The sequence below is a fragment of the Oncorhynchus mykiss genome, chromosome 3 (assembly GCF_013265735.2).
Source record: "Oncorhynchus mykiss isolate Arlee chromosome 3, USDA_OmykA_1.1, whole genome shotgun sequence".
Taxonomy (NCBI): Eukaryota; Metazoa; Chordata; class Actinopteri; order Salmoniformes; family Salmonidae; genus Oncorhynchus; species Oncorhynchus mykiss.
The window spans coordinates 31,440,651-31,729,008 of NC_048567.1; the positions used below are offsets into that span (position 1 = coordinate 31,440,651).

The 288,358-nt window shown below is 43.2% G+C and overlaps 3 protein-coding genes across 9 annotated transcripts; 2 read left to right on the forward strand and 1 right to left on the reverse strand.

Annotated features, from left to right (window-relative positions):
* The first annotated feature begins 32,633 nt into the window (after positions 1-32,633).
* Positions 32,634-117,933, forward strand: LOC110518348 (zinc finger protein 236). Of its 2 annotated transcripts, none has more exons than XM_036973840.1 (32): positions 32,634-32,825; positions 36,071-36,204; positions 36,948-37,112; positions 37,642-37,820; positions 38,063-38,193; positions 46,784-46,956; positions 51,777-51,899; positions 52,356-52,529; positions 56,334-56,511; positions 58,395-58,667; positions 61,270-61,473; positions 61,563-61,695; positions 67,485-67,745; positions 68,057-68,310; positions 74,449-74,550; positions 77,790-77,929; positions 80,599-80,708; positions 82,589-82,740; positions 84,506-84,682; positions 86,735-87,023; positions 90,199-90,302; positions 91,626-92,024; positions 94,145-94,290; positions 94,521-94,743; positions 97,529-97,717; positions 99,125-99,268; positions 102,605-102,771; positions 108,982-109,110; positions 109,227-109,421; positions 111,558-111,687; positions 112,862-113,035; positions 117,354-117,933. In XM_036973840.1, the coding sequence occupies exons 1-32, from the start codon at positions 32,774-32,776 to the stop codon at positions 117,494-117,496; spliced, it is 5,547 nt and encodes a 1,848-aa protein (XP_036829735.1). In that variant the 5' UTR covers positions 32,634-32,773; the 3' UTR covers positions 117,497-117,933. The 2 variants fall into 2 exon arrangements, with proteins under 2 accessions (XP_036829735.1, XP_036829734.1); XM_036973839.1 differs by having other exon boundaries at positions 32,635-32,825; positions 77,790-77,932.
* Positions 117,934-121,733: 3,800 nt separating this feature from the next.
* On the reverse strand, positions 121,734-190,457 carry LOC110518371 (myelin basic protein). Of its 6 annotated transcripts, XR_005043155.1 has the most exons (10): positions 190,287-190,457; positions 175,016-175,074; positions 159,908-159,995; positions 140,221-140,747; positions 127,695-127,787; positions 127,352-127,378; positions 127,010-127,039; positions 125,655-125,729; positions 125,429-125,447; positions 121,734-123,380 (listed from the first exon to the last, which is right to left on the reverse strand). XR_005043155.1 is itself a non-coding variant. In XM_036973843.1 (7 exons), the coding sequence occupies exons 1-6, from the start codon at positions 140,332-140,334 to the stop codon at positions 125,445-125,447; spliced, it is 342 nt and encodes a 113-aa protein (XP_036829738.1). In that variant the 5' UTR covers positions 140,335-140,553; the 3' UTR covers positions 121,734-123,380; positions 125,429-125,444. The 6 variants fall into 6 exon arrangements, 4 of the variants coding, with proteins under 4 accessions (XP_036829738.1, XP_036829739.1, XP_036829736.1 ...); XR_005043161.1 differs by lacking the exons at positions 125,429-125,447; positions 127,010-127,039; XM_036973843.1 differs by lacking the exons at positions 159,908-159,995; positions 175,016-175,074; positions 190,287-190,457 and having other exon boundaries at positions 140,221-140,553.
* Positions 190,458-209,961: 19,504 nt separating this feature from the next.
* Positions 209,962-219,970, forward strand: LOC110518390 (galanin receptor type 1). The gene is made up of 3 exons (XM_021596003.2): positions 209,962-211,017; positions 211,252-211,317; positions 217,387-219,970. The coding sequence occupies exons 1-3, from the start codon at positions 210,283-210,285 to the stop codon at positions 217,702-217,704; spliced, it is 1,119 nt and encodes a 372-aa protein (XP_021451678.1). The 5' UTR covers positions 209,962-210,282; the 3' UTR covers positions 217,705-219,970.
* The last annotated feature ends 68,388 nt before the right edge of the window (positions 219,971-288,358 follow it).

The following is a 288,358-nucleotide window of genomic DNA, read 5'->3' on the forward strand; positions in this document are numbered from 1 at the left end:
TCACCTAACACCAACTGTAAGAGTATGGAGGCCATGGTCACCCAACACCAACTGTAAGAGTATGGAGGCCATGGTCACCTAACACCAACTGTAAGAATATGGAGGCCATGGTCACCCAACACCAACTGTAAGAGTTTGGAGGCCATGGTCACCCAAAACCAACTGTAAGAGTATGGAGGCCATGGTCACCCATAACCAACTGTAAGAGTATGGAGGCCATGGTCACCCATCACCAACTGTAAGAGTATGGAGGCCATGGTCACCCAACACCAACTATAAGAGTATGGAGGCCATGGTCACCCAACACCAACTGTAAGAGTATGAAAGCCATGGTCACCCAACACCAACTGTAAGAGTATGGAGGCCATGTTCACACAACACCAACTGTAAGAGTATGGAGGCCATGGTCACCCAACACCAACTGTAAGAGTATGGAGGCAATGGTCACCCAACACAAACTGTAAGAGTATGGAGGCCATGGTCACCCAACACCAACTGTAAGAGTATGAAGGCCATGGTCACCCAACACCAACTGTAAGAGTATGGAAGCCATGGTCACCCAAGAACAACTGTAAGAGTATGGAGGCCATGGTCACCCAACACCAACTATAAGAGTATGAAGGCCATGGTCACCCAACACCAACTGTAAGAGTATGAAGGCCATGGTCACCCAACACCAACTGTAAGAGTATGGAGGCCGTGGTCACCCCACACCAACTGTAAGAGTATGGAGGCCGTGGTCACCCAACACCAATTGTAAGAGTATGGAGGCCGTGGTCACCCATCCCCAACTCTAAGAGTACGGAGACCATGGTCAACCAACACCAACTGTAAGACTATGAAGGCCATGGTCACCCAACACCAACTGTAAGAGTATGGAGGCCATGGTCACCCAACACCAACTGTAAGAGTATGGAGGCCATGGTGACCCAACACCAACTGTAAGAGTATGGAGGCCATGGTCACCCAACACCAACTGTAAGAGTATGGAGGCCATGGTCACCCAACACCAACTGTAAGAGTATGGAGGCCATGGTCACCCAACACCAACTGTAACAGTATGGAGGCCATGTTCACCCAAGACCAACTGTAAGAGTATGGAGGCCTTGGTCACCCAACACCAACTGTAAGAGTGTGGAGGCCATGGTCACCCAACACCAACTGTAAGAGTATGAAAGCCATGGTCACCCAACACCAACTGTAAGAGTATGGAGGCCATGGTCAACCAACACCAACTGTAAGAGTATGGAGGCCGTGGTCACCCAACACCAATTGTAAGAGTATGGAGGCCGTGGTCACCCATCCCCAACTCTAAGAGTATGGAGGCCATGGTCAACCAACACCAACTGTAAGACTATGAAGGCCATGGTCACCCAACACCAACTGTAAGAGTATGGAGGCCATGGTCACCCATCACCAACTGTAAGAGTATGGAGGCCATGGTCACCCAACACCAACTGTAAGAGTATGGAGGCCATGGTCACCCAACACCAACTGTAAGAGTATGGAGGCCATGGTCACCCAACACCAACTGTAAGAGTATGGAGGCCATGGTCACCCAACACCAACTGTAACAGTATGGAGGCCATGGTCACCCAACACCAACTGTAAGAGTATGGAGGCCATGGTCACCCAACACCAACTGTAAGAGTATGTAGGCCATGGTCACCCAACACCAACTGTAAGAGTATGGAGGCCATGGTCACCCAACACCAACTGTAAGAGTATGGAGGCCATGGTCACCTAACACCAACTGTAAGAGTATGGAGGCCATGGTCACCCAACACCAACTGTAAGAGTATGGAGGCCATGGTCACCCATGACCAACTGTAAGAGTATGGAGGCCATGGTCACCCATCACCAACTGTAAGAGTATGGAGGCCATATTCACCCAAAACCAACTGTAAGAGTATGGAGGCCATGGTAACCTCACACCAACTGTAAGAGTATGGAGGCCATGGTCACCCCAAACCAACTGTAAGAGTATGGAGGCCATGGTCACCCAACACCAACTGTAAGAGTATGGAGGCCATGGTCACCTAACACCAACTGTAAGAGTATGGAGGCCATGGTCACCCAACACCAACTGTAAGAGTATGGAGGCCATGGTCACCTAACACCAACTGTAAGAGTATGGAGGCCATGGTCACCCAACACCAACTGTAAGAGTATGGAGGCCATGGTCACCCAAAACCAACTGTAAGAGTATGGAGGCCATGGTCACCCATAACCAACTGTAAGAGTATGGAGGCCATGTTCACACAACACCAACTGTAAGAGTATGGAGGCCATGGTCACCCAACACCAACTGTAAGAGTATGGAGGCAATGGTCACCCAACACAAACTGTAAGAGTATGGAGGCCATGGTCACCCAACACCAACTGTAAGAGTATGAAGGCCATGGTCACCCAACACCAACTGTAAGAGTATGGAGGCCATGGTCACCCAAGAACAACTGTAAGAGTATGGAGGCCATGGTCACCCAACACCAACTATAAGAGTATGAAGGCCATGGTCACCCAACACCAACTGTAAGAGTATGAAGGCCATGGTCACCCAACACCAACTGTAAGAGTATGGAGGCCGTGGTCACCCCACACCAACTGTAAGAGTATGGAGGCCGTGGTCACCCAACACCAATTGTAAGAGTATGGAGGCCGTGGTCACCCATCCCCAACTCTAAGAGTATGGAGGCCATGGTCAACCAACACCAACTGTAAGACTATGAAGGCCATGGTCACCCAACACCAACTGTAAGAGTATGGAGGCCATGGTCACCCAACACCAACTGTAAGAGTATGTAGGCCATGGTCACCCAACACCAACTGTAAGAGTATGGAGGCCATGGTCACCCAACACCAACTGTAAGAGTATGGAGGCCATGGTCACCCAACACCAACTGTAAGAGTATGTAGGCCATGGTCACCCAACACCAACTGTAAGAGTATGGAGGCCATGGTCACCCAACACCAACTGTAAGAGTATGGAGGCCATGGTCACCCAACACCAACTGTAACAGTATGGAGGCCATGGTCACCCAACACCAACTGTAAGAGTATGGAGGCCATGGTCACCCAACACCAACTGTAAGAGTATGTAGGCCATGGTCACCCAACACCAACTGTAAGAGTATGAAAGCCATGGTCACCCAACACCAACTGTAAGAGTATGGAGGCCATGGTCACCCAACACCAACTGTAAGAGTATGAAGGCCATGGTCACCTCACACCAACTGTAAGAGTATGGAGGCCATGGTCACCCAACACCAACTGTAAGAGTATGAAGGCCATGGTCACCCGACACCAACTGTAAGAGTATGGAGGCCATGGTCACCCAACACCAACTGTAAGAGTATAGAGGCCATGGTCACCCAACACCAACTGTAAGAGTATGGAGGCCATGGTCAACCAACACCAACTGTAAGAGTATGAAGGTCATGGTCACCCAACACCAACTGTAAGAGTATGAAGGCCATGGTCACCCAACACCAACTGTAAGAGTATGGAGGCCGTGGTCACCCCACACCAACTGTAAGAGTATGGAGGCCGTGGTCAACCAACACCAATTGTAAGAGTATGGAGGCCATGGTCACCCAACACTAACTGTAAGAGTATGGAGGCCGTGGTCACACAACACCAACTGTAAGAGTATGGAGGCCATGGTCACCCAACACCAACTGTAAGATTGTGAAAGCCATGTTAACCCAACACCAACTGTAAGAGTATGAAGGCCATGGTCACCCAACACCAACTGTAAGAGTATGGAGGCCATGGTCACCCAACACCAACTGTAAGAGTATGGAGGCCATGGTCACCCAACACCAACTGTAAGAGTATGGAGGCCATGGTCACCCAACACCAACTGTAAGAGTATGGAGGCCATGTTCACCCAAGACCAACTGTAAGAGTATGGAGGCCTTGGTCACCCAACAACAACTGTAAGAGTGTGGAGGCCATGGTCACCCAACACCAACTGTAAGAGTATGAAAGCCATGGTCACCCAACACCAACTGTAAGAGTATGGAGGCCATGGTCACCCAACACCAACTGTAAGAGTATGGAGGCCATGGTCACCCAACACCAACTGTAAGAGTATGGAGGCCATGTTCACCCAAGACCAACTGTAAGAGTATGGAGGCCTTGGTCACCCAACACCAACTGTAAGAGTGTGGAGGCCATGGTCACCCAACACCAACTGTAAGAGTATGAAAGCCATGGTCACCCAACACCAACTGTAAGAGTATAGAGGCCATGGTCACCCAACAACAACTGTAAGAGTATGGAGGCCATGGTCACCCAACACCAACTGTAAGAGTATGAAGGTCATGGTCACCCAACACCAACTGTAAGAGTATGAAGGCCATGGTCACCCAACACCAACTGTAAGAGTATGGAGGCCGTGGTCACCCCACACCAACTGTAAGAGTATGGAGGCCGTGGTCAACCAACACCAATTGTAAGAGTATGGAGGCCATGGTCACCCAACACTAACTGTAAGAGTATGGAGGCCATGGTCACACAACACCAACTGTAAGAGTATGGAGGCCATGGTCACCCAACACCAACTGTAAGATTGTGAAAGCCATGGTAACCCAACACCAACTGTAAGAGTATGAAGGCCATGGTCACACAACACCAACTGTAAGAGTATGGAGGCCATGGTCACCCAACACCAACTGTAAGAGTATGGAGGCCATGGTCACCCAACACCAACTGTAAGAGTATGGAGGCCATGGTCACCCAACACCAACTGTAAGAGTATGGAGGCCATGGTCACCCAACACCAACTGTAAGAGTATGGAGGCCATGTTCACCCAAGACCAACTGTAAGAGTATGAAAGCCATGGTCACCCAACACCAACTGTAAGAGTATGGAGGCCATGGTCACCCAACACCAACTGTAAGAGTATGAAGGCCATGGTCACCTCACACCAACTGTAAGAGTATGGAGGCCATGGTCACCCAACACCAACTGTAAGAGTATGAAGGCCATGGTCACCCAACACCAACTGTAAGAGTATGGAGGCCATGGTCAACCAACACCAACTGTAAGAGTATAGAGGCCATGGTCACCCAACACCAACTGTAAGAGTATGGAGGCCATGGTCACCCAACACCAACTGTAAGAGTATGAAGGTCATGGTCACCCAACACCAACTGTAAGAGTATGAAGGCCATGGTCACCCAACACCAACTGTAAGAGTATGGAGGCCGTGGTCACCCCACACCAACTGTAAGAGTATGGAGGCCGTGGTCAACCAACACCAATTGTAAGAGTATGGAGGCCATGGTCACCCAACACTAACTGTAAGAGTATGGAGGCCGTGGTCACACAACACCAACTGTAAGAGTATGGAGGCCATGGTCACCCAACACCAACTGTAAGATTGTGAAAGCCATGTTAACCCAACACCAACTGTAAGAGTATGAAGGCCATGGTCACCCAACACCAACTGTAAGAGTATGGAGGCCATGGTCACCCAACACCAACTGTAAGAGTATGGAGGCCATGGTCACCTAACACCAACTGTAAGAGTATGGAGGCCATGGTCACCCAACACCAACTGTAAGAGTTTGGAGGCCATGGTCACCCAACACCAACTGTAAGAGTATGGAGGCCATGGTCACCCATCACCAACTGTAAGAGTATGGAGGCCATGGTCACCCATCACCAACTGTAAGAGTATGGAGGCCATGGTCACCCAACACCAACTGTAATAGTATGGAGGCCATGGTCACCCAACACCAACTTTAAGAGTATGAAGGCCATGGGCACCCAACACCAACTGTAAGAGTATGAAGGCCATGGTCACCCAACACCAACTGTAAGAGTATGGAGGCCGTGGTCACCCCACACCAACTGTAAGAGTATGGAGGCCGTGGTCAACCAACACCAATTGTAAGAGTATGGAGGCCATGGTCACCCAACACTAACTGTAAGAGTATGGAGGCCATGGTCACACAACACCAACTGTAAGAGTATGGAGGCCATGGTCACCCAACACCAACTGTAAGATTGTGAAAGCCATGGTAACCCAACACCAACTGTAAGAGTATGAAGGCCATGGTCACCCAACACCAACTGTAAGAGTATGGAGGCCATGGTCACCCAACACCAACTGTAAGAGTATGGAGGCCATGGTCACCCAACACCAACTGTAAGAGTATGGAGGCCATGGTCACCCAACACCAACTGTAAGAGTATGGAGGCCATGGTCACCCAACACCAACTGTAAGAGTATGGAGGCCATGTTCACCCAAGACCAACTGTAAGAGTATGAAAGCCATGGTCACCCAACACCAACTGTAAGAGTATGGAGGCCATGGTCACCCAACACCAACTGTAAGAGTATGAAGGCCATGGTCACCTCACACCAACTGTAAGAGTATGGAGGCCATGGTCACCCAACACCAACTGTAAGAGTATGAAGGCCATGGTCACCCAACACCAACTGTAAGAGTATGGAGGCCATGGTCAACCAACACCAACTGTAAGAGTATAGAGGCCATGGTCACCCAACACCAACTGTAAGAGTATGGAGGCCATGGTCACCCAACACCAACTGTAAGAGTATGAAGGTCATGGTCACCCAACACCAACTGTAAGAGTATGAAGGCCATGGTCACCCAACACCAACTGTAAGAGTATGGAGGCCGTGGTCACCCCACACCAACTGTAAGAGTATGGAGGCCGTGGTCAACCAACACCAATTGTAAGAGTATGGAGGCCATGGTCACCCAACACTAACTGTAAGAGTATGGAGGCCGTGGTCACACAACACCAACTGTAAGAGTATGGAGGCCATGGTCACCCAACACCAACTGTAAGATTGTGAAAGCCATGTTAACCCAACACCAACTGTAAGAGTATGAAGGCCATGGTCACCCAACACCAACTGTAAGAGTATGGAGGCCATGGTCACCCAACACCAACTGTAAGAGTATGGAGGCCATGGTCACCTAACACCAACTGTAAGAGTATGGAGGCCATGGTCACCCAACACCAACTGTAAGAGTTTGGAGGCCATGGTCACCCAACACCAACTGTAAGAGTATGGAGGCCATGGTCACCCATCACCAACTGTAAGAGTATGGAGGCCATGGTCACCCATCACCAACTGTAAGAGTATGGAGGCCATGGTCACCCAACACCAACTGTAATAGTATGGAGGCCATGGTCACCCAACACCAACTTTAAGAGTATGAAGGCCATGGGCACCCAACACCAACTGTAAGAGTATGAAGGCCATGGTCACCCAACACCAACTTTAAGAGTATAGAGGCCATGGTCACCCAACAACAACTGTAAGAGTATGGAGGCCATGGTCACCCAACACCAACTGTAAGAGTATGAAGGTCATGGTCACCCAACACCAACTGTAAGAGTATGAAGGCCATGGTCACCCAACACCAACTGTAAGAGTATGGAGGCCGTGGTCACCCCACACCAACTGTAAGAGTATGGAGGCCGTGGTCAACCAACACCAATTGTAAGAGTATGGAGGCCATGGTCACCCAACACTAACTGTAAGAGTATGGAGGCCATGGTCACACAACACCAACTGTAAGAGTATGGAGGCCATGGTCACCCAACACCAACTGTAAGATTGTGAAAGCCATGGTAACCCAACACCAACTGTAAGAGTACGAAGGCCATGGTCACCCAACACCAACTGTAAGAGTATGGAGGCCATGGTCACCCAACACCAACTGTAAGAGTATGGAGGCCATGGTCACCCAACACCAACTGTAAGAGTATGGAGGCCATGGTCACCCAACACCAACTGTAAGAGTATGGAGGCCATGGTCACCCAACACCAACTGTAAGAGTATGGAGGCCATGATCACCCAACACCAACTGTAAGAGTATGGAGGCCATGTTCACCCAAGACCAACTGTAAGAGTATGGAGGCCTTGGTCACCCAACACCAACTGTAAGAGTGTGGAGGCCATGGTCACCCAATACCAACTGTAAGAGTATGAAAGCCATGGTCACCCAACACCAACTGTAAGAGTATGGAGGCCATGGTCACCCAACACCAACTGTAAGAGTATGAAGGCCATGGTCACCTCACACCAACTGTAAGAGTATGGAGGCCATGGTCACCCAACACCAACTGTAAGAGTATGAAGGCCATGGTCACCCGACAACAACTGTAAGAGTATGGAGGCCATGGTCACCCAACACCAACTGTAAGAGTATAGAGGCCATGGTCACCCAACACCAACTGTAAGAGTATGGAGGCCATGGTCACCCAACACCAACTGTAAGAGTATGAAGGTCATGGTCACCCAACACCAACTGTAAGAGTATGGAGGCCATGTTCACCCAAGACCAACTGTAAGAGTATGGAGGCCATGTTCACCCAAGACCAACTGTAAGAGTATGGAGGCCTTGGTCACCCAACAACAACTGTAAGAGTGTGGAGGCCATGGTCACCCAACACCAACTGTAAGAGTATGAAAGCCATGGTCACCCAACACCAACTGTAAGAGTATGGAGGCCATGGTCACCCAACACCAACTGTAAGAGTATGGAGGCCATGGTCACCCAACACCAACTGTAAGAGTATGGAGGCCATGTTCACCCAAGACCAACTGTAAGAGTATGGAGGCCTTGGTCACCCAACACCAACTGTAAGAGTGTGGAGGCCATGGCCACCCAACACCAACTGTAAGAGTATGAAAGCCATGGTCACCCAACACCAACTGTAAGAGTATGGAGGCCATGGTCACCCAACACCAACTGTAAGAGTATGAAGGCCATGGTCACCTCACACCAACTGTAAGAGTATGGAGACCATGGTCACCCAACACCAACTGTAAGAGTATGGAGGCCATGGTCACCCAATACCAACTGTAAGAGTATAGAGGCCATGGTCACGCAACAACAACTGTAAGAGTATGGAGGCCATGGTGACCCAACACCAACTGTAAGAGTATGAAAGCCATGGTCACCCAACACCAACTGTAAGAGTATGGAGGCCATGGTCACCCAACACCAACCGTAAGAGTATGGAGGCCATGGTCACCCAACACCAACTGTAAGAGTATGGAGGCCATGTTCACCCAAGACCAACTGTAAGAGTATGGAGGCCTTGGTCACCCAACACCAACTGTAAGAGTGTGGAGGCCATGGTCACCCAACACCAACTGTAAGAGTATGAAAGCCATGGTCACCCAACACCAACTGTAAGAGTATGGAGGCCATGGTCAACCAACACCAACTGTAAGAGTATGGAGGCCGTGGTCACCCAACACCAATTGTAAGAGTATGGAGGCCGTGGTCACCCATCCCCAACTCTAAGAGTATGGAGGCCATGGTCAACCAACACCAACTGTAAGACTATGAAGGCCATGGTCACCCAACACCAACTGTAAGAGTATGGAGGCCATGGTCACCCATCACCAACTGTAAGAGTATGGAGGCCATGGTCACCCAACACCAACTGTAAGAGTATGGAGGCCATGGTCACCCAACACCAACTGTAAGAGTATGGAGGCCATGGTCACCCAACACCAACTGTAAGAGTATGGAGGCCATGGTCACCCAACACCAACTGTAACAGTATGGAGGCCATGGTCACCCAACACCAACTGTAAGAGTATGGAGGCCATGGTCACCCAACACCAACTGTAAGAGTATGTAGGCCATGGTCACCCAACACCAACTGTAAGAGTATGGAGGCCATGGTCACCCAACACCAACTGTAAGAGTATGGAGGCCATGGTCACCTAACACCAACTGTAAGAGTATGGAGGCCATGGTCACCCAACACCAACTGTAAGAGTATGGAGGCCATGGTCACCCATGACCAACTGTAAGAGTATGGAGGCCATGGTCACCCATCACCAACTGTAAGAGTATGGAGGCCATATTCACCCAAAACCAACTGTAAGAGTATGGAGGCCATGGTAACCTCACACCAACTGTAAGAGTATGGAGGCCATGGTCACCCCAAACCAACTGTAAGAGTATGGAGGCCATGGTCACCCAACACCAACTGTAAGAGTATGGAGGCCATGGTCACCTAACACCAACTGTAAGAGTATGGAGGCCATGGTCACCCAACACCAACTGTAAGAGTATGGAGGCCATGGTCACCTAACACCAACTGTAAGAGTATGGAGGCCATGGTCACCCAACACCAACTGTAAGAGTTTGGAGGCCATGGTCACCCAAAACCAACTGTAAGAGTATGGAGGCCATGGTCACCCATAACCAACTGTAAGAGTATGGAGGCCATGTTCACACAACACCAACTGTAAGAGTATGGAGGCCATGGTCAACCAACACCAACTGTAAGAGTATGGAGGCAATGGTCACCCAACACAAACTGTAAGAGTATGGAGGCCATGGTCACCCAACACCAACTGTAAGAGTATGAAGGCCATGGTCACCCAACACCAACTGTAAGAGTATGGAGGCCATGGTCACCCAAGAACAACTGTAAGAGTATGGAGGCCATGGTCACCCAACACCAACTATAAGAGTATGAAGGCCATGGTCACCCAACACCAACTGTAAGAGTATGAAGGCCATGGTCACCCAACACCAACTGTAAGAGTATGGAGGCCGTGGTCACCCCACACCAACTGTAAGAGTATGGAGGCCGTGGTCACCCAACACCAATTGTAAGAGTATGGAGGCCGTGGTCACCCATCCCCAACTCTAAGAGTATGGAGGCCATGGTCAACCAACACCAACTGTAAGACTATGAAGGCCATGGTCACCCAACACCAACTGTAAGAGTATGGAGGCCATGGTCACCCAACACCAACTGTAAGAGTATGGAGGCCATGGTCACCCAACACCAACTGTAAGAGTATGGAGGCCATGGTCACCCAACACCAACTGTAAGAGTATGGAGGCCATGGTCACCCAACACCAACTGTAACAGTATGGAGGCCATGGTCACCCAACACCAACTGTAAGAGTATGGAGGCCATGGTCACCCAACACCAACTGTAAGAGTATGTAGGCCATGGTCACCCAACACCAACTGTAAGAGTATGGAGGCCATGGTCACCCAACACCAACTGTAAGAGTATGGAGGCCATGGTCACCTAACACCAACTGTAAGAGTATGGAGGCCATGGTCACCCAACACCAACTGTAAGAGTATGGAGGCCATGGTCACCCATGACCAACTGTAAGAGTATGGAGGCCATGGTCACCCATCACCAACTGTAAGAGTATGGAGGCCATATTCACCCAAAACCAACTGTAAGAGTATGGAGGCCATGGTAACCTCACACCAACTGTAAGAGTATGGAGGCCATGGTCACCCCAAACCAACTGTAAGAGTATGGAGGCCATGGTCACCCAACACCAACTGTAAGAGTATGGAGGCCATGGTCACCTAACACCAACTGTAAGAGTATGGAGGCCATGGTCACCCAACACCAACTGTAAGAGTTTGGAGGCCATGGTCACCCAACACCAACTGTAAGAGTATGGAGGCCATGGTCACCCATCACCAACTGTAAGAGTATGGAGGCCATGGTCACCCATCACCAACTGTAAGAGTATGGAGGCCATGGTCACCCAACACCAACTGTAATAGTATGGAGGCCATGGTCACCCAACACCAACTTTAAGAGTATGAAGGCCATGGGCACCCAACACCAACTGTAAGAGTATGAAGGCCATGGTCACCCAACACCAACTTTAAGAGTATAGAGGCCATGGTCACCCAACAACAAATGTAAGAGTATGGAGGCCATGGTCACCCAACACCAACTGTAAGAGTATGAAGGTCATGGTCACCCAACACCAACTGTAAGAGTATGAAGGCCATGGTCACCCAACACCAACTGTAAGAGTATGGAGGCCGTGGTCACCCCACACCAACTGTAAGAGTATGGAGGCCGTGGTCAACCAACACCAATTGTAAGAGTATGGAGGCCATGGTCACCCAACACTAACTGTAAGAGTATGGAGGCCATGGTCACACAACACCAACTGTAAGAGTATGGAGGCCATGGTCCCCCAACACCAACTGTAAGATTGTGAAAGCCATGGTCACCCAACACCAACTGTAAGAGTATGAAGGCCATGGTCACCCAACACCAACTGTAAGAGTATGGAGGCCATGGTCACCCAACACCAACTGTAAGAGTATGTAGGCCATGGTCACCCAACACCAACTGTAAGAGTATGGAGGCCATGGTCACCCAACACCAACTGTAAGAGTATGGAGGCCATGGTCACCTAACACCAACTGTAAGAGTATGGAGGCCATGGTCACCCAACACCAACTGTAAGAGTATGGAGGCCATGGTCACCCATGACCAACTGTAAGAGTATGGAGGCCATGGTCACCCATCACCAACTGTAAGAGTATGGAGGCCATATTCACCCAAAACCAACTGTAAGAGTATGGAGGCCATGGTAACCTCACACCAACTGTAAGAGTATGGAGGCCATGGTCACCCCAAACCAACTGTAAGAGTATGGAGGCCATGGTCACCCAACACCAACTGTAAGAGTATGGAGGCCATGGTCACCTAACACCAACTGTAAGAGTATGGAGGCCATGGTCACCCAACACCAACTGTAAGAGTTTGGAGGCCATGGTCACCCAACACCAACTGTAAGAGTATGGAGGCCATGGTCACCCATCACCAACTGTAAGAGTATGGAGGCCATGGTCACCCATCACCAACTGTAAGAGTATGGAGGCCATGGTCACCCAACACCAACTGTAATAGTATGGAGGCCATGGTCACCCAACACCAACTTTAAGAGTATGAAGGCCATGGGCACCCAACACCAACTGTAAGAGTATGAAGGCCATGGTCACCCAACACCAACTTTAAGAGTATAGAGGCCATGGTCACCCAACAACAAATGTAAGAGTATGGAGGCCATGGTCACCCAACACCAACTGTAAGAGTATGAAGGTCATGGTCACCCAACACCAACTGTAAGAGTATGAAGGCCATGGTCACCCAACACCAACTGTAAGAGTATGGAGGCCGTGGTCACCCCACACCAACTGTAAGAGTATGGAGGCCGTGGTCAACCAACACCAATTGTAAGAGTATGGAGGCCATGGTCACCCAACACTAACTGTAAGAGTATGGAGGCCATGGTCACACAACACCAACTGTAAGAGTATGGAGGCCATGGTCCCCCAACACCAACTGTAAGATTGTGAAAGCCATGGTAACCCAACACCAACTGTAAGAGTATGAAGGCCATGGTCACCCAACACCAACTGTAAGAGTATGGAGGCCATGGTCACCCAACACCAACTGTAAGAGTATGGAGGCCATGGTCACCCAACACCAACTGTAAGAGTATGGAGGCCATGGTCACCCAACACCAACTGTAAGAGTATGGAGGCCATGGTCACCCAACACCAACTGTAAGAGTATGGAGGCCATATTCACCCAAGACCAACTGTAAGAGTATGAAAGCCATGGTCACCCAACACCAACTGTAAGAGTATGGAGGCCATGGTCACCCAACACCAACTGTAAGAGTATGAAGGCCATGGTCACCTCACACCAACTGTAAGAGTATGGAGGCCATGGTCACCCAACACCAACTGTAAGAGTATGAAGGCCATGGTCACCCAACACCAACTGTAAGAGTATGGAGGCCATGGTCAACCAACACCAACTGTAAGAGTATAGAGGCCATGGTCACCCAACACCAACTGTAAGAGTATGGAGGCCATGGTCACCCAACACCAACTGTAAGAGTATGAAGGTCATGGTCACCCAACACCAACTGTAAGAGTATGAAGGCCATGGTCACCCAACACCAACTGTAAGAGTATGGAGGCCGTGGTCACCCCACACCAACTGTAAGAGTATGGAGGCCGTGGTCAACCAACACCAATTGTAAGAGTATGGAGGCCATGGTCACCCAACACTAACTGTAAGAGTATGGAGGCCGTGGTCACACAACACCAACTGTAAGAGTATGGAGGCCATGGTCACCCAACACCAACTGTAAGATTGTGAAAGCCATGTTAACCCAACACCAACTGTAAGAGTATGAAGGCCATGGTCACCCAACACCAACTGTAAGAGTATGGAGGCCATGGTCACCCAACACCAACTGTAAGAGTATGGAGGCCATGGTCACCCAACACCAACTGTAAGAGTATGGAGGCCATGGTCACCCAACACCAACTGTAAGAGTATGGAGGCCATGTTCACCCAAGACCAACTGTAAGAGTATGGAGGCCTTGGTCACCCAACAACAACTGTAAGAGTGTGGAGGCCATGGTCACCCAACACCAACTGTAAGAGTATGAAAGCCATGGTCACCCAACACCAACTGTAAGAGTATGGAGGCCATGGTCACCCAACACCAACTGTAAGAGTATGGAGGCCATGGTCACCCAACACCAACTGTAAGAGTATGGAGGCCATGGTCACCCAACACCAACTGTAAGAGTATGGAGGCCTTGGTCACCCAACACCAACTGTAAGAGTGTGGAGGCCATGGTCACCCAACACCAACTGTAAGAGTATGAAAGCCATGGTCACCCAACACCAACTGTAAGAGTATGGAGGCCATGGTCACCCAACACCAACTGTAAGAGTATGAAGGCCATGGTCACCTCACACCAACTGTAAGAGTATGGAGACCATGGTCACCCAACACCAACTGTAAGAGTATGGAGGCCATGGTCACCCAATACCAACTGTAAGAGTATAGAGGCCATGGTCACGCAACAACAACTGTAAGAGTATGGAGGCCATGGTCACCCAACACCAACTGTAAGAGTATGAAAGCCATGGTCACCCAACACCAACTGTAAGAGTATGGAGGCCATGGACACCCAACACCAACTGTAAGAGTATGGAGGCCATGGTCACCCAACACCAACTGTAAGAGTATGGAGGCCATGTTCACCCAAGACCAACTGTAAGAGTATGGAGGCCTTGGTCACCCAACACCAACTGTAAGAGTGTGGAGGCCATGGTCACCCAACACCAACTGTAAGAGTATGAAAGCCATGGTCACCCAACACCAACTGTAAGAGTATGGAGGCCATGGTCAACCAACACCAACTGTAAGAGTATGAAGGCCATGGTCACCCCACACCAACTGTAAGAGTATGGAGGCTATGGTCACCCAACACCAACTGTAAGAGTATGGAGGCCATGTTCACCCAAGACCAACTGTAAGAGTATGGAGGCCATGGTCACCAAACACCAACTGCAAGAGTCTGAAGGCCATGGTCACCCATCACCAACTGTAAGAGTATGGAGGCCATGGTCACCCAACACCAACTATAAGAGTATGGAGGCCATGGTCACCCAACACCAACTGTAAGAGTATGAAAGCCATGGTCACCCAACACCAACTGTAAGAGTATGGAGGCCATGTTCACACAACACCAACTGTAAGAGTATGGAGGCCATGGTCACCCAACACCAACTGTAAGAGTATGGAGGCCATGATCACCCAACACCAACTGTAAGAGTATGGAGGCCATGTTCACCCAAGACCAACTGTAAGAGTATGGAGGCCTTGGTCACCCAACACCAACTGTAAGAGTGTGGAGGCCATGGTCACCCAATACCAACTGTAAGAGTATGAAAGCCATGGTCACCCAACACCAACTGTAAGAGTATGGAGGCCATGGTCACCCAACACCAACTGTAAGAGTATGAAGGCCATGGTCACCTCACACCAACTGTAAGAGTATGGAGGCCATGGTCACCCAACACCAACTGTAAGAGTATGAAGGCCATGGTCACCCAACACCAACTGTAAGAGTATGGAGGCCATGGTCAACCAACACCAACTGTAAGAGTATAGAGGCCATGGTCACCCAACACCAACTGTAAGAGTATGGAGGCCATGGTCACCCAACACCAACTGTAAGAGTATGAAGGTCATGGTCACCCAACACCAACTGTAAGAGTATGAAGGCCATGGTCACCCAACACCAACTGTAAGAGTATGGAGGCTGTGGTCACCCCACACCAACTGTAAGAGTATGGAGGCCGTGGTCAACCAACACCAATTGTAAGAGTATGGAGGCCATGGTCACCCAACACTAACTGTAAGAGTATGGAGGCCGTGGTCACACAACACCAACTGTAAGAGTATGGAGGCCATGGTCACCCAACACCAACTGTAAGATTGTGAAAGCCATGTTAACCCAACACCAACTGTAAGAGTATGAAGGCCATGGTCACCCAACACCAACTGTAAGAGTATGGAGGCCATGGTCACCCAACACCAACTGTAAGAGTATGGAGGCCATGGTCACCCAACACCAACTGTAAGAGTATGGAGGCCATGGTCACCCAACACCAACTGTAAGAGTATGGAGGCCATGTTCACCCAAGACCAACTGTAAGAGTATGGAGGCCTTGGTCACCCAACAACAACTGTAAGAGTGTGGAGGCCATGGTCACCCAACACCAACTGTAAGAGTATGAAAGCCATGGTCACCCAACACCAACTGTAAGAGTATGGAGGCCATGGTCACCCAACACCAACTGTAAGAGTATGGAGGCCATGGTCACCCAACACCAACTGTAAGAGTATGGAGGCCATGTTCACCCAAGACCAACTGTAAGAGTATGGAGGCCTTGGTCACCCAACACCAACTGTAAGAGTGTGGAGGCCATGGTCACCCAACACCAACTGTAAGAGTATGAAAGCCATGGTCACCCAACACCAACTGTAAGAGTATGGAGGCCGTGGTCACCCCACACCAACTGTAAGAGTATGAAAGCCATGGTCACCCAACACCAACTGTAAGAGTATGGAGGCCATGTTCACACAACACCAACTGTAAGAGTATGAAGGCCATGGTCACCCCACACCAACTGTAAGAGTATGGAGGCTATGGTCACCCAACACCAACTGTAAGAGTATGGAGGCCATGTTCACCCAAGACCAACTGTAAGAGTATGGAGGCCATGGTCACCAAACACCAACTGCAAGAGTCTGAAGGCCATGGTCACCCATCACCAACTGTAAGAGTATGGAGGCCATGGTCACCCAACACCAACTATAAGAGTATGGAGGCCATGGTCACCCAACACCAACTGTAAGAGTATGAAAGCCATGGTCACCCAACACCAACTGTAAGAGTATGGAGGCCATGTTCACACAACACCAACTGTAAGAGTATGGAGGCCATGGTCACCCAACACCAACTGTAAGAGTATGGAGGCAATGGTCACCCAACACAAACTGTAAGAGTATGGAGGCCATGGTCACCCAACACCAACTGTAAGAGTATGAAGGCCATGGTCACCCAACACCAACTGTAAGAGTATGGAGGCCATGGTCACCCAAGAACAACTGTAAGAGTATGGAGGCCATGGTCACCCAACACCAACTATAAGAGTATGAAGGCCATGGTCACCCAACACCAACTGTAAGAGTATGAAGGCCATGGTCACCCAACACCAACTGTAAGAGTATGGAGGCCGTGGTCACCCCACACCAACTGTAAGAGTATGAAAGCCATGGTCACCCAACACCAACTGTAAGAGTATGGAGGCCATGTTCACACAACACCAACTGTAAGAGAATGGAGGCCATGGTCACCCAACACCAACTGTAAGAGTTTGGAGGCCATGGTCACCCAACACCAACTGTAAGAGTATGGAGGCCATGGTCACCCATCACCAACTGTAAGAGTATGGAGGCCATGGTCACCCATCACCAACTGTAAGAGTATGGAGGCCATGGTCACCCAACACCAACTGTAAGAGTATGGAGGCCATGGTCACCCAACACCAACTTTAAGAGTATGAAGGCCATGGGCACCCAACACCAACTGTAAGAGTATGAAGGCCATGGTCACCCAACACCAACTTTAAGAGTATGGAGGCCGTGGTCACCCCACATCAACTGTAAGAGTATGGAGGCCGTGGTCACCCAACACCAACTGTAAGAGTATGGAGGACGTGGTCACCCATCACGAACTGTAAGAGTATGGAGGCCATGGTCACCCAACACCAACTGTAAGAGTATGAAGACCATGGTCACCCAACACAAACTGTAAGAGTATGGAGGCCATGGTCACCCATCACCAACTGTAAGAGTATGGAGGCCATGGGCACCCAACATCAACTGTAAGAGTATGAAGGCCATGGTCACCCAACACCAACTGCGCTGGCTTGGGCATATCATTAGAATGTCTCAGGAACCCTTGCAGCAGAAGATCCTGTATGGCCAGCTACATCTTGGCCGGCGGTCTGCAGAGGGGGCCAGCTACATCTTGGCTGGCGGTCTGCAGGGGGGCAGATGAAGCACTACAAGGACCAGCTGAAAACATTGCTGAAGAAGTGCAACATCAAACCCACAGACCTGGAGGATTCTGCTGCTGACCGTTCCACCTGGCGGCAGCTCTGCCAGAGCGATGTTCAGAGGTGGGAAGAGAGGAGCACAAAGAAAGAGCAAAAACAGTTCAGGAGACATACAACCACGCCTGCCCCCACCAACACAGACTGCATATGCCTCACCTGCAATAACGTTTGTGGATCTCGGATTGGACTCTACAGTCACCAAAGAATTCACCGTTAACTCAGAAGTGGAAGTCATCGTCGGATAAGAGCCATAACCATAACGTAACGTGTGTGCTTGCGTGTACTTGCAAGCAGGGAAAAAAAACATGTTGACTCACCCTACTTGTAGAGAAATGCCAATGACATCCTCCTCTCTTCCATGTTGCCGAAATGGTCTATGACTCTGTTATACAGTACACACTTTTAGTTTTTGTTGTCCTACAATACCTGGCTAAAATGCTTGCTCACTATAACTTACTTTCATGGGCAACGATGAGCCAGGCCAACCAGTTAACATTAGCCTAATACATCTAGCTGCATATTAAACCTCCATCCTTTCAGGCCAGGGGCACAATGTTTGAATTTATGGTTGGATCAGAATCGTTGTTATAATCATTGGCCAGTAGAGAGAATTAAGTAAAACCACAAGTCCAAATCCCTAGTCCATTCATGGTTAATTTAGGAAAGGGAACATTTTAGTTAGCTAGCTAGCCACGGGAGGACAACAACTCAACGAGAAGCAACAGTTTTTTTCTGTAAATTACATTCTGCTTTTGATGTGATGTGATTGGTGTGAAGCCAAATCCAAACTGGCTTCCGTTGACAATTTCTTTGGTGTGCCAGGACTATTCACAGTTGAGCTCACTCAGTTTAGCTCAACGCTGATTGGCTATTATTTTATTAAAACATCATCAAGGGAAGCCAAAGGCTCGCTGGCCTCCCTTGCATTCAATGCTATGGGCGGCAACAATGTCATACTCTTTTTGACCAGACAGCATTAGATAGATGGGCTTGGGCTTCACATACTGAGAAAGAGGGGCGCTGTTTTGCTCGCTCATATGCTTTCTCCGGTGGGATTCATTCAACCTCTTGCGAATTGAAGTAAAATTATGAAACACAAACAGACGAAAGATAAGTTATTTTAAATGTTTTGAATTTTTTTATTATCGGTCAATTTTGGGGGAGGGAGCCTGGCTTCTCTTGGCATCCATGAGTACATGCCACTGAGCCTAAATATAGACAATCCAAACTCCAATACATCACACACCACAAGCACATGTCCAGTACAGACAGGACAATGAAGAATATTAGCTCTCTATTTTCAATGTCTGCAGTGAGGCACTCAGTATCTCTGATGTCAGTGTAAGAGGTGAAACTTGTTAGTGGGGTGGGGTAGGGATGAGGTTATCACAACGTTATCATCACGTGTCCTCAATGTTCTTGCAGTGTCCCTCTCTAACAGAGAGTTGGGCTTTACAATCGCCCTGCCTTTGGCAATGACAATCTTCATGATTGATCACTCTCCCCTTCACCGTGGAGAGAGAAACAGACTGCTGGATAAGAAAGGAGAGAAAAACAGGGGCGTTGAGGATCCCTCAAGGTCAGTGTGATGTCCCGGCTTTTGTTTTCACCACTCAGATCAGTGGTCCCGGCGAACCACGAGGGGGACAGGCAGAATAAACTCTTAGAAACAAAGGTGCTATCTAGAACCTAAAAGAGTTATCCGGCTGTCCCCATAGGAAAACCCATTTGAGGAACCCTTTCTGGTTCCAAGTAGAACCATTTTGGGTTCCATGAAGAACCCTTTCCACAGAGGGTTCTACATGGAACCCAAAAGGGTTCTACCAGGAAACAAAAATGTTTTTTTTTACCTGGAACCAAAAAGGGTTTTATGGGGACAGCCAAAGAACCCTTTTGGAAAGCTTTTTTTTCTGAGAGTGTAGCTCAGGTGGAAGGATCAGATGTTCTAACACAATGAACATGGATCTCTTCTTCGGTCGGAGTCGAGAGTGTGGCTTCCTCCAACCAGAAATCAACTGGGAGCCACACTGCATTCCAAACGCAATGCATAACAGAGATGTAAAGTACATGTAAACACATCACTTGGTTTTATGTGGAGAGTTACTTTCATGTCCACATTTATACATGTGGTTACATTGATAATGTAAGATTATTGCCATGCAAACCCACAGCATCGTGTTATCAACAAGCACTCAAAGGCTATGGCATAAAGCAGCGTTTCCTTTTCACTCTCGCTCCCGTGCTTCCTCCTCTCCTTTGTGTTCACATGGCTGTGAGGCTCCTCTAGCTCTCCCTCTGCCACCTCGGCTATAATGGGCTTGATTCCACAGACAGAGACATTATGCTTGTCACGCTGAATCACAAACATCAATTCTCTCAACTTCCTGTCATTGTCAGTGTATGAAAGCTTCGTTATTAATACCTGTCACGGGTCATTCACTGCCAAGGGCAAACATTTAACATTCAGGTGACTCTCCCTTTTGAGCAGGAGTGACAAAGCAGAGGATCTTAATTGGCCTTTTCTCAATTAGATTTGCTCACCTCCTGTGTTAGCACTCCTTCCTCTCTGGCCTCCTTTAGAAAAAGGTCAAAGGTAATCGGGGAGAGGCGACAAGGAGTGGACAAACATGCGCTTGCAGTGAAATGAGACTCTGTCCAAACGCGCGTTATCAGGCACATTTAGTGTACAGGGTGGAATCCCAATGTAAATGTATGAATTGAAAAAAACTAATGTAGATAAATGTATAGATAAAAGGATAAGTAACATTGTTTTTAAATGTTTGCATATTTTCCTCTTTCCAGAGAACAATAGCTGATTCTCAGGGGCTGTGGCAAATTTCAAAAGTCTTCTGCGAAGTACTCAGCTAGGATATACTTGTCCTTCCTCGCCAAAAGGAGGTTATCAAGGAGGTGAGGACCGACAACTCTTCATTTTTGCAAGATTCAGGAAGTTGAGATTGCCTCTCAGGCTGAACAACTGATCTCAATGGACCGTATCTTATTTGAGCAGCAATGGCAGCCTGTTGACAATTTGCAGAATATCGCTTCTGTAGCAACTATGGCAAAAAATTCACAAGTCACTGCTGTCCTCTACTGGTCGATTTATTTACCTTTTTCACACACCAAAACCAACCCGAGATACTGTGTGTGTGTGTGTGTGTGTGTGTGTGTGTGTGTGTGTGTTTATGCAATCTGGAGTGCACGCGTGTCCACCAGAAGTGCTTAGTTCTTGCATAGTGATGGATATAGAGTTGCTGTGTGACCTGAGGGTGAGGGAAAGGGTCACATCAAAACATTTTTTTTTTTTGTGCTCCAGTACAAGCACAGCACGAAACATAGAGAGAAACTAATTACTCACAGTGAATTGTACCCCTACTGTAAGTTTAATTAAATAATAAGTTACATTATATTTTGAAATGTAGGGTGGTAAATTCAAAATACATTGAAATATATTTGCAATATGTTCATGAAATACTCTATATACAGTACCGGTCAAAGGTTTGGAAACACCTACTCATTCCAGGGCTTTTCTTTATTTGTACTATTTTCTACATTGTAGAATAACAGTGAAGACATCACAACTATTAAATAACACATATGGAATCATGTAGTAACCAAAAAAGATTCTTCAAAGTAGCCACCCTTTGCCTAGATTACATCTTTACACATTCTTGGCATTATCTCAACCAGCTTCATGAGAAATGCTTTTCCAACAGTTTTGAAGGAGTTCCCACATATGCTGAGCAATATTTGGCTGCTTTTCCTTCAATCTGCGGTCCAACTCTTCCCAAACTCTCTCAATAGGGTTGAGCTTGGGTGGTTGTGGAGGACAGGTCATCTGATGCAGCACTCCATCACTTGTATTGGTCAAATATCCCTTACACATCCTGGTGGTGTGTTTTGGGTTATTGTTCTGTTGAAAAACAAATTATCGTCCCATTACGTGCAAATCAGATGGGATGGTGTATTGCTGCAGAATGCTGTGGTAGCCATGCTGGTTAAGTGTGCCTTGAATTCTAAATACATTACAGACAGTGTCACCAGCAAAACACCATCACACCTCCTCCTCCATGCTTCATGGTGGGAACCACACATGCAAAAAAAGTATCTGTTCACCTACATTGCATCTCACAAAGACACTGAGGATAGAACCCCAAAATATCAAATTTGGACTCATCAGACCAAAGGATAGATTTACACAGGTCTAATGTCCATTGTTCGTGTTTCCAAGTAAGTCTCTTGTTATTATTGGTGTCCTTTAGTAGTGGTTTATTTGCAGCAATTCAACCATGAAGGACTGATTCACACTGATTCACTCTTCTGAACACTTGATATTGAGACTTGAACTCTGTGAAGCATTATTTGGGCTGCAATTTCTGAGGCTGGTAACTCTCTAATGAACTTATCATTTACAGCAGAAGGTAACTCTGGGTCTTGCTTTCCTGTGGCAGTCCTCATGAGAGACAGTTTTATCATAGCACTTGATGGTTTTTGCGACTGCATTTGAAGAAACGTTCAAAGTTTTTGACATTTTACAGATTGACTGACCTTCATATCTTAAAGTAATGATGGACTGTAATTTCTCTTTGCTCATTTGAGATCTTCTTGCCGTACTATGGACTTGGTCTTTTACCAAATATGGCTATCTTCTGTATACCACCCCTAACTTGTCACAACACAACTGATTGGCTCACACACATTAAGAAGGAAAGAATTTCCACAAATTTACTTTAACAAGGCACACCTGTTAATTGAAATGCATTCCAGGTGACTACCTCAAGAAGCTGGTTGAGAGAATGCCAAGAGTGTGGAAAGCTGTCATCAAGGCAAAGGGTGGCTACTTTGAAGAATCTCAAATATAAAATATATTTGGATATGTTTAACACTTTTTTGATTACCATATGATTCCATATGTGTTATTTCATAGATTTGATGTCTTCACTATTATTTTACAATGTAGAAAATAGTAAAAAATGAAGAAAAACCCTTGAATGAGTAGGTGTGTCCAAACGTTTGACTGGTACTGTCTGTATTCTAAGCAATGTTATTGACTTTGCCAAAGCTTTTGATACGGTAGACCATTCCATTCTTGTGGGTCAGCTATGGAGTATTGGTATCGCTGAGGGATCATTGGTCTTGTTTGCTAATTACCTCTCTCAAAGAGTGCAGTGTATAAAGCTAAAACATATTCTGTCTCAGCCACGGCTCGTCACCAAGGGAGTACCCCAAGGCTCGATCCTAAGCCCCACACGCTTCTCAATTTACATCAACAACATAGCTCAAGCAGTAGGAAGCTTCCTCATCCACTTATATGCAGACGATACAGTCTTATACTCAGCTGGCCTCTCCCCGGATTTTGTGTTAAACGCTCCACAACAAAGCTTTCTTAGTGTCCAACAAGCTTTCTCTGCACTTAACCTTGTTCTGAACACCTCCAAAACAAAGGAGAAGAATGCCCCACTCCACACCGGTGTTACTACTAACTCTGAGGCTTTAGAGCTTGAGGTAGTCACCTCATACAAGTACTTTGGAGTATGGCTAGACGGAACGCTGTCCTTCGACTCAGCACATATCAAAGCTGCAGGCTAAGGTTAAATCTAGACTTGGTTTCCTCTATCGTAATCGCTCCTCTTTCACCAAAGCTGCCAAACTAACCCTGATTCAGATGACCATCCTACCCATGCTAGATTATGGAGACCTAATTTATAGATCGGCAGGTAAGGGTGCTCTCGAGCGGCTAGATGTTCTTTACCATCCGGCCATCAGATTTGCCAACAATGCTCCTTATAGGACACATCACTGCACTCTATACTCCTCTGTAAACTGGTAATCTCTGTTTCCCTGTTGCAAGACCCACCGGTTGATGCTTATTTATAAAACCCTCGTAGGCCTCACTCCCCCCTATCTGAGATACCTACTGCAGCACTCATCCTTCCCATACAACACCCTTTCTGACAGTCACATTCTTTTAAAGGTCCCCAAAGCACATACATCCCTGGGTCACTCCTCTTTTCAGTTCGCTGCAGCTAGCGACTGGAACGAACTGGAACAAACACTCAAACTGGACCGTTTCATCTCCGTCTCTACATTCAAGACTCAATCATGGACACTTTTACTGGCTGCTTCGCGTGATGTATTGTCTCTACCTTTTTGCCTTTTGTGCTGTTGTCTGTGCCCAATAATGTTTGTACCATGTTTTGTGCTGCTACCATGTTGTGCTGCTGCCATGTTGTGTTGATACCATGCTGTGTTTTCATGTGTTGCTGTCATGCTATGTTGTCTTAGGTCTCTCTTTGTGTATGTAGTGTTATGGTGTCTCTCTAGCCGAGATGTGTGTTTTGTCCTATATTTTTATTTTTTATTTTGAATCCCACCCCCGTCTCCGCAGGAGGCCTTTTTCCTTCTGGTAGGCCATCATTGTAAATAAGAATTTGTTCTTAACTGACTTACCTAGTTAAAGGTTAAAAAAGATTGATTGAGGGTATAGATAAAAGGCAACATTGTGCTGCCCTCTTCATTGATTTTGAAACTGTTGATCATTCACTGCTAATTCAGAGGTTTTTGACAGACAGAACAGCTACTGATGGTATTAAATCAGCTTTCCAGGATATTACGAAAGGTGTTCCTCAGGGCTTGATTCTCGGTCCTGTACTTTTTACATTAATATTGACTTGTCTGTAAAAATTGTAATCTGGACTTGTACTGAGTGCAGGTAATACGAAGTATATGTTGTTCTCTAGTGCAACAAAAAACAAGTCTGATGATTTAAGCATATGCACTTTGGATGGTGTCCATATTGAGTGTCTGTGATTACAAATATCTAGGTATCTGGATAGATGAAAAGCTGTCTTTTAAAAAGTATATTGATAAATTAGTTAAGAAGCTGAGAATGAAAATGGGATTATTCTATAGAAATAAGTCCTGCCTCTCGCTAAATAGGAGAAAGCAGATTATTCAGTCAACGTTCCTATCAGTCCTAGACTACGGCGACACCATCTACATGAACGCAACTGCCACTTCATTAAAGCCATTAGATGCAGTTTATCATAGCACACTGTGCTTTATTACGGGCAACAATTTTAGTACTCATCACGGAATTCTCTAGCAGAAAGTTGGTTGGCCCTCTTTGATGTCAAATGGCTTCAACCTAAGTGACAATATCCAACTGTATCTAACATCGTTACTAAACTTTGGACATACAGTAGGAATTACCACACAAGGTCTCAGGGATGGCTAATTCTGGAAATTCCCTTGGTCTCTACTGAGTTAGGAAAATCAGCTTGTGGTTATCTTGCACCTTCTTTATGGAACAATCTTGTCACAGGACGGCTCATAGCCTGTGGCAAAAATGAGGGGACGCGAACAGGTATAGGCCAATTAAAATTTTTTTTTTATTGTAAACAAAACTATTGACTTTAAACTAAGAAAAAGGAATGAGGTGTGGAAGTATCATAATGTAAGGTGTATGTAAAGTGCATGGATGCGTGAATCTGTGTGTGTGAAAGACTGAGTGAAAACTATGCAAAACTACAAAAGAACAAACAAAACAGGTTCATACCTGGAGGAGCGGAGAGAGAGGTGATTAGTGACAGTTTAAATACTCTGATCCCAGGTGACTCCAATCACTAACGACCCTCCTCTGCCTGCAGGAGGAACCGCCCCTGCAATGCAGAGGAGGAGCCGTGACAATCTTTAAAATGTTTTTAAATTTGAGGTCCTTATTACTGATGAATGTGGGTTTTTTTTTAAATGTTTTTTTAAAAGAGACCTTGATCTCAGTATGACTCCCTGATAAAATAAAGGTAAAAAAAAAAATATATATATATATTTCAATTATTTTTGTGTTTGGAATGCCGTAATTGCTTTGGGAGATAATGCTGTCATGATGAGAATGTTGTAAGCATTTGTAGGCCAATTTTGAATCTGTAGTATTAGTACATAGTCCATAATGCTCATTGACTGGATATTGCAAATTACCATGGCAACTATGCATCACAACAGTAAACCATGGCAATTATGCATCCCGATAGTAATTATATTTATATTGTGTAGGGCAGAGTTCGGCGTTCGACCAGCCACGTGCAACATGGGCATGCACAGTTACAAGTGGCAGGCGGACGAGCAATATCCACAGTTGTAGTACAGATGAAGCCTGAGTGGGAATGTGAAGCTACACGAAGCTGGCTAGCTTTATAAACGCCTGCGGAAATCTAGCTTCATTTATAGTATACCCCTATAGCCAGTTTATTTTGAAACCTATTTTACTGTGCCAGGTCACATAGAGACCATATGGTCACACAAGATGTCACCTGTGGATTCAAAATGGGAAGCCTAATATTTGGGGTAGATGTTCCCGAAAACTGATCTATACAGTATATAGATATATTATAAAGTATGAAATGGCTTGGTCTTTTACATCATGAATTTACAATCATATTATCATATCTGTATATGGTTTATTATGCTTTCATTATGTACTAGATCATATGGTTGAATTAGTTTGTTTTTCTCAGACATAAATAAACAATTACAGGTGAAAGTCAAAGGCCTAGCTTTCTGGGGGGGACACATTTTGCAGTTTCCCAAGGCTCTGACACTCTTATCCAGAGCGATTAGGGTGAAGTGCCTTGTTCTAGGGCACATTGACAGATCTAGTCGGTTCGGGGATTCAAACCAGTGACCTTTCGGTTACTGGCCCAACGCGCTCAACCGCTAGGCTACCTGCCACCACACTACTACACTATTCAAAATATTGCTTCAACACCATATTACCCTCCAAGCTCATCATTAAGCTAGCGGCCCTGGGTCTCAACACCGGCCTGTGCAATTGGGTCCTGGACTTCCTGACGGGCCGCCCCCAGGTGGTGAAGATAGGAAAAAACATCTCCACTTTGCTGATCCTCAACCCTCGGGCCCCACAACGGTGCGTGCTCAACCCCCTCCTGTGCTCCCTGTTCAAACATTACTGCGTGGCCATGCAGCCCTCCAACTCAATCTTCAAGTTTGTGGATGACAACAGTAGTAGGCTTAAGTACCAAAAACGACAAGACAGCCTACAGGGAGGAGGTGAGGGCACTCAGAGTGTGGTGTCAGCAAAAAACCTCTCACTCAACATCAACAAAACAAAGGAGATGATCGTGGACTATAGGAAACAGCAGAGGGAGCACCCCCTATCCACATCGACGGGACATCACTGGAGAAGGTGGAAAGTTTTAAGTTCCTCGGCATACACATCACGGACAAACTGAAATGGTGCACACAGACAGTGTGGTGAAGAAGGCGCAACAGCGCCTCTTCAACCTCAGGAGGCTGAAGAAATGTGGCTTGTCACCTAAAACCCTCACAAACCTTTACTGATGCACAATTGAGAGCATCCTGTCGGACTGCATCACCGCCTGGTACGGCAACTGCACCGCCCACAACCGTAAGGCTCTCCAGAGGGTGGTGCAGTCTGCACAACACATCACCGGGGGCAAACTACCTGCCCTCCAGGAGACCTAAGGCACCCGATGTCACAGAAAGGCAAAAAAGATCAAGGCCAACAACCAGCCGAGCCACTGCCTGTTCATCTCGTTACCATCCAGAAGGCGAGGTCAGTACAGGTGCATCAAAGCTCGGACCGAGAGACTGAAAAACAGATTCTATCTCAAGGCCATCAGACTGTTAAACAGCTATCACTAACACCGAGAGGTTGCTGCCTACATACAGACTTAACATCATTGCCCACTTCAATAAATGGATCACTTTAATAATGGCACTTTAATAATGTCTGCGTATCTTGCATTACTCATCTCATTTGTATATACTATATTTTATACCATCTATTGCATCTTGCCTATTGCTCATCCATATATTTATACAGTGCCTTGCGAAAGTATTCGGCCCCCTTGAACTTTGCGACCTTTTGCCACATTTCAGGCTTCAAACATAAAGATATAAAACTGTATTTTTTTGTGAAGAATCAACAACAAGTTGGACACAATCATGAAGTGGAACGACATTTATTGGATATTTCAAACTTTTTTAACAAATCAAAAACTGAAAAATTGGGCATGCAAAATTATTCAGCCCCCTTAAGTTAATACTTTGTAGCGCCACCTTTTGCTGCGATTGCAGCTGTAAGTCGCTTGGGGTATGTCTATCAGTTTTGCACATCGAGAGACTGACATTTTTTTCCCATTCCTCCTTGCAAAACAGCTCGAGCTCAGTGAGGTTGGATGGAGAGCATTTGTTAACAGCAGTTTTCAGTTCTTTCCACAGATTCTCGATTGGATTCAGGTCTGGACTTTGACTTGGCCATTCTAACACCTGGATATGTTTATTTTTGAACCATTCCATTGTAGATTTTGCTTTATGTTTTGGATCATTGTCTTGTTGGAAGACAAATCTCCGTCCCAGTCTCAGGTCTTTTGCAGACTCCATCAGGTTTTCTTCCAGAATGGTCCTGTATTTGGCTCCATCCATCTTCCCATCAATTTTAACCATCTTCCCTGTCCCTGCTGAAGAAAAGCAGGCCCAAACCATGATGCTGCCACCACCATGTTTGACAGTGGGGATGGTGTGTTAAGCTGTGTTACTTTTACGCCAAACATAACGTTTTGCATTGTTGCCAAAAAGTTCAATTTTGGTTTCATCTGACCAGAGCACCTTCTTCCACATGTTTGGTGTGTCTCCCAGGTGGCTTGTGGCAAACTTTAAACAACACTTTTTATGGATATCTTTAAGAAATGGCTTTCTTCTTGCCACTCTTCCATAAAGGCCAGAATTGTGCAATACACAACTGATTGTTGTCCTATGGACAGAGTCTCCCACCTCATCTGTAGATCTCTGCAGTTCATCCAGAGTGATCATGGGCCTCTTGGCTGCATCTCTGATCAGTCTTCTCCTTGTATGAGCTGAAAGTTTAGAGGGACGGCCAGGTCTTGGTAGATTTGCAGTGGTCTGATACTCCTTCCATTTCAATATTATCGCTTGCACAGTGCTCCTTGGGATGTTTAAAGCTTGGGAAATCTTTTTGTATCCAAATCCGGCTTTAAACTTCTTCACAACAGTATCTCGGACCTGCCTGGTGTGTTCCTTGTTCTTCATGATGCTCTCTGCGCTTTTGACGGACCTGTGAGACTATCACAGTGCAGGTGCATTTATACGGAGACTTGATTACACACAGGTGGATTGTATTTATCATCATTAGTCATTTAGGTCAACATTGGATCATTCAGAGATCCTCACTGAACTTCTGGAGAGAGTTTTCTGCACTGAAAGTAAAGGGGCTGAATAATTTTGCACGCCCAATTTTTCAGTTTTTGATTTGTTAAAAAAGTTTGAAATATCCAATAAATGTCGTTCCACTTCATGATTGTGTCCAACTTGTTGTTGATTCTTCACAAAAAAATACAGTTTTATATCTTTATGTTTGAAGCCTGAAATGTGGCAAAAGGTCGCAAAGTTCAAGGGGGCCAAATACTTTCGCAAGGCACTGTATGTATATATTCTTATTCCATTCCTTTACTTAGATTTGCAGATATTTCTGCACTGTCGGAACTAGATGCAAAAGCATTTTGCTGCACTCGCAATAACATCTGCTAACCATGTGTTTGAGACCAATATAATTTGATTTGAATACAGCCGTAGCAAAACAGTGCAAAATGCCTGTTAGCTCAAGATTAAACTACCTTTTCTCCTGGAATAGAAATCTCCATGTGGAGTATTCATTCCAGCATCACACGCTGGTCATACCATGGTGATGATGGGAGGTGGTGGATTTATGATGCCTGTTGAAGGGATCCCCTCCCTCTTCGCAGGGGACGCTGGCTGCTGGGAGACTCTCCTCCCTCTGTGCAGTGATGCTGCCAGTTAGGAGGATCCCCTCCCTCTTCGCAGGGTTGATGCATGTTTGGAGGATCCCCTCCCTCGGCACAGGAATACTGGCTGCTGGGAGGATCCTCTCCCTCTGACCAAGGACAATGCCTGTTGGGAGAATCCCCTCCTTAACAGGGACTATGCACAGTGATGCTTGTTGCCTGTCTCCCTCTGTGGAGTGATGCTGTCAGTTGGGATGATCTCCTCCCTCTGTGCAGTGACAACGCTGGCTGCTGGAAGGATCGCTTCCCTCTGAACAGGGACAGTGGCTGTTGGTAGGATCCCAAACATCTGCGTAGTGATGCTGCCTGTTGGGATGATTCCCTCCCTCTGTTCAGTGATAGACTTGCCATACAGATTTTAGAGTAGACCTATGAGACCTATGCCAGGATAAGACAAATAGTTTATGTGCAGGACCATATGTTTATCTGAGACATGCTTGATAAAGTGAATCTGTCACTCTGTTATCAGAGCAGATCGAATTTATAGCCTTATATACATGAAAGGTCACAATTATAACGGGATTCGTCCTCCTCTGACGAGGAGTATGAGAGATCGGACCAATATGCAGCGTGGTACGTGTTCGTCATGTTTTAATGAAGAAAATCACTGAACACGAAAATACAAAATAAGAAATTGAAAGACAAACGAAAACCGAAACAGTTCCGTGTGGAACATACAGACACAGAAAACAATCACCCACGAAACACTGGTGGGAAAAGGCTACATAAGTATGATTCTCAATCAGAGACAACTAACGACACCTGCCTCTGATTGAGAACCATACCAGGCCAAACGCAAAATACAACATAGACAAACAAACATAGACTGCCCACCCCAACTCACACCCTGACCATTCTAAAACAAAGACAAAACAAAGGAACTAAGGTCAGAACGTGACAACAATCATATTTGGTAAATCTTTGCATCACAAGTTAGGGTACAGTCAGTGATGCATATCAGTGTTTTATATACAGTATATGCAGTGAACAGGGTTTAGAGATATAGGCTATGCATTTTAGTTCTAAAGCTCATCACATAAAATTGAATTGAGTTTACATGCACTGCATCACGGAAACTATGTAGTCCACAATCCTATGAGGATAACATGTCCAATGCCATAATCATGGCACAGGAACAGTTAGGCCTAGACCACATTAGCCTACAGGAAGATAATACATCTTAGTACATGTATTAATGCTTCAATGTTGCTTTCCCCCCAGCATATCCTTGCTTTTTCTTGCATGATTTTGAACAGGAATTGTGCCTACTTTATAAAAGTGCCTAATTATATGCGGTCATTGGACATGGAAAAAAAAAATAGACTATTATTTTTTTTCTTTTAAAAGTATACACCAGTTGCATGTGACGAATACAATTTGATTTTGATTTGAATGGTGTCAGGTGATCGACGACTTTCCCCTTTCCTTTTACAGTGTTTTTTTAAAAAAATATCGTTATTCTTATAATTATTTTTTTGTTTTTTAGAATAGTCTGTATATATGCAAGAAGTACACAAATAGACAATGATAACATATGCTAGAGGGTACAACAAATTACAGATTATACAAAGACCTTAAAAGAAACAACCATATTGATTGTTTTAACAGCTTTCCTATTAGAATAATGTAGAATGGTCTTAATGTACTGCTCGAATTCCTTATAGAAAACACGGAAGTGTTTTTTATTAGTGAATTTACATTCATGAATATGACATTTTGCCATTAGCACAATTAGATTGAGGTAAAATTGTTTTTCTTTATCTTTATTATAGTAAAGGAAACCGAGCAGCACATTCTCCCATAACAAAAGTCATCAAGCATATTAACAATTATAAAACTATGAATATCTTTCCATAATTGTTTTACATGTAGACAATGCCAAAATAAATGCAAAACTGTTTCTGGATGCTCAACACAAAAAGTACAATCAATGTTAATGTCTTTTTTTGAGTTTCTTCAGGTAACGATTCGCAGGGTAATACTTATGGATCATTCTGAAAGAGACCTCTTTGACCTTGTTAACAAGCAAATATTTGTGTGGTAATAACCCAACTTTTTTCCAACATATATTAGTGACCAATGTACTCCAGCAACTTGTGACATAAGGAATGGATACAATGTCCCTTTGAAATAAAGCACATATAGATCTGTTCTTCTGAGGGAGCAAAGAGAAACATATTTTCCCTATTGGAGAGTCAACTGGATTAAGCGAGGGTAGGTCAAGAAGAAGAGGTCTGGCTACACCTCTAAACAACATGAGAGTTCCAGATGGAATAGCATCAAAGACTATGGCGAACTCTGTAGGTGTAGCCGGGATATTGTAAGGATATTTTTTAAAATTACTCATAATTGAGTAACAAGCCTGCATTAAAAAGTTGACTCACACGCAGGATATGATTATTGATTATTATTTTGAGACAATGCATATCCATATACGCTAGATGTCTCCCTCCTCCATGCATCGGAGCCTCACAACAAGTAGTTTAGCTAGACGTGCACTACTACCGCACTGAAGAGTTTGTGTGTTCGCGAAGTGCTCGTGGTGAGGCAGTTGCCATTTTGAAACCCAAATCGTTCACAGTACACCCGCCCTGAAACCTGGAACTATGCCGCGGGGCCGGCCTCGCAAACTGAGGGATAAAACCAACGACGGAACAGGTAATCAGTCCAAAATATCACGAATAAAAAAAGGCAGCAACCATGCTGTTTACACAAGTTCGTAATGAATGGACAAGCTGCTGCGTAGCTGAGATAAACTCACTTGAGTATAGTGTATATAGTCCCCGGATATAGTATTCCGGGTGTCCATGGCTTTGTACTGTAAAGTAGTGATTGAGGCGGAATGATATTAATAACATTTCGGTGGCTCTACTTATCCAGATTCAGTCTAATTTACACTTCAGTGAGGCAGTAGTTCCCGTAGAGTCAGTTCAAATATAGAGAATTTGGCTAAGTAACGTTAGTTCGGTGTGTTTTTCTGACTCGTGTGTTAGCATGTTGGTGCTAGGCAGTTGGGTAACAGGCTAGCCTTTGTTTTTATTTTTTGTGTGCGAGGAGACCACTAGCTAGATGTCACTCGGCTAGCCAAACCATCAAGAAAGTGGAGTGTTTCACCATCCGGTCTCAGTTCGCTGCAGCTCGATTGCCACATCAGCGAGTTATAATTATTACTGTTAACCCTAGTTAACTAACATTAGTTTAGCTAGTTAGCATCCAACTCAGGATGAGTGATCAGACGAGAATGGGTTTTATGCATGTGGCTAAATTAAAGTTAGTTGCCATCCTATTGCTAACTAGCGCGTTGCCAGCGAGATACAGCTGTAAAAAAAAAAAAAAAAAACCGAAGAATATCCCTATGCCAGAATTAAGTCAACTGGTAGTTAGCTAGCTGGTTTCGTAAGAGTAGTAACGTTAGTTAGACGAGCTAGCTATAGTATCAGATATTTTTTCCACGTTTAGTTTTATGACAGCCTACTAACTCGTCCAAGGAACTAGCTAGCGTAAAGTATGTTCTACCAGCTAGGCCATGAGGTGTGTAAGCATTACTACTAGAACACTAGCGTTTCTATTGGTCAGATTCAGGTAGGTCCATCCCTATTTGCTGATCCGGTCCAATAGAAATGCTAGTTTTTGTTCAAATGTTGTGATGATTACACCCCAGGAATATTCAGTGGGTTTGTTTAGTGCATTTGGTCACCAATCTTTTCTGAGTCGAAATGCAAGGCGAGATCTACCACTCTACCACTGAACATGACTTAAAAAAGCAAGCCTATGCAACATTAGCCTATTAAAAACAGTACTGTAGCAATGAGGTTTGTGCACTAGCCTATAGGCCCAATACATTATCACTGCATTGCTTAAATTGCCCTGCCAATGCATTGTTGTTTGGACCATTAAGAAAAAATATATATAAGATAAGCTATAGGATCACACCAGTAAGGGTCAGTTGTTGTATTACTTCTGAGGTACAGCTGAGTGAGCATACATTTAAATAATTTGCTTTCTATTGTACTGGGCTGATGGTGCCTGCATCTGGCCAGTCTCAGTGGAGAGAGAGGGCAGACTGAGGGTCTGCCTCTCAATGTCCCTCCACTCCCTTTCCACCCCTGACACTGACCAAAAAGTGACAGTCTTCTAGATGATGGTGAGACTAGAGTCGCACCGCATTATTTCTGCTTCATGCACAAATTCATGTTACTCCTATGAACGTAGAAAGTGAAACATTCCTCGATATAGAAAAATAATTAAAGACCCGAGCTGCTAATAATAATGCAAGCCTATTGATACAATTTCCTACTCATTACAACTCAGTGTTGGTTGTAGCGCGAGTGGAAGTAGGAAGAACCTACAGCACCTACAGGTTGCTGGGGCTTGGGGAGATGGTCAGTGGACATGTGTTCAGTTAAAGAAGGGAGGACTCTTCCTCAACTGTAATCGGTTCTGGATAGGACATTCAGAAAGAACTGTTAATTTATGGCTTATAAAAGTGTTGAATAAAAGTTTTTGACAGTGCGGAGTAAAAACAAGGACTCACTCATAAAGCTCTTTGATGTATTTGTTGACAGTCTCTAGTAATGGCTTTAAAAGTTTTTAAAATCTCACAGTATTGACTTTTCTGTAGCTTACTTTTACGCCTGCAATGTTACTGCAGATACTGTAATCTTAGCCATCCAATTGGTCAGCGTTGGGCCTATAGTGCACTTGATTTGCTCTCCGGGCATGCCAGGAAGGAAGAGTTTGTACCTTCAGACACATGAAATGGTTAAAAAACAAAATATGTTAGACAAGGAGGGATATTTCTTAGGTCAATTGCGGTGGAAACTCTTCTATGCGCAAACATGTCACAGTAAACTTGGAGTCACGTGATGTTGTAGCCTACTACCACCACGACATATGACCTGCACATATGACCATTACACGCAACATGCGCAATGGCTGTGGATATAATTACAGTGACATATTTCAAAAACAACTTGTGTACCTCTAATTTTCTATCAATGAGCTGGGCACATGTAGTAGTTCCAGAAAATATACAGGCCTTTACATATGTACAATATGACCAAGTGAAGTGCAATTATGAGATTGCAACAGTTGTCATAAAAAGTAGGTATCAATATGGTGGTAGCATCACCACTGTACTGCGTAGGCTACCTATCCAGACCTTTCAGATTTGCAAACATTGCAAGATTAGGCTAGTACCAAGGGGAAGGGGTTTGTAGTGATTTGGGACAGGCTCGTATCTGTTACCCCATGTAGGCCTGCCCATTACCTGATTTGGCTACCAGATAAAGGCTAGCATAATAGGCCAAAACATATTAGTGAATGATCTGTCTCTGTGTCTTAACCTTCTTGTTAGTTTAAATATGAAAATTACAATAACATGTGATTTATTAGGGCTATTCCATTGCTTGGCTGCTTGTTATTTGGATTTGTTTAGTTCTAAATATCTCCTTTCCACACATCAATCAGACTGAAAAATGCATACAAACCCAGGGTTTTCCCCAACTAATGTAAGATGCGCTGTGCCACCTTGTGGACTGGCTGCACCACTATTTATATATATATTTTAAAACTGTGTTGTCATATAAGGCCATTATTTTCTCTAGATCACATGAAATGGCAGTTGCAGATGTTCAAATGCTGCCCCCCCCCCCCCCCACACACACACACACTCCGGGCCTCCCATTGCCAGACTTAGTAGCATCACACTGTTAAAACAAATCCTGGGGAGAACCCTGCAAACCCTAAACCTAATATTTTACGGTCTTGAATCTGCGGGAAATAGGCTGGTGGACCAAAGCATTAGGGAAATTGCAGATACCGTTTAAGTAACCTAATTATGAGCACCATGGTAATATGATGGTAATTATAATGTCTTTGTCTCCCTCTCTTTCTGTCAACAGAGGGTATATCTGGAGCCAAGCAGGACTACAGCCATGGAGATTCCAAGGACAACAAGTGCACCGTCTGCTCCCAGAGCTTCACTACTGAGAGCCAGCTACAGAGGCACCAGCGCGACCATGAGGCCAACGACAAGGCAAGCATCGTGCAAAGGGCCAGACGAGGCCGTTTGACACGACATAGGCTGGACAGACCTAGCCTGGGTGCCGGTCTCTTTCTGCTCTTTTGCCAACGCCTTATGGAATTGTCATGCCAATGTTTAGCTTGACAATGGAGTAAGCAAAAGCATAAACCCATCTGGGACCAGGCTAGTACAGACCTACCATAATGATCTCATTTGATATGGATAGAAATGTACTTCATTCACATGATTGATTTTGTGTATGTATGAATGGTGTGCCGGATGTGAAAACACTAGATATACGTTACATCCATTGTTGATGAAGGTGCAGAACCCCCCCAAAAAGTACCAGCATATAGGCCTAGTCCTTTTACTGATGTTTCTGCCCGACACACGGATGAGTTGTCCTCAGACAACAGTTGTAGCTTGTCCACAGAGATACAGCACGAGTAGATTTAAGTTTGTGTTTACTATTCATTATTCAGCCATCAAGAGTGAGAGAGCCTCTTTGCAGGCCAGTGAGACAGACAGAGGTAACATCCTCTTAAGACAAATAGCCCCATGTATGAGGGAAATGTAGTGCCACTAGAGAGCAAATGCAACTGACAAGAGTTATTGAAGAAATAAATATATTAGAAAATATACCCAGGAAATAAGACCTTCAGCCACGCAGACCAACTGGCCACTAGGCTACCCGCAGCCCACACAGTCACTCCCTTGTGTACACTCACTTACTCACTGTCTTTTCTCCCTTCCAGCCTCACCGGTGCGACCAGTGTGCCCAGACGTTTAACGTGGAGTTCAACCTCACGCTCCACAAGTCCACACACGCCACCTCCAACCCCACCTGCCCGGTGTGCCACAAGAAGTTCTCCCGCGTGGCCAGTCTCAAGTCCCATATCATGCTGCATGAGAAGGAGGAGGTCAGTCAATCAGTGATATGGGGCGACAGGTAGCCTAGTGGTTAGAGCATTGGGCCAGTAACCGAAAGGTTGCTGGATCGAATCCCCGAGCTGTCGTTCTGCCCTTGAACAAGGCTGTTCCTCGTCATTGTAAATAAGAATTTGTTCTTAACTGACTTGCCTAGTTAAATAAAGGTAAAATAAAAAAATATGATTGAACTCATTCAAACATGTAATAAAAAAAAATGTGATTGTCTTCTATCTGCTGTGAAATATGGTTTATCGAAGGTTAAAATGTCATTTAATTATCTTATTTATTCAGTTAATTACTAAATATCTGTGGACTTTTTCACATCAGGTCACTACCATCCTCATAATAATAATAATAATAATAATAATGATAATACATATAATTTATATAGGTGACAGCTTTCTAAAGGGCATGCATGTCTTCTGAATTGAGGTCCTTCTCTGTCCTCCTCCTCTTGTCTGTGACCTCATCTTCTCGTCTCTTTCTCCGCCTCTGTTCTTTCCCCCTCTCCTCCTCTAGAATCTGATCTGTACAGAGTGTGGCGACGAGTTCATTCTCCACAGTCAGCTCATGCTGCATCTGGAGGAGCACCGCAAAGAGCTGTCTGGGGCCAAGGTGTACACCTGCAAGACCTGCAGCAAGGAGTTCAAGATGGCGGGCCAGCTCAAGGAACACACCAAGACCCACATCAAGATGAGGTTAGAGAGCGAGGGGACAGTAGCACAGAGCTCAGGTTTATTGATACTGTTGTCTAAAGTGCTTGTTTAGCAACACATTACTAAGTGTACTGGTTGTCTCTTATCTCCCTGTGTCTTTCTGTTTCCTATTTTTCGTTTGGAGGACCAGCAGTTAAATTGTGTTTCAAAAGAACAACCTGACCCAAAGACTGTTTCCACATTGCGTTGATTTCTGTTTCTCTGCACTTGTTTTTTTCCGTCAGGCCACTCAGCTCGAATTCCAGAAACTACAAGAAGAATATTGATCGCAGTGGATTTACCAACAGCTGTCAGCATTGTGGCAAGACGTTTAAAAAGCCCAGCCAGCTCGTTCGACACACACGAATACACACAGGTAAGCAAAAGACAGCTGGGTCATGTTCATTATGGTACGCATCAGAAAACATTGAAAAACATTGAAAAACATTTTGCAACTGAAAATGAGTCCTTCCCTGTTTGTATGTTTTCTTCCATTTCATGCCTAATGAACACGACCGAAGACTCAGATTTGGAGTTGGTAACTTCAGAAAGCAAATTAATTGGAGAGCATGAGATTAAATAATGGCCACTTCAGCCCTAGGCCCAGTCAGTGTGCTGTATCACTGTTGGACACCAGGGGTCTCCACCATGATTGGGAATAATCCTTGTCTCTCATCAACAAGGACTCCTTTTTCACTGTTGCACCTACTAAGGATTCTGTCACAGGAGGCTGCTGAAGGGAGGACAGCTCATAATAGTGACTGGAACGGAGTGAATGGAATGGCATCAAACACCTGGAGACCCTGTGTTTTATGTATTTTATAGCAATCCGCTCCAGTTGTTATTACGAGCCCGTTCTCCCCAATTAAGGTGCCACCAACCTAGTTAATACACAGGAGGCAAAAGCTACATTTGCCCTGAGAAATACAACAGGGCCATACAGTTGTCCCATACATGTTTCTACATTTCCCCCTTGTAAAATGTGTTGAAATAGATATGGCATATAGCCTTTAAAAAAAATCTCCCAAAACATCCACTAAAATATAATAGTCATACGCTACGTGCATAGGGGCATTGCCACGAAGTTGGAAGTACAGAATCATCTAGACTGTCATTGTATGCTGTAACGTTGAGATTCCCCTTCACTGGAACTAACGGGCTTAGCCTGAACCATGAAAAACAGCCCCAGTCCGATATTCCTCCTCCACCAAACTTTACAGTTGGCACTATGCATTGGGGCAGGCAGCGTTCTCCTGGCATCCGCCAAAACCAGATTTGTCTGTCGGATGCCAGATAATGACGCATGATTCATCACTCCAGAGAACGTGTTTCCACTGCTCCAGAGTCCAATGGCGGCGAGTTTTACACCACTCCAGCCGATGCTTGGCATTGCGCATGGTGATCTCAGGTTTGTGTGCAGCTGCTCGGCCATGGAAACCCATTTCATGAAGCTCCCGACGGACAGTTCTTGTGCTGACATTGATTCTAGAGGCAGTTTGATGAGGAACGATGAGGAGTTTCCTCTTCACAATAACAGCACTTCCAGTTGACCGGGGCAGCTTTAGCAGAGCAGAAATTTGACAAACTGACTTGTCGTTAAGGTGACATCCTATGACAGTGATACATTGAAAGTCATTGAGCTCTTCAGTAAGGCCATGCTGATACCAATGTTTGTCTTTGGAGATTGCATGGCTGTGTACTCGATTTTACACATCTGTCATCAACGGCTGTGGCTGAAATTGCCAAATCCAATCATTTGAAGGGGTGTCCACATACACTACTGAATATATACAAAAGTATCTTGCCAGTGGTGAGGAGAGTGACCCTGTTTAAACCCACAGCGTCATACACAGCTACTGACAGCTGTGTTGACATGCACCCCCCCCCACACACACACACACGTATGATGCTAAGAAGGTGCCGACAGAGATGTTCGCCTCGCTTCAAGTCCTTAGGAAACTGCAGTATTTTGTTTTTTTTAATGTATTATTTATTACATTGTTAACCCAGAATCTTAAGTGATATTACATACAGCCGGGAAGAACTATTGGATATAAGAGCGACATCATCTTACCAACATTACGACCAGGATTACGACTTTCCCGAAGCGGATCCTTAGTTCGGACAACCACCCAGGACAGTGGATCTAATCACAGAAGCCGTCCCAAAACAAGGTGCCGCTGAAGAGGCAGACATAGGGGCCTCCTGGACAGACTCCGTAGACGGGCACACCGCCCACCGCTTCCGAGTATACTACTCGCCAATGTCCATTCTCTTGACAACAAGTCAGACTAAATTTAAGCAAGGGTTGCCTTCCAGACAGACATCAGAGATTGTAACATTCTCTGTTTCACGGAAACATGGTTCTCTCGGAATACGTTGTCGTAGTCGGATCAGCCACCGGACTTCTTCATGCGTAGGGCAGACGGCGATAAACACCTCTCTGGGAAGAAGATGGGTGAGGCTGTATGCTTCATGATTAACGACTCATGGTGTAATCGTAACAACATACAGGAACTCAAGTCCTTCTGCTCACCCGACCTAGAATTCCTTACAATCAAATGCCGGCTATATTATCTCCCAAGAGAATTCTCATTAGTTATCGTCACAGCTGTGTATATACCCCCTCAAGCAGACACTACGACAGCCCTCAAGGAACTTCACTGGACTCTATGTAAACTGGAGGCTGCGTTTATTGTAGCTGGGGATTTTAGCAAAGCAAATTTGAGAACAAGGCTACCTAAATTCTATACAGCATATTGATTGCAGCACTCGTACGGCAGAAACTCAAACAGCTTGTACCTGTGACTATAACCATTCAACGCTGGTCTGACCAATCGGAATCCACACTTCAAGATTGCTTTGATCACACGGACTGGGAAATGTTCCTGGCAGCCTCAGATAATAACATCGATCTATACGCTGACTCGATGAGTGAGTTTATAAGGAAGTGCATTGGAGATGTTGTACCCCCTGTGACTATTAAAACCTACCCTAAACAGAAACTGTGGATGGATGGCGGCATTCGCGCAAAACTGAAATCACAAACCACCGCATTTAACCATGGAAAGAGGACTGGGAATATGTCCGAATATATAAACAGTGTAGTTATTCCCTCCGCAAGGCAATCAAACAAGCGAAATGTCAGTGTAGGGACAAAGTGGAGTAGCAGTTCAACGGCACAGACACAAGATGTATGTGGCAGGTTCTACAGGAAATCACAGACTACAAAAAGAAAACCAGCCACATTTCGGACACCAACGTCTCGCTTCCAGACAAACTAAACACCTTCTTTGCCCGCTTTCAGGATAATACAGCACCACCATCACAGCCCACTAACATGGACCGCCCGCCCCCCCCTCCTTCTCTGTGGCCGACGTAATACATTTTAAACGTGTTAACCCTCACAGAGCTGTTGGCCTAGACGGCATCCCTAGCCGTGTCCTCAGAGCATGCACAGACCAGCTGGCTGGTGTGTTTACGGACATATTCAATCGCTTCCAATCCCAATCTGCTGTCCCGCATGCTTCAATATGGCCACAATTGTTCCTGTACCCAAGAAGGCAAAGGTAACTGAACTGAATGACTACTGCCCCGTATCACTGACTTCTGTCATCATGAAGTGCTTTGAGAGACTAGTCAAGGATCATATCACCTCCACCTTACCTGCCACCCTAGACCCACATCAGTTTGCATACCGCCCCAACAGGTCCAAATATTGATGCAATCGCCTGCACACTGCCCTATCCCATCTGGGAAAGAGGAATACTTATGTAAGAATGCTGTTCATTGTCTAATGCCCAGCATTCAACACCATGGTACCCTCCAAGCTCATCATTAAGCTGGAGGCCCTGGGTCTCAACCCCGCCCTGTGCAATTGGGTCCTGGACATTCTGACGGGCCGCCCCCCAGGTGGTGAAGGTAGGAAACAACATCTCCACTTCGCTGACCCTCAACTCTGGGGCCCCACCCCACAAGGGTGCGTGCTCAACCCCCTCCTTTACTCCCTGTTCACCCATGACTGCGTGGCCATGCATGCCTCAAACTCAATCATCAAGTTTGCAGATGACACCACAGTAGGGGGCTTGATTACCAACATCAACAAGACAGCCTGCAGGGAGGAGGTGAGGGCACTCAGAGTGTGGTGTCTGGAAAACAACCTTTCACTCAACATCAACAACAAGGAGATGATTGTGGACTTCAGGAAACAGCAGAGGGAGCACCCCCTATCCACATCGAAGGGACAGTAGTGGAGGTGGAACGTTCAAGTTCCTCGGCTTACACATCAAACAAACTGAAATGGTCCACCCACACAGTCATGGGGCGATCACTGCCTGATCACAACCCCAAAACACTGCTCTAGAGGAGATCTGCATGGAGGAATGGGCCAAAATACCAGCAACAGTGTGTGAAAACCCTGTGAAGACTTACAGAAAACGTGTGACCTCTGTCATTGCCAACAAAGGGTATATAACAAAGTATTGAGATAAACTTTTGTTACTGACCAAATACTTATTTTCCACAATAATTTGCAAATACATTCATTAAAAATCCTACAATGTGATTTTCTGGATATTTTTTTCTCATTTTGTCTGTCATCGTTGAAGTGTACCTATGATGAAAATTACAGGCCTCTCTCAGTGGGAGAACTTGCACAATTGGTGGCTGACTAAATAGATTTTTGCTCCACTGTATCTTACATTACTCATCTCATATGTATAGACTGTACCTTATACCGTCTATTGCACCATCCCTATGCCTCTCATCCATATATTTATATGTACATATCCTTATTCCTCCCTTTAGATTTGTGTGTATTAGGTAGTTGTTGGGGAATTGTTAGATTTGATTTGAAATAAACGTAACATTTTCAAAAGTTGCCATTCCTCCTAATACACCTACTGATTTCCTTTCAGACATATCACCTGAGATAAGTGCACATTAAGCCCAGACTCCTCTGAGTTCATTCAGAGTTTCAGCTATCCTTCCTCACAGAGCCCCTCCGTGCCACTTCATCTTAATGTTAATTTGTGGGCTGGATGGATGACTAATGTTGTGCTGGAGATGGTTGGTCTGTGCTCTGAATCTCAAACAGCACATTAAGGGGATGTGCTGAGGGGAGCTATTGTGCTTCAAGCTCAGTCTGCAGGCTTCAGTTAGCTAACTGAAACTAAATCCGGTATCCTCATCTAAGTATCCACTTCTGCTCTGATTCTGCATCCTCATTGTCTAAAGCAAGACAGGTTAGTCCCTGTGGGCTTCTCAGCTTAGCTAAACTTAGATCTCCCTGAGCAGTCAGGCTTCAAGACGGGTTACTCAACCAAGACTGCTCTTCTCTGTGTCACGGAGACTCTCCGCACTGCCAAAGCTGACACTCTCTGCTCTGTTCTCATCCTCTTAGTTCACGGTGTCAAAGCCAGCAGATAGATCTATCAGATCCTCCTCTCCACCCTCTCAGGGCTGGGCGTCTCATGCTCTGTGCACTCTTTGTTTGCATCATGCCTTGCAGGCTGCTCTTACCAGGTGACGTGGAGAGGATTTGTGGCATGCACCACATACTCTCATTACTGGTGTCCCACAGGGCTCGGTTCTAGGCCCTCTCCTCTTATCTCTGTACACCAAGTCACTCGGCTCCGTCATATCCTCACATAGTCTCTCCAATCATTGCTTTGCGAATGACACCACTTTTCTCCTTCACCACTCCTGACATCCAGTTGGCGACACACATCTCTGTGTGCCTGGCAGATATCTCAACTTGGATGTCGGTCCACCACCTCAAGCTCAACTTAGACAAGACGACACTGCTCTTCACACAGGAAGCGGCGCAGGTCCTAATCCAGGCACTCTCCTCTCCCGTCTGGACTACTTCAACTCGCTGTTGGTTGGCCTCCACTTGTGCCATCAAATCCCTACAACCTATCCAAAATGCTACAGACCGCCTGGCCCCACCTTCAGGCTATGCTCAAGCCCTACACCCCAACCTGAGCACTCCTTTCTGCCTCCTCAGATGTCTTGGCCCTCCCACTCTAAGCTGTTCTCTATCCTGTCACCCCAATGGTGGAACCAGCTTCACCCTGAAGCTAGGACAGCAGAGTCCCTGCCCATCCTTCAAAAATATCTGAAACCCTACCTCTTCAAACTGTATCTTAAATAGTCTTCATCTCGGTACTAAAATGTACATGTAAGCAATGGTTTTCCTGTGGGATATAGACCCCTTTCTGTGTTTGCAAACATTGTCACATGAGGGTGACAAGTGCAAGTTGGTGGCAGAACAAGGGGTAGTTCTAATAGAACGGCATCAACAAAAAGCTTCTATTTACATGTTGCTTATGAGTGCATTTCACAGTACTTTTGGATTATAATTTGATTTTAAGGCTCGTATGAATGTCTTGCTTAACATTAATGTTTGTGTCATCGCAAATCAACTGCATTATAAACTCAGCAAAAAAAGAAACGTCCTCTCACTGTCAACTGCGTTTATTTTCAGCAAACTTAGCACGTGTAAATATTTGTGTGAACATTACAAGATTCAACAACTGAGACATAAACTGAACAAGTTCCACAGACCTGAATTAATAGAAATGGAATAATGTGTCCATGAACAAAGGGGGGGGGTTCGAAATCAAAAGTAACAGTCAGTATCTGGTGTGGCCACCAACAACAAGTACTGCAGTGCATTGCCTCCTCATGGACTGCACCAGATTTGCCAGTTCTTGCTGTGAGATGTTACCCCACTCTTCCACCAAGGCACCTGCAAGTTCCCGGACATTTCTGGGGGGAATGACCCTAACCCTCACCCTTCGATTCAATAGGTCCCAGACGTGCTCAATGGGATTGAGATCCGGGCTCTTCGCTGGCCATGGCAGAACACTGACATTCTTGTCTTGCAGGAAATCACACACAGAACAAGCAGAATGGCTGGTGGCATTGTCATGCTGGAGGGTCATGTCAGGATGAGCCTGCAGGAAGGGTACCACATGAGGGAGGAGAATGTCTTCCCTGTAACGCACAGTGTTGAGATTTCCTGCAATGACAACAAGCTCAGTCCGATGATGCTGTGACACACTGCCCCACCTCCAAATCGATCCCGCTCCAGAGTACAAGCCTCGGTATAACGGCCATTCCTTCGCCGATAAATGCGAATTCGATCATCACCCCTGGTGAGACAAAACTTCGACTCGTCAGTGAAGAGCACTTTTTGCCAGTCCTGTCTGGTCCAGCGATGGTGGGTTTGTGCCCATAGGCGACTTTGTTGCCGGTGATGTCTGGTGAGGACCTGCCTTACAACAGGCTTACAAGTCCTCAGTCCAGCCTCTCTGTCTATTGCGGACAGTCTGAGAGCTAATGGGGGGATTGTGTGTTCCTGGTGTAACTCAGGCAGTTGTTGTTGCCATCCCATTCCTGTCCTGCAGGTGTGATGTTCGGATGTACTGATCCTGTCCAGGTGTTGTTACACGTGGTCTGCCATTGCGAAACGATCAGCTCTCCATACAGTCTCCCTGTAGTGCTGTCTTAGGCATCTCACAGTACGGACATTGCAATTTATTGCCCTGGCCACATCTGCAGTTCTCATGCCTCCTTGCAGCATGCCTAAGGCATGTTCACGCAGATGAGCAGGAATCCTGGATATCTTTCTTTTGGTGTTTTTCCAGAGTCAGTAGAAAGGCCTCTTTAGTGTCCTAAGTTCAACTTCAACCAGTAAAATGGCTCTTTGCTAGCTTTTGCTACAGGCTATATCAATGAGCTTTAGCATTCTAGCTAACAACTGCTGCATCCTAAATAAAACAATTTGCAAAGATCACAACCAAATATAATCTTAGCGACTGTTCAAGCAAGAAGTATTTTGTTTAGAGGTAATGAAAACGTAAATCTAGGCTATGTTCAATGGGCACAGATGGCGATGGATTTCTTACTGCCGCGCGCATCTGTGCTTGACGTCAGTGTGTCGTGTGCTGGGAATGGGTCTATTTAGTGGTGTGTTCTCCCTCTTCTTCTCTCTCCTTTCCCTTTGTACCCCCCAGGTGTATTGAGTATCGTGTGTTACACCTCACCAACGAGGTATACTTAAGCAATACAGCCCGATGAGGTGTGGTATATGGCTACAACTAAGGGCTGTTCTTAAGCACGACTCAACGTGGAGTGCCTGGACACAGCCCTTAGCCGTGGTTTATTGGCCATATATCACAAACCCCTGAGGTGCCTTATTGCTTTTATAAACTGGTTACCAATGTAATTAGGAGCAGTAAAACGTAATGTTTTGTCATACCCGTGGTATACGGTCCATCAGAATTCAGGGCTCAAACCACCGAGTTTATAATGAGTGGGATTGTTGAGTACTCGTTTCTGATTGGCTTGAATGGCATTCTAGAGCGTGCATTATTTCCCTTATTTCCCTATAATGCACAGTATAATTGCATGGTATAATTCAATGGCAATGTAGTTCATTCTTACATTTTCTATTTTTTTTTTTAGCTGCTTTTGAAAGCCAAAGTCAAATGGAAAATATCAATGGCATTGTTGAGTTCGATTTTCATAATAGCAAGCTAGGATATCAGGAGAATAATGCAACTCCGCGGAAGGTTCGTTCCACTCCGATAACGTGTTGTGGAGCACGCATTCCAGGTCATGCGTTATTTTCCAGAGAACTCACAGAGAACTCACAGCTCGAGCATTACAACAAAATCTATGGGCAAAAACACGTTAGCTGGCTAGTTGAGATTGAAATGTCTTATAAATAGCTCTCTGAAGTATGCAATGACTGACATGACAACAGGGAAACTGATGATGCAATACCCAATTTCGAAATTGCACCTCTACTATTACAACGTTCAAAAGTAAGTTGAACACCTGACTGAGTTCCTTTAATAATTCTGCCGACCCACAATTTGGGAACCACTGATCTATACCACCCAGGTGTATTGAGTTGTGTCCTCTCTCCCTCCTATTCTCTCTCCTCTCCCACCCAGGCGAACGGCCGTACAAGTGCAGCCACTGTAGCAAGGCCTTCAACCAGAAAGTGGTGCTGCAGACCCATATGGTGAGGCACACGGGAGAGAAGCCCCACCTCTGCACCTTTTGCCCCGCTTCCTTCTCGCAGAAGGGCAACCTGCACTCGCACGTCCAGAGAGTGCACTCTGAGGTAAACAACCAACTAACTACATCACCTGGCACATCTCTGTTGCCCTTGTCTTTAATCAGTAGGCTGGGTGGAATTATCATTGGCAAATAACTTTCACCTGTCTGATCCTCAAAGTTGTCCATAAAGTGTCTACAAGGTAACGTGTGTGTGTGTGTGTGTGTGTGTATATACAGTACCATTCAAAACTTTGGACACACCGACTCATTTTAGGGTTATACATTGTAGAATAATAGTGAAGACATCAAAACTATGAAATAACACATATGAAATCATGTAGTAACCAAATTTGAGATTCTTCAAAATAGCCACCCTTTTCCTCGATGACAGCTTTGCACACTCTTGGCATTCTCTCAACCAGCTTCATGAGGAATATTTTTCCAACAGTCAACTGAGTTGAGGTCGGGTAATTGTGGATGCCAGGTCATCTGATGCAGCACTCCATCACTCGCATTGGTCAGATAGCCCTTACACAGTCTTGAGGTGTGTTTTGGGTCATTGTCCTGTTGAAAAACAAATGGTAGTCCCACTAAGCGTAAACAAAATGGGATGGCGTATCGCTGCAGAATGCTGTGGTAGCCATGCTAGTCAAGTGTGCTTTGAATTCAAAATAAATCACTGACATTGTCACCAGCAAAGCACCATCACACCTCCATACTTCATGGTGGGAACCACACATACAGAGATAATCCGTTAACCTACTCTGCGTCTCATAAAGACACGGTGGTTGGAACCAAAAATCTCAATTTTATACTCATCAGACCAAAGGACAGATTTCCTTCGGTCTAATGTCCGTTGCCCGTGTTTCTTGGTCCAAGCAAGTATCTTCTTATTGGTGTCCTTTCGTAGTGGTTTCTTCGCAGCAATTCGACCATGAACGACTTATTCACGCAGTCTCCTCTGAACAGTTGATGTTGAGATGTGTCTGTTACTTGAACTCTGTGAAGCATTTATTTGGGCTGCAATCTGAGGTGCAGTTAACTCTGCTGAACTTATCCTTTGCAGCAGACTCTGGGTCTTCCTTTCCTGTGGCGGTCCTCATGAGAGCCAGTTTCATCATAGCACTTGATGGTTTTTGCGACCTCACTTTCAAAGTTCTTTACATTTTCCAGATTGACTGACCTTCATGTCTTAATGGAATGATGGACTGTCATTTCTCTTTGCTTATTTGAGCTGTTCTTGCCATAAAATCGACTTGGTCTTTTATCAAATAGGGCTATCTTCTGTATACCACCCCTACCATGGCTCAAATGCATTAAGAAGGAAAGAAATTCCAGAAATTAACTTTTAACAGGCACTCCTGTTAATTGAAATGCATTCCAGGTGAGTGTGTAAAGATGTCATCAAGGCAAATGTGGCTTCTTTGAATAATCTGAAGTATATTTTGATTTGTTTAACACTTTCTTTCAGTTAATACATGATTCCATATGTGTTATTTCATAGTTGTGATGTCTTCGTTATTATTCTACAATGTAGAAAATAGTACAAATAAAGAAAAACCCTGGCATGAGTAGGTGTTTCCAAAATTTTGACTGGTACTGTATATTTTAGCGATTTACATTTACTTTTGATACTTAAGTGCATTTAAAACCAAATACTTTTAGACTTCTACTCAATTAGTATTTTACTGGGTGACTTTTACTTGAGTAATTTTCTATTAAGGTACCTTTTACTCAAGTATGACAATTGGGTACTTTTTCCACCACTGATCTTTATCATGGGTGTTCATAATTTCGGGCCCCACCGTCTAGGGTAGAGTCTAAAATGCTGACCACACCACTCGCGTTGCGTACGCGAGCATTGCAAAATAAATGTACGCATACGTGTTATTCAATCATTGCACCCACACTAGTCACGTGCGCGAACGAGCGTCTGCTTTGCCAAGCGCTAAAATAGAAGTCAGTTCTATTTGTGACGCTGAACGCGGTGCAAGTCCTGCCTCTCCCATCTCCTCAATGATTTATAGAAGCAGATACCCACGTGCCATCTACTCATTGATTATACCCACGTGGGTGATTGAAAGATGAACTGAGGTCGGTCGTCGTGGTAATACTATGAAAGTTAGATGTCAATCGCAATATAGAGTCCAAAGAAGAAAAGCCTGGAAGGAGGAGAGATGACTAGAAACAATTCGGTTGACTGTTTTATGTGTGGATTAATTGTCGGAATAGCGGACCTTTTGTATTTCAGGTAAACTAACAACTCAAAATTTATATTTCAGGACAAATTAGCTAGCAACAGCAAGCTAGCTAAATATGACAAATTAGCTAGCAACTGCAAGCTAGTTAAATATGACAAATTAGCTAGCAACTGCAAGCTAGCTAGCTAAATTGCCATAAATTTGTAATGCTTTTTGACCTGTCCCTAAATTAATATAATTGGTTCAGAGTTTGTTTTGATATTTCAACCTGCGTGTCGTGATCGCGTTTGGTGTGGGGGGGACAAAATATATTTGCGCGCGTCCTGTCTGGGCATGGTGTAAGGGTCTCTGGACAGGACCCCCTGTCTCACTCTCTCTTTCTCACTTACTCCCACACACGGTCACCCTCCTCCCGGCTCAATTGCTTCAATAGAGAAAGACTCTGTCTCTCACGTAAAAAAAATGTCAGTCTCTTAGACAGAGAATGAGCTTAAATTACTGTTAATTGTCCTCGTCACCTATGTGCCTATGTCATTCGAAAATGTATCTTATGAGTCGTCTAGCTGAACGCAAGACCTGGCTGTTTCTCTATTATATGCCAGCCAGGTCATTTTAGGCTCCCTCAATATCCTGTAATGTCCATAGAAGAGCATGACTCCTCCGTCGGTTGCAGGCCCATAAAAAATGAAGGCGACTAATGGAGAGGAAGAGAGAGCGAGGATAGCTCCCAGCTCCTGTAGCCTCGATGGAGAGGCAGCTCTGTGGGGTCATGAATAGGTAATGGCACATGAAGAGCTGACTCCGTCAGGGATGCAGGGCAGGGCACACAGATCGATGGATGGATCCAGACTAATGCTGCAATAGTTCATGATCTGCTGTCGCATTTTACCACTCAGAACAGAAGGCTTACATTCTATTACACTGTCTGCGACGGAGCTTGTTCATTTAAAAAATGCCTCTTCATGCATTCTGATCACAGACAAAATCATGGTAGGAAATGGATTTTATGTGAAGGTGGGTCTTGTGTCTTCTGACCTTTGACCCCCCCCCCCCCCCCCCCCCCGCCCTTTTGTCTTTAATCAGTTAGATATACGGAAATAATATTGGACATTCTTATGAAACAGAAGCTTCTATTACTGATGTAGCAATATTGCACACATCTAATGTGATTTTTTTCTTTTTTTCACATATTTGACAGTCCATGTGGAAAATAATGATCCTAAATGAAAAGCAGTCTCTGGGTTATTCAGTATGACGATGGCAGTCGAGGAGTTGGTGTTTTATAGGCAGCCGTTTTTGAGTGACTGGCTGTATGCTCTTCTGGATCTGAGTGCTACTTTCATCGAATTTGTGTCCAGTAGTCATCATTACTTACATCGATGCAAATGAGGACATGCAAATGTGAGGCTTCGTAGTTTTTTATTGAGGGGCTAACTATATCAGATAGCCTTTCAATTTTCCTCACAACAAATACATGTGATCGTTTTATCAACTGACCATTTTTAAACGAATGATTCTAAAGATTCTAAAGAGCGCCTGTAGCGTGTTGTTGTCCGTCAGTGCTAATTGGCAATGATGCGGTGAGTTGATTTGAATCTGCCCCGAAAGCCCCAAATCATATTTATTAAACTTTTTTTTTGAATAATGCATGTGATTCTCACGAGTGTCCTTCAACCTACTCTGGCAGTCAGGACCTCGGCTTTATGAACGGGCTTTATGAATATATTAAAGTCGGATGGGAGTGGGAATGCATTTCATAAGCAGCATCTGGAGTATGGACAGGGAAGTGGGATTGTTTTTAGATTATCTCAAGGTTTTTGCATGAAATTGTTCTCTATCCTACTAATCGCTGCCTTATATTAGATTGCCCATTAAAATAATCAGAAGATGGATATTTGTAATATCTGTCTTGGCTGAAGATAAAATATGTATAATGTATACACTGATTGTGCAAAACATTAGGAACACCTGCTCTTTCCATGGCATAGACTGACCAGGTGAACCTAGGTGAAAGCTATGATCCCTTATGGTCAGTTAAATCCACTTCAGTCATTGTAGATGAAGGGGAGGAGACGAGTTAAAGAAGGATTTTTAAGTCTTGAGACATGGATTGTGTATGTTAGCCATTCAGAGGTTGAATGGGCAGGACAAAAGATTTCGGTGTCATTTTGAACTGGGTATGGTAATAGGTGCCAGGCGCACCGGTTTGAGTGTCAAACCCAGCAGCATTCCAGTTCTTTTCACACTCAACAGTTTCCTGTGTGTATCAAGAACCCACCCAAAGGAAATCCAGCCAACTTGACACAACTGTGGGAAGCATTGGATTCAACATGGGCCAGCATCCCTGTGAAACGCTTTCGACACCTTATAGAGTCCATGCCCCAACAAATTGTGGCTGTTCTGAGGGCAAAAGGGGTGCAACTCAATGTTAGGAAGGTGTTGCTAATGTTTTGTACACTCAGTGTACATCTTAGTTGGTATTAAATTAGAATGACATGGCATTAGGTAGTTTATTTTCACCTAATGTAAAATAATTTATTTTTAATATAAAAATGGACGAAGAATGTAGCTTTCTGCTAATTCCCAACAAAAGCATTTAGGCCTTTAACAGCTCATTTAATATAAAGTAATAATCACAGTTGTGTGTATACTGACTTTGTTTCCTGTATATGTGTCTCTTCAGCTTACGGGAGTACCACTGTTCCCATGCATGGACTGTAGCTGTGTGTTCAAAAAGCTGGGCAGTCTCAACGCCCACATCAGCAAGATGCACATCTTGCTCATAGAGGAATCGGCCAACACACAGGTGAGTGAGTGCATGCAGATGATGTGAACTTCTGGAAGTTTCTCCTGATTCGGTTTCTGACCTCTGCATTCAGTTTGTTGCCTCACGCTGCAGCTAGCTTGATGCTGAAGGATCAGACACACCCACACTGGAACCTCCCTGTAGCTCTACCACTACATGCAGATTCTTATGTGATTATTTCAGAGGGGGCTCAATATAAAGAAGCCTCTCGTTTTCATAATATGTCATTGTGTTTTTGTAAGTAAATGGAACCTTGAAAATCAGGTGTTCAGGTTCACTAGTAATTAGGTGAATTAGGCTTCCATAAAAGATGTTCGCTCATCAATGATGCACTGCAAAAAACGAAAGATAGAAAATGCTCTACACTGCTCAGATCAACTAACCTCTTCCATTCTCAGTATTCCCTTTTCTCCTCTCATTCTCTCCACCTTCACACCCTCCCTCGCTGTTCCGTAGGAGGTGGAGGAGTCGGGTCAGGGCGTGGCGGGGTCAGAGGGCAGCGAGGTGGTGACTGACGTGATCCAGCAGCTCCTAGAGCTGTCAGAGCAGGTGACAGGGGAGGGGAACCAGTCACAGCCCCAAGAACAGACCATCACCATGGAGACGGCCATCAACCAGGACATCCTACAGGTGGGAACCATAACACACTCAGGAATGCACGCATACATGTACATACACACGTATGCGCATAAGTGTACATGCACGCACAGACACACGAACGCACACACTCATGGATACATGTGTATACACACACACACACACACACACACACACACACACACACACACACACACACACACACACACACACACACACACACCTGCCCTGCTATACTTGTGACTTTTTGGGGACCAATTCAAAGTCCTATTTTCCCTAAACCTTACCCTAACCTTAACCCTAATTGTAACCCTAACCTTAACCCCTAAGTCTAAAATAGCCTTTTTACAAGGGAGGACCGGCAAACTTCTAGTACCGATTTCTAGAAAACAATAGGCTATATTGATTTAAACTGGTGTTGAGAACAACGTGGCAGAGGTGGGCGGCAGCGGAGTGAGGAGACGGGGAAACAGCCATTGGGCCTAGAAAAAGCTCAGAGAGAGGAACACTCACCTTAAAAACCTCTCTGGGATATGGGGGACGGTAGCTTCCCACCTCGCCAACAGCCAGCGAAAGTGCAGGGCGCCAAATTCAAAACAACAAAAATCTCATAATTAAAATTCCTTAAGCATACAAGTATTTTACACCATTTTAAAGATAGAATTCTCGTTAATCCAGCCACAGTGTCTGATTTCAAAAATGCTTTACAGCGAAAGCACCACAAACAATTGTTAGCTCACCACCAACTCACAGAAAAACACAGCCATTTTTCCAGCCAAAGAGAGGAGTCACAAAAAGCACAAATATAGATACAATTAATCACTAACCTTTGATCTTCATCAGATGACACTCATAGGACTTCATGTTACACAATACATGTATGTTTTGTTCGATAAAGTGCATATTTATATAAAAAAATCTCATTTTACATTGGCGCGTTACGTTCAGTAGTTCTAAAACATGCGGTGATTGTGCAGAGAGCCACATGAATTCACAGAAATACTCATTATAAATGTTGAAGAAAATTCAAGTGTTATTCATGGAACTTTAGATACACTTCTCCTTAATGCAAACGCTGTGTCAGATTTCAAAAAAACTTTACGGAAAAAGCATGATCTGAGTACGGCGCTCAGAACCCAAACCACCCAAACCAGCCAAAAGAAATATCCGCCATGTTGCGCAGTCAACATTAGTCAAAAACAACAAAAATCTCATAATTAAAATTCCTTAAGCATACAAGTATTTTACACCATTTTAAAGATAAAATTCTCGTTAATCCAGCCACAGTGTCTGATTTCAAAAATATTCACTTACCTTTGATGATCTTCATCAGAATGCACTCCCAGGAATTGCAGTTCCACAATAAATGTTTGTTTTGTTCGATAATGTCCATTTATGTACAAATAGCTTCTTTTGTTAGGGCGTTTGGTAAACAAATCCAAAAGCGCGTTCAGGTCCAGCCGAACGTCGGAGTTCCGTTACAGCCAGTAGAAACTTGTCAAACTAAGTATAGAATCAATCTTTAGGATGTTTTTATCATAAATCTTCAATGATGTTCCAACCGGAGAATTCCTATGTCTGTAGTAAAGCAATGGAACGAGAGCTAACTCTCTCGTGACCGCGCCTCAGAGCCTGTGGCAATCTGCCAGACACCTGACTCATTCCTCTCTCATTCGGTCCCACTTCACAGTAGAAGCCTGAAACAACGTTTTAAAGACGGTTGACATCTAGTGGAAGCCTTAGGAAGTGCAACAACCAATATTTGTATCTACAATAGGGGCTGAGTTAAACTACAAGCCTCAGATTTCCCACTTCCGGGTTGGATTTTTCTCAGGTTTTCGCCTGCCATATGAGTTCTGTTATATTCACAGACATCATTCAAACAGTTTTAGAAACTTCAGAGTGTTTTCTATCCAATACTACTACTAATATGCATATATTAGCATCTGGGACAGAGTAGCAGGCAGTTTACTCCGGGCACCTTATTCATCCAAGCTACTCAATACTGCCCCCCTGTCACCAAGAAGTTAATTATGATCAACTGAATGATGAAAATATTAGATTAAAGTAGGCTAATGCAATTGAAGGCATGTATCAAATTCTTGCTTGGACTGAAACTCCCAAAGTCATATCCAACCCTTTATACACATTTAAAGCAATAGTCGTGTGTGTTTGTGGTCACCTAGATGATAATTTCAGCACTGTTTTGATTGGGACAGCGCCATCGCACTGCTTTGAGGCAAGCGTTGGGGATTTTCTTTCTCACTGGATCTCAGTTGAGGTGTGTGCTAATGATCATCTTTATACTAGTTTGCTCATTACATTAGCTGATCAGAACGTTTTGCTTGCATGTTATGCAAGTGGATTTTTCTCTTCACTCGCGTAGTAGCCTGTCTTACTCCCTTCAAAAGCCTGTGACTTGTCTCATAGTCAATCAATGTGATTTTTTTCCCCCGCACTGAATCTGTCTGTATATTTGGTTAATTGATCTCTGGCTGGTAGCTTGTTTATTCATTCACTGACCAGAAACATTTAGCATGCAATAATGTAGCCTAAATCTACTAATATACTTATCTATTGCCTTTATATAGAGCCAAATTATTATTTTCAATGACGGCCTAGGAACAGTGGGTCAACTGCCTTGTTCAGGGGCAGAACGACAGATGTTTACCTTGTCAGCTCGGGGATTCGAACTCGGTTACTAGTCCAACACTCTTAACCACTAGGCTACCCTGCCGCAAATACCGCTATAACATTTCACGCGCTTCTCTGCGCTGTCTTGTATTGCCGCCCATTATGAGAGCTTCCCTAGAGAATGTGTGATCAACAAATGGTGAGAGTAGATATGGATATTTACATTTTTAAAGATAGATAAAATATAACACCTTGATATTTAAACAATTTCCTCTCTTCATCTCCCGATCTGTATAATCATCAACTAGATTTAGCCAAATAGAATATCTCCTGTCATTCGTTGGAGGTTATCTAGGAAGCTTAGCAATTTTGCTCAATTTACTTTTGCTTGATGGCGATTACAAAGTTGGTGTTATTCGACAACGCTATAGACTGTCTCGGGGTGCACTCTGTGTGTGCTCTGTGTCCAGATAGCCTAGGCCTACTGCTGAAATGCGCTGAATTAATTGAGGAACATGATTTCGCAATTCACAACAATGTCATTGGCAATCAAAGTTACTGTGTCGTTACTAAATATCAGTTTCACTTGCTGTGAATTCTTTAAATAGTGGCACAGCGACAATCTTGTTTTGTGAGAACCCTGGCATAGTGACCATATCTTGGTTTTAAACCTGGTTTTGAATGGGAATCCGTTTTTGGCTCACTTCAAATGTCAGACCAGGCTTGGGTTGGACCGGGATCGAATTGTCAGTTTGCTTCTGATGAGAACTTAATTGGGGTCTTGTGTGCAGTCTGGCAGTGTCAATTATGCGTGTGCTTTGAATTTATGATGACTTTTTGTGAAGTAAGTACACTAGGCTTCTTTGCGACAACCTGTTTGGATAATGTGATATTTTTTTTCTTGCAAATCTGCTGCGGCGGGCGTATGTTGTGTATTTCGTGGAATTGCATTAGTGCGACATTGGGGTAAAACGTTGTAATTTCCCTTTTTTGGAGAAATGTGAAGAGTGGGCCCAGGATAGTCCCGGGATCCTGGTTACCGGTGTTAATCCCTAGTGTCATGTAGCCTAGCTCCAATAATGTGATCGAGGCATACAGCACAGTATTATCCAATACTGTGGTTGGGAAAAAAATGTACTAATTCATAGTATTAGTAACAGTTTTTTGTTAAACGCTGTCACCCCTGAACCCACACCCATACAGCAAGCCCTGGAGAACAGTGGGTTGAGCGTGGTTCAGTCCCAGACCAACGGAGCGGCCAGACAGACTCAGAGCCATGCCGCTGAGGGGGCTCTACCTGACAGTAAGAAGTTACCAGGCCAGGACAAAACCGCCAAGAAGGAGAAGAAAAGTATCTTCAAAAAACCTGTACAGATGCCAGGTAGGGCATACCCCAAATAATGTCCATGTGTGCTTGTGTTTGTCACCGTCTCTCCGTTCCGTTTCAACTCCCATAAGTTTACTAGCGCGTGAAATGTCCATTGGCAATAAACAGGTTTATTGCATATAGTGCATTCGGAAAGTATTCAGACCACCTTCCCTTTTTACCACATTTAGTGACGTTACAGCCTTATTCTAAAATGGGTTAAATAAATGTTTTTCCTTGTCAATCTACACACAATACCCCATAATGACAAAGCGAAAAAAGGTTTTTAAAAGTCTTTGTAAACGTATTCAGTCCCTTTGCTAGTGGACTCGAAATTGAGCTCGGGTGCATCCTGTTTCCATTGTTCATCCTTGAGCTGTTTCTACAACTTGATTGGAGTCCACCTGTGGTAAATTCAATTGATTGGACATGATTTGGAAAGTGACACACCTGTCTATACAAGGTCCCACTGTTGACAGTGCAGGTCAGAGCAAAAACCAAGCCATGAGGTGGAAGGAGTTGTCCATAAATACAGGATTGTGTCAAGGCACAGATCTGGGGAAGGTCTACCAAAAAATGTCTGCAGCATTGAAGGTCCCCAAGAACACAGTGGCCTCCATCATTCTTAAATGGAAGAAGTTTAGAACCACCAAAACTCTTCCTAGAGCTGGCAACCTGGCCAAACTGAGGGATCGCGGGGAAGAATGGCCTTGTTCAGGGAGGTGACCGAGAACCGTATAGTCACTGACAGAGTTCCTCTGTGGAGATGGGATTACCTTCCAGAAGGACAACCATCTCTGCAGCACTCCACCAATCAGGTCTTTATGGTAGAGTGGCCAGACGGAAGCCATTCCTCATTAAAAGGCAAATGACAGGGCACTTAGTTTGCCAAAAGGCTCCTAAAGGACTCTCAGACCATGATAAACAAGATTCTCTGGTCTGATGCAACCAAGATTGAACTATTTGGCCTGAATGCCAAGCATCAGGTCTGAAGGAAACCTGAAACCATCCCTGCGGGATCGAGGGAAAGTTGGAAGGTTTTAGTCAGGGCAGTGGGAAAAATGAACGGCGCAAAATACAGAGAGATCCTTGATAGAAACCTGCTCCAGAGCGCTCAGGACCTCAGACTGGGGTGAAGGTTCACCTTCCAACAGGACAACTACCCGAAGCACACAGCCAAGACAAAGCAGGAGTGGCTTCAGGACAAGTGTCTGAATGTCCTTGAGGGGTCCAGCCGGACTTGAACCCGATCGAACATATCTGGAGAGACCTGAAAATAGCTGTGCAGCAACTCTCCACATGCAACCTGACAGAGCTTGAGAGGATCTGCAGAGAAAGATGGGAGAAGCTCCCCAAATACAGGTGTGCCAAACCTTTAGCGTCATACCCAGGAAGCCTCAAGGCTGTAATTGCTGCCAAAGGTGCTTCAACAAAGTGCTGGGTAAAGGGTCTGATTACTTAAGTAAATGTGATATTTCAGTTTTTTTTTTTTTATATAAATTTGCAAAGAATTAAAAAAAATCTGTTTTTGCTTTGGCATTATAGGGCTCCAACAATTTAAATCATATTTGAATAAGGCTGTAACATAACAAAATGTGGAAAAAGTCCAGGGGTCTGAATACTTTCCAAATGCACTATATATTGGGAGTTTTAATTGATCCCCAGAATTGATGTAATTTAAGTGTATTTCGTCTCGGCTCTGTGCCTGCTCCCCTCATGTGGGACCGGTGTCATATCCATTAGGGCACACTATAACAAAACGTTTTGAAACCTAACACGAAAATGAATGTTTGTTATTGGCCAGGTCCAAGGTAGTCTCTCCCTGTTTCAGTCTGTCTTTCTTCCATTTGATGCTTAATGAACACAACCCATGCCACCTCTTTCCCCCTTCCCCATAGGCTCCATCAGAGAGGAGAACGGCGTGCGGTGGCACAGCTGCCCTTACTGCAGCAAGGAGTTCAAGAAGCCCAGCGACCTGGTGCGCCACGTCCGCATCCACACACACGAGAAGCCCTTCAAGTGCAAGCAGTGCTTCCGCGCCTTTGCCGTCAAGAGCACCCTCACTGCCCACATGAAGACGCACACAGGCGTCAAGGCCTTCGAGTGCCAGTGCTGCATGAAGTGCTTCTCCACGTCGGGCAGCAGGAAGGTCCACATGCGCCTACATACAGGTGAGTGAATATTATGGCGTTGTCATCATGGTGTGATATTAGCACCAACTGAGATTTGAACTCAACCATTTTGATTGTATTAATAGATACACATTTGGTTCATTTTCATGCCAGCCAGGTAGGCTATACTCCTGTTGTAAAGATAAGCAATGTGCTTAATATTTGTTAATATTAGGAAAGTTGTGAAATAAATAAAGTAGGCCTAGTCTATATAAAGCTGATGGGATCCTCCTCTATTTAGTAGAGGCCATCACTCTGTTTTCTCACGCAATTGCATAGCCTATAGAAATGTTGAGCAACATGGGCTCATGGGCTCTCATGAAGTGTTTGATTAGTTTTTCGATTACATTTGCATTGATGTCAGAGTGATTTAGAGGGAGTGATTTAGAGGGACAATAGATTTTTAAGAATGTGAATGTGAGATGTCAGAATAATAGCAGAGAAAATAGTTTATTTCAGCTTTTATTTATTTCATCACATTCCCAGTGGGTCAGAAGTTTACATAGACTCAATTGGTATTTCGTAGCATTGCCTTTAAATTGTTTAACTTGGGTCAAATGTTTCGGGTAGTCTTCCACAAGCTTCCCACAATAAGTTTGGTGTAATTTGGCCCATTCCTCCTGACAGAGCTGGTGTAACTGAGTCAGGTTTGTAGATCTCCTTGCTTGCACACACTTTTTCAGTTCTGCCCACAAATTTTCTATAGGATTGAGGTCAGGGCTTTGTGATGGCCACTCCAATACTTTGACTTTGTTTTCCTCAAGCCATTTTGCCACAACTTTGTAAGTATGCTTGGGGTCATTGTCCATTTGGAAGACCCATTTGCGACCAAGCTTTAACTTCAAGACTGATGTCTTGAGATGTTGCTTCAATATATCCACATAATTTTCCATCCTCATGATGCCATGTATTTTGTGAAGTGCACCAGTCCCTCCTGCAGCAAAGCACCCTCACAACATGATGCTGCCACCCCCGTGCTTCATGGTTGGGATGGTGTTCTTCGGCTTGCAACACTCCGCCTTTTTCCTCCAAACATAACGATGGTCATTATGGCCAAACAGTTCTATTTTTGTTTCATCAGACCAGAGTACATTTCTCCAAAAAGTACGATCTTTGTCCCAATGTGCAGTTGCAAATCGTAGTCTGTCTTTTTTATGGCGGATTTGGAGCAGTGGCTTCTTACTTGTTGAGTGGCCTTTCAGGTTATGTCAACATAGGACTCGTTTTACTGTGGATATAGATACTTTTGTACCTGTTTCCTCCAGCATCTTCACCAGGTTCTTTGCTATTGTTCTGGGATTTGCACTTTTCGCACCAAAGTGCGTTCATCTCTAGGAGACAGAATGCGTCTCCTTCCTGAGCGGTATGACGGCTGCGTGGTCCCATGGTGTTTATTCTAGCGTACTATTGTTTGTACAGATGAACGTGGTACCTTCAGGCGTTTGGAAATTGCTCCCAAGGATGAACCAGACTTGTAGAGGTCTTGGCTGATTTCTTTTGATTTTCCCATGATGTCAAGCGAAGAGGCACTGAGTTTGAAGGTAGGCCTTGAAGTACATCCACAGGTACACCTCCAATTGACGCAAATTATGTTAATTAGCCTATCAGAAGCTTCTAAAGCCATTACGTCATCTTCTGGAATTTTCCCAGCTGTTTAAAGGCACAGTCAACTTAGTGTATGTACATTTCTGACCCACTGGAATTGTGATACAGTGAAATAATCTGTCTGTTAACAATTGTTGGGAAAATGACTTGTGTCATGCGCAAAGTAGATGTCCTAACCGACATGCCAAAACTATAGTTTAACAAGAAATTTGTGGAGTGGTTGAAAAAACGACCTAAGTGTATGTAAACTTCTGACTTCAACTGTATAAATAGTAAAACCAGAGAAACGGATCATTTTGCAGTGGTCTCTTAATTCTTTCCAGAGTAGTATTATGACAACATTTTGCCCGTTTTGGACTTCGGTGAAGTTCTTTTCAGTTGTTCGGGCAGCTGGAGTCAAGCGAGTCTACGCCCCTTTGTCTGTGATTGGTCAACAGTAGGGATTATTCAATAAAGTCATTGTTGTCATTCAAAGAGATGACTCGTTTTCATGCAACAAAAAAATATTGGAAAATACTGCACCAAACATTCTAGTTAGATGTAAAATTGAGCGATTTAAGATCTCTTCGGCAAAAACTTAAAAATGAATGACAGATTTCTAGAGTTATCTTAGATGAATTCTGACTATTCGGAGGAATCGTATACTGGCTATGGCGTCTCAAAATGGACAAACAGTACTATAGCCGCTTGAAAAAGAAAAGTGAAGGTCTTTAAAGCGAGTATGCGAGTACTGTAGTTCGGTTCGGCTAGTTGCTGACAACTTTAGGCGTTGGCGTTTACAGGATTCTTTTGATTTTATGTCATCTCTCAGGAGACATTGGTACGTTAAATCGATTTTGGCCTACTCAATATGATACTGTTTAAGTATGTATTTTCTCTAGTGTGTCTCTTGATTAAACTGATATGAATACATTTCCATTTCAAAACTGATGCAGATTGTTCTCGTTATTTTTATTTCATTCTATGTGCTAATTGATGCGAATGTTCTTGTTGTCAGGTGTGCGTCCGTTCCCGTGCCCTCACTGTGACAAGATCTTCCGTACGTCGGGCCACAGAAAAACGCACATCGCCTCCCACTTCAAGAGCCTGCAGCAGAAGAAGCACAAGTTCCCACGCAAAATCCACAGAACCAAGGTGTCCAAGAGCAACCTACCTCTGCCTGATATCCCCCTGCAAGAGCCCATACTCATCACGGACCTCGGTAACGCATGCATACTCGCTCGCTCCCTCACATTCACGCATGCACACACATACACACGCACTTTGTTCATATTGTCCCCTCCTCCCCAGGTCTCATCCAGTCCCAGAACCCTCGCCTGGTCTTTCAGACATACCTGGAGATGGTGGACAATGATCGGCCATACAAGTGTCCCTGCTGTAACAAGGCCTATAAGAAATCCAGCCACCTCAAGCAGCATGTTAGGTACAGATATCCTCTATACACACACACACACACACACACACACACACACACACACACACACACACACACACACACACACACACACACACACACACACACACACACAGTTTGTATTCACATGTATTCCTTTAGAAATATCATCCTCTCAGAAGCAGCCGAATGTAGCAGTGAATGTATTTCTGATACAGTGCATGGATATATAGTTGTGAGAGGAAGTTATATATTTCGCCTCAGCTTAGATCCTCTTGTACCTTGTCACTGGGATAAGCCTGCTGTAGCATGTCAGACAGCTGCTGAGCTGCCGTTATCAGTGGAGTTAGAGTCCACCCCTGTGGCTTAGGGGCATTAGTTCCTCATTTGATGCGAGAGGGATGAGCCGTGCTGAGCAGAGCCCGGGGATGGACAAGGAGGCAGGGGGAGGAGGGCTCAGCACATGGCAGAGGGTTTGAGACACTGGCAGACACATGGGTTCAAGTAGTATTTGTTTTCTTTCAAATACTTTGAGGGTTTTATTGAGCCTGCCTAGAGTGCCAGGCAAACTTGATCAAACACAGTTAAAGTACAGTATATACATTACCGTTCATAAGTTGCAAAATGAATAGGAAATTTAGTCAAGATGTTGACAAGGTTATAAATAATTATTTTGAATTGAAATAATAATTGTGTCCTTCAAACTTTGTTTTTGTCAAAGAGTCCTCCATTTGGAGCAATTACAGCCCTGTAGACCTTTGGCATTCTAGTTGTCAATTTGTTGAGATAATCTGAAGAGATTTCACCCCATGCTTCCTGAAGCACCTCCCACAAGTTGGGTTGGCTCGATGGGCACTTCTACGGTCCATCTGCTCCCACAACAGCTTTATAGGGTTGCGATCCGGTGACTGTGCTGGCCATTCCATTATAGACAGAATACCAGATGACTGCTTCTTCCATAAATAGTTCTTGCATAGTTTTGAGCTGTGCTTTGGTTCATTGCCCTGTTGTAGGAAGAATTTGACTCCAATTAAGTGCCGTCCACAGGCGTGGTGGTGTGGATTGCAAAATGGATTGATAGCCTTCCTTCTTAAAGATCCATTTTTACCCTGTACAAATCTCCCACTTTAACTCAACCAAAGCACCCCCATACCATCACATTGCCTCCACCATGCTTGACAGATGACATCAAGCACTCCTCTAGCATCTTTTCATTTTTTTATGCGTCTCACTAATGTTGTTCTTTGTGATCTGAACACCTCAAACTTTGATTAGTCTCACCATAACACTTTTTCCCCCAGTCTACCTCTGTCCAGTGTCTGTGTTCTTAATATTTTCTTTTTATTTCGCCAGTCTGAGATATGGCTTTTTCTTTGCAACCCTGCCTAGAACGCCAGCATCATGGAGTCGCATCTTCACTGTTGACGTTGTTTTGCGGGTACTATTGAATGAAGCTGCCAGTTGAGGACTTGTAAAGGCATCTGTTTCCCAAACTGTGCACCAGAGCTTCCCACTCCTCTTTCTATTCTGGTTAGAGCCAGTTTGCTCTTCTGTGAAGGGAGTAGTACACAGCGTTGTATGAGTTTCTTGGCAATTTCTCACATGGAATAGCCTTCATTTCTCAAAACAAGAATAGAGTGACGAGTTTCAGAATAAAGTTCTTTGTTTCTGGCCACAAATGCTGATGCTCCAGATACTCAACTAGTCTAAAGAAGGCCAGTTTTATTGCTTCTTTAAATCAGCACAACAGTTTTCAGCTGTGCTAACATAATTGCAAAAGTGTTTTCTAATGATTAATTAGCCTTTTTTTAAATTATGAACTTGGATTAGCTAACACAACATGCCAATGGAACACAGGAGTGATGGTTGCTCATAATAAGCCTCTGTACGCGTGTGTAGATATTCCTTAAAAAATCTGCCGTTTCCAGCTACAATATCTACACTGTTTTTCTGATCAATTTGATGTTATTTTAATGGACAATTTTCTTTGCTTTTCTTTCAAAAACAAGGAAATTTCTAAGTGACCCCAAACCTTTGAACGGTAGTGTATGCAAAAGTACTTGGATTCCCCTTCAAATTTGTGGATTCAGCCACGGCCATTGCCCATGACTTTCAACGTGGCACCGTCATAGAATGCCACCTTTACAACAAGTCAGTTCGTCAAATTTCTACCCTGCTAGAGCTGCCTCAGTCAACCGTGAGTGCGGTTATTGTGAAGTTGAAATGTCTAGGTCTACGCGAGTGCGGAGTGCTGAAGCGCATACCGCATCAAAAATTGTCTGTCCTCGGTTGCAACACTCACTACATAGTTTCAAACTGCCTCTAGAAGCAAAGTCAGCACAATCATTGTTAGTCGGGAGCTTCATGAAATGGGTTTCCATGGCCGCGCAGTGGCACACAACCCTAAGATTACTATGCGCAAGGTCGAGCATCGACTGGAGTGGTGTAAAGCTTGCCACCATTGTAGAAGTGGAAACGCGTTCTCTGGAGTGATGAATCACACTTCACAATCTGGCAGTCCGACGGACGGAATCTGAGTTGGCGGATGCCAGGAGAACGCTACCTGCCCCAATGCATAGTGCCAACTGTAAAGTTTGTTGGAGGAGGAATAATGGTCTGGGCTCCTTAGTTCCGTTGAAGGGAAATCTTAACGCTACAGCATACAATTGCATTCAAGACGATTCTGAGCTTCCAACTTTGTGGCAACAGTTTGGGGAATGCCTGTTCCTGTTTTTGCATGACAATACCCCTGTGCACAAAGCGAGGTCCATACAGATGGTTTGTCGAGATCAGTGTGGAATAACTTGACTGGCCTGCACGGAGCCCTAACCTCAACCCCATCAAACATCTTTGGGATGAATTGGACCGCGGACTGCGAGCCAGGCCTAATCGACCAACATCACTAATGCTCACTAATGCTCTGGTGGCTGAATGGAAGCAAGTCCCCGCAGCAATTTTCCAACATCTAGTGGAAAGCCTTCCCAGAAGAGTGGAGGCTGTTTTGGCAGCAATAATTTTGCAATTAGATGTTAAGCTAGCAGGTGTACACATACTTTTGGTCATGTAGTGTATTTAAAGTATAGAAAACAAATACAATTTGAACCCAGGTCTGGCTAATGTCTATGCCATGTGGGCCTGGTTTATGATAGGACAGGCCAGTTAGAGAGGAAAGCATGTACAGAGGGAAAATATTTGAAGGGATTTAGGGACAGAGAGGGGGAGAGAAATATTCAAATGTGGGGTGGCAGGTAGCCTAGTGGATAAGAGCATTGGGCCAGTAACCACAACAGTAATTGCTGCTGTAAGTCGCTCTGGATAAGAGCGTCTGCTAAATGACTAAAATGTGTGACAGGCCATTTTATTTTGTCTGGTTTAATCTCCAGGTTGTTGTCAGGAATAACGTGTAATGTCACAGTGATGGATAGGTCTTATTTTTGTTTTCAGTAGCCTAAGTCATTACAGGTCCATTAACCAGCCAATGTATCTGGAAAATGTCATCCCCACCATTTACCACAGGAACAAAATCCCTCTACAATGAGTATTGCATTCAGTTTCTGTGTTTTTTTCTTAGGATGAGAAAAATGGGAGATTGAAGTTTGGGGCTCCAAGGAGTAATTGGCGAGCGATATTCATTGATTCTTTCAAGATGTCGTTTTGCCCTTTGGGCTGACACATCTAATCTTCCCCTTTTACTAAAATGTTTCTTCGTTTCACTACTGTGGGGAAAAGAAAAAAGTAACAGCCTATTTAATAAAGGTCACAGTCTCGATAAACAAGGAAACAAAAGTTGACCTTAATGTTAATATAATATAATATAAAACCTTAATAACAACGTTGCCTTCGCTGCTCTGCTTAGCCTATCTGAGATTGATGTTCTGTATTCCCTCCTGTCTGTTTACTTTAGACCTAGGACCGAGCCCAAGTCAAAACTCTGTCACATTATACTGATAAACGTGTTCCTCAGGGAATTTACTGCATACACCCATCATACTGTATAATGCTTACTGTTTTTTTTTTTTTTTAGGATTTGCAAATTCGAGTCCCTTGACATGTATTGAACTATTTATTCTCCCTAATTTGAGCCATTGACTCAGACCATAACACACCCAGTCATAACATCACCTGTCATAACATTACATTCATAACATTCTACTATATCCAGGGTTGATATGCAAAGTGTTTGTGATATGACCAGAGGGAGATTCTTGCGGATCAAAACGTTGTCAGTAAAGGTGGTCTTTGGGAGCATATTCAGTGTGAGGGCCTTTCTGTTCTTGTGATGATACAGTGCATTCGGAAAGTATTCAGACCCCTTGACTTTCTCCACATTTTGTTACCTTACAGCCTTATTTTAAAATGGATTTAATTGTTTTTTTCCCCTCATCAATCTACACACAAAACTTCATAATGACAAAGCAAAATGTATAAAACATTGTCAGGAATTTTTGCAAATGTATATAAAAAAAAATAATATCACACTTTACTCAGTACTTTGTTGAATCCCCTTTGGCAGCGATTACAGCCTTGAGTCTTCTTGAGTCTTTTTGGGTATGACGCCACAAGCGTAGCACACCTATATTTGTGGAGTTTCTACCATTCTTCTCTGCAGATCCTCTCAAGCTCTGTCAGGTTGGATGGAGAGCATCACTGCACAGCTATTTTCAGGTGTCTCCAGAGATGTTCAAGTCCGGGCTCTGGCTGGGCCACTCAAGTACATTGAGACTTGTCCCGAAGCCTCCTGCGTTGTCTTGGTTGTGTGCTTAGGGTCGTTGTCCTGTTGGAAGGCGAACCTTCGCCCCAGTCTGAGGTCCTGAGTGCTCTGGAGCAGGTTTTCATCTCTGTACTTAGCTCTGTTCATCTTTCCCTCGATCCCGACTAGTCTCCCAGTCCCTGCCATTGAAAAACATCCCCACAGTATGATGGTGCCACCACCATGCTTCACTGTAGGTATAGTGCCAGGTTTCCTCCAGACGGGATGCTTGGCATTCATTCCAATGAATATAATCTTGGTTTCATCAGACCAGAGAATCTTGTTTCTCGTGGTCTGAGAGTCCTTATTAAGGTGCCTTCTACTGAGGAGTGGCTTCTGTTGGGCCACTCTACTATAAAAGTCTGATTGGTGGAGTGCTGCAGAGATGGTTGTCCTTCTGGAAGGTTCCCCCATCTCCACAGAGGAACTCTGGAGTTCTGTCAGAGTGACCATCAAGTTCTTGGTCACCTCCCTGACCAAGGCCCTTTTCAGTTTGGCTGGGCGGCCAGCTCTAGGAAGATCTTAGTGGTTTCAAACTTCTTCCATTTAAGGATGATGGAGGCCACTGTGTTCTTGGGGACCTTCAATGCTGCTGACATTTTTTGGTACCCTTCCCCAGATCTGTGCCACGACGCAATCCTGTCTCGGAGGTCTACTGACAATTCCTTTCAACCTCATGGCTTGTTTTTTGCTCTGACATGCACTGTCAACTGTGGGACCTTATATAGACAGGTGTGTTCCTTTCCAAATGATGTCCAATCAATTCAATTTACTGCAGGTGTACTCCAAGTTGTAGAAACTTCTGAGGATGATCAATGGAAACAGGATGCACCTGAGCTCAATTTGGAGTTTTTCTGTTTTTTATTTGTAATAACTCTGCAAAAATATTTTTAACCTGTCATTATGGGGTATTGTATGTAGATTGAGGATATATATATATATATTTTGTAATCAATTTTAGAATAAGGCTGTAGCATAATAAAATGTGTAAAAAGTATTGGAGTCTGAATAGTTTCTGAATGCACGGCCTGTCTCATGATATTAACATTGTTCGGTCATCTTCCATCAGGTCTCACACGGGAGAGAGGCCGTACAAGTGTGTCCAGTGCAGTAAGGGCTTTGCCTCCTCGGGGGTGCTGAAGGCCCACATCCGGACCCACTCGGGCCTCAAGGCCTACAAGTGCCTGATTTGTGACACCACGTTCACCACCAGCGGCAGCCTGCGTCGCCATATGACCACCCACAGCGACATGCGACCCTACATGTGCCCTTACTGCCAGAAGACCTTCAAGTCCTCACCCAACTGCAGGAAGCACATGAAGACCCACAGGTTAGTAATGCTCATGTGTTGTCGGGCACAGAGTTGTTTCAGGTCATGTGATCTGACCAGGTGGAAAAAGGAAAAACTCAGGGCATTATTCAGGGCATGTGATCAAGAATACTGGCTAGCTAAGTGGCTAGCACTACGTCGCTCTCCCAATTTGGTTATTGTCACATTGCTGAAATTTGTATGAAATTGAATCTTTCTCAACTCTAAATCTCTAGATATCTAATATTTCCATAAGAAATGGCTGATTTCTGTTTGTTTTGTAGGTCAAAGTAGTAAGCAACCTGAATCCACCTCCTCATTCCCCCTCCCAGGTATGAGTTGGCCCAGCAGCTCCACCAACAGCAGAACCCGGAGCCCTCGCTGGACGACCCCATGGATGGCACCACCGTGACCCACGACCTGCAGGTGGAGCTGGAGGACGGCACCCTACAGCAGGAGGCTCCTCCCACTGTGGGCTCGGAGCAGCAGGGCATGCTGGACCTGGGCCAGGCGCAGGTGGTGGACGGCGGCCAACAGGTGTCGCTGGAGACCCAGCTGAGTGACCAGCCCCTGGGACAGGAAGAGGGTAAGAGTGTCAGCATGTTAGAAAGTATCAGTTTAGACAAGGCACAGACTCACTGGTCTTGAACACGTAAAACATAGTTATTAGGGACGCATGGTGATTGCCAGATCAGTGATTCTGTGCAGTCTGACGGCAGTCTGATCTCGAACATAGTCTTTTCATGTCGATGACAATCATGCCACAACTTTATAGGCCTGCTGCCACATCAATGGGGTCAATTTCACACCATGTGTATTGATTTCAAAATGAAATAAATCGTGAACATGAAAAATAAAGTTGACAATGTAAACATTATATTTTCGAGAACGGGTGAAGTAATGTATGTTGAAATCAAAAACCAAACAATTGAAAGCAAAAGGTATATAATTGTAAACTAAAATAAGACATCAAAATGCACAAACTTGTAAGCAAATAATTTTAAAGCGAGAGCAAAACTATGACAAATGCTAAAAAATATATATTTGAAAACATATGCAAAAATCATTTTCGGTGAAACTTTCCCAGCAACCAATCCTATTGAATACATTCTTCCTACACTCTTGCCAGCATGTACTACCTTTTGGTTATGCTACTCATATCTCTGCTTTTGATGTCTGTTTCTTTGCTTTCACTGCCAGTCTTTTCGATTGCGAGTTTTGGCATTATTTTTCCGGGGTTTAGAGGGAGGCGTAGACAATGAGTCTCCATTGGTCCGCTAGTTTTTCTCATTTGTCATAGAGTCTTGCTTTGAAGTTAGTTGCTTACAAGTTTTGGGATTTTGCTTTTGATGTGTTATTTTTGTTTACAATTCTATACATTTTGCTTTCAATTTTTGGGCTTTTTGATTTCAACATCAATTATTTCCCCCGTCCTCGAAAATATGTTTACATTCTCAACTTTATTTTTCATGTTCACGATTTATTTTATTTTGAATTCAAATCATATGGTGTGAAATTGACCCCGTACACATCCCTCTAACTTTCATTGGGGGATCCACGTAGTTCTATGTTGGCTGTACAAAGGATGATGCGAACAAAGTGATCCACCCCTAGAAGGTGTCTGAACCCTTCCCAACATCAACAGACACTTCTACAGAGATACTCTTGCTCTCCACCCGTCTCTCTTGATCTTAGACTGTATTTTTCATTTGGCCAGTCTACACGGCAAGGTGTTTAATTTTCAGGGACAATGGTTCGCTACAACTGTGTTAGCAAATAAAGCAAGGAACCTTATTCATATTTTGAATATCAATATCTTTCTAAACGGCACTCCTTTAAGAGGGCAAAGGGCACAAATCTGGGTTTCTAAACGGGCACTCATCTTGTCCGTCTGTGTAACTCCTCCATCTCTATTCCTTCCTCCACTCCAAATAGTAAGTCCATTTATTTAACTTTTTATCTGGCCCTTACTCAAACGCTATTTCCATCCCAACGATGGATCTTCAGAAACCTTCTCTTTTCTTATTGGTGCCTTTCTTGGAATTGTTATTCCAATGGGTTTTTCTATACAATGAGTTTTTGGATTGCGTCTCGTTAGGATTCATGGTGTGTGACTGACGGAACCACGTCCTTGACCTTGTAGCTTTTAACATTTTAAAACCGTTCCAACATATGCTATATTTAACCTCAGCAGAGAGAGAGAAGAGCATAGCACAACAAATGAAACTGGGCCAGAGGTCAAGCTTCAATCCTCATTAAAATTGTTACATTACCCTTTCAACCTCACAAGTTCACGGTGAGTAAAAGAAAAGAGAACTGAGAGGGGAAAAAATAAACTTATCCTAGCTTAGATTAGTATTTGTCCTCTCAGCCTTCAATCAAGTCCTTTTTAGAGCTATCGCTTAAGACCGTAACGTTTGTAAAAAAAAAAAAAAAAAAAGGCTTAAATGCATGAGCTAACCTCTGACCCATTCACAGAGAGAACAGATAACCTCTTGATTTGATTCACTGATGCCTATGGAGTCAAAAAATAATTTACAATTTTTTGTGTGTGTAATATATATATATATATATATATATATATATATATATATATATATTTTGGGGTCACTTAGAAATGTCCTTGTTTTTTTTAAAGAAAAGCAACAAACAAAAAAAGCCCATTTAAATAACATCAAATTGATCCGAAATAAAGTGTAGACATTGTTAATGTTGTAAATGACTATTGTAGCTGGAAACAGCTGATTTTTATTGGAATATTTACATAGGTGTAGACCCATTATCAGCAACCATCACTCCTGTGTTCCAATGGCACGTTGTGTTAGCTAATCCAAGTTTATAATTTTAAAAGGCTAATTGATTATTAGAAAACCCTTTTGCAATTATGTTAGCACAGCTGAAAACTGTTGTGCTGATTAAAGAAGCAATAAAACTGGCCTTTAGACAAGTTGAGTATCTGGAGCATCAGCATTTGTGGGTTCGATTACAGGCTCACACTAGCCAGAAACCAAGACCTTAAAAGATAAAAGATCCCAGCTTATTTCTCTCAAAGTTTGTGCAATAAAAAGGCTAATAAAAGGCTACAATGTGCCGTGTTGTCACACGACGCCACAGGTGTCTCAAAATGGTTGTGTTTATATTTTTGTTCAGGTAATTTCCAAAATAATGGAAACACTTGAGTAAATGAGGTATACAAAGTATATTGATAGCTTGTGCATCCACACAGGTGTGGTTTCTGAGTTAATTAAGCAATTAACATCCCATCATGCTCAGGGTAGTGTATAAAAATGCCCAGTTGCCCATTATTTTGGTTACCATGACCAGAAGATGAGATCTCAGTGACTTTGAAAGAGGGGTCTGAAAGGAGCATTGGGGGTTTAAAGGGTGTGTCAGTCTCCAGATCTCAACCCAATTGAACACTTATGGGAGATTCTGGAGTGGCGCCTGAGACTGCATCAACACAACACCAAATGATGGAATTTATTGTGGAAGAATGGTGTCGCATCCCTCCAATAGAGTTCCAGACACTTGTAGAATATAAGCCAAGGTACCCTGATGCTGTTTTTGCGGCTCGTGGTTGCCCAACAGTAGATGCCTACTGGATAACTTATTTGTATTGCTTTTAATCTTTTTAAATGAATATCTTAACACTTTGTTCTAGCTAGCTATTTGTGTAGGTAGCTTTCAAGTAAACCCAATGAGACACTTTATGTTGGTCTTAATTTTTGTTCTTTTTTTTTGCAGTTACCTGTTCGAACTACAAAATGTCCTTGTCATATCATGTTTGCCACGGTTAAACGGCAAACAACAGTCGACATAGAGAGGCTGTTTGAGTCTACAGGAAAGTCTCTAAAGTATTTTTTTTCTCCCCCCTGTCTCCATCTCAGATGGGGTAGGATAGTATTCTTGGTCTCTGCAGTGCCACAAAGGGCTCTTGTGAAAGGTAGTGCACTATACAGTGCCTTGCGAAAGTATTCGGCCCCCTTGAACTTTGCGACCTTTTGCCACGTTTCAGGCTTCAAACATAAAGATATAAAACTGTATTTTTTTGTGAAGAATCAACAACAAGTGGGACACAATCATGAAGTGGAACGACATTTATTGGATATTTCAAACTTTTTTAACAAATCAAAAACTGAAAAATTGGGCGTGCAAAATTATTCAGCCCCCTTAAGTTAATACTTTGTAGCGCCACCTTTTGCTGCGATTACAGCTGTAAGTCGCTTGGGGTATGTCTATCAGTTTTGCACATCGAGAGACTGAAATGTTTTCCCATTCCTCCTTGCAAAACAGCTCGAGCTCAGTGAGGTTGGATGGAGAGCATTTGTGAACAGCAGTTTTCAGTTCTTTCCACAGATTCTCGATTGGATTCAGGTCTGGACTTTGACTTGGCCATTCTAACACCTGGATATGTTTATTTTTGAACCATTCCATTGTAGATTTTGCTTTATGTTTTGGATCATTGTCTTGTTGGAAGACAAATCTCCGTCCCAGTCTCAGGTCTTTTGCAGACTCCATCAGGTTTTCTTCCAGAATGGTCCTGTATTTTGCTCCATCCATCTTCCCATCAATTTTAACCATCTTCCCTGTCCCTGCTGAAGAAAAGCAGGCCCAAACCATGATGCTGCCACCACCATGTTTGACAGTGGGCATGGTGTGTTCAGGGTGATGAGCTGTGTTGCTTTTACGCCAAACATAACGTTTTGCATTGTTACCAAAAAGTTCAATTTTGGTTTCATCTGACCAGAGCACCTTCTTCCACATGTTTGGTGTGTCTCCCAGGTGGCTTGTGGCAAACTTTAAACGACACTTTTTATGGATATCTTTAAGAAATGGCTTTCTTCTTGCCACTCTTCCATAAATGCCAGAATTGTGCAATATACAACTGATTGTTGTCCTATGGACAGAGTCTCCCACCTCAGCTGTAGATCTCTGCAGTTCATCCAGAGTGATCATGGGCCTCTTGGCTGCATCTCTGATCAGTCTTCTCCTTGTATGAGCTGAAAGTTTAGAGGGACGGCCAGGTCTTGGTAGATTTGCAGTGGTCTGATACTCCTTCCATTTCAATATTATCGCTTGCACAGTGCTCCTTGGGATGTTTAAAGCTTGGGAAATCTTTTTGTATCCAAATCCGGCTTTAAACTTCTTCACAACAGTATCTCGGACCTGCCTGGTGTGTTCCTTGTTCTTCATGATGCTCTCTGCGCTTTTAACGGACCTCTGAGACTATCACAGTGCAGGTGCATTTATACAGAGACTTGATTACACACAGGTGGATTGTATTTATCATCATTAGTCATTTAGGTCATTCAGGTCATCATTGGATCATTCAGAGATCCTCACTGAACTTCTGGAGAGAGTTTGCTGCACTGAAAGTAAAGGGGCTGAATCATTTTGCACGCCCAATTTTTCAGTTTTTGATTTGTTAAAAAAGTTTGAAATATCCAATAAATGTCGTTCCACTTCATGATTGTGTCCCACTTGTTGTTGATTCTTCATGTTCGAAGCCTGAAATGTGGCAAAAGGTCGCAAAGTTCAAGGGGGCCGAATACTTTCGCAAGGCACTGTATAGGGAATAGGGAGCCACTTGGAATGCAGTCTGAGTATCACAGTGTGACAGTGATTGGGCCTGGGGAGCTTTAGACGGATCAAAGGTCAGCAAACTGGAATCAGGTTGGTACTCCAGAGGACAGGTCGCCTGTCTGTCTTCAAGAAAGGTCACTATTGTCAGTGGCAGTCTTTTTGCCATTCAAAAAACTAGAGGGCAAACGGAAATGGAGACTTGATTAGTGACCTTTCTCTCTAGACTCTCAATCTCAACTTTCAAAAAATATGTTCATGTGACTTTCATTTTGCCAGGATAGACCATGGGTGTTAGAAACCTCTGTTCCGAGGGTAATCCTGATTGCCATCTATAAGGTTTGAATTGAAACACCGTGCACTGTAGAACTGGCCAAATAAAAACCATTGAAGATCCATAGTCTATAATTCCTCTCAGTACAAAGTACAAAGAAATACTGGACTTGCTGTACGTGAAGCATCTCTAGTTCTCCAGTGCTTTGTGCTTGACATTCAGCCTGGGGTCCAAAGACCGCCAGTAAATTAAAGATGAACCCCAATTTGACGACTGAACCCTGACTTGCTCTCTTGTTGCTGTCTGCGTGCTGTGTTGCTTTAACGGCCTAGAGCAGTCGAAAGCGGGATTTTTTTCCCTGTGCTTTATATATATTTCCACACTATGAGGTTGGAATAATAGTGTGAAAATGAGGATAATGACCTTCTAGTGTAAGAGCTGTTTGAGAAGAACGCCTGAACTTTCTACCTATTTTGGTGGGAGGGAGTTTTTGCCTTCCATGTTGACATCACCATGCGGTAAATTAGTTAATAGACCAATAAGAAAGAGTTCCAAACTTCTCTGCAGATAAATGCCCATTTTTTGTTTCCCCCTCCCCACTCAAATCACTCCCACACAGTCCAAGCTTTTTTTTTTTTTCTCACTCGAGAAATGTTTCTTTGCTAAGAAGCTACAGTATTTTGGGGTTTTGTTTCTTTCTGACCATTTTCATTGAAAAACAAATCCCAGTAATTGTTTGATGTTGAGACAAAGGTCCAATGCAGCCATTTTTAAGTGAATCGTAATACTTTGGTCTTTTATTTACACAGTCTACCCAGACTAACCTGCTTTGTTCCTCTGTCTTCTTATCTTTCCCCCTCTTGACTCCAGACACCTTTGTGACTACCCAGCATGCTCTGCCTCAGAATATTAGCCAGTTTGAGACACAGACACTCCCGCAGCCTGGCTTTGACCAGCAAACACTTACTCAAGGTAACTCATGCACGTACACACACAAACACACACTGCATGGTAGTGCCATACAAACCTTTCTCTCGGTACATTTAACAATGTCTGTGAGTTAACCCGGAGTAAATTATGCACTGGCACACACATACACGGGTTGGCAGCCACGCGGGCTGTCTCAATCCAGTGTAATGGACAAACGCCACGGTTGCCTCTGACCTCTGGCTGAGAAGAGCCCATTTACAGCGAGGACTGTCAGAAAGCATCTGCTTGGCACATCAGATGTAACATTTTCACAATGGGTAGCCTAACCTTTTGTCTCCGTAACGATTGCATCCAGACTCTATTGCCCACAGCAATATGCTCTCCCCCTCCTACAGAGGTGCATCAAACACTAGAACACGTTCTCTTTCGACAGGTTTCCTGCCACATCCAAGGCCTCCCTATACTCTCTGTATAGTTTTGATAAAGTAAAAAGTTTGATGTCATAAATAAACCCGAGACCGACAGCAGGGAGGATATTGATGTGTGTGTGTGTGTTTCTCGTGAGCATGTGTGTGGCACTCCACCAGGTGGACTTCTACACATTTCCTCTCCTCTCTTGTTCTTTTCAAGAAGGAAAGTAAGGAATTATTAGAGGAATCCGGGTACTTCTCTCTGCCGTCTGCCAGCATTTTAACGAACCGTGTCCGTTCATTAATATCAGTGAGTGGAGCTTTAATGAAGGACTGTGTGCTTCAGCGAGTCCCCTAATTTGCACCCGAAGACAATCCGACTGGTGGCACAGGAAGTTTCCTGCACAGTCTTTGTCCACACGCGCGCAGAGACTGGCGGCATGGGCTCTCTGGAAGCATCAGTTTGTTAATGGCGCGTTGTAGGAGGATGAGCCGTTGCGATCCTTAATTAGCTTTTGAGGAACTTTTCCAATCACACTTTTAGCCTCTAGCCAGATATCCAGATGTACAGGGTTAACTCATTTCGTGCTGTGGTGCATCTCCTGTTGGGAAGTGTGAGGTTTATCCTTAATAGGCTTTTCAAATCCACTTCTATCTCTGTAATCAATTAATCTATTCTAAGGTTCAAGCTGTGTACCAGTGGAGACTTGTGGTGGGAGAAATCAGAGGACAGGTTCCTGGAATTAAAATGATTGGAACGGTATCAAACACATTCATTCCCTTACAGCCATGACAATGAGCCCGTCCTTCGAATTCAAGCTTCCACATGTGTATATGATGCATTTGGAAAATATTCAGATCCCTTGACTTTTTCCACATTTTGTTACATTACAGTCTTATTTGAAAATGGATTAAATATTTGTTTCCCCTCATCAATCTACACACAATACCCCATAATGACAAAGCAAAAACAGGTTTTTAGACATTTTTGCAAATGTATTAACAGTAAAAACTGAAATATCACTGTTACATAAGTATTCAAATCCTCTCTAGCTCTGTCAGGTTGGCTGGGAAGCGGCATCGCTGCACAGCTATTTTCATTTTTTTTCAGAGATCGGGTTCAAGTCTGGGCTCTTGCTAGGTCACTCAAGGACATTCAGAGACTTGTCCCGAAGCCACTCTTGCGTTGTCTTGGCTGTGTGCTTAGGATTGTTGTCCTGTTCGAAGGTGAACCTTCACCCCAGTCTGAGGTCCTGAGCTCTCTGGAGCAGGATTCTATCAAGGATCTCTCTGTAATTTGAGTTAATTTTTCCCTAGATCCTAACTAGTCTCTCAGTCTTTGCCGCTGAAAAACTTCCCCACAGCATGATGCTGCCACCACCATGCTTCACCGTAGGGATGGTGCCAGGTTTCCTCCAGAGGTGATGCTTGGCATTCAGGCCAAAGAGTTCAATCTTGGTTTCATCAGACCATAGCATCTTGTTTCTCATGGTCTGAGAGTCCTTTAGGAGCATTTTGGCAAACTCCAAGCGGGCTGTCATGTAACTTTTACTGAGGAGTGGCTTTCGTGCCCTGATTGGTGGAGTACTGCAAAGATGGTTGTCCTTCTGGAAGGTTCTCCCATCTCCACAGAGGAATTCTGGAGCTCTGTCAGATTGACCATCAGGTTCTTGTAAGATGTGGATGTCGATTAAGGCAGCCCCATGCACCTCTCTGAGGGCTTGGGTTAAATGTGGAAGACACATTTCAGTTGAAGGCATTCAGTTGTACAACTGACTAGGTATCCCCTTTTCTCCGCCGATTGCTCAGTTTTGCCGGGTGGTCAGCTCTGATTTTTTAAAATTGATTTAACCTTGCAACTCAGTTAAGAACAAATCTTATTTACAATGACAGCCTACCCCGGCCAAACCCTCCCCTAACCCGGACAACGCTGGGGAAATTGTGCGGCCCCCTATGGGACTCCTGATCACGGCCGGTTGTGATATGGGATCGAACCCGGGTCTGTAGTGACACCTCTAGCACTGCGATGCACTGCCTTAGACCGCTGTGCCACTCGGTCCCCAAAAGAAGAGTCTTGGTGGTTCTAAACTTCTTCCATTTAAGAATGATGGAGGCCACTGTGTTGCTGGGGACCTTCAATGCTGCAGAATTTGTTTGGTACCGTTACCCAGATCTATGTCTCGACACTGATGTCTGCGCTCTACGGACAATTCCTTCGACCTCATGGCTTGGTTTTTGCTCTGACGTGCACTGTCAACTGTGGGACCTTCTATAAATAGGTCCAGTCAGTTGAATTTCCCACAGAAGGACTCCAATCAAGTTGTAGAAACATCTCAAGGATGATCAATGCCAACGGGAAGCACCTGAGCACAATTTTGAGTCTCGTAGCAAAGGGTCTGAATAGTTAAATAAATTAGCAAAAATGTCTAAAAAACAGATTTCGCTTTGTCATTATGAGGTATAGTGTGTAGATTGATGAGGATTTTGTTTTTATTAATAGGTGGCGGCTAGTGGTTAGAGCTTTGGGCCAGTAACCGAAAGGTTGCTGGATCGAATCCCCAAGCTGACAAGGTAAAAATCTCTCATTCTGCCCCATGAACAAGGCAGTTATCCCTCTGTTCCCCGGTAGGCCGTCATTGTAAATAAGAATTTGTTCTTAAACTTTATTTAACTAGGCAAGTCAGTTTAAGTAAAACATGAATAATAATAATAATACATTCAAATAAGGCGTAACAAAATGTGGAAAAAGTCAAGTGGTCTGAATACTTTCTGAATGCACCCTCCTTTAGAGTTGCTAGAGTCCCTTAAGTTCTCATACAGGGTTAACCCATTGTATGCTGTAGTGCTGTATGCTTTTGTGTCCTCCTGCAGGTTTCACCATCACTGCGGACGGCTATGCCCAGGCCCAGTTCTCCACGGTGCAGCAGCTACAGGACTCCAGCACCCTGGAGTCTCAGGCCCTGTCTTCCAGCTACCACCCCCAGAACCTGCTCCATGTGCCCAGCCAAGAGGTGGTGAGTCCAGCACCGTCAGCCTCTAACCGCCACACCTTCCACGGGGGGCTTCCATCTCACCATCATAGCGTGGCATTGGCTCTATGTAGAGAGTAGGGTTGCAAAATTTCCCCAAAGTTCTCAGTAAACCCTTCCATAGGGATTTCTGAAAAACACAGGGACTTTGGGAAATGTCAAATGTAAATGTTATTTATCACACGTGTCGAATACAACTGGTGCCGACTTTACAGTGGAATGGCTGCTTACAAACTTGGTTGCTTACAAAATTATAATAAATCAAAAATGAACTAACACAAAATAAATAAAAAACAAAATACAATACACAAGAAGGGAGCTATATACAGGGAGTACCAGATCAATGTGCAGAGGTATTTGAGGTAGATATGTACATGAAGGCAAAAAGTATTTGATACACTGCCGATTTTGCAGGTTTTCCTACTTACAAAGTAGAGGTCTGTAATTTTTATCATAGGTACACTTCAACAGTGTGAGCCGGAATCTAAAACAAAAATCGACATAAGTATTTTATCACCTACCAACCAGTAAGAATTCCGGCTCTCACAGACCTGTTCGTTTTTCTTTAAGAAGCCCTCCTGTTCTCCACTCATTACCTGTATTAACTTCACCTGTTTGAACTCGTTACCTGTATAAAAGACACCTGTCCACACACTCAATCAAACAGACTCCAACCTCTCCACAATGGCCAAGACCAGAGAGCTGTGTAAGGACATCAGGGATATAACTGTAGACCTGCACAAGGCTGGGATGGGCTACAGGACAATAGGCAAGCAGCTTGGTGAGAAGGCAACAACTGTTGGCGCAATTATTAGAAAATGGAAGAAGTTCAAGATGACGGTCAATCACCCTCGGTCTGGGGCTCCATGCAAGATCTCACCTCGTGGGGCATCAATGATCATGTGGAAGGTGAGGGATCAGCCCAGAACTACACGGCAGGACCTGGTCAATGGTCCATTAGTAACACACTACGTCGTCGTGGATTAAAATCTTGCAACGCACGCAAGGTCCCCCTGCTCAAGCCAGTGCATGTCCAGGCCCGTCTGAAGTTTGCCAATGACCATCTGGATGATCCAGAGGAGGAATGGGAGAAGTTCATGTGGTCTGATGAGACAAAAATAGAGCTTTTTAGTCTAAACTCCACTCGCCGTGTTTGGAGGAAGAAGAAGGATGAGTACAACCCCAAGAACCTCATTCTTTGGGGATGCTTTTCTGCAAAGGGGACAGGACGACTGCACTATATTGAGGGGAGGATGGATGGGGCCATGTATCACGAGATCTTGGCCAACAACCTCCTTCCCTCAGTAAGAGCATTGAAGATGGGTCGTGGCTGAGTCTTCCAGCATGACAACGACCCGAAACATACAGCCAGGGCAACTAAGGAGTGGCTCCGATTAGAAGCATCTCAAGGTCCTAGAGTGGCCTAGCCAGTCTCCAGACCTGAACCCAATAGAAAATCTTTGGAGGGAGCTAAAAGTCCATATTGCCCAGCGACAGCCCCGAAACCTGAAGGATCTGGAGAAGGTTTGTATGGAGGAGTGGGCCAAAATCCCTGCTGCAGTGTGTGCAAACCTGGTCAAGAACTACAGGAAACGTATGATCTCTGTAATTGCAAACAAAGGTTTCTGTATCAAATATTAAGTTCTGCTTTTCTGATGTATCAAATACTTATGTCATGCAATAAAATTAATTAAAAATCATACAGTGTGATTTTCTGGAATACCAGCAACAGTGTGTGAAAACCTTGTGAAGACTTACAGAAAACGTTTGACCTCTGTCATTGCCAACAAAGGGTATATAACAAAGTATTGAGATAAACTTTTGTTATTGACCAAATACTTATTTTCCACCATAATTTGCAAATAAATAAATAAAAAATCCTACAATGTGATTTTCTGGATTTTTTTTCTCATTTTGTCTGTCATAGTTGAAGTGTACCTATGAAGAAAATTACAGGCCTCTCTCATCTTTTTAAGTGGGAGAACTTGCACAATTGGTGGCTGACCAAATACTTTTTTTTTGCCCCACTGTATACATGAAGGCAGGGTAAAGTGACTAGGCATCCGGATAGATAATAATAAGGTATTTGAGGTAGATATGTACATGAAGGCAGGGTAAAGTGACTAGGCATCAGAATAGATAATAATACGGTACTTGAGGTAGTTATATACATGAAGGCAGGGTAAAATGACTAGGCATCAGGATAGATAATAATAAGTGTAAAATAAAGAGCAGAGTAGCAGCAGCAAATTATGTGTCTGAAAGTCTGTGTAATGTGTGTGTGTGTGTGGTGTTTGAGTGAGGGATTTGCGTGGGAGTGACAGTGTAGTGTGTGATTGTATGTATATGGTGTTATTATACAAAGTCTAGTGAGTGTGCGTAGGGTTAGTGCAGATAGTTTGGGTACCATTTAATGAACTATTTAGCAGTCTGGCTATTTAGCAGACATATGGCTTGGGGATAGAAGCTGTCTCAGATCCTGTTTTTCCACCCTAATGTAGCAGGTGTTCTATCAAGCCGAAAACAGCTGAATTAATTGTATCCTTAAGTAGTCCATTCAAATAGACTGTATAGCATATTGTCAAGAATATTTAGCATTCACTGATTAATCACAATTCAGTTAATTAATGGTTGCTTATATTTCTGTTTAGACGAGTGTCCTGCTCCAGGAGACTAGCCAAGGAGACCTCCAGCTGTCCGACCAGACGCAAGACTACCAAGACCCAGAAGACAGCGAGGACAACAGCAAGAGGGCTTACAGGTGTGTGTGTGTGTGTGTGTGTGTGTGTGTGTGTGTGTGTGTGTGTGTGTGTGTGTGTGTGTGGTGTGCGGTGTGCGGTGTGGCTCGGTTGGTAGGGCATGGTGATGGCAATAGTTGTGGGTTCGATTCCCACGGGGACCAGTACTAGAATAAAGGTATGAAAAACGTATGCGCTCACTGCGAGTCGTTTTGGATAAGAGCCTCTGATAAATGACTAAAATGTAAATGTGTGTGAGCAAGCGAGACCGAGCCCTATAACTTTCGGCAAGTAATAGATACATTTACTTTCTGTCATTGTTTGAGGTTCCCGGCTCGTCTGCAGATAACACTGTTTAGCACCTTTATCAACAGTTGTGCTCTAGGGCTGTAAACAGCATTAGCAGTCGACACCGAGGAATGCAAAGCTACGATAACACTATCAGAATTGCACCTCCGTTGCTGTCATTGTCCCCTGATACCGTGACCATTTTGAGAGCGACACATAAATCATATTCGGGTCTTTTTAGAATCAAGCTGTTTTTTAATCTACCACCGCACAACACTCCCGCTCATATAGTCAAGTCTTTGTCTCCTTCTTTCTAAAGCCGTTTGTTAAGTTCCTCGAAGCCCCACTACCGGTAGCTTTCAATTTGTTTATTTAGAATTTGCGCAACGAAATAACTGTGTCCCAAATGGCACCCTATTCCCTATCTAGTGCACTACTTTTGACCAGGGCCCATATGTTGCCATTTGGGAAGCAGACAACGAGTTTAACTCTGCTAGCTTCCTGTCTGTAAAGGTGACTGTGGCAGCTTGTTGCTACAAGCTTTTTTGTTTTGTGACGAACTTGTGCGTCAGATGCCTGTGGAGGTGACGGCGGCAGCCTGTGTCGCTACAAGCTCTTAGTTTTCCAGCTAACGTGTGCGTCAGATGTAGGCGGAGGACACTAGCCACTGATGTTGTTGCGTTGTGGAAGCAGAGAGTGGGACGGCAAGGGGACTGAGTAATGCGTCATGCTTTGATTCAGCTTTGCCTCTGTTGTTCCCCATGGCACTCAGAACGGATGCAACACAAATAAATAATAAATCCCTACCACGTCAGCACACCATGCATTATTAGTGCCGGTCTAGGCTGGAACGACCAGCGGTATAGACAAAACAAGAGAAAGGACGACCTAGATAGATATGGGAAGGGAATGTGTATTTGAGATTGTGAACTACTGAACCTTCTCCTTCAGATACGACACGGCTGTAAATCGAGACTATGGTTTTAGCAGTGAGAAAAGAGTGTAGTGTCTGGAATGGTGTGACTTCAGTTTGGGTGTGAAATGCTCTGTATGGAGTCCTGTATATGTATCAACATTAGACTCCACATTCTGTTTAGAAAAGTATGCACATACATTCACATATCTATGGGGAGATGATCTCTCTGTCTCATTCTAAAGGCCAACGCAGACATAGTGGTGGAGCTTCAACACATAACTCACACCTTCCAAACAGAAAGCGCAAACCGATGCCATCGGGCTGAGTTAGTGACCTTTCCAAAGAAAAGTTTGGTTTTCAATTATTCCACTCTTCACAAAAGGTCTGATGTACTTTCATAAACCTCAACTTGCTTTGTGAATCGGTGGTGGAACTTTGAAATGATTCCTGTTGTCGGTATTGTTAACTGATGGTTTGTGACTTTTGATAGGAGCTTTATTGATACACATCTCATTGACAGAAACAGACCGTCTCTGTTACATCATGGTCGTGTTCATTAGGGCACGCAATGGAAAATGTTTTGCAACAGACCAAATTTAGTGTTTTCTTTTGGTGGTCAGTTAGTCCCTCCGTGTTTTAGCCTGTTTTCTTCAGTTTGAGTCCTAATGAACACGACCTGTGTGTTTTGATTCCCCCCAGGTGCACCATGTGTAATAAACCTTTTAAGAAGTCCAGCCATCTGAAGCAACACGTGCGCTCCCACACCGGGGAGAAACCCTACTGCTGCAACATTTGTGGCCGATGCTTTGTCTCAGCAGGGGTCCTCAAGTCCCACCTCAACACACACACAGGTAAGAACAGTGTACCTCAACACTGCATGCATAGTTAAAATAGCACGCTATTGATCTCACCAACCCAGACTCACGCGTCTCGTGGGACAAGCAAAGTGCTTCATTTGACGAATTCTGTTCGATTCACGTGCGACCGTCAAATATCGATTTCAGAATTGTTTCTCTCTCGTGGCTGTGCAGCTGGGTTGTGGAGAGAAATTACATAATACTATAGCCACAAATGCTTTGGGATACCCAGTAATGTAAAAATACTTTAAAATACTACTTAATTCGTTTTTGGGGTATCTGTATTTTTTTTGTTGTTGTATTTTACCCCCGATCTTGTCTTATCGCTGCAACTCCCCACCAGGCTCGGGAAGCGAAGGTTGAGTCATGCGTCCTCTGAAACATGACCCGACAAACCGCTCTTTGGATCATATTTTTTCATTTTCACCTAAAATGACATACCCAAATCTAACTGCCTGTAGCTCAGGACCTGAAGCAAGGACATGCATATTATTGATATCATTTGAAAGGAAACACTTTGACGTTTGTGGAAATGTGAAATTAATGTAGGAGAATAAACACATTAGATCTGGTAAAAGATAATACAAAGAAAAAAACATGTTCTTTTGTAAAAAATAAAATAAAATGGTTCCATCTTTGAAATGCAAGAGAAAGGCCATTATCTGACTTAGGACTCTAGGTGAAATTTAGAGTTTGGCCACTAGATGGCTGCAGTGTGTGTGCAAACTGTAGACTGATCCAATAAACCATTGCATTTCTGTTCGAAATGTTGTATCAAGTCTGATCAAATATGCCTAATTGGTCAAGTACATAACTGTGCACTCTCATCAAACAATAGCATGGTATGTTTTTACTGTAATAGCTACTGTAAATTGGATAGTGCAGTTTGATTAACAAGAATTTAAGCTTTCTGCCCATGTCCTGAAAAATGTTCTTGTTACTTTCAACGTCATGCTAAACACATTAGCGCAAGTTAGCTCAACCGTCCCGATGGTTGGACACCGATCCTTAAGAGGGTTTACTGCCCGCTTAACCCGGAAGCTAGCCGCACCAATGTGTCGGAGGAAACACCGTTCAACTGACGACTAGGATCAGCCTGCAGGTGCCTGGCCCGCCACAAGGAGTCGCTAATTCATGATGAGCCAGGTAAAGCTCCCCCGGCCAAACCTTCCCCTAACCCGGACGCTGAGATGCAGTGCCTTAGACCGCTGCGCCACTCGGGAGGTGGGGCATCTGTACTTTACTATTTCAATTTTTGACTACTTTTACTCCAATACATTCCTAAAGAAAATAATGTACTTTTTACTCCATACATTTTCCCTGACACCCAAAGGTACTCGTCTCATTTTGAATGCTTAGCAAGACAGGAAAATGGTCCAGTTCACACACCTATCAAGATATCATCCCTGGTCATCCCTACTGCCTTTAATCTGGCAGACTCACTAAACACAAATGCTTTGTTTGTAAATTAGCCCCTTAAATAAATGTTTAAAAAAAAAATAATGAAATCCCGCCGTCTTGTTTGCTTATTAATATAAGCAATTTGAAATGATTTACGCTTGAAACTTAAGTATATTTAAAACCAAATACTTTTATACTTTTACTCAAGTAGTATTTTACTTTGAAGGTGTCTTTACTTTTACTCAAGTTTGACAATTGGGTACTTTTTCCACCTCTGTGGAAACCAAAACCTTTATTGGTCAACACTGATGAAACATATGGTTGTTTATATTTTCATCTCCTTTGCTCCCGCTCCTAGGAGTGAAGGCCTATAAGTGTAACATGTGTGACACTTCCTTCACCACCAACGGCAGTCTGAACCGCCACATGGTCGTCCACCTGAAGCCCTACAAGTGTCACATGTGTGAGGACAGCTTCCGCAACAGCGTGCTGTATAGGAAGCACTTGAAGAAGGACCACGCCGAAGTGGACAGAGGTACAGACATAGGCTGCGTCCCAACAATATCTCCTTTCTCCTAAAGTGTGCGTTCGCTCACTACTTCCCACAAATCTAAAAGCATTGGATTGGTGGTGGTATGGGCTAGTAGGAGTTTATATGATATTTCTTATACCAGTCATTTCCTTCCAAATCAGTGAAGGGAAGTGAACAAGTGCACACTTGGGGAGGAAGGAGAAGTATTTGGGACACTGCCATAGAGATATACACTAGACAAGCATTTCGTGACACCCGCAATAACATCTGCTAAATATGTGTATGTGACCATTACATTTGTATTTAGAGTGGCTAGTGTCATAGATCTGTTTAGCTCTAGATTTGCTGATAATGGCAGCCATATTGGTCAGTGTTCTATTTAATTATATGGGTACAGAGATGCAGTATATACAGAAGTATGTGGACACCCCTTCAAGTTAGTGGATTCGTTGCTGACAGGTGTGTAAAATCGAGCACAAAGTCATGCAATCTCCATAGACAAACAGCAGTAGAATGGCCTTACTGAAGAGTTCAGTGACTTTCAACGTGGCACTGTCATAGGATGCCACCTTTCCAACAAGCGAGTTTGTAAAATGTCTGCCCTGCTAGAGCTGCCCTGGTGAACTGGAAGTGCTGTTATTGTGAAGTGGAAACGTCTAGGAGCATCAATGGCTCAGCCGCGAAGTGGTAGGACACACAAGCTCCCCGAACAGAACCGCTGAGTGCTGAAGTCTGTAGGGCTTAAAAATCGTCTGTCCTCGGTTGTAACACTCACTACCGCGTTCCAAACTGCCTCTGGAAGCAACATCAGGACAAGCACTATTCGTCGGGAGCTTCATGAAATGGGTTTCCATGGCTGAGCAGCTGCACAAGCCTAAGATTGTCATGTGCAATGCCAAGCGTCGGCTGGAGTGCTGTAAAGCTCGCCGCCATTGGGCTCTTCTGGAGCAGTGGAAATGCATTCTCTGGAGTGATGAATCACGCTTCACCATCTGGCAGTCTGACTGACAAATCTGGGTTTGGCAGATGCCAGGAGAATGCTACCTTCCCCAATGCATAGTGCCAACTGTAACGTTTTGTGGAGGAGGAATAATGGTCTGGGGCTGTTTTTCATGGTTCAGGCTAGGCCCCTTAGTTCCAGTGAAAGGAAATCTTAACGCTACAGCATACAATGACAGTCTAGATGATTCTGTACTTTCAACTTCGTGGCAACAATTTCTGGAAGGCCCTTTCCTGTTTCAGTATGACAATGCCCCTGTGCACAAAGCGAGGTCCATACAGAAATGGTTTGTCGAGATCTGTATGGAAGAACTTGACTGGCCTGCACAGAGCCCTGACCTTAACTCCATCGAACATCTTTGCGATTAATTGGAACGCGCACTGCGAGCCAGGCCTAATCGCCCAACATCAGTGCCAGACCTCACTAATGCTAGTGGCTGAATGGAAGCAAGTCCCTGCATCTAGTAGAAAGCCTTCCCAGAAGAGTGGAGGCTGTTATATCAGCAAAGGGGACCAGAATGAGATGTTCAACAAGCAGGTGTCCACATACTTTTGGTCATGTAGTGTATACTCTGTAGAGATGTGCTCTTTTTAAAGATGTAGTCTTGCACATTTTGTCAAAAAAGTGAGGATAAAATGAGTATCAGCTTTCGTGAGGTTTTATGCGGATTTTGACACCAAGGCAATATACACCATTTTTATTTTGGCCCTCCAGACCTCTGCAAAGAAAGAATTTGGGAAAGAAAATGAGTTTGACACCCCTGGAAAAAGGCAATCAGCCGTGGTTACATAACAGTTAAATCAGACCTTGGTCACATACACTTTCCAAATATTTGAAATACTTGATTTAGCTGGTCTGCTTCCATATAGAGTGAGCACTTTTAGTAATATTATATTTTATTTATTCTGCCAGACAAGCTTATATTGACAAGCAGCAATTATTTAGAAATGCATCTGAAATGGGACCAGGTCTGAGTTAGAGTCATGGTCCTGATGTTGAGTGACACTTAAGGAGCACGTGTATCCTTTTCTCCTATAATGCATCTCCCCTCGCAGGGCTGGAGGATGAGGACGGCGAGGAGGAAGAGGAGGGTGAGCAGACCGTGATGAAGAGGAACCGGGCCAACATCATAACCTTCACGGAGGAGCAGGCGGAGCAGCTGGCCAAGAATGATCCTGGTGACGAGGCGTCGGTGTCGGAGAAGGTGCTGGCCCAGTCGGCGGCGGAGCGCGACCGCATCAGCGAGATCAAGGACAAGGCGGTGGAGCTGGAGACTGAGCCCAAGTTCGCCAACTGCTGTAACTTCTGCCCCAAGAGCTTCAAAAAGCCCAGCGACCTCGTCAGGTGAACTGAGTGTCGGAGAACTGTCTCCCTCTGTCCTGTACTCTGTTATATGCTCTTTCTCAGTCTCTCTCTTCAGCTACTTCCTGTCTCTCTTTCTCTTTCCTATTCAGGGCCTGAAACAAACGTTTTGTTCCACCAGCCACTCTGGCAGGTAACGTTAGATTTAAAAATTGACCAGCCACTCAGATTTTTTACTTGCCAAAATGTTTTTTTCTCCATAATTACACCAAAACCTCCCCTCCAAAATCTAATGATCATGCTTCTAAAACAAGGAATGTATTACTAATCAGAAGTTATGTGGTATATTACCCAATGCTATTTCATTTTTTTGTGACCTGAGTTTTTTAATCAAAATACCACAGATGAAACAAAAAATTCAGCTGCCCCTTTAAAGGAAAGAGTTGCCCATTTTGAGCGACGTTCTATCAATTCCCTGTTTCATTTCATGTTTTCATGTGTATCTGAGCTGTTGTTGTTCAAGCAGGCATACATTCGGGTGGTATGAAGCATCTCACTACACTGGAAAATAATAGGAATATTTTCAGATCACAAAAACATCTACATGATCATACATGTCAGTTTTCAATGCTGGCCGATGTCATAATGCGAGAGGTTGTCTTCAAATGAGCCACTGATTATATTTTTTCAATATTCCTACCTCGAGAAATGTGTAATTTAAGAGGTCTAGCACATTTCTCCTATTTGTCTGCCTCTTCACTCCAGGGTGCGTTGCAAATGTCAAACTCTGCAGGTTGAACATGGTGAGATTGTAGAGTCCTAAATTGTTAGTGCTGTTTGTTTAGGCGATTTTACAGCTAACTAGCTACTTCACATGCTGATGTTAACTTTGGTTTTATTGTGTGTAGCTACGTTTGCTAGCTAGCTAGCCAGCCCTTAGAGAGAGCATTGCATTGTGGGTTTTGTAGTTGACTTGAGCTGCAACAGATTTCCACATCAATTTTCACATGTTGTTCTCAAAAAATATTGTTATTTAACACTGCACTTTTTATGCCTGTGCACAGCACTTCTTCAGCACAGGCAGTGTTGTTGCACGTGATGGGATATTCTAGGATTTGTAGTTCTTTGTGTGATTATCTACCAGCTATGAAACAAAAAGACAGAAACACTTTGAAAACGGCTACTGCAGCATTTATTTTGCTATATGTGATCATACTTGGCTTTTAACTCTTATTTTTATTGGCGAATGCGAGTGAAATGCTTGCACTGGGGGAGCCCTGACCACACGCCAACGTGGCTGCTGAAATAGACGTGGCAGGTGTTCGTTTAGGCCCTGGTCCTATTCCCCCTCATGCTCTGATTCTGAGTGACTCAGACGCTCTCTGTGTCTCTGAATATCTTGCTCTTGTGGTTGAAGTTTCTCCCACCTCTCTGAGCTCTTTGACAGGGGGCTCTTCTCTGTAGTCATGTTCAGGTGCAGTCCAGCCTGTGTGCCCACCTCTTCTTCCATCTCCACCTCTCTCTCTTTCTCTCTCTCTCTCTCTCTCTCTCCCCTTCTCATTATTCTGTCATGATTGTCTTTCCCAGCGGTTGAAGAGTTACCTTGTCGTTCCAGCCGCCCCCTCTTCCTGGACCTCTCAAAGAGCAATGCCCAGCTCATTGTCTCCCCACCCACGCCCATCCCATATCCCAGAAGAGCCCTCCACCACAGAGAGCCCAATTACAGGGCCCTGAACAGGCTCCAAACTGCGGCCCTGACCCAACCTCTCTCCCAGAATAAGAGCCCTCCTGCCAGTCACTACTACAGTTTCCACTGCAGACCTCTGCTCTGAGAGGGGCTCCACAATAGACCCTATCTGAAGTTATTAACACAGCCCACAGCACTCACAGGCTGGCTTGACAGGGTTAGTGTTTAGTTGGGTGCTTATCACCTGCCAATACACACACACACACATGTTTACTGGGGTGTTAATTTGTGAGATCACCGCCAAACAAGCTGTTAAACAGCCAATTAGATTTTTTTTGATCTCCTATGTATATATGATTGTCATCATCAGGCGCTGGAGAAATGAGTTGTTTCCCCTCTTCATTTTCCTCTTGTTTGACACTAGTGTTCCACCGGTGATTGACAGGCGGTCCCATAACACTTTTTGGGTAAACAGCTGAGTGATGGGGCTGGAGAAATGTAACCACTTTCAAATTCATAGACATAGGTATGGATGAAATTAACTCCGGTTTTATTGACCCATAAAAGTTTGGTTGCAATTAATGGTGAGTAATATTAGATTGGGGTATTAAGATATGAATTAATGATCGTTATTGCGTCGTCGAACATCCCCCGTGCGACCAGCCGTGACACAAGGCCATATTGAAGTATTTACGGGATAGGCTTAGCTTTTTCATTTCAAAAGTAGCCTCATTGGATTATGGAGTCACTAAGCCTGCCAAAAACAAGGGGAAATGACAGCAACACCCCAGGAATGGCTGCAACAAAGATGTATTCACTTCATTTCATGGTGCTCTTTTATCAAAAAACAATAAAGCTGACCTGTTTTTGGCAAAGACAAGGTTACCCTGACAAGCTACCCATTCTCATAGAAAACTTTCTCCTTTGTCAGCAAAAATGTAATAATGTAAAAATAAACGTACCCCCCCCCCCGCTCAGGGAGACCTAACAAAGTTACCTAGTACACATTACAAACAAAGACCAAAGTTATGAGAGGGAGTAAACTAACAATTTTGCTGAGTCAGTGGCCTTGTGCCTGAAAACCTTGCCGATTTCAAGTTCAGAAAGCGAAGACGTCCACGTGTTGTTATTTAATTTCATGGGAGCCTTGGTAAGCACAAAGCATGCAAAATGAAAATAGGAAAACATCAGAATGGCCACAGGTGATAAATGCATTGTGTGTTGCACTGTCTTTTTTTATGAAAAGAATGTGAGCCTTCTTCAACTCTTAACTTAAAGCGTCTCCTTGACACTCTCTCCATTCTAACAGGAAGGTTCATGAGTAACTTGCTCGCTCTCTCTCTTTCTCTCTCTCTCTCTCTCTCTCTCTCTCTCTCTCTCTCTCTCTCTCTCTCTTTCTCTCCCTCCTCTCGCTCGCTCTCTCTCTCTCTCTCTCTCTCTCTCTCTCTCTTTCTCTCCCTCCTCTCTCTCGCTCTCTCTCTCTCTCTCTCTCTCTCTCCCTCCTCTCGCTCGCTCTCTCTCTCTCTCTAGACATATACGGATCCACACAGGAGAGCGTCCTTACAAGTGTGACAAGTGTGGGAAGAACTTCACCGTGAAGTCCACCCTGGACTGCCACATAAAGACCCACACAGGTCAGTGTGGAGGGAACAGGAGTTTAAAATGCCGCTGATCTGTCCCTGTTAATTAGTTTTAATGACGTTAGGGTTGTTACTACATTAGCCACAATATGGTCCAACTCTGTGGGTGTAGAGTGCACTTTAATTCCGCGATTTAAAAGTTATATTATGTAAATCAATCAGTAAATGCAGTGAAAGAGGGTCTGTACTCAAAAACAAGAGAGTTTATACGCTTCTAGGATGCGTAGTCCTAATGTATTATAAACAATATTTAAATCGGCATCATTTGCATGTCTTATCATCTAACGGTGTGTCACGTTCTGACCATAGTTATTTTATTCTTTGTTATAGTAATGGTCAGGGCGTGAGTTGGGGTGGGCAGTCTGTTTGTTTTTCTATGTTGGTTTTTGTGTTCGGCCTAGTATAGTTCTCAATCAGAGGCAGGTGTCGTTAGTTGTCTCTGATTGAGAATCATACTTAGGTAGCCTGGGTTTCACTTTTGGTTTGTGGGTGTTTTTTTTCCGTGTGTGTGTTTGTTGCCACACGGTAGGTACTGTTTCGGTTTTCGTTCATGTTCACGTTTATTGTTTTGTATTTTTATAGTGTTCAGTTTCTATCTTAAAATAAAACGTTATGGACACTTACCACGCTGCGCATTGGTCCTCCAATCCTTCTCGCTTCTCCTCCTCAGAAGAGGAGGAATGCCGTTACACAGTGCCGTGGGGAGTAATTGTGCCCGATGATTTATGGGACGGAGCTGTAGGTTTGATCGCCCGGCGCGAGATGGCAGGGGAAACGTTTTGTCAGTCGAGGGATATTAGGAGATGATATCTCCTCACACCTTGTTCTCTTTTGGTAATTACTGTGGTTTGACCCTGGAGCAGACACACTCATTCTCCCTGAATTTAATGAGAAGGCCCAGACATTAGCTAAGTAGGCCTCATACTCCCAAGTTACGGTTGAAGAGCTGTGGGTTAGTGGCCTCTTTAGCGACGTCTGAAATAACTTTTGGAACGGCAGTAATCAGAAAAGTGACTCGTTTTATTGGTACTCTAGGGGGGCGAAATCGAGGAAAAGGCGTCTTGTCAGAACGAGGTGCGATACATTCGCCAATGGAACAATCACATTCAAACACTCAGTTTCAAGTTGTTTGAGAATCATTTTTTCTTTGTATTGATTCACGTCAATCTAGGGTCAAACCCAAAAACCTTGGCGGCCATCACCGATCCCAGACCTCAGCCGCATTATTGCAAAACCTACCTCTATGTCAAATAATGAGCATCAGTGGTACACTGTAGGGCTACATACTATGCTATCATTCTGTTCTCTCCCCTGCAGGTCAGAAGCTGTTCAGCTGTCACATGTGCAACACGTCCTTTTCCACCAAAGGGAGTCTGAAAGTCCACATGCGTCTCCACACGGGCTCCAAGCCCTTCAAATGCCCCTTCTGTGAGCTCCGCTTCCGCACCTCAGGCCACCGCAAGACCCACATCCAGTGTCACTACCGGCCCAGCTCAGAGGGTCGGAAGGCCAAGCGAGCGGCATCGTCCAGAAGTAACCAGAAGCAGCAGCACCCGGGTAACCCAGAGACCCTGCACCCTGTGGGTCTGCTCCAGGCTACCACCACAGACCATAACATCTACCTCCCAGCCAACCAGGTCCTCGCAGGCCAGTTTGATCAGAACCTGCTGCAGCAAGGCCTGGTGGGCCAGGCTATTTTGCCTACCTCCATGTCAGGTAAGGACTCACTCACATCAGGGTTGGGGCTCAATTCCAATTCAATTAATATATTAAGTTGCACATAAAATGCACACATGCAATTCTATTCCTGACTTGAGTTTAGGTGGAATTCACCCCAACCCTGGCACACCCTCACATTCCCACAACCGTCCATTGCCACAAGCACATCATTGTTTCATTCTTATTGCCAATACTTATTACCCTATGCAAGCCTAGCTCACCCCTTCCACTATTGACATGAAGCATGCACCCAAGTGCTGCTCAGCACGGCAACCATATTTCACCTGAACAGTCAACCCTAGCCGAGTCTACATTTAAACCATAGTTTGAGATGGAGAGGTTTGAATCCTGAGTCTTAAGTACAGTCTGTTCTCAGTAGCCACCCAGGAAGAGCTGATGAATGGTGTTTACAGCTACTGGGCTAGTGTCATCACTAGGCCTGAGGAGATGCGTTCTAAGAGATGCTTCATCACTGTACACCACAACCTGCCTATTCTGCACTAGGTGTGTTTGGCTGTAGATGCATAGATACACTGGGAGACGGAGGATGAGAGCTGGATATTGCATCCCTTGTGGGACATTACATCGAAATTGCATCATCCTGTCGTCATTTCAACACGTTTCTGGTTGTAACAGCGTCATTTCAACTGTTTTGCCTGCTCTGTCTCATTTCCAGGCAGAATTGTCACTGTTGTCATATTCGGGGATTTCAGTGAATTGAGAGTGAGGTCAAATAGTTTAGTCCAGTAAAATATCAAAAGTATTCATGTTCATTTTTAAAAATCAGAATACTTGGTAGTAAAGAAGGACATGCTTGTCTTTCATAGCCTGATGACTCTCACTCAATTCTTCCACTGCTCTGTCATTCACTACATACTTTAGTCTGAGACTGAAATAGTTTGAGGTGAAGAGGGGCACGAGGGGTGTTGTACGAAGCAAAGTCATCAGCGATTGGGTCGTCTCTAACCAATCACAGTACAAACGTCCAAACTGCCGCTTTACCCACTTGCGTTCTGTCTCTGGCCCAACCCATCGGTTTCTGGACCAATAAGTCGGCACCAAATGTGTTTGAATTCGGTGAGGGGTCGAGGAGGCACTCCGATCATTGTGGAGAAGTAACTAACGTCCGTGGGCATTTGGCTGGAGCAAGGAGTCTGGGTAGCCAGGCATCGTCTTTCACGCCTGGTTCAAAAGCAAGACCGATGTTCTGCAAATATTCAAAAGCATTTTTCCTGTAGTTTGCCTCGTGTGAGCCTCCATGTCAAAGACAAGTTTCCATCTTATGTAGACTTTCGGAAAATAAGTACTTGTTCCATCCAATTCATTAAGACATTCTAGGCTACAACTACAGTATAATGTATCTGTTAATTAGTTCTACAGACTGGGATGGAATAAGGAATCTGAAACAACATTTGTGGAGTCTGAAACGCATCAACACTTAAGAGTTGAAATCTTTTGACTGAACTCTGGCTCACTTCACCTCTAATCTGTCGTTTGTTCAAACTGGCGGTGAGGAGGAAGCCATCCAAAAAAAGCAGCCGTGAAATGAATTTCCTTCAGTGCTGTTCGGAAATCTACGTAGTAGCGCTTCGAAATGGCTTCCACGCACCGTGCTCATTGCTGGCACACAGCTCCGCTTGTAGCCCCCTAGTTCCCTCGAAGATCCCCCCCCCCCCCCATTGGATGATAACTCACTCTGAGCCACTCTCCTCTTATCTGTCCGAGCAGACAGAAGGCACATCGAGCAAACACAGAAAAATCGGACGCGAATCTGCATTAAATTAAGTTATTGAAGTTCTTTTTCAAAGTCCCACACCTTAAATGTTGTTTTATGGTGGGTTTAGAGGCTAGACACTTGAACTGGGCACATAATGCATTTATAAGTGACATTTTTCCAGAATAGATGGGTGTTTGTGATTCATTTAAGTGATAGAAAATGGCTGTAAATATCACAGAATGGGAGTCTTCTTTTTATAACAGCCCGTTTTGTGTTGTGTATAAACTTGATGACATTTTGTGCCTTACTGATGTGAAACTTCAAATAAAAATCCAGTTATCCAAGCTTGGGACAAAATATGTCTTCTGATCTAATCGTGTTGTTTGTGATTGTATTGTAGCGGGTGGTGACCTGACAGTGTCTCTGTCGGAGGGTCTGGCTACTCTGGAGGGCATCCACCTCCAGCTTACCTCTGCCAACCTAGTGTGTCCCAACGTCCAGATCTCTGGCATCGACACCAGCAACATCAACAACATCACACTGCAGGTAATGAGGGGGGTGTGTCCCCGCCAGTGTCACCTACTTCTCGCCTTCTCTCTTTACTCTCTCTCCTTTGCTCCACCTCTTCTCCCTTGGTTTCCTCGTTTTCATCATCTGTCCTACTCTCGTCTGCTAACCCTATTGCTCGCCCTCTCTCTTTTCACCTCCCTCTCTCTCTACCCCTCCCCCCACCCTTGTCCTATGTTGTCTCATTGGGAATCTCCCATCCCCTCCAGATTGACCCAGCCATCCTCCAGCAGGGAGGTCTCCTCTCCCACGCCCTGACAGGAGACGGAGGCCTGACCAGCCACCCTGGTTCCCACCTCATGGCCACGGGAGACTCCTCGGCGCCCGGCTCCAATGTGGTCCTGCACCCGCTCACCAGCCTGTCCCTGCAGCCCTCCGCCATCGGCCCCGGCCACGTCACCATGGGCAGCCTTGGCGAGCACGACAACACAGGTGCATGGTGGTCCCGTCTTCTCCCCGGAACTTTGCATTTCTGTTCCTATACTAACATGATCACTCAGGAGAATTAAAGGGATAGTTCACTCGGAAGGTTCACTTGTATTATGTTTATTAGTCAACTGTTACTACGATCCCAAAACATTGTGCATGTCAGCAGTCACGTTTTGAAGATGGAGAATTTTCTGTACAAAGCAAACACTGTGATGCCTTTTCGATTAAAAACATTTTTTCTCCTCAACCTTACCTGTTCCTTCAACAGTTGCATACATTTTCTTTGGCAAAACGGGTGCATGGTGCTCCCATCTTCTCCCCATACTTCTCATATGCGTTCCGATACTACCATTCATATCCCGCTTAAGGTCTTATCCGCTCATATCCCGCTCATGAGTATCCCTGTATTCATGAATTTACAGAATATTCCTCATTAAAGGTCATATGGGTTAAATGGAATAGTAACTGAAATATGGAGGCTGACTTTGGCCTATAACCTTTCACATGTAACGTAATATAATTTTAACTCTAACTCCTGCAGAATGATGCATTTCTGGCAGTGAAATTTCACAACAAATGTTAATTTTGTCCCGGGAACAGGAGTGGGGAAATATGATTTCTTTCTTTCGGCATCTCTTGAGAAAATGTGACTGCGCGTGTAATGTGTTGTCTTTGACACTGTTATGCAAGCAGACAGTATTTCAACCACATAAAATATGCAACCAAGACGAACAGAAGTCTTTCCAGAAAGTGTTTGGTAATTTTCTCAGCTTTTAATTTCCATAAAAAACGCTCAAACTGACTGTTTTTGGAGTTATTGCGTTTTCTCCCCGGTCCCTAAACGAACCAGACAACTTTACTGGTGTTTACTTGATTACTAATGCATTCATTCTATCGATGTAAGACATTCTGATGAGCCCTATTTTATTTAGTCTTCTAGGGCAACAAGTTATGACAGACGTGAAGCTGCGTGTATCAAACTTTAGTTGACAAATGGACTACCAAATGTTGGAAATTATAATATGGCCTACCAAATGTTGGAAATTATAATATGGCCTACCAAATGTTGGAAATTATAATATGGACCACCAAATGTTGGAAATTATAATATGGACCACCAAATGGTGGAAATTATAAAATGGACTACCAAATGTTGGAAATTATAATATGGCCTACCAAATGTTGGAAATTATAATATGGCCTACCAAATGGTGGAAATTATAATATGGACCACCAAATGGTGGAAATTATAATATGGACCACCAAATGGTGGAAATTATAATATGGCCTACCAAATGATGGAAATTATAATATGGACCACCAAATGTTGGAAATTATAATATGGCCTACCAAATGTTGGAAATTATAATATGGCCTACCAAATGGTGGAAATTATAATATGGACCACCAAATGTTGGAAATTATAATATGGACCATCAAATGGTGGAAATTATAATATGGACTACCAAATGTTGGAAATTATAATATGGCCTACCAAATGTTGGAAATTTAAATATGGCCTACCAAATGGTGGAAATTATAATATGGCCTACCAAATGTTGGAAATTATAATATGGCCTACCAAATGGTGGAAATTATAATATGGCCTACCAAATGTTGGAAATTATAATATGGACCACCAAATGGTGGAAATTATAATATGGACTACCAAATGTTGGAAATTATAATATGGACCACCAAATGGTGGAAATTATAATATGGCCTACCAAATGTTGGAAATTATAATATGGCCTACCAAATGTTGGAAATTATAATATGGACTACCAAATGTTGGAAATTATAATATGGACCACCAAATGTTGGAAATTATAATATGGACTACCAAATGTTGGAAATTATAATATGGACCACCAAATGGTGGAAATTATAATATGGCCTAACAAATGTCTGATTTATTTTTATTTTTTAGTACAGTAAATGAATTATAGTAGGCAAAATGATTCTGGAATTGTTAATGTGGATTGAACTGCACAGGTAGCCCACTTTTTGAAGTGATTTTTGTTTGACAATCAGATGAAAACATCGCACAACACCCATGATAAGCAAAACTCAGCCTGCGCAGACCGCAAAAACAACAGTAAACCGGATAAGATTTTTACATGCCCAATACCCCGTCTTCAATCAGCATATCCCAAGCTTATCTGGGTTTCTCATAACTGGGATACAAGCTTTTTCGGGTTATTGTTAAAGGGATTTGATGTTTTATATGCATCAACTCAAAAACATAATTCTTGAGTATTGTGAATAATAACATTATCACTCAGAATAATTCATGAAATTCTGGATTTTCCTCAAACACACCGAATGCTTTTGCTTCCTTGCAGCCAAACTCAAAATGGGTAGATGTTTCACTGAAGTGTTTTTTAAAACTAATTTATGCAGCTGACCGTGTCTCTTCTCTTCTACTCCTATCCTTTCCTCTCTTTTGGGCCCCACAGCTTTCTGTTGTTTATGTGAGTGTCTGTGATGTGTGGCCCCACCGAGAGGAAACTGTCACAATGAGTTTGTTCCACAGCCATGCTTTCACACCAGCTGGACCTACTTTGACAGCATAGGGTGTCCGCTTAAGGGATGGGGGGGGGGGGGGGGGGGGGGCAGAGAGGAGAGAATAGATATAGGGAGGGAGGGATATGGAGAGGAGGGATGAAAAGGGGAGAGGATAGGAGAGACAAAAAGAGAGGAAGGAATGGTCTAGATAGAAGTGAGGAGAGTCAATTAGTTAATGATGACTTCTGTAACTCCTTGTTTTCTCTCTCTCCCCCTTTAGGCTCTCATCAGGACCTGAGTCATGTGATGAGTGGTCCAGGCCTGGTGTCCAGTGGGGCTCAGGAGATCACGCTGACCATCAACAACTCCAGCCTCACCCAGGCTCTAGCTCAGGCCCAGGCCAACGCTGCTGCTGGGGGCAACACTGCTGCAGGCAACCACCCCCAGGAGATCACACTCACCATATCAGGTAGACACACACAAATGATCTGTCCCTGTTCTCCATACTTCTCCCAAAGTGTACTCTTGCACGCTCCCCGTCATGGATTTATCAATGAAGGAAACTCTCTTACTAATGCTTTCAATCAATCCAATATGCTTTAAAATATGCACTATGCAGACATTTCTCTGCCATTTCCTGGTTGCTTTAAAATTTGAATAGTTCACCTAATTTCAGTTTATGTGACAAAACGAGCAAGTGTATATATAGTGTAGCAAATCATAGTATCCTCTAAACCGCTGTGAAAAATATTTTCAGATGTTTGAAGCTTGTGTGCAAAACCAAAAGTAAAAGACTCAAAAACTAACCTTAAGAAAGGGAAGCATAGAAAAGGCACACATAGAACACATCTACCTCTTCTTAGGACTTGCTTTCAATGAGATTGACAGATCTACAACACACATTTCTATGTGAATTTGGTCGGGTCGTCTAAAAAGTTACGTATTAAAATCTGATACAAGTGCACACTTTGGGAAAACACACACACAGCTACAGAAAAACACTCACCACAGGCACTCACTCGCTCATACCCACACACACGTAGCAGCTAAACAAGCTGGCTCACAGGAGCACAATCAATCTATTTTTCTCTTCACCTTAATTCAACAAACCAAGTTCATTAAAAGGTCCGAAAATCAAGAACTGTGTTTTCTACAGTTGCCCTTGAGAGTAACACATATTTTCATGAGACTATAATTGGTATCCTGTCCAGATGCGTCGACAGAGCTTCAAGGATACTTTATCGTGAGATACTCAAAATATGTATGAATAGTTCACAAAGAATTCTCTTCGCCTATTCTTATAAATATGTCGTTGCGGCACTCGCATGCCACAAAAATGTCAATTGACACACACACACACACACACACACTCTCTCACTCTCTCACTCTCACACACACACACACACACACACGGAGCCTTCAATGCCCAAAACGTAATCCATCCACTCTGCCCGGAATTCAATTTCAGTCGTAAAATTTAATTTAAAGTGCATCATCACGGAGGGGCAATTTCACGGTAGCCGAGTGATGCTGAGACTTTACTTCTTTTTTTTATGCCAAACAAAAGAACAACGCTTTCAAAGTTAAACATACAACTCTATGCACAAGGACGACTCTTAACAATTTCCACGGAAAATATTACAAAAACACATTTACTTGACGAACCGTGCAGATGCGAAGTTTGATAGCAGATTGCTGGTTTGTGCTTCTTGTGCCGTCGTTCTGTTACCAAACTTTGCATGAATGTAAACAAAAAAAACTAAACGGAGAGATGAAGACTGCAGACATAGAAAAAGGGCAAGAAGGGCCGGGAGGAAGATAATTGAATCGCGTCACTGTGGGCTGGAGATTAAATGTATTTTCTCTCTTTCTGAAGGTCAAGACCTCCTCCAGCAGCACGGTGCCCCTGGTGGCGGAGAGATGATTGGCGGGATCAGGCTGGCATCCCACCAAACCACAGGTGCCACCCTCACCATGTGCAATGACCACCTCCTACCTCAGAGCAACGCGGGCCTGACTGGTAAGGATTGGCAGCAGCACGGCTGTGTGTGTGTGTATGTATGTTTGCGTCTACTCACCCATTGTGCAGCCCACTGGGAGCACACAGTGAAGGGCCTGTGATGTAAAGTGTGTTGAGTGATTCGTTCAGCGGGAGCGATGAAGAGCTGGGTCAATTAGCAGGCTGATTGCAGTACCTCTCAACGCTCATCACTTGTGCAGTTAAATCAACTTCTCTGAGCCATCGTCATCACTCTCCTCTCAACTCAAGTGGACAACATTCTGTGACAAACAATGAATAGGCATTGAGAGAAGTTTGGTCATTTTACAAATGTATTCTTATTTAACAACAGTGAGTCATCAAATCGAGAGACGTTATGAAAGAATGAGACGATAGTAAACCTTTCGTTTGGCTGAATGGAGAATTGTGTATTTGTATGCCAAGACAGAGGCTATTCTTCCAGGCGTCCAAACACATTAAGGCACTTGCATCACACATAAAAACAAAAGACAAAACAGTACATCATATAACATTATTAATCCCCATACATATCTACAAATCAAAACGTATAATACAACAATATTTCAATGTACGTGTGTGTAGAGTTTGTGTGCGCGTGTCTGTTCCTGTGTGTTTGTATCTTTTCACAGTCCCCGTTGTTCCATAAGATTTTTTTGTCTGTTTAAAAAAAATCTGATTCTACTGCTGTCATCAGTTACCTGATGTGGGATAGAGTTCCATGTAGCCATGGCTCTATGTCGGACTGTGTGCCTCACATGTTCTGTTCTGGACTTGAGGATTGTGAAGAGACCTCTGGTAGCATGTCTTGTGGGGTATGTACAGTGAGGGAAAAAACTACTTGATCCCCTGCTGATTTTGTACGTTTGCCCACTGACAAAGAAAGGATCAGTCTATAATTTTAATGGTAGGTTTATTTGAACAGTGAGAGACAGAATAACAACAACAAAAATCCAGAAAAATTCATGTCAAAAATGTTATAAATTGATTTGCATTTTAATGAGGGAAATACATATTTGAGCCCCTCTCAATCAGAAAGATTTCTGGCTCCCAGGTGTCTTTTATACAGGTAACGAGCTGAGATTAGGAGCACACTCTTAAAGGGAGTGAAGCAATCGATCAATCATATTCCAAACTCTCCACCATGGCCAAGACCAAAGAGTTCTCCAAGGATGTCAGGGACAAGATTGTAGACCTACACAAGGCTGGAATGGGCAACAAAGACCATCGCCAAGCAGCTTGGTGAGAAGTTGACAACAGTTGGTGCGATTATTCGCAAATGGAAGAAACACAAAAGAACTGTCAATCTCCCTCGGCCTGGGGCTCCATGGAAGATCTCACCTCGTGGAGTTGCAATGATCATGAGAACGGTGAGGAATCAGCCCAGAACTACACGGGAGGATCTTGTCAATGATCTCAAGGCAGCTGGGACCATAGTCACCAAGAAAACAATTGGTAACACACTACGCTGTGAAGGACTGAAATCCTGCAGCGCCCACAAGGTCCCCCTGCTCAAGAAAACACATATACATGCCTGTCTGAAGTTTGCCAATGAACATCTGAATGATTCAGAGGACAACTGGGTGAAAGTGTTGCGGTCAGATGAGACCAAAATAGAGCTCTTTGGCATCAACTCAACTCGACGTGTTTGGAGGAGGAGGAATGCTGCCTATGACCCCAGAACACCATCCCCACCGTCAAACATGGAGGTGGAAACATTATGCTTTGGGGGTGTTTTTCTGCTAAGGGGACAGGACAACTTCACCGCATCAAAGGGACAATGGACGGGGCCATGTACTGTCAAATCTTGGGTGAGAACCTCCTTCCCTCAGCCAGGGCATTGAAAATGGGTCGTGGATGGGTATTCCAGCATGACAATGACCAAAAACACACGGTCAAGGCAACAAAAGGTTGGCTCAAGAATAAGCACATTAAGGTCCTGGAGTGGCCTAGCCAGTCTCCCAACCTTAATCCCATAGAACATCTGTGGAGGGAGCTGAAGGTTCGAGTTGCCAAACGTCAGTCTCAAAAACCTTAATGACTTGGAGAAGATCTGCAAAGAGGAGTGGGACAAAATCCCCCCTGAGATGTGTGAAAACCTGGTGGCCAACTACAAGAAACGTCTGACCTCTGTGATTGCCAACAAGGGTTTTGCCACCAAATACTAAGTAATGTTTTGCAGAGGGGTAAAATACTTATTTCCCTCATTAGAATGCAAATCAATTTATAACATTTTTGACATGCGTTTTTCTGGATTTTTTTGTTGTTATTCTGACTCTCACAGTTCAAATAAACCTACCATTAAATTATAGACTGACCATTTCTTTGTCAGTGGGCAAACGTACAAAATCAGCAGGGGATCAAATACTTTTTCCCTCACTGTCTGGGCTGTGTGCTAGTAGTTTAGACAGACAGCTTGGTGCATTCACCATGTCAACATTTCTTATGAAAATAAGTAGTGATGAAGTCAATCTCGCCTCTACTTTGAGCCGTGAGAGATTGACATGCATGTCATTAATGTTAGCTCTCTGTGTACTTTTAAGGGCTAGCCGTGCTGCCCTGTTCTGAGCCAATTGGAGCGGCAGATAGCCTAGTGGTTAGAGATCGAATCTCTGAGGTGACGACAATCTGTCGTTCTGCCCCTGAACAAGGCAGTTAACCCACTGTTCCTAGGCCGTCATTGTAACTAAGAATTTGTTCTTAACTGACTTGCCTAGTTAAATAAAGGATAAAACATTTTTTTTTTTTTTTGTCATTTTCCGAGGTCCCTCTTTGTGGCACCTGACAACACGACTGAACAGTAGTCAAGGTCCGACAAAACTTGGGCCTGTAGGACCTGCCTTGTTGATAGTGTTGTTAAGATTCTGGACAGACTTCTCCACATCTTAGCTATTGTTGTATCAACAAGTTTTGACCATGACAGTTCAACTTGCTCAATTTAGGCCTAGTGGTTCTTGGTCATTCACATTTGTACGCTGTGGTACATAGTTGGCAAGATTCCTTGTGTGTGTGGGTAAGCTGCTAGGCCTAATTTCCCTTCACACTGTCACATCTCAATTTTAAATGATGCCTGCAGAGAACAAGTAAATTATCTGGTGACCTCTTATAAAACGCATTTGCTGTTCATGTGGCGTTTTCAGGCATCTGCCCAATCCACTCCGTCAATTTCCACTGGCTTGCTCTCCTTCCGATTACCATATGCCACAGTGCGTCATTCTACCCATTTGAAAATGCATTGCCAGTTCATTTTCAATGGCATGACACCAGCATGGCTTATTAAAATCTCGCAAGTATTTCTGTCGAGCTAAATTCTCACCTACTTCCTGTCTCTCCTGTCAGTCACCAGCCTGCCGCCTAGCACCTCCCTATCACAGACGGCTGGCTCCCAGAGTCTGGTGATGTCGTCATCGAGCATGGCCAGCGACGGCAGCGTGACTCTCACACTGGAGGACACACAGGGTATGCTGGACGCTCAACCTCAATTCACGCTCAACTTCAACGCACAGGTAACCACTCTGAAACATACACACAATCATGCAGGTACACAACAGCACATACACAGGTAACCACTCTGAAAAATACACACATGGGCGTGCATACACTCACCCACACACAGATATGTCTTACTATACTTTTTGGGGACCAACAATTGATTCCCCATTCAAAATCTTATTTCCCTAAACCTAACCACTAACCTTAATTCTAACCCTAAATCTAAACCTAACCATAATTCTAACCCTAAATCTAAACCTTTTATTTGTATTTATTTATTTCACTTTTATTTAACCAGGTAGGCTAGTTGAGAACAAGTTCTCATTTGCAACTGCGACCTGGCCAAGATGAAGCATAGCAATTCGACACATACAACAACACAGAGTTACACATGGAATGAACAAAACATACAGTCAATAATACAGTAGAAAAAATAAAACAAAAAGTCTATATACAGTGAGTGCAAATGAAGTAAGATAAGGGAGTTAAGGCAATAAATAGGCCATGGTGGCAAAGTAATTACAATATAGCAATTAAACACTGGAATGGTAGATGTGCAGAAGATTAATGTGCAAGTAGAGATACTGGAAAGGAGCAAAGGAGCAAGATAAATAAATACATACAGTATGGGGATGAGGTAGATAGATGGGCTGTTTACAGAAGGGCTATGTACAGGTGCAGTGATCTGTGAGCTGCTCTGACAGCTGGTGCTTCAAGCTAGTGAGGGAGATATGAGTCTCCAGCTTCAGTGATTTTTTGCAGTTCGTTCCAGTCATTGGCAGCAGAGAACTGGAAGGAAAGGCGGCCAAAGGAGGAATTGGCTTTGGGGGTGACCAGTGAGATATACCTGCTGGAGCGCGTGCTACGAGTGGGTGCTGCTATGGTGACCAGTGAGCTGAGATAAGGCAGGGCTTTACCTAGCAGAGACTTAGATAACCTGTAGCCAGTGGGTTTGGCGACAAGTATGAAGCGAGGGCCAACCAACGAGAGCGTACAGGTCGCAGTGGTGGGTAGTGTATGGGGCTTTGGTGACAAAACGGACGGCACTGTGATAGACTGCATCCAATTTGTTGAGTGTTGGAGGCTATTTTATAGATGACATCGCCGAAGTCGAGGATCGGTAGGATGGTCAGTTTTACGAGGGTATGTTTGACAGCATGAGTGAAGGATGCTTTGTTGCAATATCGGAAGCCGATTCTAGATTTAATTTTGGATTCGAGATGCTTAATGTGAGTCTGGAAGGAGAGTTTAAAGTCTAACCAGACACCTAGATATTTGTAGTTATCCACGTATTCTAAGTCAGAGCCGTCCAGAGTAGTGATGCTGGACGGGCGGGCAGCTGCGGGCAATGATCGATTGAATAGCATGCATTTAGTTTTACTTGCATTTAAGAGCAGTTGGAGGCCACGGAAGGAGAGTTGTATGGCATTGAAGCTCGTCTGGAGGTTAGTTAACCTGTTGCGACAAGCAATCCCGTATCCGGGAGCGTAATATAGCCTCAAGCTCATTACCATAACGCAACGTTAACTATTCATGAAAATCGCAAATGAAATGAAATAAAGATATTGGCTCACAAGCTTAGCCTTTTGTTAACAACACTGTCATCTCAGATTTTCAAAAAATGCTTTTCAACCATAGCTACACAAGCATTTGCGTAAGAGTATTGATAGCTAGCATAGCATTAAGCCTAGCATTCAGCAGGCAACATTTTCACAAAAACAATAAAAGCATTCAAATAAAATAATTTACCTTTGAAGAACTTCGGATGTTTTCAATGAGGAGACTCTCAGTTAGATAGCAAATGTTCAGTTTTTCCAAAAATATTATTTGTGTAGGAGAAATCGCTCCGTTTTGTTCATCACGTTTGGCTAAGAAAAAACCCCGAAAATTCTGTCATTTACAACGCAAACTTTTTTCCAAATTAACTCCATAATATCGACAGAAACATGGCAAACGTTGTTTAGAATCAATCCTCAAGGTGTTTTTCACATATATATTCGATGATAAATCACTCATGGCAGTTTTGCTTCTCCTCTGTTCAAAATGGAAAAATGCACGCACCTGGAGATTACGCAATAGTTTCGACTGAGGACACCGAGCGGACACCTGGTAAATGTAGTCTCTTATGGTCAATTTTCCAATGCCTACAAATACGTCACAATGTTGCAAACACCTTGGGGAAACGACAGAAAGTGTAGGCTCATTCCTTGCGCATTCACAGCCATATAAGGAGACATTGGAACACAGCGCATTCGAAATCTGGCTCACTTCCTGTATGAAATTCCATCTTGGTTTCGCCTGTAGCATTAGTTCTGTGGCACTCACAGACAATATATTTGCAGTTTTGGAAACGTCAGAGTGTTTTCTTTCCAAAGCTGTCAATTATATGCATAGTCGAGGATCTTTTCGTGACAAAATATCTTGTTTAAAACGGGAACGTTTTTCATCCAAAAATGAAATACTGCCCCCAGAGGTTCAAGAGGTTAACACAGTGTCCAAAGAGGGGCAGAAGTATACAGAATGGTGTCGTCTACGTAAGAGGTGGATCAGAGAATCACCAGCTGCAAGAGCGACATCATTGATGTATACAGAGAAGAGAGTCGGCCCGAGAATTGAACCCTGTGGCACCCCCATAGAGACTGCCAGAGGTCCGGACAACAGGCCCTCAGATTTGACACACTGAACTCTATCAGAGAAGTAGTTGGTGAACCAGGCGAGGCAATAATTTGAAAAACCAAGGCTGTCGAGTCTGCCAATAAGAATGTGGTGATTGACAGAGTCGAAAGCCTTGGCCAGATTGATGAATACGGCTGCCCAGTAATGTCTCTTATCGATGGTGGTTATGATATCGTTTAGGACCTTGAGCGTGGCTGAGGTGCACCCATGACCAGCTCTGAAACCAGATTGCATAGTGGAGAAGGTACGGTGGGTACGGTGGGTGGGATTCGAAATGGTCGGTAATCTGTTTGTTAACTTGGCTTTCGAAGACCTTAGAAAGATAGGGAAGGATAGATATAGGTCTGTAGCAGTTTGGGTCTAGAGTGTCACCCCCTTCGAAGATGGGGATGACCGCGACAGCTTTCCAGTCTTTGGGAATCTCAGAGAATACGAAAGAGAGGTTGAACTGGCTAGTAATAGGGGTTGCAGATCATTTTAGAAAGAGAGGATTGTCTAGCCCGGGTGATTTGTAAGGGTCTAGATTTTGCAGCTCTTTCAGAACATCAGCTTTCTGGATTTGGGTGAAGGAGAAATGGTGGGGGCTTTGGCGGGTTGCTGTGGAGGGTGCCGGGCAGTTGACCGGGGTAGGGGTAGCCAGGTGGAAAGCATGGCCAGCCATTGAGAAATGCTTATTGAAATTCTCAATTATAGTGGATTTATCGGTGGGAACAGTGTTTCCTAGCCTCAGTGCAGTGGGCAGCTGGGAGGAGGTGCTCTTATTCTCCATGGACTTTACAGTGTCCCAGAACTTTTTTGAGTTTGTACTACAGGATGCAAATTTCTGTTTGAAAAAGCTAGCCTTGGCTTTCCTAACTGCTTGTGTATATGAAAAATTGCATATCACGGGGGCTATTCGATGCTAATGCAGAACGCCACAGGATGTTTTTGTGCTGGTCAAGGGCAGACAGGTCTGCAGTGAACCAAAGACTATATCTATTCCTAGTTCTACAGTTTTTGCTTATTTATTTAAGATGGTGAGGAAGGCACTTTTAAAGAATAACCAGGCATCTTCTACTGACGGGATCAGGTCAATGTCTTTCCAGGTTCCCCCTGGCCAGGTAGATTAGAAAGGCCTGCTCGCAGAAGTGTTTTAGGGAGCGTTTGACAATGATGAGGGGTGGTCGTTTGATCGCAGATATATTACGGATGCAGGCAAATACACCTCTGTTTTCTTGATTAATTGAAAACAGCAGAGGTGTATTTGGAGGGCGAGTTAGTTAGGATAATATCTATGAGGGTGCCCGTTTACGGATTTGGGTTGTACCTGGTAGGTTCATTGATAATTTGTGTGAGATTGATGCCCTCAATCTTAGCTTGTAGGATGGCCGGGGTGTTAAGCATATCCCAGTTTAGGTCACCTAGTAGCACGAACTCAGAAGATAGGTGGGGGGCAATCAATTCACATAGGGTGTCGAGGGCACAGCTGGGGGCAGAGGGTGGTCTATAGCAAGCGGCAACGGTGAGAGACTTGAAAGGTGGAAAGGTTCATTTTTAGTAGAAGCTCAAATTGTTTGGGTACAGACCTGGATAGTAAGACAGAACTCTGCAGGCTATCTCTGCAGGAGATTGCAACACCGCCCCCTTTGGCAGTTCTATCTTGGCGGAAAATGTTATAGTTAGGGATGGCGATTTCAGGGTTTTGGGTGGTTTTTCTAAGCCAGGATTCAGACACGGCTAAGACATCTGGGTTGGCAGAGTGTGCTAAAGCAGTGAGTAAAACAAACTTAGGGAGGAGGATTCTAATGTTAACATGTATGAAACCAAGGCTTTTACGGTTACAGAAGTCAACAAATGAGAGCACCTGGGATGTGGGAGTGGAGCTAGGCACTGCAGGAGGAGTAGGATAAGGGTACGACTAAAGGCTATACGAACTGGCCGTCTAGTACGTTCGGAACAGAGAGTAAAAGGAGCAGGTTTCTGGGCACGATAGCATAGATTCAAGGCATAGTGTACAGACAAAGGTAAGGTAGGATGTGAGTACATTGGAGGTAAACCTAGGCATTGAGTAATGACGTCTCTAGAGATGTTTAAACCAGATGATGTCATCGCATATGTAGGAGGTGGAACAACATGGTTGGTTAAGGCATATTGAGCAGGGCTAGAGGCTCTACAGTGAAATAAGACAGTAATCACTAACCAGGATAGTAATGGACGAGGCATATTGATATTAGAGAGAGAGGCATGCGTAGCCAAGTGATCATATGGGTCCAGTGAGTGGTTGGGCTGGCTGGGGACACGGCGATTCAGACAGTTAGCATGCCGTGCCAAACAAGCTAGTAGTTAGTAGGCTGGGGCTAACAAGCTAGCAGTTAGCAGACCAGGGCTAGCAAGCTAGCAGTTAGAAGACTGTGGTTAGCAAGCAAGCAGTTAGCAGACTTTGGCTAGCAAGCTAGCAGAAACGCCTTTGGGGGCGTCGCGATGGAGGTAAGTCTGTTTTTGCCTCCTCATGGCTTAGTAGGGTTCCAAGTAGCTCTAGTTAGCAGGCTGCGGTTAGCAGAATGTGCCTTCAGCGGACGTTGCGCCTGAGGGGCCTGTTGGAATCCTCGGGCAGATTGTCGGTATTCCAGTCGTAGAGGATCTGCGGCGTTCTGTGCACCGTACCGGCAGTAGAAGGGGCCCGGATATTGTAGCCCAGGAGTGGGCTTCAGTGGTAGCCCAGGAGCCCTAGCCGGGCTAGCTTCAGGCTAATTTGTGATTGCTCCGGGATGGAAACGCTAGCCAGGAGTAGTCACCCGGGATTGCGGTTAGCTAGTTGCGAGGATCCAGATGAAATGGTTCAGAGTTTGCAGTAAAAATCCGGGGATATGGAGAAAAAAATATGTCCGTTATGCTCTGGTTTGAGTCACGTTGTATCAAATGGCGAGAGCTTTCCGAGCTAAAGGTTAGCTGATGACAGCTAGCAAGCTAGCAGTGGTTTGTTGACTGATCGCTGGTAGCTAGTTAGCTGGCTAGCTTCAGTTGAAGGATTCCAGATCCGAAGTAAATAGAAATACTTTAGAAAAAAGCAGATCCACGCCACATTGGGTGAGGCGGGTTGCAGGAGAGTATTTAGAAGTTGAGGTTTAGGAAAATATTTTTAAAAGATCTGCGAAGAAAAATATATAAAAACATAAACAAGGGACACGACAGGACAAAGACAAAGACGTCTGACTGCTACGCCATCTTGGAATCTTAATTCTAACCCTAAATCTAAACCTAACCACTAACCCTAAATCTAAACCTAACCAATAACCTTAATTCTAACCCTAAATCTAAACCTAACCAATAACCTTAATTCTAACCCTAAATCTAAACCTAACCACTAACCCTAAATCTAAACCTAACCACTAACCTTAATTCTTACCCTAAATCTAAGCCTAAAATATACTTTTTAAATTGAAGACCACTTCTCAGAATTTGAGTTTGTTTACTATTCTTGTGAGGACTTCTGCTACTCACAAGTATAGTAAAAGGTGTACACACACACACACACACACACAGTAACAGTGAGTATCTTCTCTCCATAGAGTCAGCAGTACCAAACTATGCTCAGTGACCAGGATCTCTCAGGACAACAGGCCGGCTCCACCCAGCAGGTCATACTGGTCAGTCACCACCCCCAGGCCACTGAGGAACAGCCCAACAATATTTACAGGGTCAGTCAGTGTATGCGTGTACCTGTACGTGTGTTGTGTTGTTAACAGATATCTAAGAAGGACCAGGCGGTGGGTAGGATAACGTGCGTGTAACGTGTGTGTTGTGTTGAAACCAGCTGTCAGAGGAGGGCCAGGTGGTGGAGAAGGAGGACCAGGGGGAGAACCAGAAGCAGAACCAGTGTTTCTACTGCAATCAGGTGTGTCAGAGCGCCAACACGCTGCGACGCCACTGCAGGCAGGCCCACGGCAAGGACCGGTGCCACATCTGCAGAGTGTGTGGCAAGGCCTTCAAAAGAGCTACTCACTTAAAGGTAAGCACAGTCACCCACACACACACTGGAGACTGGACTATAGCATGGAACACTGTCAAGTATGCAGAGTGTGTGGCAAAAAAAACACACAGTAGGTCTGGGCAGACACACACACCCACTACAGCATGTTTGTATGTTGTATGTATTCCTTCCATTCCCTGATAGTAGTTGCCCTGTCTTGCCCTCAGAGCAGATTTCAACTCTGGATAATCGTTTCCTGTGGGACCAGCTCTGAGTACTCTTGAGTGTATTCTGGGCGGTGGGACGGGGCTAAGAGTGAGGAGTCAAACGGCCGAGGGTTTCTCTGCATTCAGGGGACTTTAAACACAATCGCCTTAGAGGACTTGAGCACAATGGCTAACGCCTTTCTTCTGCTGCTTCAGTTTCTGACGGGGTCTCGTAACAACTATAAATCAACTGTCACTCTTCCCTCTCTCTGTGTCCCAAACGCCTATTGCCTCCTGACAGGGTAATAATAGCCCTGGGAGGAGCGAGAGGTAAAAGTTAATAGCTGAAGTCCAATTTCAGATAGTTTTTTGGCTGATGGTAATTTTCTCGAGTGCAAACTTTTTCTCCTCTGACAATGCTACTCACGAGGATACGGCTGCCCATGGAAGAGAGGCTCTCCATTTAATATCTCCACCCCAGCACGTAAACAGTGGGAAGCTCTCAGCATTGAGGAGAGGCAGGAGCTTGACCTAATTTCTAGGGTTATAAGCAGAAGCAAGCTGCTCTCATCCAGCCTGGGGAGCCATGCTGTTCTGCAACTCCTCAACGTCCTCCTCTGTCCTTGGCTGTGTACTGTGTGTGTGTGTGCGAGCGTATGACCGTCTTTACCTGATATGACACGTGTGATCCCCTGATGGTGTGTCTGTGTCCATGTGTATGAACAAGAGAGAGAGAGAGAGCACATTAGATGTGCGTTTCATTCAGAGAGAGTTTGTGTGTGTTAAGATCTCTGGCTCATTGACGCCCCCCTCATTCCTTGCTCATCCTGCTCCCAAAAGCTTTCCTCATCTCATTTACGGAATTAAACGCTCCTTTGGAAATGGGGAGCATGGCTGGAACCGTATCAAAGCCTGTTCCGTACTAATCGGCAGCCCAATGTAACCCCGGAGGGGACATTTGGCTCATAGACTTCCCTGAAACTGGCTGATTTTCCATTTAGAGGAGTGAATACTTTGTTAGTACATTAAGCTTATCAAGCATCTGATGCAATTACGCAAACATATTTTAGTTCTGGGTGCCTGAGATTAGAGAATGTTTAATTCATGTTTTGTTTTATTTCTCCACTTTACAAACTGTTGCTGGGTTCATTAACTTTATGATGTAATTTAGCGATGGAGAGAGACAAACGGCAACAGTTTCATCAATAGTTAAGAGGGAAATACCCGTACTTTTATCAATAATGTTTAGGAGTTGAGTAGCGTTTATTTAAAGGTCAATACTAGGGCTGCTCAAAGTGGGGCCCGCAGGCCAAACTTCACCCTGGACAACATTTGGCCCGAAAGTTTGGCCGCATGTTCACATGCACACATTCACACACGCGCGCACACACAACCCTCACACACGTTTGTCTGTGTAGTTGGTTTGCTTGCTTAGACTTTTCTATGACTCTGGGGACATGCAGAGGAAGTTATTTTACAAACTTTCAGTTTCTGATTTTTCTTGATCTTTAAAAGCAACTCTCCTTTTCATTCATCACACTGCCCTGTGACGAGACTGTTTCTTTGTTCATGACTAGACGGGAGTTTTCTTCAGTCTTCTTCATTAGACTTTGGAGTGTCTTGAGGATTCGTTAGTAGACTGGAGTTTCTTGATGGGTTGTCATTGGACTTTGAGCTTCATTGATGGTTTGTCAGTAGACTTTGGGGTTTCTGGATGGTTCTGCATTAGAATTCATTTGTTTTTTTTTGGGATGGTCCATCTTTAGACTTTTGGGTTTCCAATGTTCCCCGATGTTTTTTCCCCGGTTTTAAGTGTACGCTGGCGCAGTTGGCGGGCCAGTTCTCGTGCAAATTGCAGATTTAAAAAATAAGATAAAAATAAAAATAAGATATTTGCTATGTTTCACCTTTTCTTCTGAAAGATTGTTTTGTCCTGTGTCCCCGGACCTTTGACCTCTTTCTCCTACAGGAGCACGAGCGTGTCCACCAGCGAGGACCCTCACTGGGCTCCCAAAGGCCCAAGTTCTTCAAATGCTCCTCCTGTGACAAAGCCTTCGCCAAGCCCAGCCAACTAGAGAGACACAACCGCACACACACAGGTATTCCCACACACGCACGCACAACGTTAACTCGAATAAATCCCTGACTACTATTCTGTTTAGGTCTATTGTACATCCCAGCCTTGAAAGCGCAAAAGTAAAAATATACCATAGGAATGAAGATGCTATCCGAGTCCTCGACTAGAGTGGCTTTTCATCAGGCATTTGGGACACTTTCAAAGACCTCAGGGAAAACATTTTCATGTATATGCCTCAATGACCAAATTATCTTCTTCAAAGCAAATCATGGACTCTCCTAAGATTAATTTAACACAACTCCGACACAACAAAGTAGGGATGTGCATTTGCTTCTCTTGAATTGGGACCTTTTTTGTTCTGGAGAGGTAAGTATTAAGGTGAAGTGCAACTTGAACGTTTTGACTCGTTGGTACCTACTGCCTACTACTTATGGCCACCAGGCCGGGGTGAGATAACTGTAATGTTGTGTGTTGAAGAGCCCACTGTGACAGCTGAACCGGCAGGGGGGGGATCCTGTCTTACCTCTTATCATCCCCAGCAGGAGAGACTGTAAGAGAGCTCGTACACACGATATGAAATGACATAGCCTAGCTTGCTAGCGTCACGTCAGCAAGCGAAAAGCATCACAATCACAACCGTCGCTCTTAGCGCTTCTTTAAGCCGTCATACTAGAAATGTGTTTTAATCTCCATCTCCACATCAGAAGAGAGGCAGATCCATTGGTACTTAAATAATGTCCATGGACTTAGTTACAGACATAACAGGTCTTTGCTCAATTTCAGTTAAATAAGTCCATGTATTTTTGACTGTAATGGTAGCGATTATGGCAGGTCATTATGTTCCAAGATTATGCACAGTAGGCTAAGGATTTACACTTTGCCGGCGGTTCACATCTTTCAGCAGATAATGTAAGCTGACAAGACCTTTTCATTTTTTATAAAACTGTTATTAAAATGGATGTAAATTGCTACCGCTTGCAGTAATATAGTGCAACGCATCAATTACTGTACGTGCATTCACTTTTTAGAAGGACTTCTGTTCCATATTTCAAACTTATTTTAGTGCGAGACACCTTTTTTTATTGCCTTCACTGCACACGAGATTGAATTAGAATGTGTGTTTTGTATTCATCCGGCGAAGTTCACGAGTAACCTTTGTACTGAAAGTCTTGAGAAGGTGTCTCTCTGTTTTTCAGGTGAGCGTCCCTTTAAGTGTTCCCAGTGTGACAAGGCCTTCAACCAGAAGAGTGCCCTGCAGGTACACACGGTCAAACACACAGGGGAGAAGCCCTACAAGTGTGAGATCTGCAGCATCAGCTTCACACAGAAGAGCAACATGAAGCTGCACATGAAGAGGTCGCACGGCTACGGTGAGCCACGGACATGCAGAGACACAAAACACGCTTGTCAGTCTCCGATACCAACCATTGAGTGGGGCGGCAGAGTAGCCTAGTGGTTAGAGCGTTGGACTAGTAACCGAAAAGTTGCAAGTTCAAATCCCCGCACTGACAGGGTACAAATCTGACGTCCTGCCCCTGAAAAGGCCGTTCTTAACTGACTTGCCTAGTTGCCTAGGTAAAATAAAAAAATAAAAAATCCTGAGCGTCCCTACATGCTTTCTCTCTGAGGAGGCCAGTCCATTATTGATGGACGCCACAGCCCAAATTCTCGCGGACTCGGATATCTTCCGAGTATCCTCTGACATGCACGCGAACGCGGTGACTGAGTTCATCAGGAAGTGTATAGGGGATGTTGTTCCCACGCCTAAAATGACATACCCTAATCTAACTGCCGGAAGGACCGGAAGCAAGGATCAAATCAAATGTTATTTGTCACATCTGCCGAATACAACAGGTGCAGTCCTTACCGTGAAATGCTTACTTACAGTAAAAACGAGGCTATATGCAGGGGGTACATGTTAATCAAGGTAATTTGTACATGTAGGTAGGGGTAAAGTGACTATGCGTAGATGATAAACAGCGAGTAGCAGCAGTGTAAAAACAAAGGGTGGGAGGAAGTGTCAATGTAAATAGTCCAGGAGGCCATTTGATACATTTTTCAGCAGTCTAACGGCTTGGGGGTAGAAGCTTAAGTACTGCTTGCCATGCAGTAGCAGAAAGAACAGTCTATGACTTGGGTGACTGAAGTCTTTCACAATTTTTTGGGCCTTCCTCTGACACCGCCTAGTTTTTAGGTCCTGGATGGCAGGAAGCTTGGCCCCAGTGATGGACTGGGCGGTACGCACTACCCTCTGTAACGCTTTACGGTCGGAGGCCGAGCAGTTGCCATACCAGGCGGTGATGCAACCGGTCAGGATGCTCTCGATGGTGCAGCTGTAGAACCTTTTGAAGCCAAGAAACATGAGCAATGGACATTAGACCAGTGGAAATCTGTCCTTTGGTCAGATGAGTCCAAATTTGTGATCTTTGGTTCCAACCGACGTGTCTTTGTGAGTCGAAGAGTAGGTGAATGGATGTTCTCTGCATGTTTGGTTCCCACTGTGAAGCATTGAAGAGGTGGTGGGGGGGTGATTTGCTGGTGACACTGTCTGTGATTTATTTAGAATTCAAGGCACACTTAGCCAGCATGGCTACCACAGCATTCTGCAGCGATACGCCATCCCATCTGGTTTGCACTTAGTGGGACTATCATTGAACAATGACCCAACACACCTCCAGGCTGTATAAGGGCTATTTGACCAAGAAGGAAGGTGATGGAGTGCTGCATCAGATGACCTGGCCTCCGCAATCACCCGACCTCAACCCAATTGAGATGGTTTGGGATGAGTTGTACCGCAGAGTGAAGGAAAAGTAGCCAACAAGAGCTTGATATATGTGGGAACTCCTTCAAGACTGTTGGAAATGTGTTCCAGGTGAAGCTGTCATCAAGGCAAAGGGTGGCTATTTACTTTGTATTTATATTTTTGTTTTAACACTTTTTTTGGTTACTACATGATTTCATATGTGTTTATTTTATCATTTAGAAAACACAAAAAATAAATAAAAGTGGTTAGATGTGTCCAAACTCTCGACTGGGCCTGTATATTTTATTCAGCTTTATTCTTCATATTATAAAATAACGCCACAGAATTATAAACAAATCTTGTCTGCAGAATGACTAGTGAAGCCCACAGCCATATGGCATAGCCACATCAGAACCTAACATACGGTCAACTCTGAGTATGCTATTCTGTTCTTCCGAAATAGACTACATATCATGCTTCTTTAGACCTGTCTAAAATAAAAGAAAAAATTTGATTTATTGTGAAGGTGTAGGCTAAATTACATGGATTTATTATTATTAGACTAAAATGGCTTGTTGGCTATGTGTGGAAGCCAGGAGATGCTAATTGTTAATTAACAGTCAATAACCTTTAGACCGACAGTTAGTGTTTGACAATCACCGGCTGATGAAATTTCATAACCGCCACAGCCCTAGGCGCAACAGCGCCTCTTCAACCTCATGAGGCTGAAGAAATTCAGCTTGACCCTCACAAACTTCTACAGATGCACAATTGAGAGCATCTTGTCGGGCTGTATCACCGCCTGGTACGGCAACTGCACCGCCCGCAACTGCAGGGTTCTCCAGAGGGTGGTACGGTCTGCCCAATGCATCACTGGGGGCATACTGCCTGCCCTCCAGGACACCTACAGCACCCGATGTCACAGGAAGGCCTAAATGATCATCAACGACATCAACTACCTGAGCCACGACCTGTTGACCCCACTATCATCCGTTCAGGTGCATAAAAGCTGGGTCCGAGAGACTGAAAACCAGCTTCTATCAAGGCCGTCAGACTGTTAAATAGCCGTCACTAGCCGGCTACCACCCGGTTACTCAACCATGTACCTTAGAAGTTGCTGCCCTATATACATAGACATGGTATCGCTGGCCACTTTAATAATGGAATACTAGTCACTTTAATAATGTTTACATACTGTTTTACATATCTCATATGTACAATTGAAGTCGGACGTTTACATACACCTTAGCCAAATACATTTAAACTCTGTTTTTCACAATTCCTGACATTTAATCCTAGTAATAAATTCCTTGTCTTAGGTCAGATAGGATCACCACTTTATTTTAAGAATGTGAAATGTCAGGATAATAGTAGAGAGATTGATTTATTTCAGCTTTTATTTCTTTCATCACATTCCCAGTGGGTCAGAAGTTTACATACAGTCAATTAGTATTTGGTAGCATTGAATTTAAATTGTTTAACTTAGGTCAAACGTTTCAGGCAGGCAAACGAGTTTTAATGACTCCAACCTAAGTGTATATAAACTTCCGACTTCAACTGTTTTTACTGTATTCTATTCTACTGTATTTTAATCAATGACACTGACATTGCTTGTCCTATTATTTATATTTTTCTTAATTCCGTTCTTTTACTTTTAGATGTAGGTGTGTTGTTGTGAATTGTTAGATACTACTGCACTGTTGGTGCTAGAAGCACAAGCATTTCGCTACATCCACAATAACATCTGCTAAATATGTATATGTGACCAATAACGTGATTTGATTTGTGGACTACTTTTGACCATGGCGCATAGGGATAAAGCGCACAAATCAGCCTGATACTCCATCTCTCAATCTGTTGCCTTTCCCTGCCTGAAAGGCCTTTTGACAGAGAAGGCAGCCAGACTTTTCATTCTCGTCCGGACGCTCATAAGGAAGCTTTCAACAGCCACCGAGCTGATTGACTGGAGCTGTAAGTCAGCGCTCTGATTCTCACTTGAAACGGGGAGTCGCCAACTTTTTGTGACAAATTGCTTATGGCGGTGGCAAATGTTTGAACGGTATTTAGCATTTTCAATGGATTATTATGTTGGATGTTGGCGTTAGGACTGTCTGGAATATGCAACTCTGGCAATATACCACGGCTAAGGCCTGTATCCAGGCACTGTGTGTGTGGGGGGGGGGGGGGGGGGGGGGGGGGGGGTGAGTGTGAGCATCAGTCCTTGCGCGCTTATAGGGGAAGCCTAGCAACAACAAAAAATGTCAAGGACATTTCTAACAAACATTCACCTGGATGATTCACAATAGCTCTTTTTATTGAGAGCGTCAGTCAAATTTAAGTGAGTTCATTCAATAGATAGGTTTTAATTATTGAACCTTGCTGTGATGCACTCTCCCCATAGTGCCTGTTTGGTTCTGTATACCTCCAGTACAAAGGAAATGTCCTCTGCTGAACTGACTCTCGTGTCTATTTCTGGATCCCAAACACAAAGGCTCTGTCTCGACTGCTTACAACATCTGTCCTCACCACCTCTTCATCTGCACTGATTGGGAAAAACAATATGGCTGAAGGCAACTCGTCATCCTCAGGCTGACTCATCATCACCTTGCCAATTCTTCCATATCAATGCATCGAAGGAGAGGAGGCGAGGAGAGGATTTATTTTTTTTGACAATTGAGAAAGGGCTCTGGTAGAATTTCACCTGTCACTCACCCCTTCCTCTAACTTACCTCACAAGTGATAAATGCGTTTCATTCTTAAACTCTGAAAATTAACCTAAAGAGTTCCCTTGACACTCTCCGTTCTAACAGGAACGTTCATGAGTAACTTTGTCCCTCTCACTCTGTCCTTTCTCTCTCTTTCATTCTCTTCTCTCCCTCTCTCTGCCTCTCTCTCTCTCTGTGTGTCTTTATCTCTCTCTCTGTCTTTCTTTTTCTTGGACACAGGTCCCGATCGGACCCAGGAGGTGACGTTGGAGCAGGGGACAGAGACGGGAGTGGATGTCCCTCCCGAGCTGAATGACATGGAAGAGGTTGTCCAGGAGTCTTCTGAAGACTGGCACTGTGGTATTCCCAACGTGTTCCCTTAGCCCCCAACTCAGAATTGAATTGACCTTCCCAGTTTATCCCAGCATAGACTCTTTACTAGGCGTCTGTGCACTGATGATACAAAGCACTGATTTTACCACAAGTAGGTGTGGAAAACCTACCCCTCAGATCAACCCCCTCTTTTCCTCACCTCTTTTTAATTGAGTTGGACATTTCTGCACTTTTTCTAAAGTGATGTTGCCACGCACATACTGAAAATAGAAAGTGTGTGCGGCCGTACCTCTACACGCATTAGGTCCTTAGCAGCAGCTATTTCTGCCCGTTTCTCTGCCCGTCCTCAGATATGCATTAAAGGGACAATCTGTGATTGCTACATAAATTATTTTTTTTCCTTTTAAATTCATGATACAGTGCCTTGCGAAAGTATTCGGCCCCCTTGAACTTTGCGACCTTTTGCCACATTTCAGGCTTCAAACATAAAGATATAAAACTGTATTTTCTTGTGAAGAATCAACAACAAGTGGGACACAATCATGAAGTGGAACAACATTGGATATTTCAAACTTTTTTAACAAATCAAAAACTGAAAAATTGGGCGTGCAAAATTATTCAGCCCCCTTAAGTTAATACTTTGTAGCGCCACCTTTTGCTGCGATTACAGCTGTAAGTCGCTTGGGGTATGTCTCTATCAGTATTGCACATCGAGAGACTGACATTTTTTCCCATTCCTCCTTGCAAAACAGCTCGAGCTCAGTGAGGTTGGATGGAGAGCATTTGTGAACAGCAGTTTTCAGTTCTTTCCACAGATTCTCGATTGGATTCAGGTCTGGACTTTGACTTGGCCATTCTAACACCTGGATATGTTTATTTTTGAACCATTCCATTGTAGATTTTGCTTTATGTTTTGGATCATTGTCTTGTTGGAAGACAAATCTCCGTCCCAGTCTCAGGTCTTTTGCAGACTCCATCAGGTTTTCTTCCAGAATGGTCCTGTATTTGGCTCCATCCATCTTCCCATCAATTTTAACCATCTTCCCTGTCCCTGCTGAAGAAAAGCAGGCCCAAACCATGATGCTGCCACCACCATGTTTGACAGTGGGGATGGTGTGTTCAGCTGTGTTGCTTTTACGCCAAACATAACGTTTTGCATTGTTGCCAAAAAGTTAAATTTTGGTTTCATCTGATCAGAGCACCTTCTTCCACATGTTTGGTGTGTCTCCCAGGTGGCTTGTGGCAAACTTTAAACAACACTTTTTATGGATATCTTTAAGAAATGGCTTTCTTCTTGCCACTCTTCCATAAAGGCCAGATTTGTGCAATATACGACTGATTGTTGTCCTATGGACAGAGTCTCCCACCTCAGCTGTAGATCTCTGCAGTTCATCCAGAGTGATCATGGGCCTCTTGGCTGCATCTCTGATCAGTCTTCTCCTTGTATGAGCTGAAAGTTTAGAGGGACGGCCAGGTCTTGGTAGATTTGCAGTGGTCTGATACTCCTTCCATTTCAATATTATCGCTTGCACAGTGCTCCTTGGGATGTTTAAAGCTTGGGAAATCTTTTTGTATCCAAATCCGGCTTTAAACTTCTTCACAACAGTATCTCGGACCTGCCTGGTGTGTTCCTTGTTCTTCATGATGCTCTCTGCGCTTTTAACGGACCTCTGAGACTATCACAGTGCAGGTGCATTTATACGGAGACTTGATTACACCCAGGTGGATTGTATTTATCATCATTAGTAATTTAGGTCAACATTGGATCATTCAGAGATCCTCACTGAACTTCTGGAGAGAGTTTGCTGCACTGAAAGGAAAGGGGCTGAATAATTTTGCACGCCCAATTTTTCAGTTTTTGATTTGTTAAAAAAGTTTGAAATATCCAATAAATGTCGTTCCACTTCATGATTGTGTCCCACTTGTTGTTGATTCTTCACAAAAAAATACAGTTTTATATCTTTATGTTTGAAGCCTGAAATGTGGCAAAAGGTCGCAAAGTTCAAGGGGGCCGAATACTTTCGCAAGGCACTGTATATACCCATTAATTATTGAAGAGTATAACTTACACATGCCTCATGAGCTTAGTTCAGCTTGTTCCTCTTTTTTTGTTAAAAAAGGAACAAAAAAACAAGCAATTGTAAACAAACATTTTATCGCCCCAACATGGTTAAATCTATCCTTTTCATATCATGGTTGTTCAGTCTTTGCATCAATAGCTCTGTCTTGTGAATTTGGTTACATTTCTCCAGCTCCATCCCTCAGCTATTTACCAAATCGGTGGCGGATTGCCCGCTTTAATTATTGTTTGAACTGCAGATTGTCCCTTTAAAGGCAGACTAAATTGCTGAATCAACCTGCGCTCTGATTCTCATTAGTATGAGACCCTTACGAGACGTTTTAGTCAATAAGCTGTTTAGTAATCATACGCTGACCTCCCAGTACAGTTCACCAGTCGGGGCTGTAGCTAGCTGAGGTAGACTACCGGCGGTTTTATCCCTAGACTGTTGTTTACTCTGTTTGCCAATAAGAGGAGTGAACGCTAGAGATCTGAATGGCTGCACTGTCAGTCCTGCGGTACTGGTTCACATCACCCTGTAGAGTAGAATAACCACTCACCTGCCCCATCCGGAAACAGCCCCCCCCCCCCCCCCCCCCCCCCCCCCCCCCCCCCGAGGCACCCTTGTAGATCCGCGGTCCATAAGTCAGCAGTAGTCAGTCACAAACTGCTCCGTATGACCTATTATGGACTGGACTAGGTATAAGCAATAGTGTTAGAACTCCACCTTGCCCTCTGAAAGGCTGGATAGAAAGGTTTGCCTTATTGCGTATTCCTATCCAATCATTTCAGATCTACACAAGTGTATAACGGGCTGGGGCAGGGTCTAGGCATTGTTTCTAGACGGGGACTCGATCTCTCCCGTGCTCCCGGGGCAGCTCCACACACTGCGAACAGGCCCACACTTAACTGTTTGACAACTGAGCTGTGCTTTAGCAGGCACACACATTGGAGTGATCTATGTGCAGTTTACCAGAAAAGTACATTTCTTTTTAAAGTCACATATTTTTGCATATTTATGCTATACACTTTTCTAAAAGGCAAGCTAAACGTTTTGTTTTTGATTAATTAGTTGTAAAGAATATACATATATTTTTGCCATAAAGTTGAAGGTAGCCTTGAATGGTGAGACTATAAAGCGCCAAGAGTCATATGGGTCAGACCTGGGTTCAAATACTCTACTATTTGAAGTCATTCACTTTAGTCTGCCCGAAGTGCCAGGGTTTGCAGAATGCAATATTGCAAATTACTACTTTATAGGTTTCATTGCGCCAGGCAAGCTCTATCAAGCCCGGATAAAGTATAATGATTTCGAAAAGTATTTGAACTTAGGTCTGGTGTGGATTTGATCCCTCTCTTCTGAAACGTTATGCCTGTAAATTTGACAATGATGACCTGTGATACCACTGTTCTTGGCTGCTGTATAAGGGCTTCAGGGGTTGACTCTCCACGTTCACAAGATGTTGCATGAAATTGTCATTTTAGTTGTAAGCTTATGCACAGCCATTTTGTAATCTGATATTTAATTTTGCAATGTAAATAGTGTATGATTGCATATATTTTTGGATTCCTTATCAAATTGGTTGTGAACAAGAGTTCATTTTTTGTCAATTGCTGAACCAGTTTTCAGACTGTAAGCTGTTGAGTGTTTTTTTTTTTGTTTTTTTGGCAGGAATGTATTTTGTAATGTTGAAAAGTATTTAATTAATAAAATCAGTAATTTTTATACAGATTGAATGTTGACCAATTGTTTTAGAAATAATTTGTGCTAAGTTGATTGCATTTTGTCTGTTTTTGATTTTCTGTGATATGTGAAGATCTCGGTATGTCTCTGCATCAAAACCTTGTCTCTAGAAAAGGCAAGTGTTTAGCGATTGAAAAATCCATTGCCACATAGTCAAAATCCATTTTTGTACCTCTATCTTTCATTAGTCCCAGAGTTATTAACCTTTCGCAGCATATGGAAAGAGCATGGCCACTTTCAACTTCTATAAAAACAAATGTCTCTTCCTCCACATTGATGAATTATTAAATTCCTCTCCTTGATGATGCAATTATTGAGCAAACACAATTACTCTTGGAAGCAGGAGTGAGATGCAGCTCTGGCATGAGTCTGCTCCTAAACAAAGATGAATATTTCATCAGTTCTTGTACCCTACACCGGCAAGTTACTGCATGTGTGTACACTACTTTTTACATTTCTATCAAACAACACAACCAGAGACCCATAACGATTTAATGATTTTTAATTCCTTTATTTTTTCCAAGTTATTAAGTGGCTGGTCGTACATCTTTTTATTACCGATAGATACAACAATGAGGGTCTCGAGAGTTTCATTCTACATTCATTCACAGGACCCATACAAAAACACGCGCGCACATTAAGACATGGGGGAGGGGTGACAGGGGGAGACAGGCAGAGAATGCTATAGATTACACAAATTTTTTATTTATGGAGGAAAGACTGGTGGGAGGATATTGGACAGTACAGTGGCAGTAATAAGCAGTTTTATGCAACTCATCGCTCGTACCTTGGTCAACAAACTCCACGCCCTCTGTATCTTTTTTTTTTATAACATTTATGCTTTTACACAGTTAAATAAGGAGCACCTTTATGACAGTGTTGGTGTTTTAATATCCACATGGAGTAAACACAGCACATCGTTTCTGGCAGTCAGAAATGGTATTGCTTAGCTAGCTGTTTTGTATTCATATTTTGTGCAGTGCTTCGATAGATATATGAAGCAAGAGATACTTAAGACAGAGAAGACCACACCTAATGGGGGGAAAGGGTTTGAATCTGTCCTGCCATTGGAAATGCCATGGTTGTGGCAGGTCCAGCGTGAGCTTGGTTTCAGAGCAGTCCGTGTCTGCTTTTCAAAGGTCAAAACAGTGCATTTTAGACAAATCTCCATTATATCTAGATGGGGAAACTCCCAATCCCATACACATTAGTGTCCTAATCAATCTACATGTACTGAAAATCTAATGAGAATAATATTAGAAATTATAACATCATCCATTGATTTCTACAATTCAGTGGATACTACAGGCGAGACTGTTAGTGGGTTAACTTTCAGTAGCTCGATGTCATTTTACCACGGAAGATCACAGCCAGCCATAGACCCTAATGTAAAAACATGGAAGGACAGCAACACGTAAGACAGGACACTTCACACTGATGCCACGGGACGGTAAAGACGTACAAACACATGGCCAACTGGCCATCGCAACAACCCATGCAAGCTTAGTAAGACGATGCTTAGCTATGAATTCATGTCAGGTTGTACAGGAAATGGGAGAGTGTGTGGGGTTTGGGGGGGGGGAACGACAAAGACGAGCATGACAAGACAGATAATCATTCGTTTCTGAACCAGAACCAGACCTGGTCACACTTTCACAACCACAGGCGGTCAGGGCCAGGTCAATTGGACCTAAGCTACTTCAGCCAGGTCTGGTCCAGATAGCCAGCCTTGTTAGACGACTCTATACAGACAGACAGACAGACAGAGAAATAGAAATGAAGACACAGGTACTGTAGAGCTACGACAGGGGTCCTTTAGGCTGTGAGAGGGGGGTCCGGATGACTTCGGCAACAGTTCACATCCAAGATGGTTGCACAGGAGAGGCGGGAGGGAGGAGCAGGGGCACAGATTGTGTCGCTATGTCTACCAGCCGGGTGCGGTGGCGGAGGCATTTGAGTTATAAAATGAACGGGTTAGAAAAGCAGGGAAGAGGTGTGTGTGTGAGTCGACAAAGATCTGTTCTTTTATCTTCTTTGTTTTCCCCCACTCGTGTCCCTTTCCTTGACGTCTGCCTTTGTGCTCTTGAAAGGGACCTCATTTTTTGGTTAGGGACCCAGTCCGGCTTGCGCCCTGCAAGAGAGTGAGAGACAAAATAATAAATCAGGAAATGGATTGTTTTTGTCATTCGCTAACGATGCTCACTAAAGGGACCTGCTAATTAGGACACAAATGTCCAGCTGTATATTGACGTACAGTCTACGTGGCCTTGAGCATTGTGTGCAATTTTTTTGTTAGAGTAGGTGGGTGAGTTCTAGGTATTATCAGAATTGTTTATTTTGTGAATTCTCAGCTATGCCCTAAAAAGAGACATCTCCCAGTTCTAATTTGCATGTCGTTGCCAAAACTGATCAATGATGTGCTGTGTTCACCAAGCTCAATCCCTAAGAATAGATTGTGCATTTTCTCATGGGGATATAAAAGTAGGAGAAAGAGGGGAGGATTGGAACGGAACAAAGATTATACAAATGAGACAATTCTTTAGGGAGAACTATTGGAATGAATATAATCCACAACGTACAAAGCCTTCAAATCTCCTGAAACAAAGGGAGATCAGAGGAAAAGGGCCAGGCTCTGAGCCATTCTTACAGCAAGTTGAGTTTAAAATCATTATCGGTTCGAAAAACAAACTAATTAGAATGCGGTAACAGAACTGGAGAATGGAAAACAAATGAAAAGAAAACGTGAAATAAAAGTCCGTCCCCAGATAATGATTAAAACAAAACGGTAATCAGAAGCGCTAAAGATGGTGGCTTTAGCTTAACGCCAATTAGGCAGAGAGATTGTGGGGAAACAAGCTATAAGCAAGAGAGGATTGGTGTACTATTTACCCACACATTTATAGACTTGATCGTCTTCATCTTTTAGTTTCATAATGCCACATAGTCCAACTAGCAAAGACACCTATGCAGGGAGCATGTGGATATAAACAGACTCTCTAAACATTTTTAAAAGTAGGCCCCCTGTATGGTATGAGGGAGCTGACTGTGCTTGGTTGCCTTGCTAATCACTGTGAGTGCACTGACTGTACCTACCGGAACATAAGCTCTCAGTGCCTATTCTGCCTAATTAAATAACTGTATCTGAAGCTTGGGCCAGACTGGGTAATTAAAACTGCCAGAGACCTCCAGAGCATGTCCTAGAGATTAGCATTCACCATGCCATGGATGACGCAAGGAGAGACAAACAAACAAACAAACAACAGCCGCTCAGAATGCAGGAGCTCTCCGAGTCACTGCTCAGAGAAGAAAGTGAGTCGACGGGGCAGAGTGAGAGGTGAGAAGGATAACGAGAGAGACAGACAGAGGTGGAGACCAAAAGAGAGAGGTAGAGAAAGATACAGTAGAGATTGTAGTAAGAAAATATCTATAAATGGTATACTCTCTGTTCAAACACCTCCGTCGTCCGTTTGAGACGGAACACACCGGGGTGCTATACAGCTCGTGTACATAAGTGTGTCTGCCTTACCTTTACGTGTGGCCTACTGCGTCGGAGAAGGACCTCTTGAATAAGTCTGTTTGTGTAGTATCCCAGTATGATATGCAGTGTGCTTGGTACACACATGCATGAACCAGATGGGCAATCTAATTAAAAGCGCAATGTCCTAGTTGTAGAAAGAATGCAAGGCACTGCTTCCATAACAGCTTGGCTTACCTGACGGTGTGTTTACAGTCGCGGAAGCCATCGGCAAAGTGAGCAAAGCTGCCACACGCCACAATTGTAATTGCTAAGCATGTCCCATTGCAGTTAGCACAGGTCTTAGAACAGCCATTAAGAGTAAGCAAGACTACTATCCCTAAAGCTGGTTTCGAAGTGTAGGCCCACAGGTGCAAGATCACTGCCTGCAAGTAAAGCTGCCAATTATGTTAGGTGCTGCATGTCCGTATCAAGCCACAAATAGCGTTACCTTTGACATCAAACTGCACTCTTTAATGCATGAAGCCGGTAGCATCAGCCAGACACTGCAATTATCACTGTCTAGAGGCTGTCTCGAGGTGCAGTTATTCTGCCGGTGGTATGATAGGCAATGGAAGGTGTCACCTTAGCCTACCAACGTTGAATAAATTCATAGCAAGTAAGAGTAAATATAAATTGCCGCCCATGACTCATTAGCTACTCACTGAATGGTGGCTATCATCACTGAGGTGAAAGAAGAAGAGAGAGAGAGAGGAGGGAGGAATAAAAGAGAAAGAAATATCCCATCTGTTTAATCAAGTGCACATTCTGGAATTAGTTTCGATAACATACAAAGGGAATTATATAATTGGATATTCCCTTTTCATGTTACTGTCAAAGACAGATCAGAGCGTTTTTGTTCCTTTATAAATGGGTTTCGTGTTCGTTTACCATTTTGAAGATCTTGGACAGGGTTCCGCTGTCGCCTGCACCGGCCTTCTTCGCCTTGGCGGATCCTGTTGACTTCTGAGACACCCGGGAAGAGAGCATGGGTGAGGTAAGACACCGGGAGACATTGTTGTTGTCACCTAGCATGGTGGCCCAGTCAGTGTGTGCTTTTGCCAGCTCGTCTCTGTGTTTGTTCATCTAAATGATTTACTAATGGCTAAAAAGCGGCATCGTGTACATATCTTACGTGGGTATTGCATGGTTGTTTAAAGAATGTTTTCTGATAATATCATGTTGCCTGAAAACAATAGAAGCGACAGCGTCGTCCCCAGGCTCAACTGAAAGCCAGCAGGTGACGAGGTTATAGAAAAGATGGCCTTCGAGTCAGTGACTCTTATCACGGAGTGAAATTTTACCTACAGTTTTGAACTAGTCTAGCCTAGATCAAAAAGTGGCTCATTGGAGCAAATCAATCTGAGTCAAAGTGGAAGTGCTTCCACTTAAGCACTTTCTAAATTCAATCTCAGTAACAGCTGAGCTGTGGCTGCTCTGACTCTCAAAGGGGGGGGGGGGGGGGGGGGGTTTAGACTGGGAACCGTTCACGCAAAACTCCAATAAACATGCATGAGGATGAATGAAATGTTGGGGGAGGAACACTTCAAAGTGTTATTTAAAGATCCCTTACCTCAGAGAAGAGCTTTAAAAGGTCTCATCCCTTATCACTCTGTTGTTTCACTGTTATGTGTGACTCATAACATCTACAACACACACACACCACACACACACACCAGCGGAGGCTGCTGAGGGGAGGACGGCTCATAATAATGGCTGGAATGGAGTAAATGGAATGGGCATCAAACGTGGTTTCCATGTAGCTGATACAATTCCATTGAATCCGTTCCAGGCATTACTATGAGCCGTCCTCCTCATCATCAGCAGCCACCACTGACACATACACACACAGAGACACACACAAAGACACAAACGCATGTGCGCACACTGACAAATCACACACACGTGCATGCACGCTCGCACAGGGGCCAACAGGGGCCAAGAGAAGAGGACGAGGCAAATAAGAAAAAGCAGGATTAAGTTGCTGGTTATCATACCAAAAGGGAAAAACGACTTCAGCAAATAAAGAACTGGATATTCAATTGAGCCGGAGGCGGAGAGCTTGCCAAACAAAACCACTCAAAACATGATTTAATAAAATAGAAAAACCGATGAGGGCGTTATGCATGTATGCTTGGATTACAACAAGCTCTCGAGCCTTTAGATGGTTACAGAATAGACTGTTTTAAAGAACGGCCGGGGATTTTTCTCTTCGTTTGCTTTAGCTGTAGCGTTTAACCACGTACCTGGCCTAGTTTCGCAGTCATTGCCGTCCACTGGACAAGGACACGTACGAGACAGAGACAGGGAATAGACAGGGGTGAGACACAGGGGTGAGGGGAGGAGAGTTAATCACTCAGGCCTTACACAGAGCAAAGGCAGTGCAGCATGAAGAGATGAGTCCACATCCAGGGCAGAGCAAGGCAGACGCTCGCGTCACCAGAGAGAGCACAGACTCAGTGACATACGCTCAGTGACATCACATGTTATTAACAAAGCCAAATACACAATCCCATCCAAAGACGAAAACAACCTTCTACTCCTCAATTGGACAATATTGACAAAGAGTAAGAGTAAATGGGGCTCACCCTAGACTTAGGAGGGGCAGGGGACACCTGAGGGGAGAAAGTGACAGAGATCTTTAGAAATACAATAGATGAGGGTATTTCTCATTACATTTTAGTCATTTAGAAGACACTCTTATCCAGAGCGACTTACAGGATCAAATAGGGTTAAGTGCCTTGCTCAAGGGCACATCAACTGATTTTTCACCTAGCTGGCTCAGGGATTTGAACCAGTGACCTTTCGTTTACTGGCCTAAAGTTATTTCTACTGCTAGGCTACCTGCTCTTAACTGGTAGACTACCTGACGCCCTCATATCAACAAGTCAAACATCAACAGTGGAAAACTATGCAAATGGGGTGACTCACGATCGTTCTGAAGAGGCGCACAACAGCGTTCTCCCCACCCTTAGGGGCTGCCTTGGTAGGTCTGACAGGAGAGGACAGGCCACGGAAAGAACCCTGGAGAGGAAATGGAGGGAGGGATGGAAGAAGGAAAGGAGGGCGGGATGGAAGAAGGAAAGGAGGGCGGGATGGAAGAAGGAATGGAGGGCGGAATGGAAGAAGGAAAGGAGGGCGGGATGGAAGAAGGAACGGAGGGAGGGATGGAAGAAGGAAAGGAGGGTGGGTTGGAAGAAGGAACGGAGGGAGGGATGGAAGAAGGAAAGGAGGGTGGGATGGAAGAAGGAACGGAGGGAGGGATGGAAGAAGGAAAGGAGGGTGGGTTGGAAGAAGGAACGGAGGGCGGGATGGAAGAAGGAAAGGAGGGCGGGTTGGAAGAAGGAAAGGAGGGCGGGATGGAAGAAGGAACAGAGGGAGGGATGGAAGAAGGAACGGAGGGAGGGATGGAAGAAGGAAAGGAGGGCGGGATGGAAGAAGGAAAGGAGTGCGGGATGGAAGAACATTATAAAGGCACAGCGGGAATACATATAGCCCAACACAACCTAACAATAAAGTGTGTTCCCTGAACCAGACCAGGCTCTACTCTGCCTCCACTCTCCAGCTCCTGAAAGGTGTTACCATTGGAAACAGCTGGTGGCATATTGCCAAACACCAGGGATGCTGGAGCACATTTTCTGTGGCTGTGGAACGACTTCTTCCACTGGATGGACTACCTGGGGAGCTCTTACATCACAGAGGACCTGAGATAAGCTCTATGAGTCATTCACAGCAGACTCACGTAGGTGTCCACAGATAACGCCCATCCAAAACTCATTCAAACGGAAAATAAGTGGTTAAAAACTAATTGGATGAAGGAATTATAAATTAATGAATAAAGTCAGTAAGAAAAAGTTTTGGATCTTTTTCAAAGTGTGGTAAATATCAACACTAAATGCTGTTGAAGGGGAAGTTAAGTAGAGATCAATACAATTAAGTTGTACTTCAGACAGATACATCTTTAGAGGATTGGATGGGGATGAATGCAAAATTAGCTCTATGTCTCGTTCTCTTGAACTTGAATAAATAGCATCCCCCCTCTCTCTCACAATAGGCTTCAACATGTACCTTCCAGACGCACACAACTGGGACCTTAATTAAAATTGTGTGATTCTGAAAAGATTCATTGTCATTTTCTCAATAATAACCCTGATTATTCCCGGTTGGCTATTTAGGGGTATGTTTGTGAATAACATCCTTTGATATAGCGAAACCCATTTCTTCCTAATGAGTGCCTCTCTCTCTGTGGTATTTTGTGAAGTGAGAGCAAGGGGACCTTTATGCCCCCATTCATGTCAGTAAGTGAAGAGAGTGGAGAGGCTCTCACTGAATCCCTGTGATTATCCCTATGAGAGAACTTTACCAAAATGAGAGGGTAAACTTTCACCCCTGTGCATCATTCACAATATAATACACTCATTAGGGGTTCCAATTGAATCTCATTCACTGTCTTTTCTGCCCATATATGGATGGATGGTTGGATGGATGGATGCAGACTCATGCAGACAATGACCTCTGGAAAGAAACACATTGCTATAGAAAATGTGTTGTGTTCTTATGAGCATTATCCTCTCCAATAACTAGGTATCTAACCCGGAGGACCAGAGGTTATTTAGAATCTATCAAACTAAGCGACACGTTCTATTGGAAGTGGATGATAATATCCAACACATTTATGAATACAGATGACGCTCAGTAGAATAGCCAATAGGTAGCATGGTTGTTGGTTGGTCAGTTCGTTCCCTATGAGCAAAAGATGTTGAAAATAAGTGGAAAATAAGTTGTTTTCAACCCAAAAAGTGCTCGCTGGGTTTGTGCTGGAGCTGGTACAGGTGAATTAACTTCACCGCCTTGTGGTTGTCGTGAAGAACTGATCTGTCTCACAGCCGCGTCTCACACACATCAGAAGTTCCAGTTATGTTCCCACTAAATACAGTTCCAGAGATTGAACGCCCTGAGAGAAAGAGTTGGAAAGAGAAAGTCAGAAAGTGGAGGGAGAGAAGTAGAGCGAGAGAGACATTGAAAGACAGGGGTAAGACAGGCAAGGAGCTAGCAAAAGAGGAATAGACGTGAAGAGAGAGGTGCCTAGTGGGGATTTCAGTGTTGCCTCGGGTTTGTCTGTACCTTAAACCCACGCTTTGTCTTCAGATAATGTAACTAGACCATCAATTACACAGTATTGTATGTTACATCATGTTGGCAGCTTGAGGAAACATTCTAAATTGTAGCTGATTCAGATTTTTTTGGAAAGTATTGTTCCGTGGAATTTTTATGACTCTAGGAGTTACAGGAGGTTGGTGGCACATTAATTGGGGAGAACGGGCTGGTGGTAATGACTGGAGTAAAATCAGTGGAATGGTATGAAATACATCAAACACATGGTTTCCAGGTGTTTGATGCCATTCCATTTGCTCTGTTCCAGCCATCATCATGAGCGGTCCTCCCCTCAGCAGCCTCCTGTGCCAGGAGTAAAAGGTCATTCAAAATGCATCAGTGAATCAGGCAATAGTTCTGAAAATATATATATATTTTGTTGATAAAACTTCTTTCTTTTTTTAAACTCCTACTTGACCTAATTTTACATTGAGTAATCCTAAATTCTGAATTTAGAATCCGTTTGGATATATTAGTAAAGAGGGATCACAATATTCAGTTATGAACTTCACATGTCCTTTACTGAAACATGTTGCACTGAACGTTGTCAGTATAGGATAGTATTTTCCACCACAAGAAGAGTGTTCAAAGGACAACGGTATTTTGAAGCGAGGAGGGTCCCTTCAGGATTGAGCAGAGCGGGGGATTATTGCGTAGGGAGGGAGGAAGGGACGGAGGGAATGTTCTCCTCTCTCTGTTTGATGTTTGAAGAGTATGAGAGGTAAGTGTGTGTTCCTGGCACGGAGCGCATTGTTATTTGGCCACAATTCAGACGTCACAAAGTAGCTGTGCTCATTCCACCGCGGAAAAAAACAACAATAAAAATGCGTCACACTGCCATCCAAATTTCACAAAGCTACAAATCCAGTTTCATCCTCAATATACACGATTGGATTTGCATAACAATGGACGCCCATTTATACGTTCTAAACTCAGCGAGCTGCTCTCATGGCAGCCCAGCCGTCGTAGAGAAAGTTCGGTAACGCTTCGCTTGACACTTCACTATCCCATTAACACGTCAGTGTCGTTTCACCTCTGACATAGAGGCTGTTATCCAGAGGTGTTAGGTCAGTGCAGTCGTAATGCAAAAATCTTACCGCTATTGTGACAACAGTCATAATTTAGAACTGCAGTCTTGAATGGATTATAGACCAGATTACACCGTCATGTTAATGTCATAGTGACCAAAAGTTTCCTGCAGTGAAGAACAAGGTCACCTAGACCCAGGTAGAGAGAGTATTCAGGACTCATAGGACACCTCATCCCTGAGGATTTAATTACTGTCAAACCTCTCTCCTCTGAGGTGCTGGAGGTCAAACCTGGAAGCCGACTCCTTCAGAAATGGATCACGGTCAATCATTTATTCTGGAATAAATGAATTGTAATAATGTATTATTTACTAAGGAGCAGGAGGATATGTGGGCCACATAGTTATCACTACATCCTATCCTATTGAGACAGTGTGTGAGTTATTGTGGACACACACAAATCACAAACTGCCCACTGTCAAATAAACAGATCTTACCCATGCAGTTGAAGTCGGAAGTTTACATACACTTAGGTTGGAGTCATTAAAACTTGTTTTTCAACCTCTCCACAAGTTTCTTGTTAAAAAACTATAGTTTTGGAAAGTTGGTTAGGACATCTACTTTGTGCATGACACAAGTAATTTTTCCAACAATTGTTTACAGACAGATTATTTCACTTATAATTCACTGTATCACAATTCCAGTGGGTCAGAAGTTTACATACACTAGGTGGACTATGCCTTTAAACAGCTTGGAAAATTCCAGAAAAGTATGTCATGGCTTTAGAAGCTTCTGATAGGCTAATTGACATAATTTGAGTCAATTGGAGGTGTACCTGTGGATGTGCTTCAAGGACTACCTCCAAACTCAGTGCCTCTTTGCTTGACATCATGGGAAAATCAAAAGAAATTAGCCAGACCTCAGAAAAAAATTGTAGACCTCCACAAGTCTGGTTCATCCTTGGGAGCAATTTCCAAATGCCTGAAGGTACCATGTTCATCTGCACAAACAATAGTGCTCAAGTATAAACACCATGGGACCACGCAGCCGTCATACCGCTCAGGAAGGAGAAGCGTTCTGTTTCCTAGTGATGAACGTACTTTGATGCGAAAAATGCAACTCAATCCCAGAACAACAACAAAGGACCTTGTGAAGATGCTGGAGGAAACAGGTACAAAAGTACTACTGTATATCAACATAACCTGAAAGGCCTTTCAGCAAGAAAGAAGCTACTGCTCCAAAACCTCCATAAAAAAAAGCCAGACTACGGTTTGCAACTGCACATGGGGACAAAGATCATACTTTTTGGAGAAATGTCTTCTTGTCTGATTAAGCAAAAATAGAACTGTTGGCCATAATTACCATTCTTATGTTTGGAGGGAAAAGGGGGAGGCTTGCAAGCTGAAGAAACATTCCAACTGTGAAGCACGGAGGTGGCAGGTGTTGTCGGTGTGCTTTGCTGCAGGAGGGACTGGTGCACTTAGATGGCATCAAAAAATTATGTGGATATATTGAAGCAACATCTCAAGACATCAGTCAGGAAGTTAAAGCTTGGTCGCAAATCAGTCTTCCAAATGGACAATGACCCCAAGCATACTTCCAAAGTTGTGGCAAAATGGCTTAAGGACAACAAAGTCAAGGTATTGGAGTGGCCATCACAAAGCCCTGACCTCAATCCTATAGACAATTTGTGGGCAGAACTGAAAAGGCGTGTGTGAGCAAGGAGGCCTACAAACCAGACTCAGTTACACCAGCTCTGTCAGGATGAATGGGCCAAAATTCACCCAAATTATTGTGGGAAGCTTGTGGAAGGCTACCCGAAACGTTTGACCCAAGTTACAATTTAAAGTCAATGCTACCAAATACTAATTGAGTGTATGTACATTTCTGACCCACTGGGAATGTGATGAAATAAATAAAAGCTGAAGTAAATAGTTCTCTCTACTATTATCCTGACATTTCACATTCTTAAAATAAAGTGGTGATGCTAACTGACCTAAGACAGGGAATTTTTACCAGGATTAAATAGCAGTATTTGTGAAAAACAGAGTTTAAATGTACATGGCTAAGGTGTATGTACACTCCCGATTTCAACTGAATATATAGTGCATGCTCCTCAATCCAGCACAGCTTTACATTTGACTTAGATTTGATTGCTCACATATGACACTGACGGACATTGTTCTAACTGACAACTCGGCGATTGATTAGTAAGACTCACCGGCTGCAGATCTACTAGCCACTGACTGACTCCTTTGAAGTGACAGCTACTGTAACAGTTCGTAGTCTCAGGAGGACAGAGTTTTTGAAGTACTTCTACTGCCAGATGACCTCTTCAGTTGTCTCTTTGCTGCAACTTCTCCAACGATTTAAGAGAAGCTAGCAGGAATTGGACAACTACCTCAGGGGGTTGACAGTTTACAACAAAGTGTCAAATGAGAAAGCAGTGGCGCTCTAGGTCATTCCCTAACACTGACAACAATAACAAGATGAAGTTGGGGACTACAATCTAGTGAACCATAATTGAACTGGTACCATCCAATCCCAGGGTACTGGATCGGACGTCTAGTGAGGCCTAGCTCTTGACATTTGACCTTGCTTGTCTTACAGTGCCAGGTGAAAGTAACGTAATAGTAGGTATGCTCTACACTCCTCAGTCCTCATCACCTGTGGATCCTAAAACAAACAAAACACCAACTATACCACAGTCAAATACATGTAGTGCTCAGAGCAAGTTCAGGTTCTGTTTCATGTCCTTGTTTCGCTCTCAAGTATGAATACTTGACTTGACTCTGGCTATCACTATTGGTGTCTTAGATATTGGTAAAATGTACACATTTACACATTAACAAGGTAGCATTGACTCTTTCATTGTTGACCACGAGGAATATCTAATGGGTTCAATGAGAAGTAGCATGACAATACTTCACTGGAGGTCTCCAAAAAGTGGGACAGACAAAAGTGAGACAGACTTTCTTGTTTTCATTTTGTATTCCGGTTGGTTTTGAAAATAGCTGTTATTTGCCCCTTTGCTAGCCTGAATACAAAATGAAAACAAGAAATAAACACTGTTGTTTTATCCTGATTTACTGTATCTTGATAAGCTTTCCAAGATGTTCAATTAAAAAGCAATTCAAAAAATATATTCAATTAAAAAAGCATAAAATACAAATGTGACTGAAATATAATTTTCAGTTGAATAAAAGCCATAAGGCAGACAGTACTAAGATGCATTTCCAAAAGAAAGAATTCAGCATATTAACCTGGTCCCAGATCTGTTAATGCTGTCTTGCCAAATCCTATGGTCATTGTCATGTCAAACATGATTAACTTCTCACTGTGCCCATCAATGACAGCATGATCAGATATGGAGATTGAGGTGAGGCCAGGCTGTTTGGCATGACAACAATTCTAAGAGTTGGCTAAGAAAGAGCAAACAGATCTGGTACCAGGGTATCAGTCAATGTTGGTGTACCTTCTTGTTCTTTCATCCAAGGAACAAGACATTATCCCCCATTGTACATGGCCTTAAGCTACTTAATAAAAGCTGAGCTAAGAGTAAGCCTCATATTTCCATGAAGTCTACACCACACTTCTCCCAGCCTCGTCTAGACAAGTATGCTGTTTACTGAGGAGTGTGGTCTTATCCACTTAAGAAGTGAAAAGACAAAACAAATGGGAAGAGTTTGATGATGTACGTTCCATTCCCTCTTCAACTGGGCCAGCTTCTCCATTGGCTATTCCTAGCATTGCCCACCTCAAGCTAGACCGGATCGAAACTGAATTGTTAGAAGGACATTCACCGTAGTGTTTGCATCAGAGGAGGGTTATTAAAAGTGTCATGACTGTCCTTTGAGGATCAGAATGGGCAGATAAGACTGGTGGGGGGGGGTGACAGAATCCAGGCCTCTCTCTCTCCCACAGAGATGAGAGCGGGAGCTGCTGGATGGTCACCTTCACACCCTGCTGTAAATCTCTGGAGGGGGGAACTTTCTCTCTCTACCCTTTAGTATTGGGAATGGAATGTCTTTTGTCTAAAGAGACTTCTGCATGCCAGAAACTCTGGTCAATGAGTAGATGTCGAAAACAAATGTCATACTGCTTTTCATTTTGTGATGTTATTAAAAACTGTATGAACCAAATACCGTAACGTAGGAAGGAAACCCCCACCGGCGGTCGAGTTTCCATCCAATATGTTGTCTATGTGATATGAAAATGGGTGTAACTATTTTTGTTAAGACAGGAATGTGATTTTAGTTTAAGATGGTTTAAGATAATTGTTTTTCATATAAACTATGCACAGTGACTAGCCACGCTCAGTATGACGGAACACCCCCGTTGGCCAGAGTGCTTAAAAGGACTCGCTAAGAATTAACATACTCGACCAAAAGAAGTGAGACCATGGTCCACACGTTGAAATGGTTGGAAACACTGAACGTCTCGGAAATGCTGAAACTCTCAACCTCAACACTAGATCAGAAGATAACCTCACCTACCAGACCAGTTAGCTATATGTGGGGAATGATTAGAACTTAGTCTCAACTTAACCTCACCTACCAGACCAGTAAAGCATGGAACGTTAGCTATATGTGGGGAATGATTAGAACTTAGTCTCAACTTAACCTCACCTCCCAGACCAGAAAAACATGGAACGTTAGCTATATGTGGGGAATGATTAGAACTTAGTCTCAACTTAACCTCACCTCCCAGACCAGAAAAACATGGAACGTTAGCTATATGTGGGGAATGATTAGAACTTAGTCTCAACTTAACCTCACCTCCCAGACCAGAAGAAATGTCCCCTCTATCTCTCTCTCCCTCTTTCCCCACCCCCTCTCCATATGTGTAACAAGCCGTCATATCTGGTCAGTCTACTAGGGACTTTTGTCTCATGTAAGTGTATATTCTGTGTTATTTAGTTAGTAAATAAATGATTAAACCACTTTGTGTAGTACTGAATAATCAGCAACGACTGTTCAGAATGAGAACTGATGAGGTAATGATTAATAAGTGACTGTTATGGATATATAACTTATATATATATATATATCTTCTTGAGTTTAATTCGGGAGATGGTAACTCGTTAAACAACTTCTTCCGTTGTGCCCCAAATTCCTAATGAGTTAGTTGTTACATGATTCATTTAAATCTGGTAACAATTAAACATAGATAGGGGATTGAATAAATAACAGTCATCAGATTAATGAAATTCACATCACAACAAAAGTGACATTACATAATAAAAACATCAACAATACAAAAGCATAACAAACACTGCTTAGGGTGGGTGTTGTTAAGAGAGTTTAATCAAGCCATTTATCCAAAAGCTCAGAACAGGATCAGGTTAGGAACAGATGTTGGTCATTACAATTCACAGGAAATACAAAACAAAATTACAAGCATCAGTTGGATATCTCAAAGCATTACAAAAGGGATCATCGAATAGGATCCATGGATCCACCCTGGGATCAAACAGACTCCCACACACACAAACACAGTTCCTGACAGGGTCAAGAAAGACCTGGGTTCAAATACTATTTTAACTCCTTAAAATACTTTTAGCGTCTGCTTTAGTCTGCCTTGAGTTCCAGTTGGGCAGGGCTTTCACTTTTGAGACTACTCTATTGGCTCCATTGCGCCAGGCAAGCTCAATCAAACCCAGCTGAAGCATTTGAAATGATTTTAGATAGTATTTGATCCAGGTCTGGGTAAAAAGACACCAGTGAACCTGAGCGGTGCTCCATCAAGCTGGCGGGAGGAGTTCAGCTCTTAGAAGCTTTTGGGTTCTGAATCATAAACAGTTGTTGTTCTGTACTTTTAACATTCTTCAGGCTATCGGGTCCTAGTCCTGACAAAGTCACTCAATAGACCCCGTATTTAAGTTGACTTATTTTGCGGTCATGGAGTTCAGTTTCATGGTGCCTGCACATAGACATTCATTTATCCATCAAATTAGTCTAATAAGGTCTTCCCCTTTTTGAATAATACGGATTACCAATCAGCTTTGACAGGTAACAAATTGGCTTTAGTTCCTGAGGTTAAACCAGTTTTGTCTTCGTTTTTTGGTGATATCTTTCTAATTTCTTAAAATATATATGACATCACCATGCAGATTCCCATGAACTAGTTTCAAACCAGAATCAACTAATGAAAGGCCCAAAAAAATACAGGTGAAACCAAGACAAGAATGTACAACAGAAAGAGATAACTCCAGGTTGTAAAAGGATCCATGGCTCAACAGTGAACATTCATATCAGTCAATAACAGTAGCCCATTGCTGCAGTCAAATTACCTAGTTGCATCATTGGTGGAATGTTATTCATATTTTAATTAATAATAAATAAATAAAAATTTAACTGCAAATCTGGTGTTTCTATGTCAAACGGTTTTGTTATATTTCAGTCTTCTGTGATGTATATAAAGTGTAATATTGGGATGCAAACTCAAGATTGAATACATTTCAACTCTATATCTGACATGGTACAGGTGTCTTCTTTTTTAAAGCCCATAACCGTGTGTGTGAGGTGTATACTTTGGTTTCAAAATAGATTTGTTTAAGACTATCAAGAAACACTGACCCTGATTTAGCCAACTGCAGTAAAAGGTTAAAGAAGGATTTTTAAGCATCGAGACTGTTGAGATGTGGATTTTAGTGTGTGTGCCATTCAGAGGGTGAATGGGCAAGACAAAAGATTGAAATGCCTTTGAACGGGGTATGGTGGTAGGTGCCAGGCGCACCGGTTTGAGTGTGTCAAGAGCTGCAATGCTGCTGTTTTTTTCATGCTCAACAGCTTCCCGTGTGTATCAAGAATAGTCGACCCTCCAAAGGACGTGTTCCTAATGTTTTGTACACCCAGTGTATATTTCCACACTATGAGGCTGGAATAATACTGTGAAATTGTGAAAATTATGACAATTCCCTTTTAGTGGAAGAGCTGTTTGAAAAGACAGGCTGAAATGTAAGCCTGTTTTGGTGGGATTACCAGGCAGTCGATTAGTTAATAGACCAATAAGAAACAGTTCCAAACTTCTCTGCCAATAACAGCTAGTTTCCCCCTCCCCACTCAGACCACTCCCACATAGTCCTAAAATCTTGCTTGAGAAATGACTCTTTGCTAAGAAACTATTTGTTTCTTTTAACCAAAACAAATCACAGTAAGGTACTTGACTGTCACCCAGAAATTATTTGATATTCTATTTTTTTTTAAACGGCTACATTGGACCTTTAAGATTTAAAAAAAAATGTTGAACCTGTTTATCCTTTTTTAAACTTTGATCAGTGCAGAAAAAAATTACATTCTGCACGAGGCAACAGAGAGTTAGGGATCATATATTTGAAATACAAAACACTTATCACACATCTGAAGGCAACTCCATTACTCTGATGTAGAAAACAACGTACAATTTCCTGAAAGAACAGAAAGAGGTGACAATTAAATTCAAACAAATAGATAAAAACAAAAAGCTAATACTGGCTCTTTTACAATAATTTTGTTCATTCAATTTTGACAGGCAAAACACTGACATTTTCACTCGTGGCAGATGTTTTAGCAGCACATTCCAATGATGTTTAAAATGTGAAAGAATCTCATCTACGATGCACACAACCAAATCATTCCGAAATGAAAAACAAAAACTGCTCAAATTACTTTAATCTGGGATTGAATTCAAATATGCAAAGGTCAAAAGATGTTTGTCCTCTCTGAAGTTGTTTCAAGGCATGGGAGGATTGCATATTGTTGAGACAGTTCAGACCACATTCTGCAACCTATTGGATCACCGTCTCAAACTACCATTCTCCTCTCTGAACCAATGAGGAAGTCACTCCCAATCCCCAGAGTGAAGCAGAGCTGGACAGCATAACGGAGCTGGACTTGAACTCTCTCTTCAATACAGTGTACCAACTTCAACACATAACTGTTGAAACATACAGTACATTTTGTTTTAGATGACAACTGATAAACAAATAGTGCCAAGCGGACTGAAATGTGCACTGCACTGGGTTGCCATATCAATTTATCTACATCCCTCGTCACCAGCTCAAATGAGAGGCTTTGGGATTTAGCATTTAGCATATCACAGAGAGATCGAGAGAGAGCGAGACAAACAAGGCAATGTGGGCTCAACTATTCTCACTGTACCGCAACAGTTATCCACACACACACATCTGGGTCCAGGTGGCGCTTGCTACGCCAGGATAGTGGGTTCAATTCCCGGGACCGCCCATACTTCAAATGTATACATGACTGTAAATCGCTTTGGGTGAAAGCGTCCGCTAAATTACATATATTATCTGAACTCCGACGACACGACGCAGCATCTTGAATTCTACATAAACCCATATAGGATAAGGATTAGCCGAGATAAATGGGTTTTCCTACTCTATAGTATATTATATTATTTATGTTGGATTATGTACAATATTATGGGCTAGAGCTGTCTTTGTAAAGAAGGAGTGAGAGAATCCTAGTCAAAGACTCTCCACACCCAATGGAGGTCCATGCAAGGCATTTAGGTTATAGTTCCCCACCATGGACTATCCACAGGTAAAATGGCTAACAACTAAAGACTCAGAAATCAGGAAAATTGGTAGCCTAACAATCATACCAGTCTCTCCCAAAATACATCCAAGTAAGGGTGCTGACATATGACATTTATTCCAATTTTCCCCGTGAAATCTCCCGAATCATTACTCTCTCTTAAAAATACCTGATACACAACTTTAAAATGGCTCCAGTTTTAGATATATTTATGAGTTAAGCATAGAGTATATTTGGAATGAAAGCACACACACACACGTAAATGGATCAATTCAATCATTCACCTGTACTGTACCACAACTATGACCATATAAGTAGCACATATGCTTTGAAGCTCTAACTGAAATAAAATGTAAAATAAAACATTTAAATGACATTTTATTGTGGTACTAACAATCACAGAACAATTAGCCCAATGACTTTAAGCCAAAGCCTCTTTGCGCTACACCAATCTCAAACCACACCCAAATCAGTTATCCAGTGTAAATGTAGCTTTCAATGCCATTCATTCGCAAAGAAGCACATTCCAGGAGAATGTCATAAACTTTGGTACATCACAAGAAAAAAAAAATGACATCAAATCTAAGCAAATTGAAACAAAAACAAAAACAGATCACAATCTGCCAAAACCATAAGTCAGACATTAGTCCCTCAAATTAAGACTGAACACAAAAATAAACCATGGTACTTTAGAGGTGTATCTTTGAAACAAATCAAACTCTCTGATTTCCTCACCTTGCTCTTCCTCTTCTTGTCCCCTCCAAAGAAGTTCCCAATTTGATCCATAAGGCCAGGGGCCTTCTTTTTCCTTCCCAGGCTAGACAGTCCAGAGGAGCTTGCAGTTGCCATGTCGGTGGTTAGGGTTGGGTAATGCTGCTAGTATCTCTGTAAGTGGGGTTCGGTCTCTCAGGTAAGAGCGAAGGGGGTATTAAAGATCGAGAAAGGGAGGGCAAAGAAACAAACTTAGTCTAGATCCTGATCCTCTGAACCGCACTCTGATCCCGCTCCGCTGTGCTCTTGGATGGTCTGTAGCTCATCCGATTCAGAAGGGCGGTCTTTGAAGGTGTTGTCCTCACGGCCCGGGGCATCTCGGGAGAAGAGGCGGACCAGGTGGGGGCGTGGCGTGGCGCTATCGTCAGCATCAGCTGTGCTGGCCTCGTTCCAGGAGCTGCTGGGCCCCTCAGTGCCCGTGGAGTCAGTCGCCGCCGACGCCTTCTCAGAGGGGCAGCCATTGTTCGGGTTCACATCTGCCTCACCCAGGCCTGCGCAGAAACAACAAGGGTTATCTATTGGACCATGGGGCCTGCACAATGAGTCCCTTTGACAGGACCCTGCCCTTTCTGCCAGAGAAACTCAACAGAGAAGCGATCCTGAGTGACATGCCCTGTAATAGATCTAGAACACAGATCAAATGCATAGCTAGGAGATTATTGCACCTGGGAAAACCATACATTGTTAGCAAGGGACATTACCTACGGTACTATCAAAACAGTTTCATTGTCTCCTCCCTCAGTCCATGCCAAAAGTTCCTTACAGTTCTAATACTGTATAAAAGTAACATAGCACACACATATCCTTCCCCAAACCCCCACAAGCCCAATAACTCTCTTGGAATTATAATGGCATACTTTCCACATTCCTGTACAGGAATACTTTCACCAGGTAAGTTGACTGAGAACACATTCTCATTTATAACAATGACCCTGGGAATAGTTACAGGGGAGAGGAAGGGCGATGAATGAGCCAATTGGAGGCTGGTGATGATTAGGTGGCCATGATGGTATGAGGGCCAGATTGTGAATTTAGTCAGGACACCGAGTGTTAACATCCCTACTCTTAAGATAAGTGCCATGGGATCTTTAGTGACCACAGAGAGTCAGAACACCTGTTTAATGTCGCATTCGAAAGACGGCACCCCTAAATGTCCCCAATCACTGCCCTGGGGCATTAGGAAATATATATATTTTAGACCATAAGGAAAGAGTGCCTCCTACTGGCCCTCAACACCAGATCCAGCAGCATCTGGTCTCGCGTCCAGGAACAACCCTGTTTAGCTTCAGAGCCAGGCCAGCAGATGGATGCAGGGTGGTACTCATATCCCGAGGTCAGTCATTTGTCATTGAATGTCCAACGCTGACACACTAATTCACATTCCATTTGTTTTCTACATGTGCGAATGGACACTCTGGCCATCAGTGGGACGCTGAGATCTACGGCATTAACTGTACCTTATCCCTTCTGACAGAAGCCACCATGCTAGCTAGCTCCCGGAGCACAGGGCATGCAGCGCAGCGCTCCCCGAAGAACAATGTAGACACTATACTGGACGAAATGGTGTAGGAAAAAACAACAGTGGAATCCGCATGCTAATATTTCCTCAACAGTGGTCTATTGTCAGAGCCGCATAGTTATTTATGTGGGACAAGGAGGCCAGTGTCACTAAAATAACTCCTATAAGTATGGATTTTCAACCCGATGCACAGTGACACTTATCTGACGCCTGAGCAACTGCAAGGCAGGCGTTGGTTTGAGCCGGTTTGAGCAGACCATTGGGTTCGAGAAAGACCTCAACAATAACTTAAAATGGATCAACAAGGCGTTCAGATGGAAGGATATCACAGCATTTAGAATAAAACATTAACAAAAAAACAAACATGTAATTGCAATTTGGAGAACCAAACCAAACTTCCAGATCTGGATCTACTGACAAATGTTCCTATTCTATGATCAAAGAGACGCATACATCTGAGTACAAATAAAGCACGGACGCTGAGACTGTTAGAGTTGTGTGAATGATGTACATGGAGGTAGAGCCATACTGCTAGAGTCAGCTACAACGACAAATCACAGGCACTTGAACTGGCAACACTGAAATGAAATATCTACCATGAAAGCAGGTTCTCTGTAGCGGAAGCCATTTACTTACTAAAACAAATTGCTCTTAGATATGATTGTGTAAAAGGATGAAAGGATGGCTGGTCTCAACCGAAGCTCAAAGCCCATTGGGGAACCAGGATGCCACCAGCACATCTTTCCTTATTTCTCTAGGAGTCACTAAGACCTTGATACCTTCCCAGTGAACAAATCACAGAACCAAACATCCCTTGTCACCTTGGTGAAAGGCAACTATAATTGCGATCCTACACCTCACAACATGGAATATGAGAGACTAGAAGAGCAGGACAGAGAAAAGAAAGATCAGGAGAGAGAGAGATTCATTGATATAGAATGAAAAGGAAGGAGAGAGGATGAGAGAGATATTTCCCCAGTAGACGTGGTTGAGGTTTGTGCTGCTGTGACAATGCTATAAAGACATAGTGATTTGATGTTATAAAATGATGATGAAAGCAGTGCCTGTGCTCTGGTGTTCCAGCAGCTCCCCAATATGAGCAAACTGTTCAGACTTATTTCCTCCCGGCAGTGGCCCTGTTATGTTACAGAGCCATCTCGCTCCATCACCTCCATCAACAACTACCATCAAAAACACTAACTCAGCAAAACAAAACTACTAGCGCTGCTCTGATAAGCCCTTTCCACTGCACTTCCAGTATGATGACAAGTCACCTCGCATCTTGTATGCTTGGCAAACACAACCAAAAAAACGCTGAATAATCTGTCTAACCCCTTTTCCTTCTCCCTCGCTCTGTGACTCTGGGAAAGGTAATCCATAGGTGCGGTTATCTAGGTGTGTGTTACATGCTTTGACATTGAAACACCTCTGCAGATTGAAACTCCAACAAACGTACAGTTTTATAGTTTTGCATTGCCCATCTAAAAATAATAATACAGTTATGAATAAAGTTTATAACGATAAATAGTCATCTTGATATTAGACTGCGTTTAAAAAATGTCTAAACACATCTGACTGACTTTGATTTTGAGGTGGAATACCCCTTTAGTGCTTCGTCTTTGGTTCCCTGACAGCAATACTGCGACAGAGACCTGAACAGGACTCTCGGTCTCCATTAGGCTCGGCCACTAGTTGAAGGCGCAATCAGAATCTGTCTGCACCGGGCCACCGTCTCCACTTCATCCTAATAACACATATCGTCAGTCATTCAATCATCAGGGCGGGAACGCTGATTAAATAAAGTCTCTCTCACACACTCTCCCTGGCAAGTAAGTTAAGAGCACGGTTCCCTCCACAGATAACCGAGCTTAATCTCACTCCGTTTTCTATTGGGAAACGCTGTGAGTCGCATGCTCAGGACAAGTGTAGCGCATCGCCACGCCGCCGTTCAACAATTGTGAACGATTACATTTCATGAACTACATTGCTGTAAGACACCGAGTTGTGTCAGAAACGTCAGCCCCACTTTATACGCAATGTATTGTACATTGTAAGGCCCTAACGAAGTGGCACTGGAATGTCGAAAGCAGGCCCAAAGCAAAAACCCTACAAATAAACATTTTGCGTCATCTTTGGGGAAAACAAGACTCAAAGAGCCTAAAAAAAAAGCCAGATGAAAAGTGAGATACAGGGATCGAAAGAGAGAGAGAGAGAAAAAGAGGCGGTTTATCCACAGCGTGCCCCTTCATTACATTAACACAGCCATGCTTACCCCTCTCCTCAAGCAAAGATGCAGTAGCAGAGATAGCGGGGGATGATAAAACACTGGTGCTTGTCAACAACATGAAAGGGAAATGAATGGGCGGGCCGACGCAGAACACTGAAGGGGGGGTAGAAAGGTCTCTACAGAGCTGCTCGGGGTTTTGCAATGTAACACGCTACGCTCACTTTTCTTGATCTCTTGCTCTTCCGATGAGAACATCTAATGAGGCTCTCACGGGCAACGTGTCTGTCACAGGGCAGGCTGAGGCAGGCACAGGGCCTGGCTGGAGACAGATGATAGGCCTTGGTTGAAATGGTTGAAAAGCACACAGCCACTCATCGTGTCACAGTACATATTCTCTTGGGAGACGGACCACTTCAAAATCAGGCATGTTATTGATCTACACTCTTAGAAGAAAAAAAAAAGGTGCTATCTAAAACCAAAACGGCTTCTTCGGCTGTCTCCATACCCTTTAAAGTCGGAGAAGCCTTTAAAAGAATCCCATTTGGTTCCATGTGGAACCCTTTCCAAAGAGGGTTCCACCTGGAACCAAAAGTGGTTCTCCTATGGAGATGGCCGCAGAACCCTTTTGGAAGCCTTTTTTCTAAGAGTGTACTTTAAATATGTGCTTATTTACCAAGCTATGACTAATCCATAACAAGAAGCTCTGTAGTGCCCGAGTGAGAGGAGAAGAAGGAGAAGCGACAACCCACAGTGACAAACAGACAAGAGAGGAGAGGGAAAAAATGCAGCGAGTGGGCCTTGGATCTCAATCTCTCTCCTTTCCCCTCATGGGCCCCTGTAGTGCAGAGGACGGTTTAGCCTTCTGGTGGACCAGCGTCTGTAACGACAACAAGGAGCCAGCTAGGATCCACCCATAGTGGTGGGACCCAGGCACGGGAAATATTCCTCTAAGAAGCAGCTATGTGGCCCTTGACCAGACCACCCACCCAGGAGTAAAAAACTGCCACCACCCACTCTGTCACAGCATTCATCATGGATCCCGGACCTCCGCCCACAGGCCCCGGGGAGAATGACCCTCTGTCTTCAGACTCGTCAGGCATTCATGGACAGGCTGTCCTCCGGAGATTTCTCAGTGGCAGATAGAGGGAATGCTACAGATGCTAAACCCCTTATTTTTCGCCTCGGTCCTTGAACCGCCAAGCCCCTTGCATGACTTCTGTGATCTTCACTTCCTACAACTGCTCATTCCAAATGTGGAATCATTTGTACGTCAGAAATAACAGCTCAACCAAACCTGTGTACGCACTTAGAAAAACTGAGAACCCTTTTTGGTGTGAGGTACAACCCTTTCGGGTTCCACGTAGAACCCTTTCCACAGAGGGTTTTTGGTTCAGCTTTTACCTGGAACCAAAAAGGGTTCTCCTATGGGGAACAATGAAAGCATGTATGTGATATCAGCTTTTACCCAGGACAAAATTGATGATAAAAATGTGTCAGTGGTAGTGCCAATCTTCACTATTCAGCATGCACTCAGTGTTGAGGTTTACATCGTAATCTAATCTAGTCCCAGTGAGGCTGGCACCACTGCCAGCGATGATGGAACCTCAACTCTTCTGTCAACACCGGCCAACGCTTTTCGCACTGATCTGTTTACTGGCAAAGAACATCTCACTCAGAGCATTATCTCTCTCTCTCAAGACTCTTTTTCTTTCAGTATTTTACTCCGTCTCTTTTACTCTCTTTCATTCTCCCTGTCTCTCTCTCCCTCACTGTCTTTTACTCGCTCTCTCTCTCTCCCTCTCTCTCATGGGGTTTCTAGCCCATAATCTCTCCCCTCTCAAGTAAAAGGTGTTAGGTAACAACAGCACAGAACAGGACAGAGCAGGCAGATACAGCATCAACAGGTTGCTATTGATCAATCCACAGTGTGTGTGTGTGTGCGTATGTACAGGGACTTTTGCCTTGCCATCTCCTAGACAAGACAGCTGTTTGCGGTGTGAATGTGGGCTAACGCAGCCTCCATTAACAGTATGCCCATAGAATACACTAGTCAATGATCAATGGCAAACTTAAACGGAACAGGAGTAAATCCAGTCGGTGACAATGAATTTTGTTACGCCCCGAGCACAATCCACCATTATCCTGCTTTAGATGAACATATAAAAACGTGGGCTTTCGTCTAATTGCTTCATTTCTTCTTGCTTCATTCCATTTCCTCTTTACGTCATGTTTTATTCTTTAAAGTCTAAGATGTTGGGGGAGGAGGGGGTGCTACGCTGACATATGGAGTTGTTTTAAGAAGGTCAAATCACATTTTCAATTTAAGGACCTCTTTAGGTAATAAAAAGAGTATAAAAAAATGATTTGATAAAAATATAGGATGTTGTCCTTGATTACTAAAGCCCATAGAAAAGCATTGAATAACATATTCCTAAATGGCAAAAAGGACAGTCAAAAAATGAACCATAAGAAACAAGGTTTTGAAGTTTCTGTTCTAAATCTAGGAGAGTGCAAAGCTGTCAACAAGACAGCTTGAACACTTTTTTTCGTTACTACATGATTCCATATGTGTTATTTCATAGTTTTGATGATTCACTATAGTTCTACAATGTAGAAAAAGGAAAGAATTAAGAAAATACCTGTGTGTGAGCAGGTGTCCAAACTTTTGACTTATATACAGTTGAAGTCGGATGTTAACATAAACTTTAGCTCAGTTTTTCACAATTCCTGACATTTAATCCTAGTGAAAATTCCCTGTCTTAGGTTAGTTAGGATCACCACTTTATGTTAAGAATGTGAAATGTCAGAATAATAGTAGATATAATTATTTATTTAAGCTTTTATTTCTTTCATCACATTCCCAGTGGGTCAGAAATGTACATACACTCAATTAGTATTTGGTAGCATTGCCTCTGAATTGTTTATCTTGGGTCAAATGTTTCGGGTAGCCTTCCAAAAGCTTCCCACAATAAGTTGGGTGAATTTTGGCCCATTCCTCCTGACAGAGCAGGTGTAACTGAGTCAAGTTTGTAGGCCTCCTTGCTCGCCCACGTTTTTTTTCAGTTCTGCCCACAAATTTTCTATGGGATTGAGATCAGGGCTTTGTGATGGCTACTCCAATACCTTGACCTTGTTGTCCTTAAGCCATTTTGCCACAACTTTGGAAGTATGCTTGAGGTCATTGTCCATTTGAAAGACCCATTTGCGACCGAGCTTCAACTTCCTGACTGATGTCTTGAGATGTTGTTTCAATATATCCACATCATTTTCTCTCCTCATGATGCCATCTATTTTGTGAAGTGCACCTGTCCCTCCTGCAGCAAAGCACCCCCACAACATGATGCTAACATCCCCGTGCTTCACGGTTGGGATGGTGTTCTTTGGCTTTCAAGCCTCTGTAACGGATGTGAAATGGCTAGCTAGTTAGCGGTGGTGCGCGCTAATAGCGTTTCAATCGGTGACGTCACTTGCTCTGAGACCTTGAAGTAGTGGTCCCCCTTGCTCTGCAAGGGCCGCGGCTTTTATGGAGTGATGGGTAACGAAGCTTCGTGGGTGACTGTTGTTGATGTGTGCAGAGGGTCCCTGGTTCGAGCCCGGGAATGGGCGAGGGGACAGACTAAAGTTGTACTGTTACATTGATGCTGTTGACCCGGATCACTGATTGCTGCGGAAAAGGAGGAGATCAAAATGGGGGTGAGTGTACCTTGAGTGCTCTGAGATCTTGAAGTAGTGGTCCCCCTTGCTCTGCAAGGGCCGCGGCTTTTGTGGAGTGATGGGTAACGAAGCTTCGTGGGTGACTGTTGTTGATGTGTGCAGAGGGTCCCTGGTTCGAGCCCGGTTATGGGCGAGGGGACAGACTAAATTTATACTGTTACACCTCCCCCTTTTTCCTCCAAACATAACGATGGTCAATATGGCCAAACAGTTCTATTTTTGTTTCATCAGACCAGAGGATATTTCTCCAAAAAGTACGATCTTTGTCCCCATGTGCAGTTGCAAACCGTAGTCTGGCTTTTTTTAATGGTGGTTTTGGAGCAGTGGCTTCTTCCTTGCTGAGTGGCCTTTCAGGTTATGTCGATATACAGTGAGGCAAAAAAGTATTTAGTAAGCCACCAATTGTGCAAGTTCTCCCACTTAAAAAGATGAGAGAGGCCTGTAATTTTCTTCATAGGTACACTTCAACTATGACAGACAAAATGAGAAAAAAAATCCAGAAAATCACATTGTAGGATTTTTTATTAATTTATTTGCAAATTATGGTGGAAAATAAGTATTTTTAAGTGGGAGAATTTGCACAATTGGTGGCTGACTAAATACTTTTTTGCCCCACTGTAGATACTTTTGGACCTGGTTCCTCCAGCATCTTCACATGGTCATTTGCTGTTGATGAACCAGACTTGTGGAGGTCTACAATTTTGTTTCTGAGATCTTTGCTGATTTCTTTTGATTTTCCCATGATGTCAAGCAAAGAGGCACTGAGTTTGAAGGTAGGCCTTGAAATACATCCACAGGTACACCTCCAATTGACTCAAATGATGTCAATTAGCCTATCAGAAGCTTCTAAACCCATGACATAATTTTCTGGAATTTTCCAATCTGTTTAATGTCACAGTCAACTTAGTGTATGTAAACATCTGACCCACTGGATTTGTGATATAGTGAATTATAAGTGAAATAATCTGCCTGTAAACAATTGTTGGAAAAATGACTTGTGTCACACACAAAGTAGATGTCCTAACCGACTTGCCAAAACTATAGTTTGTTAACAAGACATTTTTGGAGTGGTTGAAAAACAAGTTTTAATGACTCCAACCTAAGTGTATGTAAACTTCAACTGTGTGTATATATATATATATAAATCTATATATATATATATTTTTTTTATACATATTCATAGAATATATATACTTCCATTCGTAAAAAAAATAATAAATCCGTACCAGTTACCTTCAGACGCATCCCGTGACACTTGTGGGGGTCATAGAGAACACCATCGTGTTCGTTAGAATCTGCCTTTTCCAAGGTGGGATCTCATTCATTTGTGTTCGGACACAACCAGATAGAAGGATTTTGATGGGGATTTGTTTTATTATATGCACTTTAACTTAGAATGACACACCAGTGCGAATCTAGGGGGGTTGGATCCCTGCATTGATTTCGCTAACAGGTTTTACAGATGGGGGTGTTACCAAGTGAGTGTTTTGCTCAAACATACCTTGGGGATATCTCATACTGCAACTTTTCCATGCTAATTCACAAAATGGTGCAAAAAAAATTACGTTAAGCTTTTTGTCCATATGGCTTGATATGACTCTTGTTGTAGATGGAGTCTTTTTAAAAACTCTACTGGCATTACGAAAAAGACATTCCGTTGTATGAGCCACATCAGTTTACATCATTTGAATTCATATTCTACACTACCATGGAAATTGTTGCACCACCATACCAGATAGCCATTACGAATGTACCCATGAGTTTACTAGTCAAATTGCTACGAAGCTTCATCACGTTGTTCAATACGCTATCTGACCACTCGCATAATTACATCATCATCCTGAGTGCTTGTGTCAAGTGGAGAGTCAGAAAAACACCATAAAAACAGACCATCTATACACATCTGAATCTACCATCTGCACTAGTACTGACAGGACAGAAAAACACTGCTCGCTCAATTTCCTGAAGACACTTTATCTTATCACACAGGTCCACGGAAAGTTCAGAAAGCAATCGTCAAAAGCTACGCGATTCGCTCTGGCAAGTTTGTTAGGGAAGAAGCATCAGAAATCTGTCGACTTTTGAGGGGGGGGGGGGGGGGGGGGGATTTTGGGAATGGGGAAACAGTGGGCTACACTAGGTCCAAATGCTTTCCCAGAGTGATGAGTGATAGATGTCCGTTCCTTCCTCTACAATAGCCATCGTCCATCCATCACCAGCTGTTCACACACTCCCTAATTGTCCAGCCAGATGGTCAAGGCAAGATGAGGTGGACCCTGGGACTCTGGACCCACTGATCCACTAACTCACACACATGTGATACACACACAAACTCCCACACAATGCATGTAGCCCCATCACTGAATGAATGACTCAACAAGACATTGCCGACCATTCTCGGCTATATTGTACATTTCACTATCGGCCGCTCTCTCTCTCTCTCTCTGTGGAAGCATTACGTGGACCCAGGTCCTATACCGCACCTGTTGACCAGTCCCTCCAGTGAAGCACACGCTTGGTCAGATGGATATCAACCTAGTATGTGTCCAAAATGGCACTCTATTGCCTGATAGGAGACTCTGGCCAGAAGTAGTGCACCAACTTTATGGGTTAGCAAGTTCACTGTCAAACTACTTCTCACATTTGCTTTAGCTTTTCTCACAGAGACAGAGACAGAGAGAGAGAGAGAGAGAGAGAGAGAGAGAGAGAGAGAGAGAAAGAAAAAAAGCGAGAAAGAAAGAAAAAAGAGAAGAGAAAGAAAGAGAAGAGAAGAGAAAGAAAATACAGAAAGAAAGACAGAGAGATAAAGACAGAGACAGTGAGAGAATCTGAACAATGGTGTCAAAGCAGAGAACACTGGCCCAGTGATGAATGGTGGCTCTCAACAATCAACGCTTTTGAGTGGCGAGGAGCTCTGCTGTGGCAGTGCCAGGGTCTAGTGCCCGCTGTACCAGCTAGTGGTAGCCCCAGCCACCGAGACAAATGCCTGAGCCATCAGCCTCTTTTATATACGGCCTGACATAAGGCACAGCGAAAGACTGTAGCTAAATAATGGCCTGCCCAGCATTTCTATACATGACCCTAAGCATGATGGGATGTTAATTGATTCATTCACTCAGGAACCGCACCTGTGTGAAAGCACCTGCTTTCAATATACTGTACATTGTATCCCTCATGTATTCAAGCGTTTCCATTATTTTGTCAGTTACCTGTAGATATAAAGAGAGAGAGGAACAAAGTACGGGAGAGAGAAAGAGAGACAAAACAGAGGAATTCTCTCCCAGTCTGTTGTTAAAAGTGCAAGCAGCAAACAATAAACGAATAAAGTACACAGAGCAGGCCCTGTTTTTATCTGGATAAGGTGTCCAACATCCCTCGCAGTCTTGTCTGATAGACAAGAAAACTTTTAACAGGCCCAGAAGAAAATCTAATTCCCTGGCATGTTGTGGTTCACTTTTCATTTTACATCCTGACCCTTGGAGCTTTACAATGGAGTTAGTAACGAACAGACAAACGAGCGATCGACGGATGGAGCGAAGGGAGCCAGGAGCACCCACTCATATCCTCTTCTCCTTCAGCCAGAACAGAAGAGCATAGAGCTCTTAACCCAATCAGCCCTGGGACAGACTAATGCAGTCTGCTGCAGCATAGGCAAGGCAGCAGTACGCCCGTTAGAAAAGGCAGAGGACGGGCCAGGTCACAAATGCAATCAGAACCAAGACGCAAACATGAAATAAGTAATAATTGACTTATGGTGAAATCATTCAATTTTCTTGAAAGAGGCAAGACGGTGGAGATCTTGAACGGAATTGCTCGTTCATAAAAGGTAGAAGACCCATGTCTATTCCTCTATTTTTTCCCTTCTTTTATAGCCAAGACATTCAGCAATTTATTCCAGTTGCTTTTGAATTAAATTCAATATCTGAATCGAGTCATTTTAGCTATTTTGACTTTCCCGGATTTCAAGGTTGACTACTTGAGCACACAGTTTTGGTTTCATAATGACTTTGGCCACACTTTCCTTGAGCTTAAAGAGCAAACGCAGTTCAAGTGGATCGAAAAAAATATATACACCCACGTGGCCTGAAACCTTCTCCAGCATGAGAAAACATTCACCTGCATTGGGGTATGCTCGGAGAGCCTCTCACATCCCTGTGACGACCCTTAGGCCTAGACCACCCTGTCCTCAGTGAAAGAGAACCACAGCGACAGCACCACGAGAGATCTTGATTCGAATCTCCCAGCTAATGTTGGTTTAATTCTATTCCGAGAACGAACGGACGGACGGGGTGGGGAGGGGGGTGGGGGGTGGAGTGACAGACTGACAGGCAGGGAAGAGGGTCAGCTAAGGAAACTCAGACAGGTCAGGAGGATCTGGAGCCAGGGCGGACACAGACAGACCTGGACTGTGGCTGCAGCCTGAGTGTAGGCCCCGGAGCAGACCTAGGTAATGGAGCCATAATGGCCTTTTAACAGCACACAAATGCTGACTGGGGTGTGTTTGCTCAGGACTGGAAAACGAGTGCAAAGTCTGTTAACAGAAAGTGTGGCGTGGATACGTTAGAGACCTTATCGCTTGAGAGGCCTCAGCGACAGGAGAGGTTTGCTGATGCCAACTCAAACAGAACACACCACTAAGCTGGCTCTCACAAACCACTTTAACCATGGCAATTTGGTGGGGAATTCCATATTTTTTACCCTCTGTACCAAACCGTCAAATTGTTTCGGTCAATGTGCTTGAGAGCAATAATGAATGTTCTTTCCTCTCTCGAAGTTGAAGAGAGTTCTAGAAAGAGGCATTTGACAAAATAACAGAGTGCTAACAGCCTGTTAAGAACGGTTTGATATTAACGCCTGATAAAAACAGCACACCATAAAATAGCCTGGACTACAGACTGACACGAGATCAGGATCCATCAAACCTGAATGTTACATACCTGTTGTGTCAGTGCCCTAACAAAGCCCACACTTCTAATATAATAATAACAACAACAACAATAATAATATTGGATAATTGGATAATTTGTCTCATTGACATGACATTTTGTTTTGCAAGAGAGAGAGAGCTGTCAATTCAACAATGAAAAGATCAAGCCCCAAAATCTCTCTCTCTGTCCTTTGGCCGATGTTGCTTATCTTAATGAATCAAAAAGCCAACCCAGTGATTTTCTCTATATTAGGTTGCCACCAGGTGAGTTGCATAAGAACAGCTTTGAAGCGCATCCCTATAAAAAGTTGATGAGGGCTGCAGGGATAATAATTGCATTCGATGTGTCAGGGTAAGTGTCTCCTTTCTTAAATGAGATCAACAACTTTCACCTGCATCGGAACTCTCTCAAATCCCTTAACACTTTATAGCAGAACCTGAGCCGGGCTAACGTTCCAGTTAAAGAAAGAGCTTCCTCATTTTCAACTTTGTACGGTATAAACAAAAGGGTATCATCCCACTCCTAGTCCCTTCCGCCACCTTCCTGAAATCATAATTTGTCACTCGTTGAACGTCACTGGTGGGTGACCATTTTGTGCCTTCCAAAATATGTTTTCCCTCCGTCTCAGAATCGGCAAGGTACACCGACAGACAAATGTTTATGTTTAATAATTGACAAGTTGTGTATAGGTTGTTTGTATGTTGTTCTAGGATCAGGTGATACTATATCTTACCTCCCCAGGTTAAAACAGGGTTCCCTTCAGGTGGGGGGTTTGAAACAACCGATTTTTGATTGGAGAGCCTAGACCGACACAGCATTGACCAATGACAAGTGTTTAACTCATGGGACATGAATTGGCTGCAGGTGGATCTCTAGTTACGGATCAATCTAAATGCTGTGCACTGTAACATCCCCAGCTGATAACAAGGTGCATTATTGAGGATGAAAGGATACCTGCCAATAACAGAACATCTCACTGTCAGGTACATGAATACAGACTCACCTGCATGCACACGCGCACATGTGCACAGGGGCGAATGTAAGCAAGAATGCGCAAGCACCAACTCACACACACACACAAACAAAAACAAAACACACTAGATCAGTCAATAATCCCAGTTACATGCCACATCTCATGCTTCTTGACCTGTAGTTAACCTTGTTCCCCAACCCTGAATCCCTCCCTCCGCCCATCTCCTCTCCTCTCCTCCTCTCCTCCACACACACCGAGAGACAGAGAAAATGGCTTTTCTATTGATCTGGTGCTCAATGTAACCAAGGCACACTGAGCTTTCATATCTTGTTCTGCTACTTGGGGGCACTCTCTACCTTTCCTCTCCCTCCCTACTCTCTCACTTCCTTCCCTCCGCTCATTCCTGGCCTCTTTCTCTGTCTCCCTGCCCAATCTCCCTTCCCTCTCTAATGTACAGCTCTCTATTACCTGGTTCTCTTTGCGTTCTCTACCTTTTCTCGCCCTCTTCCCCCTCTGTCTTCCCTCCCTCCCTTACTAATCTTCTCCTCCTTCTCTCAATGAGAGACGTGACGAAAGCCCTAAGACCTTCCTTTGCACTGTGCCACACGATAAGCACTAGGGTCATCATTACCCTTACAGAATAACAGGCAGGGGCCTTCTCCGTCCCCTGCCTACCTCACACCTCTCCCCATTAATTAGTGTTGTCTTTGTGTCTCCATGTGTATGGTGATCAGAGGCAGTGGTGCGCCACAGGGGTCAGCTTTGAGCTGCTTGTTTGTTGTTCGGCTCCCAGTCGATACGGTGTTCCAGGGGTGTGCTCATGTGCAGGAACACAAAGAACATTTCTCCAACGCCACGGGTGCAACAGCCAGACCTCAGCTCTTTTAATCAGAACTGATAAATGGTGAAAAGGGGGAGAGAATGACCGTTTGCTGTTCAATTCACAGTGTCTGGTGTGTTGTGACTGAGGCTTTTGATTCAGGATTTGATAGAGGATCAATTAGATGACATTCCATCCGATTGTGTCTGGTTAAACATATGCTGAAATATGTCGAGGCTACCTTACATTCGCATTTTTCGTTTGATCGTTAGGCGAAGCCATTGTATGAGGGATAAAGGGGGTTCTCAAAACATATTGTTTTATCTTGCGATAAATATGTACAGTTGAAGTTGGAAGTTGACATAAACCTCGGTCAAATACATTTCAACTCAGTTTTTCACAATTCCTGACATTTAATCCTAGTAAAATTCCCTGTCTTAGGCCAGTTAGGATCACCACTTTAATTAAGAATGTGAAATGTCAGAAAAATAGTAGAGAGAATGGATTTATTTCAGCTTTAATTTCTTTCATCACATTCCCAGTGGGACAGAGGTTTGCATACAATCAATTAGTATCAATTAGTATTTGGAAGCATTGCCTTTAAATTGTAACTTGGGTCAAACATTTCAGGTAGCCTTCCACAAGCTTCCCACAATAAGTTTGGCCCATTTCTCCTGACAGAGATGCTGTAACTGAGTCAGGTTTGTAGGCCTCCTTGCACACACACACACACACTTTTTCAGTTCCGCACACAGATTTTCTATGGGATTGAGGTCAGGGCTTTGTGATGGCCACTCCAATACCTCAACTTTGTTGTCCTTAAGCCATTTTGCCACAACTTTGGAAGTATGCTTGGGGTCATTGTACATTTCCCCAAAAAGTATGATCTTTGTCCCCATGTGCAGATGCAATCCGTAGTCTGGCTTTTTTATGGCGGTTTTGGAGCAGTGGCTTCTTCCTTGCTGAGGGGCCTTTCAGGTTATGTCAATATAGGAGTCGTTTTACTGTGGATATAGATACTTTTGTACCCGTTTCCTCCAGCATCTTCACAAGGTCCTTTGCTGGTTTTATGGGATTGATTTGCACCAAAGTACGTTCATCTCAAGGAGACAGAACACATCTCCTTCCTGAGCGGTATGACAGCTGCGTGGTCCCATGGTGTTTATACTTGCGTACTATTGTTTGTACAGATGAACGTGGTACCTTCAGGCATTTGGAAATTGCTCCCAAGAATGAACCAGATTTGTGGAGGTCTACAATTCTTTTCTGAGGTCTTGGCTGATTTCTTTTGATTTTCCCATGATGTCAAGCAAAGAGGCAGTGAGTTTGAAGGTAGGCCTTGAAATACATCCACAAGTACACCTCCAATTGACGTCTTGTGTCATGCACAAAGTAGATGTCCTAACCGACCTAACCGACTCCTAACAAACTATAGTTTGTTAAACAAGAAATTTATGGAGTGGTTGAAAAAACGAGTTTTAATGACTCCCACCTAAGTGTATATAAACTTCCGACTTCAACTGTATGAATGAGTGAAGCAGACTTAGATTTTCTACATTGAAAGATACACTACATCACCAAAGGTATGTGGACACCCATTGAAATTAGTGGATTCGGGCTTTTTCAGCCATGCTCGTTGCTGACAGGTGTATAAAATTGAGCACACAGCCATGCAATCTCCATAGACAAACATTGGCAGTAGAATGGCCCGTACTGAAGAGCTCAGTGACTTTCAACGTGGCACTGTCATAGGATGCCAACTTTCCAAAAAGTCAGTTCATAAAATTTCTGCCCTGCTAGAGCTGCCCCAGTCAACTGTAAGTGCTGTTGTTGTGAAGTGGAAACGCCTAGGAGCAACAACGGCTCAACCGCGAAGTGGTAGGCCACACAAGCTCACAGAACGCGACCGCCGTGTGCTGAAGTGGGTAGCGTGTGAAAAATCATCTGTCCTTGGTTGCAACACCCCCTAAGGAGTTCCAAACTGCCTCTGGAAGCAAAGTCAGCACAATAACTGTTCGTTGGGAGCTTCATGAAATGGGTTTCCATGGCCGAGCAGCCGCACACAAGCCTAAGATCACCATGCGCAATGCCAAGTGTCAGTTGGAGTGGTGTAAAGCTCGCTGCCATTGGACTCTGGAGCAGTGGAAACGCGTTCTCTGGAGTGATGAATCTGGGTTTGTGTGGATGCCAGGAGAACACTACCTGCCCCAATGCAGTGCCAACGGTACAGTTTGGTGGAGGAGGAATAATGGTCTGGGGCTGGTTTCATGGGTCGGGCTAGGCCCCTTAGTTCCAGTGAAGGGAAATATTTATGCTAAAGCATACAATGACATTGTAGACCATTTTGTGCTTCCAGCTTTGTGGCAACAGTTTGGGTAAGGCCCTTTCCTGTTTCAACATAACAATGCACCTGTGCACAAAGGTCCATACAGAAATGGTTTGTCGAGATCGGTTTGGAAGAACTTGACTGGCCTGCACAGAGCACTGACCTCAACCCCATCGAACACCTTTGTAATTGGAACGCCGACTGCGAGTCAGGCCTAATCGCCCAACATCAATGCCGACCTCACTAATGCTCTTGAAGCTGAATGGAAGCGACGTTACAATATCTAAGCCATCCCAGAAGAGTGGAGGCTGTTATAGCAGCAAAGGGGGGACCAACTCCATATTAATGCCCATGATTTTGGAACGAGATGTTCGACAAGGAGGTCTTTGGCCATGTAGTGTAGGTTTCATCCATTACACATGGGATCTAAATGACATATACAAAACCATTAAATTCAAGTAGGAAAAATGCAATTGTAAAAAAATATATATATATAAAGTAGATGACGAGACATCTTGTTTCTTCTCATTGAATAAAACTTAAATTACAGACTGATGTACAGTATCAGCCAAAATATTTGTCCAATCTACACATTCCAGGGTTTTTCCTTTATTTCAATTAACAGGTGTGCCTTGTTAAAAGTTCATTTGTGGAATTTCCTTCCTTCTTAATGCATTTGAGCCAATCAGTTTTGACACAGTAGGGGTGGTGTACAGAAGATAGCCCTATTTGGTAAAAGACCATGTCCATATTATGGCAAGAACAGATCAAAAAAAGCGAAGAGAAACGACAGTCCATCATTACTTGAAGACATGAAAGTCAGTCAATCCGTAAAATTTCAAGAACTTTGAATGTGTTTCAAGTGCAGTCGCAAAAACCATCAAGCGCTATGATGAAATTGGTTCTCATGAGGACCGCCACAGGAAAGGAAGGCCCAGAGTTACCTCTGCTGAAGAGGATAATTTCTTTTCAATGTTACAATTAACCTTTATTTAACTAGGCAAGTCAGTTAAGACCAAATTCTTATTTATAATGATGGCCTACATCGGCAAAACCTGGACGACGCTGGGACAATTGTGAGCCGCCCTATGGGACTCCCAATCACAGCCAGTTGTGACACAGCCTGGAATCAAACCAGGGAGTCTGTAGTGACACCTCTTAGCACTGAGATTAAGTGCCTTAGACCGCTGCCCAACTAAGGTTAAGTTCATTAGGGTTACCAGCCTCAGAAATTGCAGCCCAAATAAAAATAAGTTCAAGAAACAGACATCTCAACATCAACTGTTGAGAGGAGACCGCGTCAATCAAGCCTTCATGGTCGAATTGCTGCAAAGAAACCACTACTAAAGGACACCAATAAGAAGAAGAGACTTGCTTGGACCATTAAACACGATCAATAGACATTAGACCGGTGGAAATCTGTCCTTTGGTCTGATGAGTCCAAATGTGAGATTATTGATTATGTTTCTTTGTGAGATGCAGAGTAGGTGAACGGATGATCTCCACATGTGTTGTTCCCACCGTGAAGCATGGAGGAGGAGGTGTGATGGTGCATTGCTGGTGACACTGTCAGTGATTTATTTAGAATTCAAGGCACACTTAACCAGCATGGCTACCATATTATTCTGCAGCGATGCACCATCCCATCTGGTTTGTGCTTAGTGGGACTATCATTTGTTTTTCAACAAGACAATGACCCAACACACCTCCAGGCTATGTAAGGGCTATTTGACTAAAAAGGAGAGTGATAGAATGCTGCATCAGATGACCTGTCTTCCACAATCACCTGACCTCAACCCAATTGAGATGGTTTGAGATGAGTTGGACCACAGAGTGTAGGAAAAGCAGCCAACAAGTGCTCAGCATGTGGGAACTCCTTCAAGACTGTTGGAAAAGTATTCTAGGTGAAGCTGGTTGAGAGAATACCAAACATGTGTAAAGCTGTCAAAGGCAAAGTGTGGCTACTTTGAAGAATCTAAAATCTAAAATATATTTTGATTTGTTGAAAAATGTACATGATTCCATATGTGTTATTTCATAGTTTTGATGTCTTCACTATTATTCTACAATGTGGAAAATAGTAAAAATAAAGAAAAACCTTTGAATAAGTAGGTGTCCAAACTTTTGACTGGTACAGTATGTCCACCTAATTTGACATAACACTTCATAGGAAACCTCATCTGCATGTAAAATGTAAATTAACTCACACCAGCATTTCTAAAGTGCACTGTTTGCCTCCTTACTGGTAGCAATCTCCATCACCGTAGAGAAATCACGAGTAGCCAACCATCTAGGACTCTCAGCCAGCTCTCTGTGGCTCTGCTATAACACAATGGATTCTGCCCTCACCTGTTAAATTGGAGTACTACATTTAGGGCACAATCATCTTTTTATACATTCCTTGTATTTCTACACTTTTTATTTATCTAGTCATACCCTGGGATGCACCCGCAATGTATACAAAATGTGCAAAGCTCTCAATTTACTGTTAGAGCAGACAGTCCAAGTAGCCTAGAGGAGTAGAGGTGGATGAAAAACAATCTTAATTTACAGGTTGACAGAGTGCGGAGGGAGGGAACAGGGGATGTAGCACTCTTTCCATTACCAGGTTGGGTCACACCCATCACCATTAGCAATGAATCCCTGGGCCACGGATACCTTGTCATCACTCTGGTTCCTTCACTGAAAGATACTCTGCATTGAGAGATGGGCTGCATGTGTGTTATGCTGTTTTGAAGCACTGCTTTTTTTCTGCTGATGAAAAGAAATTTAAGAGCATTGCTTGAAGTGGACCAGTGCTGACTGGTATAGAGTACCAGCAACTCAAATTGTCTGCTTTAGTACCAAAATATTGGCACCCCAGGTGTACCGGCAGCCAAAATGAGGACCGTCACCTATTTTTATTCCACTTGAAGCAATGTTTAAGAGAGCTTTTCGGGTGAGGGGCTCTCAGATAAGGCATTTAGGGAACACTTTTTTACTACAACCTTGAATCGTTACGAAGCAACAGCATTGTAGCGTAACCACGACAACCCTTTACATCTTTTGTAACTGTATGTATTATGGCTGACTGCTTTGTGTCGGCTCGTTCTTTACCAAAAACTGGCATACAACTGAAAACAAAATAAAATAAAAACTCCTTACCAAAGACCTCATCTTGTGATTCGGGTTCTGCCATGATCTCACCAATGGGTGCTGGTTCTATGGTCTGTTCTGCTTCTGGTGACGAAGGCTTTTAAAAGAGAGAGAGAGAGCACAAACAGAAAGAGGTGAGCTGAGATACCATGGCAACAGAGCAGAGAGGCTTTTCATTATCAGCCACATGGAGCCGAATCTGATATTTGTTTAGAGGCTTACCTGAATTATCGCAGCACACAAAAGTCAGACACATTTGCAGTATTTTTGGGACGTCCTTATTATCATAAAAGCATTGCTAAATGCATTAACCCCCCCTCTCCTCTAGACACTTACACACACCTACGCCATCACATGCATGTACACTGAGTGTACAAAACATTAAGGACACCTTCCTAATATTGAGTTGCACTCCCCACTTTTCCCCCTCAGAACAGCCTCAATTCGTTGGGGCATGGACTCTACAAGGTGTCGAAAGCCTTCCACAGAGATGCTGGCCAATGTTGACTCCAATGCTTCCCACAGTTGTGCCAAGTTGGCTGTATATCCTTCGGGTGGTGAACCACTCTTGATACACACGGGAAACTGTTGAGCGTGAAAAAGCCAGCAGCATTGCAGTTCACTCAAAATTGCAGTTCACTCAAACCGGTGTGCCTGGCACCTACCACCATACCCCGTTCAAAGGCACTTAAATATTTTGTCTTGCCAATTCACCCTGTGAATGGCACACATACACAATCAATTGTCTCAAAGCATAAAAATCCTTATTTAACCGGTCTCCTCCTTTTCATCACAGATTGAAGTGGATTTAACAAGGGGCATAAATAAGGGATCATGCATAGACTTAACTGGTGAATCAAGGTGAATCAAGGTGAATCATGTAAAGTAAACTCAGTGTAAATGCACACACAAACACAAAAACACACATGCAAACACACACACATGGATGCACACACACACAAACAAAAATATATATCTTAGAAATATAGAAAACTGTCCCTCTGTGTTCAGAATATTATGGTGACTCAGTTGGACTGAGATTGTGTTCTTTTTCAAGCATACCAGGCAAGTCAATAGCGTCTTACGTATCCCGTTCCATCAATTCCAAATAAAATGTACCATTATCTGAGCACTGGGTGGTACATTAACTTTACTTTGAATCTTACAATATACTGTATTATTTCCCATTAGACACCATTCGAAACATTTTGAAATCCCCTTTCCAGTCACATTTCCCATCTCCTTCCAGAAATATAATACACCTCCTCTCTTCTCGGACTGCTTTTTATCACAAACCGTGGGGGACTTTAAAAACGCGGCTATTTCAACAAAGTGGGCCATGCAGCCACGAGTGGCGGCCTAGCCTGCTTGTCACCGTCCGCAGGTAGGAGCTGACGACGTGACTTCTTTGCACCTGCTTATCATAATAGGAGGGATGATATTTCTATCTTGTTGAGAAGAGCATCCCAGGGGGAGAGGACAGACAGAGGGATGGAGGGAAGCTGCACAGCTACACAGAACGAGATAAGGCCAGCCACTCGCACCACAATGAAGGGGGAATCAAATTGAACTTTTTGAGGAGGGCCGAGGCAGAGGTTAATGCTAAATCAAGCAGCATAATAGCTACTCTTGCTGCAGAAATAGGTAAGACTGGGAGAATATGCAATCTCAACCAGAATCTGTTCTCTATATTCAATGGGGTTCTTCATATAAAGCATGCCTATCTGTTTCTCCAAGGTTATGCATGTCGGTCTGATATTTCTTGAAATGCTACCTTTTGAAAATGTCTGTATCTGATTTCAATTGGATGGGCTTTCAAATGGATGTATATAAAAAGATGAGCTGGTTCCCCTTTTTTCCATGTGTAGTTTCCAAAAGCTTTCTAAGCTCTTATAGTCTGGGGGGATTTGGAGTGTAGTGATTGAAGTAGGGTTGCAAAGGGTCGGAAACTTTCCGGAAATCTTCCATGGGAAGTTAAGCCCGGGAATTTGGGGAATTTTGCTTAAATTCATCAAAAAAGTTAGCTTATAACAGTGAACCTTTTTTTGTGGGATACACATAAGGCAATTCTAGGTCTTGTGGCATATTTTGGTTAAACTATCCCCAATTCAATGGAATTGCAACCCTCTGCATGCACAGTGCATTCTTCCATCACATATGCAGTGCACTCTTCCATCACATGTACAGCTCATTCTCAAGATCTTGCACACTAATGAGATGCTATTGAGCCCACACTACTACACTGTCTGAGCCAAGGACTACATGCTTTCTGGTAAGTTTTGATTACAATACTGGGTGGGGGGGGGGATATATTTTATATGACATACAGGATTTTTTGTTAACTAGTAAATAGTAGCCTACAGCAAAGTGTGTTTAGTTTTTTTAGTTTGTTTTTGCTACCATGTGGGTTTTAGCTTGCTTGAGCCTGCTAACTGAGGATTGTTAATTCACCTGTTCCCATACAGGTTTAATTTTAAAACATGTATCTTACAAAATAGTTGTTTAATCTAACTGCTGTGTACATTTGCAAATACTGTGCCAAATCATGTGTGAAGAATGCAACAAAGAAGCAGAATCATCTGGCCAAGTGCATAACGTTCCCTCTGCGCTCACAACAAGCAACCTCTGACAAAAGTCCCTCTACTTACATTTGAGGTGAAAATGATGAATCAGACACCTTATCAAGCCACAGCTCATGGTCCTCCTGGAATCAGATTTTTTTTTGACTCAATGGAGGAACGCAGTCAGAGAAATGATGATGAATGTCTTGCTCGAGTCGTGTATGCAACTGGTTCACCTCTGACGCTCACAGGCAATGTGTATTAGAAGAGATTTCTGAATGTTCTTCACCCAGCATACACCTCTCCAAGCAGACATGCTTTATCTTCTCATTTGCTGGATGCAGAGTTCAGCAGAGTTCATGTGAAGGTAAGGCAAATCAGAGAGAACGCAGACTGTATTGCAATCATCTATGATGGGTGGACGAATGTTCGTGGGCAAGGAGTTAACTACATAATCTCCACCCCTGAACCAGTATTCTACAAGAGCACAGACACAAGGGACAACAGACACACCGGTCTCTATATTGCAGATGAGCTGAAGGCAGTCGTCAATGACCTTGGACCACAGAAGGTATTTGCATTGGTGACAGACAATGCTGCGAACATGAAGGCTGCTTGGTCTAAAGTGGAGGAGTCCTACCCACACATCACACAGATTGGCTGTGTTGCTCATGCATTGAATCTGCTCCTCAAGGACATCATGGCACCGAAAACAATGGATACACTCTACAAGAGAGCCAATGAAAAGGTTAGGTATGTTAAGGGTCATCAAGTTATAGCAACAATCAATCTCACCAAGCAAAGTGAGAAGAATAAGAGCACCACATTGAAGCTGTCCAGCAACACCCGTTGGGGTGGTGTTGTCATCATGTTTGACAGTCTCCTGGAGGGGAAGGAGTCTACAAGAAATGGCCATATCACAGTCTGCCGATGTGGACAGCCCCATCAAGAGGATCCCCCCTGGATGATGTATTTTGGGATATATTGGTAAGCAGCCTGAAATCTACAGTAGTAGAATTTCACAGATTGAGGGAGACAATGCCATCCTGTCTGATGTTCAGACTCTGCTTACAGATGTAAGAGAATAAAAAAAAAACATACTGCCCTGCCCACTTCACTGTTGCTCCAAGCAGAGGAAACTGCAGTTCTGAAATATTTCAAAAAGCGTGAAGACTTCTGCCAGAAGCCCATACACACTGCAGCATACATGTTGGACCCCAAGTATGCTGGCAAGAGCATCCTGTCTGGTGCAGAGATCAACAAGGCCTATGGTGTTATCACTACTGTGTCTCGCCACCTTGGCCTGGATGAGGGCAAGGTTCTTGGCAGTCTGGCAAAGTACACTTCCAAGCAAGGGCCAACATATCTCTTCATCCACATGGTGGAAGGGACTTTGTTGATCTGAGGCTCTTTCTCCGGTTTCCTCCATCATCCTCCAAATCCCACCAACATCAGCCACCTCAGAGCGCAACTGGTCCTTGTTTGGGAACAGACACACCAAAGACGCAACAGGCTGAGCAATACAAGGGTTGAAAAATTGGTGGTTTTCTCCCCAATTTCGTAGTATCCAATTGTTAGTAGTTACTGTCCTGTCCCATCGCTACAACTCCCGCACGAGCGCCAGAGAGGTGAAGGTCGCGAGCCATGCGTCCCCCGAAACACAACCCAACCAAGCCGCACTGCTTCTTAACACAGCCCGCATCCAACCTGGAAGCCAGCCGCACCAATGTGCCGGAGGAAACACCAAACACCTAGCGACCTGGTCAACGTGCACTGCGCCCGGCCCGCCACAGGAGTGGCTAGTGCGCGATGAGACAAGGATATCCCTTCCGGCCAAGTCCTCCCTAACCCGGACAACGCTAGGCCAATTGTGCATCGCCCCATGGACCTCCAGGTCACGGCCGGCTGTGACAGAGCCTGGGCTCAAATCCAGAGTCTCTGGTGGCACAGCTAGCACAGCTAGCACTGCGATGCAGTGCCTTAGACCACTGCGCCACCCGGGAGGCATTTGAGGCTTTTTCAGCCTGACAATGAGCCATCCTCAACAAGGTTGGAAAGTGACAGTGAAGATGAGGCCTCAGAGTCTGATGTTGAGGTGGACATTGAGGAGGTCCAGGGAGAAGATATGGAAGCCTGAGAGGAAGACAACCAAAGCTTTAGACTATCGTTTTACAGATGTTGAAAAGGTTTTTGGGAGATGCGATGGATCGTTGGCGATCATTCAATATTCTCTTTCTTTTGTTGTTCAGTGAAATCATCCCATGTGAAGAGTCAACTCATTTAATTAAAGTTACATTTGTAACAAAATGTTTATAATATTTTTCTATTGGAAGGATTTCATCATTTGCAATTATGTCAACTTATGATAAGGTAAAAGGTTTATGTCTCCATATGAAATGGTAAATATATCCAATGCAAATAAATCTACATTTAAATGGTATTAATATTAATTCCAAAATATACCTGTTAATTCCCACACAGTTTCCACCTGAATATTCACCAAAATGTGCAACCATAATTGGAACCTCTCATGACTTGGAGGAATTTCTTAGCGAGAGTCAAAGGTCATGGTTTTATCCGTTTCCTCTCTGATAGGTGTGCCCTTAAGCATTTGTGTTCATCCCCAAGAGGAATGGTGAATGGGGACTTGGAGACTCCATCCCACAGATTTCTTCTAGAACAGCAGGATGTGCTCACACTGCAAATGTTCACAATATCTCACAGACCGGCTCACATGAAGTATGATTGCTCACAAGTCCCCCGCCTCAGGCTCCTCAAAGCCTCCAACTTGAAAAATATACTTTTTCAAACCACCCGCAAAAACTAGAGTATAGTGTAATTAGCCAAAAGTCTTAAGCACCCATGACATGGCAAATAATGTGGCCACTTAGCAATTTGACATTGTTTTTTGAACAAGAAAACAATATTATATTCCCAAGGGATACGTAGAGCCTATAGCGCATCGTTACCAAACAGAAAGCCTGGCCTTAACAAAAAGGATGTAATCTTACTGAGCGATTGTACTTCTAAATCCACATCCTAAGGAATACATTTCAAACAGAGAGTGAAGCAATATTGCTGGCCACAGATATAAAATCAGTGTCAGGAAATAGACAGAGAAGGATCCCATTGAACTTAAACTGTAAGGATGTTTTATCAGAGTACCAACATACAATTACTTGAGATAAGTGAAAATAATAGCGCTCAGGGAATTGTATATCTTTTTTTATTGTAATATTAAATTGTCAAAGAGCTGGTAATTTAACAGCATGTATCCCACTTTAATTATGAGTAAAACAAATTAGTGTGCAACAGGATAAAATGTCAGTGGTGCTGTGACATGAATGGTGAAAACAAGTATCAGCATCAAACAATACTCATCTGTACAACTGCAAGCCACACTAGTCACATGAATATTACCTAGTCAAAGTCTTTCTGCTGTGCTTGTCTGCTGTGTTCGACAGGTCGTCATTGCAAATTAGAATCTGTTATTCTCTGCAAAAACAAAGGTTAAATAAAAAATAAATATATCTGCTGTATTTGTCCCTGCGTAGGTCTCCAAATGTGAAATGTATTCGCGTTCTAACAGTAATATCCAGAGGTACCCTCTTTACCCTTAAAGAAATGTTGTGTGGGGAGCTTTACTTCCTTGTTTTGGAGAGCAGTGAACATGAATGTTACTATGGAGCATGATTGGGTAACATGGGGGAGAGCAAGTACAGGAAGGGATCGCTTCTGCTGCTACCCAAGCATGAACAGGTTTGGAACAAATGAGAAGGAGCTATTTACGACCCCCTTAGCTTTAGGGAGAGAAACTGAACAAACCTGGGTTCAATACTATTTGAAACAGCAAACCCCGCCCATTTGGCATTCCCAAGGCAGACTAAAGCAAACCCTCAAAAGTATTCGAAACATTTCAAATAGTATTTTAACCCATATCTGCTACTGAACACAATTCCAGTCAGGCAGGTACCTGAGCCAGCATGCTGAGCTGAAGATGGGAGCCTGTAAGTTACAGTTCAACACAAAAAGAAACTCCTCTCGGGCAGGAAAGTGTGGACAATAGCCTAACTTCAGGACCACTAACTGGGCCGCAGGCTCCCTCCACTGGAGACTGGATTTACACGCTGCCCCTCGTCTTAATCCGCAATGAATTCACACAAGAAAACATTGGCGTTTTCTTGAAACTGAGAAAAAGCCAATAAGGTGGCTTTCAAAATGGCAGAACATGATCAACAGGTCTGGAAGTTGGACCTGGATTAGGGTCTCCACGACAGTTCACAATGCAGGCTTATCAGACATGAGATTGGATTCTACCACAGGCCTGACAATGCATGAATTCTCCTCAGACACAACCGCGTCGCCCAAATCTGCTTTGTGAGGGTGGATAAATAAGGCCTTATAGCCAGCACCATAATGGTTGCTTGGAATCAATGTTGCGACACTCTTTAAACTGTAAAATATTTTGTGTGTGTGTGTGTGTGTGGGGGGGGGGGGGTATATCAGCTATGATACAAGCAGGCAGATTAGTACATCAAATAACATTACTTGCATCATTTCTGATCCCCCTCCTTTTTTCTTTGGTCCCTACCACTCCCCCCCCTGGTTGGATCACCAGGTGAAACATATTACAATTCAATATACACTGCCTCAACACTGTGAGTCTGCCTGGGCTCTCCTGTTTTTCATGGTACCCCAGCAGGCTGGTTGAGTCTGACAGAGCCCCATAGATTCTCATCAACCCCGGGGTAGGTGGCCAGGACAGGCAGGCCCAGCCCGGGTTTCACCGTCACTGTCCTGTAGTCTAGGCAAGCCCATGCCAGGAATATTAAGGCCTCGTTCAAAAAGGCTGTCTTCCCTTTCTCTCGCTCTTTTTTCTTCTCTCCCTCTGTCTTTTCTAATTCCATTATGCAGTGGCAGAGGAGAAGGGTCAAAGTTGATTGTGTCCACAGCTGAATTTTAACGGCTCGCCCATTTTCTCTGCTGTAATTTGAAAAATCGGTGACAAATTGACTCCGGCAAGGCGGAGGTTAATTACCCGATGTCGTTAAAGTACATTACTCGCCATTTAAAAGCCCCCTCTTTCCTCCCCACCCACGCCGTAACAGACAGGAACAATAGGTGGGGTGCAATTTCGGGATTCAGAGGGCGAGACACTGAGAGAAAACAACTCACCTTGTTCTGTTCAATTATGGAGAGCATCGCATTCTGCTTTTTTTCAGTAAAGTAGCTGCTCTCAGACCCAACCTGACTGAACACAGTGGTGTGTTATTGTTAAATAAGCCTCTACTTGTCCTTATCGGTGGACCACACAGCATTAAGGCAGCTGCTGTATATGCAAAAACATATACTGTAGATCGGGTAAGAGTTCAACTTAAACCATGGAAACACCACGCGTAAGTCTCCCCATGGGGGATAGATCCAGAATCTCCTCAGTGCAGCCCATCTAAATTAGCCTACATGTATTTATATGTGTATTCAACACTATGTTGGAGTACAAGTTGAGGTAGAAGGCTCGTTTGGATGTCAACCTCAATTTATGTTAATTTCATAAGCACCAATTAACTGCATTACAGTAAAACATTACGTCAACTTCCACCACCAATTTTGTTTTGGCAAGCTATGCAACCACCTTATCCAAACAGTAGTTAACCATTAGCAAAAAATAAATAAAAAATTAAACCCGAAAAGGACAACTTCCAAATATTATGCAAATATACGCTACCGGTCAAGAGTTTTAGAACACCTACTCATTCAAGGGTTTTCCTTAAATTTTTATTTTCTACATTGTAGAATAAAAGTGAATACATCAAAACTATGAAATAACGCATATGTAATCATGTAGTAACCAAAAAAATACATTTTATATTTGAGACTTCAAATAGCCACCCTTTCTCTTGATGACAGCTTTGCACACTCTTGGCATTCTCTCAACCAGCTTCATGAGATAGTCACCTGGAACGCATTTCAATTAACAGTTGTGCCTTCTTAAAAGTGAATTTGTGGAATTTCTTTCCTTCTTAATGCGTTTGAGCCAATCAGTTGTGTTGTGACAAGGTGGGGGGGGGGGGGGGGGGGGGTATACAGAAGATAGCCTTATTTGGTAAAAGACCAAGTCCATATTATGACAAAAACAGCTCAAATAAGCAAAGAGAAATGACAGTCCATCATTATTTTCAGACACGAAGGTCAGTCAATACAGAACATTTCAAGAACTTTGAAAGTTTCTTCAGGTGCAGTGGCAAAACCCATCAAGTGCTATGATGAAACTGGCTATCATGAGGACTGCCACAGGAAAGGAAGACCCAGAGTTACCTCTGCTGCAGAGGATAATTTGATTAGAGTTACCAGTCTCAGAAATTGCAGCCCAAATAAATGCTTCCCTGAGTTCAAGTAACAGACACATCTCAACATCAACTGTTCAGAGGAGACTGTGTGAATCAGGCCTTCATGGTCAAATTTCTGCAAAGAAACCACTACTAAAGGACACCAATAAGAAGAAGACTTGCTTGGGTCAAGAAACATGAGAAATGGACATTAGACCGGTGGAAATCTGTCCTTTGGTCTAGAGTCCAAATTGGAGATTTTTGGATCCAAACGCCGTGATCTCCGCATGTGTATTTCCCCCCGTAAAGCATGGAGGAAGAGGTGTTATGGTATGGGGGTGCTTTGATGGTGACACTGTCAGTGATTTATTTAGAATTCAAGGCACACTTAACCAGCGTGGCTACCACAGCATTCTGCAGCGATATGCCACCCCATCTGGTTTGCACTTTGTGGGACTATCATTTGTTTTTCAACAGGACAATGACCCAACACACCTCCAGGCTGTGTAAGGGCTATTTGACCAAGAAGGAGAGTAATGGAGTGCTGCATCAGATGACCTGGCCTCCACAATCCCCCAAATCAAACAAATTGAGATGGTTTTGGATGAGTCGGTCCGCAGAGTGACAGAAAACCAGCCAACAAGTGCTCAGCATATGTGGGAACTCCTTCAAGGCTGTTGGAAAAGCATTCTAGGTGAAGCTGGTTGACAGAATGCCAAGAGTGTGCAAAGTTGTCATCAAGGCAAATGGTGGCTACTTGAAGAATCTCAAATATAAAGTGCATTTTTTGGTTACTACAGTACATAATACCATATGTGTAATTTCATAGTTTTGATGTTTTCACTATTATTATACAATGTAGAAAACAGTAAAAATAAAGTAAAACTCTTGAATGAGTAGGTGTTCAAAAGCTTTTGACCGGTAGTGTACAGTATATGCAAATCGGATTTTAGTAACCACATTGTGGAGCCTGTTAGGACACAAAAATAGCAACGGGTTTGACAAATATCCACTTTGTTAGATCCAGGTTTTTTTTTATGGCGCCAAGTGTTATCCCCCTTGATCTCTTTCCGTATGTATAGAGCACATGGAATAACAGCAGATTAAACCTCCTCAGAAAATGGTTTCATGTGTAGGTCTACTATCTATAAAAAGACAAAAGATTTTGTTTGAGCATGGACCTCTACACTTATAAAATGTAGGCCTTTAAGTTAGGTCATATTGACAATTCTTGAGACACAAACATGGAACACAAATGAATCATACAAAAAGGTGAGAATGTTGTTTTTAAATCATACGTGTTGTGTTCACTACCTACAGTAGCTACAGAGCCACCCAAGGACTTACAGACATCAAGCCATAGAAATAGAAGAATAACTATCCTCTATGAGTCAAGCAACCCCACAGCCAATCTTATCTGTGCCAGTCCTCTTCTGCACAAAGGCTCTCTAAGGCTTTGGCTTAATCCAGTTTATTCTACTGAGTGGACAGACCAAACCACAGAGGGCTAACCAGCTTCAGAGCGAACACCCAAACAATAGGGCTGGGAATTGCCTGAACCTCACAACGCGATATCATCACGTTACTTAGGTGTCGATATGATACAGTATGTATTGCCATTCTATATGGATCACGATTCTATATGTATTGCGATTCAATACTGCAATTTTATTGCGATTCAATGTCCCAAACATATTTATTTTTTTGCGCAGGAACAGCTGACTAGCAGCAGCTTAATTTAACTTCCTTCTTTTAGAGAATTCATAGTTGGCGTCAGAGTCTATATAATATCGTAAAAAATAATATTGCGACACTCAACATGATCGATTTATCGACCCCCATCACTACCAAACACACCCATTGACTGATGATACTTGACTTTTAAAAGCTCTTTAATTTAATAATTTATGTAGGCTAGTTTAACAGAAAAGAATAACAAATAATCTGATGATAGAACTGACTAATCTTCCCCAAAAGGGTAAAAGCATCCGTGTTTGAGACATGATATCAAATGTGTAGGATGGTTGAGATGAGCTCAACGTTACTGGACAGCTGGGTTCTTAGGGTGGGAGTGCTGAATGGGCTCTTGTGGACCATTGGCCCTGAGCTAATGATAGTATGAAATTGACCATAAACTGATTCACATGAAAAAATACGAAAATGTATGCTATCACTACTGTAAGTCTCTCTGGATAAGAGCATCTGCTAAATGACTAAAATGTCAAATGTAATTCATAATAATCTTCCCAATAGTCCATTCATCCTTACAGAAGGAAATGGGACACTGACCCTGCGTTCGTCTATGTGTATTGTGTGAGGTGGGTGGGTGGGTGGGATGAAATGTGCCATTGAATGGCCTAACATAACGCATCAGATATCGCCATGGCAACATATATGCCCGCCAAGAGTGAGAATTTCATTGGTGGGATGTCTAAACAACCATCTGTCAATACATGCATCGTGCCACGGAGATAGTGCTTTCTCCTTCACATTTTGATGAACAAACACACCAAGGTCTCTTCAAGAGTAAGTAACAGCACTGTATCCTCCACAGCTTTACAGTTTAAAGATCTGTTTTATCATTATGAGTGAGCAGTTTAGCTTTGCATAGGGGTCTCAACCCATGGCAATGATAAGCAAGGAAATGTCATCTTTCGGAGCTGTAACAACAGGGTGATATTCTAAATGAATGTGAGTTGGGAATCAGTCCATCACCAGAAGTGTTCTAATATTCGTCAGTTTGTCATTTGAAAAACCTTGTTCTGATTCTGTGGCCCCTGAACAAGACAGGGCTACGAATCTGCTGAAAATGATGAATCAAAAAGATACTGTACATCACATCCGACATTAACCTGAAACAGCCTAGTTATATAACCAGACTAGCTCCTGAGACCTGACCTGACATAACCTTTCCTCCTCTAGCAGGCAAACTTTGTCATCACTTACTGAAATCCCAGTGTCCTGACCACCCAGGCACACTCTGATAGTAGCTAATCAACCACTGCCTGGCAACACCGCCAGTCCACCACTCTAAGATCTGGCAAGTCGATAAGAAGACTCAGCGGCTCCGAGTCGCAACACTCCCACTGATAACCCCCCGCCCCACCTCTCTCAGGACTGGACTGCCCATAAAGAAAATCATCTCCCCAGAAGCATGGAGAGAGAGGAGTGGCAGAAAAAAGAGGGAGGGATTAAAAAAAATAGCAAGGGTGTCAAGCTCATTTTGCCCTGAGCGCCGCATCCGGACCTCCCCAAAGTCTGGAGGTCCGCACTTACAATTTATTTGATTTCCTCGCCGTCAAAAGTTATTTTCGGAATTTTCGATGCTCCCTGAATGTCTAGGTTTAGTTTCGATGAATTTTAGCAAGCTTGACAGAGTGAAAAGTTCACAAATACAGGTCCATTATTATTTCCAATTAAATATTATGAAAATTATCTCAGTGTATACAGCTTGGGTTCTGGTCAAAAGTAGTGCACTACATGAGGGAAAAGGGTGCCACTTGGAATGCAACCTTTGTCTGGCATCCATTTGAGTGTTACATTATTCAAGTGCCGAGCCAGACTCTTTTTGAAGCCATTTGTATTTTTCCCGAGTGCTTCAGATTTGATTGAGGGCTTCTTTTTTAAACGGTCATAACTCTGAACTCTGAACTCTTGACGTTCTGACGAACGACTGCATGACTAAGCTGCAGCAGGGTCCAAAGTTCTGCCTCACCTCCCTGATGAAGGCTTAAGCTGTGAATGACATAAGAGGCTCTACAGTCTACAATCACTTTGAACTTTACCATTGTCAGTGTTACGCCCCCCCCCCCCCCCAAAAAAAGGATCAAAATGTGTCTTGCACACTATGCACATCTATGTGCACTAGTAGTGTAGTGCTGAGCGATTAATGCTTTTTTTATTTTTACATTTTCAATATTTTTTTTAAACAATAAATGCATTATGTGGTTCACTGCTGTGACAACACAGAATAAAACAATTGATTGGTAGTGACTGCCCATTACTATCACTTATCAGGCTCTAACCATCATTTACTCACATGACTTTGGTTGTTTATGTATGATGATGGTATTGTCTCATTAACCTTTCTGATCTCCCCATCCCGGATCCGGGTTCGTGAATACAGACTCAAGCTCATTACCATAACGCAACGTTAACTATTCATGAAAATCGCAAATGAAATGAAATAAATATGCTAGCTCTCAAGCTTAGCCTTTTGTTAACAACACTGTCATCTCAGATTTTCAAAATATGCTTCTCAACCATTGCAAAACAAGCATTTGTGTAACAGTATTGATGGCTAACGTAGCATTTAGCATTAACATTCAGCTGGCAACATTTACACAAAAAAACAGAAAAGCATTCAAAAAAATCATTTACCTTTGAAGAACTTCAGATGTTTTCAATGAGGAGACTCTCAGATAGCAAATGTTCAGTTTTTCCTGAAAGATTATTTGTTTAGGACAAATCGCTCCGTTTTCTGCGTCACGTTTAGCTATGAAAAAAACCCTGTATCCAGGATTGTGTAAATCTATCAGCAAGCTCATTAGCATAACACAACGTTAACTATTTATGAAAATCGCAAATGAAATGAAATAAATATGCCATCTCTCAAGCTTAGCCTTTTGTAAACAACACTGTCATCTCAGATTTTCAAAATATGCTTCTCAACCATAGGAAAACAATAATTTGTGTAAAAGTAGCTAGCTAGAGTTAGCATTTCGCGTTAGCATTTAGCGTTAGCATTAGCGTTAGCATCCAGCACGCAACATTAACAAAAACATAAAAGCCTTCAAATAAAATCATTTACCTTTGAAGAACTTCTGATGTTTTCAATGAGGATACTCTCAGTTAGATAGCAGATGCTCAGTTTTTCCAAAAAGATTCCTTGTGTATTAGAAATAGCTCCGTTTTATACATCACATTTGGCCACCAAAAAAAATCCATAAATTCAGTCCTCAAAACGCAAACTTTTTTCCAAATTAACTCCATAATATCGACTGAAAACATGGCAAACGTTGTTTAGAATCAATCATCAAGGTGTTTTTCACATATGTCTTCATTGATACATCGTTCTTGGACACATGCTTTCTCCCCTGAATCAAATGGTAAAGTGGAAGCAGCTGGCAATTGCGCACCGAATTCGACGCAGGACACCAGGCGGACACTTGGGAAATGTAGTCTCTTATGGTCAATCTTCCAATGATATGCCTACAAATACGTCACAATGCTGCTAAGACCTTGGGCGAACGACAGAAAGTGTAGGCTCATTCGTTGCGCAATCACAGCCATATAAGGAGAGAATGGAAAACAGAGCTTCAGAAATTCTGCTAATTCCTGGGTGATGCATCATCTTGGTTTCGCCTGTAGAATGAGTTCTGGGGCACTTACAGACAAAATCTTTGCAGATTCTGAAACTTCAGAGTGTTTTCTTTCCAAAACTGTCAAGAATATGCATAGTCGAGCATCTTTTCGTGACAAAATATCGCGCTTAAAACGGGAACGTTTTTTATCCAAAAATGAAATAGCGCCCCTAGAGCTCTAAGAGGTTAACACAACCCCAATGACTGCCCATTTCTGCATATCCTCTATTCATAAACCATCCTTAATTCACATGACTTTAATAAAACATTTCAGTTGTTGTGTACATATACAAAAATCTATATATATATTTGATGATTTATTATTTTATTTCAAGTCATTATCTAATCTCTGCTCAGGCAGTAGCCAGCCATCTACCTCTGTTCCCCAAAGAGTCATCCTTCAGGCTAGTAGGCTAGCCTAGCTGGCTAACTGCCGGCTGTCTGACAAAATCACTGTTTCAGCAGTTCTTCAAAGTTGATTTTAAGACGGCTAAATGACACCTATGAATCTCTTAGATGCATTGCCAGGTAGAGACAACCTAAGCAACTGCTCTCTATCCCTCTCGTGTCTCTCTATCGCTCTTCCACTGGATTGGATTGGATTGGATTCTGGTCATTGTAGTTAATTACCACATTTACTTAATTTAACTATGATGAGTTGGACAACGTGTCCCAGAGAGTAATCTCTCTAGAGAAACGGCACAAACGGCGCACAGAAAACAAATAATTTAACTGATTTTGGTCAATTACTTAAAAAAAACACAAAAAACGAAAATAAACCAACATTTCCGTTAATCGCTAAGCACTAATGTCCTGTATACTTGCACAAAAATCATGCATACATACACTTTCAACTGAGACGCTTACCTTGCTCTGCGGCTGTGGCTCGCGTTTTCCTAGATGCTGTCCCATTTTGTCAACAGAGACTGTGGAGAAAAGAGAAGAATGGTATCAGACCCATCTGGAAACACAACACTCCTTTAAATCAGAGACTCTCTGCTGCCACTGAAACCGAGAGAGCGGACATTAAAAAAAGAGAAACACTACTTCATAAATGACATAAATCCTTCTTCCTCCATTCTCCAACCCACGCCACCATCCCCCAATGCACCAACAACCAACAAAATTAACAAAAGAGGGATTAAAAGAGAAAAACAAAACAGATCACGCAAAATAAAAACACAACACGGAAACCTCAAATCGAAACAGCAAGGCCAACTGTATACGTTTCAGTGCATGTGTGGCACCATTTACCTGTGTGTATGCGTGCGTGCGTACGTGTGTGTATGTGTGTGCCTGTGTGTGTCACATGTGTGCGTTTGAATGCGAGTTTGTGTATATGCATGTGTACAAGCACCTGCGCAGCATCAGTCTCAGGCAAACAGGCATAGTGTCATTCAAAACCTATTCTTTTTTTTCTCTTTTTTTAAAACTTTACTTTAGACTTTTATCTTTGACCGTCATTCTATCCCCGGCCCAGCAACTCCACTCCCACTTGTCTCCAGTTCCACATCCCAACCCTCAGTTTCCTTCAGCTTATCCCCACCCATCTCTGCTGACCACCCTCTTCGGATTTCTTCGTGCCATATATCTTTCAACTACGCTGTGATGTTTAACATACAATTTGAATCTAATCGAATCGAATCCACAGATTGCGAGTTGAAGATAAATACTTTCACTGATAAGAGTTGTTGTATATTAGTAACTGACTGACCAAGTTTCTCCAGGTCTTCAAACAATGCTACTTCTAGGGTCAATTTTAGATCAATGTTATGCATTTTCAGCCATTCCTGAACCTGAGACCAGAAACAGGACACCTGAGTGCAATACCAGAACAAATGGTGCATTCATTATGTATCCTCACATCAAAATCTCCAGAGCTGTGATGATTGTATGCCACAAATATTCAACATTTTGTTGGTGGCAAGAATTCTGTACAATAATTTTAGCTGAAAGGCAGGAATCTTGTGTAGTTTTATATATCAACTCATACACCCTGTGCCATGGAATGAGTACATAAAATAATCACTTCCCAGCTATTTTGCAATCTGTATGGCACAGCTGTCAACATCCTGGTCCTGAAATGAAACTGGTACAGTGCCTTGCGAAAGTATTCGGCCCCCTTGACCTTTTGCCACATTTCAGGCTTCAAACAAAGATATAAAACTGTATTTTTTTGTGAAGAATCAACAACAAGTGGGACACAATCATGAAGTGGAACGACATTTATTGGATATTTCAAACTTTTTTAACAAATCAAAAACTGAAAAATTGGGCGTGCAAAATTATTCAGCCCCCTTAAGTTAATACTTTGTAGCGCCACCTTTTGCTGCGATTACAGCTGTTTGGTGTGTCTCCCAGGTGGCTTGTGGCAAACTTTAAATGACACTTTTTATGGATATCTTTAAAAAATGGCTTTCTTCTTGCCACTCTTCCATAAAGGCCAGATTTGTGCAATATACGACTGATTGTTGTCCTATGGACAGAGTCTCCCACCTCAGCTGTAGATATCTGCAGTTCATCCAGAGTGATCATGGGCCTCTTGGCTGCATCTCTGATCAGTCTTCTCCTTGTATGAGCTGAAAGTTAAGAGGGACGGCCAGGTCTTGGTAGATTTGCAGTGGTCTGATACTCCTTCCATTTCAATATTATCGCTTGCACAGTGCTCCTTGGGATGTTTAAAGCTTGGGAAATCTTTTTGTATCCAAATCCGGCTTTAAACTTCTTCACAACAGTATCTCGGACCTGCCTGGTGTGTTCCTTGTTCTTCATGATGCTCTCTGCGCTTTTGACGGACCTCTGAGACTATCACAGTGCAGGTGCATTTATATGGAGACTTGATTACACACAGGTGGATTGTATTTATCATCATTAGTCATTTAGGTCAACATTGGATCATTCAGAGATCCTCACTGAACTTCTGGAGAGTTTGCTGCACTGAAAGTAAAGGGGCTGAATAATTTTGCACGCCCAATTTTTCAGTTTTTGATTTGTTAAAAAAGTTTGAAATATCCAATAAATGTCGTTCCACTTCATGATTGTGTCCCACTTGTTGTTGATTCTTCACAAAAAAATACAGTTTTATATCTTTATGTTTGAAGCCCGAAATGTGGCAAAAGGTCGCAAAGTTCAAGGGGGCCGAATACTTTCGCAAGGCACTGTATACTTTCCTATTTATGCTATTTTTATTCCTCCGTCAGTTTTGATCCTTTATATTGGGCAGACAGACCAGTTCCCTACCTCCTTCCGCTGCTCTCACAACCGCACTGCACACTTCCCTAACCCATCTGGACAGGAGGAATACCTATGTAAGAATGCTGTTCATCGATTACAGCTCAGCATTTAACACCATAGTGCCACCATAGTACCCTCCAGACCCAGTTGCACTGGGTCCTGGACTTTGACAGGTGGTGAGAGTAGGAAACAACATCTCCACCCCGCTGATCCTCAACACTGGGGCCCCACAAGGGTGTGTTCTCAGCCATCTCCTTGACTCCCTGTTCACCCATGACTGCGTGGCCATGCACGCCTCCAACTCAATCATCAAGTCTGCAGACGACACTACAGTGGTAGGCTTGATTAACAACAACAACGAGACGGCCTACAGGGAGATGATGACGGCCCTCGGAGTGTGGTGTCAGGAAAATAACCTCACACAATGTTAACAAAACAAATTAGATGATTGTGGACTTCAGGAAACAGCAGAGGGAGCACCCCCCTATCCACATCGACAGGACAGTAGTGGAGAAGGTGGAAAGTTTTAAGTTCCTCGGCGTACACATCACGGACAAACTGAAAATGGTTCACCCACACAGACAGCAATGGTGAAGAAGGCGCAATAGCACCTCTTCAACCTCAGGAGGCTGAAGAAGTTTGGCTTGTCACCAAAAACACAAACTTTTACAGATGCACAATCGAGAGCATCCTGTTGGGCTGTATCACCGCCTGGCACGGCAACTACTCCGCCCACAACCGTAAGGCTCTCCAGAGGCTAGTGAGGTCTGCATAACGCATCACCAGGGGCAAACTACCTGCCCTCCATGACACCTACACCACCCGATGTCACAGGAAGGCCAAAAAGATCATCAAGGACATCAACCACCCGAGCCACTGCCTGTTCACCCCGCTATCATCCAGAAGGCGAGGTCAGTACAGGTGCATCAAAGCTGGGACCGAGAGACTGAAAAACAGCTTCTATCTCAAGGCCATCAGACTGTTAAACAGCCATCACTAACATTGAGTTGCTTCTGCCAACATACAGACTCAAATCTCTAGCCACTTTTATAATTAACATTTGGATGTAATAAATGTATCACTCGTGACTTAAACAATGCCACTCTATATAATGCTTACATACCCTACATTACTCATCTCATATGAATATATACTGTACTCTATACCATCTACTGCATCTTGCCTATGCCGTTCGGCCATCGCTCATCCATATATTTACATGTACATATTCTTAATCATTCCTTTACACATGTGTGTATAAGGTAGTTGTTCTGAAATTGTTAGATTACTTGTTAGATATTACTGCACGGTCGGAACTAGAAGCACAAGCATTTCACTACACTCGCATTAACATCTGCCAACCATGTGTTTGTGACCAATGGATTTGCCACTTGCCTCCTCCATTTTTGGGCTAATGCTTTAATCAGTTGGTTGTAATGGTTGGATTTTTGCAGACCTTCCTATACAATTCCAATAACTCCATAAAACACAACTCTACCATTCCAATTTACAATATAATTTAAAAACCAAATACCCATCATCTTTTCCATTAATACAGGTCTTATCAACCAGCAAATTTGAGTTCAACCATAATATCTGTTCTATCTTTTCTGGGGGACAAAATGTCAAATTGTAAACAGCTCTGCAATGCTAGTTTGAAAAAGATTAATTAATCGAAAATCAAAACATGGCAATTTGCACAAAGGCTATTTTTAAACAATGGATGAGTTTTTCTTAGTAATCTACTTGAGAACCATTTTTGGGTTAAAGTTAAACTTTTGTATAAGTGAAGCTTTTAAAGAGAGGTTTAGTGCTTTTATATTGAATAATCTCAACCCACCCAGTTCATATTCATTATAGAAATAGGCACGCTTTATCTTGTCATAATTAGGTTTTAGTCCAGAGGCCAGAAAAAAAATGTAGAATTAAATCAATTGGATATGTCTCCTGTAATAACATCGATCAAATTGACAAGGCAATGAAGAATAAATCCCGCATCAATGCTCCAATCTCATCTTTACCTTCACAAAAAGGTCAAAATCTTAAAGCCCTCATGCCGAAACAAATTACCACATGAAACATTGAGCAGAACAGTCTGGAATTAGAGACACAACCACGGACTGAGCGGCTGATGAAACTCTTCTCATTGTTCTGGCAGCAAGGGAGCACTGTTTACCGCACATTTCAGATAATACACTTCCGGTGTCTCAGAGAGCGAGATCCTGATTAAAAACACACTGAGCGTGGTGCCCACACTATGCTCGATAAAGCATTAGAATATATCTCAGATCTCGGGGCCTGTACGCAAAGGGGGTTGGCACAGTCCTAACAACTGAGTGATGCTTTTGGACAATTCAATCATGAGAAATAATGAGCGCGCTGAAACACTTCATTTACTTGTAATGGCATTCATTGAGTGAATCCCGAGATGTGATCCGTGTGTGCTGGGAGCTATGATGCATTTTTGTTACATTGTCTTTTGCTGGGACTGAATTGCAGCCCTACTTATGTGTGACAGGAGGCTACACAGGATGAGAGAGGAGTTTTCTGTCACATGGGGCTTCAAATGGGTTCGGATATCACCCTGTAATAGGGAGCTGTTTCCACTGGCTATAGCATTCACAGTGGGGAGGTAGGGGGCAGACATAAATACATGGATCTGCACTAGATATAGGCCTACCTACCCCATCGGAATGCAAAATCTAAGCTTGTTTCACTCCAATGTTTGTTAACAATGTACAGTTGAAGTCAGAAGTTTACATACACCTCAGCCAAATACATTTAAAAACTCAGTTCTTCACAATCCCTGACATTTAATCCTAGTAAGAATTCCCTGTCTTGGGTCAGTTAGGATCACCACTTCATGTTAAGAATGTGAAATGTCAGAATAATAGTAGAGGTTATTATTTCAACTTTCATTTCTTTCATCACATCCCATTGGGTCAGAAGTTTACATACACTCAATTAGTATTTGGTAATATTGCCTTTAAATTGTTTAGCTTGGGTCAAATGTTTCAGGTAGCCTTCCACAAGCTTCCCACAATAAGTTGGGTGAATTTTGGCCCATTCCTCCTGACAGAGATGGTGTAATGGAGTCAAGTTTGTAGGCCTCCTTGCTTGCACACGCTTTTTCAGTTCTGCCCACAATTTCTATAGGATTGAGGTCAGGGCTTTGTGATGGACACTCCAATACCTTGACCTTGTTGACCTTAAGTCATTTTGCCTCAACTTTGGAAGTATGCTTGTGGTCATTGTCTATTTGGAAGACCCATTTGCGACCAAGCTTTAACTTTAACTGATGTCTTCAGATGTTGCTTCAATATATCTACATAATTTTCTCTCCTCATGATGCCATCTATTTTGTGAAGTGCACCAGTCCCCACTGCAGCAAAGCACCCCCACAACATGATGCTGCCACCCCCGTGGGATGGTGTTCTTTGGCTTGCAGGCCTCGCCCTTTTTCCTCCAAACATAATGATGGTCATTATGACCAAACAGTTCTAATTTTGTTTAATCAGACCAGGACATTTCTCCAAAAAGTACGATCTTTGTGCCCATGTGTAGTTGCAAACCGTAGTCTGGCTTTTTTTATGGCCGTTTTGGAGCAGTGGCTTCTTCTTTGCTGAGGGGCCTTTAAGGTTATGTTGATATAGGACTCGTTTTACTGTGGATATAGATACTTTTGTACCGGTTTCCTAAAGCATCTTCACAAGGTCCTTTGCTGCTGTTCTGGGATTGATTTGCACTTCTCGCACCAAAGTGCGTTCATCTCTAGGAGTCAGAACGCGTCTAATTCCTGAGCGGTATGACGGCAAGCAAGCAAAGAGGCAGTGAGTTTGAAGGTAGGCCTTGAAATACATCCACAGGTACATCTCCAATTGACTCAAATTATGTAATTTAGCCTATCAGAAGCTGCTAAAGCCATGACATAATTTTCTGCAATTTTCCAAGCTGTTTAAAAGGCACAGTCAACTTAGTGTATGTAAACTTCTGACCCACTGGAATTGTGATACAGATTATTTCACTTATAATTCAGTGTATGTAAACAATTGTTGGAAAAATTACTTGTGTCATGCACAAAGTAGATGTCCTAACCGACTTGCCAAAACTATAGTTTGTTAACAAGAAATTTGTGGAGTGGTTGAAAAACGAGTTTTAATGACTCCAACCTAAGTGTATGTAAACTTCCGACCTCAACTCTAAATGTAAAGAAACACTGTATGGCCTCAAAACATGGTAAAACTACATATTTTTATGAAATGGATGGGCAGCCCTTGAATCCAGAGCTCTGTCTATGAATTTGAGAGTGGTTACTTTTCTCCAGCCCCATCCCTCAGCTTTTTCCCCAAAAAAGTGGTAGAGAGATGCCTTACTATTATTATTATTTGAACTGCAGATTGACCCTTTAATAATCACAATATTGCAGCAGCAACAATCTCATAACTTTTCTTTTTTACGATTCCCGTGTAGCGGTTGTGATTATAAATGTGAGTTTAAAGTAAATGTGCGGGAACAACCTTTTCTCATGGACATCATCAAAGAAAGTTACAAGATGATTACCTCTGCAATATAGTGAGTATTACCTACGGCATGTACAGTTACAGGATGATTACCTCTGCAATATAGTGAGTATTACCTACGGCATGTACAGTTACAGGATGATTACCTCTGCAGTATAGTGAGTATTACCTACGGCATGTACAGTTACAGGATGATTACCTCTGCAATATAGTGAGTATTACTTACAGCATGTACAGTTACAGGATGATTACCCCTGCAATATAGTGAGTATTACCTACGGCATGTACAGTTACAGGATGATTACCTCTGCTATATAGTGAGTATTACCTACAGCATGTACAGTTACAGGATGATTACCTCTGCTATACAGTGAGTATTACCTACAGCATGTACAGTTACAGGATGATTACCTCTGCTATACAGTGAGTATTACCTACAGCATATACAGTATCGAGCAGATTAGAGCATTTTTCAGAGGCCAAATGTCGCCCTTGATGTCTCCTACAGTATACTACCGCATATGGTTTAGGATTATAAATAGAGTACAAAGCAGCATCTTGATAGCCATTCAAATTCCAATTAAATAGGTCTTTCAGATCCAGAGCCAAAAAACTCCAGTTTTGTTGCTACGGGCCTTTTTGGAAGCTCATCCCACCACCAGAGCACACCGCCTGTCATCTTGAGAACGTCTCCATTTTCAAACAGACAGGTGAGACTGAAAGCAGCCATGATGCCTGAGTTATGGGTGATAGATTTCAGCAGACTGTTGAAGGCAAAGAGAGGAGGAGTGTGTGCGAGTTGCTCTGTGAATTCAACATTTCCCTTCAAAACAAAAAGAGGTCTTAGCAGATCAGAGTGGCCTGGTGATGGTTCCACTGTCCCTTTAAAAGGGCAAAAAATATATCATCACAATAGTTGGCAAGCTGGTTCGTTTACAGTAGGCGCCCAAACACATGAGCATGGTCTTTTCTGAGTCCTAAGAACTACGGTAGTCACGCACAGCCACGACTTCAGTTAACTACAAAACAGAATACACGCTGGCTTCAGAATTAATCTGCTGTTACTAACAGAAAATGACATACTTTGTACAACTGAGCTTTGGCTAGCTCAGCTCTCTTATGGAGCAAGGTCATGAAAGAAGTTTGAATCCTTTCTTAAAACAACACTCTCTGGTGCGAGAGGGCTCAATCAAGTTGGCATGGTTACGTAGTTCAATAGCTTATAACCAAGAAAGACAAGACAACTAGGCTAGAGGAAAATGTAACGCAGAAAACGAATTGACAAAAGACTAGCAAACCAAAGTAAGACGCCGACCTTTCTGTTTGCTTTGCCATCTTTCTCCAGACTAGAAAGATTAAATGCATTCCCGGCTTTGCCTGTGAGCAAGACCACCTTTCAAGTAACCACGCCGACAAACATGTTAACATTCTTTCCAAGGTTGGGAGTGTGAGAAACTCTGTGAACGTATTATCTGCAAGGTTCTGGGAAACTAAAATAACACCCGGAGAATATCTATGTCACAAAAAAAGTGGTGAGAGTATACAGTACCTGGCCTTCTGAGATGAGGTTTCCCTGAAAGAAAAATTACACAACCACAACCTGAGCCTGCGAGGATTTGCAAAACATGGCCGTTGCATAACAATAAAAGGAAAATCTATGCCGTAATTAAAACTTCGACACAGCAGCCTCCAATCCAACATAAGATGATCCGGTCCTTGCCTTTTTGCACATAGGCCTCTATAAGAGTCTATGACTCAAACACTTAGAAAATCAATGGGAGGTAGACTACAGGCTGGGGAAGAGAACATACAGACTGAGAGACAGTGGATGAGAATGACCCCCCCCCCCCCCCATGGTCATGAACTTTGCCTATTCTATTTGAAGGTTGTATGGGAGATACAGCACCAGGGCGGCATGCTAATTATAGGATGACCCTCCTCACATATAGGCCAGCACTCACAGCACTGCAGCACTCAGCCATCAGTGAATATGAGCAATTATCTATAGTGTCCTCTGACTAAGTTCTGCTTGTGTGATTACTCTGCTGCTGTCCGTTACCTAGGGCCATGAGACTCAAATCTTTTGATTTGGTCTGGCTGAGGGGCTTAATTCATTACAAAATACCTCATACAAATTTCCTCATATCAACATACCGCATTCTGACTTGGTTGCCCATCTACGGTCAGTCGGATGTTTGTCTGACAGCTAATAGTTAATGTATTTTTATTTAATACTAGTCCCATAAGAAACTGGGGGTTTGTTTAAAATGTATGTTCACGGGCCTTCCAGGTGGCGCAGTGGTCTAGGGCACTGCATCGCAGCGCTAGCTGTGCCACCAGAGACTCTGGGTTTGCGCCCAGGCTCTGTCGCAGCCGGCCGCGACCGGGAGGTCGGTGGGGCGACGCACAATTGGCCTAGCATCATCTGGGTTAGGCCGGTAGGGATATCCTTGTCTCATCGCGCACCAGCGACTCCTGTGGCGGGCCGGGCGCAGTGCACGCTAGCCAAGGTCGCCAAGTGCACAGTGTTTTCTCCGACACATTGGTGCGGCTGGCTTCCGGGTTGGATGCGCGCTGTGTTGAGAAGCATTGCGGCTTGGTTGGGTTGTGTTTCGGACGACGCATGGCTTTCGACCTTCATCTCTCCCGAGCCCGTACGGGAGTTGTATCGATGAGACAAGATAGTAATTACTAACAATTGGATACCACGAAATTGGGGAGAAAAGGGGGTATAATTGTTTTTTTTTTAAATGTATGTTCACTCTCTATCCACGGAGGATGTACAGTTGAAGTCGGAAGTTTCCACACACTTAAGTTGGAGTCATTAAAATTCGTTTTTCAACCACTCCACAAATTTCCTGTTTACTAACTATAGTTTTGGCAAGTCAGTTAGGACATCTACTTTTTGCATGACACAAGTTATTTTTCCAACAATTGTTTACAGACAGATTATTTCACTGTATCTCAATTCCAGTGGGTCAGAAGTTTACATACACTAAGTTGACTGTGCCTTTAAACAGCTTGGAAAATTCCAGAAAATTATGTAATGGCTTTAGAAGCTTCTGATAGGCTAATTGACATCATTTGAGTCAATTGGAGGTGTACCTGTGGATGTATTTCAAGGCCTACCTTCAAACTCAGTGCCTCTTTGCTTGACATCATGGGAAAATCAAAAGAAATCAGCCAAGACCTCAGAAAAAAAATTGTAGACCTCCACAATTCTGGTTCATCCTTGGGAGCAATTTCCAAACGCCTGAAGGCAGCGCGTTCATCTGTACAAACAATAGTACACAAGTATAAACACTATGGGACCACGCAGCAGTCATACCGCTCAGGAAGGAGACGCGTTCTGTCTCCTAGAGATGAACGCACTTTGGTGTGAAAAGTGCAAATCAATCCCAGAACAACAGCAAAGGACTTTGTGAAGATGCTGGAGGAAACAGGTACAAAGTATCTATATCCACAGTAAAACTAGTCCTATGTCGACATTACCTGAAAGGCCGCTCAGCAAGGAAGAAACCACTGCTCCAAAAACCGTCATAAAAAAGCCAGACTACGGTTTGCAACTGCACATGGGGACAAAGATGGTACGTTTTGGAGAAATGTCCTCTGTCTGATGAAACAAAAATAGAACTGTTTGGTCATAATGACCATCGTTATGTTTGGAGGAAAAAGCCGAAGCAAGCCGAAGAATACCATCCCAACCGTGAAGCACGGGGGTGGCAGCATCATGTTGTGGGGTGCTTTGCTGCAGGAGGGACTGGTTCACTTGACAAAATAGATGGCACCATGAGGATGGAAAATTATGTGGATATATTTAAGCAACATCTCAAGACATCAGTCAGGAAGTTAAGGCTTGGACTCAAATGGGTTTTCCAAATGGACAATGACCCCAAGCATACTTCCAAACTTGTGGCAAAATGGCTTAAGGACAACAAAGTCATGGTATTGGAGTGGACATCACAAAGCCCTGGCCTCAATCCTATAGAAAATATGTGGGCAGAACTGAAAAAGCGTGAACGAGCAAGAAGGCCTACAAACCTGCCTCAGTTACATCAGCTCTGTCAGGAGGAATGGGCCAAATTTCACCCAACTTATTGTGGGAAGCTTGTGGAAGGCTACCCAAAACATTTGACCCAAGCTAAACAATTTAAAGGCAATGCTACCAAATATTAATTGAGTGTATGTAAACTTCTGACCTACTGGGAATGTGATGAAAGAAAGAAATCTGAAATAAATCATTCTCTCTACTATTATTCTGACATTTCACATTCTTAAAATAAAGTGGTGATCCTAACTGACCTAAAACAGGGAATGTTTACTAGGATTAAATGTCAGGAATTGTGAAAAACTGAGTATAAATGTATTTGGCTGAGGTGTATGCAAACTTCCGACTTCACCTGTAAATGACTGCTCTCCCATAGCGTAAGAGAGGAGAGCTCACCATTTTTTAAATGTACCAACTTAGAGATAAAGGCATCACAGCTCAATTCATAAGCCATACCTCCAGATCTCCATCTGAGAGTGATGGTTTTAAGTATCAACAGAAAAAGCAATCTTCCTTCTCTACAGTGAGAAACATAAGTATCCATTTCTTCTGCTTCCCAAACTGCGAGACTGAAACGGATATTACTTTCCTGCAACATAAATTGCCCTTTAGGGATAAAGAGCTATTTATGATTGCTGACAGAAGGAACTATGGATTATCCTGTAATACAAATAGTAGGCACAATAAAATCAAGAGACAATGTGATACACTTCTCAAGTTTGACAGAATGAACACATATTCTTGTTCCCATCACTGGGTGTACACATTTTACAGGCTCAGAGAACAAACCTAAACGTTGCTATAAACATTTGACTTTCCTCCTCTTTGACACGTTATTCTGGTCACTGTACCAAACACAGGGTCAGCGAGTGAAGTAGACACTCTCTATTCGGAGTCAACTCCGGAGATTGGGAAAGACAAGAAAACAATTCACAGTGCTGCTGAGCAGTTTTCCCATGGGACTAAGATATCAATCTAAGATATCAGGGTAGAACAGTCCCATGACTCGCTCCCTCTAAGTCCTCATATCATCATTGTTAACTGGCCACAATGATAAAGTCCCAGAAGGTTATGCATGCCAGTAGTATCTCCCAGCTGTGTGTGGTCTTAGTAAGGGTGAGAAGCACTGCCCTGTCCATGGTGCTGAATGCAGACCAATACACTCATCATCTCGGTCTCTCTCACACACCCCACACACATGAACGCACACGCAGACCGATTTCCTGTCATTATGTCAGATAACATGTGGGGCTGGTGTGGGTGTGTGGCTACTCCATGGAAATGAGCTAATGTACAGTTGTCCTTGTGGAAGGTGGACTAGTGCTTAATTTAACCCTCCAGGTGCCCTTGGTTGCCCAAGGGCTTACGTAACCCACTTGGAGAAACTCAGTGATACTAAGTCCCTGGTAGTGACACTAGAGCCAGGGTCAGAGGTCAACATCTGTCCTTGGAGAGAGCATCTGGTGTACAGCAATCAAGGTTGTGTTCATGAGGGCACAACTGATTTTTTTTGGTGACAAAAAACAAATAAAAAATGAATGTTATCCCTTCCTTGTTTCAGTCGATTTTTATTGCGTTTTGTGTCTAGTGAACATGAACCTGGACACAGAGTTGAATGGGAGAAAACTTTACTATGAAGAGAGAGGCTCATGTTTCTCCATCTCTGTTTCTTATCTCTTTATGCTCTTTCACTTCTTCCTTTTCCCTCTATACTCATCTCTCTCAATCTCTGGGAAGAGAAAGGCTATTGTTTAAATCTCTCTCTGTCCTGGTTTCTTTCTCTCAATCTTCTCCTCTTTCACTACCACTCCTTCCTCTGCGCTCTACTCATCGCTCCCTCCAGCTCTGGGAAGAGACATCTGTGAGTGTTTGATTGTCATGCTTGTGGGCAAGGCACTGTCCCAATCCCCTTTTCACTGGGCTTCAAGACGTTTTTGTCATTTTCAGAAGTTCACAGAAAGGATGACCGTAAACACCATGGTCACACCACGGTCCACTGTCTAAGTGCAAAATTTGCCGAAATGCCAGTATAGACCCCATTGCAGCATCACTGTGGTCCTGTCCTATGCAGCAAGCCCAGAAATGAGCGGCAGAACCGAGCTTTGCTTTAGGCGCATTCAGTCAGCACTGAATCTATTGATGCGGACAGCTGTGACTTTTACAGTAGGAAGTATGGTCAGTTGTTCTCCGCTCCATAACATCTTGTCTTGATACACCATATGACCTGTGGTGTTTCCAGTTCCAGGCAGCGGCCTGTCCATCACTTAACTCTCATACTGCCACACAGTCTCTCCCAACCCCTGGGCAAAAGAAGCAGACACTTAAGTGATGTCCCTGATATCTTAGAATGATTTCTGGAGGACCTTCACAGCAGAGAAGTGTGTTTCGGGTTAGTAGTATCCTTGGGTTATGTTCTGTAGAATCCTCCAGAACAAATCTGAGAGTAAAAACAACCCTGATGCTTTTGAAGAGTGAGAGAGATCGCATCAAGTGGAATATCATTAGTCTTGTCATCAGGCTAAATAAGTAAAGTAGGAAGGCATTTAAGAGTACAGCAATATAAATCTCAGCCCTAAGGAACGCTGTCGATGTTTGTTTGTTCCCAGAGAGCGTGGTTTCTGGAGTGTACGTTGATACTCTTCCCCCACAGCTTACACAATCCACGGGCACCTGGGGTTCACCACTAAAAGCTGGGAATTCTAAACTTGGCACATGAAAATTATCCCTGCCATCTGTTTCTACAGCACGTTGTAGACACTACGCACGGTCCGACCATGCTGGGTGAACTCAACACGTCAGCCAACTATGCTGTCATCATCGTGGCTTTCTGTGTGCACAAACAGTCGAGTTGCACCTCTCTTGCGTCACACGACGAGGTTCAAGGAGATATGAATCAACCTGCCTGAAAGCAACACCAACTGGCGCAGACAGGAGAGGAAGTGAGATAGACAGAAGGGAGGAAGTTGGTGAGGGTGTGAGGACGGAAGTTATCTTGGTGATTCCAATAGAGACACTCTAAATCGTGTTCACGCAGAGTGTCAGGTGCGAGAAGGTGTGCTTTGTGAAAGGCAAATGAAGGAACGTTAAAGCATGTGACTGTTAAACGAACAGCTGAGCAATTATGACTGACTGAGTTAACACCTCTGCAATAGATTATGGAATCTCTTCCAATAACCTGGTTATTCAGTGGAAAATCTAGAACTATCGCTTTCCTGTCAATTCTGTTCAAAACTACAACTGAGAATGCAAAGTTCCACTTAAGCAGAATGGTCTCACTTCTCCACCACAAGAGAAGTACATTGTATTTTTTTGTACATAATACATCGATTTTACAGATTTCCCCCCCCTTGCTACTACCAGATGTCTTCTTTGAAAACAGCACTTCGAAGAGGATACATGTCGATGACGTAAGTCTGTCAGTTTGGACCTGGGCTATAATAGTATTTGACATATTCTGGAAATAGTCCCAAAAGTGTGTCCAGTTTGACCCAGGTCTGGTATCATTTCCTTTTCTCCTCTATTGTATGTTACCAGTCCTGAAGATAATTGTAGCTATAGGCTTTTCATTCACTAAATCAGTGGAGTTCAGATAGAAAAACCCACTCATGTGCATATGTTTTTATTTATGGAACGTCGCACATCAAGATAGAGGATGGCTTTGGGGTCAAATGTTTTTGTTTTTTTCTGATCCGCATTAGCCTGGTTAGGTGACTAACCTACATGTAAACAAATCATTTCAAAGCAGTAAAAGGGAGTAGGCCTATGCGTTTCTGTTCGCTTGGTTCCGTCTCTGTGTGCAAGCTAACTAATTACATTGAAACATTGTAGATAACGCCAGCTCTCACCAGATAGAATAAAATAGGTCTCTCCATCCACTCCTTTATGAAATAGTTCTTGCCAAAGTGCCTGTACTAGCATAATATTCAACTGAGAGTTGGCGTGAGCACTACTTGGAGGAAAACGTATTGTGACATTCACTGTGATAGCATGATGTGATCTTCGATCGACAGTGATAGTCTAGCCTAATTTGTTCTGTAGGCCTAAATGGGGCTATAGAAACATATGCGTATTTTCAATAGGCATGTGTCGCTTTGTCAAACATCGAATAGAACTGATGAGTAACACGACATTCCTCGCATCGTATGCAGGTCGAAACCTAACAAGCTCTTACAGACTAAACAAGACCACGTACATGTTTACTAAATCGGTTGATGCGGCAAGAGGCGCAACAAAACAGCTGTCAACAGAATTACAACGTATCCGTCACATGGTTGCGCGCTGCTACGACCACAATGTACTATTATTTGCGTTTCGTTTTCGACTGTCTTTTACATACCCTTCTCCGTTTCGATTGAATCAAATGCATCCACAATAAGAGGCTGTGATTTTGATGTGTAGTTTCTCTTCTCGTGGACAAGTTTTTTCTTCCACGGTTTTGACGTTGTTTTCACAGACTGCCTTCGTAAAAAAAAATGTATGTCTCGTTGCTTCCTGTTTTAGGTACAGTGCTGATTATTTCTTCGGGGTGGGGCGGAATGTTGATACTCCGCAAAGAAATGTGGGCAAAAGAGCAGAGCATGCCCGTACACGCACGCACTCGTTATTGTAATGTCTGTATTCTGTATCACGAGACACGTTCGTTCAAGGTATGTGATAGAGTGGTTGCTGCACTTGACAGTTAGTGAAGAAACCATATTTTGTTGTAAAACATGGTATGCCGGGCAACACAAACTGCTGCAATGTACTATATTTCTTTAAAAGGCAAAGCATGACATTACTGCAGATAGGATAAGATTCATACACAGGCTTTGAATAAAATGGAATTGGACATTGTGAATTCTGTTTCTTATTCACATCAGTTAGGGCCACTAATTGCACAGTATTAATTGCACAGGAATTAAAATATTGTACTGATCCTCACTCTTTGAGCCACGTTACAATTCTCAACAAGTTAGTTAAAAACTCTAAAGGATCCGACCCTTTTTAAAAAAAAAAAAACACTGACATTTGTGGAAATGTGAAATTAATGTAGGAGAATATAACACATTAGATCTGGTATTAGATAATACCATCATCTTTGAAACGCAAGAGAAAGGCCATAATGTATTATTCCAGCCCAGGCACAATTTAGATTTTGGCCACAAGATGACAGCAGCGCAAAGTTTTACTGATCCAATGAACCCTTGCATGTTGAACCCTCAAAATGTTGTATCAAGACTGCCCAAATGTGCCTAATTTGTTTATTAATACAATACATTTTCAAGATCATAATTGGGGGACGACAACACCGTAGAGGTTTTAATCCTATTGGTACGATGTGTAGGCTGTTTGCCTTTTACACCAGCCACCTGGGTTTGCTTTCCTGTCCCGTTGTTCGCTACACTGGGGCCAGAAGTAGGATGACGGCCGTGAGGCCATTGGAACGCACAACCGTACATGTGAGGGGGCAGCAGTCGGTTGAATCACAGGGACATGCCTTCCTGTTTGGAGGGTGCAGTGTAGCTATATGAAGCATGTAATAATTTGTTAGAAACTATTACAATCATATTGGCGCAATGAGTAGGGTGTTTGCCTTTCATGCCATAATTCTCTCTTTCTCTCTTTCTTTCTCTCTCTCTCGGAGGACCTGAGCCCTATGACCATGCCTCAGGACTACCTGACATGATGACTCCTTGCTGTCCCCAGTCCACCTGGCCATGCTGCTGCTCCAGTTTCAACTGTTCTGCATGTGATTATTATAATTTGACCATGCTGGTCATTTATGAACATTTGAACATCTTGGCCATGTTCTGTTATAATCTCCACCCGGCACAGCCAGAAGAGGACTGGCCACCCCACATAGCCTGGTTCCTCTCTAGGTTTCTTCCTAGGTTTTGACCTTTCTAGGGAGTTTTTCCTAGCCACCGTGCTTCTACACCTGCATTGCCTACCTGGGCCTACCTGGTTAAATAAAGGTGAAATAAAATAAAATAAAAAAATTGCTTGCTGTTTGGGGTTTTAGGCTGGGTTTCTGTACAGCACTTTGAGATATCAGCTGATGTACGAAGGGCTATATAAATACATTTGATTTGATTTAAAAGGCCACTCTAAAATGTGCAGTTCTATCACAACACAATGCCACAGATGTCTCAAGTTCTGAGAGAGCATGCAATTGGCATGCTGAGTGCAGGAATGTCTGTCAGAGATGTTGCCAGATAATTGAATGTACATTTATATGCCATAAGCCACCTCCAACCTTGTTTTAGAGAATTTGGCAGTACATCCAACCTGCCTCAAAACCATAGACACGTGTATGATGTCATGTAGGCGCGCGGTTTTCTGATGTCAACATTGTGAACAGACTTTCCCATGGTGGTAGTGGAGTTATGGTATGGGCAGGAATAAGCTATGGACAACCAACACAATTTAATATATTTCCTTCTTATTGCGTTTGAGCCAATCAGTTGTGTTGTGATAAGGTAGGGGTGGTATTCCGAAGATAGCCTTATTTGGTTAAAGACCCAGTCCATATTATGGCAAGAACAGCTCAAATAAGCAAAGAGAAATGACAGTCCATCTTTACTTTAAGACATGAAGGTCAGTCAATCTGGAAAATTTCAAGAACATTGAAAGTTTCTTCAAGTGCAGTCGCAAAAATCATCAAGCGCCATAATGAAACTGGTTCTCATGAGAACCGCCACAGGAAAGGAAGTTACCTCTGCTGCAGAGGATAAGTTCATTAGAGTTACCAGCCTCAGAAATTGCAGCCCAAATAAATGCTTCACACAGTTCAAGTAACAGACACATCTCAACATCAACTGTTCAGAGGAGACTGCGCGAATCAGGCCTTCAAGGTTGGTTTGCTGCAAAGACACCAATAAGAAGAAGAGACTTGCTTTGGCCAAGAAACACAAGCAATGGACATTAGACCGGTGGAAATCTGTTCTTTGGTCTGATGAGTCGAAATTTGACATTTTGGGTTCAACCTTGTCTTTGTGAGACACAGAGTAGGTGAATGGATGATCTCTGCATGTGTGGTTTCTACCGTGAAACATGGAGGTGGAGGTGTGATGGTGTGGGGGTGCTTTGCTGTTGATTTATTTAGGCACACTTAACCAGCATGGCTACCACAGCATTCTGCAGCGATACACAATCCCATCTAGTGTGCGCTTAGCGGGACTATAATTTGTTTTTCAACAGGACAATGACCCAACACACCTCCAGGCTGTGTAAGGGCTATTTGATCAAAAAGGAGAGAAATGGAGTGCTGCATCAGATGACCTGGCCTCCACAATCACCCGACCTCAACCAAATTGAGATGGTTTGGGATGAGTTGGACCGCAGAGTGAAGGAAAAGCAGCCAACAAGTGCTTAGCATATGTGGGAACTCCTTCAAGACTGTTGGAAAAGCATTCCAGGTGAATCTGGTTGAGAGAATGCCAAGAGTGTTCAAAGCTGTCATCAAGGCAAAGGGTGGCTACTTTGAAGAATCTCAAGTATAAAATAGATTTAGATTTGTTTACATGGAAATTGCCTATATCAATATATATTTGTTGTCAATGTTTTTGCGTCAAACTGGTGGCAGTAGAGAGTTGTAAGAGTTAACTGAAAATGAGTCTTTCTTCATTAATTAGGCTATTTTTTCGTTAACCTTACGGCTTATCTACTAGAAACTCATGGACAATATGAACACAGATAATACAAATGAATACTATATTTGAATTTAAAAAAAATCTAAATTAACAAAGTTACAATAGATTGACATATATTTTTTGTTGAATACCAAAGTTACTGAATATTCTGGTAACATTGGTAAATTGACGGTAACTTTGCTACTGTCACGGATAGCTCATTCTGTTCACCAGTTCCGGAGGTCTACGTCACCGGCTATCTAGGCTTCACTGAACGGGATTCATTATCATCAACCCAGGGCTGTCTTGTCTGATTACACACACCTGGTTCCCATTTCCCGTGATTAGTATGTTATATAAACTCAGCAAAAAAAGAAACGTCCTCTCCCTGTCAACTGCGTTTATTTTCAGCAAACTTAACATGTGTAAATATTTGTATAAACATAACAAGGTTCATCAACTGAGACATAAACTGAACAAGTTCCACAGACATGTGACTAACAGAAATTGAATAATGTGTCCGTGAACAAAGGGGGCCAAAAAGGGGGGTCAAAATCAAAAGTAACAGTCGGTATCTGGTGTGGCCACCAGCTGTATTAAGTACTGCAGTTTATTTCCTCCTCATGGACTGCACCAGATTTGCCAGTTCTTGTTGTGAGATGTTACCCCACTCTACTACCAAGGCACCTCCAAGTTCCCGGACATTTCTGGGGGGAATGGCCCTAGCCCTCACCCTCCGATCCAACAGGTCCCAGACGTGCTCAATGGGATTGAGATCCGGGCTCTTCGCTGGCGATGGCAGAACACTGACATCCCTGTCTTGCAGGATATCACACACAGAACGAGCAGATTGGCTGGTGGCATTGTCATGCTGGAGTGTCATGTCAGGATAAGCCTGCAGGAAGGGTACCACATGAGGGAGGAAGATGTCTTCCCTGTAACGTACAGCGCTAAGATTGCCTGCAATGACAACAAGCTCAGTCTGATGATGCTGTGACACACCGCCCCAAACCATAACGGACCCTCCACCTCCAAATCGATCCCGCTCCAGAGTGCAGGCCTCGGTGTAACGCTCATTCCTTCGACGATAAACGCGAATCCGACCATGACCCCTGGTTAGACAAAACCGCGACTTGTGAGTGACCAGTCCTGTCTGGTCCAGCGACGGTGGGTTTGTGCCCACAGGTGACGTTGTTCCCGGTGATGTCTGGTGAGGGCCTGCCTTACAACAGGCCTACAAGCCCTCCGTCCAGCCTCTCACAGCCTATTGAGGACAGTCTGAGCACTGATGGAGGTATTGTTCGTTCCTGGTGTAACTCGAGCAGTTGTTGTTGCCATTCTGTACCTGTCCCGCAGGTGTGATGTTCGGATGTACAATCCTGTGCAGGTGTTGTTACACGTGGTCTGCCACTGCGAGGACGATCAGCTGTCCGTCCTTTCTCCCTGTAGCGCTGTCTTAGGCATCTCACAGTACAGACATTGCAATTTATTGCCCTGGCCACATCTGCAGTCCCCATGCGTCCTTGCAGCATGCCTAAGGCACGTTCACGCAGATGAGCAGGGACCCTGGGCATTTTTATTTTGGTGTTTTTCCAGAGTCAGTAGAAAGACCTCTTTAGTGTCCTAAGTTTTAATAACTGTGACCTTAATTGCCTACCGTTCAACAAGGTTTACCCTCGCTCTTTTGTTTGGGTACAGTTTGTTTTGGGTGTATTAAAAACCCATATTCTGTATTCTTGCACCTGTCTCCAAAATCCTTTATACCAGTGTGACAGCTACCCTAATTGCAATGTTACAAAACACTATACTGCAGGCAGAAGAATAGTAGCCATTCTTCCATGACATTTAAAAAGTGGGGTGGAGGTTTCTACTAAGCTATATGGAATTGTTTTAAGAAGGTCATACCAATGATCATTTAGCTTTTGGATTTAGAATTTGATGACCCCTTGAAGTATAAAAAAAACAAAAACAATTATTTGCCAACATCTTTTGGAGGGTCTTACTGCTATTAGCCCATACAAACGCATTGAATAACATATTCACTACATGGAACAACATATCAAAAGGAAGTTTGTTCTGAAGTGTCTCTCCTATATCTGAGAGATATAACAAAGATCAGGATGCATTTGTTCCTTTTTAACATTTTTATTACATGTATTTAACCAGGCCGACAGCTCTCTGGCTGGACAGGAACAGGTGGTCGCACCAGGCCTAGCCACACCTCCAAAACAATGCCGAAATAAATAAATGCTGAAACTGATGTTGGACAATCAAATTCGCTGTGTAAATAAACAAAAATCTTTAAGGCTGGGTCATTGACATAAATCTTATTTGACACTGCTCCAGCGAAACAAGGCCCGACCTTTATGAAATGACTTGTTTCCAAAGCTCAAATGATCTTACTCTGTTTTACAGTTCTATTAGAATATTATATTAGAATATATGTTAAATATGTAATATAAAAGTGTTATTTTTATTGTAATTGAAACAATTATGGGGTCGTGCCATGTATGATAACAGGTGGGATATTATTAATAATAAACTTGTTCTACTATAGGTAGTAGGTTGCATAGTGATAGCAACAATGTAACTCTCCGGTGCAGGGATTCAAGTAAAACTCCCTTATGCCTGGTAAGGGACCTTCTATATGTCTATATGCCTGCACCACATTTTTTTATGGGCCTAAATATAGAATTACTGTACATAAATAATTGGAGCTTACTTCTTCATCTTCCAATAAATAAGTGGTAAGCCTACCTGTTTGACCGACACAATTATCCTATCCATAGATGTCGGTATAGCCAAATACTCCAATACTGTTGCATGCACTGATTAAATACCTCCGAGTCTGGGAAGGGCTTGGTGTGTTTGATCAAAACCAGGGCTCGACTTGAGTGAGGGTATCACATACACTTTGTTAAAGAAAAGGGCAAAAAGGATATCTATTGTTTGATTTATATTTTGAAATACGCATCCAGATCATATCAAGCATTCTATAACAAAACATAATTTGCCTCCTGAGTTGCGCAGTGATCTAAGGCACTGCATCGCATCGCAGTGCTAGCTGTGCCACTAGAGATTCTGGGTTCGAGTCCAGGCTCTGTCGCAGCCGGCCGCGACTGGGAGGCCCATGGGGCGGCGCACAATTGGCCCATGCATGATCAGGGTTAGGGAAGGGTTAGGCCGGTAGCAACTAGCAACTCCTGTGACGGTGACACGGTTGCCAGGAGTTCCTGGAGCTGACCGTCCGGCCAAACTGAGCAATCGGAGGAGAAGGACCTTGGTCAGGGAGATGACCAAGAACCTGAATGTCACTCTGACAGAGCTCTAGAGTTCCTCTATGGAGATGGGAGAATCTTCCAGAAGGACCACAATATCTGCAGCACTCCACCAATTAGGCCTTTATGGTATTGGCCAGACTGAAGCCACTCCTCAGTAAAAGACACATGACAGCCTGCTTGGAGTTTGCCAAAAGGCACCTAAAGACTCTTAGACCATGAGAAACGAGATTCTCTGGTCTGATGAAACCAAGATTGAACTCTTTGGCCTGAGTGCCAAGTGTCACGTCTGGAAGAACCCTGACACCAGTGGCAGGGACTGGGAGACTAGTCAGGATCGAGACAAAGATGAATGGAGTGAAGTACAAAGAGATCCTTGATGAAAACCTGCTCCAGAGCGCTCAAGACTTCAGACTGGGGCGAAGGTTCACCTTCCAACAGGACAATGACCATAGGCACACAGCCAAGACAACACTGGAGTGGCTTCGGTACGCGTCTCTGAATGTCCTTGAGTGGCCCAGTCAGAGCCCAACCAACCTGACAGAGCTTGAGATGACCTGCAGAGAGGAAGGTGTGATACAGGTGTGCCAAGCTTGTAGCGTCATACCCAAGAAGACTTGAGGCTAATTAATTGCTGCTTCATCAACGTGCCAAGTAAAGGGATTGAATACCTATGTAAATGTGATATTTCAGTTTTTACTTTTTTATAAATTAGCAAACATTTCTACAAACCTGTTATTGCTTCGTCATTATGGGGTTTTGTGTGTAGATTGAGGGGGGGGGGGGGGGACGACGACGACAATTTAATCAATTTAGAATAAGGCTGTAACCAAACAAAATGTGGAAAAATTCAAGGCGTCTGAATACTTTCCGAAGGCATTGTACATGTTTGTGAGAGTCTCACCTTTGCACAGAAAGGATAGTATTAGTGTGTAGCCCAAACGATTCAGACGTAACAGACAGAAGTTGGCAGAACTGCTCTACCGACTTCAGATGAGTCTCCTGACCTTTGTAGAGGTCATAGAGCAAACTGGACAGATGCTACAGATGGTTTTCTGTGGAGACAGGTTTTCCGGATGTCACATGATTTGACTGCTCTAGCTCTGTCACCTGTTCTATGATTTGTTCTGTCTTTTCTGGTGGGTTAAACTGAAATTGCAACCAATTTTCTATGGCTTGTTTAAAAAAAATTGTATTTTGGAGATTATTTTGTTTTCAAATAACCAAAAGTGAATGAGAAAAATGCTCTTGAACATGGGGTGAGACATTCTTACTAATTTGTAAATAAAGCCAGTTTGTTATTAAGAATTATTTATTTCTGTTTTTAGAGGGAGAGAAACCAAAGCCCACTGTCGTCTCATGGGACTCCCGGTCGCGGCCGGCACAGGTATTGAACCAACATCTGTAGCAACGCAATCTGCACTGTGAGGCAGTGTCTTAGACTGCTGCGCCCCTCGGGAGGCCCCATCTAAAAAGTTTCTAATGCTGATCAATTGCCTTGCACAAAGTATCTATTGTCCTGCTAATAGCCCCTAATGATGCTGTACAACGTGACCGGTCGGGGGTAGGCTACAGTACCACAGTAAGAGCAAAATAATCCTAACATTTCCACACCCTAATTGTAGTCTAACCAATACCCAAACGGAAATTCAGTGAAAATACAAATCTCATTGATTTATCAAGACCAATCCCCATGCTTGTCTCAGAGCAGCACTGCCTCTGAATGCTGTCTTTTCCCCCTTCCACTTGCCTCCTTCATTAATTTTGAAAGAGTATTTCCCAGTAATAACTCTGTTCCAACATTTCTGTCATTCAGTGATATTTATTCCCAGAGTAATTCGTTATGCATCCATATGGAAAATGACATGTGTAAGAGACGGTAACTTTTAGAGACTATAATACATGGTGTCCAGGTCAGGATAACCAAAAATGTCTTTATTAAACAATGTTGATACTTATTTATTTTGACCCAAAGCCATGAATGAATGAGTCACTTAGCTTTATGTAGGTGCCGAGGCTATATGACTGCCATCAACGCGATTATTTAGCAGACATCACTTGCTTACATTCAGTCAAGACATATATCTTAAGAATATCCATGGAATATAATTGAACATTTTAGTTTCTCTTAGAATAAAAACCTTAGCGTAACAAACAGTTGTATTAAGTAATACTTACGAGTAGTAACAACAAAATATGTGTATTTTTCCGGATATGCACGTGCAGGACAAAGGAATAGCAATTCTTACACTATTGTTCTAAATTCAATCACCTTCATCCTCATCATTCAGTTCATTGAAATTCAAATTTGAAGTTGTGCACAGTTATCAGATTCTATATGGTTTATGTCGCCCATTCATTGTCAGTTAGACACACATTAGCGCCTTGGGACCCAAAAGCATAATCAGTGCTCTAACTCCCCCTTGCGCTGGTCTGGAGCAATGAAGCAGTGACGCAATGTACCGTACTAAACCACAAATTACCTCTAAATCTCGCAGCATAATCTCAAAACTTTTAGTTGAGCAACCACTGTAGGCGGATGCGATGGGATTGAGACGCATCAACAGTATCATTGTTTGTTTTCACACATTCACGAGTAGTGTCCATGGTCGAGCTTCTTCAACTAGCTCAACTTCATACGAACAAAAAGAGCAAGAAAGCCACGCCATATTAGCTAGGTGTTGGCAATAAGTGCACACACCTGTTTTATGTTCTACATGATTTAAAATGAGGTTCACAAAGTAAGGCCGCAACATTGTCAGCTCTGGAGAGCTCTTGCACTATAGAGGGCTAAATCGACAAGTCTCCTTGAAAATATCAGTTTCACTTTTAACAATAATTGTTGCTATATAAAAATATATATATATTTCACTGTACATTTAGATTATTTGTAGCCCTGTGACAACCCAGACACCCTTATTGTAAAATAACCAAGTCACATCAAGGTCTTATGAAAGAAATGTACAGGGTATTGATTTTTCCAATTCCTGAAAAGACTAAACTTGAATTCTAATCAAGCCCAGAATTGAAATAGCTCATTTTATATCTGTTTGGGGGCATATAACGCATTGAAGCATATAACGCAGTAGACCCACAGGATCAGGTGTTCAGAGACAAATACAAAACAATTAGTCATTCACTTTCTATTTCCTTGAAAGTTTGTGCTTTTCTGCCACGCTAAAACTGTCAGATGGAATCAAATTACACAATAAATGTTAAGAAAAAAAAGTATGGAAGAAATAGGTTGTAATAACTGATATTCTTTCTGAGTTCCAGCTCAGACAAGGAAGCATGTGTCCAAAGATCTCTGGTATTATTTTGGATGTAAGAAATTACCAACTATTGTATGTAAATGTCACATACTGTAATACTTAATTTGCAATAGACCATACAGCAAGCCATACAATCTTGGATCGTATTCATTAGTGCACACAATTGCAAAACATTGCAACGGAAAACAAAAGTGAGCGATTCATATTGAACAAGGTGAGGTACACTAGTCCCTCGGTGTCAGTCCGTTTTCTTTCATTTGGTGCCAAGTGAATACGACCCTGAACAACCGCTTTATGGTTATTACAGGAATCTGTGTTTGTCACTCATCAATGACCAATGACCAATTCAATTATGCTGATTGGAGACTTTTGGACACAGGTGATGTGTCTTTCATTCAGGTAACCTAGGAGCAGGAAATATAGAGATTGCAAACAGAGATTTTCCATCTCACGTTACTCTGTTTCATTGTTATCTTCCTACGTTGATAATCAGTCATCATTATCAAGAAGGCCTGGTTTCTCCTTCGGGAGGCAATCATCTAGAGTGTGTGTGTGTGTTTGTGTGTGTTTGTGTGTGTGTGTGTGTGTGTGTGTGTGAAGGGGGGGGGTGCTAAAACCACCATTAAGACAGGGCTTCACGTTGATTTGTGAATTGTCATTGTGTTATTGACGCTACAAACTAACACTATTATTTTTACCATCTGATTGAGATGTATATCTGTATATATGTATATGTGTTCAGTTGGCTATTGTCATTGTTCTCACTATTGTACATTTGCATATGGCTAAAGCCTTAATAAGTGGGCTTTACAAGTGAGCTGCTATTATGTTTCCTCTATGTCTGCCACTTAGGAGACTGTACTGATACCAGAACTGTATGCTGGTAGTCTATAATGCCCGAAACGTTTCCTGCATGCTGCTAGCCAGCTAGCTTCCTTTCCTGGACAACAACAAGCAGGTAATTGCCATATCATTGGAGTCGGAGGCACCTTCACATCAGAAGCAGTGATTAAGGTGCTCTGGAAATAGTGAGTCTCCCTCAGAACACTCAGGCAATGTCCACTGCAACAACACCGGAAGAAAATTGACAGGCCATTCTGGGGGTTTTCCACCTAGTGCTCAGAAAGCCTGTAATGGGCATTCTAACTGTAGCTAGGTGAGCCAAGGATGAAATAGCATAAAATAGAGGCACAACAAAGCTCTGATATTTGACAAAATGACAGACCAATCACAGAGGGAAACAGTCTTATTTGTGGTGCGTTGCCAGCAACACGAGTGTCCACAATTCAGCTTTTAGTGCTCACAGTCTAGTAAACAGTATCTGTTGGTTGTCCAAACCAAATATTTGCATATACATTCTACATACTTATTTGATTGTAAAAGTTGGCTTTTATTCTTATTTGCATGTTCGCTTCTGTAAGTACATCTAATGCTCACATCTACTAAGGATTCAACTAAGTAGTTCAGTTAACCAGCTAATCAATTACCGTCACAGCTGCTTTAGACAACCTTATCTCTTCAACATAGAATAGCCCCATCTAGTGGAAGTCAAATTCCATAGTAACCATGTGGTCCATTTTTCTATAACCTATAATCTGAGTTATTTGTTTGGCCATATGAATAATTCTGAAAAAGGTTGATGCCGATAAGTTGCCAGTGTAAATGAATGGTGTATTCATCAATCTGTTTGAAGTACATTGAAGAATATTCTTAAATGTATTGTGTTCGTTTGGTATGTTGGTGCGTGTGTTATTGATGCTGTACGTCGTCCTGTCTCAATGTTGTTGTTTTTTCTCTTTCTGAACCATGAACATCATCTGGAGTCATAAGGCTTCACATAAACCAGATCTAAAATCAAATAACTATATTAACCTTACCGTTTACTTTGAAATATATTTATTTGACAAAAAATATTTATTGCCGTCATTTGTTTGGTGTCAATCATTCCATCATTCCATTTTAATCTCAATCGCATTAATCCCAGCGAATAAAACCTGCATGTTATTGATCATGTCTTATGAAAATAATAGGGCTGTCTAAAGTACATTTTCCTTGTGTTCTTTGAATGACAGAGTGCAGTAAAGAATGACATTCAGCCAAATGAAGAATAAGCTATAGCTTATAAATCAACTCTCTCGTCCACAATGCCTTTGTTGTCTGTGAAACAAAAGGTCTTGAAGCCAATGGAGTGGTTCTGACTCAAATGGCAGGTTTACTTCATGCTGCCTTTGTTGTTGATGACTCTTTGCTGATGTGGGTAAACACAGCTGCATGAGGGTGATATGGGGTGATATGGGTTCTGTGTGGAAATGTGTGTTTGGGCATGCACAGATAGCTTGGCGCTAGCTGGGCTGAGAAAAGCCACTCGACCCTGACCCAGGACAATGAGGGAAATACACGCTACCTTGCATCGTGGCCCTGTTACCATAGCTTCTAGGGCAGCGCTTGCTGAACTTCTGGGTCCATTCCATTTCATCTCCCAGCTTAGGCCAGCGCCATAGCATTAACACAGGCATAGAAAAATAACCCCCAGAATGCCTGGAGGTCCTGAGAAGAGATGGTGGTCAGTTCCATCTCAATTCCAGTTATAGCATGATTATTGTTGTTCTTTGATAGCTCCAGGTATATTGGTAAATCATTCCCAAGAGCTCTATGACACCCCAACAATAGGCCACAGCAGGGTTTGTGTCACACTGTCTAATCTTAATTAACATTCACTATCTTGGACAATAGGTCATAACTCAGTGTACTATAGAGTCCCATATGCTACCAAGGAACTGTAAAGTCCCACATAGTGTGTTTGTGTGTGCGTGCATGTGTGTGTATGTTATGAATCCCTTTTGGCCCGACAGTCTAGGGGGGGATGGTAACGAGACCCGTAACATAACTCATACAAATTATAATAGTGAAAAAGTAAGAGTGAGAACGAAACAACCACAGACAACTAAATTACCGTCAAATTCATGGTTTATTTGAAAACACGGTAATGGGGGGAGCAGGAAAAGGGGCTGAGCTGGACCCAAGGAAGGAAATAATAAGTATCCAAAAACACCCCTAAGCTAGACAAGCCTACTTCATCAACAGCTAACTAACTAAAAATACAGTGGGTGGTCTGCCCAGTTCTAACTAGTGTTTTTATACAAAGTATTCCTACGGGTAATGTATGCCCATGGGCGACATATCTTGGTACCCCCTTTTCCCACCGTCAAACAAACACCATGACAAAACTCACAGGTGGGGACAACGTGACATGTAGTTGCAAAAACCAAACAAGAGATCTACAGACAGATGGCATTGACAGAGAGCTCTACAGACAGATGGCATTGACAGAGAGATTGAGCTCTAGAGCAAACAACAGACAGGGTTTTTAAACCAAGGGAAAGGGAATGCGATTGGGTAATGGAAACAGGAGGAGGTGTGTCTTCTGATTAGTGACTGATTGATGACTGATTGGGGAATGATGATTGCCACCTGTGAGGAGAGAAAATAAATACACAGGATACCTGTATCCGTAACACTCCCACCCTTAAAAGAGCAACCCTAGGGGGGAATTGGGACCAAAGTATTACAATGAACACCCCCAAGAACAACAACAAAGTCAACCTTACAAAACATACAAAAATCATCATTTTTACACACGAGACAAAGCATCTGCTAATACATTTTCAGAACCTTTTTTATGCCGTATCTCCAAATTTAAATTTTGCACAATAAGGGCCCAACGCATTAGGCGCTGGTTCTGGTTGTGCATCCGATGGAGAAACACTAAGGGGTTATGATCAGTATATCCAATCACTGGTAGGGCACTGGAACCAATATAAACTTCAAAGTGTTATAGAGATAACAACAAAGCAAGAGCTTATTGTTCAATTGTCGCATAGTTTGTTTGACATTTGTTACATTTACGAGAAAAATAACAAACGGGATGATCCACTCCACTCTTGTCCTGCTGCAGTAGAACAGCACCAGCACCTCTGGTACTAGCATCTACCTCCAGTTTAAACGGTTGTTCAAAATCCAGAGCAGCAAGTGCAGGGCTATTACATAAGAGTGCTTTAGCGGATTCAAAAGCTATCTTACAATCATGGGACCACTCATAAGCTCTAGCCGGACTGAGCAAATCGGTTAATGGAGCAACTACCGCAGAGAAATTGACAGAAACTACGGTAGTAGCCAACCATCCCTAAAAAGCGGCGTAGCTCTCGTCTGGTGGTAGGTGCGGGGAATGAAGTTATAGCCAAGACCTTGGCATCAACAGGGCGCACCTGTCCATGGCCGACCTCCTTGCCGAGATAGGTAACAGTAGCCTTCCCAAACTCGCACTTTGCCAAGTTCATGGTTAGAGAAGCAGCTGCCAACCGTTCACATACTACCCTTAGAGAGTCAACATGACTTGACCACAGACGAATAAATCACTAAATCCTCAAGATATGCACTACAATTGGGAACTCCAGCTAATACAGAGTTAACCAGTCGTTGGAAAGTGGCTGGTGCATTTCGCATCCCAAAAGCCACGACTGAGTACTGTAGGAATTTGTCTGGGGTCACAAAGGCAGAAATCTCAGAAGCACGTGAAGTTAACAGAACCTGCCAGTAACCTTTTACAATTTAGTTACATACTTAGCAGCACCAACAGTGTCGATACAGTCGTCCAGTCTGGGTAACGGGAATGAATCTGGCATTGTGACAGAATTTACCTTTCAATAATCTGTACATAATCTGGACGTACCATCAGGTTTAGGAACCAGAATGCAAGGAGAACTCCAAAGGCTTGAACTTGGCGTAGCCAGGTCATTCTCCAACAAATATTTCACCTCATCTCTCATTATCTTCCTCTTGGAAGCTTTGATACGATATGGGTGTTGCTTGATAGGTGTAGCATTTCCAACATTAATGTCATGTTCCAACACGTTTGTGTGAGTAGGAACGTCATGAAAGAGACATGGAAAACTGTGCAGTAGCCTCCCAATATCGTTGGCCTGTCCGTCCGTTAAATGAACCAGACCTGACTGGAGAGAGACAGCAGCATTTCTGAGTTGGGCAATCTAATGCACTGCTGCCGAGTATCGCACAACTCCAATCCATCTTCATCATCAATATGACAGTCCACTATCATAGCAGTAGAAGCAGAGGAGAATAACCTGACTTGGTTTTCCTGTTATCTGACATGTGTGGCATGTCCGACAGAACTGAGCCACATCTTGTTTTAAACCCGGCCAAAATAAATGTCGAAGGATCCGATCATAAGTTTTTGTGATTCCTAAATGACCAGACCACTGGTGATCATAAGCAAGGGATAACACATTTTGTCGAAAGGCTGTCGGAATCATCACTATTTGGTAAACAGCATTCCAATCTCCGCCCGCATCATCATGGGATGTCCATTTACGCATGAGGAGATTACAATCAATTAAGCCATGTTCTTCTTCTTTACCTGTTCCAATGAGACAATACTAGAAAAACATTTAGCAAGCATGTTGTCAACCTTTTGGTTAGCAATCAGCTGCTCACGAGTGACTGGTAACTGTATTGCATCAGCAATAAGTTCAACATTCTTCGATTCTTTCCTGGGTTGTTTGTCAGAGGTGATCAGCTTCCCAGAGGTAGCACACAACCCATCCTCTTGATCAACCTCTTTGAACAGAACAGTGTTCGACAAATCTATCACGTCACCCTCTTGTCAGGCACGAGTGACAGCACAAGCGGGGAACACATGTGGATAACTCTGTGCAAGCTCATTAGAGAGAGAGTGGTCACTTGTATCCAGTACGAGTACTACCTTTCCTCCGGCAATATCATTACCCATTATAAAGGTCACACCTTTTACTGGCAACATAGGACGTACCCCCACTCTGAATATTCCACTGATTAACTCAGTGTACTTTCACAAAGTGCAACGGCACTGGGACAAAACCCATTTCAATACCCTGCACTAACACGCTGGAACCACCCTATGTATCGTCGGATAAGGGCAACACATCAGACAATATAAACGACTGCGCCGCACCAGTATCTCTAAGGATTTTAACCGGACGCCGAGACGCTTCGTCATTCGTTAGGGACACAAACCCCTCAAATGAACGGTTCATAACTACGGTCAGGGACTGGACCTTTCAAACTACAGTTACCCTCAGGCACCTGTTTCGCTTCAGACCGCACAACAGTACGAATTAGACCAACACCTGTTGGTGGCTTGGCACGAAGAGGCCTCCCTTGTTTGCATTTTAGCAGGAAGCAATCATTAATCATATGTCCCACCTTATGACAATAGAAACAGGGACGCGATAACACATTTTGTCGAAAGGCTGTCAGAATCATCACTATTTGGTAAACAGCATTCCAATCTCCGCCCGCATCATCATGGGATGTCCATTTACGCATGAGGAGATTACCATCAATTAAATAAGCCACGTTCTTCTTCTTTACCTGTTCCAATGAGACAATACTAGAAAAACATTTAGCAAGCATGTTGTCAACCTTTTGGTTAGCAATCAGCTGCTCACGAGTGACTGGTAACTGTATTGCATCAGCAATACATTTTTCTGGCGTGCTTGATATACTACTGCTGGCCGACTAGGACTAAAAGTAGGCAATTCAGTGGCTCTACTCTCAGTATGAGCCGAAAAAACGCTCTTGTGCGTCAACAGAAACTCGTCTGCCAACACTGACAGGGAGGATACTTTCTGTTCATTTAGGTAAACTGCAATGCGTTCGGGTAAGCAATTTTTAAACTCTTCCAAGATTAACTCCCGGAGAGAGTTGAAATCAATTACCTTGCTAGCAGCATGCCATTTATCAAACAGATTTCCCTTGTCTCTAGCAAATTCCACATACGTCTTACTAGAAGACTTCTTATGAGACCTAAATCTGTCGGTATGCCTCAGGCACAAGCTCATAGGTGCGAAGAACAGTAGCTTTGACTACTTAATAATTCATACTGTCCTCCAGAGGTAGAGAACCTCTTGGGCTTTACCAGTTAATTGACACTGAAGTAATAGGCACCATATATCTTCAGGCCATTTCAATGCGGCTATATATTCCAATACACAAAAATAGGAGTCAACCTCGGAACAAAGGTACCAAGGCAATCTGCCTACTAATGTCAAAAGTGTTGGAAGCTCCAGCTGGTGAGGACGACTCACTAACAGTCACAGCAGGAACGAAGGCTAGCTTCGCTGTCTCTGCCTGCAGTTCCATCTGGCGCATTTTTAACTCCATCTGCCGCTGTTCTCGTTCTTTTTAAGCCCTCCTGGCATCACCGTTTGACAGTGGGGAGAGTGGATCAAAACGGGGCAATGTGGCTGGAGCTTAGGCTCGCCCTCGTTCTCAGACACCAACGGGCTTACAGGCACAGCAACCTCCCCTACAGGGGTAGTAGGCTCAGGCAGCGTTAACACAAGCACCTGCTCTTCCAACAAAACATTTAACACCAGCTGTTTAACCTCCGCTTTAACTAAACTCTGCGGAATCGATAACGAATAATGGTCAGCCAAGGTCATTAAATCAACTCTATTTAACATTTATCAAAAACCTCCCACGAAGGGTTTATCCAAAAAGGATTTCAAATCAAATGGAGCCATCTTTTAATACTACAACCGAGTCAACAAATAGCAAACACTAATGCTACATCAGCTATGACGCTCAACACTGAACTATGCCACTACAACAATTTGCATGAGCGGCATGGGTGTCAGTAAAGACAGATCCCGGATGAGCCCCCACTTATGTTACGAATCCCTTTTGGCCCGACAGTCTAGGGGGGGGGATGGTAACGAGACCCGTAACATAACTCATACAAATTATAAAAGTGAAAAAGTAGGAGTGAGAACGAAATAACTACAGACAACTAAATGACCGTCAAACACTCATGGTTTATTTGAAAACACACGGTAATGGGGGGAGCAGGAAAAGGGGCTGAGCTGGACCCAAGGAAGGAAATAATAAGTATCCAAAAACACCCCTAAGCTAGACAAGCCTACTTCATCAACAGCTAACTAACTAAAAATACAGTGGGTGGTCTGCCCAGTTCTAACTAGTGTTTTTATATAAAGTATTCCTACAGGTAGTGTATGCCCATGGGCGACATATTGTAGTTGCATGTAGTTGCAAAAACCAAACAAGAGATCTACAGACAGATGGCATTGACAGAGAGCTCTACAGACAGATGGCATTGACAGAGCGATTGAGCTCTAGAGCAAACAACAGACAGGGTTTTTAAACCAAGGGAAAGGGAATGTGATAGGGTAATGGAAACAGGAGGTGTGTCTTCTGATTAGCGACTGATTGATGACTGATTGGGGAATGATGATTGCCACCTGTGAGGAGGAGAGAAAATAAATACACACACAGGATACACACACAGGATACCTGTATCCGTAACAGTGCATATGTGTGTGTGTGTGTGTCTGTGTATGTATGTCTGTGTGTGTGTATCCATGTGTGTGTTTTAAGCCTGATCCACCAGTCATGAATCTTGTCTGTACTGTTTCGTCCTGCACATATGTGAGAATTCCATTAACCAGAGGGCTGTAACATCAATTAGTAAATGATATGGGCGAGTGGAAGCAAATTGAAGGATAGAAGAGATAACTGAAATGATTTGTTCTGGAGAGCACACTTTCCCTTGTCCAGATGATGTTCAGCAGAGGAATGGCACCAACATTGGGCCATCCACAGGGGAGAACCCAAGGGGGATATACTAATGGGCTATTGTGGATTCTGTATCTTTTACTGTAAATGCCTCCATCTCATGAAGTATCCTGTCCCCAAACACATGCTCTAGGCCTACTGCCAGAACAAGAGCCAGGCACAATCATTTACCATTATCAGAGAGGAGATAATGCTTGTCATTTAAAAAAAATATATATTATAATAATTTGGGATGAAGTAATGTTTGTCAAGCCTGGACCACTATCCTTCATTGGCTAACCACATATCCAACCCCTTGTTTCATAAGCCAACAGGCCCATTTCACAGACATGATGAATGCCAACTACACTGAGTGTACACAACATTTTAAAGAGATGATGCTGGACAATTAATCAAATGGCCCGCCGGACTATTTGCATAGAACTGCATTGTTGGTTAAGGGCCTGTAAGTATAAGCATTTCACGTAAAGTCTTCAGGGCAGGTGACAAATACAATTTGATTTGACATTAGGAATATCTCCTCTTTCCATGACGTAGACCGACCAGGTGAATCCAGTTGAAAGATGTGATCCCTTATCTATGTGTTAAATCCACATCAACCAGTGTAGATGAAGGGGAGGAGGCAGGTTTTAAAGACGAATTGAGACATGGATTGTGTATGTGTGCTATTCAGAGGGTGAATGGGAAAGACAAAATATTGAAGTGCCTTTAACAGGGTATGGTAGTAAGTCAGGCGCACCCGTTTGAGTGTCACGTACTTCACGCTCAATCAATTATGTATCAATTATGGTCCACCACCCAAAGGACATGCAGCCAATTGTGGGAATCTTTGGAGTCAATATCGGCCAGCATCCCCGTAGAATGCTTTCGACACCTTGAAGAGTCCAAGCCCCGAAAAAAATGTAGGATGTTCTGAGGCCAAAAGGGGCTGCAACTCAATATTAGGACGGTGTTCCGAATATTTCGTACACTCAGTGTATATTAGACTTCTGTTAGCAATTTCAATCACCCCAGATGTTAGCCTACAAGAGAATGATGTCATTCGATATCTTATACATCGCATTGTGCATAATTATGGCCGCGAGAACGTGGACAGGCCAAGTTTAATTTTGGAGTGCTTTTTAGTACATCTTGGGCGGTGGTACTGAAAGCTGACGTGAGACGCGCAGCCCAGCCCCTTCTATAATATGTAGTGGGAAATAGGGCGAGGAGGGATTTGAGCGGAGCCATCCAGCGACTGAGGACGCACCAGGTGGAGACAGCAACTGCATTACGCACCAAGAATATATAGAACAGTACACTCTGGGCAGCTAACTTCAGACATATTGACAAAATGTATCGTAAAAAGTATCTTCACTTACATTGTATCGAAAAACAATGAGGAACATTGTAACGAATTGAGATACGATATTGTGTGATGGCTGTATTCAAGAGACTCAAGAGACTTTGAAACAAATTATGCTTTTGTTATCTGAATAGGCAAAAACGTCTGCCAGCTACTGTCAAACGACCCATGAAGACATATGAAGGCATTTGTGCGCCCTACAGTTAAATTTGAAAATAGTTCAGCACTAGAAAAAGTGATGAACTCGTCTGGTTTGGACAACCTAACCGAATTTGCATCATGGTATCTCAACAGAACGGATGTCGAGGAGGAAAATCAGAAACTTCTGTTCGGGATTGGCATGGACAACTTCATTACGCTTTTAGTTTTCGGACTCATCTTTACGCTTGGAGTGTTGGGAAACTCCATGGTCATCACGGTGCTGGCACGTAGTAAACCCGGAAAACCACGGAGCACCACCAACATATTCATCCTCAACCTTAGCATCGCCGACCTGTCCTACCTGCTTTTCTGCATCCCTTTTCAGTCAACTATTTACATGATGCCGACATGGGTTCTGGGTGCCTTCATCTGCAAGTTTATTCATTATTTCTTCACCGTTTCTATGCTGGTCAGTATTTTCACCTTGTCCGCAATGTCGGTGGACCGCTACATTGCCATTGTTCACTCCAGAAAGTCGTCCTACATCCGCGTGTCAAAGCACGCTTTGATCGGAGTGGTGGTCATTTGGATACTCTCTTTGGCCATGGCGGCGCCAGTCGCGGTCATACACAACATATACCAGAGAGACGAGAATCACACCTATTGCTGGGAAGTGTGGCCCGATCAAAACCAAAAGAAAGTCTATGTTGTGTGCACGTTTGTTTTTGGTTATGTATTGCCCCTGCTGCTGATTTCGTTCTGTTACGCAAAGGTACGCAGGCAATCCTGATTTATTTATTATTGTATTGATAGATAATTGCCTTTACATTTGCCAATTTCTCAACATATGTCAGTTTGTGTAATCTAAGGTGGGGACAACTAAGACATAAATTAGATAGCCTTTGAAAATAAATTATTTCAATACATTGTTATTACATATTTGTTATAGCACAGGCTTTAATTAATCGTTTGATAGGTCATCACACAATTATTTATGTATTTTCAGGTTTTAAATCACCTGCACAAAAAACTCAGAAACATGTCCAGAAAGTCAGAGGCATCGAAAAAGAAGGTATGTAAAACCATTCACGCATTTTCATATTGACTGTTGATGGTGATCATTAGTGTATGGCGGACAGCCCCACAAATGCAGTATGTGGAGTATTACAGTCTCCCACACAAGTTGTCCAGCAGCAATAGTAGGGGAACAAGACCAACATTAGTTACAGTTTGGGATTTAAAGCTACAGTCTGGGATTTAGAGCTACAGTCTGGGATTTAGGAAGCTGTGCAATCTTCATTTCAATTATTAGTATTTACTTAATGACTCTTGAAGAATATAACTTATACATTTCTCATGAGCTTAGCACTATGACCCACTATGGCTTTATCATAAACCAAAATAGAAGGTTGTACTACTTGTTTACATCAAGAATGTAAAGATACATGGTTTAGCGTCAAAATATGGTTAAAACTATATCAAGGAGTTTGACCATCTTGGCATGTTAGTCCCTGAATTTAAAGAGCCGTCTATGAATTTGAAAGGAGTTATGCCTCATCACTCAGCTCAGCCATATGCCAAACAAGAGGTGTGGTACCTGTTTGGTTGTTTTTTGACATTTTTACTTTAATGCTTTTTCTAGACATGTTGTCAAGAGCTCTAGGCAAGTGTTAAAACATTCAATATCATTTAAGATTTATAAGGCTTCCATCCTTCTAGCCTAAAAACACTATTTGGATAAGATGTTTTCAAAGATATATTAATGTTAAAAAAATATATTGGTTGTTGTTTCTCGCCACCTAGCAATTTTATGAAGTTGGCTTTAGCAGGCACAGATAGCTTCCCAATCTCCCAACCTCATATCTGGCTACCAAGAAGTCATTTCATGCTATGAATCAAGTTAGAGTAACTAGCTTGTCTAACTATCTTAGCTGACATGTCTTCTGGCAAGGTTGGTGGACTTCAGAAAAGCAAGCAATAACTACATTGTACTGAACAAAACTCACAATGCTTTTCATCTTTTACCCAGATTTTGAGCAGAGGTGCAGAGAAGCATATCTAGCATATTTATTTTCTTTAAAAGAAGAACCACAGACAGCTCAAGAGCTATGTTTAGATATGCAGACAAATATAAATATTGTTGACATAGAATGAATTATAATGATTATGACTCTGGATTGTAGGAAAAAAAGCTGTTTCCGGTGTTTGAAAAATGCAAAAATCTCCAACTTCCAAACTAGCGGCTTAGCCCCCGCCCGGACCACCCCCTAGCCTCCCTCACATACTGGCGCACCTGCATAGAGCTTCAATACTATGGAACAACCAACATCCCATTGCCAGGTTTCTAGGCAAAACATAATAGTAGAGTGAAGAAAAATAACCAATAAACTTAGTGAGTATTGTAAATGGAATATAAGGCACTTGGTATCGGCAGTACATTCCATCTACCATGTCCCTGAAGCACCTGTCAATTACCACACTTGAGTGAAGCAGCAGAGTGGGAAAGTGCAATTAAACTGGACTTTCAGCCATTACTCTTCTTAATGGCCATTCGCCTGTCTAAACCAACCCGCTGCTGCTGCTCGCCTGGCTCTTTAGTGTTGGCCGTTAACAATATGCCCAGACACTGGTCCACATGGCTTACGCAAAGCTAAACAATAAAAGATTCATGTTGGTCTGAACTATGCGTTCACAAAAATGTATTCTAATTTGGTCACATATAGACAGTTCAAATGTCATTCAATGAGTATAAACTCTGATTAATGAAATACTATTTGTCTATAGGAATATCTTCACTGTAATCCAACCTTTTTATGCCGGATAAAACATGTCACGACAGGCCTGATGGAAACAGTTAATTTGTCGGTAAACTTTCCAAATGTCGACAAAGCTAAATACGCTAGACAAGGTGGGATCTTTATGTCATTCGGAGTCACTCGATTACACGCTGTGAGGTCCTCCCACTACGACTCAGGCCATCCTTCAGTTTATTAGGCTACAAATGAAATAAATGACGAGGAACTTCACAAGGAGGGAAAGTGAAAGGGGATGGACTTGATGCTCCTTTCCAATTAATATCAAGGGTCTTAGTCTGGTGACATGATGATCGATGCTTGGCTGCGATTTGACAAGTAAAATTATTGCGCTATTTTGTCCATAATAATCTCATAACGTAGGCTATATAGCCATTGGGGTGGCAGGTAGCCTAGTGGTTAGAGTGTTGGACTAGTAACCGAAAGGTCACAAGACCATATCCCCGAGCTGACAAGGTAAAAATATGTCGTTCTGCCCCTGAACAAGGCAGTTAACCCACTGTTCCTAGGCTGTCATTGAAAATAAGAATTTGTTCTAAACTGACTTGCCTATTTAAAAAAAAATTGTATCTGAGAGCTGTTGGCTAGAACGCACTTGCCAATACCAGATGGGGCACATGCACTATATACAGTGCCTTGCGAAAATATTCGGCCCCCTTGAACTTTGCGACCTTTTGCCACATTTCAGGCTTCAAACATAAAGATATAAAACTGTATTTTTTTTTGTGAATAATCAACAACAAGTGGGACACAATCATGAAGTGGAACGACATTTATTGGATATTTCAAACTTTTTTAACAAATCAAAAACTGAAAAATTGGGCGTGCAAAATTATTCAGCCCCCTTAAGTTAATACTTTGTAGAGCCACCTTTTGCTGCGATTACAGCTTAAGTCGCTTGGAGTATGTTTTGTTAAAAAAGTTTGAAATATCCAATAAATGTCGTTCCACTTCATGATTGTGTCCCACTTGTTGTTGATTCTTCACAAAAAAATACAGTTTTATATCTTCATGTTTGAAGCCTGAAATGTGGCAAAAGGTCGCAAAGTTCAAGGGGGCCGAATATTTTCGCAAGGCACTGTAATGTAACTTTTTTTTTAGTTCAAAACCATCAGTAGAGTTGAAAATGTGATGGAAACCCATTTAACTTATATATTTTTTATCCGGTACATGGGAATTTAATGACAAAAGTGATTTTTATGTGGACTATGTCATCGCGCACATCCACAATAAGTCAATTGAATGGAAACACATCTCTGGTGGGAACATGCACATATTGTTTTTATGCAGATTTTTTGAATATTCTCATGAAAATATGTTGCCAATTGGATGGAAACCTAGCTGAAGAGATATTGCTGCCTGATTCAAATCGATGCGCATGTTTGAGCCGTCAATCATCTCACCCAACCAGCCTAACTTATTTACACTTAAAGCTTTCACTGTGAATACAATTAAATGTGTCAAATGAGTAAAGAAAACAGAGGCTGTGTCCATAGGCAGATCAAGACACAAGGTGTTCAATTAAAGGTATAATCAATTGTGTGTGTGTGTGTGTGCTTGTGTGTCTGTGTCTACAAAACATTAAGAACACCTTCATAATATTGAATCCACCTGACACTTTTGCCCTCACAACAGCCTCAATTTTGTCTGGGTATGGACTCTACAAGGTGTCGAAAGCGTTCCACAGGGATGCTGGCCCATGTTGAATCCAATGCTTCCCACAGTTGTGTCAAGATGGCTGGATGTCATTTGGGTGGTGGTCCATTCTTGATACACACAGGAAACTGATGAGTGTGAAAAACCCAGTAGCGATGCAGTTCTTGACACAAACCGGTGAGCCTGGCACCTACCACCATACCCTGTTCAAAGGTAATTAAATCATTTGTCTTGCTTATTCACCCTCTGAATGGAACACACACACAATCCATGTCTCAACTGTCTCAAGGCTTAAAATCCTTCTTTAATCTTTCTCCTCCCCTTCATCTACACTGATTGAAGTGGATTTAACACATAAATAAGGGATCATAGCTTTCAACTGGATTCACCTGGTCGGTCTACGTCATGGAAAAAGCTGGTGTTCATAATGTTTTGTACACTCAGTGTATGTATGTATGTATGTATGCATGTATGCGTGTGTGTGCTCGCATATGTGTGTGCATGTGTGAGGAGTAGGAGGATTCTGGCCTCGACCTCCAGCCATCAGTTCAGTAACTCCTCCAATGCTGTGAAACAACGTATTAGGAACAGCTGGGAAAACAATGCTACTATTGCCACTATTATAAAACGTCTCCACTTATCAGCCCTAGGTATACACAGGAGGAGGACAGGGTGTTTATAGACTGTTGTGTGTGGCATCCCAGCACAACAAAAAATTACATATTTTCAACATCTTGTGCTCATAGGGAAGCTCCTGTAATCCTATTTGTCCTTTCACTTTGACAAGTGTATTGAACAAATGTTTTACTTTCAGTCCACTCCTCAAAAATAATCTTGACCATGTGTTTGGATTATTATAAAAGGGAATCGTAACATCGGAGATCAATGGAGGCCAGATAAACATGGATTTCTTGTATCATGCACTTGGTTATAAATGGGATGCGTCATATGAATTCCAGTACTTTCTGACACTTCATAATAGACATACTTAAATAAATGAAATGTCAACAGACGGTTGTTAGCGATTGCAGTCATCTTTAGGCTGTTCAGCCAAAAAAAGGTGTTCCCTGGAGTAGGCAATGGGTTTGTTTTTGATTGACATGCCACTGTGTTTTAATGAATTCCCAGTGTCGGAGGTGTGGGGCACAGTTAATTAGCAGATTTAACAGTTTTACTCTGTTATTTAATTCAATGAGGCGTTTAATTTAACAGCACACAGGAATTGTTATGGATGCCAATGATGGACTTGTTCTTCCAATAGCCTCTAAATGGAGACCTAAAGCCCTTCAATGTGAGGATGGCAGAGGGGTAGTCACAATGTCCTACCTCCACTGTTTCACTTCATTGATTTTGTCTTTTGGGGGATTTTGAGCCCCTCTGACTGTGTGTGTGTGTGTGTGGGTGTGTGTGTTTGGGTATGTGTGTGTGTGTTGGTTGTGTATGTGTGCTGTACTATACAAACAGATTCAGATTCCTCTTCCATACCATATACAGTAGCTTAAGAGCCCTTATGAGCCCAAGAACAATTTATAGATTCACAAGTTGTCACCATCAAATTAGCTGTGTTCGTTCTCCAAGAGAAACGAACACCTAGACTCAAACACCTAGACTTAACTAATGAGGGTAAAATAAATAACAGAGCAAGGTTATTTCCGTTTTAATTTTGGGATTTGACTGTTGAACGAATAATTGAACACTACACATACCAATTTGACAGCTCTGAATGATTGGGAGTTCAGGGTACAGTCAGTTCTGCTGGTCTTCACGGGAGACCTGGGAACAGGTGAAAGGGAGATTTTTTTATGTGGCTGTGCCTTTTGCAACAATGTGGTTGATGTTGATTTTGGGCTGGTTGTAGTGCTGAATGGTAGGTATTTGAGCTGGACTTAAGTACATTTTCATGATGCCACCAAGCTTACTGAAAACCTCACTTCATTCAGTCAATTCATGACTTAGCTACATCTATCGCTCTGTGTCTGATCTCGCTGTCTCTATATTACAGGTCTGTTTTTTTTATAGTGAGCGTTCCTATCGGTCTTTGACCATCTATCTTTCTCCCCGCCTCACTCCTCTCTCTGTGTACTTCATCTCCCTTTCTCGTTCCCTCCCTCCTTTTTTCTGAGCATCGCCTCCCAGTTTCCTGGAGAAGATCCATGTGCTTCCCTGTTAGCGGGGCTCAGGAACTGCTGTGGCAGGCAGACACTCAAATAGCAGCGGAAAGCAAGCAGACACATTTGTAAACATCTACAGCCCTGCCCCAATGCCTTCTCTGTATGTTCCCGCTCTTTAATATATCTCCCATGTTGCGTGCTAATTATTGAACACGGCGGTAAATCAATCTGCAAGCCAGGAATGCAGGGGAAAGCCAGAGCAGGCCAGCAAGCATGAAATTGGCATTTCATCTGACAGATGCCACCTTTAGCTCTGCTAGTTTTGGCAAAAGACATGAGAACATCCCAGATTCTACTGAAAGACAATCTCATAAAGGGACAAGGTTATACATGTCACATGCTTAGTGGACGCACATAGTTGTAACAACTAGACAATGTATTGACATTAGTAGATGCGTTCAGAAGTCCATTTTTTTTTTATTAATGAAAGGTAAATTCAATTCTTCATACTTGAAGACCTTTTACCCTGTGCCTCCCCTCTCCTCTCTCTCTCTCCACTAGACTGCCCAGACGGTTCTTGTAGTGGTGGTGGTGTTCTGCCTGTCATGGCTCCCCCACCATGTGGTCCACCTGTGGGTGGAGTTTGGCAACTTCCCCTTGACCCAGTGGTCCTTCTTGTTCCGGGTGGCGGCCCACTGCCTAGCCTATAGCAACTCCTCCGTCAACCCTGTCATCTACGCCTTCCTCTCGGAGAACTTCAGGAAGGCCTACAAGCAGGTGTTCAGGTGTCAGGTTACCAACTCCCCTCTCAACGAACTCAAGGAGTTCCGCAGCAAGGTGGACAACACACCGCCCTCCACCAACTGCACCAACGTCTGATTGGAGGTCACCGAGTGCCAGCTCAACTAAGGCCATGATGATTGGCTGTTTTCAAGGGTCCTCCTGAGACATAATGCTATGAGGTTCCATGTTTCGATTCGGAAATGGTATGAAGACAATATGAAGAAAACTGGATATCGTTCAAGCTACATAGGTCCACATCAGCGCTGTTCCATCGTCAAAATAACACCACGCCAGACGATGTGCCATACTGGACGTGTGTAGTGAGCGTCTCTTTCTCTCTCTTTATCTTGCTTCCTCTCTCTCGTTCTCTCTGTCATTATCACAGGAAGATTGCAGAGTCTGACTCTCGGGAAAGGAGAGAATGTGGACTTTGATATTTCACTGGCCATCTTATTATACATCAAAACTGTGAATGTTTGGTCATTTGCCTTCTTACATGTGCATGTGCATATTGTTGGTCCTTTGTGATGCTGTATTGCTGCTCTCTTCAGTAGCTATTGAAATGAGTGTCTGTAATATAGCTTCACTCTACATATTAAAGCCTGATGTTACTGCTGTATATGTTACATGGTAGCCTATCATGGAGTAGTTTTGAATTGTTAAAACATATTAGCTATTGCTCTATTAGATATTGCCCAGAATATAAAAAAATGTACACAGTGTAATTTTGTCTTTAATGTTGAATACTGTTTGAAGAGAAAACATTTTGTTGTTTGAATGTAATGGTCAATTCTCTTGTTGTGAGTTGCCAACGTGTATACAAGGGAAATGTGTGTCCGTATAACCTAAACCTGTCTTGCCATCTGTAATAGACTTTGCAATGAAAAGAAAAAACACGAGTTGAGATTTTTAATAACGCTATTGTATAAACTATTTAAAAAATATTCTAATGTGTACTCAATATAAGCCTACTTTATCTTATTTATTGAATTGGTGTATGATATGGAAAGTCCATGTTTTATGGCGTATTGTTTTGTCATGACATTGGCTTGTACATTAGAGCTTGTGCAGGTGCTGTATGTGGTTCAAAGGCATTGTGTGGGATCTCGTTATCCTTTGACTTCCATTTCTGCCCATCATTAGAGAGTAAACTAAAGAAAAATCTTCAAAGATCAGAGTGCCAAGATTTTGTTTGTCTGTGGTAACCACTTACAATCAGAAGTAGACAGAAAAAACACACACAATTATTCTCACAAAAGTATATCCTGCTCCTTTTCACAGCTAACACCACATCCATGTTTGGTAGTTCAGTATATGTGAGAGAGATTTGAAAAAAAAGTTACTTCTTCTCATTTTATGTGTCGAAAGCTAGCTAATACTCTTTAAATATTTTGTTTGGTTAACATAAGCCAATCAGGGATTGCCTACTCTAGATAGAGAGCAATAATGAATACAGTAAAAAACAAAAAACATGGAAGAGACAGCACATTGGTTATTTCTATCCATGGTATAAGGAGAAAACTCTCTCATACGGATTTGTATATATTTGAGTACTGCCATGGGAAACTCTCTTCGTGGTCATTGTACGGTGCGTGGCTATCTCCATAGCGAGGCGCAGTTGCACACTCTTACTTAAGCGTAAACTAATGTCAGTAATGAACATCTAGAATGGGTAAGGTTTAGGCCTGCTATGAAGTGGTTAGTGTAAGTGGTAGGCAGGGTAAGGTTAAGTTTAGGTATGCTACTGTAGCAAGTGGCTAAGGTAAGTGTTAGGGTAAGGTTGGAAAACAAGGACATGCATGGAGTGGAAACTGCTGCTACTCACAGATTACAAATCCTGCAATTTACGTTCCCCCACAATCCCCAACCAAGCAGCGTGACTCTTGTCATGTTTTCACTTACCACCACATAAGGGCGTTAAAATTACACTCAGCTGCACGTAGAATCGTTGGAACTACTAATTATTTGGAACTACTAATTATTTATTTCACTTTGTATTTACGGATGAATGCAACCCAGAGACTATCAAGTGATAATCATGTTAAATGATTCCTTTTTTATCCCTCATTACTCGTTATCAGTGTGTTTCATGAAGACTCTCTAGATGAATTAAGACTCTTGAATGATTATTTCGTTTCTGCTCCAGAACACTGTGAATCAAATATTTGCTTTCTGGAATAGAATAAACTTTCGACACATATCTATCTGTATTTGAATTTCTAAAATGTTTGGGAAAATGTAAAATGCTTATTTTTTGGTTTGTTTTTGTGCCATATTATGCTGACAAAAATCTACACTTTAATATTATGCCAATGCAATGCTTATACATGTTGATATCACATTAAACTGTTGTGACAAGCAATATGTTTCCTCATGAAAAGACTCGTTGTATTTCATTCTACTATGCACATACAATATACAGTATCGTGATGAAGGTAGATGGATTTGACCATCTGTAGTTCACTTCCATTCCCTCAATCAAGTCTTCCTTTCCATTGCGGTAACAGGTAACAACCAGCTGGCCCATGAGAGAAGAACACATTTCCTGAAAGTGGCATTTGGCTAATGTGCTGAATTGGACTGTTTAGCCCAGGCAATGGACCACTGGCATCGCTCAGAATAGATTGGTTTACAAGGCATGAATACAAAATGTGCTTATCTTCTTGCACTAGAAAGCAACCAATCATCAACCACATCATCCAGCGCCACCCAGTTCTGCAGGAATAAATGTCTCACATCAGAATGTGTGAAAAATGCTGTAGTACTTAAAAATAGCTTCTTCTTTTTTTAAGAGCCAAGTCTTAGTAAACACACTTGGAGCACAAAACATACATAATACATTAAACATGAAAACGATCTCATCCCGGAAGCATAGCCGCCCAAGAATGCGGAGATGAAGTGGATTCCAGAACCAATTTTTATTGTGAATAATTTTTTTGGTAGCATGCTCCCTTCAGGACAGTAAACACCACTAGCTCCCATCCAAATATCCACTTTATCCTTCCTCATAATCTTCTTGGCTAGCTATTTTACAACCTCATACTTTTACTACTTTCTTTTCTGGGTCACCATGCTCACCCATAAGAATAATAAATAACGCTGTCCCTTACAGATGTAGGATCTTAATTTGACCAGTATTGTCGCAGCATAATCCTGCAGCAACTGGATTTGAACTTTTAGTCCATAATGTTGCTTGAACCGTGGTTAGGCAATTAGCTGGCTGAAATTGGGCTACATGAAAAGTGCAGTACTGTTAAAATAACCGTGTGCTAGTGCAGGTTTTCAGTGAATTTAGGTAAATCACAAAACTCATCTCCATTTCCTGTGGCACGGGAAAATTCTCAGCAACAAATTAAGATCCTACATCTGAACCAAAGTTATTAGGCAATAAATAAAACTCTTTAATCATGCAGAGAACATCCACGGTTCTAGCCTACAGTACTATAACAAGGTCACTCTTTATCTCAAAAGCGCAAAAACACTCCAACCACGTCTTGTGCAATTGATTTTGGAGGACTGAGATATATTTATTTAATTCCGAAGAGGATGAAAGTAAGGGCTATTATAGACTATTGTTGAGGGCCATACCAGTCAAACCTGGTTTCATCCTGGGTATGCTTTTGGGATACGTTTTTTGGTTCTTTCTACCCACGTTGAGGTACAAATATTAATGTGTAGTTCAAGTATATTTAGCACATTTTGTGCTTTGGTGGATGTGCTGGTATTTTGTGAGTTGATAAGATATCTGCTCTATGAATTCTAGTTTATCGACCCAGCAGGTAAATAACGTTGGCCTAAACAAGGTATCTGCTCCCTCCCTTGCATGTAACATATGCTAGGAGTATGTGAGGGTTTTTATCTTACCTTCCCACTTATGTTTCCACACAGCTTTGACTGTTTACTTATGATTAAACAGCATCTGTACTGTAACATGGCACTGTTTGGTTAGAGGCTGCTGACACTGTTTCGCCAGCACAATTATGATTTATATTTGACTATACACAGGGTGGGGGAGGGTTTGTACACACCATGTTATGAGACTGTAAACATTTTAGAGAAGCTGCCTTCCAAAGCTAATTACTATGAATAAGATCATAAATCATGCATCTGTCTCCTGTGGAATAAAATATATTAGCTAAGGGATCCTCTGAACATGCAATAAACTTTTTATTTATTTATTGAATATTTGAAACATACAATACACTTGCAGTGAAGCCGCTCAACAACTACATCATACCAGTCATCCCATTCAGAGCGACACACAGAAGCATCCAGGGTCAATGCCCTGCTCAAGGGCATGTTGACCGATCTACCACCAGGCCAAAAAATGTGAACCCGAACCCTCCAAGATCCTCCCACAGTTCCCCAATAGCTGTCCCTCAACCATTTGAGACCCCTCCCACAGTACCCCCCAGGAAGAAAAATTAAAAATACAATTAATTCCATTCCCCACCTCCAAGAACCCCACAATGCACCAACAACCAAGAGAATGAACTAAAGAGAAAAAAGGAAAAGACAGAAAACAGCACACAATGCAATTTTTTTATACATTTTGTAAAAATACATTTAAAACAAAGGGCATCAAGGACAACTAAAATCACAACAGCAATGCCAAATGTATATGTTTGTGTGCATGTCTGGCACTAGTACATGTATGTGTGTGTTCTTGCATGTGTGTATATGTTTGTGTACAAACACCGGCATGGCATCAGCCTCAGGCAAACCGGGATTAGTTGTAAAAACACTGCCACTCAGTGTCATTCAAATGTACTTTTTATTATGTTTTATTTTTACTTAAAAATAAAAAAAAACTTTTACCTTAGAATGATGGTCAATCTCCCACACAGCAACTCCACTCCCACTTGTCTCCAATTCCACATACTAACCCTCAGCCCATCCCATCTATCTCTGCCGGCCACCCACTTCGGGTTTCTACGCAACACATATCTTTCAACTATACGGTGATGTTTAACGTACAATTTCAATCTGTCTAATCGAAAAGAATCCACAGATTAAGAGTTGAAGATAAATATTTTTACTAAGAGTTTTAGTATATTATTAATTGACTGACCCAGTCTCTCCAGATCTCCTAACAGTACTATTTGCAGGGTCAATTTTAGATCAATGCTATGCATTTTCAGTCATTCCTGAATCTGAGAACAGAAACAGGCTATCTGAGGGCAATACCAGAATAAATGGTGTATTTTATGCACCAAATATTCAACAGTTTGTTGGTAGAAAGAATCCTATATAATAATTTTAGCTGAAATGCACGAAGTCTTGAATCTTGCGTCATTTTTATATATCAACTCATACACCCTGTACCATGGAATTGGTACATCAAAAATCTCTTCCCAACTATTTTGCAATCTGTATGGCACAGTTGTCATCATCCTGGTCCTCAAATTAAACTGGTATGCTTTCCTATTTATGCTATTTTTATTCCTCCGTCAGTTTTGATCCTTTATATTGGGCAGACAGACCAGTTCCCAATCTCCTCCCGCCTCCTCCATTTTTGGGGTAATACTGTAATCAAATGGTTGTACTCTTGGATTGATCAGACCTTTCTGTACAATTCTGATAACTCCATGAAGGAAACAAGTCTACCATTCAAATTTACAATATAATTTAAGAACAAAACACCCTTTTCAAACATCTTTCCCATAAATACAGGTATTTTATCAACCAGCACATTTGAGTTCAGCCATAATATTTGTTCTATCTTTTCAGGGGGATGAAATTGAAATTGTAGCCAGCTCTGCAATGCTTGTTTGAAAAAGACAGATACTTTGAAAAAAGTATCATTTTCAATTAATCGAAAATGAGACATGGCAATCTGCACAAAGGCAAAAAGGCTATTTTTAAACAATAGATGAGCTTTTCTTAGCAATCTACTTGAGAACCATTTAGGGTTCAAATAAAACTTTTGAATGAGTGAAGCTTTTAGAGTGAAGTTTAGTGCTTTTATATTTAATAATCTCAACCCACCCAGTTCATATCCATTATATAGATAGGCACGTTTTATTTTGTCTGGTTTAGCGTCCCAGATGAAGCTAAATATTTTTCGCTCATATGATTTGAAAAAACGAATCATCAGGAGTAGGCAGCACCATAAGTAAGTGAGTAAACTGAGATCTGACTAAGGAGTTAATCAGGGCCATTTTTCCATAAATAGACAGGTATTTATCGACATACATGGACACCTTTGTTTTTAAGCCTTGGATTTCTAATCCTCTAATGTTGTTATTGGATCAGATTTTAATAGCTATTATTTCGATGGCCATAACGAAAAGATATGGTGACAGCGGACACCCTTGTTTAACTCCTCTTGACAATTCAAAACTCTGAGAAGTAGCTGTTATTTACTATTTTACACCTGGGGTTGCTATACATTATTGTTTTACCCATTTTACAAGAGAATTACCAAAATTGAAAAAAATCCAGGCATTTATAAATAAAATCCAGTCTTACTTTATCAAATGCCTTTGCAAAATCCACTATAAATACCATTCCTGGCTTCTTACATGTTTCATGATGTTCTATTATTTCTAGTAGTTGTCGTATATTATCTCCAATGTATCGTCCATGTAAAAAACATGTCTGATCAGGATGAACAATACCTTTTAAAACCCTTTTCATCCTGAGTGCTATGCATTTTGCTAGTATTTTTGCATCACAACATTGAAGTGTAAGAGTTGTTTTTAGATAGACTGGGTCTTTATATTTGCCATCTGGGTCTTGTTTTAATGATAGAGAAATCAGACCTTCCTGCTGAGTACCTGACAGACTACAATTTCTATAGGAGTAGTTAAAACAATCTAACAATGGAGCTTTAAGTATATAAAAAAATACTTGATATACCTCTACCGGTATGCCGTCAAGCCCTGGGGTTTTTCCAGACTGAAAGGATTTAATAGCCTCAAAAAAGTTATTCCTCTGTAATTTGGCCTTCGCACTGATCTTTCTATACATTTGTTAATTTTCAATTTGTTATATTATTTGGAAAGAATTCCTTACCATAATCTTCATTCATTGGGAAAGGATGAGACGGATCATCCTGATTTGGACCATATAGATTCATGAGCCAAATCTCTTTTTCGTCCACTTTCATATTCAAAAGGCTCCACCTTTGTGAATCATTCCTAACTATTTGCACATTCAGATCAACATTTTTGTTAATTAATATCACAACCTTTGAGTTCCTTTGTCCATGACAGAAAATTATTTCACCACCCAATTTCTTTTTCCACACCACTTCATCTAAGGATGTAAAGTGAGTTTCCTGTAAACAGTGCATGTTATATTCCTTTTCTTTCAGCCATGTAAAGACTGATCTTCTTTTTTTATAATCTGCTAAACCGTTACAATTATAACTGGCTATACTTATTTCACCCCTACCATAACTAGATACTATTCTCAGTCTAGGGCAATATACTTACCGATGACAGCTTTCTCCTAAGGATAATGGAAAATACGGATTATCTCTGGAAAGTCTGAAATATGTTTGGTCAATATTTACAATACTGGCAAAAAGAAGGGTGAGATGCAGGGTGTATTTTTGTACAAACTCAGTTTAGACCAGGTTTTGGGCAGTAGTAATTAGTTAAATTGTTTGTTTTTGGTGTATATAAAAGTAATGAGCAGTAGGGTGGAAGTATTATTAGACATTGCATTGTGAATTGTGTGTGTATGTAAGGCCATAGCCATGGTGTCACGGGATTATTCTGTTGAAGGAGAGGCGGACCAAAACGCAGCGTGGTTATTTAGATACATCTTTAATAAAGATGAAAATAGAACAATGTACAAAAACAAAAACCGTGAAAAACCGAAAACAGCCCTATATGGTGTGGCAAACACAAAGACAGGAACAGTCACCCACAAAACCCAACACCAAACAGGCTACCTAAATATGGTTCCCAATCAGAGACAATTACTAACACCTGCCTCTGATTGAGAACCATATCAGGCCAAACACAGAAACAGACAAACTAGACAGACGGGTAGCTCAGGCAGACAGGTAGCTCAGGCGGTGCTGGGCAGACTGGCGACTCTGATGGCGCTGGGCAGACGGGTAGCTCAGGCGGTGCTGTAGAGGAGGAAGGCTCCGGCAGCGCTGAACAGGCGGGAGACTCTGGCAGCGCTGGCGAGGAGGAAGGCTCCGGCAGCGCTGGACAGGTGGGAGCACCTGTAAGGATGAGATGGAGAGACAGCCTGGTGCGGGGGGCTGCCACCGGAGGGCTGGTGCGTGGAGGTGGTACCAGATAGACCGGACCGTTTAGGCGCACTGGAGCTCTTGAGCACCGAGCCTGCCCAACCTTACCTGGTTGAATGCTCCCGGTCGCCCTGCCTGTGCGGCGAGGTGGAATAGCCCGCACTGGGCTATGCAGGCGAACCGGGGACACCATCCGCAAGGCTGGTGCCATGTAAGCCGGCCCAAGGAGACGCACTGGAGACCAGATGCGTAGAGCCGGCTTCATGGCACTTGGCTCAATGCCCACTCTAGCCCGGCCGATACGCAGAGCTGGTATGTACCGCACCGGGCAATGCACCCGCACTGGGGACACCGTGCATTCCACAGCTTAACACGGTGCCTGCCCGGTCTCTCTCGCCCTCCGGTAAGCACAGGAAGTTGGCTCAGGTCTCCTACCTGGCAATACTTCGTCCCATGTCCATTCCTCTTTGCGCCGCTGTTGCTGTTGCCCGTTACCACGCCGCTTGGTCCTGTTGTGGTGGGTGATTCTGTCACGGGATTCTTCTGTTGAAGGCGAGGCGGACCAAAACACAGCGTGGTTATTTAGATACATCTTTAATAAAGATGAAAATTGAACAATATACAAGAACCGTGAAAAACTGAAAACAGCCCTATTTGGTGTGGCAAACACAAAGACAGGAACAATCACCCACAAAACCCAACACCAAACAGGCTACCTAAATATGGTTCCCAATCAGAGACAATGACTAACACCTGCCTCTGATTGAGAACCATATCAGGCCAAACACAGAAACAGACAAACTAGACACACAACATAGAATGCCCACTCAGATCACACCCTGACCAAACAAAACATGAAAACATACAAAGCAAACTATGGTCAGGGTGTGACACATGGAGTCAACATTGAGCTCTGCACTCGTCCTCTCTCCTCCGGTCCTATATTCTACTCTCCTCTCCAGTCATCTCTTCTCCTCTCCTCTCCTCTGCTCTCCAGTCATCTCTTCTCCTATCCTTTCATCTCCAGGCAATGACGTGTTTTGACTTGCCGTTCTTCAAGCAAAGGATCCAAAGGCCTTTTTGCGCTTATCGTTGACACCGATAATAGACTGGCATATTCCTTCAAGGTGCAGTCTGTCCAGTTTCTCCTGGTGCACGTGACACATGGCCACATTATTCACCCTTGTTTGACTCACCGATGATCTAAGCCATGTCTTAAGCCTCCTCAGGGCACTAAAACTCCTCTCAGCCTCTACAGAGGAGTCAGGGACGACCAGCAGAAGACTTACTAAAGCTTTCACCTGACTGAAGAGACCTCTCACCTCTGGCAACATTTCCTGAATAATGTTAGCAACATCTGAGCTCTTTTGATATGTGTTATTAGCCCCAAACATGGCCAGCTGCACCTGCAGTAGTCTTGAATTCAGGATACTCTTCTACCACCTTGTCCAAGTCTCCGCGTAGCTGCACATTTTCAAGCTGCTGCAGTTTGTGGAATCCAGTTTGATCAAACCTCTCTATAAATTGAGTATTCACCATGTCCAAGGTGTTGTATAATTGGGCTCTGTACAAAGACTGGGCATCTGGATGTATATGGGCTGCAGCCTGACCGGTGTAACGCTTTGTAGGTTTGCAGATATGAGGCATCTGAATAGGTTCTAGGTCCAACTTTGTGGCCATAGCAGTTGCTTTTCCCGAACAAGACATCAAAGTGCTCCTTCGCTTGTCCTGCATGCTTGTTTTGACATGGTCCATAGCCTCCAACATGCCTGAAACGGGTCTGTTTCCTAAGCTGCAGGGAGGTGTTCAGGCACTCCAAATCCCCCATCAGATCTTCAGCCATTTCAAGGCCGGGCACAGTGTTCCCTTTTAGAAATGTGCTGCATGATGCAATTTCTTCAAGGGCTGTCAGCACTGACTCATACTGGATGAGATCTGAGTGGACGGCAGGGGTGCAAACAGTTCAACTGGTGGGACAGAGAGGTTTCAACGAGGTGAAACCATGCTTTGATTTTGCGATTTCCGGGAAAATCACCTTGAACTTGCTAGATTGATTAAAGAAGCCCCCCAATTCTTGCACCAGACCCATTGAATCTCTTCCTAGTGGAGAGGCTCCACAGGTAGCATGCGTAACTAAGTTCACGCAGTGTGGACCACATTGACAATACATAGCCAGCGGCTGTTCTTTCCTTAAAATATCTTGCACCCACTGCAATTGTCCAGCCATGTTTGCGGCACCGTCATAGGCTTGTCCTCAAAGTTGGGACAGAGGAAGGTCTAGACGCATCATCACATCACATGTCATCTTGGCTATATTTTGCCCTGTCGTTGATGACAGTTTGTAGAGTCCAAGGAATTCTTCTTTCTGGTTGTAGATCTGCATCTACAAAGAGTCAAACATATTGACTCCTGCTCAACTCAACTGATATATGCTGGGTGCCATCAATGATAAGTGTGAACTGGACCACTGGCGTTGATGTTATTTCCGACACAATTTATTTGACGATTGTATAGCCCACCAGCTTCAAAATCTAGTTTTGCATTTGGGGACTGGTGAAATCAAAGTGACCTTTAAGCCCTCTGTCTTGTACTGTATTTCAGATAATACAATCAAGCAGGGAGAGTGAGTTTGAGACAATTACAGACAGAGAGAGAGAGAGAGCAGACAGGCAGGTGATGAAGGTGAAGATGCGTCTAGGCCTTCCTCTGGTGCAGGAGAGGGAGGTGCAGGAGAGGGAGGGGAGGAGCTTGGTCTTTGCCCAAATCAGCCAAATGTGAATGTCATACCTAGTCAAACCCTATCAAATAGGACACTCTACTTTCAGGAGAAATGGTTTAAAGATTATACCGGGCTCCATTAGCCTTCCGCCTGGCTACTCCAACCTCAGCCAACAGCTCCGCCCCCCCCCGCAGCTACATGCCCAATCCTCTCCAGGTTCTCCTTTACCCAAATCCAGATAGCAGATGTTCTGAAAGAGCTGCAAAACCTGGACCCGTACAAATCAGCTGGGCTTGACAATCTGGACCCTCTATTTCTGAAACTATCCGCCGCCATTGTCGCAACCCCTATTACCAGCCTGTTCAACCTCTCTTTCATATCGTCTGAGATCCCCAAGGATTGGAAAGCTGCCGCAGTCATCCCCCTCTTCAATGGGGGAGACACCCTGGACCCAAACTGTTACAGAGCTATATCCATCCTGCCCTGCCTATCTAAGGTCTTCGAAAGCCAAGTCAACAAACAGGTCACTGACCATCTCGAATCCCAACGTACCTTCTCCGCTGTGCAATCTGGTTTCCGAGCCGGTCACGGGTGCACCTCAGCCACGCTCAAGGTACTAAACGATATCATAACCGCCATCGATAAAAGACAGTACTGTGCAGCCGTCTTCATCGACCTTGCCAAGGCTTTCGACTCTGTCAATCACCATATTCTTATTGGCAGACTCAGTAGCCTCGGTTTTTCGGATGACTGCCTTGCCTGGTTCACCAATTACTTTGCAGACAGAGTTCAGTGTGTCAAATCGGAGGGCATGCTGTCCGGTCCTCTGGCAGTCTCTATGGGGTTGCCACAGGGTTCAATCCTCGGGCCGACTCTTTTCTCTGTATATATCAATGATGTTGCTCTTGCTGTGGGCGATTCCCTGATCCACCTCTACGCAGACGACACCATTCTATATACTTCCGGCCCGTCCTTGGACACTGTGCTATCTAACCTCCAAACGAGCTTCAATGCCATACAACACTCCTTCCGTGGCCTCCAACTGCTCTTAAACGCTAGTAAAACCAAATGCATGCTTTTCAACCGTTCGCTGCCTGCACCCGCACGCCTGACCAGCATCACCACCCTGGATGGTTCCGACCTTGAATATGTGGACATCTATAAGTACCTAGGTGTCTGGCTAGACTGTAAACTCTCCTTCCAGACTCATATCAAACATCTCCAATCGAAAATCAAATCAAGAATCGGCTTTCTATTCCGCAACAAAGCCTCCTTCACTCACGCCGCCAAACTTACCCTAGTAAAACTGACTATCCTACCGATCCTCGACTTCGGCGATGTCATCTACAAAATTGCTTCCAACACTCTACTCAGCAAACTGGATGCAGTTTATCACAGTGCCATCCGTTTTGTCACTAAAGCACCTTATACCACCCACCACTGCAACTTGTATGCTCTAGTCGGCTGGACCTCGCTACATATTCGTCGCCAGACCTACTGGCTCCAGGTCATCTACAAGTCCATGCTAGGTAAACCTCAGCCTTATCTCAGTTCACTGGTCACGATGGCAACACCCATCCGTAGCACGCGCTCCAGCAGGTGTATCTCACTGATCATCCCTAAAGCCAACAACTCATTTGGCCGCCTTTCGTTCCAGTTCTCTGCTGCCTGTGACTGGAACGAATTGCAAAAATCGCTGAAGTTGGAGACTTTTATCTCCCTCACCAACTTCAAACATCTGCTATCTGAGCAGTTAACCGATCGCTGCAGCTGTACATAGTCTATCGGTAAATAGCCCACCCATTTTTACCTACCTCATCCCCATACTGTTTTTATTTATTTACTTTTCTGTTCTTTTGCACACCAATATCTCTGGACCTGTACATGACCATCTGATCATTTATCACTCCAGTGTTATTAATCTGCAAAATTGTAATTATTCGCCTACCTCCTCATGCCTTTTGCACACAATGTATATAGACTCCCCTTTTTTTTCTACTGTGTTATTGACTTGTTAATTGTTTACTTACTCCATGTGTAACTTTGTGTTGTCTGTTCACACTGCTATGCTTTATCTTGGCCAGGTCGCAGTTGCAAATGAGAACTTGTTCTCAACTAGCCTACCTGGTTAAATAAAGGTGAAAAAAATAAATAATAATAATAATAATTACAGTCCCTCAAAGGGGGTCCTCTGTTTCTATTGTGCTAAATACTTTGCAACACAAAAGTCTAAGCTTGCGTCAAAAGCAGATTCAGATTTTGTCAAGACTGGCTTTCAAAATTGGAAGGCGGCATTGGAGAAATTTAGTGCGCATAAAGTTAGCCAGTGTCACAAATTAGCTGTGATGACTCGGATTCAGGAGGCAAAGCCTGTTAATGTGCAACTTTCACGTGAGTTGGAAAGACAGCAGCAACAAGCGAGGAGAAATCTGATGAAGATTGTTGGGGGGTGTGAAGTACTTGGCGCGGCAAGGTCAGGCTTTTCGAGGCGTTGATAAGGAGAGTGAGAATTTCAGCCAGCTTCTAAAATACACATGAGAAGCCATATTTATAGGAATATCTCATCTTAAATTAACATTAGGATTATACTGTTGTGACATCATTATTCGGTCTTAACCATCAATATTTGCTCCTTTTCTCACTCACCTCCATGTCACCTGCTCTCGATGTCCTGTCGCCCTCTCTCTACTCTGAACGCACCAGAGTGAACATGAAAGAAATTGTATCATTAAAAGTGGTGTTTCTTGCCATGGTGTTCAGGCTGCCCAAACAACTGATGAATGTCACTGCCACCCTTCCTCTTGCTCATGATGACACTCACTGTGAATGAAAGCTGACTGTAATAAAACGGCGTGCACTTTAATCAACAAACACTAATAATGCTATTAATCATAAGAAAGTACAGCTATACAGTCTACATGAATTACACATGCAGCACAACTTAAATTATTGCCACTCTACGTGGGCTTTCTGACAAATATAACGTAATAAAGAATTTCATGTTTGTTGAATACGCCCGTGAGCACCATTGTTGGTCGCTGGGTGAATGTGGGCTAATTAACTTTTCAGGTAATTTAGCTATGACAGTTAACGTTAGTGATGGTTGATTGATTAGCACTCGCAAATCGGCCCGTTTTCACCAAAAACGTTTGTTTCAACTCCATGTAATTACTGACACTTTCTAGATAAATATAATTTATTTCCACAATTACAGTTCCAGCGCAAAATTACGTATTGACGTTAAAACTTGAACAATCGACAGTGATATAGCCTACGTAACACTCATATTACATTCAAATGTTCCACTTTTTAATACATTTGAAAGTAATGAAATTGAAATACGGCAACACCACTTGGGGTACAGCAACACCACTTGGACAAACCACACGCATAACTGCAGGACACAGTAATACTTGAACTGGTAGAAATAATAATGGTAATTGGTTAAGTTTGGTTATGATTATGATTACATTTGCTAATGATTACTTTGGATGGCGGTGCGTGAACCCACAAATGCTGATGCTCCAGATACTCAACTATTCTAAAGAAGGCCAGTTGTATTGCTTCTTTAATCAGAACAACAGTTTTCAGCTGTGCTAATATAATGGCAAAAGGGTTTTCTAATGATTAATTAGCCTTTTTAAATTCTAAACTTGGATTAGCTAACACAACGTGCCATTGGAACACAGGAGTGATGGCTGCTGATAATGGGCCTCTATAGGTAGATATTCCATTCAAAATCAGCCGTTTCCAGCTACAATAGTGATTTACAACATTAACAATGTCTATACTGTATTTCTGATCAATTTGATGTTATTTTAATGGACAAAAAAATTAGCTTTTCTTTCAAAAATAAGGACATTCCTAAGTGACCCCAAACTTTTGAACAGTAGTGTATATTATAATTAGGGCCCTGTGTGTGTGTGTGATTTGCGCATGGTCACTGCATTGTTAGCTAAATCTGAAGGGACAGATTTCTAGTACTTTGTGGCCAAGTGTACATCTAGATTTCCTGTTATGCTAGCTACTAAATTCCAACTAGGAATATTTGGAGTCAAATGAGGCCAGGGCTGTTTTGTGTCAGCTTCCTGTTACAAAAAAACAGCGAATCGCAGTAAGCCACACACACAAATCAGAGCATTATAAATGGGCAGAGACACAGGTACAAGCCACACATTAGAGCTGTGATAACAGCACACGTTACTGTATTTCATCATACAAGTTTGTAATGCGGACCTTGTTGCAAAGGAAGATGGATTTGAAAACGAGGAATCCAGCACAATGAAGACTATGAATATTGGGGGTGGTGTTGGTGCTCAACTATCTCTACATCTTCAGAGGTGGAAGAGACCCTCCAGAGCTATGCGTCTGGGGCTGCTGCGTGTTCTCCTAATGGTTGGGATCATTGGACTGACTGTTCAATAAAATTGACCTCTTGGTCAGTACTACTATGCAGGGGAAAACCAAACCAGATTAAATACCCTCACGAAAGAGAGAGACCAGTTATAGGAAAAGGTGAACAAACTGGACATGGAGCTCAATGGAAGAGGTCATTTGGAGAATAAATCTACTACCTCTCCACTGAGAAGAAATCCTGGCATGAGAGAAGACTGGACTGTCAGAAGAGAGTGTTAGACCTGGTGAACATGACAGCGAAGAGGAACAGGAAATGATATATGGATTCAAAACATTTCTGAAAGTCTGGATTGGCCTGCATGACATCAAAATAGAGGGAGACTGGGAGTGGTTTGACGGCACAGCTACAACTACGCATTGGATGAAAAACTAATCCAATAACTATGACTTTGAGGACTGCCGTATGTTCGATGATATGGAGTTCAATTTGGATATCCATGCAAGAATAGATTTTGTAAACATTTCAGTCATTATATATATTCATTATGCAACATTTGCACAGGCTTAGCTTAGATAATTAGTCAAATGTTATATTCTTGCTGTAGGCTCGAAGTATTATTAAACATTGCAATGTGAATCATTATTTTGTTAGTAGCTTAAACACAATTCACTCTGTTGAATTACACTGGGCTAAAACCTCTCTTGCACGTCTTTCGCAAAACATGGCACAGAACACCATAAATATTAAGACATATAAAGTATTCAGACCCCTTGAATTTTTCCACATTGTTATGTTACAGTCTTACTCTAAAATTGATTAAAGTATGTTTTCCCTCATCAATCTACACATAATAACTAAGTGATGACAGGTTTAACCTTTCTGATCTCCCCATCCCGGATCCGGGTTCGTGAATACAGACTCAAGCTCATTACCATAACGCAACGTTAACTATTCATGAAAATCGCAAATGAAATGAAATAAATATGCTAGCTCTCAAGCTTAGCCTTTTGTTAACAACACTGTCATCTCAGATTTTCAAAATATGCTTCTCAACCATTGCAAAACAAGCATTTGTGTAACAGTATTGATGGTTAACGTAGCATTTAGCATTAGCATTCAGCTGGCAACATTTACACAAAAAAACAGAAAAGCATTCAAAAAAATCATTTACCTTTGAAGAACTTCAGATGTTTTCAATGAGGAGACTCTCAGATAGCAAATGTTCAGTTTTTCCTGAAAGATTATTTGTTTAGGACAAATCGCTCCGTTTTCTGCGTCACGTTTAGCTATGAAAAAACCCCTGTATCCAGGATTGTGTAAATCTATCAGCAAGCTCATTAGCATAACACAACGTTAACTATTTATGAAAATCGCAAATGAAATGAAATAAATATGCCATCTCTCAAGCTTAGCCTTTTGTAAACAACACTGTCATCTCAGATTTTCAAAATATGCTTCTCAACCATAGGAAAACAATCATTTGTGTAAAAGTAGCTAGCTAGAGTTAGCATTTCGCGTTAGCATTTAGCGTTAGCATTAGCGTTAGCATCCAGCACGCAACATTAACAAAAACATAAAAGCCTTCAAATAAAATCATTTACCTTTGAAGAACTTCTGATGTTTTCAATGAGGATACTCTCAGTTAGATAGCAGATGCTCAGTTTTTCCAAAAAGATTCCTTGTGTATTAGAAATAGCTCCGTTTTATACATCACATTTGGCTACCAAAAAAAATCCATAAATTCAGTCCTCAAAACGCAAACTTTTTTCCAAATTAACTCCATAATATCGTTTGAAAACATGGCAAACGTTGTTTAGAATCAATCCTCAAGGTGTTTTTCACATATCTCTTCATTGATACATCGTTCTTGGACACATGCTTTCTCTCCTGAATCCCAGGAGAAAATGCCCGCACCTGAAGATTACGCACAAATTTAGACAAAGGACACCGGGCGGACGTCTGGAAAATGTAGTCTGTTATGGTCAATCTTCCAATGATATGCCTACAAATACGTCACAATGCTGCTAAGACCTTGGGCGAACGACAGAAAGTGTAGGCTCATTCGTTGCGCAATCACAGCCATATAAGGAGAGAATGGAAAACAGAGCTTCAGAAATTCTGCTAATTCCTGGGTGATGCATCATCTTGGTTTCGCCTGTAGAATGAGTTCTGGGGCACTTACAGACAAAATCTTTGCAGATTCTGAAACTTCAGAGTGTTTTCTTTCCAAAACTGTCAAGAATATGCATAGTCGAGCATCTTTTCGTGACAAAATATCGCGCTTAAAACGGGAACGTTTTTTATCCAAAAATGAAATAGCGCCCCTAGAGCTCTAAGAGGTTAAAGACATTTTTGCAAAAAACAGAAATATATTACTTACATAAGTATCCAGACCCTTTGCTATGAGACCCGGAATTGAGCTCAGGTGAATCTTGTTTCCATTGATCATCCTTGAGACGTTTCGACATCTTGATTGTCCACCTGTGGTAAATTCAATTGATTGGACATGATTTAGAAAGGCACACACCTGTCTATGTAATGTCCCACAGTTGACAGTGCATGTCAGAGGAAAACCAAGCCATGAGGTTGAAGGACTTGTCCGTAGAGCTCAGAGAAAAGATTGCACAGATCTGGGGAAGGGTGCCAAAACATTTCTGCAACATTGAAGGTCCCCAAGAACACAGTGGCCTCCATCATTTTTAAATGGAAGAAGTTAGGAACCACCTCTTCCTAGAGCTGGCCGCCCAGTCAAACTGAGCAATCAGGTGAGAAAGGCCTTGATCAGGGAGGTGACCAAGAACCCGATTGAAGCTCTGTCAGAGCTCCAGACTTCCTCGGTGGAGATAGGAAAACCTTCCAGAAGGACAACAATCTTTGCAGCACTCCACCAATCAGGGCTGCACGACAGCCCGCTTGGAGTTTGCCAAAAGGCGCCTAAAGACTCTCAAACCATGAGAAACAAGATTCTCTGGTCTGACGAAACCAAGATTGAACTATTTGACCTGAATGCCAAGCATCACGTCTGGAGTCTGGCAGCATCCCTATGGTGAAGCATGGTGGTAGCAGCCTGTGGGGATGTTTTTCAGCGGCAGGGACTGGGAGATTAGTCAGGATTGAGGGAAAGATGAACAGAGCAAAATATAGAGAGATCCTTGATGAAAACCTGCCCCTAGGACCTCAGACTGGGGTGAATGTTCACCTTCCAACAGAACAATGACTCTAAGCACACAGCCAAGACAGGAGTGGCTTCGGGACAAGTCTCTGAATGTCCTTGAGTGGTCCAGCCAGAGCCCAGACTTGAACCTGATCGAACATCTCTGGAGAGACCTGAAAATAGCTGTGCAGCAATGCTCCCCATCCATCCTGATAGAGCTTGAGAGCATCTGCAGAGAAGAATGGCAGAAACTCCCCAAATACAGGTGAGCCAAGCTGTAGCGTCATACTCAAGACGATGCTGTAATCTCTGCCAAAGGTGCTTCAACAAGTACTGAGTAAAGGGTCTGAATACTTATATAAATATGATATTTCCCTTTATAATTTTTTACAAATTAGCTACATTTTTTCAAAAAAAGAAATATATATATATATATATATATATACAGTACCAGTCAAAAGTTTGGACACATCTACTCATTCAAGGGTTTTTCTTTATTTTCACTATTTTTCACTATTTTCACTATTCTGATTGAGAACCATATCAGGCCAAACACAGAAACAGACAAACTAGACACACAACATAGAATGCCCACTCAGATCACACCCTGACCAAACAAAACATGAAAACATACAAAGCAAACTATGGTCAGGGTGTGACACATGGAGTCAACATTGAGCTCTGCACTCGTCCTCTCTCCTCCGGTCCTATATTCTACTCTCCTCTCCAGTCATCTCTTCTCCTCTCCTCTCCTCTGCTCTCCAGTCATCTCTTCTCCTATCCTTTCATCTCCAGGCAATGACGTGTTTTGACTTGCCGTTCTTCAAGCAAAGGATCCAAAGGCCTTTTTGCGCTTATCGTTGACACCGATAATAGACTGGCATATTCCTTCAAGGTGCAGTCTGTCCAGTTTCTCCTGGTGCACGTGACACATGGCCACATTATTCACCCTTGTTTGACTCACCGATGATCTAAGCCATGTCTTAAGCCTCCTCAGGGCACTAAAACTCCTCTCAGCCTCTACAGAGGAGTCAGGGACGACCAGCAGAAGACTTACTAAAGCTTTCACCTGACTGAAGAGACCTCTCACCTCTGGCAACATTTCCTGAATAATGTTAGCAACATCTGAGCTCTTTTGATATGTGTTATTAGCCCCAAACATGGCCAGCTGCACCTGCAGTAGTCTTGAATTCAGGATACTCTTCTACCACCTTGTCCAAGTCTCCGCGTAGCTGCACATTTTCAAGCTGCTGCAGTTTGTGGAATCCAGTTTGATCAAACCTCTCTATAAATTGAGTATTCACCATGTCCAAGGTGTTGTATAATTGGGCTCTGTACAAAGACTGGGCATCTGGATGTATATGGGCTGCAGCCTGACCGGTGTAACGCTTTGTAGGTTTGCAGATATGAGGCATCTGAATAGGTTCTAGGTCCAACTTTGTGGCCATAGCAGTTGCTTTTCCCGAACAAGACATCAAAGTGCTCCTTCGCTTGTCCTGCATGCTTGTTTTGACATGGTCCATAGCCTCCAACATGCCTGAAACGGGTCTGTTTCCTAAGCTGCAGGGAGGTGTTCAGGCACTCCAAATCCCCCATCAGATCTTCAGCCATTTCAAGGCCGGGCACAGTGTTCCCTTTTAGAAATGTGCTGCATGATGCAATTTCTTCAAGGGCTGTCAGCACTGACTCATACTGGATGAGATCTGAGTGGACGGCAGGGGTGCAAACAGTTCAACTGGTGGGACAGAGAGGTTTCAACGAGGTGAAACCATGCTTTGATTTTGCGATTTCCGGGAAAATCACCTTGAACTTGCTAGATTGATTAAAGAAGCCCCCCAATTCTTGCACCAGACCCATTGAATCTCTTCCTAGTGGAGAGGCTCCACAGGTAGCATGCGTAACTAAGTTCACGCAGTGTGGACCACATTGACAATACATAGCCAGCGGCTGTTCTTTCCTTAAAATATCTTGCACCCACTGCAATTGTCCAGCCATGTTTGCGGCACCGTCATAGGCTTGTCCTCAAAGTTGGGACAGAGGAAGGTCTAGACGCATCATCACATCACATGTCATCTTGGCTATATTTTGCCCTGTCGTTGATGACAGTTTGTAGAGTCCAAGGAATTCTTCTTTCTGGTTGTAGATCTGCATCTACAAAGAGTCAAACATATTGACTCCTGCTCAACTCAACTGATATATGCTGGGTGCCATCAATGATAAGTGTGAACTGGACCACTGGCGTTGATGTTATTTCCGACACAATTTATTTGACGATTGTATAGCCCACCAGCTTCAAAATCTAGTTTTGCATTTGGGGACTGGTGAAATCAAAGTGACCTTTAAGCCCTCTGTCTTGTACTGTATTTCAGATAATACAATCAAGCAGGGAGAGTGAGTTTGAGACAATTACAGACAGAGAGAGAGAGAGAGCAGACAGGCAGGTGATGAAGGTGAAGATGCGTCTAGGCCTTCCTCTGGTGCAGGAGAGGGAGGTGCAGGAGAGGGAGGGGAGGAGCTTGGTCTTTGCCCAAATCAGCCAAATGTGAATGTCATACCTAGTCAAACCCTATCAAATAGGACACTCTACTTTCAGGAGAAATGGTTTAAAGATTATACCGGGCTCCATTAGCCTTCCGCCTGGCTACTCCAACCTCAGCCAACAGCTCCGCCCCCCCCCGCAGCTACATGCCCAATCCTCTCCAGGTTCTCCTTTACCCAAATCCAGATAGCAGATGTTCTGAAAGAGCTGCAAAACCTGGACCCGTACAAATCAGCTGGGCTTGACAATCTGGACCCTCTATTTCTGAAACTATCCGCCGCCATTGTCGCAACCCCTATTACCAGCCTGTTCAACCTCTCTTTCATATCGTCTGAGATCCCCAAGGATTGGAAAGCTGCCGCAGTCATCCCCCTCTTCAATGGGGGAGACACCCTGGACCCAAACTGTTACAGAGCTATATCCATCCTGCCCTGCCTATCTAAGGTCTTCGAAAGCCAAGTCAACAAACAGGTCACTGACCATCTCGAATCCCAACGTACCTTCTCCGCTGTGCAATCTGGTTTCCGAGCCGGTCACGGGTGCACCTCAGCCACGCTCAAGGTACTAAACGATATCATAACCGCCATCGATAAAAGACAGTACTGTGCAGCCGTCTTCATCGACCTTGCCAAGGCTTTCGACTCTGTCAATCACCATATTCTTATTGGCAGACTCAGTAGCCTCGGTTTTTCGGATGACTGCCTTGCCTGGTTCACCAATTACTTTGCAGACAGAGTTCAGTGTGTCAAATCGGAGGGCATGCTGTCCGGTCCTCTGGCAGTCTCTATGGGGTTGCCACAGGGTTCAATCCTCGGGCCGACTCTTTTCTCTGTATATATCAATGATGTTGCTCTTGCTGTGGGCGATTCCCTGATCCACCTCTACGCAGACGACACCATTCTATATACTTCCGGCCCGTCCTTGGACACTGTGCTATCTAACCTCCAAACGAGCTTCAATGCCATACAACACTCCTTCCGTGGCCTCCAACTGCTCTTAAACGCTAGTAAAACCAAATGCATGCTTTTCAACCGTTCGCTGCCTGCACCCGCACGCCTGACCAGCATCACCACCCTGGATGGTTCCGACCTTGAATATGTGGACATCTATAAGTACCTAGGTGTCTGGCTAGACTGTAAACTCTCCTTCCAGACTCATATCAAACATCTCCAATCGAAAATCAAATCAAGAATCGGCTTTCTATTCCGCAACAAAGCCTCCTTCACTCACGCCGCCAAACTTACCCTAGTAAAACTGACTATCCTACCGATCCTCGACTTCGGCGATGTCATCTACAAAATTGCTTCCAACACTCTACTCAGCAAACTGGATGCAGTTTATCACAGTGCCATCCGTTTTGTCACTAAAGCACCTTATACCACCCACCACTGCAACTTGTATGCTCTAGTCGGCTGGACCTCGCTACATATTCGTCGCCAGACCTACTGGCTCCAGGTCATCTACAAGTCCATGCTAGGTAAACCTCAGCCTTATCTCAGTTCACTGGTCACGATGGCAACACCCATCCGTAGCACGCGCTCCAGCAGGTGTATCTCACTGATCATCCCTAAAGCCAACAACTCATTTGGCCGCCTTTCGTTCCAGTTCTCTGCTGCCTGTGACTGGAACGAATTGCAAAAATCGCTGAAGTTGGAGACTTTTATCTCCCTCACCAACTTCAAACATCTGCTATCTGAGCAGTTAACCGATCGCTGCAGCTGTACATAGTCTATCGGTAAATAGCCCACCCATTTTTACCTACCTCATCCCCATACTGTTTTTATTTATTTACTTTTCTGTTCTTTTGCACACCAATATCTCTGGACCTGTACATGACCATCTGATCATTTATCACTCCAGTGTTATTAATCTGCAAAATTGTAATTATTCGCCTACCTCCTCATGCCTTTTGCACACAATGTATATAGACTCCCCTTTTTTTTCTACTGTGTTATTGACTTGTTAATTGTTTACTTACTCCATGTGTAACTTTGTGTTGTCTGTTCACACTGCTATGCTTTATCTTGGCCAGGTCGCAGTTGCAAATGAGAACTTGTTCTCAACTAGCCTACCTGGTTAAATAAAGGTGAAAAAAATAAATAATAATAATAATAATTACAGTCCCTCAAAGGGGGTCCTCTGTTTCTATTGTGCTAAATACTTTGCAACACAAAAGTCTAAGCTTGCGTCAAAAGCAGATTCAGATTTTGTCAAGACTGGCTTTCAAAATTGGAAGGCGGCATTGGAGAAATTTAGTGCGCATAAAGTTAGCCAGTGTCACAAATTAGCTGTGATGACTCGGATTCAGGAGCCAAAGCCTGTTAATGTGCAACTTTCACGTGAGTTGGAAAGACAGCAGCAACAAGCGAGGAGAAATCTGATGAAGATTGTTGGGGGGTGTGAAGTACTTGGCGCGGCAAGGTCAGGCTTTTCGAGGCGTTGATAAGGAGAGTGAGAATTTCAGCCAGCTTCTAAAATACACATGAGAAGCCATATTTATAGGAATATCTCATCTTAAATTAACATTAGGATTATACTGTTGTGACATCATTATTCGGTCTTAACCATCAATATTTGCTCCTTTTCTCACTCACCTCCATGTCACCTGCTCTCGATGTCCTGTCGCCCTCTCTCTACTCTGAACGCACCAGAGTGAACATGAAAGAAATTGTATCATTAAAAGTGGTGTTTCTTGCCATGGTGTTCAGGCTGCCCAAACAACTGATGAATGTCACTGCCACCCTTCCTCTTGCTCATGATGACACTCACTGTGAATGAAAGCTGACTGTAATAAAACGGCGTGCACTTTAATCAACAAACACTAATAATGCTATTAATCATAAGAAAGTACAGCTATACAGTCTACATGAATTACACATGCAGCACAACTTAAATTATTGCCACTCTACGTGGGCTTTCTGACAAATATAACGTAATAAAGAATTTCATGTTTGTTGAATACGCCCGTGAGCACCATTGTTGGTCGCTGGGTGAATGTGGGCTAATTAACTTTTCAGGTAATTTAGCTATGACAGTTAACGTTAGTGATGGTTGATTGATTAGCACTCGCAAATCGGCCCGTTTTCACCAAAAACGTTTGTTTCAACTCCATGTAATTACTGACACTTTCTAGATAAATATAATTTATTTCCACAATTACAGTTCCAGCGCAAAATTACGTATTGACGTTAAAACTTGAACAATCGACAGTGATATAGCCTACGTAACACTCATATTACATTCAAATGTTCCACTTTTTAATACATTTGAAAGTAATGAAATTGAAATACGGCAACACCACTTGGGGTACAGCAACACCACTTGGACAAACCACACGCATAACTGCAGGACACAGTAATACTTGAACTGGTAGAAATAATAATGGTAATTGGTTAAGTTTGGTTATGATTATGATTACATTTGCTAATGATTACTTTGGATGGCGGTGCGTGAACCCACAAATGCTGATGCTCCAGATACTCAACTATTCTAAAGAAGGCCAGTTGTATTGCTTCTTTAATCAGAACAACAGTTTTCAGCTGTGCTAATATAATGGCAAAAGGGTTTTCTAATGATTAATTAGCCTTTTTAAATTCTAAACTTGGATTAGCTAACACAACGTGCCATTGGAACACAGGAGTGATGGTTGCTGATAATGGGCCTCTATAGGTAGATATTCCATTCAAAATCAGCCGTTTCCAGCTACAATAGTGATTTACAACATTAACAATGTCTATACTGTATTTCTGATCAATTTGATGTTATTTTAATGGACAAAAAAATTAGCTTTTCTTTCAAAAATAAGGACATTCCTAAGTGACCCCAAACTTTTGAACAGTAGTGTATATTATAATTAGGGCCCTGTGTGTGTGTGTGATTTGCGCATGGTCACTGCATTGTTAGCTAAATCTGAAGGGACAGATTTCTAGTACTTTGTGGCCAAGTGTACATCTAGATTTCCTGTTATGCTAGCTACTAAATTCCAACTAGGAATATTTGGAGTCAAATGAGGCCAGGGCTGTTTTGTGTCAGCTTCCTGTTACAAAAAAACAGCGAATCGCAGTAAGCCACACACACAAATCAGAGCATTATAAATGGGCAGAGACACAGGTACAAGCCACACATTAGAGCTGTGATAACAGCACACGTTACTGTATTTCATCATACAAGTTTGTAATGCGGACCTTGTTGCAAAGGAAGATGGATTTGAAAACGAGGAATCCAGCACAATGAAGACTATGAATATTGGGGGTGGTGTTGGTGCTCAACTATCTCTACATCTTCAGAGGTGGAAGAGACCCTCCAGAGCTATGCGTCTGGGGCTGCTGCGTGTTCTCCTAATGGTTGGGATCATTGGACTGACTGTTCAATAAAATTGACCTCTTGGTCAGTACTACTATGCAGGGGAAAACCAAACCAGATTAAATACCCTCACGAAAGAGAGAGACCAGTTATAGGAAAAGGTGAACAAACTGGACATGGAGCTCAATGGAAGAGGTCATTTGGAGAATAAATCTACTACCTCTCCACTGAGAAGAAATCCTGGCATGAGAGAAGACTGGACTGTCAGAAGAGAGTGTTAGACCTGGTGAACATGACAGCGAAGAGGAACAGGAAATGATATATGGATTCAAAACATTTCTGAAAGTCTGGATTGGCCTGCATGACATCAAAATAGAGGGAGACTGGGAGTGGTTTGACGGCACAGCTACAACTACGCATTGGATGAAAAACTAATCCAATAACTATGACTTTGAGGACTGCCGTATGTTCGATGATATGGAGTTCAATTTGGATATCCATGCAAGAATAGATTTTGTAAACATTTCAGTCATTATATATATTCATTATGCAACATTTGCACAGGCTTAGCTTAGATAATTAGTCAAATGTTATATTCTTGCTGTAGGCTCGAAGTATTATTAAACATTGCAATGTGAATCATTATTTTGTTAGTAGCTTAAACACAATTCACTCTGTTGAATTACACTGGGCTAAAACCTCTCTTGCACGTCTTTCGCAAAACATGGCACAGAACACCATAAATATTAAGACATATAAAGTATTCAGACCCCTTGAATTTTTCCACATTGTTATGTTACAGTCTTACTCTAAAATTGATTAAAGTATGTTTTCCCTCATCAATCTACACATAATAACTAAGTGATGACAGGTTTAACCTTTCTGATCTCCCCATCCCGGATCCGGGTTCGTGAATACAGACTCAAGCTCATTACCATAACGCAACGTTAACTATTCATGAAAATCGCAAATGAAATGAAATAAATATGCTAGCTCTCAAGCTTAGCCTTTTGTTAACAACACTGTCATCTCAGATTTTCAAAATATGCTTCTCAACCATTGCAAAACAAGCATTTGTGTAACAGTATTGATGGTTAACGTAGCATTTAGCATTAGCATTCAGCTGGCAACATTTACACAAAAAAACAGAAAAGCATTCAAAAAAATCATTTACCTTTGAAGAACTTCAGATGTTTTCAATGAGGAGACTCTCAGATAGCAAATGCTCAGTTTTTCCTGAAAGATTATTTGTTTAGGACAAATCGCTCCGTTTTCTGCGTCACGTTTAGCTATGAAAAAACCCCTGTATCCAGGATTGTGTAAATCTATCAGCAAGCTCATTAGCATAACACAACGTTAACTATTTATGAAAATCGCAAATGAAATGAAATAAATATGCCATCTCTCAAGCTTAGCCTTTTGTAAACAACACTGTCATCTCATATTTTCAAAATATGCTTCTCAACCATAGGAAAACAATCATTTGTGTAAAAGTAGCTAGCTAGAGTTAGCATTTCGCGTTAGCATTTAGCGTTAGCATTAGCGTTAGCATCCAGCACGCAACATTAACAAAAACATAAAAGCCTTCAAATAAAATCATTTACCTTTGAAGAACTTCTGATGTTTTCAATGAGGATACTCTCAGTTAGATAGCAGATGCTCAGTTTTTCCAAAAAGATTCCTTGTGTATTAGAAATAGCTCCGTTTTATACATCACATTTGGCTACCAAAAAAAATCCATAAATTCAGTCCTCAAAACGCAAACTTTTTTCCAAATTAACTCCATAATATCGTTTGAAAACATGGCAAACGTTGTTTAGAATCAATCCTCAAGGTGTTTTTCACATATCTCTTCATTGATACATCGTTCTTGGACACATGCTTTCTCTCCTGAATCCCAGGAGAAAATGCCCGCACCTGAAGATTACGCACAAATTTAGACAAAGGACACCGGGCGGACGTCTGGAAAATGTAGTCTGTTATGGTCAATCTTCCAATGATATGCCTACAAATACGTCACAATGCTGCTAAGACCTTGGGCGAACGACAGAAAGTGTAGGCTCATTCGTTGCGCAATCACAGCCATATAAGGAGAGAATGGAAAACAGAGCTTCAGAAATTCTGCTAATTCCTGGGTGATGCATCATCTTGGTTTCGCCTGTAGAATGAGTTCTGGGGCACTTACAGACAAAATCTTTGCAGATTCTGAAACTTCAGAGTGTTTTCTTTCCAAAACTGTCAAGAATATGCATAGTCGAGCATCTTTTCGTGACAAAATATCGCGCTTAAAACGGGAACGTTTTTTATCCAAAAATGAAATAGCGCCCCTAGAGCTCTAAGAGGTTAAAGACATTTTTGCAAAAAACAGAAATATATTACTTACATAAGTATCCAGACCCTTTGCTATGAGACCCGGAATTGAGCTCAGGTGAATCTTGTTTCCATTGATCATCCTTGAGACGTTTCGACATCTTGATTGTCCACCTGTGGTAAATTCAATTGATTGGACATGATTTAGAAAGGCACACACCTGTCTATGTAATGTCCCACAGTTGACAGTGCATGTCAGAGGAAAACCAAGCCATGAGGTTGAAGGACTTGTCCGTAGAGCTCAGAGAAAAGATTGCACAGATCTGGGGAAGGGTGCCAAAACATTTCTGCAACATTGAAGGTCCCCAAGAACACAGTGGCCTCCATCATTTTTAAATGGAAGAAGTTAGGAACCACCTCTTCCTAGAGCTGGCCGCCCAGTCAAACTGAGCAATCAGGTGAGAAAGGCCTTGATCAGGGAGGTGACCAAGAACCCGATTGGAGCTCTGTCAGAGCTCCAGACTTCCTCGGTGGAGATAGGAAAACCTTCCAGAAGGACAACAATCTTTGCAGCACTCCACCAATCAGGGCTGCACGACAGCCCGCTTGGAGTTTGCCAAAAGGCGCCTAAAGACTCTCAAACCATGAGAAACAAGATTCTCTGGTCTGATGAAACCAAGATTGAACTATTTGACCTGAATGCCAAGCATCACGTCTGGAGTCTGGCAGCATCCCTATGGTGAAGCATGGTGGTAGCAGCCTGTGGGGATGTTTTTCAGCGGCAGGGACTGGGAGATTAGTCAGGATTGAGGGAAAGATGAACAGAGCAAAATATAGAGAGATCCTTGATGAAAACCTGCCCCTAGGACCTCAGACTGGGGTGAATGTTCACCTTCCAACAGAACAATGACTCTAAGCACACAGCCAAGACAGGAGTGGCTTCGGGACAAGTCTCTGAATGTCCTTGAGTGGTCCAGCCAGAGCCCAGACTTGAACCTGATCGAACATCTCTGGAGAGACCTGAAAATAGCTGTGCAGCAATGCTCCCCATCCATCCTGATAGAGCTTGAGAGCATCTGCAGAGAAGAATGGCAGAAACTCCCCAAATACAGGTGAGCCAAGCTGTAGCGTCATACTCAAGACGATGCTGTAATCTCTGCCAAAGGTGCTTCAACAAGTACTGAGTAAAGGGTCTGAATACTTATATAAATATGATATTTCCCTTTATAATTTTTTACAAATTAGCTACATTTTTTCAAAAAAAGAAATATATATATATATATATATATATACAGTACCAGTCAAAAGTTTGGACACATCTACTCATTCAAGGGTTTTTCTTTATTTTCACTATTTTGTAAATTTTGAATAACAGTGATATCAAAACTATGAAATAACACATATGGAATCATGTAGTAACCAAAAAAGTGTTACAAAAGAAAATCTAAATGTAATTTATATTTTTCAAAGTAGCCACCCTTTGCCTTGATGATAGCTTTGCACATTCTAGGCATTCTCTCAACCAGCTTCATGAGGAATGCTTTTCCAATAGTCTTGAAGGAGTTCCCACACATGCTGAGCACTTGTTGGCTGCTTTTCCTGCAGTCCAACTCATCCCAAACCATCTCATTTGGTTGAGGTCCGGTGATTGTGAACGCCAGGTCATCTGATGCAGCACTCTTCACTCTCCATCTTGGTCAAATAGCCCTTACACAGTGTGGAGGTGTGTTTGGATCATTGTCCTGTTGAAAAACAAATGACAGTCCCACTAAGCGCAAACCAGATGGGATGGCGTATCACTGCAGAATGCTGTTGTAGCCATGCTGGTTAAGTGTGCCTTGAACTCTAAATAAATCACTGACAGTGTCACCAGCAATGCACACCCACACCTCCTCCTCCAACGGTGGGAACCGCACATGCAGAGATCATCCTTTCACCTACTTGAGTTGTTTAACACTTTTTTGGTTACTACATGATTCCATATGTGTTATTTCATATTTTTGATGTCGTCACTATCATTCTACATTGTAGAAAATAGTAAAAAATAAAGATAATGATAATAGTGATAATGCCCTCAAAGACGGTGTTTGGAGGATATATTGGCACGGTTGTTGTTAGGCCCGAGATGAAGTTGAGGGCCAGCAAACCATGACAATATATCCTCCAAACACCGGCTTTGAGGGCATTATCACTTTTATACAATGGGTTACCAACATATTGAAATAATGATTGACATACATTTTTTTTATTTTATTAATTTATTCATACTATTTCATCCTTCTACAAGATAGTCCCGCCACAAATATAGGGTTGCTAGAGACGCAACCCAGTCGTTCGTTCTAAATGTTCCATTGCCATACTGGCTGGCAACGTTCCTATCCCTTGCTTGCTAGCCAGCCAACTACGGCTAACTTACAGTCACGTCAAAAAGTGCAACGAGAATAACATCAAAGTAGCTTCCTTTGCATTTGTTTAATCTGTTTTCGAGTGACATTTATTTGGATACATCCATAACAATGAGCTAATGAGGCGCGATTATACCTGGCATAGAAAATGTGCTCCCTCGTCAGAACACTGTTGTTCATAGAAGCTAGCCAACAACACAGATACAGTAACACAATCACTTCAAACTGAAGCTGGAAAGACTATACATTAGCTGTGTTTCGTTTGACCTTTTTTCAATTACATTTTTTGGTATATATCCATGTAGTAACTTGACAAGGAATGCCCACACGCAATTCACTATTACTTTCCTTGACTTTCAACCTAATATATAAAATGTGTACAGCCATGTACAAAAGCAGCAAAGCATTACAGCCCACTCAACCTGTGGTAGAGTCACATTGAACAGGTACAACTCTGGGCAAAGACATTATCAAAGGGGAACGGTCAAGGCCAATGTCAATAACAACCAGAAACACATGAATAGTGTTGTAATAACATATTAAAACATGTAATGACGCATTCACTGACTGTTGTTAAACACACTGATAACCCATGAATATACACTGCTCAAAACCCTTTGGGATGGGCTACAAAGACAAAGAACTCTGTCAAGAACCAATGGGATACTGACAACAGGCTGGAGAGGACTGTCTATCACCTACGAACAACCAACCAGGAGCCAGGACTACTAGAATCTACCTACGTCATTTCAATGTATAAATGTACTGCCCAAATATGTGGGACGCCCTCTTTTTCCGAAAACTCCCTAAGGGTTGGACGATAAGGGCCGTGCTGCACGTTTGCCAGATATCACTATGCTAGATTAAAAGGCCTCGAATATACCGTATCCGCCTTGTCCAGAGTCTCATCTTGGTCTTGTTTCTCCAATAACTAATCATTGACAAATTGGTAGCAGAGGATGGTTGAAATCCATGAATTCGGTCCATAGATTTGATGAGAGAAAAGACAAGTTGACGACAGATTCTAGAAGGACGGGCGACCTGTCTACAGGAGCCATCGGGGATTCAACTCGCCTCAGGAAACTGACCAAAGAGCTCGACATTATAAAGGTACGCAGAACCGGTTTAATCGAATTCTGCATATTATAGTATAATCAATATCCAAATTATGGTCAGAAATACTGAGTGCGTGAGTATGAATTGCCGTTAAAATTTATGAAAATTGTTCCGATAACCAAAGGCATTTGCATAATGATATCTGTGTAAATATATTGTTCAAATCTGATTCAAATAGTCCTGCAACAGTAATAAAATTACTGGGTGTCGTGGTGAGGAATTGGAGGACAGAATGTGATATGATGTGATATATTGTTTAAGATTTAATCCAAATAGGCTGGCAGTAGTTGATATGTAAATCGACTAGGTGTTACGGTGAAGGATTTGATAACAGAATTTGATGGAATGTGATGCACTGTTTTAATCGGGTCCAAATAGGCTGGCAATTTTCGATTTGGCAATCGTTTAGGTGTTACGGTGAGGGATTCGATAACTCAGTGAAATTAAATATGAATGAGATGATGAAATGTTTTGTTAATTGATCGAGACGTATATTTAAGACTGTAACTAGTGGAGTAGCATCCCACTAGGAGCAACAGTTAACAAGCTAAATAATTGGACTAGGAGTGAAGGAATTAAACCTGATCTCTCCAGATTAATGTCACTGATTCACCGTTCCATGAGACCGAGGGATACTGACCACCGGCTCTAAATTTGACCGCCGAGTCAAAAGTTTGGGCGGGGCTGTGCGGCCGCCGTGCCGTGTAACGAATTGATTTCTGTTCTCTTTGTGCTGTTGGGGTTGCCTAGAATTAATTTGACAAATATTATAGAAGGCATCTGAATGCATTGACATTGACCCAAAAGTAGGCGTTTGGGACACTAACATTTCGCCAGGCAGTAGAAATGTGTGAACCTGTAAAATTACTCCAGTAAAATACCCTAGACGCATAATTATCTCGCGAATATCCCTTTGCGATATTATAGTACAGCAATTCTACAAAACTCTGTGTGCACGAGGGTGAGACACGAGAGATAAGTCTGTGTGGGCACCAGGGATACATCGCTGGTTTCGACCAAGTGACGGGCTAAGTGCACATAGTTGCGGAGGGCCATAGTGCAATGTGCAACATTTAGTTGTTTTTAATTGTTTTACATAATTTTTTATCGGACCCAGACATAGTGAATCGTCAATATGGCCTCAATTACCGTTCCCAAACTCAAATTCAATGAATATTTAGATCAGAGAATACAGGAAAGGGCAGGAGGAAAACAGGAATATAAATCAATAAAGAAGATATGGGGGGAAATTAGGCTAAGAGAGTGAGGCAGAAAATAATAGCAGCCATTTTTTTTTCAAGAAGGAAGGAACGAAGGAGAGAGAGAGAGCGGAGGCGGAGCTGAGAATAGGGACATGGGCAATAGAGGAGACAAAAAGGACATGCCCACAAAATAAACCTGATATGATGGGGGTGCTTGCTGGGGCCTCAGATGACGTCAGAGAAGGCACAAACAACAACCACAACACACCACCACCCACCGTGACCACCCCATCGGCCCCGCTCTCTCCATACCCGCCACTGCCACAGGAAGAGAAGACTGAAGTGCCACCTCCCTACTCACAAAATCCATTCGCATACCTCCTACACAACCCATTTAAAAACCCACACCACACCAGCAGCCATACAGGCCCCGGTCTTCATGGTGCAGGGAGGACAGCTAAAAGGGAACATGACTGTGGGGATTCAAGAAGGCCACCTCGTCTGTGAAGAAAGGCCCGATTGCTCAAGCCCCACAGCACTACAAGGCCCAGGTGGGTCCCTGCTGAACTACCCACAAGGAAGGGAAGGTGGATCTCAACCGGGCCTCCTAAAGAGAGAAGGCCACGATCTTATTCAGTTCTCCTCTACTCCAAACACAGACAATTAGCTGAAATCATAGGCTTGACACAAGCACTGAAAGGAGCAGGAAGGGGCCTACCAACTTCCCCTACGCCCAGCAGTTGATCCACGCTTCGTTGAGTACCAGCCTGGGAAGACCGCCTTGATGGGACAGATGCCCAGCCTACATGGAGGAGCCTCTACATGGATACACTAACTGCAATGAAAATACTACTACCCAAAGCCACAAACACAGGATGAGGAGGAGGAGGAAGAGGACCCCCTCCTCTACAATACAACCACCCAGGGCCCAGCCACATGCAGCAGCAACAGCAAGATTACAACCAACCACAGTTTCAAGGTATGGCAGGGAACACCATGCCCTGGCCATAAAAGATGCCCACACTGTCTGAAACCCCAGAAGTGTACTGGCCAAAATGCCTACCCAACAGGGCCTGCCACCCCTCACATCCAGTTTAAGTTCAACCAACTGAAAGCTCAAATCTACACTGCACCCATATAAGACTCCCCAAGCTGAGATCCATTGCACACTCAATGCAACAGAAACCGATGACTGCCTCTACACTGCAGACTGGGACGAAGACAGGATGCACCTGACCCCTCCTATCAGGTGTTGTACCATTGGGTGTTGCCCAGAGGGGGTGGCAGCACCGGTCATCCTACGATCAAGGAACCTCCATGCACCCCTGGCCTGGACGGCTGAAGCATCAACAGCCATAGCACTCCTGAAAACAGATCTATCAGCGGCAGCAGCTCTGACGGCACCTGACTACAAGAACAAGTTCCATTTGGATGTTTCTGAAAGGGAAGGATTTACCTCATCCGTCCTATTCCAGAAACAAGAGGGGGAGAGAAGGGTCTTGATGCACTACTCTTCCAAACTTGACCACATTGAGGTAGAACAGACAACATGCTCCAGATATGTTGCTGCAGTAGCAAAAGCTATTGAAAAAACAGCTCACCTCGTGATGTCACCCTTCAATCAGCCATCATCCCTCAACCAGCATCGGCCCAATTAGCTGAAATCATCGGATTGACGCAGGCCCTCATCAGAGGAAAAGGAAAGACTGTGAATATCTATAGAGACTCAGCCCATGCCCATGAAGCAGTCCACACTGATGGACCCAGAACTTATGAGAAGCACATGGCCCCACACACACACGAAGGCAAACTAAAGACCCTCCAAAAGGCCCTCACATAAAAAATATGACTGACTTATTTATTTTATGATTTATTTTGTGACGAATGCAATGTTTGTGACAGACACAACCCAAAGAAACCATATCGAACACCAATGGGCTCATACCCATTACCTAATGCATGATTTCAGGTTATTAGCATAGAATACACAGACATGGGGGCGGATAAGGTGGTTAATGGGAAACAATACCTATTAGTGATGGTGGATAGGTTTTCCAAATGGGTAGAGGCAATTCCAGCGGCGGGGGAGGATGCGAAGTCAGTTATAGGCCACAATCCCAAGATCTCATGGAACGCGCAAGTCAAACGTATGTGCCGGGTCGAAGTTGAAATGGGTCGAAGCCCTGCCCCTGGCGTTGATGGCCATGAGAGCCTCACCAGGATCAGGCACCCATCTCTCTCCTCATGAGATAATGACTGGTAGAGTCATGCCTGGCCCACCAAGGGAGGGAGGTCATATGCCCGCCCTTGATGTGCAATAAATTGTAATGTCTAATTATGTGAAAAAACTGACGGTTCTCTCTGCAGCACTCTCTACCCAGGTTCACAAGGTACCGGAGGGGGAGCTGCCGGGGGACACGCCACCACTGAAGGTAAAACTTGGAGACTGGGTAAGGGGAAAGGTCCACAAGAGAAAGTGGCTGGAACCCAGGTGGACTGGTCTGTACGAAGTGAAGGAGGTTACTTCACACTCAGTCCAGGTCAAAGGTAAATTGGGCGCACCTTGGCACCCCCTCACACATTGTACACCAGCTCCAACCCCTTCCCGCACACTGACGGAAGTCAGAACCGACCTAAGTGGTCTACATTCGGCCCCAAATCTTGCACCTCCTTAGTCAGGGAAAATGGGAGGTTCAGCCCCATATTCACTGACTAAGTCACACCGTACTCCTTGGGAACGGTTGGGGATCTCCGGACCCCTGTTTGTTATTTTTCTTCTCATGGGAGGAGTCACTGTATGTACACTCACATGGCTTATAAACCAACAGATGCACCCACTACAGACTCACACACTGAATTTTACTCTGCCAGGTGAAACTAACTCTCTCTCTTTTCCCTCTTATCTACCACAAGACCATACCGTTTCTAGGCGTGAGGTGGGGGTCACTAAGTGCACCCCCCAGGAGTTGAAGAGCACCACCTTGTGTTTGCCTTTCAATGCCACCACCACCGTTTACCTGCCTTGGGGCCTTTTGGGTCATGCGAAAAATAGTTTGGGGCTACCTGCCTGGACCTATTCCAGTTTTAACTGGTATATAACCAAAGGGGGATATGGTGAGTGGTCTTGGAAAAACTTGGTGGCAGAAACGGGGCATGACTGGTCCAGCTATTCCAAGGGACAGGTTGTTCTTGCCTGGCGCAAACGGCTTACATTTTCACGCACTGGTTTTCAACTAAAGCTGATTGTACGACCTGGGACCACTATGGGGTGTCAGGTTTTTACGTTGGCCCCATATGTAGATACCGACAGGGCTGAAGTCCATTTCACACTATATATCTGTGTTACGCCAGAACCACAGCCTACTTCTGTGACGGTGCGTGACGATATGGCAAAGCCACATACCCTGCCCCAGCACAGGGATGGGTGGGGTTCTGCTGTTTTAGTGGTCACCACCCCTACCCCGGATGAGAACATTCGGGTTGCTACAGGTATCTCAGGTTTGTCTAACAATTGGCTATTATTGACCGAACAAGCAGCCAATACAACCCCCACTAGTTGTGTAGTTTGCATGGGTGCCCGACCATTGCTCCGCATTGTCCCGGCTACTGTCGAGATCGGATGTTTAATGCCCCTTATGGACCAAGACAATCCGACTGGTAATTGTTTCTTGTGGGATGCAGTTTACCCTGTTGTCTCCACTACGGACAGGGCACCAGTATTTTCCTCTGATGTTGCCAGGGCCGAATTCTCCTGTATTAACATGACAGGGGTATACTACAGTTAGGTTTGCTCCCTGTTGGTTGGTGTACAAATACTATCGTAGTAGTTGGTGTTTTTAAGCCAGTGATCAGGGCTGACATCTGGTGGTGGTGTGGGGGACCTCGGCTTTTTGACAGACCTCCCAATAAGGCTACGGGTACTTGTGCGCTTGTAACACTTCTACTGCCTATCTCTGTTTACCCTATAGGTGTGGGTGATTTGGTGACCCGGATACAGGCTGTGGACCCACAGTTTCTGCCTACCAGAACCAAGCGGGAAGCAGCCCTGACTGTTGGGGATCCCACGTATATTGATGCTATAGGTGTTCCTAGGGGGGTCCCTGATGAGTACAAGCTGGTGGACCAGGTCGCCGCAGGTTTTGAATCATCTCTCTGCTGGTGGTGCACTGTGAATAAAAATGTTGACCGCATTAACTATATACATTTCAATGTCCAAAAATTAGGGAACTGGACTCAACAAGGTTTTGAGGCCGTACATGGTCAACTGGCGGCTACCTCCCTTATGGCTTTTCAAAATCGCATTGCCGTTGACATGTTGCTGGCTGAGAAGGGTGGGATATGTTTTATGTTTGGGGAGCAATGTTGCACATTTATCCCCAATAACACAGCCTCTGATGGCAGTCTCACTGTTGCGTTAGAAGGACTACGTACCCTGAATGGTAAAATGAAATCCCACTCTGGGGTTGATACCAGCACGTGGGACTCGTGGATGGATGCATTTGGTAAATATAAGGTCCTGGTCTCTTCTATTCTGGTCTCTATCTCTGTGTTTGTTGCAATATTAACCCTCTGTGGCTGTTGTTGCATCCCATGTGCCCGCTCCCTGCTTTCTCGAGTTATTACTTCTGCTATTGCACCAAATAATGACCCTGCACTGATGTTCCCCCTCCTACAACAGGAGGATCCTCTGGTGGAGTTTGAAACATGCACATATGAGTAATTTTCACGTCTCTTTGGAGACGTGAAGAGGGGGACTACAAATTTCCTAAAATTTCCTATTCTATTTTTCTTACTTTTAGTTTTTGTCACGTCTAATAGACGTGAAGAGGGGGTGTTGTAATAACATATTAAAACATGTAATGACGCGTTCACTGACTGTTGTTAAACACACTGATAACCCATGAATATACACTGCTCAAAACCCTTTGGGATGGGCTACAAAGACAAAGAACTCTGTCAAGAACCAATGGGATACTGACAACAGGCTGGAGAGGACTGTCTATCACCTACAAACAACCAACCAGGAGCCAGGACTACTAGAATCTACCTACGTCATTTCAATGTATAAATGTACTGCCCAAATATGTGGGACGCCCTCTTTTTCCGAAAACTCCCTAAGGGTTGGACGATAAGGGCCGTGCTGCACGTTTGCCAGATATCACTATGCTAGATTAAAAGGCCTCGAATATACCGTATCCGCCTTGTCCAGAGTCTCATCTTGGTCTTGTTTCTCCAATAACTAATCATTGACAATAGTAATCATATTATACTGCAGGTAAGTACAATAACATATTCAATGTAATTATTTATATAGTGTCCACACTATAACAATCCATAAAAATGATGCCAGCTGATTCATGATTTCGACTGGCTGAGAAATGCTGCCTGCCTGTCTGTCTCATCCCGACTCGTTCATTAGTAGCCTAGTGGTTAGAGCATTGGACTTGTAACCAAAAGGTTGCGAGATCAAATCCCCAAGCTGACAAGGGAAAAATCTGTCGTTCTGCCCCTGAACATTGCAGTTAACCCACTGTTCCTAGGCCGTCATTGAAAATAAGAATTTGTTCTTAATGGACTTGCCTAGTTAAATAAAGGTAAAATACTATGGGACAGCAGGAGGTTGAATTTGAATATTGAAACAATGTTGCAAATGTCGGAGAGACAGACAGCAAAGGTTATACAAATCTCTGCTGTTGAAAATGAAATGTGAGTCTAAAAGAAATGTGACATAATGTCTAGATACTTTTTTATAGTGGAGATCAAGTTTATAAGTTGCCTGACTGGGCTGATGAGACAGTGGATTGCGCAGTTAGATGGACCAGAGTAAATAGGTATTTCGACATCCGATTTAGCCGGTGGCAACTTGTGGAATAGACACCAGCTGGAATGCGGTTTTAACCAATCAGCATTAGACCCATGTATAACACTGGACACAAACCGGTCTCGCTGTCTTTGGAACTTGTCTATTGCAAAACATGGAACAGACCACTAGAATCTAAAATGTGTGATCCAGGAAGGATTATGCAGGAGGATTATGAGACCACATGCTGAGCTCCTTGGGCTGCCCAGAGTACACAGGAAAATGGTTTTCCCTCTCTTTCAGTGGAGAAAAAAACATGTACACAGTTGTATATGTACAGATATATAGAAACAACAGACACATGCATATTCTTTAAAATAGATAAGACGGTAGAGTTTCAGGCCTCAAGTCTGATGTCTGAGGTCACAGTGATCGTACAAGATATTGGCTCTGCCAAAACACCCCTGGGCAAAAAACCAATTACTCCAACAATGCCACATTTCCCAGAAAGACATTTGGGAAACAACGTGTGTCCCCAAACCGAAGGTGCACTCAGTCGAAACTACTCTTTGCTCATAACATTTTGCTTTTTCAGACCTTCCTTATCCCCTTTCAGAGACCTAAAACAAAAATAAAATAAAATCAAGGCATAACATTGCAAAGATGTGTTGTGCATATTGTATGGTTCAATTTAAAAATGTGCATTCTGTTTTTTAATTAACTCCACCGGTTGTGTACTCTGCATCCTGAGTATGCTGGGTTTGTTCCTTCCAGGTAGCAAGTACATTATCTCTGGTCTTCTCAGAACATCTCAGTCCTCAGGGTTTTTCATTTAGCAAGAATTACAATCAGATGCACTGGAGCAAATCAGATGTTCTATATGCAGGCAGGATGTTGGTGCCCAAGGCCCCCCATTAGCCACCTGCTGCCAGGCAGGAGTATGGACTGATTACTGCTCTGATTCTGTCTCCTTCTAATCATGAGAGAGATATAAAAAAATGACTTGTGTCCCAAGGGGGTTTCATCTCTCACAAACTGCCTGTGAATGCAAAATGTTCTGCATACACCTGTACCATTACAGTAAAACATCAGTGTGTCCCTAGGTCCCTAAGTGATCCAGTATCTCCTTATCACTCCAGGCCCCAACGACATGTTGAACGAGAGAATGGCATCAGGTTTGCGACTGTCTGTAAATTTAAATCTGGTACGCTGTAAACGCGTACGCACATTTCTGGATCATTCTCTATGTACATTCAGTACAGTTCTGCATATCCTTATTCCTTTCTTTCTTTCTTTCTCTCTATTCTAGCCAATATCACAAGAAATCAAACAAGATCAGCCCAGATGATCAGCTATCAACCCAGGTTCCTATTCAAGGTTGTAAATGTCATAGCCCAGCCTGTCACTGCTGTAACCTGCTGAGTGACACCGGACTGAGCCCTGATTACCATACTATTAGCAACACCAACCTGTCTGAGTCTATTAACACTCTCTCCATCACATTACCTCTCTGTCATAATAGTGTGTGATATGAACAACCATTGCAAAAAGATGATAACACATGGCTTAATGCTTTATAAGCAAGTATACACGTCTGTAATGGGAAATAATAAGTCTGTTATGTCTCTGTAGGTATAAAACTGAGTTAAAATGGCTGGTATTCAGTCAATCAGTATGATACATGATAAGGCATTGTAAGAGGTTCATTAATGCTTGTGCATTAAGACTTTAAAGTAGAAGTTCAGTATTTTACCACTTGATGTTAGATAGGCAGGGTACTTGCTTCAACATCAGGCTGTTACCATGGTTTCTCCATAGCTATAAGTCTGAAAGAGGTCACTGTAAAGAAGATGCAATAGTCTCAACAAGCCAGAATGTTGAATACAATTATATGAGGTTATTTCACCAATTGTATATGCTGTTGGTCCTTTTGACGGTAGGAGGTGGAGATAGGTAAACATCCCTTTCCTATGGATACCCTGACTTTTTGCAGCGCCGGGAGGTTTTGTCGCTTGTATTGTCAATCTCATCGCATTGCACAATGGTTAAACAATAGGTGAATGTAAACGAACGTAGTCAACCGAAGAATGTTTCCTTGCAATTAGCTGGAAGTGTTTGCCGTTTGGTCTGTGGTTCAGTTAGGGTCAGCCATATTGTGCAAGTGTTTGTCATAAGCGAATTGCATCAGTATTGAAAGTCTCGTTAATAACACTAATCTGTGGATAATTTGTCAAAATTTTCAGCGTACTGAAAGTCTTGATAATAACACTACTCTGTGGATATTTTGGCAACATTTTCAGCGTACTGAAAGTCTCGTTAATAACACTACTCTGTGGATATTTTGTCAAAATTTTTGAGCAGCCGACGGACAAATCGCACCCGACCAGACAATTGGTAGAGCAAGTTTAAATGTAATTCTGTTCAACATTCTGGCTTGTAAGGAACCGTTACACAATTTTGCACACAAATGTCTCAGGCTGTATACAGTAGGTCTAATTAAGAAGGGCTGTCACAACACCGTAGTCTTTCCCTACAATGCCAGGCATGAGGGTAATGGTTCAGTATCTAATAGAGGAAATAAGAATGTTAAAACCTCAACAAGAGGCCTTTCACTGCATGCCAGCCCAATTAAACACAGCCATAAAAAAATGGAAGGTAATTAAAGTGAAGCAATACATTCTTCAACTCATCTAATTAATGAATAGGTCTCTATTGGATTATCACTGCTGTATCTGCATTGCTGTATCCTATGCTATACTTGACAGTGGTTTATGGTGGAGGACAACTGGCATGCATTCCACTGTTTCTATATGCATATTTGGCGGGACTAGCATATAGCTGACATTAGGGTAGTCATTGGGATGAATTTGGAGAAGCTTTTCATAAGTCACAATACATAAACCAAGAACACGATGGTCACTCAATGCTCTAGAGTTCCTCTGTGGAGATGGGAGAACATGTCAGAAGGACAACCATCTTTGCAGCACCCCACCAATCAGGCCTTAATGGTAGAGTGGCCACACGAAAGCCACTCCTAAGTAAAAGGCACATGACAGCCCGCTAGGAGTTTGCCAAAAGGCACCTAAAGACTCTCAGACCATGAGAAACAAGATTCTCTGGTCTGATGAAACCAAGATTGAACTCTTTGGCCTTAATGCCAAACGTCACGTCTGGAGGAACCCTGACTCCATCTCTATGGTGAAGCATGGTGGTGGCAGTATCATGCTGTGGGGATGTTTTTCAGCGGCAGGGGCTGATAGACTAGTCAGGATTGTGGGAGTGATGAATGGAGAAAAGTACAGAGATTCTTGATGAAAACCTGCCCCAGAGCGCTCAGGACCTCAGACTGGGACAAAGGCTCACCTTCCAACCGGATAACGACCCTAAGCACACAGCCAAGACAACACAGGAGTGGCTTCGGGACAATTCTCTGAAGGTCCGTGAGTGGCCCAGCCAGAGCCCAGACTTGAACCTGATCGAACATCTCTGGAGAGACCTGAAAATAGCTGTGCAGCAATGCATCCTGACATGGATGGATGGGGATCTGCAGAGAAGAATGGCAGAAACTCCCCAAATAGAGGTGTGCCAAGCTTGTGGCATCATAACCAATTAGACTCAATGCTGTAATCACTGCCAAAGGTGCTTTAACAAAGTAATGAGTAAAGGGTCTGAATACATATGTAAATGTGATATTTAAGTTTTTTTTTAAAATACATTTGCTAAAATAAAAGAATGAGCTGTTTTTGCTTTGTTAATTATGGGGTAGTGTGTGTAGATTGATGAGTGAAACAACTCTTTACTCCATTTTAGAAGACTAACGTAACAAAATGTGGAAAAAGTCAAGGTGTCTGAATACTTTCAGAAAGTACTGTATACAGTGAAAAACTGCAACTAATTCCATGAGATAGAGAGCAATCATTTGAGCTCCACCGTTGATGTGCTCGCCAACCAAGTTATGACATTTACTTATTTCACTCAGATCGACATCATTGCTTTTCAAAGTGCAACAACGTGTCTGCATCAGTATCACCAACGAACATAGACGCAGCCTTTTTCATAATGAAATGTTGTGTCTGTTTTGGCAGCGTCAATTTGAGTAATGTCAAATGAAAAGTCAAATGACAGGTCACCCTGTTTTCCGGTTGATGACAACAGCCACGCGAATATGTCATCAGGTTGTAATCAAGTTAATTTTGAGATATGGACACAGATATTATTGTTAGAAATACAAGGCTGTTTCGCAGCCCCCATAGTAATTTAAAGGCCATCGACGGCCACTATAAGTTCTAAAGGGTTTAATGACAGATTTCGTATTTGGTTGATGACGGACACTTGCCAAATGAAGATAGCTAGCTGCTTATAACTTGGGGCAACAGAGCTAGGTAGTTGGCTAGCTTGTTTATTTCATTAGCCAGCTAGGTAGAGTTATTTTCATGAACTGAAGATATATTTCAATAAGAGAACAAGTGGCTGCCTAGCTAATACTTAGTAACATGGATTCCTAAATGATTGTTAAGAATTTAAAAACATTATTGCAGTTTCTGGTCATTGTTTTCAGGCTGGTTGCATTGGTTCCAGCTAGGTACCAAGCTAAAGCTAGCTTGCTACCCCAGAAGTTGCGAATATTTTATTTATTTAACTAGGCAAGTCAGTTTTAAGAAGAAATTCTTATTTACAATGACAGCCTACCACAAACACACCCAGACGACGCTGGGCCAATTGTGCGCCGCCCTATGGGACTCCCAATCATGGCTGGATGTGATACAACCTGGATATGAACCAGGGACTGTAGTGACACCACTTGCACTGAGATGCAGTGCCTTAGACTGCTGCACCACTCGGTAGCCCAGAATTAATATCCTGTCATGCTTTAAGAAACTCAGCTCTAAGAAGTTTCACATAGAATAAATTATCATCACACACATAGCTACAACAGTAAGTCAATTATTCATATTATGAGAGCAAACAGAGTAACTGAAGGCATAACAAATCAAATCAAAGTTTATTTGTCATGTGCGCCGAATACAACAGGTGACCTTACTGTGAAATGCTTACTTACAGCATCTAACCAATAGTGCAAAAAAGGTATAAGGTGAAAAATAGGTAGGTAAAGAAATAAAACAGTAAAAAGACAACAACAAAAAAGTAGTGAGGCTACATGCAGACACCGGTTAGTCAGGCTGATTGAGGTAGTATGTACATGCAGATATGGTTAAAGTGACTATGCATATATGATGAACAGTAGAGAGAGTAGCAGTAGCGTAAAAGAGGGGTTGGGGGGGAGGGGCACAAGGCAGATAGCCCGGTTAGCCAATGTACGGGAGCACTGGTTGGTCGGCCCAATTGTGGTAGTATGTACATGAATGTATAGTTAAAGTGACTATGCATATATGATAAACAGAGAGTAGCAGCAGCGTGAAAAGAGGGGTTGGGGGGGGGGCACACAATGCAAATAGTCCGGGTAGCCATTTGGTTACTTGTTCAGGAGTCTTATGGCTTGAGGGTAAAAACTGTTGAGAAGCCTTTTTGTCCTAGACTTGGCACTCCAGTACCGCTTGCCATGCGGTAGTAGAGAGAACTGGGGTGGCTGGGGTCTTTGACAATTTTTAGGTCCTTCCTCTGACACCACCTGGTGTAGAGGTCCTGGATGGCAGGCAGCTTAGCACCAGCAATGTACTGGGCCATACGTACTACCCTCTGTAGTGCCTTGCGGTCAGAGGCCGAGCAATTGCCGTACCAGGCAGTGATGCCTGCTTTCAATGTTTTCGATGTTGCAGCTGTAGAACCTTTTGAGGATCTCAGGACCCATGCCAAGTCTTTTTAGTTTCCTGAGGGGGAATAGACTTTGTCGTGCCGTCTTCACAACTGTCTTGGTGTGTTTGGACCATTCTAGTTTGTTGTTGATGTGGACATCAAGGAACTTGAAGCTCTCAACTGGCTCCACTACAGCCCTGTCGATGAGAATGGGGGCGTGCTCGGTCCTCCTTTTCCTGTAGTCCACAATCATCTCCTTAGTCTTGGTTACATTGAGGGATAGGTTGTTATTCTGGCACCGCCAGGTCTCTGACCTCCTCCCTATAGGCTGTCTCGTCGTTGTCTTTGATCAGGCCAACCACTTGTGTCGTCTGCAAACTTAATGATGGTGTTGTAGTCGTGCCTGGCCATGCAGTCGTGGGTGAACAGGGAGTACAGGAGGGGACTGAGCATGCACCCCTGTGGAGCTCCAGTGTTGAGGATCAGAGTGGCAGATGTGTTGCTACCTACCCTCACCACCTGGGGGCGGCCTGTCAGGAAGTCCAGGATCCAGTTGCAGAGGGAGGTGTTTAGTCCCAGGATCTTAGCTTATTGATGAGCTTTGAGGGTACTATGGTGTTGAATGCTGGGCTGTAGTCAATGAATAGCATTCTCACATAAGTGTTACTTTGTCCAAGTGGGAAAGGGCAGTGTGGAATGCAATAGAGATTGCATAATCTGTGGATCTGTTTGGGCGGTATGCAAATTGGAGTGCGTCTAGGGTTTCTGGAATAATGGTGTTGATGTGAGCCATTACCAACCTTTCAAAGCACTTCATGGCTACGGTGGTGAGTGCTACGAGTCTGTAGTCATTTAGGAAGGTTGCCTTTGTGTTCTTTGGCACAGGGACTAGGATGGTCTGCTTGAAACATGTTGGTATTACAGACTCAATCAGGGACATGTTGAAAATGTCAGTGAAGACACCTGCCAGTTGGTCAGCACATGCCCGGAGCACACGTCCTGGTAATCCGTCTGGCCCCGCAGCCTTGTGTATGTTGACCTGTTTAAAGGTCTTACTCACGTCGGCTAAGGAGAGCGTGATCACGCAGTCGTCCGGAACAGCTGATGCTCTCATGCATGCCTCAGTGTTGCCTGCCTAGAAGCGAACATAGAAGTGATTTAGCTCGTCTGGTAGGCTTGTGTCACTGGGCAGCTCGCGGCTGTGCTTCCCTTTGTAGTCTGTAATAGTTTGCAAGCCTTGCCCCATCTGACGAGCATCGGAGCCGGTGTAGTATGATTCAATCTTAGCCCTGTATTGACGCTTTGCCTGTTTGATAGTTCGTCACAGGGCATAGAGGGATTTCTTGTAAGCTTCCAGGTTAGAGTCCCACACCTTTAAAGCGGCAGCTCTACCCTTTAGCTCAGTGCGAATGTTGCCTGTAATCCATGGCTTCTGGTTGGGATATGCACGTACAGTCGCTGTGGGGACGACGTCCTCCATGCACTTATTGATAAAGCCAGTGACTGATGTGGTGTATTCCTCAATGTCATCGGAAGAATCCCGGAACATGTTCCATTCTGAGATAGCAAAACAGTCCTGTAGTTTAGCATCTGCTTCATCTGACCACTTTTTTAGAGACCGAGTCACTGGTGCTTCCTGCATTAATTTTGGCTTGTAAGCAAGAATCAGGAGCATATAGTTGTGGTCGGATTTACCAAATTGAGGGTGAGGGAGAGCTTTGTACGCGTCTCTATGTGTGGAGTACAGGTTATCTAGATTTTTTTTCCCTCTGGTAGCACATTTAACATGTTGATAGAAATTTGGTAGAACTGATTTAAGTTTTCCTGCATTAAAGTCTCCGGCCACTAGGAGCGCCACCTTTGGGTGAGTGGTTTCCTGTTTGCTTATTTCCTTATACAGCTGACTGAGTGCGGTCTTAGTGCCAGCATCTGTCTGTGGTGGTAAATAAACAGCCACGAAAAGTATAGCTGAAAACTCTAGTCGAGTAGTGTGGCCTGCAATTTATCACAATATACTCTACTTCAGGCGAGCAAAATCTAGAGACTTCCTTAGATTTCGTGTTAACAAATATGCACAGACCGTCATTATTCATTATTAATATGCACAGACTGTCATTATTCATCCACGATTCCCGTGAAACATAGGATATTACAGTGTTTGATGTCCCGTTGGTAGGATATTCGTGATCGTACCTCGTATAATTTATTGTCCAATGATTGCACGTTGGCGAGTAGTATTAACGGTAACGGCAGCTTTCCCAGTCACCTTCTCCAGGTCCTGACCAGGCATCCGGCTCTTTGTCCTCTATACCTGCGTCGCTTCCTCTTGCGAATAACGGGGATGTCGGCCCTGTAGGGTGTTTGGAGAATGTCTTGTGAGTCGTCCTTGTTGTAGAAAAAGTATTTGTCTAATCCGAGGTGAGTGATCGCTGTCCTGATATCCAGAAGCTCTTTGTCTAATCCAAGGTGAGTGATCGAGTAGTATTAACGGTAACGGCAGCTTTCCCAGAGTGATCCAGAAGCTCCTGATATCCAGAAGCTCTTTTTTTGCCGTAAAATACGGTTGCAGAAACATTATGTACAAAATAAGTTACAAATAAAAACTCACAAGGGTGCTCAAAGACACTCAAATCTGTTTTGTCCGGCAGTCTGAACAGCCAAAACACACATGGAATATGATAAATTCAAGCCACATTTCAAACCACTTTCAGACCACTGATTTCACAGTTTGAAATCAGATTTTTTTATTTTTATTTATTTATTTTACCTTTATTTAACCAGGTAGGCAAGTTGAGAACAAGTTCTCATTTACAATTGCGACCTGGCCAAGATAAAGCAAAGCAGTTCGACAGATACAACAACACAGAGTTACACATGGAGTAAAACAAACATACAGTCAATAATAAAGTATAAACAAGTCTATATACAATGTGAGCAAATGAGGTGAGAAGGGAAGTAAAGGCAAAAAAAGGCCTTGGTGGCAAGGTAAATACAATATAGCAAGTAAAACACTGGAATGGTAGTTTTGCAATGGAAGAATGTGCAAAGTAGAAATAAAAATAATGGGGTGCAAAGGAGCAAAATAAATAAATAAATTAAATACAGTTGGGAAAGAGGTAGTTGATAGGGCTAAATTATAGGTGGGCTATGTACAGGTGCAGTAATCTGTGAGCTGCTCTGACAGTTGGTGCTTAAAGCTAGTGAGGGAGATAAGTGTTTCCAGTTTCAGAGATTTTTGTAGTTCGTTCCAGTCATTGGCAGCAGAGAACTGGAAAGAGAGACGGCCAAAGAAAGAATTGGTTTTGGGGGTGACTAGAGAGATATACCTGCTGGAGCGTGTGCTACAGGTGGGAGATGCTATGGTGACCAGCGAGCTGAGATAAGGGGGGACTTTACCTAGCAGGGTCTTGTAGATGACATGGAGCCAGTGGGTTTGGCGACGAGTATGAAGCGAGGGCCAGCCAACGAGAGCGTACAGGTCGCAATGGTGGGTAGTATATGGGGCTTTGGTGACAAAACGGATTGCACTGTGATAGACTGCATCCAGTTTGTTGAGTAGGGTATTGGAGGCTATTTTGTAAATTACATCGCCAAAGTCGAGGATTGGTAGGATGGTCAGTTTTACAAGGGTATGTTTGGCAGCATGAGTGAAGGATGCTTTGTTGCGAAATAGGAAGCCAATTCTAGATTTAACTTTGGATTGGAGATGTTTGATATGGGTCTGGAAGGAGAGTTTACAGTCTAACCAGACACCTAAGTATTTGTAGTTGTCCACGTATTCTAAGTCAGAGCCGTCCAGAGTAGTGATGTTGGACAGGCGGGTAGGTGCAGGTAGTGATCGGTTGAAGAGCATGCATTTAGTTTTACTTGTATTTAAGAGCAATTGGAGGCCACGGAAGGAGAGTTGTATGGCATTGAAGCTTGCCTGGAGGGTTGTTAACACAGTGTCCAAAGAAGGGCCGGAAGTATACAGAATGGTGTCGTCTGCGTAGAGGTGGATCAGAGACTCACCAGCAGCAAGAGCGACCTCATTGATGTATACAGAGAAGAGAGTCGGTCCAAGAATTGAACCCTGTGGCACCCCCATAGAGACTGCCAGAGGTCCGGACAACAGACCCTCAGATTTGACACACTGAACTCTATCAGAGAAGTAGTTGGTGAACCAGGCGAGGCAATCATTTGAGAAACCAAGGCTGTTGAGTCTGCCGATGAGGATGTGGTGATTGACAGAGTCGAAAGCCTTGGCCAGATCAATGAATACGGCTGCACAGTAATGTTTCTTATCGATGGCGGTTAAGATATCGTTTAGGACCTTGAGCGTGGCTGAGGTGCACCCATGACCAGCTCTGAAACCAGATTGCATAGCAGAGAAGGTATGGTGAGATTCAAAATGGTCGGTAATCTGTTTGTTGACTTGGCTTTCGAAGACCTTAGAAAGGCATGGTAGGATAGATATAGGTCTGTAGCAGTTTGGGTCAAGAGTATCCCCCCCTTTGAAGAGGGGGATGACCGCAGCTGCTTTCCAATCTTTGGGAATCTCAGACGACACGAAAGAGAGGTTGAACAGGCTAGTAATAGGGGTGGCAACAATTTCGGCAGATAATTTTAGAAAGAAAGGGTCCAGATTGTCTAGCCCGGCTGATTTGTAGGGGTCCAGATTTTGCAGCTCTTTCAGAACATCAGCTGAATGGATTTGGGAGAAGGAGAAATGGGGAAGGCTTGGGCGAGTTGCTGTTGGGGGTGCAGTGCTGTTGACAGGGGTAGGAGTAGCCAGGTGGAAAGCATGGCCAGCAGTAGAAAAATGCTTATTGAAATTTTCAATTATGGTGGATTTATCAGTGGTGACAGTGTTTCCTATCTTCAGTGCAGTGGGCAGCTGGGAGGAGGTGTTCTTATTCTCCATGGACTTTACAGTGTCCCAGAACTTTTTTGAGTTAGTGTTGCAAGAAGCAAATTTCTGCTTGAAAAAGCTAGCCTTGGCTTTTCTAACTGCCTGTGTATAATGGTTTCTAGCTTCCCTGAACAGCTGCATATCACGGGGGCTGTTCGATGCTAATGCAGAACGCCATAGGACGTTTTTGTGTTGATTAAGGGCAGTCAGGTCTGGGGAGAACCAAGGGCTATATCTGTTCCTGGTTCTAAATTTCTTGAATGGGGCATGTTTATTTAAGATGGTTAGGAAGGCATTTTTAAAAAATATCCAGGCATCCTCTACTGACGGGATGAGGTCAATATCCTTCCAGGATACCCCGGCCAGGTCGATTAGAAAGGCCTGCTCGCTGAAGTGTTTCAGGGAGCGTTTTACAGTGATGAGAGGAGGTCGTTTGACCGCTGACCCATTACGGATGCAGGCAATGAGGCAGTGATCGCTGAGATCTTGGTTGAAGACAGCAGAGGTGTATTTAGAGGGGAAGTTGGTTAGGATGATATCTATGAGGGTGCCCGTGTTTAAGGCTTTGGGGAGGTACCTGGTAGGTTCATTGATAATTTGTGTGAGATTGAGGGCATCAAGTTTAGATTGTAGGATGGCTGGGGTGTTAAGCATGTTCCAGTTTAGGTCGCCTAGCAGCACGAGCTCTGAAGATAGATGGGGGGCAATCAGTTCACATATGGTGTCCAGAGCACAGCTGGGGGCAGAGGGTGGTCTATAGCAGGCGGCAACGGTGAGAGACTTGTTTTTAGAGAGGTGGATTTTTAAAAGTAGAAGTTCAAATTGTTTGGGTACAGACCTGGATAGTAGGACAGAACTCTGCAGGCTATCTTTGCAGTAGATTGCAACACCGCCCCCTTTGGCAGTTCTATCTTGTCTGAAAATGTTGTAGTTTGGAATTAAAATGTCTGAATTTTTGGTGGTCTTCCTAAGCCAGGATTCAGACACAGCTAGAACATCCGGGTTGGCAGAGTGTGCTAAAGCAGTGAATAGAACAAACTTAGGGAGGAGGCTTCTAATGTTAACATGCATGAAACCAAGTCTATTACGGTTACAGAAGTCGTCAAAAGAGAGCGCCTGGGGAATAGGAGTGGAGCTAGGCACTGCAGGGCCTGGATTCACCTCTACATCGCCAGAGGAACATAGGAGGAGTAGAATAAGGGTGCGACTAAAAGCAATAAGAATTGGTCGTCTAGAACGTCTGGAACAGAGAGTAAAAGGAGGTTTCTGGGGGCGATAAAATAGCATCAAGGTATAATGTACAGACAAAGGTAAGGTAGGATGTGAATACAGTGGAGGTAAACCTAGGTATTGAGTGATGAAGAGAGAGATATTGTCTCTAGAAACATCTTTGAAACCAGGAGATGTCATTGCATGTGTGGGTGGTGGAACTAATAGGTTGGATAAGGTATAGTGAGCAGGACTAGAGGCTCTACAGTGAAATAAGCCAATAAACACTAACCAGAACAGCAATGGACAAGACACATTGACATTAAGGAGAGGCATGCTTAGTCGAGTGATCAAAAGGGTCCAGTGAGTGGAGAGGTTGGTTTAGGGTCACGGTGATTTAGACAGCTAGCCAAGCCAACCGGTAGCAAGCTAGCATAGGATGGAGTCTGTTGTTAGCCACCTCTTGCGTTCGGTCAGTAGATTAGTGGGGTTCCGTGTGGTAGAGGGGATTAATCCAAATCACACAACAACAACAAAAATAAGAACAATAGATATAGTTATAGAGGCCCGAGAAGAAAACATAATAATAAAAATAAATAAATTGTCCGATTGTCTATTCAGATAGCAGCCGGAAAGACAGCTAACGGTTAGCGGGCCGCAGATGGGCGTTCAGGTAACGTCGCGACAGAGGAGCCAGCCGGATCTCCTTCAGGTAGATAACGTCGGCAGTCCGGTTGTGAAGGCCCGGTGGGGCTCCGCGTAGGCAGTGAAACGGGTCCGGATAGGTGACTGCAGCCCAGGAGTGAATGATGGAACTCAGGAGTGATTGACGGAGCTGGCTAGCACCGGAACAATCGATGTTTGCTCCGGAATCGACGAAAGCCGACTGTCACACGGATAGCAGCTAGCTAGCTGTGAGATCCGGGTATGAATGTCCAGAGAGCAGTTGAAATCCAGGGACATGGAGAGAAAAATTGGTCTGGTATGTTCCGTTCCGAGCCGCGCTGCGCCGTACAAAACTGGCGATAGATTTTCGATAGATTTTCGAGCTAAAGGACAGCCGATGACCACAAACCGTGGTTAGCTTCTGATTAGCTTCTGGATTAGCTTCTGGGCTAGCTCCTGGCTAGCTTCTGGCTAGTTTCTGGCCAGCCTCCTGGAGTTTCTGGCTAGCTTCCTGAAGGATTGCAGATCTGAGGTAAATAATACTTTTTTATAAATATAAATTGGTGAGGCTGGTTGCAGGAGAGTGTTTAGAAGATGAGTTGATGGAAAATAAAAAAAAAATGTATGTGAAAAAAAGTTGTAAATATATATATATACAGGACACGACAAGACGAGGACAAAAGACGTCTGAACTGCTATGCGATCTTGGAAAAAAAGATACAAATGCAACTTGTCTGAACGGTCAACTCAGATTTTTTTTTTGTTGAAGTGGTTTTGGACTGTTATTTGGCATACGTTTCTTGCGAGCTACTGTGTTGACAGTTTGACAAGAACATGTGGTAGCTAAACTAGCTTGTTAATTGTTTACAAACAAAATGACTGAATGTGCTAGAAAGATAAACAGCTACTGTACCTAGCTAGATAGTTGACTTTTGTGGTTAGCCAAAAAAATACTTGTTTTGAAAGTTGGATTATTTTATCTTTTGAGTCTTTACAAGTGTTTTTACACTATGATTTTGAACACTCAAAGCAACTGGGAAACATCCATGGCAGGTATTGTCATCACCTTAGCTTGCTACATAACTTCTGAGTAATAGGAAGCACGAGCACCACCAATCGGCATACACCATTACACATACACTAGCATATACAGGTCAGCAAAAAACTGCTGTCTGAACACACACAAATTCGATTTGGTCACTTGTAACTTGCTGTTTGGACAGTCAGTGATTTGAGTATTAGGGTTGCAGTTTGCACAAGGCTTTATGCAGATTTCAGTGTGTTAAGTCAAGGTTAGAACATTGCCTCCCACTGACAGGAGGACACATCCTATCAAGTTTGAAGGTAAGACCCAGGTGCCGACAGTGTCGAATTAACAAAAGTTTATTAATTCGAACACGGGAAGGGAAAGGTACAGGACGGCATGCAGGCAGAGGTTGGTAATCCAGAGTAGTGGGGCAAAAGGTACAGGATGGCAGGCAGGCTGAGGTCAGGCAGAAAGGACAAAACAGGAACATAGACAAGGCAGGAGCAAGGGGAAAACCGCTGGTTGGTTTGAAGAACAAAACAAAATCTCACAGACAGACAGAAACAGGTATAAGTACCCAGGGGATAATGGGGAAGATGGGTGATACCTGGATTCAGGCATTCAGACATGTTTTAACTCTAGACACAGAAAAGGTAGGAAAAATTTGGAGGGTACAGGGCAACAGAGGACGAAGAGCAGAGGGGGAAATTGTCTTGGAGCGGGGGGGAAAGGTCTCGGCTTCCGGGGGATGTAGCCGTGGCACCATAGCAGCGTGCCAGCACCTCAGGCTTGACCTTCTTGGATACCCGGTGGTGCTGCGGAAGCTAAGTGGCCCAGGCCTTCCTGAACCCCTCCCGGAGGTCCTGGTACTCTGCAGAGCTGGCAGAGAGGTCCGGGGCAATTTGCAAGACTCCTGGAAGATGTCCCGGGGAAGGCAGAGCTGACTCCAGGCAATGAGTGTGGCAGGACAGGCTCCAGCTCACGATGGCACCAGTAGCCCAGTCAATGGAGGGATTGTGTCGCTGGAGCCAAGAGAATCCCAATACCACGGGAACCTGTGGAGAATCAACCAGCAGGAATTGGATCGTCTTGCTGTGGTTCTCCGACACTCATAGATTGACGTGGGAGGTCTGGTGGGTGACCCGGCCTATAGAGCACCCGTCCAGCGCTCTAACACCCATGGGAATGGGGAGGGGTTGAGTGGGGATTCCCAGTTTGGCCAGAGGAGACAAATGTTTCTTTAAGGCCCACCAGAGTACTCACTCCAACGAATGAGCTAGGTCTTTTGAAGGGACAGGTAGACACATAATGACCGGCAGTATCGCAATACAGACAAATCTGGGCCTCAAGTCTGCGTATGCATTCGGCTGGAGACAGTCGAACTCGCACAGACAGACAGAAAACACAGGTATAAGTACCCAGGGGATAATGGGGAGGATGGGCAACACCTGGAGGGGGGTGGAGACAGGCACAAGTGAAACAGATCAGGGCGTGACACATCCTGTGTCTATTCAAGCCTTCCACACAGCACAAACAGGAAGCTGTTTATTTATTCATAGTTCATATGAATAGGGACAGCTGTGAAAATATTGACACATGATCACTGACACTGTATCATCAACGTTTCTGAGAATCATAGTTTGCAATCACCAAAACGTAATAAAAACATGGTGCTGCGGATGAGTTCATTTTCAGTTCATTTTGAATGTATGAGATACCCTAAGGGTTATAGCTGGAAGTAAAATTCTCAAGCTGTGTTCCATAAAGTGCATTAGTGTTTGTCGTGGAAATTCAGTACTGAGAGAGACTTTGTAAGTTCTTCAAACAATCATCTTTATTTAATATCGATGAATTATTGCAATAATAAGGCTGTCAACTCAACAGTCTCGACTGTTGAGCCGAGAGTCTACCCTTTTACAGACCATAATGTTTCTTACATAGCTGATACCAATTATGCTTAGTCACCGCTCCCATATAGATTGGGGGGCACCATAAGCCACTTTGGGTTTATCCTGTGGTCACCTGCCTCTGGCGCTGTTTGCCAGATGCAAGGATGAATAGACACAGGAAGGATTATGTTCCCCCAGGCTCTCGTTATTATGTTTACACCCACCTCATCTTATCTATGGAATGCAAGCTGTAGGTTTTTCACCTAGCCATCACTTAATCAGTTGCCAGCCCCAGCTTCAAAAGACTCCTCTCAGTTCATTCAGAATGAAGGAAAGAAATGTCTTACTACAGTAGTAGTTAAGTAAGCTTGATGAGATCTCTTGGGAGTCATTATCAAATAAGTATCTAAAATATTTAGGGAACATAATAGGTCAAGTCAGTATGCGTTACCTTCTCCACACAGAGTCATGTAAATATTTGATTGAACTTCTTTTTGAAAATCAAATGTTTGGTCTTTGAGTGTTTGATGGCCATGAGATGAAAATCTAAAATAACAAACTTGATATCAAATCATTTGGTCTTTGCACATCAAATGGAATTGGTGCCCAGCACACTGAGTTGATTTCACGCAGTGTTGTAAAGTAATTATGTAAAAGTACTTTCAAGTACTTTAAAGTTTACTATTTATATTATTGTCAACTTTTACTTTTAATAATGTACTTTTTACTCCATACATTTTCCCTGACACCCAAAAGTACTCATTACTTTTTCAATGCTTAGCAGGACAGCAAAATGGTCCAATTCACACACTTATCAAGAGAACATCCCTAGTCATCCCAACTGCCTCTGATCTGGGGGACTCACTAAACACAAATGCTTAATTTGTAAATGATGTCTGAGTGTTGGAGTGTGCCCCTGGCTATCCGTAAATAATAAAAAAATAAAAATAAAATGGTGTTGTCTAGTTTGCTTAATATAAGGAATTTAAAATTATTTATACTTTCAATACTTAATTATATTTTAGCAATTACATTTACTTTTGATACTTAACTATATTTAAACTGAATACTTTTGGATTTATAATCAAGTAATGTTTTACTTGGTGACTTACAATTATACTTGAGTCATTTTCTATTTACTTCTTCAGGATGGGTGGGGCCCCTGCGGGACGGTTGAGCTAACGTAGGCTAATGCAATTAGCATGAGGTTGTAAGTAACAAGAACATTTCCCAGGACATAGACATATCTGATATTGCCAGAAAGCTTACATTTGTGTTAATCTAACTGCACTGTCCAATTTACAGTAGCTATTACACTGAGAGTGCACTTTTTTTAACGTGAAAAGTTATTTATTAACAAATTAGGCACATTTGAGCAGTATTGAGACAACATTTTGAACAGAAATGCAATGGTTCATTGGATCAATCTAAAACTTTGCACATCTAGTGGCCAAAATCTAAATTGCACCTGGGATGGAATAATACATTACGGCCTTTCTCTTGCATTTCAAAGATGATGGTACGAAAAAATACAAAAGAACGGTTGGTTTTTACTTCATATTATCTTTTACCAGATCTAATGTGTTATATTCTCCTACATTCCTTTCACATTTCCACAAACTTCAAAGTGTTTCCTTTCAAATGGGGTGCGTCACTTGAGTGGATTGAGTCACTGATGTGATCTTCCTGTCCGGGTTGGCGCCTCCCCCCTTGAGTTGTGCCGTGGGGGAGATCTTCATGGGCTATACTCGGCCTTGTCTCAGGATGGTAAGTTGGTGGTTGGAGATATCTCTTTAGTGGTGTGGGGGCTGTGCTTTGGCAAAGTGGGTGGGGTTATATCCTGTCTATTTGTCCCTGTGTGACAAATTTTTTGTGTCCTGTGTGAATTTAAATATGCTCTCTCTAATTCTCTCCCTTTCTTTCTTTCTTTCTTTCTTTCTTTCTTTCTTTCTTCTTTCTTTCTTTCTTTCTTTCTCTCTCGGAGGACCTGTGCCATAGGACCATGCCTCAGGACTACCTGGCCTGATGACTCCTTGCTGTCCCCAGTCCACCTGGTCGTGCTGCTGCTCCAATTTTAACTGTTCTGCCTGCGGCTATGGAACCCTGACCTGTTCACCGGAATTGCTACCTGTCCCAGACCTGCTGTTTTCAACTCTCTAGAGACAGCAGGAGCGGTAGAGATACTCTGAATGATCGGCTATGAAAAGCCAACTGACATTTACTCCTGAGGTGCTGACCTGTTACAACCACTGTGATTATTATTATTTGACCCTGCTGGTAATTTCTGAACATTTGAACGTCTTGGCCACGTTCTGTTATAATCTCCACCCGGCACAGCCAGAAGAGGACTGGCCACCCCTCATAGCCTGGTTCCTCTCTAGGTTTCTTCCTAGGTTCTGGCCTTTCTAGGGAGTTTTTCCTAGCCACTGTGCTTCTCCACCTGCATTGCTTGCTGTTTGGGGTTTCAGGCTGGGTTTCTGTACATCAGCTGATGTACGAAAGGCTTTCTAAATAAATTTGGTACCAAGAATATGCATATCCTTTCTTCAGGGCCTGAGCTAGAGGCAGTTAGATTTGAACATGCCATTTTAGGCGAACATGGGAAAAAAGGGTACAATCTTTAAGAGTTAAGCATCTTTACTTTTACTCAAGTATGACAATTTAATAATTTTTCCACCACTAATTTCAGGACCCTGACTGTTGATGCTTGTTTGTGGAGGGTGCCTGTAATAACAGTACTGTTTTGCATAGCAGTCCCTCATGCTATCCTCTACACCATAAGGAGTCAAAGTCATAATGTCCTTTAGAGGACATGAAATTACATGTTTATCTGTAATGGACATGAGGAGAATCATGACGTCAATTTGATGTCCACCAGAGAAACTAGTGTATCTGATGTCTGAGATTAAGTGGTTCTCTGATGTCTGAGATTAAGTGGTTCATCAGTAATATGCTCAAACTCTTAATTGTCATAATAGATCAAATCAATTCCCTTAGCTCTTGATTGGCAATCAAGAATGAAAACACATATGGAGTACCGGTAGATACGTTCTGCATTTAGGGAGGACAGGTGTTAGTACATGCTCCAACTCCTGATAAAATATCCTTAGCTACTGAAAGTCCATTGGCATATTACAGGTATTTCAGATTGGATAAACCCTCTGGAGACTGCACAGATAGAGGACATAAAGCTTCATTTTCTGAACACACACGTCACTGAGTCACTTCCAAACCCGTCTGTTTTTCATTTTCAGTTCCTGCGTGTGTCTCAGAGGTGTTATTTTACTTTCATATGAAGTCCAGGCTATTCTGCCATATTCCAAATACAGTAGGAGCAGCAAGGGTTCTCCTCCCTCGGCATACTGTTCTCTTGAAGATACCATTCGTCTGATAGGTTCTGGAAAGATCAGTCTCTCCCCACAAGGCAACATGGTTCAAAGAGGAGAGCGCGTTTGAAACTAGACACGAAGCAGTACTGTCAATGGATAGTCTGCATTATTTGATTTAGGCTAAGTGAAGACGGGGACACACAGTATTCTTTTGAGCTTTTCAAGGAACGGAAGAAACCAAATGAATTAACAAAACGCATTTTGATTTAAAAAAAATAAGTGTTTACATTCAAATGCTGCTCTTGTAAAATAGTGACATGCGTACGCTTAGTTTCCTGAAACAAGTCACCTATGATTGCTTTGCGACATCCATTAAAAGTTGTGCCTGTTCCACATTGGGTACATTTTGAATATAACTCTGTTTATTGTGAACTTAACAGGGTTGAGCGGCTTCTGTCTTGGGTTTATTGTTTTTGGTAATATTTACAGTACTTGGTAGTTACGTAGTGTAGGTTCACATTATTCCATAGTTATTACAACTGTGATACCTTTGCAGTATAAATCTTTTCTGCAGTCTTAGAACATTTCAACATAGAATTAGCCATTCTTGTCATTTTCACAGCTTGTGCTAGCTTGGAAACCATCAAGCTAGCACAAGCAATACATGAGAACAATATCTTACTTTGAAGTGTATTGTACACATAACAAACTTCTTATGGCTGCAGGGGCAGTATTGAGTAGCTTGGATGAAAGGTGCCCAGAGGTGCCCAGAGTAAACGGCCTGCTCCTCAGTCTCAGTTGCTAATATATGCATATTATTATTAGTATTGGATGGAAAACACTCTGAAGTTTCTAAAACTGTTTGAATGATGTCTGTGAGTATAACAGAACTCATATGGCAGGCAAAAACCTGAGAAGAAATCCAAACAGGAAGTAAGAAATCTGAGGTTGGTCGATTTTCAACCCAGGCCCTATTGAATTCACAGTGGGATATGGATGATGAGTTGTACTTCCTAGGGCTTCCACTAGATGCCAACAGTCTTTAGAAACTTGAATGAGGCTTCTACTGTGTTGTGGGCCTGAATAAGAGCTGAATGAGTCAGGTTACTGGCAGAGAGCCATTTCCTGGTCATGCGCATTCCACATGATATCGACCTGCGTTCCATTGCTTCTCTAGACACAAAGGAATTCTCTGGTTGGAACTTTATTCAAGATTTATGATAACAACACCCTAAAGATTGATTCTATACTTAGTTTGAAATGTTTCTTCGACCTGTAATATAACTTTTTGAAGTTTTTGTCTGAAGTTATGCGGGACCTGCACGAGCGTTTGGATATGTGTACCTAACGCGCTAACATAAGTAGCTACTTCAAATCAAATCAAATCTGATTTTATTTGTCACATACACGTGGTTAGCAGATGTTAATGCGAGTGTAGCGAAATGCTTGTGCTTCTAGTTCCGACAATGCAGTAATAACCAACAAGTAATCTAACTAACAATTCCAAAACTACTGTCTTATACACAGTGTAAGGGGATAAAGAATATGTACATAAAGATATATGAATGAGTGATGGTACAGAGCAGCATAGGCAAGATACAGTAGATGGTATCGAGTACAGTATATATATATATATATATATATATATGAGATGAGTATGTAAACAAAGTGGCATAGTTAAAGTGGCTAGTGATACATGTATTACATAAGGATGCAGTAGATGATATAGAGTACAGTATATACGTATACATATGAGATTAATAATGTAGGGTATGTAAACATTGTATTAGGTAGCATTGTTTAAAGTGGCTAGTGATATATTTTACATCATTTCCCATCAATTCCCATTATTAAAGTGGCTGGAGTTGAGTCAGTGTGTTGGCAGCAGCCACTCAATGTTAGTGGTGGCTGTTTAACAGTCTGATGGCCTTGAGATAGAAGCTGTTTTTCAGTCTCTCGGTCCCAGCTTTGATGCACCTGTACTGACTTCGCCTTCTGGATGATAGCGGGGTGAACAGGCAGTGGCTCGGGTGGTTGTTGTCCTTGATGATCTATATGGCCTTCCTGTAACATCGGGTGGTGTAGGTGTTCTGGAGGGCAGGTAGTTTGCCCCCGGTGATGCGTTGTGCAGACCTCACTACCCTCTGGAGAGCCTTACGGTTGTGGGCAGAGCAGTTGCCGTACCAGGCGGTGATACAGCCCGCCAGGATGCTCTCGATTGTGCATCTGTAGAAGTTTGTGCTTTTGGTGACAAGCTGAATTTCTTCAGCCTCCTGAGGTTGAAAAGGCGCTGCTGCGCCTTCTTCACGATGCTGTCTGTGTGATTGGACCAATTCAGTTTGTCTGTGATGTGTATGCCGAGGAACTTAAAACTTACTACCCTCTACACTACTGTTCCATCGATGTGGATAGGGGGGTGTTCCCTCTGCTGTTTCCTGAAGTCCACAATCATCTCCTTAGTTTTGTTGACGTTGAGTGTGAGGTTATTTTCCTGACACCGCACTCCGAGGGCCCTCACCTCCTCCCTGTAGGCCGTCTCGTCGTTGTTGGTAATCAAGCCTACCACTGTTGTGTCGTCCGCAAACTTGATGATTGAGTTGGAGGCGTGCATGGCCACGCAGTCATGGGTGAACAGGGAGTACAGGAGAGGGCTCAGAACGCACCCTTGTGGGGCCCCAGTGTTGAGGATCAGCGGGGTGGAGATGTTGTTGCCTACCCTCACCACCTGGGGGCAGCCCGTCAGGAAGTCCAGTACCCAGTTGCACAGGGCGGGGTCGAGACCGAGGGTCTCGAGCTTGATGACGAGCTTGGAGGGTACTATGGTGTTGAATGCCGAGCTGTAGTCGATGAACAGCATTCTCACATAGGTATTCCTCTTGTCCAGATGGGTTAGGGCAGTGTGCAGTGTGGTTGAGATTGCATCGTCTGTGGACCTATTTGGGCGGTAAGCAAATTGGAGTGGGTCTAGGGTGTCAGGTAGGGTGGAGGTGATATGGTCCTTGACTAGTCTCTCAAAGCACTTCATGATGACGGAAGTGAGTGCTACGGGGCGGTAGTCGTTTAGCTCAGTTACCTTAGCTTTCTTGGGAACAGGAACAATGGTGGCCCTCTTGAAGCATGTGGGAACAGCAGACTGGTATAGGGATTGATTGAATATGTCCGTGAACACACCGGCCAGCTGGTCTGCGCATGCTCTGAGGGCGCGGCTGGGGATGCCGTCTGGGCCTGCAGCCTTGCGAGGGTTAACACGTTTAAATGTTTTACTCACCTCGGCTGTAGTGAAGGAGAGTCTGCATGTTTTCGTTGCAGGCCGTGTCAGTGGCACTGTATTGTCCCCAAAGCGGGCAAAAAAGTTATTTAGTCTGCCTGGGAGCAAGACATCCTGGTCCGTGACTGGGCTGGTTTTCTTCTTGTAGTCCGTGTCTGAGCCGTTGAATTGAGATTCTACTTTGTCTCTATACTGACGCTTAGCTTGTTTGATAGCCTTGCGGAGGGAATAGCTGCACTGTTTGTATTCGGTCATGTTACCAGTCACCTTGCCCTGATTAAAAGCAGTGGTTTGCGCTTTCAGTTTCACGCGAATGCTGCCATCAATCCACGGTTTCTGGTTAGGGAATGTTTTAATCGTTGCTATGGGAACGACATCTTCAACGCACGTTCTAATGAACTCGCACACCGAATCAGCGTATTTGTCAATGTTGTTATCTGACGCAATACGAAACATATCCCAGTCCACGTGATGGAAGCAGTCTTGGAGTGTGGAATCAGCTTGGTCGGACCAGCGTTGGACAGACCTCAGCGTGGGAGCTTCTTGTTTTAGTTTCTGTCTGTAGGCAGGGATCAGCAAAATGGAGTCGTGGTCAGCTTTTCCGAAAGGAGGGCGGGGCAGGGCCTTATATGCGTCGCGGAAGTTAGAATAACAATGATCCAAGGTTTTTCCAGCCCTGGTTGCGCAATCGATATGCTGATACAATTTAGGGAGTCTTGTTTTCAGATTAGCCTTGTTAAAATCCCCAGCTACAATGAATGCAGCCTCAGGATGTATGGATTCCAGTTTGCAAAGAGTCAAATAAAGTTTGTTCAGACACACATCGATGTGTCTGCTTGGGGGGGAATATATACGGCTGTGATTATAATCGAAGATAATTCTCTTGGTAGATAATGCGGTCGACATTTGATTGTGAGGAATTCTAAATCGGGTGAACAGAAGGATTTGAGTTCCTGTATGTTTCTGTGATCACACCACGTCTCGTTAGCCACAAGGCATACGCCCCCGCCCCTCTTCTTACCAGAAAGATGTTTGTTTCTGTCGGCGCGATGCGTGGAGAAACCCGCTGGCTGCACCGCCTCCGATAGCGTCTCTCCAGTGAGCCATGTTTCCGTGAAGCAAAGAACATTACAGTCTCTGATGTCCCTCTGGAATGCTACCCTTGCTCGGATTTCATCAACCTTGTTGTCAAGAGACTGGACATTGGCGAGAAGAATGCTAGGGAGTGGTGTACGATGTGCCCATCTCCGGAGTCTGACCAGAAGACCTGAGACTGGGACGGAGATTTGTCTTCCAACAAGACAATGATCCAAAACATAAAGCAAAATCTACAATGGAATGGTTCAAAAATAAACATATCCAGGTGTTAGAATGGCCAAGTCAAAGTCCAGACCTGAATCCAATCGAGAATCCATGGAAAGAACTGAAAACTGCTGTTCACAAATGCTCTCCATCCAACCTCACTGAGCTCGAGCTGTTTTGCAAGGAGGAATGGGAAAACATTTCAGTCTCTCGATGTGCAAAACTGATAGAGACATACCCCAAGCGACTTACAGCTGTAATCGCAGCAAAAGGTGGCGCTACAAAGTATTAACTTAAGGGGGCTGAATCATTTTGCACGCCCAATTTTTCAGTTTTTGATTTGTTAAAAAAGTTTGAAATATCCAATAAATGTCGTTCCACTTCATGATTGTGTCCCACTTGTTGTTGATTCTTCACAAAAAAATACAGTTTTATATCTTTATGTTTGAAGCCTGAAATGTGGCAAAAGGTCGCAAAGTTCAAGGGGGCCGAATACTTTCGCAAGGCACTGTATATACAATTACAAATCAGGGGGAATGGGAACCAGCTGTGCGTAATGAAACAGTTCAGTGACGCCTGTATGTCGGTATTAGAGATACACAAGTTGTTTTTGAAATAGGTCACTGGAATTATATCTAGGGCCACCGGCCTCTTGTGAATAATGGTCATATTATGCAAAGCATAACAGTTTCCAACATGATATATTTTTTACTATTACCCAGGTTTAAACTTGAACCCATTTGTATGTATATAATCCTTTATGCCCATATGAACCTCTGTAATTAATTATGATTGATTATGCACAAAAGAGAAGTTAATTGTTTCCACGCCCACCATGCGTCATGCGCGTTATGGTCATGCGAGGTGAAGTATGTATGTTTTGGGAAGTGAGCACTCAGTTGGTTTGTTTGACCTGATGAAGATCTGTTTTGGATCGAAATGTAGCCAATAAAACCGTGGCATTTAAAGAGTGTGCAGGCCTTCTTGTTCTTTACTAGAGTTTCTGTCACTAACATCTACCCTGAGGGGTTATAAGATTGGTGGATTCATTTTGAAAGTTGCTGAAACACTCAGGCTTATCAAATTAAAGCCATGGACTTAAAGTTGGAAGCATTTGTGGTAAACCTTACATGGGAGATGTTTGATAAAAGTACAAAGGTGAATCTGCTCGTTATTGCAAAGCATTATGACATCAGTGTGGCAGCTGGCGATCCAAAGCAGCAGTCAAAGAGTTGATCTGTACTGCTTTGGTGGAGGAGAAAATCCTTTCGGAGAGGGAGGTTGATGAAAAGGGTCCTACTGGTAGTAGGGTGAGTCCCGTAAAACGCGTAACTGCAAGAGTTAGAACTAAAAGCAAAGTTGGAGCAACAGAACTTAGAGCTCGAGCAAAAGGAAAGAGAACGTGAGGAGAGATTGGAGTAACAGAAATTAGAACTCGAGCACAAGGAACAGAAAGAGAACGTGAGGAAAGATTGGCGCAGGAGAAATTTGATCTTGAGCACAAGGAAAGAGTGCAATTAAACTGAACGTATTTCCTTCAGATCAACATGTTAACAACTTGTACAAATCTCACCCATCGAATCCTCACACCTCCGTTCACATACAACATGCCTGATATATTCTTAAAGCAACAGTATTCTATACTCAACTGAGCTACAACACCATATTAATGAACACAACATCCCCCCAACCCTCCCCTCTCAACTGCAGGCAGTTGAGGTCTGACTGGTGGAAGGGCCCTGAACTGAGCCTGGTGCAGGGGTAGAGGTGTGTGAGCCCCTTGAACTTGCTCCTGCCCATGGTGAGTTGAACCTTTCTGAGGCGATTTGCATGCCAACAGGATCCATCCTGAAGTTGGAATGTTGCAGGCACTAGCTGTCATTTCACTCTCAGGGGCTTGGACCAAAATGATGAGAGCTTGTTCCGACGGTTGTCAGTCATGATCTGCACCCGGTTTTGGGCCTTCAGGCTTGGCTGTTTCACTCTGTGAGACGTATCATAACGTTGTTTCATCCGTTGCTGTGCCGCTCTAAAATAGGCTTGAGTTGCTGCAGCAGGCTTGTTCTTTTGTTTTGGGCAGAGGCAGTTCAAAGGGAGTTTCAGTTCCCTGCCAATCATCAGGGAGCCAGGAGACACCCCTGTACAGAAACCCAGCCTAAAATCCCAAACAGCAAGGAATGCAGATGTAGAAGCACGGTGGCTAAGAAAAACTCCCTAGAAAGGCAGCAACCTAGGAAGAAACCTAGAGAGCAACCAGGCTCTGAGGGGTGGCCAGTCCTCTTCTGGCTGTGCTGGGTGGAGATTATAACAGTACATGGCCAAGATGTTCAAATGTTCATAGATGACCAACAGGGTTAAATAATAAGGGTGCAATAGGTCAGCACCTCAGGAGTAAATGTCAGTTGGCTTTTCATAGCTGAGAATTTAGAGTTTGAAACAGCAGGTGCGGTAGAGAGAGAGAGAGTCGAAAACAGCAGGGACAAGATAGCACATCCGGTGAACAGGTCAGGGTTCCATAGCCGCAGGTTGAACAGTTGAAGCTGGAGCAGCATCACAATTGTTCGAGACAAACTGGGTGCCATTGTCTGTCGTAATGGTGCTGGGCAACCCCCACTGGCAGAACAGCTTATCCAATGTTTGTATGATCATCTGTAAGGTGGTAGAGGACAACGCCACGGCTTCTGCCCATTGCGAATGCAAGTCATGGAAGTTCCTTTGTATAATGTAGAACTCGAGTCTGATCTTATTCCTGGTTACGTTGTAGTTGAAGTGAGTTCTAGACTACCGGTGTAGGGGTCTCATTCATTTTGGGAAACAATTTGGCTAGAGGGAAGGTTGTGCCAAATCCTGTTGTTTGTAAGGAACCCAGAGTAGAGGAACCCAATGGGTTATAAGAAAAGTACCCTTGAGTGTTCCCAGCGTGTGCTGTTACACGTGCTATGTCTAAGAAAGTCACCTGGAGCAAGTCTAGTTTTGAGAAGGATGTCAGCGATTGCACCATGGTTGATCTGTCTGATACATTTATAGGTGATCCTGATTTCGGTAAACCTCCTGAGTTGACCTCTCCTTTGAAAACTCCAAAGGTTTGCGAGACTGTAGGACCGCTGAAGGAAAAGAAGGTCCCAACAGTTGACACTTTGATGTCTAGGAAGCAGCTGATTTCGTAACCGAGTGGAAACGTCTAGGAGCAACAACATCTCAGCCGCGAAGTGGTAGGCCATACAGGATCACAGAATGGACTGCTGAGTGCTGAAGCGCGTAGTGCATAAAAATAATCTTTCCTCGGTTGCAACAATCACTACCGAGTTCCATACTGCTTCTGGAAACAACGTCAGCACAAAATGTCGCCACCATTGGACTTTGGAGCAGTGAATACGAGTTCCCTGGAGTGATGAATCACGCTTCACCATCTGGCAGTCTGACGGACAAATCTGGGTTTGGTAGATGACAGGAGAACGCTACTTACCCGAATGCATAGTGCCAACTGTAAAGTTTGGTGGAGGAGGAATAACGGTCTGGGGTTGTTTCTCTTGGTCCGGGCTGTTTCTCTAGTTCCCTTAGTTCCAGTGAAGGGAATTCTTAATGCTACAGAATACAATTACATTCTAGATGATTCTGTGCCTTCCAACTTTGTGGCAACAGTTTTGGGAAGGCCCTTTCCTGTTTCAGCATGACAATGCCCCCGTGCACAAAGCGAGGTCCATACAAAAATGGTTTGTCGAGATCGGAAGTGGAAAACTTGACTGACCTCAACTCCATTGAACACATTCGGGTGCCCAACCTCACTAATGCTAACGTGGCTGAATGGAAGCAAGTTTTCACAGCTGCCAACCTGACACTTAAGCTGTTAAAGAGAAAAATTGCCCGAGCAAATGTGAAATGTCTCGGGAAGGTAGTGGGGCAAGGGAAAGTATGACCAGTCCTTGCAAAAGTGGAGGCCATCAATAACCTTCTAGTACCAGCCTCTCGCCAGGAACTGCTTAGATTCTTGGGAATGCCTGGTTACTACCATGCTTTTTACAAGAACTTTGCCCAGGTTGTTGTGCCACTCACAGATTTGATCAGTCCGGAAGTTGTTTTCCGTTGGCGCCTCGACTGTCAGCAGGCTTTTGAGAAGACAAAGACCCTTTTGGTCTCTGCATCTGTGCTCGCTGCTCCGGATTTCCGTTGTCCGTTTGCTCTGTACACCAATGTCAGTGACAGAGGCACAGGGGCTGTGCTCAGACAGAAAGATGATAAGCGTTGAGCACCGTGTAGGATAATTTTAAAATAAATTGGCCACATGTCAAAAACACTACTCTACAATCGAGAAGTATACACTCGCTTTGGTAATGGCTCTTCAGAACCTTGAGGTTTATGCAATGGTCTCTACACTTCTGGTTGTCTATACTGACCAAAACTATCTTGTGTATATCTACGGTGTACAAATGCCAAATCACTGTGTCTGGTTTGCTATGAAACTGTCCCTGTTTGCAAACAATTAAATCTGACACGTCATTAGGAATCTGAGCATTGTATTTTCTAAAGTTAGGTCTACCTTTCCACTCCAGACAGAGTAGGCCTAGTGACGCAGAAAAATGTAAGCTTTAACTGCAGGCTATTCTTCATCCGTGGCTTAACACAGTGAGAGAAGGTCACAAGTGTTTCCCTAAAAGCTGTCTGGGTTTAAACATCTTCTATTGCACAGAAAGTGAATTGATAATTCAATTGATACTTCCCTGGCAAAGGCATTTTTGTCTCCTCGGCTATAGAAGTTTGTAGCTCAGCCTCTGAATGTCAAAGAGACTAAACAACGATATCCCCATATGCATGAGTCACATCTTTCCCGGGTATTTTAAAGCATTGTGGACCAAAGCCCTGTTACAGATCACTTTTTAGGAACTGGGTGGTTCGAGCCCTGAATATCTAATCGGCCATATGCCACACTCCCTCGTGCCTTATTGCTTATTAAATATAATCTGATTTGTTTTATTTTCTTCAAAATCTTAAGCTTACAAGGGGTAGGTTGTGCCTTTTGACATTTTCTTTAATAAAAGGTAGGCCTATGGCATACCCTTTCATACACCCTCAATTTGAGTCTTGGTTTTAACTTAACAGCCCTTCAATGACACAGAGGTAGGCCATATAAAGAGTGCATGTGTGTGGAGGAATTGACCAACTAATCTACGGATATAGCAGCCTATAGCCTAATTTCGTATGTCAAACAGTTTTAAATAGGAAAATAATTGGCTCCAACACAAAGCCCTCTTGTTGTTAGTAAAGTGTAATTCAAATCAATATGGCTGAAATGAATTATGCCTATTCGAATTTGGCTACTTTCAGCACCATGAGCTGTCCATTTCCGATCGATTGTGCCGTGGCTGCTGCTTCAAGATCCAGCACCACAATGTAAGTTAATCCAAATAACTGATCAATACAAGAAACATATTGTTTTTAATCAAATCCATTATAGTAGTAGCAAGCTATCAAAGTTGACTGAACAGAACATAGGCTATAGGCTAGTCTGCATGCATAATCAAAAGACCTTTGATTCTCCTCCTGAAATGCCAACGTAGGCCTACACGGCACAGCCATTAGTAAGCAGCACACAAAACAAGTTTTTGATCAGCAAGGGCAGAGCAGGGCTCAGGGTTGGAAAATACATTGCAGTGTGTATTGCAGCCTAGTTGTATTTACACCATCTCAGCAGCTATCTTAGAAATGCAACTTTGCTCTGTGCTTCTCCGAGCATGCACTTCGTAGCCGATAGCCTATAGGCTATGGATCATTTGCTTGAGACCATACTAAATAGCCTATAGGCCCCCTTGCTATTGTCTGCCCAGCGGAGAATCAGAGATGAGGGGCGGCATCGGGCACACATTGATATATAGCCTAGTAAGCAACTAATTCTAAAACACTGAGAAAATTCGAAATGTCATCAAATACATGACCCTCCCCTGAACTAGATTTAAAAAAAACTAAACCCTCCCTGAAATTGAATAAGCATGACCCTCTCCCACTTTCCTCCAGGTAACCATTCTGTACATTTCGATCCATCCCCAATAGGGCTGGGGGCTGCAGAAGATCCAAAAGGCAGTCTGTGGACTTTCAGCTCATACCAATGCTTTTGTGATTTGTCTCTCTCCTGTCTCTCCTTGCCTTTGGGATGAATTTCTCTCCTGGAGGCAGACATTGATTCTGGTTACTTTGGATCGTTCTCACTCCATTAGCTAAGTAATCTCACATGGCAATAGAGATCACTCCAGACCTTCCTCTCCACTCAGCCAGATACCGACCAATACAGAAGGACATTTGCAATTCAGGTCACAGATTTTTTTCAACTTCTGTTCCATTTCGAGAAAAACTCAACAGAAAATAGTTGATTAATTCTGGAACCCACCAGACCCACCAGTTCACATATGAGGCTGATGTATGTCTCTGTTATAGATATAATTTAATTAGCTGTAGCATTTCCATGTGAATCCCCCCCCCCCTCCCTTTAATTAAGGTGAGCTAACCAAATAACAGTTCAACACTCAAGGTTACTCCCGGGCCACATAGCCATAAGACAAAATTACTTCACTACATTAACTGGCCAATTCAACGGTAATTTGATTGCAGAGATGGTAGACATCCGCATATGAAATGTAATAGTTTTTTTTTTTTTGGGGGGGGGGGGGGGGGGGGGGGGGGGTGGATGATTTGTTTAACAAAACATTATCAAGTCGTTAATTCTTTGGTAATAGGGGGCTCAGAGCTGCATAACATACAACATGACTTTCAGCTCATACCAATGCTTTAGTGATTTGTCTCTCTCCTGTCTCTCTCCTTGCCTTTGCTATTAGTGTCTCTCCTGGAGGCAGACATTGATTCTGGTTATCAACACAAGCTTTGTGTGTCCTCTAATATTTTTCGCTCCAGTATCTAAGTAATCTCGCACGCCAATAGAGATCTCTCCAGGCCTTCCTCTCCACTGTCTGATTAGGTATCCCGACACGCACGCACACGCACGCGCACACACACACACACACACACACACACACACACACACACACACACACGGAAAGTAAAAGACTCCACTGCTGTGCACTTGCTCTCACTCTCTCAACCTGCTCTCACTCTCTCAATCGTTCAATTAAAGTGTGTGAATGTTTGTCTTGATCAATACAGCAGTATGCAAGGCTGCAGTGATTCCATCACATTCATGACAAGATGTGGGTGGGTGGAGAGGCTTCCTCTACCCCATTTCTTCTTCTAACCCATTGCTGTCTACTATACAGTATATAATAATATGGTTTTACAATAAAAACACAAGTCTGTCAGATTTACAGTCACTCCAATTAATTGAATACCCCTCGATCTTCAAGAAAAGGACATGGAAATATGGAAATGTAGATTAGCCAAATTGTTTTACCTGAGCATAACCCAAAAACAAAGAACTTATTAGCCTACTCTGTTGTTTATGGTTTTGTTGTCATGGAGGACTGATTGGGCTCATTGCTTCAAGTAAAGAAAGTGCTATTTGCAGGTGAAAAAGGTATGCCATATGCTGCATTTGCTATAGGCCTATTGTTTATGTTTTTGTTGGTGACACTTTGATATCACGACAATTTGCTGCTACTGTATGTAGCCCTTTCTTACCAAGTGGCCTCATGGTATTTTCCATAATTTCATAATAAACATTTTTTTGGGGGGGGGAGGGGGGGGTAAAACATCCAGCGTTGAAAACTCAAAACTGAAAACTCAAAACTGAATACTTTTGTACTCTATATCTGACATGGTACAGGTTTCTTCTTTTTTGTAAGCCCATAACCATGTGTTTCAGGGATATACTTTTGTTTTGAAGTAGATTTGTTATAAACTACCAAGAAACACTATGTGTCCCTCTGATTTAGCCCGCTGCAGTAAAAAGTTGCCTGTCAAAGTGTGAGAGTTTGAGCATTTGTCCGTCAGAACTTTTTTTTTTTTTATCAGCACAAATTGCATTGAGTAATGAAAGCCCCACCAGTGGTTCTCTTAAATATAACTTGTTTTTGACAGTACGGAGCACAATATCACAGAGGTGTTTAAAAAGGAGGAACTCCCTCAAACTTTTGATCTGTAGGCTGGGATCGGCTCTATGCAGCTGTTGCAAGAGTGCATTTATCACTGGCTGTCCACTGGTTGCAAAAACAATAATAGATAAGCAGCTTAAACTTCTTCAATTCAACCAAAAGTGTTCAACAAATAAAAATATCAATGCTGTTTTTGCAGCTGCACTTGAAGAAACTTTCAAAGTTCTCAAAATTTTCCAGATTGACTGACTTTCATGTCTTAAAGTATTGATGGACTGTCGTTTCTCTTTGCTTATTTGGGCTGTTCTTGCCATAATGTGGATTTGGTCTTTCACCAAATAGGGCTATCTTCTGTATACCACCCCTACCTTGTCACAACACAAATGATTGGCTCAAATGCATTAAGGAAAGAAATTCCACAAATTAACTTTTGACAAGGCAAACCTGTTAATTTAAATGCATTCCAGGTGACTACCTCATGAAGCTGGTTGAGAGAATGCCAAGAGTGTTCAAAGCTGTCATCAAGGCAAAGGGTGGCTACTTTGAAGAATGTTTAACACTTTTTTTGGTTACTACATGATTCTATATGTGTTATTTCATAGTTTTGATGTCTTCACTAATATTCTACAATGTCAAAAATAGTAAAAATAAATAACAACCCTATAACTAGTAGGTGTGTCCAAACTTTTGACTGGTACTTTATACATTTGTGAAAAGCCATCCACAACAACCACAATCTGTAAGGCACAAATAGCTGAATGAGAGAGCAGCAGTATGATTTACATCAATGCGTTACATAGATATCAATAATCAGCCTGGCCTCATAGACTGGACGTAACGTAATAAATGTAAATTCCGGACACAGAAATTAGTACGATATGGTTTAGATACCGACAGCAGTCGCACCATTGGAAGACATAGCCTTGACTGGAGCCTACAAAAGCCTATTCCCCCTATTTCCCCGTGATCCATCAAACTCATTTGGTGTGTCATAGTGGTCTCTGAGTTGTGGTCAGACTTGCTCAGGCGGACCAAACTTATTAAACTTGTGCCTTTTTCAATGCTGGTTTTGACCCATGCCCTCACACATACGACACTGCAGTGGCGGTCGGTGCCATTTTAAGATGATGAGGGAGGATGATTTGATTTTTACATTTCTATTACAGCATATTGGAAGACTGTTATTCATATTTTTTTTATTTAATCTTTCATTCATATTCCATTCACCCAGCTCAATGTAACGTCGATAGGTTTAGGCTACTACAC

Excerpts from the sequence above, each read along its gene's own strand:
- LOC110518371 (XM_036973841.1), bottom strand. The coding sequence starts at position 140,334 with ATGGCAACTGCAAGCTCCTCTGGACTGTCTAGCCTGGGAAGGAAAAAG. Across the intron at positions 127,379-127,694 it reads TGCGCCTCTTCAGAACGATC|GTGTCCCCTGCCCCTCCTAA; the intron begins GTGAGTCACCCC and ends TTCTCCCCTCAG. Across the intron at positions 125,730-127,009 it reads TGACTGCGAAACTAGGCCAG|AAGTCAACAGGATCCGCCAA; the intron begins GTACGTGGTTAA and ends CGGGTGTCTCAG.
- LOC110518348 (XM_036973839.1), top strand. The coding sequence starts at position 32,774 with ATGCCGCGGGGCCGGCCTCGCAAACTGAGGGATAAAACCAACGACGGA. Across the intron at positions 61,474-61,562 it reads CATACTCATCACGGACCTCG|GTCTCATCCAGTCCCAGAAC; the intron begins GTAACGCATGCA and ends CCTCCTCCCCAG. Across the intron at positions 97,718-99,124 it reads GATCACACTCACCATATCAG|GTCAAGACCTCCTCCAGCAG; the intron begins GTAGACACACAC and ends CTCTTTCTGAAG.
- LOC110518390 (XM_021596003.2), top strand. The coding sequence starts at position 210,283 with ATGAAGGCATTTGTGCGCCCTACAGTTAAATTTGAAAATAGTTCAGCA. Across the intron at positions 211,018-211,251 it reads TTTCGTTCTGTTACGCAAAG|GTTTTAAATCACCTGCACAA; the intron begins GTACGCAGGCAA and ends ATGTATTTTCAG. Across the intron at positions 211,318-217,386 it reads CAGAGGCATCGAAAAAGAAG|ACTGCCCAGACGGTTCTTGT; the intron begins GTATGTAAAACC and ends TCTCTCCACTAG.